This window comes from Cupressus sempervirens, chromosome 9, assembly GCF_028749045.1.
Source record: "Cupressus sempervirens isolate cs-2001-9-10 chromosome 9, ASM2874904v1, whole genome shotgun sequence".
Lineage (NCBI taxonomy): Eukaryota > Viridiplantae > Streptophyta > Pinopsida > Cupressales > Cupressaceae > Cupressus > Cupressus sempervirens.
The window spans coordinates 296466079-296680985 of NC_143126.1; the positions used below are offsets into that span (position 1 = coordinate 296466079).

Genomic DNA, 214907 nt, shown 5'->3' on the forward strand with positions numbered 1-214907 from the left:
TTACTGAGGTTGTTGTAGTTGAGGATGATGTTGTTGATGGGTTTGCTGAAGTTGTAGTTGTTGTTGTGCATTGGATTGTTGCATCTGAGGATGTTGGTATTGTTGGGGTTACAACATTTGAGGTTTTTGTTGTTGATGAGGTTGTTGTAGTTCTAGCTGAGGATGTTGTAGTTTCTTTTTTTGATCAAATGTTTTCAGCATGACTACTAGTTGCAAGATAACATAAATTGGAAACCATAAGAAACTGTATCATATTTTTTTTCAAATGATAGCATTTTAACTTAAAAGAGTGGCCTCTACTGAGCAAGTTGCATAATCTAAATGTCTAACATTAATCACAAAGTTTCAAGTGAAGCTAACAAGATTGAATAAAAGAATGTTGCTTAAAACCTTGCTTTTGCATGTCACACTATTATAATAATATTTGTATCCCTCTAGAGAAGTATGCCCTATCCAAACACAAGTCAGCAGTGTAGAACTAAGGGCACTAACTGGTGCGACAACTGTAGTAGTCTTGGTTTCAGCAAACACAAAAAGTGCATTGGTGGAGGTAGTTGTCACAATTCCTTGTGACTATGCTAAGAATGTCCATGGCTTTATCAACAACATATAACAATGTTAATAGTATACCACATTAACAGTCCTAAATAAATTAACAAGTCATAAATGCATGACTTGTTGTAGTCTAGATTATTGTGTTAGAGCCACTTGATAATAACCATGAAAAATGAAATTCATGAATAAGTATTCTTAAGATATTTCACATTCACTGAACTAGTTTTTCATTACATTTATTAACAATGTTTATCCTACACTTTCTTTTGCTGAGGGTGCACCAAGAGTGGTTTTTGCTAGGATTGAGTTGAAGCCTACGCTAAAGGTGCTAGTACTAGAGGCAATTGGATCTACTGTTGAAATGAAAGGTATTGTTGAAATGATAGGGATTCAACTCATTTATGAGCTTTGGAGTAGGACCCAATTCTGCTTCCTTACTTTGAGCATAAAACATGGCAATGGAGATAGGATCTTTGTCTATATTTTTTTATCACTCTGTGCTTAATGCTCTTATATTTTCCATTGCTTAGTATCTAGATCAAAACACAATAACAAGTTTTGATTTGATATCAATCAGGTGGCATCAACCATTGATCCCAAGTTATCAAATCCGAGTAACTACATAACCAAGAATGAGGAGAAGAGAGTTTTGTTTAACACAAAATAATCTTAAATCCTACAATAATTAACAAATTAGACCCGAAAATTCACAATTACATACCTATAGGAATAATCTTTGAATTTTTTTAACATCGTACAGATTCTTATAACCAAAGATAGCTAATAGATATCCCTATTACCTCAAGAACATCCCCAATATTGATGACTAGGACACCGGGGATGGGTTGAATAGGAACCCATTTTGCATCCTTACTTATTTGTAGCCCCACCGTGTCATCATCCTGCAACAACGCTGTCAAAGCACTCCCATCTGGATGAGGGCTTATTCCTAATACAAGATCTGGTCTTAGGAAATAGGGGTAGTAATTCATTCATATTTCTTGATCTATTTCTCCACATATTTTAATGAAAGAGTTGGGTTTTAGCCCAATTTTCTCTGATAAAAGGCAAAAAATTGTCTTGCAAAGCTTTTGAATTTCAAGAGCATATTGATCCACAATTTCTCTCCAACAAATGGGCAATGCAATCAGATATATATATATGTTTTACATGCCTATAGTCACTAGAGACCTAATGCAACAAAAGAAGGAAAAGATCAATTCAGTGATATTTTGCCAGCATGAGATCAACAAATTTTTTTTTTTGTTATAGAGATCAACAACAAGATAAACTAGATTTGCTTGAATTTGATTTTATTCCTTCTTTAGAAAGAGAGAAATGTTGAAAATGAGACCTGTGCAATGCAACATTGTCTCAATGGAAATGAAGTTAAGAACCCAAAAAAACACATTAACAGAAGACAGTCTTTATCCATCATATCAACTGCAATTTCCCATACTCTTTATAACTGTCTCTACAATTAGTTAGAATGCTCAGTCCATGTGGTCATCATATTTCTTATTGTGAAAATAATTGCTATATCAAAGTAGACCTAAATATTTCACTCATGTGGTTGAGGTCAGTTACATGTTGGAGGCTCTTTTATAGAATGTTTGAGATAAAGAAACATGTTTAAATATTAGAAAACTTGGGCAAGTTTATGTCCTGCAGACCTTGAGTAACCAGAAGAGAGGAGGCATACAAGTTTCTAACACCAATTGTCTTAACATCTTGAAGCAAAAGACAGAGGAATGTGAATTTTTTTTAATAATAGTTATGAACAAAAAAATATGTTTTATTAATATGAATTCAACAAAGAGCTTCAAATTCCTTTACAACTGAGTTCAAAATAACTTTGGACAGTAGACTTGTTTACAACTTTACACACAATACACAGCTATGTTCTCCCTTTTTGGAGTCATACTGAAAACAAAGGGCTCAATATTTTCTTAGTTTACCACAACCTTCTTACATAAAAGCTTCAACTCAATTCATCAAAGATAAAACCAAAAACAGAGTATATCAAATCTTTTATAAACTACCCATTTTTTAATAGAAGCTGCACAGTTGCTATCATCGTGCATACAAAGACTGTCACAAAAAGTTGAAAATTGTTCTATAAAATAAGGGTTGGGAAATCTACCTAAACTCATGCAATGGAGATGGAAGACCAAGAGGTCTTAAAAATACTAGAATCGAGAGATTTTAGAGGTACTGCTTATGCTTTTTCTTGGCAATCGATAGCATCACAAACGACAAGAACAATTGAGTTTTGCCAGATTATGAGTTTGTGTTGAGATTGGAAAGCTATTACCAAAAATGATCAAGATTTACTACCAGTGGGAAGCCTAGGAGTAGATTATCCTCTATGAGTATTTACTCCAAATGGGGAGTCTAGGGGACAATTATCCACTGTGAATCTTCCTTGTAGATTTACTCACACATAGGCCTTTGAGTAGGGATTTTCCCAACTCATGTCAGGATTTCAAAGATGAGCTCCATATTCAGTCCAAAAAGTTCCTCCTGAGAACTTAGTGATTACTGCTAAAGGAAATAATTTGGGCCTATCTACTATCTTTTGGTTCATAATCCTTCTTTGAATTTAGGTAATAGTTTGGACCTTGAAGTTTTGGATTATGTAAGGACATGAGGGGAGCCAACATTAATAATAAAAATATTCATATAGTTCTCCTAGGAAATTCAGACTTAGTTGTAATTTAGTTTTTGATTCCATAATTAGTGTTTTATTTTATTTTATTATATTCACAGAGTTTTAGATGTTACAATAGTCTTTGTGCCTTGATTTCTTTACTGTAAAGATACTGATCTATTTTGTTCCACTTTTATAATTTCCACTCATTCTCTACCTAATTTTAACTAATGATGTCTGAAAACATTAAATCTCAGAACTTTAGCATTGGAATTCAAACTAGTATTTTAATTAATAATGTTTACAATTGGACAAGTTCCTTAAAGCATGTGCTATATAGATACACAAAACTGTTAATGTTTGGTAGCATTGGGAGCTCTCATACATACTTGTTCTAGTTGAGTTTATTGAGAGACATTACTTCTCTTGAATTACTAATTCAGCCTGTTCATTTGTGGACTGTGCATTCAATTCTATGTTAACTAAAATGGTTATGTTGAACCATGATATCATGTTTTGTGACCTGTGAAGGATATATTGTGTGTTTCTATTATTTTTTGTGACTCTTCAATCATGTTATTGGAGACATGATGATGTATTGCATCCAACATTCATCTTTCTCATATCTTTCATCCTTGTTTTTGCTTGTCGTGATTAAGGTTATGGTGCAATTGAGTTATTTTTGCCAGCACATATATGTTTCCATGCTTATGATGCAAATGTAATCACATGTTTTGGTGGTTATCATATTTGTGGCATTGGATGTTTTCTACCATTCATATCATTCATTATCACTACCATTCATGCCATTCATGTCATTTATAGAGGAAGATTAAGCATCGCCAGTTCATAGTGACATGTAGCTTGTATGTTTGGTGGAATGCAAAATGGCAAGTCTAACTACCATCGACCCTTCCTATAACCTGGGGTTGTGTTTAGCTAGCACCTAAGTCTTTTGGTTATTGCATCTGAAGTATCTAGTAATGATTTTGTCTACCAAGTGATTGATATCATTTAATCACTATGATTCTATGCAGCTTGCAAGTCAGAGATAGTATTGTAAGGACATCACTCAGCGATATAACATTCTGAGTATTATTATCATGTGATTAGTTTTATATATGTGCTCTGTGATTTGAAAAGGAGAAGGATATGTGTTGTAGATGTCTAGTCCTATAAGGACATACTCCTAGTGACTATTATGTAATAAGTTAATAATAGTCAATTAAAGAATTCATTCTTCCATATAAGCTTGTGAAGCTTTGTATTGAATCTCCTAATTTTCAATAAAGGAACTATTTTGAGTGTGGTTAATTTTTTTTCCTCAAGCTTGAGGGTTTTCCCAGGATAAATATCTTATGTTGATTATTCTTGTGCTTTTAAATTTCTAATTGTTGCATTTATAGTACTCTGGTTCTAACATAGTAACACAGAGATGCATCCCCCCCCTTTTCCCCCATGTCCCAGAGACTTGGATGCACCAGGGACTTAGGGACTCCACCCCCCCATCCCCAGTGGCACCACTAGATTCTGCCAACTCCACCGAGGATGGGGACATCTCGATGTTGACTATTTATGTTCAATGTTCGATGTTCCAATTCCATCCAATGTTCAAGTATTTACTCTTTTACATCCTTATATCTTCTAGTACAATACATCTTTTCATAACTAGCATTTAAAGTACCATATGTATATATATACACACCCCCTCCTATTCCCCACCACTGTCCCCCTGTCGTCGCCCCACCATCCCCAAATTAACGCCCCTCTGTCCCCCTATCTTGAAAACTTGTCCCCTTGTTTTGCCATCCCCCCGTCCCCCAGGGTGGTGTAACTATGGGTTTTAAATTTAACAAAAACTCCCACAGATTCCTCACAAAATGCAAGATTCCACAATGCCCACCTATAAGCCTATGTTGCAAAATATTTGCAATGCTATTAGATCTTGTACCAACCTAATGACCTGTTATGACTTAGATGAGACATCTGCTTCTCAGAAAGCATTTGTGTATTGCTATCTCAAATTCTTTCATTAATTCTTACATGAGAGTCTATCAGATGGTTATTAGAAAACTATCGGCTTACCATGATCTCTCTGATTTTGCTATGAATGTCATGAAATAGCTGCCTCCTCTCTAGCAAGTTATTTATAAATATCAATGATCTTGAATATTTTCTTTGGCAATAGACACACATATTCATAATGGTTTTCTAGCTTATATTTGCACATAGAATAACTCCACAATAATATGATTATGTATCCATGCTATATGCAATAATATGACATACCTCATGACTAGTAGTGTAATTGGTTATGAATTAACTTTTCTTGCCAATTGCCTTTCAGCTTCTAAGTGTTTTGGAGACAAGACAAAACATAACAATGTGTGAGCATAAAGCTCTCTTCAAATTGTGAGGTGGAGCTCCTTGAGATCTAAAATAGACCTAAACACTAAGCCAAACTAAAGGCACAAAACTATAGACAAGATATATACAAATGTCAACACTATACAGATCTTCCTTGGGGTTTTGTATAAATGAAATCAATGACTAACTATATTATTTCCCAATATGCATGCACTGGACCATTAACAGTTGTGTCTCACATGAAATATTATATAGAAATTATGAATTATGAGTGAATGTATATTTATCTAAAATCAAAAACAAGAACTTTCTACAGGTTATAATAGAGACCAACAATTAGATGCAAACAAGATTAAAAGGATTAAAAACTACTTCAAAATGACACATAATGTGATTTCAAAGACTAGATAAAGAGATTGCATGCAAAGTTGCAACTCAGATGAATAAAGGATGTCAACATAGCTTGACACTTTTAGGATGTCTATGAGAGATTCATTAAGAATTTTAGTGGCATTAGTGCACCAAATATAGATTGCACAAAAGGAAAGGATTTCACTTGGATGAGAGCAATTGATGTGAGTTCCAAACAACTCAAAAAGAAAGATATCGAAACACCTACTCTTGATTTACCATATTGTGAGAAACATTTTACAATAGAGTCTGATCCTTCAAAAATTGCTACTGGAGGAGTGCCAAGCCTAGATGGGAAGCCAATGGCCTTTTATATTGAGAAGTAAATGAATCTAAAAAGTGCACAATTGATAAAGAAGAATTCTATGAAGTGGTACAAGCATAAAATATTTTAGGTATTACCTTCTACATAGAGAGTTCATTTTAATAACTGAAAACCAAGCCTTGAAGAATATACATTCATAGGGTAAGCTTTCACACAAATATGAAAAATAGGATTCACTCTAATGTAGCAGTTGATGCTTTGTACAAAAGATATCACTTAGTGGTTGAAATGAGTCATGGGTTTTTTGGCTTTACAGAAATGAAGAATAGATATACAAATTATCTAATCTTGGTCACATCTATGCAATTCTCAATAGTCAAAAGAAGTCACTTATGCAACCATTTGAAGGCTGCTTATTGCTTAACATATTTTTGTTTAAAGAAACCCAACTCTCCTTTTCTTTGGATCTAGGAGGGAACAGTTCATCAGAGCGATGCTCTCAAATGGGTTGGGAGGTCAGATTGAAAGAGATAAGCTTCTAGAAAAGTAAGTGAAAATTCTTTTGGCCTAATATTTAAAGAGACATCGAAAAAAAATTCTTCTTGTAAGGTGCAACAAGTAAAATAGGAGGGCATCAAAATAAAAGTCTACATGCCTTTACCAATGCCAAGGGAACTATGAATTGATATTCCTATGACTTTTGACTTGGGTCTTCCATGAACCAAAACAAGTAATGGTTTAATGTTTGCAGTGGTGAACCATTTTTCTTAACTGAATCATTTCACATCTTGTAAGAAGACTAATGATGCCAATCAAGTGGTCCATTTTTTCTTTAAAGAAATTGTGTGTTTATATGGTCTTCCAAAAATGATAACTACTGATAGGGACATTCAATTCTTAAGCTACTATTGGAGAGTTTTGTAGAAAAAGTTGAATAGCAGATTACAATTCAGTTCAATGCACCATGCCCAAATCGATGGTCAAACAAAGGATGTAAATAAGAGACTGAGCAACTTATTGAGGTGTTTAGATGGGAATAATCCTCGACAAAGGGATTTGGTGGTTCCTCAAGCTGAATTTTCCCATAATTCCAACATTAATAAACTTATTAGTAAGTATGCATCTCATGTTGCATGTAGAGAAAATCCTAAGGGAGTTATGGACTTCATTGATTTTCCAGTAAGCTCACAAAAAAAAAAGAGAAACTATAGATTTTTAAAAGTATTTCCAAGAGATGCATCAACGAGTTAGACACAAATTGCAGTCAATGAATGAACAATGTAAGATGAGAGCTGATTCACATCAAAGAGAAAAAGTCTTTCAAGATGGAAAATTGGTCATGGTTCATCTATGCAAGGAAAGGCATCTTGAAGGTACCAAGAATAAATTGAAGCCCAAGAAGATTGGAACCTGCAAAATTATAAAGAAGATAAATACAAGGCCTAACAATTGGATTGCCTAAGGATCTAGACATCAATCTCATCTTTGAAGTTGTTGATCTTTATTAATATTCCCTTGTAACTATTGAAGATCAGATGGAATATGAGTACAATGAGAAGGATGACAATATCTGGAGTAAGCAATTGCTAAAGAAGAAAAGAGAGTGGGTTGAACAACTACTAGATACCATATTTGGTGGAAACAAAATTCTAGGTCATATAAGTTCTATTTCATCACATGATCTAAAAATCTTCCGGATGATGGATTCTTTCATCTCGTGGATCACTGAAGTTTTTTAATTTTTGTTTTACAGAACGGTCTAAGAAAAGAGATAGGTAGTGGTTTGAAATGCTCCTCTCACCTACTTCAATCAACACTCTAAACACACATACAAATTTGAAATATATAATAGAAAAATAGAAGGCAATTGACAACAAAATTATGCAGCAATCTTCAGAAATTCTTATTGAAATACAAAACAAATTTGCATTACAAAATAGTGAGCTTATTGGCTTCGCTTTACAACATTTCATCTGATTTGGTTTCTCACAGACCTGCAATAGTGATGTTTTTAATAGCAAGCAATGACTTGATAAGTAGGAGATATTTTTAACAACAAGACAAATTGTAATATTGCTATCAAGATTTGAATGTGTAGTTTTTGAGCCAAACTTATTGACCCATGTTTCATGAGTAGTGGGTCACAAAAACCCATATCTAATGTTTTTCTTCTATCAAAGAAAACCTACACAAAAAGACCCCAAAACAAAACTTCACCCCAAAATCTTATACAACCCACACCCCAAAAATTATACGTAGAGCCTCGAGAAGGCACCCAAACACAAAATCAATATAACTTAAAAGCTACCTCCCTCTTCCATAGATAACTGACCAAACCATTACATATTTAGTCAACTTACAATATTCCTCCCACACGGTCATTCAAATCCCTAACACACCAAGAAAGGGAAATTTATGATTCAAATTTAATTTTCCTTGCCACATCGATGCTCTGCATTAGGTAGAAGGATGAAACAGAGGTCGAGGCTTGAAGGCTCCAGAGATGGTTTCTATTTCTTTTTTGTCCTGTATTTTATGGCAGTGGTTCAATGAAATGATCATAACATATCTAATCTATTCAGATTCTTGTATCTAAATTTCTCATCATTTATGTTGGTTATTTGTTGTATATGTTACAGATCAGTCTCTCATCTCTTGATTTGAGCTGCATCAAGAAGCAAACCCATAACAAAGGCTCTATAGCAGACAAGAGAAAATAGAATAGAGAAGGGTAAGGAAACCCATACTGATAATTGAGAATATGTAGATACAATAGGACAAATAATAAATAGTGGTAGTTGGGATAGCAATTCCAGCACATTTGAAATAGTTTAGGGAGGGACTAAAACAAAATTGCCATACTCCAGTGATTTTACCTAAAAAAATCTCCTTCCAATAATGTTACATACAAAGATCTGAAAAACTAGGAGGTGAGCATAAATTTGTATCTTACAAGTGTACACTACCCACTTCAAAAGAAAAATCAGCAACAATATTATGAGAAAGTACTTATAATTGCCTAGATGCTATGACTAAATGAGAATGCCATTTAAATTATAGAGCACCATATGTGTATCATGTAAAATTAAACACGATCAACATGACAATAACTAGATTCTTCATCATACATAAATTGGACATGATCTCAGGACGTTATGAGTGCTGCGTGAATTAATAAATATTTAGGTACCTAAAGTTCGCTAGCGTGTTTGGCCAAAACTTTATGTTTCTATTCTTTGTGGGGAGAGTTGTCAAGAACAATATATCTGCCTAGTCCAGTGTTTGATCATTAGAGGCTACAAAGAGCTAATCATAGCCTTCAACATCTTGCATTTTGTACTTGAGCTTTTCTTCCAAAGGTAGTTGAACGAATTCCCTTACAATTTTCTTCATTCTTTCCATCATAGAAAAAGGAATCCCATGATTTATAGCCTGTAATAAGGACATACATACTTTCGAACAAAGTAAGAGAATTCGAAAAAAAAATATTAGTCTACTATTTAATTTATAATCAATTTTGAAGGTACCCACTTGGAAAAATCCCCATTGCTCACACGCAATACCCAATTTTTCTATTTCCTTTTGCCTGCAGTGCTCCAAATCACTAAAAAACTTGTCCATATCAATTATGGGGATGTCAATTTGATAAAGGAAGAAGTCATTTGGGTGCTCTTTCTCTAATCTGATACACCTTTGAGGGAGGCTTTGAAGGTTCTGAGATGCCAATTCCTAAACAACAGGAACTGAAAACCTTTTTGAAGTGCCCTTGGATGGATCAAACACCATAGCTGAATTAAACATGACGTTATGATTGATGTAAACAAACCCATGTGTGCTTCTTTACGCTAAACAGAATAAACATAATGCACGAGATATGATAGACACCCTTCAATGGTTTTTAGTAATTCCAGTCTGCTGAATCCCATGTGCATCGACATTTTATCAAAGAGGTTTTTAAAAATGGACACGACTATCCTCCTGTAAAAATGTACAGTTGACTAATTTTCAAAAGATCCAAAACAAAATGGATTTTTTTGAAAATTTCACCATTTGATCTTCATGATCTGAATAGTTTGTAGTTGAAAACAACAAAAAAATTGGAGAAAAATCACTATGTTTTCGTGAATCTGCAAAAAAAATAAGTTTGACTTTCTTTTGTCTTTGGTACTTTTTTGTGGGAGATTAGCCTGTACTACTGGGATTCCTGTGGGATTTTTGTACTGGGAGTAGTACTCAAATTCCTGTGGGATTGTTGTCGTTCTGTCAAAAACCTACTACAACTGTATCAAGAGTCAAACCTAAGGGCTACTCTATTTTATCAAGCAGGTGGTCCTATTAATATTTTTTTAATTATTTAAAATCTTTGTTATAGAATATTAAAGAGATATCTAAAGTTTTAAAGGGATATTAAAGAGATGTCTATATTATCACTGTTGTTATAGAATATGATTGTGCAAGCTTTTTTATAATCAATATTTTGCATCATGTTTTTTGATCTAGTAGAGGATGTTAGATAGTACATTTCTTCTTCTTGAGCTCCTCAACATTCTAATTATAGACCATGGAGTGATATAATGTAATTTTTGAAGGATGAATAAAAGACCATATCTGAACTATTACTGCACTTACATATTTCACAATATTTGGAGATATCTACCCTAAAAAAAACTCTCTTCTTGCAGGTGAAAACCACATATAAAAGAAGTGATGATTTAATAGAGAGAGTGAAGGAGCTACTAGTGAGAGCAAGGGAGGAGAATGTGAGAAAAGAAACTCTGGTGAAGAGAGTTGAGTGTGGGACACAATCTACACCCAACGTTCATAATTACATCTCCAATATCACTGTCTACCAATTGTCAGTACAATCAAAGACAGATGCTACCTTTCATTACAAGCTAGAAAGGGCATTACCACCATTAGAGCATGAGAATGTTATTATTCTTAGTCTTTCCAATAATAATGGACTCGACCATTTGCAATCAAGCTGCCCTCCAAACATATGGGCCGAGGCATTTGATAAGTGGCTCAACTATTGTCTGCTTAATAAAAGGTACAAAGTTCCATTTAAAAACATAATGAAAAAACATATGATATTAGATTTTCTACTCAAGTTGTAGAGTATTACTTTTGATGATCATGTTGGAATGTTGGTGCAGGTTTGAAGAGATCATCCAATTTGAAAAAATATATCCTCTTGCAAGGAATGTCTACTAGGATGTTGAAAGGTTGTATCTGTTGCTTGTGGCTTAGGGTGTGACAAAGGAAGGAGCCTTTGCTGATCACCTCATGATGGATGGTCATTCATTTCACATTCTTATATAAGGTAAAACTATTTAATTCATTCTTTGTTTGTATTCTTCAGTGTATTGGTTTTATTGTTCTTTTGAAGAACTATGATGGAATTAAATAATTTGAAGGAATTGGTTAAAGACTTTGTGATTCTAAATTCAATAGAGATCAAATTTTGAAGTGGGAGGAAAAAAAAATTAGATGCATAGAATCCTATTTGAAATAGCCTGCATGAATGGTGGAGTTGGGCTGGGCAGTGAGTTTTCTACCCATTGGTTTTGGGTTCAACTCTGGGGCTTGGATTTACTTGATATACATGATTTGCAGTAGATTGGAATAAAAGAAAGGACTAGTTCTTGGGCACATTTTATTGTGATGTTAACAAATTTCAAAGAAGTAAACAAAAGGATTGTATAATTGTTGATGCATGACAAAGCAAAAGTGTAAATGAGAAGTATTTACCCCTGTTTAAATTGGTAAGAAGATGACAGATAAATATTGCCAAGTTTTCATAAAATATGAGAAAATTGAAAATGTGAACTATTTTCTTTATTATATGCTTAATGTAGTGCTTAGAAAGGCAAACATAAGACAAAAAAAAAATTTATTCAATGTTTGCTAACTAGTCCGAACTTTGTGGAAAATATACATAGTGTGACCTAAATGTTTCTGAGAATTGAGTGCCTTCAATTTGAGAGAGTGTAATCTTGTTTCTATGACAGGTGTTATGCTTTTGTTTGAAAAATGTTTTGAAAGTGTGATGGCCCTTGTGGATGTGTCTTTTGGTGGTTTAGTACTTAAGATCTAGTGTGAAACCAATAATGAAGTGGGTGTCTTTGTACAAATAATTAAAAGCAGGATAAGTTATAGTTTGATAATTTCCAAATGGAGTGTGTTTCATACATAATTATGGTCTATAAAATATTAGGGCCACATATGTAGTAGAGGAAGATTAATGTAGCACTATCTATTAACAAATTAGGGCTTAACATCTTTTTAGTTGAGTACATAAATGTTTCAAATTTTAAAGGAGATAACCCTAATACACTAACAACATCATAGTTGGAAACTGGTTGATTTGGTTAATGTAGCTTAGTGCAAAAATTCCATTTTAAACATAATAAATAAACAATGGGGACAGTGATAAAGATTAACAACACTTATGTGATATGAAAGTAGGGAATAGAATTTAAAACAAATTGAGGAGCTACAGTAAGGCAGCCAAAATCAACCACAACTTTTACAAAGAAGGCCAACACTAGAATTCTTACCCGACAAGATAACGATTCCTACCTATAGGAAACACAAGAAGGTTTGATGGTATGTAATATCCCCAAATGGGATATTGAAAATGTGACAATAAAATCTACAAACTAGGGCACAACATGAGAGAAAAAAAAACTCTACAATTAGGGCATAAATATGGAAATGAACTTGCATCAGAGATTGTTATTGCATCTCAAATTTGAGAACAAATTTAGGACCATAAAAAAAATGCTCTAAGTTCTCTTAATAGAGCATCGAAGAACCAAACAAGTCTAGTAGGTCATGATAGAAATGAAAATCATTCTGGAAAAAGTAGTTTCAAGGGAAATTGTTTCTAGCATGTCTAAATTGCCCTGTCAAGTAGATCTAAGGATTACATGCTCATACATAAATTTCACAAGAGATATTACACAAATTTTCAGTCAGTATAGGATCTTTATACAAATGCCAAAATATCCCATTAATTTCTTACAAGTCTCACGAACCAATATATCAAAAAACAAAAATTGAATGATAATTAAAAATTATTGCTAATAAAGTTTGATATATCAATATTGATCAGAAGATGGTTGATTCAAGTTCATGCAAAATAATAAGAAAATCTATACAAAACCATAAGAAAACCATAAGAGGACATAACAAAGATGAAATGTACCTGATAAAGAGGATGTAGTAATCTTGTTTCTCATTCAATCACTCCAACTTGTCATGAATCGAAGGAACAATATGGATGAATATAAGAAATAATGGTGAATGCATTTTCTTGCATGAATGAGTTTTAGTTTGGCACGATTTTTAGCCTGCGTGAATGATTTTTAGTTTGGGAGTTTTGATTTTTTATTATTATTTTTACCCAGCCAAACCCTCCAAACGTCCTATCACCACACATTAATATCTGAATATGAAATTGCCACTTTATAAAACAATCTCATATCCTTTAAGTTTCTAAAACAAGGATAATATCTCTTTTTTAATTTCTATAAAATGATGATTATTAATAATTTTGGGTGTAATTTTTGATATCTCATGTATGGATAAAACAATCTTATATCTCTTTTTTAATGTCTATAATGTGTTGATTATTAATAATTTTGGGTGTAATTTTTTTTCTGATAGCTTTTTTTAATTTAATATAAATTATTTTATTATTATTTTATTAAATTAATGTATATTTATTAGAGTTAATTAAATTTTGTGAATTTTTTATAATTAAAGTATGGAAGGAACCCATCAAAATATGATAGAAACTTTATCAAATGATTAAAATATGTATTTATAAACAATAAATTAGGATTTTTTTTTAATGCAAAGTATTGACACCGTCCATTCAAGTTAATATCCTTGAGATTAAAATGTTCATTCAATTTCAATTTATAAACATTTGATTTTAACTTTTTATAAATTAAATTTTGACTAATTAGTAAGTATAATTCCATATTGGGATGACCCCACAACATGATGGTGAGTCATAAGAATCATATATGCAAGGTCTTAAATTTGATTCTAGCCATGTTCAAAATCATTGATGTTCATTGATTAACTGCTATTTAATGTTTTACAACCACATGATAGTTATGGCATACAAATTGAAATGATACTTGTCACTATAGATTGAAAAGTGTGTGATTGGTGCTCTCAATGGTGATGTCCAATGATTTTGATGCATGTAGTTGATATTGTTGCTTGGATGTGTCACGATGATACTAATTATCTAATCACTTATTTAGTCATTTGTTTGGTAGTTTATTTAGTTGTTTGTATTTAGGTGACTAATTACTAGTGACTATATATCCAATCACTTATTTAATCATCTATTTGGTAGTTCATTTAGTCACTTCTATTTGGTTGATCTTGTGATTTTACCCAGTGACTAGGCTAGTCACTTATTTAGTCACATCTAGCTGTAAATTACAAATAAATATTAGAATGTGATCAATTTTATTCATGTGACTAAAATGTTTTGTGGTGTGACTAAAAGTTTTAGTCACATAGTCACATATTTGCCAAAATGTACTAGTGGAGCATCAATGCTCATTCCCCTAGGCTTTGTTGTATCCATTGCCTCCATCTCATCTGTCTAAGTTGTAATTAATGTTGTGACCTTAAGTGGTTGCCCTTGATTTTCCTATTCTTGGACCTATTCTATAGTCACCACTTGCTCTGCATTTACAAGTTTCTCTTTGAGGGATACAACCTCAACCTCTAGTGCTTGGACCTTAGCCTCAAGCTCTTCAATCCTCTCCTTGTAGACATCAATTTTCCTAAGCTCATCCTCATAGAGCTTTCTCACATCAATATATTCATGTACAGATTTGGCAAGTTTTGTTTTTATTTTCTCTACCTTGGCCTCATTCATGAATGAGAAATGCTTTACGACCTTTGAAATCTCCATGCTTGAAGTGCCCTATAGAGTCCACACAACCATGTTGCCCTATTTTGTGCTTTGCACATCCATCAATTTACGCTTGTTTGATGTAGGGGCCATGCTCCAAACTGATAGAGACTTGGTGTCAATGTTGAATCCTATTCCTCTTTGTAATCCATCAACACCACATGCTTCATAGGAGATGACATTCTCCTATCTTTTGATCTGATCAAGCATAAATTCTTGTTCCAAATCCCATCCAGGCACTAGAAACATCCCACTCCTCTACACAAGGTCCTTTGCCTCCTCTACAATCATGAATTCACTCTTTGGATCATAGGCTTGCAACTTCTCAACTAGTTCTAGCTTTTGTTCATCTAACTCTCCTGGTTTCATCTTCATTACTAACTCACTTTGTTTTATTTTATATAAAAGAACCTTTGAACTCATATGATTTAATAAAATCATCATCTTCCATGAATTTTTGGGCCTGGATAATCTTGTCATCTAGCCTTGCTATTGCTAGTTCTAGGTCTGTGAGTGTATTCTCGGTTGCAATGACCCTGTCTTGTATGTAACTTTGCCTTAAGTCAGCAAAGTATTGACTCTTGCCTAGAAAAATGTGTAGTGTCCTTTTCTTGAATTTACTCTACCTCTTTATTAGACATCTTGAATGTATTCTAGAAAATACTATATAAACTATGTTCTTAGGCACTGAAAACAATTATTTGCACGTATTGAAAAACTCTGCAACTACTTAGAATTTCTTCTCTTTGTGAATGATAAACTATAACTGATCAATAGAATGTCTTTATAACTCAATGTACATTATCAATGTTCATCTTTGCATTGATTCTCAACATGCTCAAGCCATAAAATCATATTATTCTATTACCTCAGGAGAGCATCTCCATTATTATCTAGCAATGCACTTTTTGTTTATTGCTTAAATCTCATTAGTCGGGAGCTCTTTGTCATTTTTAGCTCAGAAAATGGAAAAAATATTTTCATGTCAACTTAGGGTTTATGATTCTATGATCATCTCAAGACTCAAAATCCTCATAACATCTTAGGTGTGGAACATTTGTGATAAGACCCTATGATCTCTTGAAATCAAAACCCTTATCACAGTATTGTAAACCTTGAAAAAAGACTATGATTTCACGATACACTAGTTACCATAACATCAAAGCTTAGCTTTAAATTCCTTATGATCTCATGATGAATTGAATAGTGTAGCATCTTATTTCAATTTTCCTTGCTTCAAGAACTTATGATCACAATTCATCTATCATTTTGTAACATCAACAATCTTCCTTCTAACCCTTAATAAAATACAAGAAACCATAACCATTTCCATCATAGCATAGCCGACACATATTTTAAACCTTATGATCTCATGAAAGTCGTTGCTCTGACAACATTATAGTCACATATCGTCGCCACTGTGATGGTAACCACCGACGGATGGGTGTCACTCTAACAACATTTTTGTTGCACACCAGTCATCGTTATGATGCCCCTTCAATTGGATGCCTGTTGGGCCTACAACAATGTTGTTGGACCTGCATCATAACACCGACCTATCATAGCATCGTAACACCTTGTTTCTATACCTAAGATCTTATGGGACATTGTTTGTCGTAAGATCAGAGAATGCGATATGCTAGATTGTAAACTTATGTAAAAACATCTTTGGCCCCACCAAATTCATGTGGCATCCACCTTGTATACATTGCATCATTTGATGAATCAGGATAGGACACTCATCACATTTTTGACACTGAACTGCTAGCCTGCTTTGTCATTTACCTTATTTATGATCTTATGATTGTTACCCTATAGCATTGTGATCCTTAAAATCCTCTTCCTTGATCTTACGACTAGGGCATGTAGCGTAACATCTTAAAACTTTACGAAGACCTTCCCAATGTCTCAATCACATCCTTTTTGTAAGATCAACAAATCTAAAATACTCCCTTGTATTTCACATTTATATGTTCCTATGCCAAACTGCTTGTCGCATGGTCATAACCCTTCCCAACTATCTTTACGATCTCTCGATACATCTTTTATCATAACATTGTAAGATACGATTTAAAAAATAAACTTCCACTTAGATATAAAATCTAGGGTAAGGGCTAGACTTTGATTTTTATGAAATTTCTTGTGGGATAGGATGAAAACACAACCCTAGGGCATCATTTTTTGCACTAGGGCAAGGGAAATTATAACTAGATTAGGGCAAAAATATTAGGATTAGGGAAAAAATATTATGTTAGGGCCATCTTTTGAAAATGAAAACAAATAAAACATGAACCCTAACACCACAACACTCTTTTCTGAAACATTTTCACCACAAAAATTTGTAAATTTAGTTCAATGCAAATAAGGGCTATCACTTATGGTTATGGACTTTATTGAAGGAAAACATATGGCGAAACATAACAAAAGTTAAATGAGGTTAATATGTGATGCACTTAACTTTTAGTAATAGAGTGGTATAGTCAATAATCATTTATAGTACAATATTTATGTAGGAAATCTAATGTTAAGGTTAGTATTTCTTAGATCCTACAAACATGTACATTCAATATATTAAGTTCTAACTTGGATGTCATTGATTTTAAGAGTAAGGTATCTATAAGGAAGTATATGGTTGCTATAGGTAACTTGAATATATATATTTAATCGATAATTTCTATTATTTTAAATGGTTAGGTTGCCAACATATGAGTCACCTCTATATCTAGTTGGTTATAATAAGTGAACTTTAGGACCTCATATTTAACCTTATAGATTGCATCAATTTTTTGCAGCTAAGTTTAAATAATTAAATGGAAACGTTCTTTTTCTAGGGATGTTAGTTATTTTCCAAGGGGGGATTTAATGAATTGATTTATGTCATCATATCAAATTCCAAAATACTATTTGCAATCAAATTAAAATTTATTCGATCAGTGTGAATAATTATATTATTTAACCTTGATAATGAAAGTTTCAGAATAGGGTAATTGGGGTAAGCAACCTAAACATAATGATGGAAGTCACCAATCTTTATTAAAATGAAGTCTTTCAATATTTTCAAGAAGGATTGAGATACCATTTTTTTAATCCTTCCCATTGGTATCCTTGGTATGGCCACTTCGTGCTGGTAATGTGAAATTTTTAAGTAACATGAATTTTTACTTTGGTTTCTTGTTGAGATTTTTTTTTTATTGCTAACATTGTGTAACATAAGGTCGAGGCTACTTAGCCAAGTTTCATTTTGATGGTCCAATTTCTCCCAAGGGACATGTTTTATTGGTTTCAATTAAGGTTTTACTAATGTGGTCACTCTTGAATTTTCTTTAAGTTATGAAATTATTTATCTTTTTACCTTTGGATTTAAGTACATACTTTTGAGGCATTTTCTAATGAAATTTGTTGAGAAAGCATGTTGTAACGAGGTTTATGTTAATGGTCATAACCAAGGTAGTTTACTAACAAACACATGTAAGGGCTAGAGCATGGGTAAACACATTTATATTTTTGGATTTGGGGGTTAATAGATGAGACCCCTTTGCCATCACCATTTCCTTTTTCTCAAAAACCAATCCCATAGAATCATCTTAGCACCGCATTAGTGCTCAAAACTCGATAAGAATTTGGATAAGTATTATGATCGACATATTCTAAGGCTAGACCAAGAGAATTGTCATGCACTAAAAAATTTAAGAATTTAGACATATCTACATCTTGAGTAAGGTTCATATTTAAATTGCATAATATTTTAAGCTTAAGGAGGTCTCATGTGTCATATACACTTACAAGGAGCTACATTAAAACTTTAGGATTTGAGAGATTATCATCAAGTGTGACCACTTTTAATTGATAAATAATGAATAAGATACCATTTATTGTTAACCTTAAGATTATTGGGGGCAACTGGTTCCATCATATGCTACTTGACCCAAATTTTTGCAAAATACTTAACCTTCGAAACTATATCTTCATAGAGTATGGATGTACACATGATTGATAATTTGAATCTTTGACCAATAAGATTAAGATCTAACTAAGTGTAGGTGAGGACCTAGAATGAGTTGTATGTTCTAAAAATTTTAGTCGACTTCCAAGTGGAAGTCAAAAACAAGGGGGAGAGGATGTGAGACTCCTCCTCTTATGCACTCAATAAAACCCTAACTTTATGAATACATTCCTTGTTAGAGGATTGAATAATTTAGGAATTATAGATGTAATTGGTATTGGGGTTAAAAGAGTCTATGTAGTGAAGTTAATGTATGATGTTAAATATGTCAAGTGAATCATTGACGTTATTATGTCATGAGGATATTTCATTGTGGGAAGTCAAAATCACCATGTTGATGTTTTATGATTTAGGTCATATTGACGTCCTTGGGGGGTCACATTGAGTCCTTTCATTCTCTCATATGGAGAGGAAATTTTTCCAATGTGGTTTTCTCTTTTTCTTCATTTTGAGAATTTGCATTAGTTTTCATGTAAGCACCTAATAACACATTACTATTGATACCCATCCATTCATGTTTTCCTTCATGCATTCATCATTAGCTTTTTAGATAATCCATAAGTTAATCTTAATGGAATGTTTGAGTAATTATGAAATTATCTAATCAATTGTATATTACATCCTTTATTCACTTAAGTTAAACTTAAGAATAATTCTAATTTATTAAATTAGGCTAATAAGAGCTTATGTTGTCTCATTCATTATGATTGTGACACTTGCACTAACTAATTTAATGTAGCTCTAGGGTCGCATTCATTGTTTTTACAATGATTCTTTTGTTGATATGTATCAAAAAAATCTTTTATGCATCTATACAATTCTTAGGTTTTGCAAATCTATCTTATTTGATCTCCATTTGTGACAAGTGTTTTTCTCGTAGGTGACCTAACACCCCAAACATATTAAAAGAAACCACACTAGAGTCGATTTATTCAATATTAATAGCATAAATGGTAAATCTAATTTTACACATCTTTTTCACTTCCAATTAAATAGATGGAAATTTCAATTATTTTTCTCAATAATATTTCATTTCAATTATATATCCCTATACACTCAAAATATAGTGTACAAAAATAACATATGATTGGGAACAATAATAAAAATTTGCATCTGCTTTCATCTTCTTGACTTCGTATCTTAATATGGAGAAGTTTCTCCATACTCCACATCTTTGTTGCACATCTTTAACTTTCTTTTCGTGGTAGTGCATGTTATATTCTCATCAACATCCAAGACATCATTCTATTGACATCAACTATGCTCCCATATTCTTTATGGTCTCCTTATTATGTTTCTTGAGGTGTAATCATGAATGCAATTTCCAACAATTCTCTTAAGCATGTAGAAAAAGTTCTCAAAGTCCTCAATGATTCTTAGGGACTTTGCATCAAATTGTAAAGGTTGTTGTCTTGTATTTTGTGACCACAAAATGTGGGTAACAATACAAAAATTTCTCAAACTATTTTCACATTTCTCTAAGTTTAGTTCATTATTTAATTGGTTGGTGTTGATCAACCAATAAGTACCAATTGATATAATGGACTCTTTTACTGAAATCGTTTGTCAAGTCTTTTTCATTTTTCTATTTGTCAAGCCTATGCTTGATTTTTGAAGCCTTCATCATCCTTTTCTTTGATTTTGAGTGTGTTTTTGTTGGTTTTTAATCCTTTGGTTTTCTCAAGTCATTGCTTTCGGTTTTCCCTTTCATTTGATCTAACCTAGAGCTTAATTTGAGTTGTCAGTCAAAAGATATGACCATTTTAGTGCCCAAAAAGTGGACCTTTTTGATGCAAAAACATGAATTAAAAATATAATGTTATATTTTTAAATTTTAATTTACTTTTTGAAAAATATAACTTAAATTCACTTTATGTTATGTTTTTAAGTTACTTTATCAATTTATTTTTTACTTAAAAGTAACTATAGTGCACTTTATGTTATTTTTTTAAAGTTAAGTTGCTTTTTAATTTTTCAGTTAAGTTGTTTGAGTTTTAGGTGACTCTACAACACCCCTAGAATCAAATGAAAGACCAAGATAACTTCCACAAGAGATTGCAAGAAAATTGCATGAAGATGAAAGAATGCTATTATTGATAATGGACTTGATTCACATCCAATGGATTGATTTGAAATGTACTTAATAGACCTCCTTATATAGGAGAGGAGATAAGAGACCATGATAAGGAGAAGATAAGCTATCACCCACACAAGGTGGAATCACATTTCCACAAAAGGTGGATCATCCTCCATTATGAAATGAAGTATGTGTGATGATGAGGATGATAATGTGATAAGTACACTAAAGGTGGTATGAGATAACAACTATGACCACCTAGAGTGGAATTCTCCTACACCATGTGTTTAATTGAGGTGCAAACTCTAAAGTGTCTCAATCACAAACTTCTATGCAATACATTATCCTAAGTACGCTTAAGTAAGTGTAATTAGTGAATATTTAATTACACCAACACCCCTTTTTAAGTACAACTTAGGGGAATGCACTTAAACTCACAATGCAAGATGGGTCCTAGCTACTAGGACATTTTAGGTACCCATGTACAATATGCAATGCAATACATGAAATGTAATCTCTCATAAAGTGGAGAAAGAGAGAAAACCTCATGGGAGAAACCCTCCTCCAAAAAGAGAGATGAAAATAAGATGCATGGATAGATGGAGTACTCAAGACCCCCCAAAAATTGAATACATCATGTATATACAAAGAATGATCCCCCCATAGGAAGGAAATAAGGAGACATGATATCCCCCCATAATAAAGAAGCTCCAATGTATACGAAGAGTACCTACAAGAAAAATATAATCCAATGCCTAAAAGAAACATATATCTCCTTAGGAAGAGATAAATACATCAAAAGATGAAGAATCCACTCCATGTAAAAAGTGAGGAAGGAGGAATAAGTTCTCCATGCATGCATCTCTAAAGAATGAATAGGTGTCTCCAAGCTCAAATATTCTGTCACACCATCAAGCTGACTTATGAGATGTGAAAAATCAAGAGAACATGAAGAGTTGGGAAATCCAATCTCCAAAGAAGGTGAAGAAGTATCTTGAAGAGAAACTCCCTGAGATGTATTAACCAAATCTACATTATGAGACTCATCTAAAAGAGCATCCAAGAATTCATCCCACACTACAAGATCTGAAGCACAAAGATCATCCTACTGGATAGGAGAGCTCATGTCTGAAGAAGTAGGAGGTGGAGGAGTAGGAAGTTCAACACTTGTCTCAAAAAAAATTATTCAAGTGTCCAATGTTCTCCTCACATGAATTATTAACCCTTGATAAAGGGTTAGGTACATCATAAATATCATCATCACTATCAACACAATGTGCAAAAGAATACAAGTGTGATGTATGATCAACAACTCCCATAGCTATGACATCTCTAGTCTCCATGTCCCTAATATAGACATAATCAGGAGTGAACTCAACAATTTTACCTTGTTCCCGATGAGTAATTTGGTAAATGGAAATGATATTAGTGGTCAAGGATGGTACACAAAGAACATAATTAAATGTACCCTATCCCATAGGAATAGAACCTTTCCCACAAATCTTCATGTATGTATTATTACCCATCAATATAGGCGGAGAACTAAAAGGCTCAATAGAAGAAAACATATCCATAGAAGATGCCATATGATGTGATGCACTTGAATTAAGAAGCCATTTACCTTGCTCAGGATGTGTGGAAGCAATGAGTGCTTGTCCTTTGCCTCTAGATGATGATGTAGATGTAGTAGTTGCTTGATATTGAGAAGAAGGAGAAGACACTAATGAGGGAAACTAGATATTGTTCTTTTGAAGAATGTGAGTGAGCTCATCAATCTTCTTGTGGAAACATTTATGCTCATCATGTCCTAACTTTTTGCAATAAGCACATTTTTGTCTCTTTCTTCTAGATGTTTCCTCTCTTGAAGAGGACTTGGATTCAATATTATGTTGTGAAGGAGAGTCATCACCTTTTTCATGTTGCTTAGGATCCTTGTGTTGTTTATTTCCCTTTCCTTTGAGAGCCTTTGGAGTGGAGTCATTTGCAACCAATGATTGATGCTTTCAAGGATTCAAATGACCCATGTGTGATAACTTTGCTTGTTCCCTTGTGAGTTGAGTTGCAAATTCATCAAGAGAAGGAATTTTGTATGCACTACCAAGAGCATCCATAGTAGCATAGAATGTGGAAACAAAGATTGAATATTCAAGACCTAGCTTGGAAATAATAGATAATATCAATTGCTCATCATCTTTAGTAATGCTACAATTAAAAAGCTCCAATCTAATGGAATTGAACTTAGAGAAAAAGTATTGAATATTGTCAAAATCAAATGGACTTAGATCTATAAGCTCATTCTCCAATTTGAATTTTCTTATTCTATCAGGTTTACCAAAGATCCCTTCCAATGTTGTCCAGGCATCATGAGGATGTGTGCAGGATGCAATATGATATAGTAAATCATAAGAGATGGTAGATCTAAGAGAGCTAAGTGCTTTATACCTTCAATCAAACCATTTCCTTCTTTTTGCAACACTTGTAGTTGGTTCTAGATCCTGTCCAAGAATCATTCTAAGCAATCCAAAACTCATCAATTGATTAGAAACTGCTTGTTTCCATTCATGATAGTTATATGGAGTGAGTAATGAAAACTTTGAAAAATCCATATTAAAATCAAATGGTGACTGAAATAAACTGATAACTCCTTCAAATTACCAATTCAATTAAGAAAATTGAAATCCAAGCATTCACCAAGTGCAAATATAGCCAAAAAAGACTTATTTCTGAAAGTGATATGTTCACTCTAGATCACTAAAGTATGATTATAGATCTAAAAAATAGAAGAAAAATAATGCACTTTCAAAAAAAATTGCATCTGAAAATGTTACTGAATGTGCCCAAATAGAGCCTTGAAAGTTGCAAAAACTGAGATTTGCGATTGTCAAAAAAAATTCAGAGACAGAGACCCAAAATCACCTGCACCACTGTGTAGATTGGAAATTCTACCCCAAAACCAAAAAAAAAAATCTCAAAAAAAGGAGTCCATATGAGGAAGATATTGTTGTTTGAAAATTGCCTCTAAAATTATTTTTTCTGAATCACTGCCGTCACACCTTCAAAAATCAAATGGGTGTAGATTTGGCCTCAGATGTCCAATTTGGATAAAATAAAATTTGATTTAGGAGTTTTTAGACCTCCTCTATATGATGCCAACCTCTGATTTGCACCAGCAAGCTCTAATTTTTTCCTCCAATAGAAGGTCACAAAATACAACTCCTGAAATCTCCTCCAAATTGTGATGTCTAAATTTCCAATGTTGCACCAACAATAAGTCAAGCCAAGATTACACTTCTTGAGAAGAGGTCTTCACACCATGAGAGCTATGATACCATATTAGAGTTTTACATGACTCTACAACACCCCCAGAATCAAGTGAAAGACCAAGATAACTCCATAAGATATTAGCAAGAAATTGCATAAAGATGCAAGAATGACATTATTGATAATGGACTTGATTGACATCCAATGGATTGATTTGAAATGTACATAATAGGCCTCCTTATATAGGATACACGATAAGAGACAATGATAAGGAGAAGATAAGCTATCACCCACACAAGGTGGAATTACATGTCCATGAAAGGTGGATCATCCTCCATTATGCAATGAAGTATGTGCAATGACGAGGATGATAATGTGATAAGTACACTAAAGGTGGAATGAGATAACAACTATGACCACCTAGAGTGGAATTCTCCTACACCATGTGTTTAATTGAGGTGCAAACTCCCAAGTGTCTCAATCACAAAATTCTATGCAATGCATTATCTTAAGTAAGCTTAAGTAAGTATAATTAGTGAATATTTAATTACACCAAAATAAGTGACTATATTGACTATATAATTCAATTTAATTTTTGACATTTAAATCAAATGCTCTAGTAAATATTAGTTATTAAATTATATTTACACATTATATTTTTAATATAATAATGTAAATATAATTTATGTCCCACTTAAGTAATATTTTATCAAAAATAAATTCACATGTGCTTATTAAAATCACTTAAATGTGTATAAATTACTTAAAATGGACCTTTTTCATGTCATTACATGTAAAGTCATCAAAAGTGGATCTTTTTCATGTCATTGCATGTAAAATTCAACTTAAAGTGTAAAGTCACTTAAAGGTGGACCTTTTTTATGCTATTGCATGTTACATCACTTGAAATATGCATATGCTCTAAAAAGGTGAGCTTTTGCCTTGAGTTGCATATGCATTTAACTTAAACATGTCATTACACCTAAAAGGTAAAATTTTCACTTAAAACATGTATTTGCACTTCCCAAACCTATTTTTGAAAAAAACTTCATGCAATGGGTTCTCAAGAACACGTTTTTGGTGTTTTTGCTTGATTTCCTCCATGATTTTTTTTGAAATCTTCTCCATTGAGGTCCTTTTTGCAAATCTATGTGTTTTCAAACATTGAATGTTGAGATTTCATGCTAAAATGAGTTTCTCTTGATGTTTTTCAATCATGTTTTTCTCCAAAAATGTTAATTTTAGTGTGATTTAAATCACATTTTGGCTTAAATAGAAGTCATTTTGGCATTTCATATATATATATATATATATATATGCTATTGAAGAACACAATTTTGCCATTAGATGTCAAAAAAGCTTCATTTCATGTCTTTTATGAATCACATTTTTGCTAAAATGCCCAAAAAATTGTGTGTTTTATCCACTTTTATGCATTTTGAAGCCACTTTTTAACATTTGAATCGATGTATTAGCATTTGTGCAAGTCATTTTTGCATTCACAAGTTAAAAATAACTCAAAAATATGCATTTTTTGGCCATGTTTTTGCAAAAATGACCTAGATTTTTGCATTAAAAAGTCATATTTTTGTTAAAAAAAAACTCAAAAAATGACATTTCATCCCATAGTTTTGGATCAATAAGGGTTGTTTTTGAGTTTTATTGCATGCCATTTCCTTTGGAGACCGTGTCTTTGGCATTCTCATGTCAAATTTGACCTTTCATTTCTCATTAATATTTGTTGAGTGCAAGTATAGAAGAAGTCAAAAAGTTGTTTAAAAATCTGGATTTGAGGAAGAATTGGTCTTCAAAATATATAAATCTTTCTATTTTGGCTCATAACCTCCAAGTAAGTGGACATTTTCAAAATTTATCATCAATTCATTCTTATCTTGTTATTTCCATGCATATTATAGCTTGTTATTGCACATTTGTCTTAAAATATACCATGAATAGTGCATTTTTCCTTTAAAAATGATGAAATGGTTCATTTTCATATTTTAGGTCTTTTTCCAAACTCCAAATTCGAATTTGCATGTTGAAGTGGTTTTCTTGTTGACAAGTTTGAGTCATTTTCTAAAGGAACACACTTCTTTTGAAGTTTGTTTTTGTGTTTTGTGTGCTTGCTTTTAGTTTTTCTTCATTTTTTGGAGAAGTTGGAAGTTATTTCCCAAGAACTTGGTCATGTTTCACTTCACTCCACCTTCTGTTTAATGCAAAAGCATCATCACATTCCATTTCTATCTTTTCATGTCACAACACTTCACATAGTACATTTGGGGGTCATTTTCGATGGCAAGCCAATTTGGCTTGTCAAATTCATTTTTTAAAAAATGATCCTGATAACGTTGAAATTTTGATGCAAGTTAAGTTGGGAGTCAAAATTTTGATGCCATCGAGGATATAAACAAAAAAGAAATAAAGTGAAACTTCATTTTTTTATGCGACAAAGTGCGGGTGCATGGGAGGGAGGCTTGAGGAAGAGTTTTACAATGGCATTTAAAGGTAAGGGTTTTCTGCACAACCCGATAATTTGCTAGCCGAGACAAGTAGTTGCATTTTGTTTTAAAAAACCCTTCTTTTTGTCACTGTTGGAGTTTATATACTATCAAATCAAAAATATATTACTTCTATTTTATTTTCTATTCCACTGTGGTGGCCATATTTGAGTTTTGGTCAAGCATTTATCATACGGTGGCAAGTTTTGTGCTATGAGAATTTTATCGGTGTCATTTTGTCAAAACATTGGAGGGACAAGATTCTTGATTGAAAATTGTCCTGTCCAAGTCACAAAAAATGTCTGGTGCTGAGAAATGATTTAGAAGTTTTATGGACTATTTTTTGAGTTCCCGTCCTATCCTCATACTTACCTGTCTACTCGTTTGGCATTGGTACTCCATGGCATCCAATCACTACTCCCATGTTTAAGTTGATTGCCTCAGGTGTCTATGATTTCCTTTTGGCTTTTATGTTTGAAGCACAGAGGATTTTCATGCCACTAATAAGCTTTCCTAGGGCTATTGAGGACCTTCTTCCCAAGAACCCTTACACTTTCTCTTCATCGCTAGCCCCCTATTTGTGGTAAAAATTGACGATGAATAGTTCCTCTTTGTGTTCAACATTATGAATTTTCTTTTCCTCATTTTTAGCACTTTCATAAGTTTTAGTAGATTAATTTAGTTTTTTCCTAACAAGTATGTAATGCTTCACCCCCTATCATTTGTAGGGAAGGATGCCTCAGCTTTTAGGGTTTCATTATGTTTAGTTTTGGAGAAAAGTAAGCATATCCAAGATTTCAAGATGAAGGTGAAAGAATTTATAGCTTGTTATTTCTTAGATTAATGTGATAATTAAAACATAGTTTTTGTGCATAAAATTGTGTTAAAAGTGAGGATTGACAATGAGAAGAGAAAGACAAAGATCTTCAATATTATTTTAGCCCTGGTATGTTGTCTGATTCTACTTTTCAGGCCGTGGATTTTGGTTTTAAACTTTTGTTTGTGTAGAATAAGAAAATACCCTGATGCACAATGGTCTATAAATCTCCACTAACATATTTGATAATAAGCTACATTAGGTTCCATTAATTCATTTTCAAGAGAACAACGAACTAGAACTTCAAAAACTTGATAGATTCATTGTCCAAAAATATATGGATATCTGGCAGCCAACAAATATCGACCAACCTTTTTCTCCTATTTATAATTTTAAGATACAATTATCTATTATCTTTGGAAAAAAAAACATTTGACTTGCAACGAATTTAGGAATGCAAGTGATATACTCATCATAGAGACCCCAATGATAAGGCAGGGGAGTTATATTGGCATGCAATACTTTATGCACCTCCTCTTTGTTTAGATAAGTCACTATCTTATCTCCAATGCAGAGATCAATTTCATTTATTTTTTGCAAAGTTTGATGAGAAATAGTAGCCAAAAAAATTGAGGTGAAAAAAATAGCATCAAGAAAAATATATGTTAAAATGCCTAATTAGGTTAGGTGTTAGATTATTTATGTCATCATATGTATCTCTTTTTAGCTACTCTAAGAAAAATTGTATTTGGGCTTTGATAGATTTTTTTTCCTATTGAATAAATAAGATGGAGTGCAAGGTTCCTTTTGAGTTTAAAGGATGAAAAAAAGGTGGTGCTAAGAGTTTACCATGGTATGAATCTTCCCCTTATCTCTTGATGGCATTGCCTGAGTTGAAATGTCAGCTAAGAATTCACCTAAAGTGACATCATGTATATCCACTACATCTCCTATATCAATTGTTATATTGTTGTTCATGTCATTAAAAGCTTGTAACCAATTAGCTTGGTAGTATTCATTCAAATATCTTGATTTGTTACACATAGTTTGATCCATTAAGTATGGGCTATTTGATATCAAACCATGTGACCACAAGTATTCTCCATTGTTTACACTTATCTCCAAATCTAGAAGGGGATTCCCTATCTGCAAACATCAATTTTAGAGTCCATGGTATCACTTTTATACAAAGTTGCATGCATATAGGTATCATTGAAACAAACTAGATGATTGATTCTATAGCTTCATAGATTCTCAAGAACACTACAAGTGTAACCTTCCTTTTAAGTACCAAATGGATTTTCTAAAGCTCATGACCGATGGGTTATTACAATGCACCACTCATGGCAGATGATTCATTTATGCAATTCAAGTTCATAGGCTATGTATTCTTGTGAATGACTAGTTATATGAATAATCTAATCTCAAAGAAACATACCTAATTATGACGTATTGCAAAGATTAGAATTGATTAGTAAGGCCATGCACTTAAGAATGCTTGGATATACACAATGAAAGAAGATAGGTGCATACCTACAAAGCTCTCTCCTGCTAAGTAAATGTCTACATCTTTTAGCTTGAGAAATTTCTCCAACCAACCAATAAGGAAATTCAAAATGTCTTGAGCTATAACATGATACATGCCATTGATTTGTTTTAAGCATATTTTTATAATCAATACTATCATACTACTACTAGGTATGTACTCAAAAAATGTAGTATAATAGCAAGGGGCACATCACCCAAACCAAATTGTGTATCATTGGAATTATTCCCTGCAGTAGTATTGGAATATGAGAATCCCAATCCAACAGGACTCTCTACATACAACATGTTTCATTTTGCCCACAAAAAAAATTATATATCAACTACAAGATTCTTGCAAGGAGAATAGAAGGTAAAGGCAAAGCATTTTCGATGTCACATCCAAAAGGGCAGACATAAATTTAGCTATGCATTGAACCACATGACTTTCTTTTGCATCTTCATTATATCTAAAAGTTTTAATTGATTGAACCTATTAGACTGCAAAGATTGGTTCTAATTTGGATGCTTTCTTAGTTGTATTTCTAACATCAGACATAAATCCCTACAACCAACCATTTTTTTTGAAGAAAAACCTTACAATATGCTACACATAACATTTATTATTATAGGCTATGGAACCTGTCCGCACATTGAAACCGTGAACTTTCAATTTACAATTCAAGTGTAAACATTAGAATCATGATTTCCAAAATGAAAATTCTATAGAAATGCTTGAAAGACAAATTTGAAAAACAAAAATTCAATAGAAAAAGTCAATGAAATTTCTTCAAAATCCTATTAAGGAGCAAGTAACCTACAAATATTGTTGTTGTACATCTTTGATACCTATGACAATTTTACTCTTATACATATGATAAGGGTGTAGACAAGATTTTGAATAATGTCTACACCAAACTTGTTTTCATCAAGTAGTACATAGTAATGTGTACGTCTGCATGTCCCCTACAATCAAATCGTCAAATGAGAGATTCTTGCATCTTAAGAAACAAAAAAAAACTTTTTTTATCTAGGCATCAACAAGAGTAAGGATTTTCCCACCAAAAGGATTGCTATTTCATTCCAAATCCGTACAGTACTATTCCAACCCCAAACTAGGTTGAAGATAATCAATTTATAGGTCACAACTCTTGACCTTAAAACTTCATCCTTCCATATTCGATCAAAATAATGATCTAACTGTTACACTTCCAGATTACAAGAAAAATTGCAAAAAGTTGCATGACAACTTTTATTGCATTTTTTGCAATTTTTACAACTTTTACACAAACTTCAAATAAAAGACTCCACATGCCTTCAAAACTATACCAAAATATTCAAAAAGATTATAAAACATAAAAAGGGATATTTTTGGCCAACTCAAAATGTTTGACCAATTGCTAACCAACCTTTGACTTGCCTATATCCTTATTACAATATGTAAACAACTTGCCTAAATGCATGTTTGAGATTGTCTAAACTATCTTGTGTCAACTTGGATGCTTATTGATCACCTTCTATACTATCCTATGAGGTGCTTGACCAACTTATTTAGGACCTAGGCCCCCTGCATCAAGATCTAGGATTTCATTGTTGTGTCTTTTTGATCGATGTATATGTATGTATGGATGTATGTATATATGTATGTATGTATGTATATACATACATATGTACATACATACATACATACATACATACATACATACATATATATACATATGTATATTTATATATGTGTATATGTATGTATGTATATATGTATATAAATAATAAAAGTCACTCAACAGGTAGCATGGCCACAAGCTTTTACACATAACTAAATTATAAGGAATGGGTTAGGATGTATAAAAGTCAATTGGTCTAGTTGTTGATTAGCTGGGTTGATTACAAATTCTTGTAGAACTGTCATCAAATTAGGTACAATAAAATGAATAATCAACTATTCCCAACTAGCATTAGCTTGACTAGTCTATTTAGACCCATTGATTATTATCACAAACTTTAAAACATAACTATATAAGGAGTGAGTTAGGATGTATATAGGTTAACCTTACATTAATTGTAAACTACAATACAAAGGTTGCACTAGGGTATTATGGGATTGTAATTATAGAAAACTACTTGATTCACCCTAGTGGATGTATGATGGTGAAGAGTTGTATTCGATGAGTAAATCTCACTAGTGGTTATAGGAATACAACTACATCAAAATAATTAGAAATCAAAACTACATATTCGTTAGAGTGAGTAGTTCAAGGGTCTTGATCTTGTGTATATGAGTATATAGGCAGCCTAGTAGGCAACGTATGCCTCCAGTGTGCAGACACCTTGGACATAGTTAGGTAGCCTTGAACATAATTAGGTAGCATGGATCATCACAATGTGGTATGCACTTTCTCTGGCCTTACCTCATGGATGTAATAGTTCAAAAGCTTTCTACAAAGTTGAATGAAGTCTAGAATCAATGCTAATCCTATATTGTTCAAAATCAATGCCAATATTTATATTGTATAATTCATTTGATTTGTTTAGATGTCATTTGTACTGAAGAGATAGTAATATTTAATTATTTAACTATTATCAATTATATACAACATACTACTAATGCTTATATGTTTATATTTGTTATAATTTTATAGCTTGAATATTTGCTTCTAAAGAAAGTCCATGCCTAACAATATGGGCCCAAAACAAAATAAGGTGACAATTACTAGATTGTGGTCTCAGTCCAAAAGAAATGGTGATGGAAAATGTTATTGTCCTTGCAAATAATGCAAAGGCTTAAAGAATCAAATAATTCTAATCACAATAACTGAGAGACGTTGTAGGCAACACAATCACATTGAAGGGGAAAGGATCATTGTCCTTTGGTGAATGTGAATTTCAAACTGGTAGAACATGAAGGTGTGAATATCAAAGTAGATGGTAATGCTTCCATGGAAGAAGATGATCATGAGGTAGAGAACACAATTGAAGATGTTGGTATTGGTGTAGCTAATAATGTGCCAAAAAATAGGATTGAAGAAGATGTTATTGGTGCAATTGATGAAGAAGATGAAGATGATGATAGTCATGTATCTAATGATGATGATGAAGAGAACCTTGATATACCTATAATTGAAAAGGCATATGAGCCCTTGTACCAAGACTCCCAAACAACACTTCTCTCCATTGCATTATTGTTGGTAAACTTCAAGGTTATGAATGGTATATCCAATGTAGAAATCTCACGTATGCTAAGGTATAGTGTCATTTTTGTCATCTACTATGTTAGTGTACCATTGAAGCTCTTTATATTAATATCAATATTTTTTCATAGGTTTATAGGTGAGTGTTTGTTACCACCATCAAACATTCTATCTCACTCTTACCGAGAATTATCGACTATTATGAAAGATATTGGAATGAAGTATCAAACAATACATGCATGTCCCAATGATCATATTATATATCATAAACAACATGAATTTACAACAGAATGCCCTGATTGTCACATTAGTAGATATCAATTAGATTAAATAATGAAAAAGGTGCCTCACAAGGTTCTTCGATACATTCCTATTATTCCACATCTGCAACAATTATTCAGATATACTAGCTTGGCACAATTTTTGGATTACCATGCATGCAATAGAAGTCAAGGTGACATTATGCAAATGGCTATGAATGGTTCTACATTTAAGTACATAAGATAGGTGGCCAATATTTAAACAAGAACCTTGTAATTTGAAGCTTTCATTGGCAGTGGACAGTGTCAATCCATTTGGAGAGATGAGATCTATTTACTCAGTTTGGCCTATTTTTGTTATTAATAGTAACATTCCTCCTTGGATGTCCATAAAGAGGGAGCACACAATGTTAGAAATGATTGTACCAGGTATTATTCTATTTAATAGTCATGTAAATTAATTTATAAACATAGTATTGAAATGGTCATAATAATTATGTTTTATTTATGTTCAGTCAACTAAGTAAGTACTAAGTGAAAGATATGAATGTATATATTGAGCCCTTGATTGATGAGTTGTTGGAGTTATGGAATGGGGTCACTATGTACGACATCTCTAGACTAATTGTTGAAAGACAATTTCAATTCTGTACAATGCTTGTATGGTCTATACATGATGCCCCTGGACTAACACATTTTTGTGGCATGTAAAACTATTAACACATTTTTCATTGTATGTTTAAGTTACATGTGATAATTGTAAATATGAATCTTATAGTACACATGTCATCCAATTATGCATGATCTTGTAGGTCTTCAAACAAAGGAAAAATTTGCATGTCCAAAGATGAAATCTCATCATTCAAAAAGTTTAGGAAAGCAGGTGTTCGATGAGCATAGACACTTTCTCCACAAAAATCATAAGTATCAAATTGCCAACAAACATATTTTCAATGGGAAAAAAGAGACAACATCAAAGCCACAATGAATGAAACCTCACATGTGGAAGTTGGAATACAATAGAATGGATCGTTGAGGTAATGTCATTCCATTTGATGTAGGTTTTTGTATGAAATTTAAATTTGGATACTATCTTTTGTTTACTAATGATATAATTGGTGTTCATGAAGATCGTTAAGGCATTGATGAGAAACTTCCAAAAGGACTTAAAAGCTATCCTAGACAATTTAGTAGATTGTCGTACTACGAGCACCTCTCAATTGTGCATTTGTTTGATGCTATGCATATTGGAAAGATTGTAACAGAGAGACTATGGAAAATATTGGATGGAAGGAATGACAAAGAAAAATTGGTCAAAATTTGTAATGACATTGATGAATCCAATCATGCATTGAAGTTTTTTGTTGAATCAAATAGAAATGGAAATCAGATTAATATGAGCGCCATTCCTTGGTTATTAACGCAACAACAAAAAATGCCATATATGAAGCCATAGAAAAAACTAAATTTCCTTTAGGATTTGTTGCAAACATAAGTAGTCTCATATCAAAGAAAGGTGATTTTGGGTCAGGGTTGAAAATGCATGATTGGCATACCTTCATCAAGGTAAGTCATGTTCTTTTCTATTTACAATAAATTTGTAAAACATCATGTACTTTTGATTGTTTTATTTTATAATATATTGAAAAGATCATTTTTTTATTATTTTAGTACATTCTACCTCTATCTCTCCCACACAACTTCGACAACATGAGTGTCAAACACATTATATATGATATTGGAAAATGCATGAGGTTAGAAGTGTTATTTGTTAGGTTTGTTGTATACAAGTATTATTAGTCTCGTTAATATATTTTTGCATGATAAATATCTTCTAGGTGGTCGTCATCTAAAGAAATTGATAAAAAAGACATAAATTAATGGAAGAGAAAGATTCCTTAGCTTTAATGTGAGATGCAAAAGTGTCTACCGTCAACTTTTTTCAATGCACAAGAACACTACCTCATACATCTAGTTGAGGAGATTGAATTGTGTGGGCCTGTACTGACTAGGTCAATGTGATGGTTGAGATGCACTTAAAAATTTTCAAGGGCTTGGTTTGACAAAGAGCACATCTTGAGGGTTCTATGGTCGAGGGATATATGGTCTACCAGACCACGGTTTACATTAGTGAATATATTCTCAAGTTTGCATCAAAGATCCATGTATATCGCATTTGGGATCCCAACTCCATTAATAGATTTGAAAGGGAGTACTTGATGGGGAAAGGTAGATTGAGGAAAGTGAGAGGTAATTATAAGATGTAATTGTAGTTAATTAATTCTTATCTTTTATCAACATAAGTTGTTTCTAACTTGTCTATTTATTTTATACAGTTGCTCATGAGTGGGATGCACTTCATTTGTATTTGCAAAAAATATTTGATTGGATGATGCTATGGATTGAACAATCTCAAAAAAATGGTCGCTCATGAACATGGGAAGGTATTGCTTCATTGGTTAAAGTAGCTCATCGTAATGGAGATCCCAATGTTACGTCAATGGTAATTGATCTAAAAAATGGTTTAAGAGGTGGAAAGGTATGTATAAGTTAATCTATCATGACCAATTTGATTAATATCAACTCAAGGATGGATGCATAATTTTGACATGTTTGAAAAATAATAGGTCAAGCACCATAGAGCAATGTACTACAATGGTCATAAATTTTGCATAAAAAAGGTGGACGAGACTAAGAGAAGTTGTGATTCTAGGATAACTACAATGTTTGAGGTCATCAATATTTCATCTAGAAATGATATGCATCCTCAACAATCTAAAAATAGATACTATGGCATTTTGGATGATATAATTGAGTGCGACTTTAATTCCTTCAAACAAGTTTTATTCGGTGTCAAATGGTACATGCTATGACTGAATCAAAATGATCCTGATAGAACTATTATTGAACATGATAATAGATTTACAATGATTAATACAAGGTCATTTGAGTTAGTTGGAAATAAGCCCTATGTTCTTCCAAGCCAATGTGAGCAAGTGTTTTACTTTGGCATTCTACATAAACTGAGTTGGTCATTTGTCGTTAGACATGATCTAAGAGGAAGATCAGTAAAGTATAATGTGATTGAAGAAGAAGATGAAGGAGGAGATGATGACGGTGAAGATGAAGGAGGAGATGATGATGTTGATGATGGTGAAGATGAAGAAGGAGATGATGATGGTGAAGATGAAGAAGGAGATGATGGTGAAGATGTTCATGATGATGGTGATGGCATTGATGATGATGATGATGACGATTATGATGGAGGTGAAGAGGATGGTGGTGGTGATGATGATGGTGATGGTGATAGTGATGATGATAACGATGACGATGACAATGGTCATAGTGACGATCATGATGTTGATGATGGTCATTCTGATGATTGGATGATGATGGTGATAATGATGATATTCATGATGATGAGATGGATGAAGAAGATGATTAATGACATGATCAATGGAAATGTATTAGGTGTTGATTACTTATAATATGTTTTTTTAGAGGTAACCAATTGAAATATACACAATGTTATGTTTTTTGCGATATATACCTATTGTTCATGTTATGTTCTATGCATAATTTGTAGCATAAGTATCATGAAATTTTTAACTAACTTAAGAAAAATGATTTACATATGCAGGAAACTATACCCCTTTAACGAGGATCATACAAAGTGACATGGATCGAGAGGTATAAGTTTATTATATGCTTGCTTTCTCTTTACTTTCAACATTAACTTTAGGAAAACTTTATCAATATTAGCCTAATTTGATATCCTCGTATTTTTTCCTTCAACTATATCCCTCATTTGATGGGCTCCAGGTACCACCAAATCGATATCTATCAAATTTGTCTTCCTTAAGTGAGGGAAATGCGAGAATTGAAGAGGACAATGAGACATGTAGTAGGTCTACGAAAGAGAGACAAACTAGAGGGAAAAAGATTAGAAGAAAATTTAATAAACACATGCAATTTTTCCTTACTCAAGGGGGGTCATATTCTTATGATGATGAGACAAAGGGTGACATCAATGTTCCCTTGAGGTACACACATCTTGAGAAAGAATGGGTACCCAAGGAATTACCTCTAATTAACACTAATTTTTGGGTTAACAAGAGGATATATCGCATAGCTCCATCATCATTACATGGTTTGGGCCTATTTTCCATGGATGACATAAAGGTTAGTTATAACAAGGTTGTTGAATTGATGGAGTATGTATGACCTTGTTACAATTATAGAAACTAGATGCAGATAGTTCAATAAAAAAAAGTATGCGTAGGTATGCACTGTTAGCAAATTATCTACAATGGAAGAAAATGATAAAAGTAAAAGACTTGTTGTGTACATTGATGGAAGGCCAAAAGAAATAGGGAACATTGTAGGTTTTATAATTAGTATGCATCCTAGGTCAACTAATAATCGTCCCAATTTCATTTTCAAGGTGCATGAGGGAAGTCATGTTTTTGTATGTGAGATAAAATCAAGAAGTTTAGGGGAAAAGTTGCTAATAGATTACAATTTGAATCACATAGATACAAAGAAAGTTATTATCATGGGACTTGTAAGTACTATATATGTAAAATTTAAACTAATTACTTTCAATTAGAACTCTAATATATAATATACCATTTTAATAATAAGTTTTTTTAATAAGTGGATTATTCCTTTGATTATGGTGATGTTTTTATATATATTCTTTGTCACAGGGCGACATGGCCGAGCCATCAGATGATAGAGGCAGGGATGTTGCTCCCACCCCTTCTTCAATGCAGGTAAACCTTCTGTATAAAAATTAATGCAATTTTAATTTTACAAAATGTCAGATTATTATGTTACTTTCGTGAAGGTTTTGGACTTGTTTTGATTGTTTTATTGATATTTTTGTCACAATTTGATTCATAGGGAAAGGGAAAGAGAAAGGAACAAATTACAAAACAAAAATTACTTGCTGATATGGTAGACACTATATTATGCGATGATGATGTCACACATAGTAGTGACCCTATTAGCATGTGTAAAAAGATATTGAAGAACATCAATCTAAAAATTATTGGGGCTTGTGTTGGATCTAAATCCAACAAGAGAAAAAGAGGCCAAAAGAAATGAATTGTGTTGTAGAGCATGTTGTCTAGAAGTAAGCAACAATGAGTCTTTTGCTAGGACAATAGTTCAATAAAGCTTTATGTTTTATCCTAATTTATGGATCATGAACCACAATATGTATGTTTTGTTACAAGATTATTTGAGACCATACTGAGTTCTTCCATCTGACAAGGGTACCAGTGTATGTCCTACAGGTATGTGATTTCAATTCTCAATCATTAGAAGGAACATTATTTTCTTCATGATCATTATTGACAGTTTTGTATTACTATTGTCATGTTCAATCTTCTCCTTTACTTAACCACTTCTATTCATTCTTTGATAATTAAGATAATTGTTGAATGTAGAAAACTCATATATCTTTTCTAATTATAATTGCTAAACCTTTGTGATGATATAGTCTTAAATGTATATCCTCTTGACCAATTCCATGTCCATGAGCTTGTGATGATATGATTCTGATAACTGTGTTGTACATAACAATCAATCATTGGTCATATGATTTCTTTTATACTATCTGCTAGCTTTGAAGTGACTAAGCATATGATTTATAAAGTTTCTCTTTCTCTCATTTAATGCATAGTACCCAATGTTGAGACTCTTCATTGCTTCTACTCTACATTTCTTGGTTAATGAATAATGAGACTTTTTAAATATAATCCCATTTTATTTATACATATCACTCTTGATTTATGTGCTCTTTAATGTTGATTGTTCAATCTGCCAGATTGTTATTAATGTCAGTTGTTTCCATCTTGGCTTGCCCCGTCTTATGTGTCTCTCCTTCATTTTCTATCTCCAATAGCAGTGCACTATATTTGTTGACAAATGGATCTTATTTTTATATCTACAACTATAGATGATGTTTCTTCTTGGTTACTGTGAGGAACATATCACTCCATATCACAATTTTCAATGCACTCTTCAGTGAATCAATTTTTCCTTTAAGTTCAATTATGATTGGTGTATTCATACTTATTTGTAATGCTCAAATGCCAAGTAATGTATATGTTGGTCCTAATATAAATTTTCCTAATAAGCATACTTTTGATATTAATGACAACTTCTTACAATCACCTGAATTCTTTTGACATCAATGACAATATTTCCATTAGCTTCCTTATCAGATTGTGATTATTTCCATTTCCATATATTAATTTTCATATCAAAAATAAGACATTTTTGGTTCAAGTTTCATTAATTGCTTTATTTTCATCCAATTAGCATAGTAGAAAGGGAAGTTCAAGTAATTGTCACTATTTCCTAACATAGCTAAATAGAGGACGTTACAAGAAGGGATTTCACTCTTCCTTCATCTCTTATTATTTATTAAGTCAATTAAAAAAGAGTACAATTTCTTTAAAAGAAAAGAGAATGTATTTCATCCTGGTGAATATTGTAGTAAATATAATTAATAAATATTTTGGTAGCAAACTTGATTATGTTTTTAGTTCCCATTTTTCTAGGTTTGGTTGTGTACTGGTCATTTTCTAATGATGGGCAATTTGGTTGATTGTTTAGCCTCTGTTTAGAAGTGTCGGTCTTATAAATTACAATTTGAAAACAAGGTTAGGAGTATATTTAACACTATTTATACAATTAAATCATTGTTCTCTTTATTTTTTGTATGAAATTCATTTCTCATATGGTTTAATTGAAATATGAGTTTGTCATATGGTGTTGTACATATGCAATTATCTTTCAAATATTGCTTATTGTGATATGATGATTTGCTGCTCCTAATATATTGCTATAGGACTAGTTCCTCTTATAGTGGTATAATGCTTACCCTCGACTTGAAAATATTTATTTGAAAAGACTCATGGGTGGAGAGTTTCTCCCGATAGCGATGCTATTGTTATTTTTCAGGTGCTGATGATTTCCATACACCTACTTCCATGAGGCTGACCAACACTTCGAGATTGCCGATTGCAAGATCGACAACAAGGAGCATGCAAACATCCACACCTACTACAACTAGAGATGGTAAATCCTTGTTTTGCTACATTTTGTTATGTGTCAAATATGATAATATTTGTACTTTCTTGTTCATTTGAGTATATTATGACATTGATTAACTTTGTTATGTGACAAGTAGACCTTGTGGTGTTGATGATAGAACTAATACCAGTACTGCTGATAATTTACTAGCCTTTCCTAGAGCATCCCATGTTACTTGTACTGGATCATTGGAGGCATCATTTTTGATGGCCGAGAAAGATATGATTCCCTTAAAATTGCCTAAGCTTCCAGGTACTTGTTACCCATTTTGCCTCCTGCCAAAATTTGAACTTTGAATGCAAACCCCACCCAACGGTCACCTTCCATTTTTTAATATTATTTTAAGTGTCACGAAAATACAAAAAATTAAAAAAATCAAAACCTTATAGTATTTCCCATATTCCTTAAGTTTGTTTCCACTGGTCTGCAACTTTTCGCGTCGTCAGATCTTGCCTAGATCCACGGTGGGCGCTTTCCTGCATTCTCCAAATGCACGACCTTTACGTAATGCGGGGAAGCCCCTTTGCAACACATGGATTGGTGGGTCCTTTTGTTTTATGTGGGCCACAAAAAGGAGGAGGGTCATTCTAGCTAGTGATTCTATTGTTGCCCACATTCTCGCATTCTGAGTTTTGTTAGATTTCCTAACAATGTGGGGAAGCACTTTTCGGCCACGTGGCAGGTGGGTACATCTTCTTTGAGCTGTTGTGGACAGGGTGGACAAGGTGGCAAGGTGAGTTGGCAGTTTGATTGGTGCCCGCATTCTCACATTTTGTCTTTTGTTAGGCTTTCTAACAATGCGGGCATGCCCCCTTGTGACACGTGTTCCACGATGTCCCATGTTCCCAGTTGTACCTTCCACCGTTCAATCTCCTAGGATCAAGGGCTAGCACTTCCTCGCAATATGAAGATGCAAGGATTTTAAGGAATGCGGGCAAGCGCCTTGTTGCCACGTGTCCTTGTGGGGCTAGGCTTGTTTCATATGCCACAAGATGATACCAAGGTGGATGCTGGGTTGCTGAGTTGGATGCCAGGTTGTGCTGAGTGTTTTGTGGGCCCAAAATTTTGAAGAACAAGCACAGTATATGGAGAATCTTTCCCAATCGTTGATCTTTTGCAGATCGATGATAAGTGCTTGCCCACAATATGGAAGTGCATGAAGATTAAACATTGCAGGAAAGCGCCTGAGGGACACGTGTCCTTGCAGGCTCGGGGAGGTACGTTGCAGCTAGATAATGACAGTTAGTGGCTGACAGTTATGTAACATCACGGTTAGGGTTTTGAGGAGGTGGTGTAGTCAGTTATAAAGATGTGGTCAACCGCGTGAAGACTATGTGGGGTGGCAAAATGAAATGAAGTGATTGGCCCACGTGGCCTATCTCAGGTGTAGGAGTTAGGGGGACCTATTGACTTTGTTGATTCACCAACTAGAAATAGGGGAAATTGAGTTTTGTTGCACGATCTGATCCTTATGATCAATGCTAACCACTCTTGGATAAATGTTGAACTCAGTGAACGTGGGAAAACACTCCACCTCCAATTTATCCATCTACCTAGTCATAATAGTTTAATGGTGTTGTTTCTATCTTCTCAGGGCCTTGTTCCAACAAAGATCATTTATCATTGCATCTGGATCTATGCTCAGATAAGATTTTCTTCAGATCTCCATGATTATTCCCTGTAGGGCTTAATGGAATTGGTTGTGGAGTAATTTTGGTTGGAAAATATCTCAGTTATGCCTAAGCTATAAAGGCAAATTTTTTAGATTTTGAAAGAGTCAACTTTTCTCTGACTTCTCTGATATTGCTCTGCAATTTCATCTGTAAATTCCCTTTGCCTCTAAACTGTATGGCATTCTGCCTTATCTCCTTCAGCCATTGATGTAAAGTGCAAGAACTATTTGCCTCCCACTGGTGTATTGTGGATATCTGCAATCTTACATGACTGTATCTCTTTTGGCCTATGAATGGTATATAAGTGAATTCTCTCTTTCCTTGTGTCATTCATTTGGGTTTTCTGATCTGCATGTGATTGTTAGATTAAAGCAAGTCTGAATGTGTATATTTTGGTGTCATGATGGTTCAATAGTGCATGTATGGGTAGAGATTGGTTTGAACACTCTATTTTGGTGCATCACCTCCTTAGGTTAGAGTAGGTAGATTTTCTTTCATGCATTCCTTCTCCCTTTTCCTCTCCAAGAGTAGTTAGGTGCACCCTGATAGTAAAGGAAGCCGGCCTTCTCTGAAGACTCAACCTCACAGTTCAAGTCCCACAGCTTGGAGGTTGTTTCCATGTTTCACAAGGTTGTCCTTAGGAAAACCTCTGTGACAATAGTACTTTAAACTTGTAATTATTTAGAGTGTTATAATTGTAGTTTACTTATTCATAACTCATTTTCAACTAATGATGTGGTGATGATTTTGTAGGAAACGATATTTTTTATGAATTTTTTTATGATTTAAAATTAGAGATATTTGGGCCCACATTATATAAAAGGTACATAGCTTGATATAATTGGTTGCTACATTTTTCTGATCATCCTTGAACTAATTTTTTAATCTAACAATTTTGTTTTTTGTTAAAAGCTAGACTAACCAAGCCCTTGAATTATAAGATTGTCTCATAAAAACTATGGAGGAGTTCTTTGGTCATAATATTTTGAACAAAGCCCAACTTCTAGAAAAAGCTTACAAACATCTATAGACTATGAGAGACTAGTACATAAGGGCTCTAAAGCTCAACCCAAAGTACAAGCATCCTCCTATGGTGCCATAGCTAGAGTGGAATGAAATCATTGAAGATGCAAAAGAGAAGAGACTAAGGGATAAAGGAATTAACCCACCACCCGAAAAAAAAAAGGTATGTGTCTCATAAATTTCAGTCACATTTTTTTTTTCAAGAATGTTGATTTACTATATTCTTCATACAATGAGAATCATACAATTAATGTATTCCTCATTCTGAATCAATGTGTTCTTCATTCTGCATCATACAAGAAAACTAATGTAGTTCTACATAATAAAATAGTTTCACGTGCCATTAATTTTAGATAGAAAAGAAATATCATGCTTTAAGTAGCCTGAAATTAGTTGCAAGGAAGCAAGCTTGTACTCCACTAACACAAATTTTCATTAAGGCTTGAAATAGAAGCCAATATATTATAATGCCTGCTCTTGAGATATAATGTCTATTAAGAGAGTTGATATATTGTCATATTTGTAACATTTTTCTTTAGTATATAGAAGTTGATTCACTAAATAAAAACAAGGCACCCCTTAATGAGTTAATCCTTATAAGATTTGACAAATAAAAGCAATTTTCTAACATGTTGATGTTAGCAATGTCTAAGTTACACTCCAAATACATAATGCATCTCATTCAAGAGTTTGAGCTTTTATTTCAAATGTTAACCTATTAAAGAATTTAACAGAGAAGATCAATTGTGTTGATTGTGGATTTATATAATCTAACATATTTCTAACATTTTTCAAAGTTTACATAAACAGGCCATCGGACACATCGAAGGTGACACAAGCTAGAAAAGAGAAGGTTGGCCAATGCCATCTTGGCTTTGGTGGATATATGAAAATTCAATCATGCCTTGTAAGTAGCAATAAATAAGATTTTAGAGAAAAAAAATTTTAATATAAAATTACAAATAAGAAATACATTCAATATTGATGATATTATGAAAAAAATGTAGGACATTGAACTTAATCTAGCAGCCACATAAGAGGACAAACAAATAGCCTTCAAGCAAGGCTATAAATTTGTGGTTGCTCGACACCACTAAGATTCCCTTGGCCAATCAAGTGTAGAAGATTTTGATGTAGCGGTTGACACATGGGTAAATAGGCCAAATGAATATTAACAGTAATTGAGAACTTCATGAAAAATAATCTATTTGATGTTAATTTTGACTAATGATAACAATGCACGCATGACATTTCACTTGAGCCTACTACTCTCGGCACATATCTTACTCATGATGACGAAGGGACAGATCCTACACATGACAAAGACCTCAATGTGCATCACAATGATACATGCACATATTCAATTTCTATTTCAAAGTAATCATATAATTATTAATAAAATTTAACCTTTATGTGATATTTTTTGAGTATGCAGAGCGTGATGTTAGTGTTGAGCATGTTGAGGTTGGGGTTGAACATAATGTGACAGTATATGATGTTGCACTATTAGGTAAAAAAAATCCATGTTATGTTCTTTAGATTAATGAAATACTTATAACATCAAAAAAAATAGTTTAGAATTAAACCCATTTATTTCTTATTGCAGGGGTGCATCAGCCTTGTCCCCGATGAAAGAAGAGGAAGCCTCATGTCGTAAGATTAGAACCACAAGAGCCACAAGATGCTGAAGATAGTCAAGATGTGTCTATTAGCCTTTATCTTCAAAAAAAGAAAAAAGAAAAGAAGAAATGAATGTTGAAAACCTTGTTTGATGATGAATGTTTTGATGGATATTTATGAATGTTGCTTATTAATGGATTTTTAAGATGATGAATGTTGTTTATTAATGAATTTTTATGAATTTTTCTAATTGATGATGAATGTTCATGTTTTTTAATGAATTTTGATGAATTTTATGTCATGTTATTGAATATTGTTATGTGATTATAATGATTGACATGTTGAGGCCAAATGAGCTTCCACCTTCACGTGGTTGGCCTTGTTAAGTAGAGAATATGAAAGGATTCTCAAAACCAAGTAAAGCTCAAACTAAACCCATTAAAATCATTTTAGTTACAACTTATTTTTGTATCATGTCATTATTGACTCTCACATGCATTATTGTCATTATTGTAGATCATGGGGATGCTCGAACTTTGAAGTCTTCCACATGGTACTTACTTTTAGTGGATGAACATAGGAGGTTCTAGGTGAATGCCTTAAAATGACCTTAACATAAGTACTATGAATTACAACATGTTTCTTTCTCTACAAGTTGTGTGAAAATTATGATTTATTGCTGATTACCAATTGCTTCTTCGGTAGAAATGGAAAACATGTTGCTTTCTCTATATGTTGTATGCAGACATGGAGCTACTCTCGCAAGAGATTGTGTATGCCACTTGCCCACTAAGGAGGAGAAAGTATTTGATTGTCAATATTAAGGTATATTAATCTTCTCAGTTTACTAAAAATTCAATCATGCCTTGTAAGTATAATGTTTACTTCATAGATATCAAGTGGTGAGTTCATAATAATACTTGAATCTATTTATATATTTTGTGTCCACGACTTAAAGTTATCAACATCAATATGGTCTTGGGTGATTAGCAACTTAATGTGCAGTAAATGTTTATGAAGTTATGATGCTTATTTTGTCTGTTGTATGGCATTTAAGAAAGATGCTACATTTGTAATGCTTCGTAGTATTATGTCACAGACATATCTTATTAATATTATTCGAGATTGAGGTTGTGGGATCTTTCTAGCTAGATCAGCCCATTATGAATGCATCGTATTAGATTTTTGAGCATTTCCAACACAAGAGTTTCTATTTGGTTGTTTGTTCCATATCTCAATGCACATGATCTATTAAGAGCAGCAAGAGAGTTTCTAGCATTTCTAGTTGGTGCAACAACTAGTTCATTTTTATATTGTTGTGATTAGTAATCATACTATAGGAAAGTAATCTGTATCAATGCTTCCTCTATGGCTTGTGAGTATTGACATTTTCTAGAAACTTATCTGTACCATATATCCATATTATGTCTGAAATATTTTAAGATCAAATTAATCTATATAATCATATAACAAAGATATTATTGCTTTTCTTTAGTCTAATATTTATCAAAGGACTTAGTGTTAAGTGGAGGGATGGTATCTTTCATGAATTTAGAATTTATGTTGATTTGGTTCTCATTGCTTTAAGATATATTTAGTTTAGTGCATTTTGAGAAATGTTGGCCCACACTATTATATTGATAATTTGGTTTTTGATTTGAAGTTGTATTTTCATTGTTTGCTTAGGATTTAAGATAGATTTAAGATTGATCTCAAGTGAAAATATTCCTTTTGATCCTAAGTGTACGATGACAAAATCTCAAAATTTCATATAATTTGCATGTTGTATTTGTGACATAATATTACTGAGAAAATGATTACATCAAAAGGAACATACTCTCCAATACAAAACCACTTCAACAAACAAACCCATCCTACTACCTTAATGAAATAGATAACCTATCCCATTGCCAATAGAGATAAGCCTTTCTGACACTTCTAATGGGAACAGGTTCACGTTCAAAGAACAAAAAGCCTCAAACTTGCTCATGTCGAACTCCTCCACCACACATTTCTAAAACACCTTCCAAGCTTTTTTCATCAACTTTTTCTTACTTACCTCTTCCGTACAAAATAAACTTAGAATCCCTCCACCCAATAATCTTGTATCAATAAGATCCATTGCAATAGATACCTCCATATAAATATCTTCTACCAACATTCTACGAATCATACTATTAACAGGCACTGGGTGACCAAACACTTGGACAATAGGATGAAAATCCTCAAAAATTAGTTTCCCATCATGTACATGCCCAACTGACCAATAATCCACCCCTAGTAGATCAATAGTGGTAACTTTCTCTTGATCATTAGCTTGCTTAAAAAGTCTTGCAATTTGTTCCTTTAGAGTCTCCACCAAGTCTACAACCTACATACATTTGCACCTTATCCCTAAAAATGCCATCAGATCAGTGCAAAAAATAGAGTGAAATTCCTTTAAAAAGGAAACAAATTGATTGTCACTGTCTCTTAAGTCGAGATTCAACAAGATATTCGATCAAACTTGCTACTGGGATGCTGAAACCTTTTAGAAAAGTAGTGGACCAAAACTAAAAAAGGACTAAGTTCACGAGAAACACTCCTTTCAGCATATGATGCAACTTCTTCTGCATTAACCTGTACCCTTTCTCATGTACACAATCAAATATTTTCAACTCTTTGATTTCAATCCCTAGATTTTCCAGTCTGCCAGCCACTTTATTCCCTTCTCAATATACATGCTAGATTTGGACTTCTCCAATAGATCTTAGATGCTCCTCAATTTATGGAATCCACTTAGCTAATTGCCATGCTAGACTCAGAGAATCATCTCATGTCTGCAACTATGTAGGATAAGGAAAGTAGAATGTAGAAAAAAATTATAACCTCAGTCTCAAATCTTCCATTGATCAATTGAACAACTTGGTGTGAAGAACAATTAATGAATAGATTGGTTTGAAGAACAATCAGTCAACAAATGATTTCAATATTAATTATTTTATAGAATTCTACTTGCTACTACATTTTAAAGAAAAAAACTCTAACTACTGTCGCTATTTTGACGTTTATTGCCATCGACGGTATAAGCAACTCGTCGAAACACATCTATAGGTCGTCGATAGTTTGATGGATACTATCATGGAGAGTATGATAAATCTGTCGCAACATATCTCTAGGTCATCAATAGTTTGACTCCTCCTATCATCGATGATGCATACTACCCATCGAGCCATCTCTCATAGGGATCAAAGGTTCAATGTTCAGAACTAGTTGTCTAGCACTACTATGGGACAATTATGGCAATAATTTCCAATGGTTTTTTCCATTGATATATTGACACTCATCTTGGCTGTCGAACTTTTGACTGCAATTATGATAGTAATTTTGACATTTTTTAGTCACAATTTTGATTTGAAAAATAGGTCCAAATTTACTAGTGTCACATCTCACTCACACATTACATGAAAAGCCTCACGTGTAATTGCATCTCCAAAACTCATTTTTAACTTAAAGTCACCTTTTGAAAAGTCAAAAATGTCATGTGCATGTTTCCTCAAGTATTTTGACTTCACTTTTCCACCAAGGTGACTATAAAGTTCATTTCACCTCAAGCTACATTGTATTTTCATCTCTCCATATGCACTGTGCCTCCATGAGCAAATACAAGTTTTTCCATTTTCCATGTCATTAAACATTCCACATCTCATCTGTTATCTGCACTTACATGTGAGCTCATCCTCCATCCGCATTCATATCTCATCTCATTTTTCATTCCTCATTACATGTTGCACTTACATGTAATCCACTTTTCATGCAATAACATCTTGAAAGTCCAAGTCACTTTAAAAAAAAAAAAGTTTTACAGTCATCACATGTGTTCCAAGTATCTAATCCATACTTTGAATACACACCCCTCATGGATTCATCATTGTAACTCAAATCTCAAAACTTTCATGGATTTAATCCCATTGAAACTTTCATGTTACAGCAAGTCAAGATATGCCATAATATCTATAAAGAATGAAGACATCCAATAAAGAATGCATGCTTTAAAAATATGGCAATTCATTTCGTCTCCATTTTTCTGATGGTTGTCTGAGAACCCGATTTCGTGTGGAAATACACCAAGCACTTTTCTTCAAAAAAAATAAAGGTGTTGGTGGAAAGTTGTTCCAAGTTTATATTTGGACACCATTGAGAAGGCTTTCAAATTGTCAGAGACTCCAGTTTGTGCTGATCTACAAAGGAGAATTCATGAAAACTTGAGCAAGAAAACTTGAGCAAGAAAAGCTTTTCAAATGACAACAGATAATTCATCAAAGAGAGTCAAAGGCTATAAAAAGGTGTAACACCATGATTATCAAGATGAATGCAGTGGCATGAAATACAAGAACTCCCGATCTTGTTATCATCCAAGATTGCATCGCTAAGTACAAAGCTCTTCAAAACAATCCCTAGGATTGTTTCAATTTTTTTTCATCTTTCTTCTTCTTCTTCTTCTTCTTCTTCTTTCATGTTTGTAGTTGGAGAGGATGCATTCCATGAAAGGATGTAATTACATGTAATGTGAGTTGCATATGTATTTCATGTAACCCAATAATTTCTCTCATTAGTTAGGCCAGGTCAAAGTTGGTTGAGTTGCTCCCACTTTTTTCTCCATCTTTTCCTCAACTCCCATGCCTATATAAAGGAGTGTCTCCTCATTGTAAAAATCATCTTTTGTTGTATGCAAGAAAGCTCTACCACATTTGTGCAAGCATAACTTTGATTATGTAGTACAAAATTGGGAGAAAAGTGAATAGAAGAAGCAATTGGATTTGAAGCTTTGACTAGAAGTAATTGTGATAGAGCAAATTAGAAGCTTTGACTATAATTTGTGTCTATTGCCTTTGATTCATGTTATTATTGTGCATTCAATAATAGAACATAGTAATTTAAGAAGTAATCAGAGTCAAAGCTTTGACTAAGAGCAGTTGTGGTAATACATAAACTAGGAGCTTTGACTGTAACTTGTGTTACTATCTCAAATTAATGAATAATAGTTAGAATTCCCTACTTCTGGAAGTCTTTGTGCCTCAATAGTAGATGCTATTCTTATAGAATAGATTAAAACTGGACTTAGAGACAAATTGGTACACTTTTAGCTACCTTTGAGTTAGTGTTGGTTTATCAGTATCACCGTTTACAACTTTAGATAGAAGTGTAGTTTGAGATTTCATCTTTCCCATTACTTGCTCCGTAGGTAAGTGATTCTTTCCTAAAAGTTAAGAGGAAATAATATGTAAGAATTTGGTATAGCTTTGATACCATGTAAGAATTTTTCTTGGAGAAAAATGATGCACCAAGATCAAGAAACTCAATAGATAGCACAAGAGAGACTAATGATGATCAAATGAGAATCTCAATAATGATTAAAATGATAATGGATATTCGATAATTGGACGAATACATCATATATGTGCATGTATATAAAGACAACTAGAATGACTAGCAGTCATCAAAGAGATAATGATTACAACTCAACACATGTCTAGCAAAGGTGGATTATCCTCCATTGAGCACAAGAGTTTGTGTGATGATGAGAGGATAAGTTTACATAGGTGTATCTTATAAAAAGATGTTGTAGATACCATGTGCTCAAATAAGTTGCTAACTCCTGTGTTGTCAACAAGACAACACATATGTCTATGCATATTCCTAAGTGTCTACATGACAACTAATATAAAAATACATTATCCTAAGTAAACTTAAGTAAAGTGTAATAATAATTAATTATTTACACTAACACCCCCCCTTAAGTGCAACTTAGGGGAATGCACTTAAGCTCACAAAGCTGAATGCAAGATGCAATGCGGGTCTCGACTATTAGGCCATGTTAAGTACCCATGTACAAATGCAATGCTTTATAGACAATGCTATGCAATGCAATCTCTGTGAAAACGGAGAAAAAGGGAAAACCTCATGGGAAAAACCTCCTCCAAAGAGAGAGATGAAGTAGTACAAGATGCATGCAAGGATGGAGTAATCAAGCCCTCCCTAGTATGACATACATCATGCATGTACACACATATATCCCCCATAAGAAAAAATACATGAAGGTATCCCCCCATATTGAATAATCTCTTGCAAGGATGTCATGAAGAAAAAAAAGTATCCAATGCCTACAAACGACATTTCTCCCTTTAGGAAGAAGATACACCAAGTATAGGTGCAAGTATACTTCCCACCGTGGATAGAAAGATGGATGAGGAATCCATATGTAGTATGCTATGGATGATGCCTCTAAAGTTTGCTCATATGTTGACAAGTCCTTGATGAATGTAGATGCCACAAGCTAATATGGTGGATGCCCAAAAGAAGGTGGCAAACAAGGTAACATGTCCATGTATGAAAGTGAATCAAACTCCAAATACAAGGAATCATCCTTATAGGAAGATAAGGGAAGAAAAACAATGTAGCCTTCCCTCAATGATGAATGCACACCCATGAAAGAAGCTCCTTGATGATTGAAGAAGCCGCACCATGAAAACTGAATGATGTTCCTCCTTGTAGGAAGAAGTGGTTCCATAGGTGGAGTAGAGAATGCTCCCCCACTAGTAGGAAGAATCCTCAAAAGATATGATGTCTGAGGAAACTAGAATACAATCTCCAAAGATTGATATGTCTCCTTTGAAGTTAAAGAGTCCTTCTCCAATTGCTGAAAAGAAGTGTCCACAATCATGTCAGTCTCAAAAGAAAGATCAAGTGGTTGAGGGTCAAAGTGTTCCCTCGCAACAAATGAAGAAGAATTCTCCTCAATAAAGAGAAGATGAATGTCATCAATAATGTCTCCCACATCTTCAATGTAAGACTCCAAAAACAACACTGCAATGTTTGGAAGGAAGTCATCCGATGAAGTTGAAATAGGAAGACATGGTGTTTCCTGCTATACTGAATCAGGAGCATCTATGGCTAGAACCAGATCAATAGAAGCAACATGAGCATCAGGAGGTATGATTTCAACTGAAGTTGTAGGTACCACAACTGGAGTGACTAGAGGTAGAATGTCCTCTAATAATGGAGGGACTCGTGGATCTCCATATGCTTCCCAAAAATACATCTAAATGTCATGAAGACTACTTGCCTTACTAAGAGGAGAAAAAGATTCCTTACTCATACTATTATACATAAAGCGAAGAAGAAGAGAAAGATGTCCCCAATTAGTATTAGGTGAAAATATCTTCGAATATAGATAAGGAAACACTTCCTTATGTTCTCTTAAATGATCAATCATCAAAGCACTCCATTTTTGATAGTTCCTTTTTGTCAATTTGAATCTTAAACCAAAGTGACACTTTTGACATGACTCCATGAGATCAAATAATGTATGCACCCCCAAAATGCAAAAGAAATCAAAGAAACCCCCCTAATGTATGATTTGGCACTTTATTTATATTGTGATTACAATGGCCACTTATCAATTTAGGGCGTAAGTGGACTTCTAATTTTGATGGTAACAACAACAAATATGAAGCTATATCAGACTCAACAAGATAAGACAAAACACCTCTCAAGGATCTAATTAATTACAAGTGTCAATAGGTGATGAAGGGCCACACCACCCTTACCAACTCGCAACCAAAAACACACCAATATGGAGACAAAGAGATGACAAAATGCTTTACAAAGCATGTTTTTATTATACTTGAAAATCTTTACAATATTCTCTAATGAGAGAACTCCAAACTCTTACAATATAAGAGAGCTTTCAATTAGCTTGCACACTAAGAGCTTCTACAAGAAGAGCTTATCCTTCAAGAGGTTATACTCAAAGAGCTTGATTTAAAATGCTCATATGCCTTGCTTAAATAGGCACTTCCAACCCAAGATATTACAAACACAACCAATGTAGGATAAAAGGTAAATGCAACTACTTTAAAACAAATATTTAACTCCCACCCAAATACAGCTAAGCACCACTATTTGGCCCAATTAGAAAATCATATTTCTTTTGTGGATCACAACAAATATTAAATGCATGTTTTAAGGAACTTTCCACAAACTTGTAAGATACCACCTACACACCTTGATAAATGAAATGACAACTATTTTCTTAATTTTCTATTTACCACCACCTATGCACCTTTAAAATAGAAATTCTTCTTTTTGTCATTTTTTTCTATTTTAAAAAAAAAATTAAAATTATTTTGCCTCTAATTTTCGTCACTTTCTCTCATCCACAATTTTTTTATATTTTTATATTTTTATTTTTTTAAAATTTTAGTTTCAACATGCCCCCTTTTTATTTTTGATACATGATGCTCCTGCATCAGACACCCATGGTAGAAAAAAATTTGTGAATATGGATTCACAAAATGATGTAGCCGCTACAAGCTCCTTTTTTCTGCTCTTCCAACACCTCGCTGGAACAAGTATCCGTCGTCGATATATATATATATATATATATATATATATATATATATATATATATATATATATATATATATATATTCCAACACCTAGTTGGAACAAGTGTCTGCTGCTGAAAATTCTCCTCTGCAATGAACTCTGTCCAAGTATAAATCTCATCCTCCAATCTTGTTGAATTAAATACACTATACCAATCTTCCTTTCCATACCACACATCACTAACAAGATCCTCATGCAAACCATCATCATCTTTATAATCCATCTCAAATTCAACGTTCCATAATTCATAGAAATTTACCTCTTTCACATCTTCATCTTTGATTTCTTCTTCCATGTCTTCAACAAGGCAAGTAACCGCTTCACTTGTGTGACTTCTAACTAAGGAATTGTATGCATCCTCTACTGCTACAATCTTCAAATTATCTTCATCTTCTTTTGGCTCACAAATCTTTTCATCTTCATGTTCTTCATCTTCTTCAACTTCAGGTTCACAAATATATGTATCTTCATCCTCTTGCTCTTCTTTTGTACCACATGTGTGATACTCCACTGGATCTTCTTTCTTTTCTACATCCAAGGAATTGTCAACATCTCTTTTCTGGTGACGCCCTCTTCTCTTCTGCAATTCAACTTCTAATTCATTCACTTGCTTCTGCAAATCAAAGAATGCAACTCGCAATGCCTCTTGAATTCTTGCTCTAATTTTCTCAAGTCTAGGAATCCTCAGAATCCATCCAATCACAAAAGTCTTCTTCTTTCTCTTCTCCATAATCAAGTCTTCAGAAGATAAATTTCATGCAACACAAGCACCTTGTGAAAACTGCTTCACAATCAACGATCTGTCTACAAACTTAGCTGAAATCATGATCATCGTGCAAATTGCCTCACAGTCTGTGATTTGTCTACACAATCAAGAACTTCTTGAAAAACTTCACCCAACCTAGGGTCCTGGTGCAAACTGCCTCACATTCGACGATCTGTCCACACGCTCAAGAACTCCCGCTCTAATACCACTGATGAAGGGCCACACCACCCTTACTAACTTGCAACCAAAAACACAACAATGAGAGACAAAGAGATGACAAAATGCTTCACAAAGCATGCTTTTATTATACTTGAAAATCCTTACAATATTCTCCAATGAGAGAACTCCAAACTCTTACAATATAAGAGAGCTTCCACACTAAGAGCTTCCAACTAGCTTGCACACCAAGAGCTTCTACAAAAAGATCTTATCCTTCAAGAGGTTATACTCGAAGAGCTTGACTGCAAATGCTAATATGCCTTGCTTAAATAGGCACTTCCAACCCAAGACATTACAAACACAACCAATGTGGGATAAAAGGTAAATGCATCTACCTTAAAACAAATATTTAATTCTCACCCAAATACAACTAAGTACCACAATGTGGCCCAATTAGAAAATTACATTTCTTTTGTGGATCATAACAAATATTAAATGCATTATTTAAGGAACTTTCCACAAACTTTTAAGATGCCACCTACACACCTCAATAAATGGAATGACAACTATTTTCTTATTTTTCTATTTACCGCCACCTATGCACCTTGAAAATAGAAATTCCTCTTTTTCTCTTTCTAAATTTTTTATAATTGTTTTGCCTCTAATTTTCATCACTTTCTCTCTCCTCCACAATTTTTTTTATTTTTTATTTTTAAATCATTTTTAAATTTTTTATTATCATGCATCAATAGGCCAAAATGAGACTAAAATTTGACAGTACTATGTCTACCCAAAATTACTCCAAACTGATACTAGATTTGTAAAGTAGACAAAAAATCATGCACTTTAAAAAAAAATAGCACCTGAATATGTGTCCATATGAGCCTGAACTAAGCCTTTGAAGTTGCAAAAATTGGGATTGGCAATTTTTAGAAAAATTCAGGAACAAAGATCTCAAACAACTTGCACCAATGTGTAGATCACAAAATTATACCCCAAAAGGAAAAAAAAATGCTCGAAAAAAGGAGTTTGTATGAGGGAGATATCATTGTTCAAAAATCTCCTTTGTAATTATTTTTCTTGAATCGTTGTCGTCACACCTCCAAAAATCAATTGACTTGAGATTTCACCTCAGTTGTCCGATTTTGATGAAACAAAAGTCAATTTGGGAGTTTTTTGACCTTTTGAATGTGATACCAATATCTGATTTGCACCAACAAGCTCCAATCTTAACCTACAAAAAAAATCTCACCAATGGCTATGCAATGAAGCTCTCGTGGCTCTGATACCATCTAAGAATTTGGTATAGCTCTGATACCATGTAAGAATTTTTCTTAAGGCAAAATGATGACTAAAATGAAGAAGCTCAAGAACAAGGCACAATATGGACCAAATGATGTATGATCATAATAACAATATGATAATGAATTGATGTACATGTACACTAGAAGTGCCTGTATATAAAGGCTTCTAGAATGACTAGGAGTTAGAAAATAATAAGCCTCACAACTAAGCACATGTCCACCAAGAGTGGATTATCCTCCATTGAGCACATTAGTTTGTGTGATGATGAGAGGATAAGCTTACATAGGTGTGTCACGTAAAAAGATGTAGACACCATGTGCTTAATTAGAGTGTGAACAACTATGTTGTCTACATGACAACTCAGTTGATTATGCAAACTCATGTGTTATAAACACCATGTACTAAAATGAGTCGCTAACTCCTATGTTGTCAACAAGACAACTAATATGAGTACACATACTCCTAGGTGTCTATATGAAAAATAATAAAATAATACATTTAACCTAAGTAAACTTAAGTAAAGTGTAATAATAATTAATTAATTATAATAATGCTTAAGTGCATTTTCTTAAATTGCACTTAAGGGGGGGTGTTAGTGTAAATAATTAATTATTATTACAATTTACTTAAGTTTACTTAGGTTAAATGCATTATTTTATTATTTATCATATAGACACCTAAGAGTATGCGTATGCATATGAGTTGTCTTGTTGACAACACAAGAGTTAACAACTCATTTTAGCACATGGTTTCTACAACACAAGAGTTTGTATAATCAACTGAGCTGTCATGTAGACAACACAGTTGTTTGCACTATAATTTAACACATTGTGTCTACAACATCCTTTTACGTGACACACCTATGTAAGCTTATCCTCCCATCATCACACAAACTTCTGTGCTCAATGGAGGATAATCCACTCTTGGTGGACATGTGCTTAGTTGTGAGACTTGTCATTTTGCTAACTCCTAGTCATTCTAGAGGCCTTTATATACAGACACTTCTAGTGTACATGTACATCAATTCATTCTCATATTGTTATTATGATCATACATCATTTAGTCCATATTGTGCTTTGTTCTTGACCTTCTTGGTCTTGGCATCATTTTGCCCTAAGGAAAATTCTTACAAAATATTGATAAGGTAAGGTAAGGTGGTTTTAAGTCCACGACACTATGCCATAGTTGATCCATAGATGATAGCACCCTTTTACAAAATCTCTCAACTTCTTGCTTACCTTGAGTTGATCCATGGAACCATGAGAAGGGAGAGCCTTCCCTTTAAGGTAGGAGAGACTTCGTCTCACACGTTGTGGCTGGTCATCTTATTTTGTAACTAGATTTTACCCAAAAATGTCGGTTGCAAAATATCCACCCAACAAAGGTAATCGACTATCCAATTTGTAGCTCATTTCCCTTTGCCTTCTTTATTTTTTTTTATTTCTCTCGATCTGTTGGCCTCAGACACAAATCTCATTTATACTCTATGTTTTGGAAATAAAGACTTGATTCCTTACGTGAGTATGAAGAGTAGATACCCAATTAGATGCATTTCTTAAAAAACGTGGCCAATCATGTATATTGTCCTCACCTTTGTTAGCAGTATTACCATCTAGCTTGTTGCTCTTCTTCATACCCTATTAAATTGAGTTGGGTTGTTGACCTCACAAGCTAGATATAAATCATACCAATTGCAAGACACCAAGAGTTTTCATCAACTTCATCATATTTTGAGATGTAAACATCTGATCGTACTTTTTAGAACCTTACTCGCATATTCTCTTCTTGATGTCTCGTAATTAGTACTCTCCCTTATGCATTTCACTTATTTCAAATTAAACAACTTCAAACTTCCACTCATTATTTTCCACTATTGATTAAGGAAATGAAACTTGAAAATTTCTGGCTAAACAAACAAGAAAAAGTACATCTGCAATTAATATGATTTGAAATTGTAAGATGCATTCGTGATGCCATTTACTGACATTGATCTTTGACAACTATTATTTGCTGAATTTTTTGCTACTATTAAGACTCAAAGCATCTATGTTTTGCTTGATAAACCCAACCCATACTACAACATAAGTTGGACATAAAACAAAAAAGAAATTTTGTGTCACATAAAAAGCACTATATATATGATGTTGAGAAATAATGGGGTTAAATTCCATGAAGTGTTGTAGCTCAGTATTTTCTTGAATGTATCATTATGTATATAAAGTATGACTAAAAATTAAGAAGGATGTGATTGAAAAATAAAAGCATACTTTCGTTAAGCTTAGAGAAAATTTAAATTATCCTAGAAATTTCCATTTAATGAGATTTGGAACCTCTCCTAAATGCTACTGCAATTCTACTACACAATATAGATCAGAATGTGAAGCAATGAAGAAAGTGTACCACCACCATTCCTAATATATAAAGTTTGGTCGGATGCCTTCTAATACTAACATAAGATATCAAAAGAATACATTAGATGATCATGTATTTGACACAAAACAAGATCCATTCACATAGTTAAGACTTAGCAAACAAAAGAAATTGAATCTAAACATCTCAACACTTCAAAAAATAAAGTTATATGCAAAAAAAGTTACTAAATCTATTAAATGAGTATAATGTGAGTTTGGGTTTAGTGTCCCTTGTGGAAATCTTAGGGGAACAACCCTAGTAGGGTCTAGAGAAAGCACTCACTAAGCCCAAATGAATGCTCTTGAGATCACATAGACCTTCGCAAAACATGCAATTTTCATAATTTTTGAAAGGCAAAAAATATTATGTGTTTTTAAATGTGAAATCATCCAAACTCTTTTTTTAGGGATTGCATATATCCCACAGACATGCCAAGAAATTAACAAAAAATGAGCAAACATTGTGGCAATGAGTGTTGAAGTTGATGAAAGATCAACCCCACAGCTCTTAAGAATCACCTACATGCAAACACCTGTCATAGAAAGAGAAAAGAAAAAGCTATGGAGGCTGGAATTTCTAGATCCATAGATGAGACATTCTTGATGAGCTAAAAGAGAAATTGCTATTATCAAAAGTGAATGAATAAACTACAAAGAGATCAATTATTATAAAAAGATATCAAAACCCTAACAGGTAACTAACCTAGGTTGCATGATAATAATTATTAAAAAAATTAATTGTTATATGTCCAAAGTTTAGCTTGAGTAAACTAGATATAAGTGACTTAATAATTAAATCAAAATGATTTAATTAATAAGATAATATCTTATTACTCTAACACCCCCCTTAAGATAAACTTAGGGAGTAGCTAAAAACCTAGAAACTACTGCTGGAAGTAAATTTGGGTCTTGACAAACAAGGCCTGATGAGATACCCAAGCACAACCATATCTTTGTAAAGTGGAGAAATAGAGAAAACGACATGAGAAAAACCCTACTCTAAAAAGATATAGAAATAATGTTGAAAAAAACTAGTAAAGGACTGAAGAACCCTCCAAACTAGAGAATGCTCCAGAAGATAGGAATAAAAGATGATCATGAAGAACACCACTAAAGCATGAAGTTGTAAACATTGTCAAATTATTGATCTAAAGAACCTCCACTGTATAGAACATGACTAGGTAGAGAAGACTAAGTCTGAAGGGCTAATCGATCAAAGATGGAAGGTATCTTTATGATCTCCAAAAAAAGGAATGAAAGAATGTCTATATGACAAATGATCCATCTCACCAAAATGCACAGGTATCCATCCACTACAAGTGCCTAGTACATAGGATCAAATATTGAATACATAGCTCACTCCATCGAATTAAGAAAGCAATAGAACCAACATAACCCTCCATAATGTGGAGAGGTAAGACATGAACACTAAAATTGAATGAAATATCTCCAGTAGAAAGAAAAACCAGGAATATCGAGAATACATAAATAAGTACAAATACCTATAATGACACGTGTCATTGACACATCAAGAGGCTAATGTTGTGGGAGGAACACTCACTTGACAAAGGAAGATGATGAATATGGCCAACATAAAACCCCCCAAGGCACTTTATAATATAGTGAGTACAACAAAACACAAAAATGTGCAAGATCCTAAAATGCAATAGAGTGACTTTATTTCAGTGTGTTAGCAAAAATACTACAAAATGATGTCAACAAAGATTAGAAGAGACATAAGGCTGATACAAGAGATAGTACAACCCATGAAAAATATCTAAAGAAACATAATCGATCCTTGAACCTGAAACAACCAAGATATCCACTAGAATGCCTAAAAAATCAAAAATCAAAATGGGATGTGCCTGGAGCAGAATTTGGAAAATTGAATGTCTCAAAATGTCTCTTAAAATGCAAAATAGAACCTTTGACTTTTACTGCATAAACTAGCAACCAAACAACATCAAAAGTCCAAATAAATTGCACCATGACGATGGTCTCAGAATTAGCTTTTTGACGATATCTCGTTTGCGAAAAACAGAGTTTGGAAGAGCAAGTTACGACCAAAAAACCACATGTAGGTCAAAATAGAGCTGGAAGGGCAAAATAAAAATATTTACTACCTCGAGATCCATGCCAAATGCTTGAGGAAATGTGCACACTAGTATAAAATTACTTGGGGAGTGTGTCAGTTTCATACAAAATTGTCTCAATTTACGTGTCAAAAAAATCTCAATTTGTGTGCCAAAAAATCTCAATTTACATGTCAAAAATATCAATTCATGTATCGAAATATATTGATTTGCGTGCAAAAAAGTCTCAATTTTCATGGCAAAAAATCTCAATTTCCATGTTGAAAAATCATCAAATCATTGCCTCAAGAAATGTGCCAAATCCGCGATTTTTTAAATTTTTTTTTGCCTCAAATTCCAACTGTCCAAATTAAACAAATTTTATATGAAAATTGGGGTATTTGGGTGTTATGAGCTCAACGGTGATGTTTGATTTTTCTCAAAGTGCACTGAAAATTAGTGACTCCCGAGATCCAATACAAAAATCCTCTAAAAAATGAAACCCTTTAAAAGAGAAAAAAAAAACAGATCTAAAAGTCAAGCCAAACCTCTTATTAACATAATATGGGCAGAAAGATTTGGAGCTCTAATATCATGTTGAAGTTGATGAAAGATCAACCCCATAGCTCCCAAGAATCACCTACATGCAAACACCTATCACATAAATAGAGAAACAAAAGCTATGGAGGCTAAAATTCTTAGGTACATAGATGAGACATTCTTAATGAGCAAAAAAAAGAAATTGCTATATCAAAAGTAAATGAATAAATTACATAGAGATCAATCCTTATAAAAGGAGATCAAAACCCTAACAGGTAATTAACTTAGGTTGCATGATAATAATTAATAAAAGAATTAATTATTATATGCCCAAAGTTTAGCTTAAGTAAACTAGACATAATAAGTGACTTAATAATTAAATCAAAATGATTTAGTTAATAAGGCAATATCTTATTACTCAATGAGTTCTAACTCCAAAAAAATTTGGCAGCAAAAAAATCTGGTGACAAGTAATATTATGATCAGACCAATGCCATGCATAAGTCTAGCCTGAGTTGCTATAGCAATTTGCAACAAGTCCACTTATACCATTTACATGGCATGTACATGGTGTAGCAAAAGTGCATATAAAATTTATTACTCAAATTTAATAAGGGGAAAATGCAACAAAGATTTAGCAACTTAAATCATAAATGCTAATTAAAATTGAAGAAAAACATTGTAATTTTTTAAATTTCATGTCGAATAAAGTGCTTCCAGAAATGAAATTAGACAAAAGCTTTAATCGTAGCAAATAAAGTAGGATTCAATAAACTGTTTTATTCACCTGAGGGGTCACATAAATACAACTTCTTATAAAAATAGGTTCTGTCAGGGAGCATGGGTTACCACTTTATGGGTATGGGGCAGCCCTATGCTTTTAAATAAACCCTTATTAAAGAATAACTAAAATAAAAGCCTCATAAAAGTAGGTTATGTCATGGAGCATGGCTTACCACTTTATGGGGCAGCCCCATGCTTTTAAGTAAACCTTTATTAAGGAACAACTAAAAGAAAACCCTCATAATGGTCTAAAACTTGACTTGTATATAAAATATGTTTGAACTAGCAAATTTTATAAATACACAAATGTTTAAAGCTGAATTGTTGAGTCTACTATGCACTGTATTTTCAGGCCTCTTACCATAAAAATTGGCCAAGAAAAGTTAGGCAGTGTAAAAGAAAATCGGAACGGCTTTTGAAAACCTAACGAAACAACACGGGAAATGCAATAATTACTCAAGGTTAATTGGTGTTGTTTTAAAATTTAGAGTTATCCTATAATGATACCATCATATATCCCTAAATTCATAACAACTCAGTTAATCACAAATGACAAACTCTTACAATTACATCGTGAATTTCAACAGCAATAAAGACATGTCAAACATTGAATTCAAAAGTTACACGGATTGCAATTTTATTAATCTGGCATTTATGAAGATCCTTGAGATGCATAGCAATGGTCCAAGTCACTGCCTTAACAAGATCTAGCACCGTTGGCTGACCATTACAAACTCATGGTTCCATGTTGGCAAACCCATGACAGAAGCAAACTCAATCAACAATGCAGCTAAGTTGCCAAATTGGAATTGGTAACAGGTACAGGTATGTGGCAATACACTAAGGGGTGGGGGTGTGGGGAGGGGAGAGAGTGCAGGGGGTATGTTCATACAAAAATATTTAAGAATCATACATGTATACATATTTGCCATCTAAAAGTAGGAATTAAGTTCAAAATACCACCTACCATGCATAAGCTAAGCAAAACTACCATAAATATTATAGATTTAAAACACAATATACTAATTCGATAAATACTAGTTAAACTCAAGTGCCATGATAGATACCCATTGCTTAATATTAGAAATAGTAAAATTAGTAATGAATCTCATATTGGCCTTTACTAAGACCAACATTATCATCATCACTAACATAAGATGATTAGGTAGATTAGAAAAAGTACAAGCAGTTCTACCACTACTCACAATAAAAAGTATGTTGGCTATCTAATTCAAAAAGTCATAAATGAAAAAAAAAAAAAAAAGTGTTGTTGCTTTGTGGCAGTGCTTACTCTAGTGTCTGTGAACTTTATAATGTCTTTGCTTGCTTGTCAAACAAAATGTACAGTTTTTCTTTCCCTATCTTATAAAACAAAATGCAAGTTGAAATGAGCATCTATTTAGGGTCTATTGCACAATTTTGATGGTTAAAAGTCTATCAAAAAAATTTAAAATTGTCACCCACAGTTGGATTCACCCCAAAATAGCCTTGACATAGCTAGAATCATGCAGGTACCCTCATGAATGATTCCAATTTCAAAATGAATCCATGTGAAAAATACCTTCTAAACAAATGTAACAGAAAACTGAACTCAAATCTAATTCCAAAATGAATCATACCCAAAGGTTTTTGGCCAATTTGATAACATCGTAATGCAAACCAAGAATTCTAGTCTATAAATCTCAAATTGGAATAAAAATAAAAATATATACATAACATTAAATCATACATTTCTCTAATTCAAGAAATTTTATTAATTAAAAGTAGGGTGATTTACCTCCTTGTAACATTATAGAGAGAAAAATGAATGTATTGTAAAAGTGAGTATTCTACCTCAAACTATTAAAGAATAGATGTTCAACTTTTACATAAATAAAAATAGCATACAAAAACACCAAAAAATAAAGATATTTTATAAGGGCGCATGGCTCTAATTCACATAATGGACAAGTTCGTGAAACTGCAAATCACAACAATAAAACATAATTTTTCACCTTGTTACAGTATATAAATATTATTCATCTCTCCAATAAATCTACAACGTTGTTTGCCCATGAAGAAATCAAATGATGAGCAATGGCAAAGGGACCTGGAACAAACATAGGAGCAAGCTCTCTAGTCTCAACATTGAAGTCTTCGAAAAGGTTTTGGCCTTTCCCTGTGCCATCACAAATCTGGTGTACTCTAAAAGCCGATGATTTTTGTGTTTTATTGTACTCTGCAAATGTCAAGGCCTTTTGCACGTCTTCTCTAGAATGCCATTTTGCCTCTACAATCATTTCAAATTCAAGTCAAAAGCCTTTGAAGTAGTATCAACTAGAAAACCTTCCCAAACACCACACTTGTTATAGACAAATATACAACCTTATTATATTGCAGATGCACAATAAAAATACAAAAATATGAGAAAATCAAAATCAATCAACTCAAATTCCTTGTTCCATTCATTTGCGAAACCATTGTACTTTATTTGAGCCTCAGTACTTCAAAATTAGTCAGATGATGATGGGTTAAAGTAATCAGGGTTGCTTTTTTCTGTCCTTAACTATGCATGAATATAGAAGTGCCATAGTAAGGTGATATCATGTTATCATATGGATACAGTTACAGTCCACGGAGGACTGGTTGTATGACTATCAAATTGGAAAAAAATGTACCTTTCTGCTTTCATATATGTGCAACCATGAGCCTAAGAAATTCTTCCTAGGGGGGAAAACAGAGATATAGTCAAATAGGAAAATAGATTTACAACTTGCACTTTGATAAAAATACAACCATGAAGCTAAATATGTCCTGGCTAGGAAAAATTGACCAGGTAAATATTCACAAAAAAAGTCCTTTAATAAAATTATATGCTTCCAAGTTCAAACTATATTTACTATGAAAATGTTTGAAACAAAGTGCCATATCCCACTAGATGAGGATCTTATTCTATTGTAATATCTATCAATACATGAAGAGTGAAGATTTTAAAAAAACATACTCCAAGAGAGTTCTTGCTCAAGAATTATTCAATCACAGAGTTTAAATTGTGTTTTGATGCACACGAAGAGTATATATTTTTAAAAATTCCATTGAAGTGTAAAGTCCCCTTCTCACTAGTGCTCAGATTTGACAGAGTTTGGCCTCTCATTGAACACTTGCAGGGCAAGGAGTTGATGAGAGGGTCATCTGTGCAATCACTTTGGCTTCTTGTTTGGTTTTATATGGTTTGGATGAGACATTATATTTTAATAATATCATGTTATTTGCATTTTATATTATAATGATATTTTAATATTATAAAAGTGCAAATATAAAATATTATTTTAAAAGGGGGAATCTTCTAGAAAGTGCAATTGAATATTATTTTATTGCTTCTAGAAGGAGGCTGGCCTTTTGGAGTAAAAGAATAAATAGGAGGGGGGTCACATTGCTTAGCATCCAATGTTTGACATCTCTTGCTTGATAGCTTGCGGAGCCAAGGGTTTTCGCAGTTTCATTTGAGTCATAGAGAATGATAACTCTCTTTGATTGGCATAATTGAGGTGGTGAAAGATCCTTCGAAGGGTCGCATTGCGGTGGAAGACACTTCAGTCTTTCACATTGGGCTTATTGAGCTTTGTTTCAGTTTTCATGAAGTTTGGCTTGGAAAGTTTTCATATTCATGTTGATTGATTTCAGTTTAGCAACCACCTCTTAGAGGGCAAATTGGCACTCCATTTGGGGACATCTTGGTGATGTTTTTATGAGCTTTGAAGGGGGTTTTCAGACCTTAACACTAGCTTCCATCGAGGTTGATCAGACCTTATGAGAACCACATTTTTGTTCGTTGTGTCCGTTTGAGGAGGCATATCATTCTCGTCCAATAAATTTCTCAGGTCAAGGACTTCATTTCCAGCACATATTGAAGGTGCCAATGTGCTACATTTATTAATATTAAAAGTTGCAAGACAAGGTTAGGGGCAGCCAGTGGCAAAGTGGGTGATTTCATCATAGAGGGTTCCAAAAATTCCAATAAAAATTTGTAATCATTGTTGGAGGCATCTCGTTCCATTGGCATCATTAAATCAGGTCTTGGTCTCATAATGCTCATGCAATGTGAATTTTCTGAGCAACTTGTATTCAGATTTTAGGGGCAGTCATTAGAGTTCAGTAACACCTCATTGTACTTGAATAAATAAATGATATTTGGCATATTGCAAGTCTGAAATTTGTTATCAGAACTTTATAACAACAGTGATCAATATTCAGATTTTCTTATTCTGAAGCATGTATGATAAGTGTTGGATGAAATGTATACGCCTGTTTTAAGGTGTATTTGTTCATGTTTAGTTGTCATATATTTTTCTACAACAACTGCAACCAGTTTGTAATAGAAATCAGTGTGCATACAAAGCATTCAACAATATTCCTTGAGTGTAAATTCTTCATTTTATACCTATATTAGCAAGGGATATTACAGTTGTATCAGATCCATTTACCTGCAATCATGCGATCAGTTAGCTGATGGTGAGTGAAAGAAAAATTAGATATCATACTAGGGAACAAAGAAGACAGCAGTATCAAAATCCATAAGTGCTTGAATTAGAGACATTTTCAGAGGCTGTAAGAGAAAGGGATATTGGCAAAGCAGTTGAAACCATGTCAGAAGGCCCTAGACTTTCCTCAGAGGAAAAGGAAGAGAGAAAGGAAAATAACTTCGATGGAATGATTGATATGATAACACGCTTGCAAGAATGGATCAAGAAATAACCCAAAATTACCACAAGTACCATAACATAGCTGAAAGTGGAGTCAATGGAAACAATGGTAACCGCGAAGGAGAAAGAACTATCCAACATGCAGCAATCACTAGAGGATCAGCCTCAAGACCTCTTTTTCCTACCTTTATGCAAAGAGAAGAACAGCCACAAGTTTCTGCAGCTGTACCTTTTGGAGATGAAGTTAGCCAAGTTTACTTGGAGTATAATACCTTACCCCTTGATATGAGAGAACAATGGACCTTTGATCAATTCATGAATCAAAGGAATAGGAGAAATGGTGGAAGAAACGAACATCATGCTCCCGCAAAACAATTAGGAGCAAGTTTTTGGTAAGATCACATTCGCTCATTTTCATGGTAGTAATAAGTGTACAACTAGGGCATGAGTACAAAAGCTTGATTACTACCTTTTGTTGAAACCAATGCCTAAAGAGGATGTCATCAAATTTTCTACACTACACTTGGAGGGAGCTTCTCATGAATGGTGGTACCATAGTTTGGTCACTCTTGGTCATAATCTCATTACTATTTATGATGAATTCACTGATAGACTGATATAGAGATCTGATGTTAAGGATCCTGAAGTGGGTTTCTGAGAGTCAACACAACTGAAGCAACATGGAGCTCTTGAAACATTTGTTGCTGTTTTGCAGAAGTTATCAGTTATGGTTCCCGATATTAGAGAAAGAAGATTGGTGGTCCTGTTCACTGAAGATCTGATGGAACCATTGAAAGGGTGATTGAAAACCATTGATCCACCAACACTGCATGCAGCAAGAAAAAGGCTTGAAGCATGGAACTTGCAGCACCCTCGAGCAAGTTTTCATCAAAAGCATCTTCTTCATACTGTGACAAGAAGAAATTTTCCAAGAAAGAAGACAATGCAAACCAAAAGGGGAATTCAGTAGCCCCCTTTAATTGAGAGACTCTAAATGATTTAAGAATAAAGTGTGTTTCTATTGCAAAGGGCCATATGATGCAAACCATGATTGTCCCTCGAGGCCTAAGCAGAAGGCCAATCGAGCTATGTGGGTTTTTCATGAGGATTCATAATCTGATAAAAAACAGATAATGAGGATTCCGAATCAGAGAAGTCCGAGCATGAGGTAGAAGTGGAGACTAAAGTGAAGCTTAAGGAGGCATATTTCACTAGTATTCAGCACAAAGGCTCTTTTAGGATGTAGGGAGTTCTAGCTGGACAAACAATCATCACCTTGATTGATATTATGCTACACATAATTTCATTGATGCTAGGTTGGTTGAGGAGCGTGGTATACAAACAAAGAACTTTGAGGGAATAACAGTGAAGGTTGCACATGGCTACACTTTCAAGTGTGATAAGATAATCTCACATCTCCCCATTTGTTTGAATAACTTTGAATTAAGAGCCAAGATTTATGTGGTAAACACTGGAGATACTGATATGGTATTGGGAATGACATGGCTTCATGACATAAGTGGGTTTACCTTAACCTTCGTGTCATGGAAATGAGATTTCAAAAGGATGGGAAGACCCATGTGTTAAAGGCCCTCAGAGACACTAGTTGTAGGACTATATCTTTAAGGAGGATGGAATGGCTCATGCGTCGTGACATGGTTGAGTGGGTAGAAGAATGCATTTTGATGCCAATAAAGCAACAAAAAAATCTTATTTATCTTCCTAACATACAAGAGTTGAGAATTAAGCATACCAAGGTATTTAGTGAGATTCCACCAGGTAGACCTCTAGACAGAGGGATGGAGTATATCAATTATCATCCATCCAGTTGGAGGGGGGCACTAAGCAAGTGATAGTTACTTCTTATAAGCATCCCAAGCAGCTCAAGGACAAGATAGAGAGAACAATCAAGGAGTTGCTTTCAACGGGACAGATTAGGCCTAGTAAGTCCCTATTTTCTTTATATGTGGTCTTTGTCGAGGAAAAGGATGGAACTTTGCAAATGTGTATTGACTACAAATTACTGCATAAGAGGAGTATCAAAAATAAGTATCCTATCCCTACGATTGATGAGCTGATAGAAGAGTTACATGGTGCCCAATATTTCTCCATGATTAATTTGAGGTCAAGGTGTCATTAGATTTGTGTTAGGGAAAAGGATATTGAGAAGATGGCATTTCATTGTCATTGTGGGCATTTTGAGTTTGTGGTTATGCCATTTGGGATAACTGATGCACTTGCTACATTCCATACCACGATGAACAAGGAAATTCGTTCACACTTGAGGCAGTTTGTGCTGGTCTTCTTTAATGACATATTGGTGTACAACAAAACATGGAAGAATTATATTGTACATCTTGAAACACTCTTGGGTATTCATAGCAAGGAGTCATATGCCAAGGAATCCAAGTGTGACTTGGGCATAATAGTCATTGTACTTAGGCCACATCATCAATGCAGAGGTAGTGCATATAGATCCTGACAAGGTCAAGGAAATATTGAATGGCCCACACCTGCGAATCTTACGTAGGCTAGAGGGTTTTTGGGCTTATGTAGTTTCTACCATAGATTTGTTAATGGCTATTCACGAGATGCAGCATGACTCACAGATTTGACCAAGAAGGGAGATTTTGTTTGGACTCAGGAAGCATGGGACTATTTTCAGATGTTCAAACAACTTATGACTACTTGTCCAATACTTGCATTGTCAGATTTCATCAAACCATTTGAGTTGCAATGCGATGCTCCAAGTGAGGGGATTGGAGAAATCATGATGCAGGACAAACATCCAATTGCATTTGAGAGAAGGAAGCCAAGAGCTCCTGAGAGGAGATACAATAATTGTATTTGAGAGATGGAAGCTAAGAAGTCCTAAGAGGAGATACAATATATACGAAAAAGAGATGTTAGCCATTATGCATGCATTAGACAAGTTCAGGCAGTACTTAGCGACCAGTAAGTTTGTTGTTAAAATGGACCACAATAGTTTGAGACATTTCCTAGGGCAGTAGGATCTTAATAAACATCAATAGAAACGGGTGAGCAAGTTGCAATCTTATGACTTTAACATTTCCAAAGGAACATAAAACGTAGTTGTTGATGCTTTATCTCGCCATCACATTTGAGATCCATGACCGAGGTTTGAATGGATGAACTCTTGGGCTTTGGGTATTGTTGAAGGGTTGACACATGTGAAGTTTATTACCAGATTTTACTGATAGCAAAATTTTGTTGCAGGTACAAACAATATCACCCATGTTTTAATTGCTTCTAGAATCTACAAATGTTAGTGCAGTAATAATAGAAATGAATTATATGAAACTCAGAATTATCTTTGATCCTTTTGGAGTGCTTGCATTAATAGATTACGATGCCAAGATTACATTGAGCAGATTGGATAAATACCAACGGAAGAGGTGTGGGGATGAATGGCCATGTCTCCCACGGGAGACATGGACGTGGGAGACATGGCCATTCATCCCCACACCCGTTCATGGTTAACTAATGCACATAATTAGTTACTATCTTAACACAGTGTTTTAAATGTATAACCAATCCTTACATCTATGGCCCAATATAAAGGATAGATCAACCAAGCTCTAAACATCAAAGGAACCAAAGAGAATCTCAATCACGCCTTAGTGATCTTGGAACATATATATGTCTCATCGGTTGCAGACTATGAACAGTGCAACAAAATGTACATATGCATATATGCATAACAATGTGTGCATCATGTTGTTGTGCATATATACATAAGTATGTACTTCTCACACTAATGTTAGACCGAAGCTAAATACATTAACACTCCCTCTTAGCTAGGGAAGACAAAGTGCATATATATATATATATATATATATGTTCTTCTTTATATGAAAAGTAATATCCTCAAGATATATATAAGAAAATCAAGTCTCGTGACATTCTTTCTAGTTATGGTGTGTATACAGATATCAAGTCACATGATATCCACAATAAAAGATCATGGTATATCCATAGATATTAAGTCACATAATATCCACCATGAATTTGAACATATTGATTTTCAACAGATATCAAGTCACATGATATCCATCAACATGGTCTTTTAACTATCATGATTTTCCTTGAATATCAAGTCACATGATATTCATCATGATAGTAATCCTAATAATAAAGTCATCACTTTATATTATCAGAATCAATATTCCATTATAAAATATTATCTCCTTAAATAATGAACATAGGGTAGGCCCATGAGTCACAGAGTCACACATATGACAAAAGAGTTTACACTTTAAACATCTTTATTTAAATAATACAAATTTACAAAGTTGAGACTCAATCTCATAAACTTACATTTCAATCAAGCCAAGTTTCTTTCTGAAATGATCAATTTTCACTTTAGGAGAGCCTTGGTGAGAATGTCAGCTATTTGATCACCTGTATTAATATATTTTAATTGAATAGCTCTTCTTTCCACGGTGTCTCTTACGTAGTGGTAAGGAATTTCTGTATGCTTGGATCTATCATGAAATACCCGATTCACAAATAACTTGATACAATTTGGATTATCACAGTGAATAGTGGTAGGTTCATAGGTTCACCAAACAAGTTAGAAAGCGACTTCCGAAGCCACGCTGCTTCTCTAGCTCCCATAGCTATTGCAATATACTCTGCCTCAATAGGACTTTGAGCAATATAAGCTTGCTTTCTGCAGATCCAAGAAATCATGGCTGATCCTAAACTGAAGCAGCATCCAGATGTGTTTTTCCAATCTTTTACACTTCTGGCCCAATTAGAATCAATAAATCCATGTAACTCCAAGCAGGTATTCTCATATTTAAGTTCATATCCAATAGTACCTTGAAGATACCTCAATATATGTTTCAAGGCAACAAGATGAATCTCACGAGATTCACACATGAACTGACTTAATGCATTCACTGCATTGCAAATATCAGGTCGAGTATTTACAAGATACATCAAGGACCCAATCATCTGTTCATATAAGGTGAGATCAACTAGTTTGGACTCAGCACTTGCTTCCTTTAGCTTGTGAAGGTTGGTTTCCATAGGTGTAGATAGAGGTCAACAGTCCCACATTCCAAATCTTTTCAAAATATCAATAGTATACTTCTTTTGATGTAGAAAGATATTACCAAACTTCTGGTGTACTTCCAAACCAAGAAAGTAATGAAGAATTCCTAAATCCTTCATATCGAATTCAGAAGCCAAATCTTACTTACACTAATTAATAAGATGTTCTTCCCCTGTAATTAGAAGATCATTAACATAAAGAATTAGAATTAACATATCACTTTTAGTTACCTTGAAGTAGAGATTTGGATCAGCCACATTCTTGGTGAATCCAAGACTTAAAAGGTATTTGTCAATCCTTTCATACTAGGCCCGGGGAGCCTGTTTAAGTCCATATAGAGCCCTCTTCAATTTACAAACATAAGAAGCAACATCATGAGTTACAAATCCTTCTGGCTGTTCCAGGTATACTTCTTCCTCTATTTTTCCATTAAGAAAAACAGTTTTTACATCCATTTGGTAGATTTTTCAACCTTTGGTTGCTGTGATGGCTATTACAACTCTAACAAAAGTGTACCTATCAACTGGTGTAAAGGTTTCTTCAAAGTCAATTCCTTCCTTTTGAGAAAAATCTCTAGCCACAAAATGAGCTTTATGTTTTTCAATGCTGCCATCTGCAGCATACTTAACTTTGAAGAGACATTTTGAAGACACAACAAATTTTTCCTTAGTTCTCGAAACTATGTCCCAAACATCATTTTTTAGTATAGACTGGTATTCTTCCACCATGGCGTCTTTCCAAGCTTGATGTTTTAAGTGCTTTAGAAGTACTAGAAGGTTCATGATTCAAGCTCTCACACAAAAAGCATTATATGTCAATTTTCTAGGTCTCTTGCTTTCTCGGAAGGTTCCTGAAGGGGTTGCGAATCTATCTCCTTCCTGTATTATTTTTCTTGCCCAAAGTAGCCTTTTAGAGTGATCAAGACTGTCTTCTTGAGTCTCTGGAAGGATTTCAGTTTCAATTGAAGTCTCTTCAGGAAACTCCCTTTGAATCTCAGAAGCAAGAGTCTCTTCTGGAGATACATCAAATGTATATAGTTCATCAAAGGTTTTGGCTCTTCTGAAAACAATGTCTTCCTCAAAGATGACATCTCTGCTTAGTTATTTTGTTTTTGTCCAGGAATGTAGACTCTGTATCCTTTTACTGTTTCACTAAAACCAATGAGAATACCCTTTCTTCCAAAAGGTTCTAACTTAGTCCTCTTTTCCTTAGGACTGATGGCAGGTTTCTTTCCAAAAAATGCTTCTTCAGGAGTCTTATTGTCCAAATGTGAGTGAGGACATCTATTTTGAATATAAACTGTTGTATTGGATTTTGCAGCCCAGAAGAACATACTCAAATTTTGATAAAAAATCGTAGCGCGAGCAGCTTCTATAATAGTTTTGTTCTTCCTTTCAGCAACCCCATTTTGTTGAGGATTGTAAGGGACTGTGAACTCCCTCTTAATCCCAGCGAGTTTGCAAAACTCTTTAAATATTTCAGAAGTATACTCCTTCCCATTATCTATTCTCAGAATTTTAATATTCTTACTGGAGGAGTTTTTAGTGATATTTTTGAATTCTTTGAACTTAGAGAAAATCTCTTCAGATTCTTTGCATTTAAGGAAGTATATCCATGTCTTCCTTGAGAAATAATCAACAAATATCAAATAGTACAAGAATCCTCCTATAGAAGGTATAGACATGGGTCCACATAGATCAAAATGTATTAGTTCCAACACTTCTTTAGTTTTGCTCAAACTATGATGAAATGGCTTTTTAGTGTTTTTCCCTAAGGCACAACCTTTACACAATTCATTGTGAATATGTCTTAACTTGGACATTCCAGTTACTACCTTTTTCATTGATGTTAGGGCACAGAAGTTAATATGACCTAATCTTCTATGCCATATTTCATTTGAATCTAAGGTCTCATGTACAAGTGTAAGGTTTGTCTTAGCACATAGCTCATATAAAAGTCCTTGTCTTACTCCTATTCTTAGAGCCCTTTTAATGGTTGAATTTTTAGGCCATGCTAGTACTTTCCCTTCCATGAATGCAATTCTAAAGCCATCATCTTCAAGTGCGGATATAGATATTAGATTCCTCTTAATACTTGGTACATAAAGAACTCCAGAAAGTTGAATAGAATTTCCAAATTTCAAATTTATGGTGCAGGTCCCATTCCTTTTACAGAGTGAGTAGAGTCATCACCAATTGTAACTTCTTCATTTGTTTCTATAAGACCCGCTGTCAACTATCAATTTATTCCTTTTGGTTGATATCTTGCTGGAATTATTTTGGATTTAATTTGGAGAATTATAAATCTAAGATTATTGTAGTCTCCTTACTGTGCTTCCTATAGCTGGGAGAAGTAGTTGTGTGTTGAAGAATTTGGTGGTTAAATTCTGATATTGGAATGCAAATTATATGTGCAATTGAAGAAGTTCATTTTGCATATCTGAGGGCTGCATAAATGTCTTTCATTTCTGTACCTACTGTGCCTGAAAGACTGATTAAGGTTGGCATATCATATTCTGGATGATTTTGGTGAGCATTTGAGGAGCTGCTAGTCTTATATATTGCTGGCATTGGAGTTTATCAGGCAGCGCCAACTAGTTGGAGGCCTGTGTTTGAAGTTGTAGGGCCTGCATTGGAAAGACCAAGACCTGCAATCAATTTAGAGAAGGCTACGTTGCATATTGAGAGCCTTCATCGACTCAAGGGTGTGAAAGTTTATAGGATCTCTGATAGAGATATACTGATATCTTCTTTTATTCCTTTTAATATTAAAGACAAGACACTGAAATATAACTCTTATGGATGACTGAATTAAATTCAGACTTCTGTTATATGACAGTGATATTCTTATATGAATACTCAAAGTATTCTATAATATCTGTTACTTTCAACCTGCAGTTTATACTATATAACTGGATTGTATGTAAACAAACTGTGCCGTGTATCTGATCGCTGCTGAAACTAATGCATTACCTGTTTTATTGATGATAGTCTCCCAGCGATCAATCTGATATATATACTGAAAGTAGAGTCTCATGTCCCCGTAGGGACATCACTCTACACGGCCAAAGGCCACGTAGAGTCATGGCCTTATGGGGCCATGAACTTGATTGGTTAAGCCGACAGAGATGTGATTAATAGATCCGATCAAGAACTATCAATTCACAATTGTACATTATATATATATATATATATATATATATATATATATATATATATATATATATATATATATATATATATATTACAATGATTAATATAAGTATATGAGGATAATTAGAAAGCACATAGTAGTGAGAATGTGTGTGTGTGTGTGTGTGTGTATATATATATGTGAATGTAGTAATCACAGATTCATATACTTAATATAACGTGTACTTCACTTCTACTGAAACTACACTTTAACACTCCCTCTTAGCAAGGGAGAAGTGAAATATCAAAATTTCTCATGAACTCTTGAATTCCAAAATGGTATCAACTTTAATGATATCTATCCAAAGAACAAATTATCTGACTTTAACACTCTAAAGTAGTGACTTGTCAAATTAACTGTAATCACAATGTCATGAACTCTATCATGACAAGTATTATGATCTCCAACACTCTAGGATAAAAACTAAATGTAGTCTAATGATAATACGTTCGTTATCAATGACTTCTGGATAACAACATAATCTATCATGATAACAGCTCTACCATTTGTAAGATCGTCACCTTACAATGATTACCTTTTGAATATATATATATATATATATATATATATATATATATATATATGTCAATGAAAGATCATCACCTTTCATTACATATCTAATGCAACTATGAAATAGAAGCATAAACACATGAATAACAAAATTGAAACTTAATTTCAATATTTATGATTACAATTTTATTATACCAAGTTTTCCTCTCAAATATTCCAATTTGAGCTTAGCAAGAGGTTTGGTAAGGACATCTGTTGTCTGCTCATTTGTACTTATGTATTCTAGTTTGATAACATCTTGATCTACCATATCTCTAATGTAATGATAAGGCATTTCAATATGCTTAGATCGATTGTGGAAAACTGGATTTGCCGAAAGCTTGTTACAACTTTGATTATCGCAGTGAATGATACAACTTGTGGGCTTTAAAGGTTTCTTGAACAATCCAACTAGCAATTTTGTCAACCAAACTGCTTCTCGGGCTCCCATGGAAGAGGCTATATATTCTGCTTTAGTGTAGCTTAAGGCTACTAATGATTGTTTTCTGCTAAACCAAGGAATCATTGCTGACCCAAGACTAAAACAACATCTTGTGGTATTCTTACGATCAATAGAGCTGCCAACCCAATTAGAATTTGAATATACATGAAGATTGATTTCAACTTGATCATATTTAAGATCCATACCAATTGAACCTTGTACGTATCGTAAGATGCGCTTAGCTGCTGTAAGATGTATCTTCTTTGGTTCACACATGAATTGACTTAATGTATTAGTTGCATAACAGATATCAGGACGAGTGTTAACCAAGTACATTAGTAACCCGATAATCTGCCTGTAGTAAGTTGGATCAGTAGGTTCAGATTCAACTCCGTCATTCTTCAGTTTATATAGATTTGCTTCCATAGGAGTAGTTACAGGTTTACAATCCATCATTCCAAATTTCATTAAAATATCAACAGTGTCTTTTGCTTGATTTAAGAAAATGTAGTTTTCCTCTTGCCAGACTTCTAGACCTAGGAAGTAATGAAGAAGTCCTAGATCTTTCATGTCGAATTCTGCTGTTAGTTCCTGTTTGCATTTAGCTATAAGATATTCTTCACCTGTTATTAGTAAATCATCAACATATAATACAAGAATAATCATACCATCCTCAATCCTTTTGAAGTATATGTTAGGATCAGCTTTATTTTTGGAATACCCTAGTTTTGAGAGATAGCTGTCTATTCTTTCATACCATGCCCTAGGTGCTTGTTTAAGACCATACAGTGTTTTCTTTAGTTTACAAATATGATAATTTTTGTCATGAGTAATAAACCCTTCTGGTTGCTCAATATATACTTCTTCAATTTCATTGTTTAGAAATGTTGTTTTGACATCAATTTGATGTATCTTCCACCTTTTAGATGTTGTAGTAGCTATGATGGACCTAACAAACGTGTATCAGGCAACTGGGGCAAATGTTTCTTCATAATCTATTCTTTCCTTTTGAGAGAATCCGCAAGCTACAAATCTGGCTTTGTATTTTTCAATGCTACTGTTTGGAGAATGCTTGATTTTGTATAGCCATTTAGAAGAAACAACTGATTTATCTTTGGGTCTGGGTACAACATCCCACACATCATTTTTTAATATGAATTGGTATTCTTCAATCATTGCATCTTTCTAGGACTTGCATGATAACACTCTTCAACATTTGTAAGTTCTATTTTGATGAGTTTAGAGAGTAGTGCTACATAGCATGAATGATTCCTTGTTCTCTTGTTTTCTCTGATTCCTTCATCAGGTTCTATATGATTATCTTCTATCATTTCTCTGCCCAAAGTGGTCTCTTTTTATTGTTAGAATTTTTAGTGTTCTCTGAATTTGGGATGGAAGGTGTAATATGTTCAATGTCATTCTCCCTCTCATTTGCTACAGAGGGATTCTCATCTAATTCAGTAGTTGGTTCTGAGAATGATTCATCAATGTTCTTGTAAAGATTAAAGGCAATGTCTTAAAATTTTACATCTCTACTGATTTCAATGGTTCTTTGTCCAGGGACATAGACCTTGTGACCTTTGGTTAATTCATTGTATTTGATGAATATGCCCTTCTTTCCAAAAGGTTCTTATTTGGTTCTCTTTTCTTTAGGAATATGAATAGAAACAAGACACCCAAATATTCTTAAGTGGCTTAAGTCTGGTTTGTTGCCTGTAAATACTTCTCCAGGAATTGTATTTTCCAATATTGAGTGAAGACATCTACTTTAAATATAAACTACACTACTAGAGGTTTTAGCCCAAAAAGAGGTATGCAGATTTTGATCATGCATCATAGCTCTGGCTGATTCAATAATTGATTTGTTTTTCTATTTTGTTGTCCTACATTTTGTGGTGACAAAAATGCAGCACCACAAAATGCAGGTAACAATTCAAAACTTTTTCAAACTAGTCTCACATCTTTCTAAGTTGAATTTGATATTCAATTGCTTAATATTGATTGATCAATCAACTCCAATTCGTATATCGAATTGAGACTTTTGTCAAGTCTTTTTTGTTTTGAAATTTTGTCGAGCCTTTGCTTGATTTTTGAAGTCTTCATCGTCATTTTCTTTGTTTTTGAGAGTGCATTTGTTGGTTTTTAGTCTTTTGGTCTTGCTAAAGTCATGGCTTTCGTTTTCCCCTTCGATTTGATCTAACCTAGAGCATAATCAGAGTTGTCAATCAATAGATATGGTTGTTTTAGTGCTCAAAAAGTGGACTTTTTGATGCAACAACACGAATTAAAAATATCATTTTATATTTTTAATTTGACATTCACTTTTTGAAAAATATAACTTAAATTCACTTTATGTTATGTTTTTAAGTTACTTTATCATTCAAATTTTTCACTTAAAGTAACTATAGTGCACTTTATGTTATAATTTTAAGTTCAGTTACTTCTTGATTTTTCACTTAAAGTGACTATATTAACTATATAGTTCAGTTTAATTTTTGAGATTTAAATCAAATGCTCATTTAAATGTTACTTTTAAAATAATATTTACATGTTATATTTTTAATATGATATGTAAATATGGTTTATATCCCACTTAAGTTACATTTTAATGAAATTAAATTGACACATGTTTATTAAATCACTTTAAGTTATCAAAAGTAGACATTTTTATGCCATTACATGTAAAATCCATCAAAAGTGGGCATTTTACATGTCACTGCATATAAAATTCAACTTAAAAACATAAGGTCATCAAAAGTGGACCTTTTTGATGTCATTGCATATAAACTCACTTGAAATGTGCAATGACATCAAAAAGATGAGTTTTATAACTTAAATATGCTTTTGCTTCTAAAATGTAAGCTTTCACTTAAAATATGCAATCAACTCAAAAAGGTGAGCTTTCAAACCAAATGCATATTTTAAAACATGTCATGCCTCCTAAAAGGCGCAATTTGCATCATCAGGAGTTTTTAAAACATGCAATCCATCCCAAATGATGTGATTTGCATCTAATGCATATTTTAAAACATGCATTACCTCCTAAAAGGTGTGATTTGCACTAAAGTTCATGTATTTGCTCCCAAAAAACCCGTTTTTGGAAGAACACATGCAAAAAGCCTCCAAGAACCCGATTTTGAAGATTGTGGGAGATTTCATTCATAGTTTTTTATGAGATCTTTTCCAATAGGGTCGTTTTTGCCTATTAGTGGATTTTCTAACATTGAAAATGGATTCATCTTGCTAAAAAACGATTTTTCAAGCTCCATCCAAGGGCACGTTTTTGGTAAAATCTTCAAATAAATCCATTTATGGCTCACGTTTTTGCCCAAAGAGGAATCGATTTGGCATTATATGTGTTCTACATTGCATCTTGGTAAATGTTTTGGCTTTTAGAAGCCAAAACATTTTGATCTCACACCTTGAGAATCACGTTTTTGGTCAAAAATGTCCCATATGCATGTGCAACCAAAAACACTGGAGTTTAGAGCAATAGTAGGGTACATTTTTGGCATCTACCATTAAAAATGCCTCATTTGTTGCCTTCTCCAATTCAAAATCGCAAAGTTTGAAAGAGTCCAAGTGTTTATGAAGAAATTTTCAACTATGGAGCTTCTCTCTCCATCATTTTTGGCACTTAATCTTCATGTAAGTGGACATATTCTTTCTTGCTATTTAATTTGTGCTTATCTTGCTAATTTTATGCACGTTTTTGTTTGATGATTGCCACTTGTTGAAATTGATGCCAGAAAAAGTGCATTTTTCCTTTAAAAATGAAGAAATTGTTCACTTTCATGTTTTTGGTTTTTCCCCAAACTCCAAATTCGAAATTGTGTGTTGAAGTGCTTTGCATATTGACATATTTGAGTCATTTTCCAAAGGTACATTTTTCTTTTGAAGTTTTTGTGTTTTGTGTGCTTGCTTTCCGGTTTTCTCCACTTTGGAGAAGTTGCAAGTTCTTTCCCAAGAACTTGTTCTTGTTTCATTTGATGCGAAAGCATCATCACGTTTCACTTCCATCTTCCATGTCACAACACTTTGCATCTCATTCGACAAATGCGATTACATGTTTTCCATCTCATTCACCATCTACACATGCATGCAATCTCATTTTCCACTTCCATTTTCATTCATCTCACTTGCCGCATTCACTCGCACGATGTAATAACCCTGTCTAGTTATAACTAAATCAAGCATCAATTTCTTTCACTTTTCAATGGTTTGACATTTTGTCAAACACTTGGTAAGCAACCCAATTACCACTAAATCTATGATGTCTTAAATTTTCAAACACAATATCAAGATGTACAGCAAACTGATCACAAATTTACTTAATTTTGGCCTTATAAGTTTTGCATAAATAAATACCAAATGCCAATAAACAATTGTGAAATAATTTACACCAGCCTCTGAATTCATTCATCAACAAACCATATAGCAATATAATGAAAAGGGAATTTAATTGTTGGCTGATTATAAATTAGAATTTGAAGCCAGTCTATTTACTTTCAAACTGTCATATATAATAAATTTTACAAATTAAGAACTTGGTCTTTGTCGTACAATGTAATTGCAAAGTCAAACTGAAAGTTGCCTGGTCGAATTTCAATCTAGCGTGCACAGTCTACTCTTACAAATGCTGCCCAAAACAAACTCCAATCTGCAGACTAAACCCTTGTCCAGCAACAAATAAGTTATATAAATGCTCCTCAGCCACAGTTAATACAGAAAGAGGAGACGATAATAAAACTCAAAAGTGCACAATACCTCAGCTGTGGATTCTTAGAATTAAATTTACAATACTTCAGCTGTAGATCCCAAACCCTTATACTTCAGCAAGGTCACAAATTTCAGACTCAGAAATGTCACAAAGACAACAAGAGCAAAATAAGATAATCAAATAATTGGATGTTTTTCTCATCAAATGTCCTTATATTTATAATCTCCAAATGGCACCAATTTCCCAAAAGAACTCCACTTAAGAAGCTTACTCTACAAAACATTAGAATATATTAAAGTGCCATTGATATAATTTATTAATTGCTTTTGGCTCCAGAAAATGACATTTTTTCACGATTACTTAAAATTCTGACACGCAAAGCCACTGTTTCTTATTCTCACGATTTAAAACTTTTCGGCCCAGTTCCAATGAGCTATGATACTGAGGTGGCCAACAAACAACACCAACAAAAATAGCAACCTCGGCATATTTAGATGAATAATAATAATAATTCACCTGTCTTGCGAAAACAACTGAAGAAGCATCAGATTCAAAATCTGACAACACCAAAGTGATCCTGATGATGAATGAGACTAACGGGGTGACTTACTATAAATAGATGCTCCCTCCAAGATTCTTGGAGCCCAAACCGGAAGCTCCAAATAAAAACCGAGAGCATCACCCAACTCCTCTAACTCAACTGAGCAAGAAGACTATATATTTACAGTGGTAAATATATCCCTGCCATAGGGGTTAATTAATGTGATACCACTGTAATAACCTTGTTCGGTTATGCTTCTAGCAATACCACTTATTCAGACATTTGACATATATGTTTCAAATGCAAAAGCAATAAACTCAAAATACAAGGAAAGTTATCATCTCAGTGATATTAGAGGTTGTTTACCAAATGTTTAATAAAATGTCAGACATGTGTAACTAAGGAATATTAGTTTAAGTTAAAACCAAATCAAGGTTATTATAGGGGTATCCTGAATGCAAACCCTCTGACTGTGAATGCAAACTATGGTAGAACAATCTCAAGCCTCAAACATGTAACCGCAGCCCATAAGCAAGTCAACGTAGGTATAAGAGTTTATGGCAGCAGTCACAAATATCCAAACCGCCCCCATAAGATTTTCTTCAACACTTAATCACTTCTCAAAAACAATTAACAATAGAAGAGAAGCTAGGACAAATTACTATACTTCAGTAGTAATTTGCAATTCCAATTCCCAGAATAATTTTCAAACTTCACAACTCTCAACCAAATTCAAGATAATAATAAATAACGATTTCTAGCAACAATAAGAACACTAGGAAAACAAAACAATTCCTCAAAAATTATTTCACAATACCTCAGCTGTGAATTACCTGGTACTTCTCCAATCCAGACCCTTATACTTCAGCAAGGGCACAAACCACAAACTCAGAAATGTCATAAAGACAACAAGAGTAAAATAAGATAATCAAATAATTGGATGCTTTTCTCATCAAATGTCCTCATATTTATAATCTCCAAATGGCACCGGTTTCTCAAAAGAACTCCACTTAAGAAGCTCACTCTACACAATATTAGAAAATATTAAAGTGCTATTAATATAGTTTATTAATTGCTTTTGGCTCCAGAAAATGACCTTTTCCACCATAACTTAAAATTCCGACACCCAAGGCCATTGTTTCTTGTTCCCACGATTTAAAAAATTTCGTCCCAATTCCAACGAGCTATGATACTAAGGGGACCAACAAACAACACCAATAAAAATAACAACCTCAGCGTATTTAGATGAATAATAATAATAATTCACCCGTCTTGTGGAAACAACTGAAGAAGCATCAGATTCGAAATCTAACAACACTAAAGTGATCTTGATAATGAAAGCTGATGAATGAACTGACGGGGTGACTTACTACAAATAGACGCTCCCTCCAAGATTCTTGGAGCCCAAACCAAAAACCCGAAATAAAAACTGAGAGCATCACCCAAGTTCTCTAACTCAACTGAGCTCATCGAAAGAAAAAATTTGACTTACTATAAATAGTATTTCCCTCAAATGAAGCCAAAACACACTATACACTGTTGGAAAGCCTATAACCACATAACTGAGACCCTCAAATCCTACTGTTAGCTTACGAGGGTCACAATGGTGAACTAATCTAGCCAACTATAGGAAGCTGCTAAAAAAGGGGACATTACACATGACACATTACACGAAAAGCCTTATGTGTAATTGCATCTCAAAACCCCATTTTTGACTTAAAGTCACTTTTTGAAAAGTCAAAAAGATGTCATTTTTATCTTCCATGTACTTTGATTTCACTGTTTCACTAAAGATGACTATAAAGTTCATTGTCCCTCTTCCATTTTTTATTTTCATCTCTCCATATGCACTCACGCCTTCATGTGCAAATACATGTTTTTTCCATTTTTCGCATCTTTCCATACTTCGCATCTCATCTGTTATCCACTCTTCAATGTAAAAGTTCATCCTCCATCCGCATTCGCATCTCACCTCACTTTCCATCCCTTATTACCTGTTGCACATACATGTAATCCATTTTCTAGGCAATAACATCTTGAAAACCTAAGTCATGTTTTTTAGAATCATCAATCTTCATTGGCACACATTCCCATGCACCAAGCACTTTACTTCAAAAAAAAAGAAAAGTTAAAGGTGTTGATGGAAAGTTATTCCGAGTTTACATCCGAACATCATCAAGAAAGTTTTCAAAGAGTCAGAGAATCCAGAATGTGTCAATCTACAAAGGAGAATTCACGATTACTTGAATGACAAAAAGCTTGATCACATCAAGTTTTCAAATGACAACGAACAATTTATCAAAGAGAGTCAGAGGTTATCAAAAGACACAATGCCATGGTTATCAAGGTGAATGCAGTAGCACAAAATACAGGGACTCCCAATCTTGTTATCATCTGAGATAGCATAGCCAAGTGCAAGGCCTTTCAGGACAATCCCTAGGAGTGTTTCAATTCTTTTCCGTCTTTCTTCTTCTTCTTCTTTCATGTTTGTAATTGAAGAGGATGTATTACATGAAAATGTGTAATTACATGTAATGCAAGTTGCATGTGCAATTGCATGTAACCCAATAATTTCTCTTTTAGTTAGACCGAGTCAAAGTCAATTGAGTTGCTCGCACTTTTTCTTTCACTTTTTCCTCAACTCCTTTGCCTATATAAAGGAGTGCCCCCTCATTGTAAAAATCATATTTTCTCTTATGCAAGAGAGCTATGGAGAAATTGTGCCAGCAAAACTTTGTTTGTGTAGCACTACTGTGAGGCCTCACCCAAACCGTCATAGTATAGATGACATATTTGCATTATGATACTTCTAATTCTATGTTTTGATACACTTTTGAGACTATAGGGTTATGTCATTTTAATATCTGTATTTTTGATGATCTACACTTATGTTTGCATATTATGACCTAATTGATATATTTAACAATTTCAATTCATGTTCTAAACTATTTCAATTGCTTTAATGGAAACTAAATTATAGAAATACTTGAAATGTCAAATTGTAATGTTTAAGTGAAAATTAGTGCCAAAAGATAGATTTAGATAGGCACACGAACCCAACTCACATGCCTTGTAACTTAATAGTCATGAATTCAATATTTCATCACTATGATAGAAAATAGATTATGAGGTTGTTCAGAATGTTAATCTGATCATGTTACATAAGAATCAACGTTAATATGTAGGGATTGGTATTTTAATGTTTTGAATGTTTTATAAGAAAATGATTAGAGAAGGGAAGTTAATTGGAAATGATGAAATATGCAAGCCTAATGTTGAATGTGAAGTGATTTATTGCACTTATTTATATATTGCTTATATGATTTTCTTGGACTACTGATGCTCGAGTTTAGCGTGCAAGAATTTGACCATGGGATTTAACGGGGGACCAAGGCTCATGGCCGAGGTTGGATCTATGGAAGGATCCAAACCTCTTTGTAATGTGTTTTATTTCGTAATGTGAATGGTATGTGAGTGATAGTTGAATGCATGTATTATTGGAGACAGGTCATTTTAAATGTAATATGTTGTGTTTGTGTCACTTGACACTTGTGTTGTCCACATGGAAATGACTTGGCATTTAGGGTTTTGGGAAGTAACCTAACCTAAACATAGCCCCAGCATAATATCCAAGTTAACCTCACATTGAAAAGTGTTAGGATAAGTCCCTATCCATTAAAGTTCGAATTCCAACTTTCCATTAACTTTTGGGGATCATAAAGTGGTCCTTGGGGATTACCATGGTGAAAAATAAGTGCCTACATGATAGTAGTATGGGTTGGGGGTCTAAATCTAACCTTTAGTAGGCCTAGGTGACCTTGGGAACCCTCCAAACAAGTCATTTTCAAAGCAATTCGAAAATTGGAGTTTCACATGACTTCTTTCACTCTATTAGTTGGTCAAGGCTACATTTTTAGAAGGAGACAAGGGTGTAAGAAAAGGCAGCTCATGTTATGACCATTTTTAGATAATGGGGGTTTTGGGGTCCCTTTTAGAGGATTAGGGATGAAATTAGTAGGTTGTCTACCCACTCTCTAACTTTAGAGACACCTAGGGTTTGGAAGCTTGGAGGGAGCTCTTCTACAACCTTTCATTTTCATTTTGCAAAGGAATTCAAGGTTGGTGTTTGTTGCCATGAAGTTAATTTCTTCCATTTTGAAGTTGAATCTTGGTATTACATTCATGTGCATGTAGGTTAGTGAGAATGCCATTTTAACGAAAATGTGTGATATCATCTTGTATCATCTTGTGTTGTGCTGTGATGAGCATGCAGTTTGGATTTTCATTCTTCTCTTGTTTTGGGAGTTTTCATGATTTTGTGCATGAGTGTTGTTAAGGGTGTGAAGGCTTCACTCACCCTTTTGGGAAGGAAAAAGAAGTCTAGGGTGAAGGGGTTAGTTGAGCTTGAAAATGTATTGAGAATCTTGGAGTATGGGCTCCATTGTATGCCATAATCATTCAAATCTTGCTGGGGGTGATAAGGGACGCATGATGTATAAAGGGAAGTTTTATGGAGTATGGGCTCCAAGGGAGCTATAGTTGTTGGTAGTGTGTTTGGAGGATGATTGTGAAAGCCCGAAAGGGCATGATATTGTTGTTTGGTGAAAGCCCCGAAAGGGCATAAATTTGTTATTGCAGGTATTGTTTTGATATGGTAAATCTCCATTTGGAAAGCACACCTTCACCCTATGTTTATGGTTCCATTGGTGAACCATTGTGAAATATCCTTGGGATGGAATTGTTCAAGTTTTGAAATGTAATGTTTATGCATTTGCAAGATTGTACGTGAAACCCGGTTTGAGCCTTGTTCCCCTAGCGTGGGGCTGGTCTCTTTGGAGACCTATGGTTGGGTGGTGAGCACCCATGGTCCTTGTTGTTTTGTTGTGATGTATTTTCAGATTTTGTGCTCAAGGGAGCAATGGAAAGAGATTGATGGGATTATCTTGTAGATGTGATGAAGTAGAAAGCTTGCCTTGTGCGTTGTACACGTATTGGAGGGTCTCTCTCCACATTATCCATGTTGTAGAAATGTATGATTATGTAGTAGCAAGAACGGGATATGTCATTATGTAATGCATTTGGAAGGAGAAATCTTCCTCTGTCATTAAAATTTTGTATTTGTAAGGGCAAAGTTTTCATTGTTGTTTGTGTATTGTGCTGCAAGAGAAACTCTCCATTTTGTGAAGAATGGTTTCAAGGTAGAAAGAAAGTAATTTGGATGTTCCCTTAACCATTTGCATTATAAGAATTTATCTTTATGTATTCAGAGTGGAATAGAAAAAGTTGCCTATCATCTTAGTCATATATGAAAGGAAAGAGAGTTTCATGTGAAGAGTAGTCATAACTAATTTTGAATCATGGATGGAAAAATGCAATTGTGGTTGCTCATGTAAGGAAGTCTCATATTGTAGTTAGTTGATAAGAAATTTCATTTAGAGTTCCAGTATAAGTAATGCATTAGTCGATGTTTTAATGGACCTTGTTCAAATCTAAGGAACAGAAATTTATGTAATATATCAAGCACTTAGTATGAAGAAGTCCTTAGAAAATTGAGTTTATTTATTATGAGTTCAAGTAGATTAAATAGAACTAATATTTGAACATAATATACTATCCAAGTTAAGTCACTATTAACCCCACATACATATCCTATCAAATGGAATATAGGAGAGGATGCAATAAAACTTTTGTAAAAACCTTGCTGTAGATGCAAATCATCTCTCTAGATTTTGTATGAAAAGTGAGAAATAACTCTTCCCCAATTACAAAGCAATATTATATTCAGGAATATTCCAAGGAGTCAAAAACATAGGAAAAGTAAATGAATAAAATAAAACAAATACAACATACAACATACTAACCATAATAGCCTATAGAGTTAATAAGGAGACTAGTCAAAATCTTGTGAATGCCTTGGTCCTCTCGTCACATCAGACAAGAAAATTGTACACATTAAATCTTTTTTTTTTTTTTAAATAATAATATACATATATAATATTAGTAGTCTTATCACTATCAAGTTTCCTAGGGAACCCATCTTATTTGTTAAAAGGTATCAAAGTAAACACAATTTTTTTTTTAACATGGTACATTAAGGGATGACTCTCTTGGGCCTGCTTCTAAACCACATGTGTGGTGGCCCCTCCCCATCTTCCCATGCCACACCTCTCCACTCACATGAGCATAAAGCTAAGGAAGGAGGAAGGGTGGTTAGGTGAAGAGAGGATGTTAAATAAGATTAAAATAAACAAAGGAAGATAAAGCTAACAGCATGTAAACTCACTTCCCAAGGCACCCTATGCTTAGATTAACGCATGAAAATGGTATGATGATGGTTTAAATCAAGGTCAGAATTCCTTTACCTAGGCGTCCCATCAATAGGACAAATCTGCACCTTTTCCTAGGAAGTTAGTCGCTTGAGGGGGAAGTGCAGATTTAAAATGTAAAGAGGTTAGATAAATGGGTAATATAGGACCTAGGAACTAATGCACTAGCTTGTAATCAGCGCTTGGCTTAGGAATTAGGAGAAGGTAATTGAGTTGACCATGTTTTATTATATTCTAGCCATGGTGGGGTTGATAAAAGGGAAAGGAGAAATATGTAGGTAGTTGTCATGTTATAAAAATAAGTGAAAGTAGTTTGGGATTGCATTATTTAATATAGATATGTTATGTTCGGGTAGAAACTTTTGGTTGGGTAATGGAGTTAAGATATCTTTACTTTTGGAAGTCTTTGTGCTCCATTCGTAAAGTTTTTTCCATATAGAAGTACAACCAGACTTAGAGCCAAATTGGTACACTTTCGGCTAGCCTTTGAGTTAGTGTTAGTTTATTGGGTATCACCGTTTCTAGCTTTAGATAGAAGTGTAGTTAGAGATTCACCCTGTCCATTATTCGCTCCACGAGTAAGTGGATTCGTTCTTGAAAGTTAAGAAGTAAGAATATTGGTAACATCATTTTTAACAAAATCTCTCGACTTCTTGCTTAGCTGGAGTTGATCCAAGGAACGGTGAGACGGGGGAGCCTTCCCTTTAAGGTAGGAGGGACTTTGTCTCACACACTGTGGCTGGCCATCCTATTTTGCAACTGGATCTTTACCCAAAATTGTCGGTTGCAAAATATCCACCCAACACATTCTATGACTACATTCTGTTGTGGATTATATGGTACAGAAAAATCCCTCTTAATCTCAACAAAAATGCAAAAAAAATTTAAAATTTCTGAGATGTATTCACCTCCATTATCTGATCTTAGGGTTTTGATTTTCTGTCAAGATTGGTTTTCAACTAGGGCTTTGAATTTTTGAATTTGGATAACACTTTAATTGATTCCTTTTGTTTAAGGAAGTAAATCCAAGTTCTCTTAGAATAGTTATCTAAAAAAATCACATAGTAGAGGCATCCACTTAGGGAAGGTACAAACATAGGATCACATAGATCAGTATGAATGAGTTCAAGTATAGAATTAGATTTGTGTTCACTTTTGGGAAAGGACCTTTTTGTGTTTTTACCTAGGGCACATACTTTGCAAATGCCGAAATGATCAAGTTTAAGACTAGGTAACCCTGTTACTATTTTTCCTATAGCTGATAAGGCACGGAAATGAAGATGACCTAGTCTTCTATGCCATATTTCATTGCGTTCGATACTTCATGATTTAGCGCTAAATTTTTATGGTTACAAAGTTTATATAAACTTCCATCTCTAACTCCAATGGATATAACTTTCTTGATACTGGAATTCTTTGGCTAAGATAGTACCTTATCTTCTTCGAAGGTGATTCGATACCCCTTGGTTAGCAAGATCGGAGATGGAGACCAAACTTCTTATTTTCACCAGGTACAAACAAAACATTCTTAAGTTGCAGAGTAATACCTAAATTTAGTTGAATTGAACATGATCCAATACCTTTTACCGGGTGTGTAGAGTTGTCTCCAATGGTTACTTCTTTAGAGGAGTATCCTTCAAACCTTTCAAATTTCTCTCTAAAGCCTGTGATATGACGTGATGCTCCATTGTCTATAATCCATGTGTTTTTGTTGGAGTTTAATTCACTTGAGAGTGCTAGATAGAATGCGAAGTTATCATCTTTTTCATCTTTGACTTTTGCTAGAGTTGCTTGAATTTTCTTTTGTTCTGGGCAGAAGTTATGAGTGTGACCAAATTTGTCACATTTGAAGCATTGTACTTTTGACCAATCTTGTTTCTTGTGTGATTTATTGAATTCCTTTCTATTTTGTTTGAATTCCCCTTTCTTTCCTTTATTGTTGGTATTGGCTTGAAGAGCTTGAATGTCTCCCTCTTGATTTAAACTGATTCCTCTAGAAACTAATCTTCACTCTTCTTGAGTACAATCGTTTTTAAGTAGTTCAAATTTAGGAAGATCAAGTTGAGAACTTAGACCACGAATAAATGTTTCTCAAGATAGTGGTAGTCCTTTTAGGGCTATAATGCTAAGTTCTTTGTCATCTACTTGATTTCCAATAGTCGCAAGTTGATCTTTCAACTTTGAGATTCTTAAAAAATAAGAAATAATTGATTCTCCATTGTTCATTTTGATGTATAGTAGATCTTCCTTCAATGTTAGCAATCTAAAAGTGTTATTAATTTCGAAAGTGTTCTTAATTGTGGAAAACATCTCAAAAGTTGTCTTAGGACTTGATATAGAGGGGAGAATGTGATCCTTCACACAATCTATAATTTTCATGGCTTTATTGTTGTGTCTTTTCCATGTTGTTTTGTCTGAATCATTTTCTGGTATAGGTTTATTTGACTCTATATATTCTTCTAATTCCATCCTCATAGAATAATCATTACTCGAATTTTCCACGATGCAAAGTTTTAAGCTCCTTCAAGTCTATCGTCTAACCTTATGTGATTCACCATTTTGAGTTTGAAGATATTTAGAATCTGATATTAAAAAATTATGAGGTTTGAATTTTTTCTATCAGGATGGCTCTAATACCATGTGAAAGTTTATAGGATCTCTGATAGAGATATACTGATATCTTCTTTTATTCCTTTTAATATAAAGACAAGACACTGAAATATAACTCTTATGGATGACTGAATTAAATTCAGACTTCTGTTATATGACAGTGATATTCTTATATAAATACTCAAAGTATTCTATAATATCTTTTACTTTGAACCTGCGGTTTATACTATATAACTGGATTGTATGTAAACAAACTGTGCCGTGTATCTGATTGCTGCTGAGACTAATGCATTACCTGTTTTATTGATGATAGTCTCCCAGCGATCAATCTGATATATGTATTGAAAGTAGAGTCTCATGGCCCCGTAGGGCCATGACTCCAATGCATTACCTATTTTATTGATGATAGTCTCCCAGCAATCGATCTGATATATATATTGAAAGTAGAGTCTCATGTCCCCATAGGGACTACAGGGCCATGAACTTGATTAGTTAAGCCGACAGAGATCTGCTTAATAGATCAGATCAAGAACTATCGATTCACAATTGTATATATATATATATTATTACAATGATTAATATAAGTATATGACAATTATTAGAAAGTACATAACAGTGAGAATATATATGTGTGTGTGTGTGTGTGTGTGTGTGTGTGTATGAATGTAGTAATCAAAGATTCATATACTTAATATAACATGTACTTCACTTCTACTGAAGCTACACTTTAACATAAGGCTGCGATCATTCCTTGCATGCTGTGACTGAATTATGGGAGCAGCGATATCTATTTCCGTGGGTTTGTAACCATTTTGGAGGAACTGTGATTACTAATGATGAGGCTGCAATTCACCCTAGAGGCCTGTGTTTACGCTCTGGAGTAGAGTGATTACATTACAGTAAGGTGTGGTTTGTGGGGGTTGTTACATATCCTGACAACAATCAGTGTTTATACACCTGGGAGGCATTAGTGGGTACCTCAGCGTTGTGCTACAGGAAACAAGATTTTTGGTTTGGGAATCTGAATCTACTGCTACTGAACTTGGAGAGGCTGCCAGGTTCTTTAAGTTATGAATTGTAATTATCATTTGCTGAAACTAATTATTTGAATGAAATATAAACATATTAATTGTTTGAGACTTCCAACTCTTTGCATTTCAAATTCGTGGGTTTAATTGCTTACTTTCTGCATTCAATATATTTAGAGGATATTAATACATATTTCGAAATCAGAAATCTAAGCATTGTAACATAAATTTCCAAAATTGGTTCATATCATTTACCACTATCAATCAGCGCTAGCTGGAGTTTTCACAGGGGTATTAGAGTTTGCTTGCCAAGTGTTTGACAAATGTTGAACTACTGATTTGAAGAGGAATTTAATGTTTACCTGAGCAATAACCAGTTGGGGGTTCTTACAAAATGAATCATCAACACAGGGTATAAACCAACAACATTGAATGGCCAAGAACTAGATATTTGTAATTATATTTCCACTCAATAGATATAGATTCGACAATGTAGTACAAAGTGATATATCTAAAGTGGTATCTCCAACAACAAACTAGGGTAAGGAGTTACTTCCACCGAAACTGCAACAATGTTGAACTCCAACTAGAATTCGTAAATACAAGAAAACATCAAATTTACCATGCCTACTACTATGCCAAACTTGACCTTATATATGGCTCCGAGAAACTTCCAAAAGGATTATAAATGTGTCGACACGGTCAAGACACTACCAACTAAAAATAAAAAATGGGCCCGAGAATATTATTATTAATTCCAGGGCCATACACAAGTAATCTTAATTGAACTATTCTATTATTGTTTTCGCCTTCTTTATTTTATAACTAGACTAATTAATTAAAGAAATCCTTTTTAAAATTATCTTGGGACCACATAATTAATTAATTTAATCAAGTCAGTTTATTAAAATTGGGGGCATTACAAAGCCTCACTGCCCAAACATTGTTTTTCTCAAGCAATCCACTTCACTGCGAAGTTCCAGGATCCCAAACCAAGTGCAAACGTTGGTAGCCACATCCGTCAAAATCTTCATGTTGCAACATGATCGCATGCATACAATTGGATGTAGGCGAGATGAGAAAATCATTGTCAAGCTTCCGCTGCTCCACTCTGATATAAACATTTCCATGCTCAGAGTCAGGATTCCATTGAAGGCGATCATTGAATTCATCAATGCTCAACTTTGAAGCTTTCATCTGTCAATCTCTCATAGCTCAGGTAGATCTTGTTATTTTCTTGAGGAAGCCCCTCACATGAGAGATTGTAATCATGTACTCCTCATGCTCCACGGAAGGAAAAACTCCATAATCAACCAACTGTAGTTGCTCTTGCAAGAGATCATTGATAACATCTCCATGAAGTTGATTGACTACAACCTACTCATTCGAAGTGTCACGGATAGAGCCCGCATTTCCATCAGGTTGATTGATAGGTGATAGTTCAACAAAATTTGTGCAAGCATCTTCTTCACCTTTTCGGTTGTCTTGAAAATTTGGATGTATTACGTTTGAAGGTGCAATAAGTACCTCATTGTCATTCTCCCAACTGAGATTGATGTTGTAGATTCTATCACCTTCGGAGGATGGGTACCTCAAACTCAAGTCTATGTAGTCCTTGAGAAATAAGTCTTTCTACCATGCACCTATATAGTAGTTACATGTAATCAAGTTACAAGTGCTTTAGACCTTGTAACATTGAGTAAGTCAAATAGGATATTGAATAAGTCAAAGGTGATTAAGGGTTTCCCTTTATTTCTCCATCTTTTCCTCTACTCCTCACCTATATAAAGGAGTGAGCTCATTGTGACTATTCATCTTTTATTCTACAAGATGACTATGCTTAGATTCTTACAGATTGAAACCTTAGTGTTTCAAGTCCAAAATTTCCAAAGTGAATAAAAGAAGCAAGTTATCTTGAACTTTGTGTTGTGGTGCTTGAGATTGTTTTATGTATTCTTATGTTGCGTTAATAAATCTATCTTTGATTCACTTATTGGTTTCCCTTTCATAAATTCTTCAGTGTTCACTTTGAGATTTCAGAGACTTTGTGCTACAGAAGAACGACTTGTTATATAATAGTGGCTGCAATTATTTAGAACTGGAGGACTTTGAGCTTCAGTTTAAGTATTTTTATTTAAGTTTGTAGGTTTCCACTAAGACACTTTGCGCTTCACTGTTTATTCAAATAATTGAATCTTCATTCGAGATAAGCGCAGAGACTTTGAGTTCCTTTGTCTATTCTACCAAATATAAAAGTAGATTGTTGTCTTTGGTATTATTCTTATGTCAACTTTAGAACCACAAGAATTATCGTAGCAATAGATAAGTTTTGTTAAGTTGGAAAGTTGTAGCTATATACTAATTATTCCTGAAAAAAAAGAATTTGATTAAGAAGAACTACCCTTTCTGTAATTTCAATTAAGCCACCTACAATAAGATGGGAGCCTCTCCTCTTGCTAAGAGGAGAGAGAAATCTTATGACATGTTGCCTAAAGTTATAGTCTAATAAGTTGTAGTTTTAGTGACATACAAAACGTTTACCCAATTGGTAGCCATATTGTTGATGATGTATTAATTAAAATTTTGACAGAAAATATGTGATATCCATCCTTCAGACTCTGTTGCCAATGGATTTACCCATATTAGATTGATAGCCTCTCCCTTTCTTTATAGTTTCTCTTGAATAATTCAGACACGTCTTCTTGATTTCATACCAAGAAGCTTGGATAATATCTCCTACTCCCATCAAATTCAAAGCCTCTATACAAGTTCTATTTTTTTCCTCTCAAGAATAGGAACTTTTGAAACTCATAATTAAGTTGATGATGTGGAGGCTTTTGTAGGTTGAACAAGAACCTTGAGATATAGTCCTCTAGATTGTCATCTTCATTTTGTTGCAGTCTAAAGATGTCACCTCTCCTCATATCACTACCTTTGTAGTACTCCTTGTACTTTTGAAGAAATATTGCTTTCATATCATCTCAACTGTTCACAATATCCCCTCCTTGACCCATGAACCATCTCAATATTGACTCCTTTAAGGTGGAAAGGAACAACTTAAGTCCATGAGCATCAATAAAATAGTCATAACTTGTACACAACCACACTCACACCCTTGTTGGCTCTTTACTTCCTTTTTCACTGGTCTCCCCCTGGATTAGAGTACCAAGCATCAACTTGCTCACCCCCTCAGACTTTCCTAGATCAATTAGGTCTCGCTGGAATCCCTCGGCAGCAACACATTTCATTTAGGACCCCTTGGCAATGGCCATCCTCCTCGACCTATCAAAGACATTCTAGGGCTGCCTAGTGCTCAACGACTTACCCTTTTGCTCGCAGGTTCTTTGTTGGGGCTTTCCCTCTTAGGTGCAGGGTGATCTCTTTGTTGAGTCTCACATTGTTCCTGTGGTTCTCTTTGTTTCCATTTGCTTGGTTGCTTTGCCTCTTTTCTCCTAGGCAATATTTGGTGCCCTTTCTTTGAGGTGGTCTCTTTTGTACTCTTGGCACTCCTTTTGACCGCTTTTGTGATCTCTTGTTGGACATTAATAAAGTTATCATATCTCATCTTATCTACAGAGGATACAAAATTCAAACAAGAAAATGTTTGGGTCCTCTATGACTAGATAATAAAACTTAGGAAGGAGTGAAGTAGGTATGTTTTTGAGGTTATCAACCTCCTGCTAGTCAATGATAGGGAGGTTGGGTGATTAGGCATGTTTGTGCAGCCATTCATGCTTGATAATCTACCAAAGCAAGTGGGTTGACAACTTTGTTTTGATCAAGTGGGTCAACGCGTGAAGGAATATTCAAGTTGGAAAATATATCAACATATGGATTTTGGTCAACTGGTTCTTCTGAGGAGGAAGATGAATTGGATAAATTTGCAAAGGCATCGACATATAGGTTTGCCTCTCCTGCTTGTCATTCTTCTTGCTGGACAAAGATCTCACCTAACTAGTTTCTAGGATAAGGGTTATTAGGAAGAAATCTTCCTAGAGCATCTCTTCTTCTTCCTCTATGTATGCAATGTTAACTTAGTGACAACAGTGTGTCATTACTTAAGAAAAATGATTTATTACAGCATAAAACAGGAAGTTATGCTTCGAGATAGAAATGGTCAAGTTTGTTTATAGCATAACTAATGTGCCTCTATCTACTCTACTTCAGAAATGTCATTAAGGTTCCATTATTACACTTTATGGCTTTTTGAGGATGGTTGTTAACTTCATCTTTGGACTTTGTCTTCAACCAAATGATTTGTTGGAAACTCCTTGTTATAAGGCCTTTCACTACTGACTTGCACTCCTCGATGTCATTATCAGTATGCACAAAACATAGGTATATATATACATGTTACATCAGAGTAAATATTCATTCACATGCATAATTAACATGAATAATTCACATAGATGTAATGTCCCCGATTTAGAAGGTTTTTGGAGTATAGTTTTGTCAACTCATTATTGTGACCCTCATGAGCTAACATCTGGATTTGGGGGTCTTTGTCAAGGGATTACTATTTTGGGACTTACTATTTTTAGTAAGTCACTTTTGGCCAGTTACTATTTTTAGTTGAGCAGTTCAAGTCGGGTGATCGTCTGGCATTTTGGCACTCGATCTCACGATGGATTATTGATGGAGTTGTATTTCTTTTGTGTATGATAGAATTTAATGAGTATTTAAGGTACACTTAAATATTATTGTGCTTTATATTATAAAGTAACGACTATATATTATAAAGTTGCTTGTAAGTGAAAGGTGTGTGGGTGAAGCTAATTGGATTGAATTGCATTATAAATATGACTTCTTGTGGAGAATGTTTGACATCTTGAATATTATGTTTCCTCTTAATCATCTGGCTGAGGGTTTGTGAAATTCTAAGAATTGTTTGAAGGGCAGCTTTCAAATTGTTGCTGATGTATGACAATTTGCCATTATCTCCTACTGTTGTGCACTGTTTCTAAGGAGAACAAAACTGAGTTGTTCCTAAGTTTGGGTGTGAATAATATTTGCAAAGGTTAGCATTATTGACTCTATTGGTGTGGAATTGATTGAGAATTCTTTTCTTTCGTCCCCAAATCAACAACGAATTTCCCTTGGGTTGAACCATATCCATCATTAAGGAGGTTGTGTGCATTGTGAAAGGGTGTGTTCATTCTGTTGGGGAGCACGAACAGAAAATTGGGACCGTTAATATATATTTCAGAGAAACCGGGTTCCCTGTAGGGTCTGCGGCTACATCCTAGGCAAGCCGCCATCTATCTCAGGCCTACGATGTGATCAATTCTCTACGGCAGCCATTTGGGAGCCCTCTTTAATTTGATGGCAGGTGGTAAGCCTGTCTTGTGGGTCGATTCATATGGAAGCTCTGTACAAATCTGAATGGTGATGTTAGTATAATTCCAATTATATTGTCAAAAGTTACTTGCTAGGTTCTACTCTATATGCTTAATTTTAAATTGTTTGTGAATTCCAATTTGGTTGAAACTCTATCGTTGGTAGTAGTAAAGTGTGGGTTGTTATTTCATATTGGAGTGTTGGTATTGTATTCCATAAATTTAAAAAAAACAAAAAAAGCATATATACAAAATACAAAAAATCAGAAAAAGACAAAAAATTCAAAAACATTTCTCATTTTCAATCAGCAAATCAGCATAAGGAAAGAAGGGATTTTTACAGTGGTATCAGAGCAGTTTCCTGCCAGCCTACAGGAATTGGGCTCAATTTGATCAGAGTTTGTTCAGAAGTTGATTGCATTTGTTTGGTTCCACATTTAGTGACATGGATGGTGACTGAAAATTTGTGCCAAGTATGCACTAAACCCCTAGGGGTCATAGTTCTCCTCCCAGAGGAAAGCCTAAGATTTAGTTTGGTTCTGTTGGCAGCCCGAGTGGTTTTGGCATTGGACTTTGGGCTACCGATGCTAAGGTTGATAGAGAAGCTATGTAGACATTTAGGAATATTGCGGCCAAACAACAGCATATGATAGGCGTACTACAATAGCTATCTAACACCCTACAGTAGTTAGCTTTGCCACGAGGCTGGAGTAGAGAGAGAGAGTTCGAGACATTTCAGTTGGTTCCCATAGGTCACGAGTGGATGAGGGGCCCAGGGCTGACAATAGACATAGGGTTGATGATCGCGTCAGGATGGATGATAGGGTGGATAGGACAGGTTATATTGGTGCTCAAGACAGGCCACAGAGATCCACCTTTTTGAGACGAGAGCTAGATGCAGTTAGTACCACTCCTAAGGCAGCCCCCTTTGTTGATGATGTTGTGGCTCACTTCAATGAGTGGGATGCTCTACCTTAGGCACTGAAGGATAATTTGAGTTTTGACAGATATCTGGCACAGAAGCGTGAGCATTCCAAAAATAGGCTTGCTACTAACAAACAACGGCCTAGGCAAACTGAGCTTCAACAAGTGGCTAGTAAGATGAAATTGGCTCATTTTGATGGGAGCGGTAGAGTGACTGCTAGAGCTTGGGTTCACAGGCTAGACACCTACCTCGCTTTACAACCTATAACTAAGGAGGACGCCATCAGATTTGTTGTTCTACACCTTGATGGAGTTGCGCATGACTGGTGGTGCCATGGTTTAGTATCTCTCCATCATAATCCAATCACATCATATCAGGAGTTTGTTGATAGATTGATAGAGCGTTTTGACAAAGACCCCTGAGGTTTATTTCAAAGAGTTGGCTCAGTTGCGAGAGGCAGCTGATTTGGAGACATTTATCAATGAGTTCCAGAGATTGTCAATGATGGTATATGACATATCAGAGAGGAGGAGGGTTGTGCTTTTCATTGAGGGTCTTGCTGATGCAAAGAGCACAACTAAGAAGCTTCAAATGGGCTTCCCACTCTTACAATCAACCAACTGGCTATCAACTCTTCAACCTTCTTACAAGGTTTCAGTACACTCCAATCCTCCAATGGATCAAAGAAACACACTCTCCAACTTCACCAAGAATCGAAGGACAAAAAAAACCAATCTTGCCCACTTTATGGGTTTTGCAACAATCTCCCACAACTAGGTCAATACTAGGAAAACACCTTAGAAGTTTTTCCCAAGGATTCTAAGATGTTAAATGATCTTAGGGCACCTATTTACCATAGAATACACCACTGGTTTGAATCATACACTTGCACAAAGCCTCAAACCCCAATTGAAGCTCTGTACAAATCTGAATGGTGATGTTAGTATAATTCCAATTATATTGATGCCAAAGTTACCTACCAAGTTCTACTGTATATGCTTAATTTTAAATTGTTTGTGAATTCCAATTTGGTTGAAACTCTATCGTTGGTAGTAGTAGAGTGTGTGTTTTATTTCATATTGGAGTGTTGGTATTGTATTCCTTAAATTTGAAAAAAACAAAAAAAGGCATATATACAAAATACAAAAAAGCAAAAAAGAATAAAAATCCAAAAACATTTCTCATTTTCAATCAGCAAATCAGTATAATGAAAGAAGGGGATTTTACTACTGCCTTGCATTCCTCGATGTCATTATCAGTATGCACAAAACATAGGCATATATATACATGATCGGAGTAAACATTCATTCACATGCATAATTAGCATGGATAATTCACGTAGCACCACATGTCATGCATTAGGTTCATTTATTCAACCAAAAGGACAGGGATAAGTTTATAACCACGATCAACAATTTTAAGGAGTTATCTGACAGTTGACATAAAACATAGAAACAAAGTATTAAAATCTTATTGCAATTTAGAAACCTCCTAAAGATCTTCTGAAAGTATAAAACAAATGATAGAAATGAGTCGTTTAATGGGCTCATTAGTTCTTTCATTTTCCATCGCCTATTCTATGTCAACATTGGCTTCCTCAAGTCTCTCCTTCGCACAAGGGTCTAGATACATTGCCTTCTTTGACTATAATGAGGTGATCATCAAATCCTCCACTACCATCATACTAATTGCTTTTTACTATGACCAATTGATGTCTATGATTATCCAATCCACACCACTACTTGACAACATTCTCAAATTATTTTGACCACTTTTACATTCTTGGGCAAAGTGACCCCATTTATTGCACTTCTAACATTGGATTGGTCTTCCTTTCACATTGTATGTATTCCACTTAAGTTGCTATAGTTATTGTTGTATTGGTTATTATTTCTTCACCTATTACAATATCCACTAGGTGATGCATTAAAATTCGTTGGCAATTTTGGAGATTTCGTCAGTGGGATTCATTATTCCCCCTCAGTAAAAAGTATTTTTGTTCTTATTATCTTTAGATTATATGGGCATTCCTTAATGGAACGTCCCAATGCTTGATCAATGTCAGAAAACTGTTTTTCTGGACATTTTTTTATGTCTCTTACTTTACAGTCATACAACATAATCTGTTGTTTTACTTGGAACTTTCTTTATCGTCTTTCAAGTCCATCATATGCATCATATTTATTCATAGGGTTTGGACAATTTAGGATTTGATATCAATAGTAACCTCAATGCTTTCATCATCATCCATCTTTTGCTTCTCCCAAGAGGATGTTTAGGCTTCACTATCGATGTCCATCACCAAGTTAAAGGCATCAACGTATGAAGACAAATGCGCAACTTTTATTTTCTTCCTCGACACAGGGATCAATCCCTTAATGGACCACCTTTTGTTCAAGTCATTGACTAGTTGATTCTCCAACTTGAACAACTCTTTTAGCCTAAAATTGTAAGCTCATATGTTTTCATGCTTCCCTTTTATAGTGATGTATGTTTCAACCACAATCTCATCATCATTTCTCAACAATTTAAACTCCACTTCGATTGCCTTCTTTGAGGGTTCCCACAAGCCTATGGATTTTTCATCCAAGAATATGAATCGGTTAATAGATATTTCATGTAATCTTGTGGGAAGTTCTCCTAAACATTTTCCGTCTAGATAGTTTTGCACATCCTATAGTGCCTTAGTGAGTCCTCCAACCTATTTCCTACAAACTTAGGGATTTTTAGCCTATCGACATGTAGAATCGTTGGGGGAGTTACCATCTTTCTTGGTTGATATGTAACCTATACCTTGGACTTGGTTGCACTATTTTACTCTCAATGTTCTAGTGCTTCAGTTGCACTCACAGCCATGTACAAGCCCTCTACAAATTCACCCTCACCATCCCTTGCACTTTGGTTACCTTCCTCCTCGTTCCCAGGCTCTTTTCTCCCTGAGGTCTTCAGCTCAATTCTCCCACTTCATTGCTCCTTTGATATAGATAGTTGTTCTATGCATTGTATGTGACTCTCCAATAATGAACTCAATCCCATGGTTTTCTTCTTTGTCCTATTTGTCTAATCCTAATTGTATGTTGCTTGTTTGGTCGATCAAATCTTTGTATTTTTAATCTAATAGTGAGTAGGTGCCTTGCAAGTTCTATTCACTCGCTCTTCATTTGCCCTCCATTTGGTAAGATTCTTTGTTTGCTCTATGACTAAGGCTTTGACTTGTGCTCCTTAGTGGACTTGGGATTTCCCTCAATAGTCCTTTGATTTCAACTTTGGCAATTCTTCTTAGTCCTCTTCATGGCTCGCTTTGTTCTCTTGGCTGAAGGGATCTTCTTATTCAATCCTTTTGTGATTTCCTATATGCTTTCTATAAGTCTTCTATTGTTTTTCAACTACATGAGCATTGATTTTCAGGGATACACCTTCTAGAAGTGTCATGTTCTTCTTCCTCTAGTTTCATTATTTGTACTATTTCAATATTTGTTGCCTATGTTGCTCGTGGTCCCTCTCCTCCCAAAGGTCACAAAGGGTGGTGAAGTTATGTGAAACAACCTTGGGGATCACCAAAGGAATGGTCAACTTCATCACTCACTATCAACCTATCCTAGATAGAGCTCTTACAAATCTCTCACTAGAGATCCTCCCCTTGAATGTATGGATTTACAAATACCTCCCACAAGTCATCAAGTCTTGTGTCGGTCTGTCTTTTGTCGTGTATTACTCTTCTTCAGTTTAAATTACTTTAGTTCTTCCATGGATGGGCCCATTACATCACCATATTGCATGTCTATGAATTATTTTTTGCCAAGATTCATGTTGGTAATGATGCCAAATGTTTACTACCAAACTCAACTAGGTACAAAGGCAAATGGAAATGTACATTGACAGAAGATAGGAATATAACAATGCAACTCATTGTGCATATTCAAATGATAATTCTTTTACTACCAAGTGAAACTTCTTTGTAATGCAAGTCTTAGGTAAAAATTGCACCAGTGGAGCTTACAAATTTGCCTAGGTAGGTGCTGCTCCATAAATTTAGGATCCTTTTGTAATAAAATAGTCTCATGGAATGCAATAATTTTACATCTGTGGCATGATCTTAAAACTGTTTCACTAGAAAATTACCACTAATTAATCTGGAGGGAATTAGAACTAATTTAGATCACAAAATTACGTAAGAGGGAATTTCATGTTTTATGAAATAATCATGTTGCACGAGACTGCCTTCTGCACAAAACATTTTCAAAGATTTAATCTAATTGAATAACTTAGCTATCGAATTGGCCTGCAAGACTAAAAATGCCACACATTCAACTTGAATAGAAGGCATAAATGTCGGAAATGGAATGCCAAACCACTTAACTAGATATAGATTAGTCATGCTCATCCAGTCAAATATATTCTCAATTCACTGATTATGTATTTGACAGGTTCAATTGACTTGTCCCTAGGTAATTCACTTGGAAATTACCATTAATTGACTCTAAGGGAAATTACCAAAAAAAATAGACCACAAAATCAATTGAGTCAATACTACATCCAGCCAATTTCTTTGGCAGTTGCCAGGCATGTATCCCAAGAAGCCTCCCGTACGATGTTTTTAGAGAAGATTCTAATGTTCATGATTTCTGACAATATCATGTCTCAAGAGATAACCTGCTGCATAAAAAAAATTGTGGATTCAATTGAATCAGCTTACACGCTACCCAGCAATTGGCCCACAGGATTAAAACAATCATGCACCCAACCTGAATAGAAGATATATGTTGTTAATGGAAGCCAACAACTTGGCTAGATAGGTCATTCTCAATTGGTCAACCATTTCCTCAACTCACTATTTACTTGACAGCTTCTAGGTTTGACTGGCCCATAGGTAATATGAGTGGAAAGACTTGCTTCATTTCCATTAACATGATTTCAATTAAAAGTTAAAACTTCAATTTTTCTATATTTTAAGGATTGCTTCATTTTCAATTTTGTTTGGGGTGGACTTTCTCCTTTAGGAAAACACAATTGGAAATGGGAAGAGAGCAGTGCATTGAAATTATGCAGAAAATAAACAAAAAGTTGTTGAGGTACAAGTTTGGAAATACAATTATAGGAATAAAAAAACTCACCTTCTAATTCTTTCTTGTCCACACAAATGTTGAAGGACTTGGCAAATGCAAAAAATCCCACCATCAATTGGCATGGCATACTGCTTGGTCCAACTGTAAGCTTCATGTTAGCAACTCCAACATTAAATAACAAGTACTGACCAAAGTATTAAAAGAAAAAACAAATTGATTTGCACTTGGTTTTACAATAATGCAACAGATGACATTTTGTCTATTGTCTCAGACATCTAACAAACTCCTCCCACTAGTGCAAATTTAGTTCTGTACATGTTCTAAAGAACGAAAACTCAAGAGTTTCTTAATTTTGATGATTACCCTGATAAATTAAAATATTTAAGGAAAATCAGATCAGATATTTAAACATTGAAATATTGATGGAATGGTATAAATTAATCTGAGGCTACAAGAAAAAAGTAACAATTAATTTATCAAACCATACGTTATTACTATTACACATCAGAACCTGGCCTGCTCTGGTTGATAAATTAAACTCTAACAAAAGGACAAAATGAAAATATCATGATTTTACTAAAATGTAGAGTATAAAAATAATGTCAGCCCATCCTCAAAAACAAATGGACAAAACAGGATTATGTCTGAAGCCACACACAAGAAAGTCAATAGTCAATGTGGTCCTAAACAGGAAATAATTATGCAAGACAACCTTGGCCCTAAAAATGAAACAGTCAATACAACATCATAATATTATCAAAACATGATAAATATATTCAGAAGATAGCATGTAAAGCCCATATCTGGAGAAGGGTTCTGATCATTAGGGTTATCCCATGCTGTATTTAACAAGTCCTTTACATCACTATTTTCCATGGAGTCTTGAAATAAGGTGATTAGGGAACCAGGGAACTTGATTTGGGGACAATGGTTGGTAGGGTTCTCTGGGAGAAACCCACAAAGGAATTGAGGAGAAAAATCCTTCACGAGGTCCAATGGAAGCACCTTTTGTGAGTTCTCATTTAAGGCCTCAAACACCAAGTGAGCCTTAATGGCACACTCTATTTTATAATTTTATCACTATGTTTTCTCCAAAACCAAGTCCCTACTATTTCAATTTTCTAGCTATATTTTCTTAAGAAAACTAATAGTAGAGCTGAAGAACTTGACCAGTCTAAATGGTGAGGGATATGCACATTCCATAGCTTTTCTTGAGTGTTTAAAGGTCCATTAGAGTTTAGACCGTAGTAGAAAAATGAAGACTTAGCAATGACTCAGCTGGCCCAAAATTTTAAAAAACTTAGGACTCGAGAAAAAATTAGCAATAACTTAGCAAACTATTCAAACATTTGAAAATATATATATATTCTTAAAATGTTCTTGAAGTACAAATGCTAACACCACAATTGTAGAACATATATTGCTTTCCATCATGTAGAAGTCAAATTTTGAGTTAAATATATACCATCGACCCAAAAACAAGTGAGATATCTACATAGGTTTGAGTTCAATAAATATCATAGACCACAAAACACCTACAAGCTCTAAATACATATTAAGTTCATGATAGGGTATCAATGAAAAGAAGCAACTATTAATTTTGTCTAAGATAAAAACTCAAAAGATATTGTTGATGTTATTTGGGTAGTGCTTAAGCAGCTGCAACATCCACAATAACTGCCTCGTCCATAGTAGTGTATTCCTCAACAAGCATCTTGGCTACATGAGCGACCTTGCCTCCTTCCTCCTCATATGTCGTTGCCATTCAGCTGCCTCTTTCAGCAACTCAACTAAGTGATTGTTGTAAAAGAATGGATCCACACCAATATTATCAAACTCAACAACCAATCTTCTGAATATGAATCAATTTCATTCAGATCAAGTGTTTCATGTGAACCCTACTCTTGCACCTTCTTTTTCATGCAATTAAAGATCGCACCACACATAGACAAGGTCATTCAAGCAATGTTGAGTCAAAGTATTGTGCTTATTAATGTGAATGGCCTCAAAAACACTCCAATCGCACTCAACCAAAAACACTCCAATCTTGAGATAACATGTTGATGGCAAGCTTTTGAAGATTAGGTGTCGTAGCACCATAATCTTTATACTGCAAATCTGCAAGGATAAGATATGTCATTTATAACTTGGTAAGGATTTTAATAAACAGAAGGAGTGAAATAAATGATAAAATTAAATTAAATACATTGTTTTCCCCTAGCAATAGGGTGGTTCTCCATGCACTTAGGTGAAAAAATGACCTTTCGGCCTTCTTGTAACTTTTTAACTCATCAATTACGAGGTTGTAATGTCCCCACTAGTTAGGATAAGAATACCTGCAAAACCAATGTTAGAATTTATAAAAGATCAAATTATATTCCACTATTCTACCCTCTATCATAACCCTAACCTTAAAGACGCCTCCATATCGGGATGGATAACCCTCTTGAGGATCCTTAGGTCCCTTCAAGGTCCTTCCTAGAATATATATTCTCTATCTAGGGTCCTTATCACATATGCATGTTTTAACATCTACGGAATATTCTAACCTTATGACCATATTAAGATTGCTCTCTTCCTAAAGGGACTCTCTTGATCTTAGGCTATTAAGATTACTCTCTTCCCAAAAGGACTCTCTTGATCTTAACAATTAATCATATTTAGTTTAACATTTTCTTAATACATCATATTTATACATTAACAAATATACTTTTGCATATAAAAATAAGTTATTTACCAAGTAAACATTGATACCTACCTTAATAAACAATCAAACCTAAATGTTATTTCCTTCTTATCCACAATAAATACATTCATATCCTTCTTAATTAATAAACATCCATACCTTATAAGTGTTTGGATTCATTTGACTAGTGGGTTACGGTCTGACTTCGACAAACCAATCTCCTTTCGCGGTCTAGTCAATGTACAACTAAGTCAACATTGATACCTGTTTACCGTACTGGTAAAGAAATCAACGCATACAGACAATGAAACAAAATAGCAAAATTATATTCGCATATGCCAAACATTACATACAGAGCATATCCTATCACAAGATGCATTACAATGATCCCAGACGGGATATAAATACTACCGCCGAACCTTCCCGAAGGAGTCCGTCGGCCACAAATATTCTATCCGCTACAAACTATTTACCGACGACGTCGGCTACAGAATACAGAAACACCGCCGGACATCACCCCGTCGGCTACAGAAACATCGCCAGAACCATCCAGTTGGCTGACACCATCCTCCCCAAAAAGAAAAGTCGTCTTCGGATGACAATTACAAAATATTTGAGACAAATTAATAAACAAAATATATTATCAGAGTGACTACAACAAGAAAAATTTGCTTCTGTCACATCACTTCCACATTCATCCCGTTACATCTGGAGCCTCTGCTAACACAATACTGTCTCCTCAAGCTGACCTTGATAGCCACCTGTGCTGCTTTCTCTGTTTTCAATTCCTCGGTACCCTGAGCCAAGTGTCGCTGCACTGCCTCCAACTGGATGATTAGTTCCTTCCGAGCTCTCTACGCATCCACCAAGACAGCCTCACAGCCAACACCTGCTCCCACTGCCTCTGGTACACAGAAAGTCCATGCCTGCAGCAACTTCAACTCTTCTCAACTGGTCAGACTCCCACGACTGATATCCGCAATGACTAGGGGTCCAGGCCCCTCACCGCCAAGACCAAATTAGCACTTCATAACCCATGCAGAAATGCACAGAACACACCATTTCTGTCATTATCTGCCGATTCTGCACTCTTTCTGGCAACCACGGATGCGTCCCCTTCCCTTTGGCATCATCTGTCACTCATTCTGAACAACTTGATTCTGTCGTTGTTTTTTTTTTTTTTTTTTAAAGAAAACCCCGCACACCCATTTTCTACACAGACTCGACAATCTCTCCTCTGCAAAATGCACAAACGCCATTAATGGCTGAAATACAAGAACAAGATGTCGGGCATCCCCGCTTGGGCCACATGCTCTCCAGATTACTCCAGATCCCAAATTCAGATCATAAACTTGCGCACTTTGTTTGAATATACCCTGCGAAGCTATGACGTGAACCGCGTATGCCGCACCAAAAACTCTGCCTGCACCTCTTCATCCGCAAGTAGGACAGACAGCCACGGAAGCAACCCATGGGAAGCAAGCAGCAGACTCTGTGGAAGACGAGCACCACATGCGGAATGAAACAAGCCCGCAGAAGAGAATTAGAACCACGCAGAGAAGAGAGAGTTTTGCGGGGAGAGAGAAAAAAGAAGATCAGCGGAAAAGACACGCAGGAGCCCGCGGGACATCCTGCCCACTGAGCACAGTCCGCAGGGACAATGCCCACGGGACAAGTGTCCGCAGGACATCCTGCCCGCAAAGCACAGTCCGCGGGGACAATGCCCGCGGAACATCCTGCCCACGGACAGCTCTCTACTTGCTTGTTTTTTTTTTTCCTTCAATTTTTTTTTTTTTTTTTTTTTGGTGACAAAAATAAAATAAAATAGAAAGACAGCACCTCAATTTTACCTCCAGGCGTCGCCATTCTGCAACGACGATGGAGTCATCTGGCCATTCTGTGACAACGACAGAGTCTTCCTGGCACCATATATTTTCAATTTGGATCCATTGACTGTCGGAGGTACCTTCTGCCCGTCCAAAGTTGATAATCTGATCGCTCCATTGTCGCCGACCTTCCAAATCTGATATGGTCCAACCCATCTGGCCTTAAACTTTTCCACTTTGATTTCATTCCGACCGTCGTACGCCTTACATCTATTCTATGCCACCTCCATCGCCCACTGTGCCTGTGGTCGTCGCACAACTGGATTATTTCCTTGCTGTCGGTGCCCTTCCACTAATTTTATGTTGCGGTGTAACCTTTTCTTTCCACGCGGTCCATTCACCATGTACCGGACAGTGGGATCTTTTGTTTTTCTGTGTTCAGACTGTATGTTCTTCCCCTCAGCTTCAGCCATGGCAGCTTTTCCTTCTTCCGCTTCCCTGCATTCCTCTAAACATTCATTTTCCTGTGTTTTGTCACGTTCGTCAACCGTTAACATATTACAACTCGAAAACAGTTCGTAGTCTTCTATCTGCCAATGGAACAGGCCATTCACCGAGTCTAGGTCGTCGTCATTCGATCCTCTGTCAAGTCTCAATACTCCTTCGTCTGGTTCCATTCTCCTCTTTCTTTCGTCGTTACTTTGACGTCACTTTCTGAATCTAACAATGTTGTCTCCTCACCGACCATTTGTGTATGCAGGTCAATTGTGAATCTTTTGCCTCCGCGCTCCATTGATAGGGTATTTCGTTTCCAATCATGTTTTACTTTGGCTTGCACCAACCAATCCCGTCCCAGAATAGCATCATATCCTTTTCTTTTCAATGGAATAACCACAAAATCCAATAAAAATGGTTGCGTTCCAATAGTTACCGGTTGTGCTTTCAAGATTCCCAACGGTTTGATTCCTTGTTGGTCTGCCGTGAGCAACTGGAATGCAGGTGGCCATAGGGTCGACTTTCCCAACTTCTTCCAAGTATCCTCCGGTAACACATTCACGCCGGACCCTCCGTCAACAATTGTCTCTGTCAAAACATTTCCCAAAATCCCCATCTCGACGACTGCCGAATGCCATCCGGAGGTGAGTGCAAGCAACATCGGATCTGTTGTCATCACTTCCGTACTGTCCCTTCCTGTGTCCTCTGTTGCTTTCGGAAACGGTGTATGATTCAGAATGGCCGTCCGTAACTGGGGCATTGTGAGAAGGTCACTTATCTTGACCGGTATCTCCGTTTGTAAGATCTGTCGTACAATGTTTTGTTCTGCGAAGTTCTTTGCCAAGGTGCCGGTGATGTCCTTCAACTGAGATGTCCCTGCCGACGATGCCTTTCCAATTTTCGCCTGCATTTCCCCCAATTTTCTTTTTTCCTCTGCTTGCCTCCGTGTAATTGCCAAAACCTCCTCTACATCTGTGCCGACAGTGATCAAGTTTACTCCAAACTTTGGACACTTGGAATCTTCGTGATCGCCGGGTCTGCACCATCTGCATAATAATTTCGGTGTGTTTTCCGCTATACAATCCTGCGCAAAATGACCCCACAAATTACATGCTCGGCATTGAATGATTGGCCGTTTGTTTGCATCATACTGAGTTCGACTTCAGCTCCCATTATTATTGTTATTGTTTGCATTGTTTTTATTTTGCCCTCTGCTATTATTCCTGTACCCTCCGGATGTAGCACCATCAATGTTTGCATTTCTGTTACTGCCCGACGGGGAAGCCTGCTGCATAAGAAGCACCTGCGGAGATCCTCTTGTCTTCATGTTAAAAGGACAGTCCTTTGTCGAATGGCCCATGATCTGACAGATGTCACAAAATTGGTTCTTTGGACACGATCCTTTAGTATGACCGTTGGTCTTACACTCTGTGCACCACAGTTCACTGCCTTTTGGCTCCTTCTGCATGTTTTTAAACTCCTTCATCATGCGAACCATATCCTTCTGTAGGGCAGGAACCTTCTTGCTGCTACCTTCGTCATCGCTGCTATTATCTCCGGCAGGCTCGTCGTCATCAGAATCAGAGGAGCTAGTTTTCTTCTTCTTTGTCTTCTGTTCACTTTCAAGATCCAATGCTCTGTTATACACGTCCACATATGACGACGGTGGCACAATTTTCATTTTCCTCCGCAACTTCGATCGTAGGCCGTCCACGAACCATCTTTTCTGCAATCCGTCCGCTGGCTTGCTTTCCATTTTGTTTATTAAGTCTTTTAATCTCCTGGCGTAGATGCAGACAGTTTCGTGCTTCCCCTGTTTGGTATTGAAAATCTCTGCTACGATTTCATTATCATCCCGCAAGAGTTTAAATTCCGCCAGGAACTCCTTTTTAATGTTATCCCAGGTATTCAGCTTTTGTGGATCCGTATCCGAAAACCAATCCATCGCCACACCCGGTAGGGTTGCTGGAAATTGCCTGACCCATTCGTTGGCATCTGTGATTCCATTTGCCTGCCAGATCGTCTCACACAATGTCGGATGGGGTCGGCGATACCATCGCCTTCAAACTTTGGCAACTTTTCTTTGGGTCTCGCCTTTACAACACTGGAGGTCTGCACTCACATCGGAGGTCTGCACTCCCGCACCGGCAGTCTGCACTCCCACACCGGCGGTCTACACTCCCACACCGGCGGACTACTCTCCCACACCGGCGGACTGCACTCCCACATCGACGGATTGCTCTCCCACACCGGCGGTGTTGACAGGTGCGAACCTTGGTGAAGAAGAAGGATCTTCTAAAGTTGTTTCCTGCAGAAGTCTATCCCGGACGAAGAGGTCACTCCACACTCGTGCTCCCTCGGCACTGCGAGCCGTGCGAGTTGATGCTCTTCCGTCTGAATTTTCTTCCCTTGGCGAACACAAATTCAAGAACTCCCGTGCTTCTTCCACCAATTCCACCCGCTGCTGAGTCTCCTCCAACAATTCCTCCGCACTCTTGTTTCCGTCGGCAAGCTTCTGGAATCTTCTTCGGCGGTCTGCCTGCTGTGCTAGAATTAAATGTTCTTGTGTAGTACGGATTTCATCTTTTCCCTTCGCCTTATTTCGATCCTTGTTAAGCTGATTTGGCATTAATCTTCATTCCTCCCACCTTCCAGATTCATAAGGCAACGGCGCCAAATGTTTACCGTACTGGTAAAGAAATCAACGCATACAGACAATGAAACAAAATAGCAAAATTATATTCGCATATGCCAGACATTACATACAAAGCATATCCTATCACAAGATGCATTACAATGATCCCAGACAGGATATAAATACTACCACCGAACCTTTCCGAAGGAGTCCGTCGACCACAAATATTCTATCCGCTACAGAATATAGAAACACCGCCGGACATCACCCCGTCGGCTACAGAAACACCGCCGGAACTATCCAGTCGGCTGACAATACCTACCTTAATAAACAATCAAACCTAAATGTAATTTCCTTCTTATCCACAATAAATACATTCATATCCTTCTTAATTAATAAAAATCCATACCTTAGAAGTGTTTGGATTCATTTGACCAGTGGGTTACGATCTGACTTAGACAAACCAATCTCCTTTCGCGGTCTAGTCAATGTACGACTCCTAAATATATGATGTTGCTTTACTTACAAATTAGGTATATTAAATGTGTCTTGGGCCCCCACTAAGTGATGCGACCTGTGGGCAGCTTGTCCATTCGCACGGTCAGCATATGTTAGTTTTCAAATTTATTGATTCATTCATGATTTGAACCCCTTCATAACTAACATGTGACTATGCTCGGTAACTACAGTTGTTTGTGGTAAATCATATTATCATGGTCAATAATAATAATGGAGGAATATAAACTATAAAAGGTGACATCTTTAATATTATTAAGTGAGAATATATTAAAGGAGAAAGTATCAACATTTTAATATTATGGAATGGAATATTATTCACAAATGAAAGTTAATTCTTACATAGGAATAAATTGTATTAACTTGATTAAAGAACAAGGAATGAATAGTTATTGGTAATGAGAATGAGAATATATTGGTCCAATGCCATTATATAACTTAATACATAACTTAATCAAGGTTCATTACAGTTCTTCTGTCTCGAATTTTCTTGTCCTTGTCCAACTTAAGGATTTCTTCTTTCCTAGGTGGCCTCTGTTTCGGGTAGGTTCTTTCACTTAATTTGGAATTTAGTAATTGTCCTATTCCTCATTCTTTTTTCTTGGGTGTCTAGAATAACTTCGGGTATTAGAGCGAGCTAGCCTTCGTCATCCAAGGGGGGTAATTCTTCACATGGAGTTACTTTTCGCCCTAAAACCTTATTGAGCCAGAAAACATGGAATACATTATGTATCTTACTATCCTTCGGAAGTTCAAGCTCATAGGCCACTTCTCCAACCCTCCTTAGTGCTTTATATGGTCTGTAGAATCATGGCTTCAGTTTTTCTGCACCATTTTTCTTAATTGATGATTGTTTGTATGGCTACAATCATCAAAATACTAAATCCCCAATTGTAAAAACTCTTTCTGTTCATTTATTGTATGCATATATTTTTTGTTGATTCTGTGCTTGATACAAAGTTTTCCTTTTAAGGTTTTGATGATGTTTGTACTTTTCTTTACAAAATCTTGTGCACCTGATACTAAACTATCTTGGGTGATTAGGTTCCCAAAGCACGTAGCTTCATATTCATAGAGTGCTTTAAATGGGCTCGTTTATAATGACATATGGTAAGTAGTGTTATAGCAATACTCTCCTAACTGCAACCACTTAAACCAGGCATTTTGTTGTCCTGTAACATAGTTCCTTGGATATCCTTCCAAACACTTATTGGCTACTTATGTTTGTCTGTCAGTTTGAGGATGGTAACTTTTGCTAGGAGTCAAGGTTGTACCTGCTAAGCGGAAGAGTTCTTTCTAGACTTCCTAAGAAATTTTCTATCTATATCACTTACAATATTTTGAGGGAGCCCATGGAGTTGAAAAACCTCTTTAAACAATAATTCCGCTACCTGGTGTGCCTTGTATTCTGTAGAGATGGCAAAGAAGTGTGCATACTTTGTAAGTCTATCTATGACCACAAATATGCTATCTTTTCCTTGGATCTTTAGAAGTCCTGTTATGAAATCCATTGATATGCTTTCCCCTTTTGGCTTTGAACGAGTAATGGTTGTAGTAACTCTACAGGGTGTTTTAATTCTACCTTATTTCATTGACAAGTCATGCATTCTTGTACATATTTAAGTACACCTTCTTTAACCCCTTCCAAGAGTATTTCTCTCTAATGTGCTTATATGTTTCACAGTATCCTTGATGACCCGCTAGTGGGTTGTCATGATATTCCTTTAATATTTTTCCTTTAATTTTTTATTGTGGAGTTCAGTATACTCTTTCTTTGTAGAGGATTATGTCATCCCAAACTTTGAAATCTTCATTGGATAATTTACCTTCTAACATTTCTTCTGCTTGGGGATCCTTGGCATATTCTTCTATAGTGTCTCCTTTCGAATCCTTGGAGATGCTTGTAATATTATTAATATGGGATCTTCTTGAGAGAGCATCGCCAACCTTGTTATTAACTCCTTTAACATATTCTATATCAAAATCGTAGGCTTGGATTTGGTTAACCCACTTTTTTTGTCTATCATTAAGATCTTTTTGGTTTAAGAAGAATCTTAAGCTATTATGAGCTGTCTTCACAATGAATCCTCCACAAACTAACTATTGCCGGAACTTTGCTAAAGCATGTATGATAGCTAACATTTCCTTTTGTTGTTCAAAGCATGTCTTAATATAACGACACCATGATACCTATATATACTCATACATGTACAAATGTATATATGTATATGTGTGTAAGTTGATTAAGACGTATACACCTATTTTGAATGTATACATAAAATACATATGTTTAGGATTTATGCATGTATACATGTATGTGTACATAGACATATGAGTATAGTTAAGTACGACAAAGTCTTTGTATTAAAACATTAAGTGGATGAGGCTATTATTATTTTTCCACCTTGGCTGTGGACTTATTATTATTTTCATGAGTGGCCACTTTGCTAATTGTCTCATTGGGCCTTATGTCACCACGAGGACCAAATTAATTATATGTTTGCCACTTAAGCCAATGGATCTTAGTTTCCTTTGTAACTATCTCCACCACCTTTTTCTTGTTCTTGCCATAATTGAGCATGCAAAAGAAGCAAATTTATATGCAGTGAGCTCATTACCAAGGCACCCTGTTAACATACTTTTTTACCAAGCAGTGAAACTCTATTACTGCAATCACTCTCCGTCATGATAGCTCTGTGATAAAATCTTCCACCACTGTATAGCTCTATATATAGTTACCTCCAATCGCTGCCTATTGTATGATCGCATTATATGTTCATTATTGCAGTTGATATCATACCACAGTCATTGACCACAACCACCATTTCCCCAGTTTACTTTGTCCAAGAATCGTTGTATAACCAGTCACAGATCCATTGCGGGTATAATCTGATTTAAGTGTTGTGAGCCAAGAGTGAGGCTCCACTATTGGGAGTCCATTGTCTACAAGTGCAAGGAACCCGTTTACACAACGACCACTTTCACCAAGAGGCGGTGATCTTTTCCAAGTCATGCATTTTAATATTCTTTCAAATTTAAAGCATAAGAAGTATCTTATTTATCCAATGGTAGCTGTACATAAGCTGAAGTATCAAAGTGCAAGTTATAAATCAGAATATTGATTTCATATCAGAATACTGATTTCATATCAGAACTTTGTTTTAAGAATAATTCATTTCAATGCAAGCTTATACAAAGGCATTTTCCATATGCCTCTGAGATAAGGGGCCACACTCTCCAGAAGAACCAGTGAATAATTGCTAGTAGCACAAATCTTTTGTGAAGCCATAGGCCCAGGTTGGGCATAATACATTGGTTGTGAATATATAATGTTGGGCAATCACCCTAGACATTGATCCAGGAAGACGAATGTGGTCAAGATGAAGGGTGTGTATTGATATTCATCGAACCATGGGTATATCCCTGCATGATAAGAGGAAGAACAATCAGTAACAAATAACAAAGTAATAAAAAGAGTTTTAACTAAGTTGGCTCATGGTAGTCCATTGTGTAGGTCTTGTTGTCTAGTTGAGCAGTAGGTTGATACTCTAGCACCATGATGCTCAGTGGTTGGACAAGGGTGTCCCAAGCCTAATCCCAGGGTATGGAGGGCCTTTCTCAGTAGAGATTGTGTGGGGATACTTAAGGATCCGCAGTTGGGAGGTTAAGCCCTTTGACAATGTTTCTACTCTCCACCAGGTGCCAAGACTTGCACAAGAAAGAGTTATGAGCCACCTTCAAATATCTTCTAGTAACAAGTATTTTAATTTTATGAATTTGAAATTTCAAGTTGAAGATGTGCTAGATGATTTAATATCACTTATTCAATTATTTTTCTTTTTAGTTAATCTATTATATCCATTGGTTCTCTTCCATCTGAATATGTAGTAGTTGTAAAACTACCTTTATGTGTTTGTGAAAAGAAATGTATCTTTATCTCTAGAAAATGATCTCTCCTTCCATTTAGTAATGGTTAGTTATGATGGCAGCTAGATATATTGCATTTATTGGTTAAATGTTCTTCCAATTGTTGGATTAGGGCAGTTCAACTAACTGGTATAACCATTGATCTCTTTTATATGAACATGTAAAATAACTATTATAACTATCTTCTCATGCTCATGAATAAGAAAAGTAATTGCTTTCAATGATATGATAGTTGTTAGTTAAGGCTAGAAAAAGGGGATGTTAGAAAAGGCTATTGGGTGTCTCCCTTGCATGAGCACTGCTCCAACTCCTAGTTCAAAAGGTTTGGTGAAATTTAGAATAGCCAAAATGGGACAAGAACACATGGTTTCTTTGAGTTTTTCAAAAGCTTGCTGGGATATATCATTCCATGAAAAGGCTCCTTTCTTTATTAAATCTAAGAGGGGGGATGCTATCTTAGAGAACCCTTTTACAAAATGTCGATAGTAGCTACATAAACCAACGAACCCCCTGAGTTAGGTTAGGGTTTTGGGTCTTGGCCATTCCTTGATAGATTTGATTTTTTCCTCATCTACACTTAACCCTTTTGCACTAATTTTGTGTCCTTAGTATATAATCTCTTCTTACCCGAATTCGCATTATGAAATTTTGACATATAATGATTCTGTTTCCAAAATTCTCAAAACCTCTTCAATATGTGGAAGATGTTCTTCCCATGTTTTCCTGTAAATAAGTATATCAACAAAGAATGAGTAGAAATTTCCTTAGCTGTTGTTGAAAGATTTGATTCATACAAGATTAGAAAGTAGTAGGTGCATTGGTGAGGCCAAATGGAAGAACTAAAAAGTCAAAATGTCCATAGTGGCATTTGAAGGTTGTTTTTGGAATATCTTCCTTCCTCATTCTTATCTAATAGTATCTGGATCATATATCAATTTTTGAAAAGTAGCATGCTCTATGTAATTCATCCATTAATTCATCAATCCTCGGAATAGGATACCTTATTTTTATGGTGTTCTTATTTGGGGCTCTCTAGTCAATACAAATCCTCATGGTGTCATCTTTCTTTTTGACCAATACTACAAAAGAAGCCTATGGACTGCTGGTAGGTTGGATATGTCCCATTTCCAGTAACTCTTGAATTTTCTTTTCTATTTCTTCTTTCAATTTCTTGGGGTGTCGATATGGAGTAGTTATCACCGGTTTTGTTCCTAATCCTATACAATGTTCAAAACCTCTCTTTGGGGGAGCCCTGGGGGAATTTCTTCAAAGACCTTTTTGTATCTTTTCAATACTGATTTGATATCTACATGAATGTTTTGTCCTAGAGGATTAGACTTATCCATCACCATAACTTGTGTGACCCATTCACTTTGGTCATGACTAAGTATTTTGGCCATCTTCTTACAAGAGACTACCTTTGGGGAGGAATTGGGTAAACCTTTGAGTATAATTTCCTTCCCTTCATCTTTGAAGCATATTTCTGAATTAGGTCTATGCATTATGAATCAGCCTAAGGAGTTTATCCATGGCATTCCTAAGATAATATCATTTTGGATATTAGTTACATAAAAGTTCCTCTTTATCAAGTGGCTTCCTAGGTTGATTTCCAGTTGGGGTACTATAGTGGTGCAGTGGTCTATGGAACCATTCCCAAAGGCTACTTTGAATCCTTTAAATTCTTTAGTTTTTAGCTTCCTTCTTGTTACTATATGTTTCCCAATGAAGTCTTGTGTAGCTCTTGAATCTACTAAGGCAATTACTTTTTTGTCCTCTAAGTGTCCCCTTAATTCAAAAAGTTCTATTTTTATTCTCTTGCGTAATGACAGCTAAAACCCCATGCTCTTGTTCCTCGGTCTTTGCCTTCTTCTTGGATGTGTTTTCTTCAAATGTTTCTTCTAGATTATTCATTTGTCCTCTTTTGCATTGATTGTTACAATTCCATGGTGCCTTACATTTAAAACATAGGTTTTTTTGGTGTAACTCCTCTGTTTTTTCGCATCAGTGTTCTTTGCTCCATGGTTCTTTACATATATAACATGGTCTAGTTTGATCTCTACTAGGTCTCTCATTTTGCTGAGGTGTTTTATGCATAGGATATTTCTAGACCTTTCCTTAGACCTTTTTAGCTTTTTTGATGGCTTCTTCTAAGTTTTGAAGCTCAAGAGGTTTTACTGAGCTCTTAATAGGGTCCTTAAGTCCTTCCATAAACATATGGGTGAGCCTTTTTTGAGGAAGATCAGGAATCACGACAGATAATTCCAGGAATTTACTTGAATATTCTCCCATGGTTCTTATTTGTTTTAGGTGGGCTAATTCTTGGAAATACCATTCAGAATCTTTATCATCAAATCTATTAATAAGCCTTTGTGTGAATTCATTATACGTAGTGATTTTTTTATGGCCTAGTGTTTTGCGACCATAATGCCACCAATCGTGAGCTGGTCCTCTTAAATGAAGTATAGCAAATTTGATGGCACCTTCTTCTGCTATAGGGCTAAAAGATAAATATGTATCCAATTTTTGAACCCGTGATTGAGCAGTTTCTTCCATGATCTGTCAAAGCATGGTAGTAATACCTTTTTAATCTCTGTTTCAAGATCTTTGTTTACAAAGATTTCCTTTTTACTTTCTCATAGTTTGCTTTCATAGTATTCCTTGAAGGGAATAATGTTAATAACTTGTGGGTCCAATTTTGCGTATATTTTGCAATTTCTTCACACAATATTCGTGGTTGGTTCCTCTTCTTCTATAATCAGTTCCCCTCTTGGAAGGAACAAGTGAAATGTGTCTTGAAAAGATGAATCTTTTGTTGAAGGTACATTTTCTAAATGATTAAAGTAGGTCCCCCTTCCCAAATTGGGATTGGCTCTTTCAATCTAATTATTATTGCCCAATTTTTCTATAGCTTTGAGGATCATTTTGTTTGTGCTCTCAAATCTTTGGTTAGTTTGCTCCATGAAACTTCTCAATTCTTGTGCTAGTTGTTTGGCCATTGCTTTCTGATCTATTGATGGCTTTTGTATGGAACAAAATGCACAGGATGCTAGGATTATGCTCTAATACCACTATAGTATCCCCACTAATTAGGATAAGAATACCTGCAAAACCCATGTAAGAATTTATAAAATAATAAACTATATTCCACTATTCTACCCTCTATCCTAACCCTAACCTTAAAGACGTCTCCATATCGGGATCGATAACCCTCTTGAGGATCCTTAGGTCCCCGGTTGCTTCTTCGTCTTCTATGAAGTGCTCCCTTCAAGGTCCTTCCAAAAATAGATATTCTCTATCTAGGATCTCTATCACATATGCATATGTTAACATCTAAAGAATATTCCGACCTTATGACCATATTAAGATCACTCTCTTCCTAAAGGGACTCTCTTGATCTTAGGCTATTAAGATCACTCTCTTTCCAAAAGGACTCTCTTGATCATAACAATTAATCATATTTAGTTTAACCTTTACTTAATTCATCAAATTTATACATGAACAAATATACTTTTGCATATAAATATAAATTATTTACCAAGTAAACATTGATACCTTTCTTAATAAACATTCATACCTAAATGTAATTTCCTTCTTATCCACAAAATAGACATTCATATCCTTCTTAATTAATAAACGCCCATACCTTAGAAATGTTCAGATTCCTTTGACTGGTGGGTATGGTTTGTACTACATCCCAAATTTTTGTCTCCTAAAGTAATCATGTAACCGCATACATTTCATGTGACTGGTAATTAGTTAAAATCAATTGAATGTTATGATCATGGAAAATGGATAATATTGGTTGATTGTTTGATTCTCATGAAGATGACTTGTTAGTTGTTAGTTACAAGATAATTGGAAATGATTAATATTTTCTTTTGAAAATAAGTTGTCAATGGTTTTGGTGGTTAGCCGTTACGATAATTATGAAATACCTTTGGTTACAATTGAGAAATATGCTATCGTGGAAATATATTTTTTGGTGCAAGAGCAAATGAAGGGGGGGAGCATTGCTAAATGGGTTTTAAGGAATGGGGCACCAATTAAGTCCATCATCAAACCATAAGGTATGGGTTCTAACTATCTTGGTGAAGGATTTAATGGCTAGGCAACAAGGTATACCTTAGACAGTCATGAGATACCCAGTCGGTTTTCTTTAAAACAAGAAAAACATTAAACATTTAATAACATAAGACAACTATTACCTTCTTTTTATTTTTTTGAGACCGTGGAGTGGTCGTCAAATGTAACTCTCTATCTCTCTCTATCTATCTATATATATATTGACACCATGTTATTTTTTTTGCTAACATCTACAAATTGCACCTACATGTATATATAGGTATATGTGTGCATGCACAATCATTATATTGACAAAAAAGAATTATACATGTTCTCATAATTACACACGCATATACATATGTATGTGTACGTAGAATTATAGGTAATGTTTTTGATAAGATAAACATGATTTGAAGGGGCCCTGAAACCCTTTACATTTCAAGAATTTTCAATGAAGCTCAACTAAACAAAACTACAGATGAAAGAAAGAACGGGTCACCAAACAGAACATAGTGACCAGAGTGGCATCGCAGATAACACATGATAGGTAATGTTAATTACATGATGCCAATATATATATATTCGTTATATAAGCTTGAGAAATATAATCTTTAAGTCTTTATTTTGGCTCAAAGACGATGAAAAAATGCCACCTTTTATATTGGCCTTTATTCTTTTTAAAATTTTCAAATGATTTGAGGAATTCTTGTAACCAATGATGGCCTTGCTTGACACTCCCTTGTAACTGATAGAGCATGCAGAAGATATTATTTCACATCCCATGGCTAAGGAGAAAAGAAAGCTCTCGGTGATTCCATTTTTTCTTTGCATATGATTTCTCTAAGTTAGGCAGCAAGTGATCTTCCTTATTTATGACTCCTTTCGGAGACTCATCATCGTTCTTGTTTCATATCACGATACTGCAACTGCAGTATCAGTCACACCATTGTTAGTAGTACCAGAAGCTCTTTCACGTATTGAAGTTGTGTTGTTAGACCATGACAACTGATCTTAACCATCGCTTTTTAGGTCATGAAATTATTACTCAAGTTTGCTTTCATTTTCTTATATGCTATGTCTTTTTTTCGAAATGTTTGAAAAATGATTTTTCATTTTGGAAATGAATGAATGCTATGGTAATTTATATCCATGATCATGGATGAGCATACTAGTCATAACCAAGGCTCAAGAGGGTATTGAATCCTAAAAACATAAGAACAATTTCTATCTTATTTTGGTTCCTTTTATCCATGCATATCGAGTGCTAATACAAACCTGCACATTCAGGCTCAGAATTGACTCCATTGTAATTATTGAGCAAACACTTGTAAAATGCATAATCATGTATGATTTACATAGAGATGGTTCCTTTATTTTTTTATGAGGCATATGTCTGATTTATACAGAGGTATTATCCATATACCAATTGAGATAGAATCAGATCAGTGTTGATAAATTCTGGTTGATAAAACTGAATGCATATACCAGAAAATCTCCCAGGATGCACCCAAGATCAGTAGAGTCAAACATAAATAGGTGAAGAGGAGAGGTATCCCTGCAAGAACAAATTGAATGCTAGTAATGAAAGTAAACGAACGCTTAAAACTGCTAAGACCAAGTCAGCTCATGGTTGTCCAAAGTATATTCAGTTGTCTGTTTCTTAGAGGGGAGGTTGATGGAGGAATTCCACAGCCTTGTCTGTTTCTTAGCCGACACTCTAACACTGGAATGCTTGGGTGGCAGGACTATGGTGCCCCAAGCCTAATCTTGGGGTAGGGCAGGCCTTTCTCATATGAGATTGTGTGGGAATATGTTAAGGTCTGTGGTTGGGAGGTTAAGCCTAAGTCAATGCTTCTCCTCTTTACCAAATGCCGAGGCTTGCACAACATGTTGATAGTTATTTTGATACATGTATGATTCATAATCTTTGTTTGTGCTTACTTTTCATGTACTTTTGAAATGTATGTTCGTTTATATGGTTAATTATTAAGTTGCTATCAAGTGTAACTGTGGAAGTTAGTTATGGGAGTTAAATTAGTTTCCTCAATGTGAATTTGAAATTTAGTAGTTATTTTATCTTGTAAACTAAAATCAGTTAATAGTTTTTTCTTGAAAGAAGTAATGCATATAACCATTTTATGTCATTCTGTTATGAAAATCACTTATTCTTAGATTATGATCTCTAAATTTCCAACCTATGAGATATGGTATGTTACATATGGTATCAAAGCACTAGGTTCAACTCTAAACCTTGGGCTCATCACTTAAACAAACCAGGAAAACTGAAAAAATACATATTTAAATGTAGCAGGATGTCTATCTGGAAGACTCCTCACAAGAAAGCCCAATATCCCACATTTTATTTGATAAAGAACATGTCGAAGCATGATTATTCCTACAGCTCCATAGCCCAAGATGATGGAACTCTAGCATGGGCCATGCAACGAATGAAGAAGAAATGGAATGCCCAACAAACTAATCCCCTCATGATCTTTAATAAAACATGGATAGTTCAAGATAAGCACAAGATTGAAACTGAACAAAATACCCAAGAATAGGGTATCTAAAAAATCAATTAGTATTCTCTTTTGTAGTATCCTCAAAAGAGATTTTTGTAAATAAGATTTGTTATGGATATAACTAACAATTTTAATGAATCCAATAAAATGAGCAATTAGAAAATATCTTTATTGTCCTTGTACTTTTCTTTGAACAAGCATATATACGTCTACGAACATGATATTGATTTAGGAAATTTATTTACATTACAAGGACTTTTTAAAAATAGGAAACATGAACAGCAACGGGAACACCTTAGATAATGAAGTGACCAATGAAGTCAATCCTCAAATTCCCTCGGATATGTTGCTTCAAGTTTTGCAAGACACGCAAACGAAGCTTGAAAACATGAAAAAGAAAACAAATGATCTAGAGCCCAGATCGAGCGAGGTCAAGAGGAAATACAATCCTCACTTCCACCTAGAACTAAACCCGAAAATTCTTGTCACAACAAAAAAAGTGCTCAAGCCTCACCCACTCAAATTGAGAAACAAAAGAAACTAGAAATAGTTAGCAACTTGTACCCAAATATTAAAAAGATCAAACCACCTAGGTTTTCAGGCTCCAAATCTAGAGAGGATGCAGAGGCCTAGCTAACTAAAATGGAACAATACTTTGAAATCAGGAGTTTTTCCAAAAACTCCAAGTAAGTGTGAGGAATATACCACCTTTTAGGTGAAGCAGCTACTTGGTGGGGAAACACTAAGATAGAACTCAACATTAAGACAACTGAAGTTACATGGGACTAATTTGTCTCCATCTTTAAGAACCGATGGTTACCCCAAACTTTCTACGACTAGAAACTCCTAGACTTTCAGAACCTTAAACAAGGGGATATGTTTGTACACAAGTAATGGGAAAAGTTCACTCGGTTGTTGAATTATGTACCCCCATACCAACAAGACAATAACCTGAAAGTTTGAAAGTTTATTATGGGATTGAACAATACGATCAAGGAACCAGTGGATATCCTCGCTCCATGAACTATGCAAGAAGCTCTTGAGAGAGTAGTTCGTCAAGAACACAAAATAAAAAGGGATGACTCTATTCGAGACAACAAGAGGAAAACTAGTTGGAACACAGATGGTTCAAATTCAGGGTCACATAAGAAGCATTTTAAGAACTTCAAGACCAATAAACCAAAACACAAGGGAAATAGTGGTAAAGAGTTCAAGGGTAACTCCACTTTTAAAGAGGATAACAAACGAAATGAAAAGAAAGGACCATCTTTTGGGTGTTTCACATGTGGTGGGGACCACTATGTCAACGAGTGCCCCAGCAAGCCAAATACCAATCAGCCACTTTGACCCCCATTACCACCACAACAAGTCGTCTATCAGTAGAGGATTCATTCAGTATTGGATAATCGACAAGCAGAACAGCAGCTGGGTCCAATAGAAACTCTAGGTACGAGACCCAAGGGTGGTGGAAATAGAGCCGCTCAAAATACTTGAGGTGTGTAAGCTCTACTTACAAAATCGAAACATAACCCAGTGCAAGGTCCAAGCAATATATTGAGGAAAATGCTACCTAGGAAGATTATGATGAGATCTTCCAGAAATTTTCACATCTCTTCTCTGGGATTGAAACATAAAATTTTGTTGACTATCATCTAAAACTATGCTTTGCTTACTTTAGTAGAATTTTGGATTTTGTCAAGGTCATCGAGGACGATGAAACACACGGGGGAGGGTATGTTACATTCCAAATTTTTGTCTCCTAAAGTAATTATGTAAATGATTAATATTTTCTTTTGAAAATAAGTTGTCAATGGTTTTGGTGGTTAGTCGTTACGATAATTATGAAATACCTTTGGTTACAATTGAGAAATATGTTATTATCGTGGAAATGTATTTTTTGATGCAAGAGAAAACAAAGGGGGGAAGCATTGCTAAATGGGATTTAAGGAATGGGGCACCAATTAAGTCCATCGTCAAACTATCAGATATGGGTTCTAACTATCTTGGTGAAGGATTTAACAGCTAGGCAACAAGGTATACATTGGACAGTCATGAGATACCTGATCGTTCTTTTTTAAAACAAGAGAAACATTAAACATTTAATAGCATAAGAGAACTATTACCTTTTTATTTATTTTTTGAGACCATGGAGTGGTTGTCAGATGTAACTATATATATATATATATATATATATATATATATATATATATATATATATATATATATATATTGACACCATGTTTTTTTTGCTAACATCTACAAATTGCATCTACATGCATATATACATATATGCGTTCATGCACAATCATTATATTGACAAAAAAGAATTATACGTGCTCTCATAATTACACACGCATATATATATGTATGTGTACGTACAATTATAAGTAATGTTAATAGCGTGATGCTAATATACATACATACATACATACATATATATATATGTTATATAAACTTGATAAATATAATCTTTAAGTCTTTATTTTGGCTCAATGACGATGACCACAAGCCACCTTTTATATTGGCCTTTATTCTTTTTTAAATTTCCAAATGATTTGAGGAGTTCTTGTAACCAATGATGGCCTTGCTCAACACTCCTTTGTAACCGATAGAGCATGCGGAAGATATTATTTAACATCCCCTGGCTAAGGATAAAAGAAAGCTCTCGATGATTCAATTTTTTCTTTGCATATGATTTCTCTGAGTTAGGCAGCAAGTGATCTTCCTTATTTAAGACTCCTTTCGCAGACTCGTCATCATTCTTGTTTCATATCACAAGACCGCAACTACAGTATCAATCACGCCATTGTCAGCAGTACCAGAAGCTCTTTCACGTATTGAAGTTGTGTTGCCAGACCACGACAACTGATCTTAACCATTATTTTTCAGGTCATGAAATCATTACTCAAGTTTCCTTTCATATTCTTATATGCTATGTCTTTTTTTCAAAATGTTTGAAAAATGATTTCTCATTACAGAAATGAATGAATGCTATGGTAATTTATATCCATGATCATGAATGAGCGTACTAGCTAGTAACCAAGGCTCAAGAGCATATTGAATCTTGAAAACATAAGAATTGTTTCTATCTTATTTTGGTTCCTTTTATCCTTGCAAAAACAAATAGAATGCCAGTAGTGAAAGTAAATGAACTCTTCAAATTACTAAGACCAAGTCAACTCATGGTTGTCCAAAGTATATTCAGTTGTCAAGTCGAGCGGTGGCAGTCAGGCTATTCATTTGCCCATCTAAATCCTTGGCCAAGATAGGTTAGAGGCATGCTTGCTGCAAATGATCACTAGAGGTCAGGGTGCTAGCTAATAGAGGGGAGGTTGATGGAGGAATTTCATAGCCTTGTCTTCTACTTAGCTGACACTCTAACACCGGAATGCTTGGGTGGCAAGACTATGGTGCCCCAAGCCTAACCCACAAGTAGGAAGGGCCTTTCTTGTATGAAATTGTGTGGGGATATATTGAGGTCCATGGTTGGGAGGTTAAGCCTAAGTCAATGCTTCTTCTCTTTACTAGATGTCGAGGCTTGCACAACATGCTGACAGTTATTTTGATACATGTATGATTCCTAATCTTTGCTTGTACTTACTTTTCAAGTACTTTTGAAATGTATGTTCATTTATATGGTTATTTGTTAAGTGATGCAGGAGCATCCAGAGGTATAAGGGCAATCCTGTGTCACCCAAAAAAATGTACTTAGACTTAGTTTCTATTTCATGTCTTTACATTTTTGGATACCCATTTGGGTCAAATAAAGGTTCCAACTCTCACAGTTCAACTATCAGTGTGCTAGAAAATCCCGAAAAAATAGGAGCATGCAATTTGGCCATCATTTTGGTGACCTAGAAGGTGTGAATTGGCCAGATGAATGTAATTGTGATTTAGAGCATTCCAGAAAAAGAATCAGGTCAAAAGGCCCCACGGTTTGAAAGTTATTGCAGTTTTTTGGATTTTGGAGACCTCCTAAGAATGCTTCAAAGTTAGGTTAGGGGCATTAAATGACCTCGAAAAGGGCCGAAAAATAGGGGACGAGCGAAGCTTGTCCATAGAGCTATAGAGCGCTTCGAGAGCTTTTCGAAAATGTAAACGGTTCGTCAATCAGAGCTACGGTTCAAAAGTTATGCCTCCCGGAAGTTCGGTTACCGTTTCTAGATTCTTCTAGATTTGTGCCAACTTCTACCGCAGATTCCGAAACCTTCTATTTGGTCGGTGGAAGCCTACTAGCACTTTCTAGAATGTACTCCTAGTCCTTAACCCTCCGGGGTCTATTTAAGGAGATTTCTGGCATTGTAAAAGGCAATTCGGAGTGGAGTTTGAGAGGAGGTACTGAAAGGAGAAATTATCTCCAGATTTATGCTATTGTAAGCTCTTTGGGCATGTTTTGAAGTTTATTTTCTCTGTGCTGTTTGTACTAGCTTATTTTCTCAATTAATATAGTTTTCCCCTTTCTGTTGTGTCTATTATGTTCTTGGTTTGTGTCCCCATCATTAAGTTGCTATCAAGTGTAACTATGGAAGTTAGTTATGGGAGATTAGTTTCCTCCATGTGAATTTGAAATTTAGTAGTTGGTTTATCTTGTGAAATGAAATTAGTTAATAGTTTTTCTTGAAAGAAGTAACACAAATAACCATTTTATGTCATTCTGCTACGAAAATCAGTTATTCTTAGATTATGATCTCTAAATTTTCAGCCTATGAAAGATGGTATGTTACACTCAGAATTGGACAAACCAATCTCCTTTTGCAGTCTAATCAATATACAACTCCCGAATATATGATGTTGCTTTACTTACAAATTAGGTATATTAAATGTGTCTTCGGCCCTCTCTAAGCAACGCGACTTGTGGGCAGCTTGTTCATCCGCATGGTCAACATATGTCAGTTTTCAAATTTATTAGTTCATTCATGATTCGAACCCCTTCATAACTAACATGTGACTATGCTCGGTAACCGCAATTGTTTGTGGTAAATCATTTTCTCATGGTCAATGATAATAATTGAGGAATATAAACTATAAAAGGTGACATCCTTACTCTAATATTATTTTGTGAGAATATATTAAAATGAGAAAGTATCAACATTTTGATATTATGGAATCGAAAATTATTTACAAATGAAAGCTAATTCTTACATAGGAAAAAATTGTATTAATTTGATTAATGAACAATTATTGATAATGAGAATATATTGGTCCAAGGCATTATATAACTTGATACATAACTTAATCAAGGTTCATTGTAGAGGTCTCAAATGTTCTCTTCATTAACTATTCTCAAAAAAGCGTTGAGGCCAACAAGAACCACAACATCTTTAAAACTAGGGGTTCAAGCAATCGGCGGCAACATGAAAATGTTGGTGGAGTTGTCAATTCCACCTCCTATCAACTATGCGCTATACGATTTTACATTTGGTCTGGTTTGACCCATACAAATCCTAAATAGCCTCTTTGTTCCTATCAATGACCTCATATAGATACCTCATGGGGTTTTGATCTCCATCCACACTTTGTATAACTCTTAGCAATGATAAATTGAACACCTCGGTGATCTTGGCAAATCTTTCATCATAAATGGTCTTAATGAACTTCTATGCTTCAAGCTTCCTAGAATAAGGCCTCTCCGACCATCTTTCACTCATAAACATGTGCTTCAGGTTGAGCAATGTAGCTAATATGTTGTGTAATGTGAGGAAATTAGTAGCAAATGTAACACTTGATCGAATGAGATCCTTACCATCAATATTCCCTCTCATAAGATTCAAGACCCATGTGTGGTTGTAGGTGTACTTTGTGGCATACCCTTAATCTTCAACCACATTCTTCACCCAGCTTAGCTTCCTCATGTCCTCACGGAACAGGTCAAGACAATGGCAACAAAAGGGTTCTAAAATAATGTTGGATACCTAGCCTTTAGAAGTTTTTTGGCTGCCATATATGCATCTGCATTATCGGTCACAATCTGACTGATGTTTTGCACTCCTACTTCTATGACTACCTCATCCAACATGTTGCCAATGTCTTTGCATTGTTCACTTCATTGGAAGCATCAACTAATTTTAAAAATATTAATTATCCCCCTAAAGAAACTAGACAATTGATGAGTGCCTTATTCCTGCCATGAGTCGACACTTATTTGGAATGATGTAGGCATTCTTTTCCCAAATTGTCCTTTCTTCTTCCACTAGTATTTTCCTCAATTTTGACATCATTAAATTGAGGCAACCCTACGCAATTTTTTCATGTATTCGTAGGTGCATCCTCTTTGCTTTAACGCATCGATAAAGTATCATAAAGACACTTTGTTATCCCTAAATTGTGCTTTGTGTTGCTCTATCTATGCGTTCTTTAAAAGGTTTCCATCGAGTTTGATCCCCAATTTTTTGTTAGTAAGAGTTTTTCTTCTCTGACTGCAAACGCTTGATTTTTGGCAAACTTTCAAGTCTTTTCTTTGTTTTTCTTTGTGTTATAAATAGTCTTTGGTCTTGTTTTTGCCTTAGGATAATAGCCCTTGGAATTCTGCTAATTTCAAGCTTAGGTCAAAATCGGAGTTTTCTAGCTCAAGTTATAAGGTAAAAAGCGGGGTTTTCCAAGACAACTGCATTTTTTTTTTAAAAACCTCATAAAAGTGGGCTTTTTATTGTCAATTGCACGATATAAAATTATATTTGATATCCAAAGTGGATTTTGTGGTCAATCTTAAGATTTCAACTCATTCTAAGTTGATGTGAACATAGTTTTTTATGTTTTATGAAAATAGCCTATTTCAAGTCTATTTTTCATGTTACTTTATTAAAAACTATAGTTAGATATTAAATTCAATTGTATAAGACACTCAAATGCACTTAAGTGGGGTTATTATTACACATTGCATATATCCACATGCAAATGACTATGTGAAAACCCACTTCCAATAAATTATAAGTCCTAGCATTAATTTAAATGGAGTTCTTATATGCAATAACATGTTTTAATGTGTTAAGTGGGTTTTTAATACATATTTACATATTTTAAACTTATTTAATTAATGTAAGTGGGAAAATCTAACTCATTTACATATGTTGTTGCATGCATAAGTTTATTTTAATTATATTAATGCATTTAAATGGAGTTTTTCAAACCCATTGCATATACGTCTTTTAAAATTACTACTTAATGGACATTTCAAGTTAAAATACATGTTTTAATAACATGTAAATACACTAGGTAGTGATTTTGGACCCAATTGCATGTTTATGTAATATTTAAAAACCCATTTCACTTAGCCTAAGCCAAATGGTGGCTTTTGGCCCAACTACATGCATTTTAAAATGGGTTTTCATGTTTTAGAATCCCACCAAGGCAAAGTGGCAATTTTTTGCACAATTGCATGAGTTTTAAAATGTGTATTTGCTTTCCAAAAGTGCGTTTAAGTGACTTTTAAAACCTTATAAGGCAAAATGGTGATTTTGGAGCACACTACATGCATTATAATATATGCATTTGCATAAAGAAATTCCATTTTTAACTTGCAGCCTGCATTTGGAGGGTTTTTGGGCACATTTTTCACATGCAAATGAAACCAAAAGTGTGCTTTTACTTCACAATATGAAACTTTTTGATCAAACACTCCAAAGTGGTGACTTTTAGCCCAAAAACACATGTTTTTGCCTCTCAAAACTTCACTTTTTAGGGTGTTTTTGTCCAAAAATGGGTTTTCCAGCCTTCAAATGCTCATATCTTGAGCATTTCTTGGTCATTTTTGATGATCTAGGGGTCATTTTTGCCTAAAATCGCCCAAAGAACACATTGGGCTACTCAAAAAGGGGGTTTGTTGAGTGTTTCTTTCATTTCTCAACAACAGCAAGTGTTTGGATCAAAGTAAGTTTGAAAACATTTCCCATCCTTCCTAGCTTACATTCAAGTCTTTTAAATCACTTGATGTGCTTTGGATGGCATTTTCCAAATTCTTTGCATGTTGCACATGGCTTGGTCAAAATGGTTGCTAGAATGATGCAATTTTTTGTTCTAACTTCCTACACTTGGCAAACTATGAATTTTGACTCATGTAATGCCTCGCCTGGAGATCCTAGGAACACAAGTATAAAACATGCACTAGGAAATTTTTTTCTTAAGATAAGTTACTTAACAACAACATAAGGTAACCGAGTGCAAGAATGAAACATCTAAACAAAGTGATAAGAATAGGGAACATGACTAAACTCACATGTTCACCTACACTAGCGGAAGTCTTACAAACACTTCCAAAGATCTCCAAGCACCAAACCAAAACTTATGAACCAAAGATCACACAATTCATGAGTATATACCAAGGGAATCTTCTTTTTAAAACCCAAAGTAAAAGTTCCTAGCATGATTAGACATACAAGTCAATTTCCACTAATCATAACATTATCAAGAATTACAAGCACAGACCAACAACGACCATGTACAAGACGAGAGCTCAAAGTTACAACCAGTCATCTACTAGACACCATGCTGAAAGACAAATGCTGAATTCTGAAATTTGGCTAAGTCTGAATTCCTGAAGCCCTGAAATTTTCTAAAATCTTTATCTTAACTCGAAGAGGTCAAGAACCTATCTCAAATGAATTTTCGCATAACTTATACTTGAACGATATATTTTATACCCCATATCAAATTTGTTTCGAACTAGGAAGGTGTGGAACCCAATAGGGTGTCCAAAACTAACTTCCAAACTTTTCTCGGCCAAGTCAAAATGCCCATTGTTTTTCATGCGAGAAAACTCTACCTTACAATCTCACGTGAAACTTTTCTTTTCCGCACAAGACTTTGCATTACTGCGCACGAGCTTTTGCATTCCTATGCAGGAGGCTTTGTTTTTCTGTGCGAGGAAGTACATGCTCGGATGAGAGAATGTATGCTTGTGTGAGGGAGAATGTATAACCACATGAGACAACACATTCTCATGCGAGAAATGTCAACAACGCAACATCAAGGCAAGAAGAAAATGCATAAAAACATGAAACCTCCACACCAGAGAGTACCGGATCCACGTAAATTGAGGAATGATCACTTGAGAGCATAAAGGAGATCAAATAACTCAACCTCTAATCAATAGCATCAAATGTAATCATGTGGAAAGCAGCGTCGAAGTGAACATACATATGCATAAATCAACTATCACAAGAAGGAAAGCACAAGCAATGAAGCCACCAAACTAAAAACAACCGTGCTCGTTTCTTCCCAACCATAATGGCATCATGAGACCTCAAAGGCCGTAACCATACCCTGAGCATGAATCTCAAATTGCCAACAAGATAGTTAGAGTTGTCTCATGAGATCATTCTTACCAATAACCATCAATTAACATCATAAGAACAAGTACATCCAACGTGCTAATCTACCAATAGCATCACTAATCCAAAGCAGTGATAAGAAACCTCATGTAGCAATATGATACAACATCATGATAAAGGAATGCATCAAGTAAAGATACTAAACATCATATAAAACATGATATCAATGCATCCAAGATAAACCATAAATCACAAGATAACATACTCTGGATACACCGAAGCACCAAGTGAATATCCAGCACCAGCCTCAAACTGAAGTAGACTATCTCTGTACACCGGTCCCCAGCAGTGGTATAGGTAGCTACGCCTCCCAACCACGTGGTATCCGTAGGCCCACACCCATTGTGCTCATGGAGATAAGGAAATCACCCATAGCTAACACACACACCAATCAAGAATATGATACCAACATCTATATGATCATGAAGACAATGCAATACATCAAGTCACTAGTTAGACCCTTTAAGGATAACTATGTAGGGACTCTAGTGGAGTGTCATTACTTGCCATCGGGTAGTGCAAGTACTTCGAGCCTTCAATCAACTCCCTCATGAGGCCAAACTCGGAATGTATCTTCGATCAAGTCCCTCAGGAGGTCAAATACTGTGCCTCCGATCAACTCCTTTAGAGGCCAGACACACACCTTCGATCAACTCCCTTGGGAGGCCAGGTGTTCCATAATCTTATCTTTTATTAAGTTTATGTTTTCATTAATTCATTTAGTTATCACTTGTTAGAACTTGTTTACGCTACCTTGTCGGAATATACACCGTGGTATACGATAGAAGCCACTCCACACGTCTACCCTACATACCCATGCTCATCACACAATGAGTGCCCAAAGGCAATGCAAGTTCCCAACCCAACCCCAAATAAACAATCCCTCAACCGGCCTATATCTAGGAATTCGGGTCTCGCAAGATCCCGTCAAGTGCACGCACACATGCTCGTGTGTGGGCACAACCAACTACATGAAATAATCAAGTAACCATTGCAAGGGTTGGATATAAGAAATGCAACAATCAAACAAGTAAAACAATCTCACTCAATCGGCCTAAATCCGGGAGTATGGATTCTGCACGAATCCCAATGCAAACACAATACCTCTATGGCCGGATTGAAACCTCATGAATAATTTGAATCCACGACCAGCATCAGTGCCAAAGAACATCCAAGAAAACTGGGTGGCAAACAAATCGAGGCAAAGTCAAAAATGACCAAAATTCAATGAAATTAAGACCCTTTTTACAATCGGGTATAAAAACCCCAGATTTCAAATAAAATTTGGGTTGGGAGTCCATATGCAAAAACCAGCTAGCATAACTGTCTGAAACCTCCAAACCCCACTCCAAAAGGCAAACAAATGCTCGTACCCACCCAATCGGGTAGAGCTTGCATATAGGAACGAAGGGGAACACTAGTTCTCTGCCTCCTCACAAACTAGTACCAAAAACAGACTCAGAAACGAAGCTAAGACATTAAAACAGAAGAGCCCACCTGGTAGCCAAAAGGGCAAAAATGGGAATGCTCGCGATAAAATAATCACTCTGCTAAAACTATCAAAAGTCTCGGCAAACCAAGGTCTCCTCGAGCCGGATCCAATGAGATCAATCTCATGTTGATCCCACACCCGTAGCTCCTGCAACAAGTAAAACAACAATACCTCCTTAAGAGGATTTGGGATCTTTGCTCTCAAATTCCAATTTGAAAGTGAGAAGTGAGAAGTGAGAAAGAACTCACATTTTGGGATATATATTCACTTTAAGAGTGCAATATAAAATTAGGAAAATAACTAGCTTACTAGATTAAACCCCTTCTCAACCCAGACAAAATCGGGCAATTCCAATAAAATGGAATTCAACTACGGCAAAGTTGCAGGTAATTAAAATAATTCAATCAAATAATAAAATCCCTCTAAGCCATTAAAAAGCATTTAATTAGATCTCTTCCACGATAGATGCGAAATCCTAAATGCATAGACACGCTCACGGATCTAATCACATAATGCATTATAAATCTGGATTTACCAATTACAAGAGGATTAAAATAATAATAAAAGATACATCGCCCATACAGGGACGATATTGGCTCAACATGAAAAGTTTGATCACTAACTCCATGTGCCACTGCTAGGGATATAAGTCATGCACAATAAATACACAATCAAGTGTAGATGCACAATATATAATAGCTGAAGCAACAATTATACGAAATCGCATAATTAAAGCATCTAATTAATTTCATTAAAATAATCTATTTAATCGTTCATTTGCACCATAGTAAAAGATTATTGTAAGAACGGTGTAAATATTTGTAGCATAATCACATCACAGAGAAAGATCATCAAAGTTGCTTCCATCAGGATGACTTATAGAAATCAAATAGGAGAGGCACTACAATTCATCTCTTGCAAGGATTCAATCAAGCTTCGAAGCCTATTTAACACTTCATCTTGCAATCTTTCTAAATTCAAGAAATCTCTTTGATTGCATTTTTTTCAGATTTTTCACAATTGCTTAAAAAAGATTTCCTCTCTTGCCACTTCAGAAAAAGGTATGGTTCCTTGTTATTTTTCTGAAGGTTTTGTTGTATATATTTGTTGTGTTGTTTATGCAAGTCTCATCATTTCCATTTTCAGATTTGCATGTTTTTGTATACTTCTTTTGTCTTCCTTTTTAAGTTGCATGTCTAAGGTCTCATTTACTTGTATATGTAGTCAGGGATAAAATCTCATTCTAATATGGAAGCAAGTCCATCTTTTACCCTCGTGTGAATGCAAGTATAAATCCCACCAATACGCATTCCATGAACCTCCATATGGCTGCCCTATGGATGAAGAAGAATTTCCCACATGCTTGCCTGATACATAGTATGACTTACATATTAAAGAATGCTATGTTTCCATTTCATTACACTTCACTCCTCATTTGGACATCCAAAAGTTTGTTGTCCACATATGCAATCCAATCCACTCCAAAAGACCCAATTTTGGTTTTTGTACTCATTTTTGAACCATTATGAGCTTAACCCATTTGCTCATTTGTTCTCCGCAATCATCCCAAACACTTTTCCTATTCATACTTTGTCCAAATCCATGCTTTTACACATCAAAAGCGAGAAATGGACCCATCTATGCTTGAAGGAACATACAATGGCTTTTTCTAGAAACTCAATAACAACAATAGGCATAACCCCAAACATGCAAAGAAGAAAGAGGAACGCGAAGTAAGGGTGATTGCATGATGGAGCCTACAAGGAGGTGAAAGAATGATTACAAGTATAAAGTGCTTTCAAGTTGGTCAATGAACACTCAACGAAACAATCAAGGATGCATATTCATACTCTAGTTCGAGATGCTTCCACCAAACATGAGCACAACAATCGTAGAATATCAGGCATCTTGTAGCAGCATGAACACCAATAAAGCTTGATGTAATAGAATTTGTGTCTTGTAAGACACTTAGAATATTATTTGTAATTGACATATTACATGTGATAGAAAAACAGGATGTAATTGCATATAATAGTATTATGTTCAAATTTGTAACATGCAATCAAGTTGCAATTTCATTAGGCATGCAACTTTGAATAAAGTCAAAGTAGTTAGTTACAGATAGTCAAGGCGGTTGAGGTTGTTCCACTTTTTCCTCCACCTTTCTCTCTCCTATTTCCCCATATAAAGGAGGGAGCTCATTATAAATAATCATCTTTTGGCAAGGCAAGAAAATTCTACCAATTTGTATTGTGCACTCTTAAGACTTTGTGCTTGGATGTAAATGAAATTGCTTTCAAACTTTGTTTTGATTCAAGTTGTTATGTGACGACATTTTCTGGATATTGATTGTGAGTTTTGGAGCTTTGATCAAGAGGGATTTGAATTTAATCGTGCATACTTTGAGCTGCCTATTGCATTCAGAGCCAATTTGAACATTTGAAGACTTTGTGTTGCAGGAGGACAAATTGTTATAGATAGTGGTGGTTGTAATCACTTAGAGTTGAAGACTTTGGGCTTCAATTGTAAGTGTAGTTATTGAATTTGAGGATATCTAGTAAGAGACTTTGTGCCTTACTGGTTATTCTGCTTGAATCTTCATTCGAGACAAGTGCAAGAGACTTTGGGTTTCTGTTTTTGTTTCACATAATATAAAAAATAAATTGCTGCCCCTGGTGTTGTTCTTATGTCAATTCTAGGGTCACTAGTGTTATCGTAACAATAAGGCACTTTTTGTTAAGTTGGAAAGTTAAAGTTGTATGCAAATCATTCGTGAAAAAAGAGGAATTGATCAAGAGAACCATCCTTTTTGTACTTTCAGTTAAGTTCCTATTGAAGCCACCTACGGTAAGAAGGGAGCCTCCTCTATTGCTGAGAGGAGAGAGAAATCTCATGAAATGTTGCCTAAAGTCACAATGTTGTAAGTCATAGTCAGTGACGTACAAAAATTTTAACGAACAACTAGTCATTGCTTTGGACCTCATCCTATAATAACGACCCACTCAGCTCATGAGGACTTGCGATTGAACTCATTGCCTACCACAATCAATACAGTGACCAGTTGCTCCCAAAATGGACTAGACACAACATTAAACAAAATATTATTGCACTACTAAAATATAACACATGCCAGCATTGCATCATGTTGCAATTCTTCATTCCATGCAGTGTCTTTCAATTCAAGTAGCACAACTAGAGTGTTACATGGAGCGAATAAGTTAACCATATGGCTACGTACACTTTCTGATCCTCGTGTTTGTGGCCCATGGGAAGAAAATGCCTACATATCTATTTGTGGACCTATAAAACTCAAATCTGTCATTAATGTTTTCATTGCCTCTCTCATTCTCTTTTTCTGTCTTCTTTTGGTCATATGCTGCTAGCCTTGCTATGGCTTCCCTTGTAGCATCTTCAAGACATGTTACATAGTGTAACATCTTGGCAAGTGATATGTAAAAAGTAATACTTGATCTGATTTATGCCACCAATCAAAGTCCTAGAGCAACGGTCACAAGTAACCTCTCCTCAAATAGCACCTCGTGTCCCATGTTTCTAGCAAGAGTCCCCCTTTTTTCCACCAACTCTACTTGAAAAAGTCATTTTTTTAGAAAAGCATGAAGGAAACCTAGCAAAAGAGAGAATATTAAAATTATTAATATATAATGCATATATTTTTTCTTTCCATTGCCTCTTCTTCACTGCATGCAAAAAATATAAGAAACACAAACTTATTCTAACATAAATCTGTCAATTATCTTAAATTATGGCCAAATTATTTCGGATTGGTTCATTGTTATTTTTTGAAACTCATGTGGGAAGTTTCTTACAAAAATAATTGTTCTTTAAACTAGGGATCAATCAAAACAAAATTTAGTCTCAAGTTTCAACAACTGGAAGTTTTCCTAGAGATTAGTTAATCAAAATCTTTTAGGCTATTCACTGTCCCATTTTGTTTGAAATTTTCGAAGGATTAACACCAAAGTATTCCTAGTCAATCAGCTCCAAACCATTTTTTATATGCCATGTAATAGTTTTTGTTGTGTATGGTGAACGTTATAGATTTGACAGTGTTGTATTTTAGCTCTATTTGATTGTAGGACCAGTGTTTTAGGTTGAACACCATGGTTGGTTGTCATACCGACTATAGTCAACGTTTTCTTGTAATAACCTTTTAAATGTTATGCTATTAATAAAGATTTCTTGGAACTTCAAGTATGGTAAAGGATCAAAAAATATATATTATGATATAATAATATATTATATATTATTATAATAGAGTAATATCATAATATATAATAAAATATATTATTATATATTATAGTATGTGTTAATATATTGTTATCCAACAATATAATAATATATTAAATATAATAAAATTACATAATATAAAGTTTACCTCATTGAAGCAACAGATATATAGCCAATGCAGATATTATGACATGACTGCAAGTTTCTCTGTTTGTGGAAATTATGATTGATGGCAATTGACGTTATAAAACTTGATAATTTGATATTTTGTTATTAAACAATGAAGACGGAGCCTCCTTAGATAAAAAAGTACAAGATGATGTTTATCAAGGAAACAATTGTTAACTGAATAATAAAACTAACCCTGCTAAAGACAACCATTAGAAACATTACATTATTATTCTAATACCCTTAATGGTCATTGTACTAACTGCAGAAAAGCCATAGAAGACTGCCCCTATTCTTTTCGGAAGACTACAACATGAACCTATTGTTGAAATCCTCCCTGAATCTGCAAAACTTATGTGCATGACCAAGATAAACAAACTATCCAACTTGATGTTGGGAAACAAAAGTACCACTCCTTGTAGCCAAAGACATCAAGATGAAATTGAAACCACAATTTTGAGGAGAAAATTGGCAAACCTAGCTACAAAAACCCTCGAGAAACAAAACAAAATGTTGTTTAGGGCCTGTAGGAGAAAAATGCAGCCATGGGCATAGAAAGCTTCAAAATGGCAAAAAAACCTGTGATTTTCCTAGAGGAACAATTGCCCTAAAAATGCTTACAAAACTTTTGATACTTAAAAATGATCTCCACGAGTTTTGTTTAAGCATTCACCAAAAAACAAGAGGCCACGAGTTTTCACCAAATCTTAAAGAACCCATTGACCTACTCTGGTACCATGTTATATAGCTTGATAGTTTGATATTTCGATATTAAAAAATGGAGATGAAGTCTTCTTAATTAAAAAAATACAAGACGATGTTTCTAAACAAAACAACCATTAACTTAATACAAAAAATGAAACTTGGTAATAAAACTAAACCTACTAAAGATGAACATTACAAACATTACATTATTATTCTAATAACCCATTCACTTCAATTCAATGTTGTATCGGTTCCCCACCATCCCACTTCTGATGATTGATGGCACACTAGAACGAAAATTTTAAAAACCCAACTCAATTTTAAAAAGAAATCTCAATGGAAATTGTTGGAAATGTCTGCTGAACATGACGTAGAAAATTCTACAGGAAATCGTGAGTAGAAACCCTAACAAATAGCAATTACATTAGAAAAAAGGACACAAATCAGAAGGTACCAGTCAAAATTGACAATCAGCAGAATTATAGGGAAAAATCATACTTTCTACAAGAAAAAAAAAAAGGCAATTTTGACAATTCATGATTTTCCCAATTTTTTCCACTTCATACTTCTATGTTTCATCAAATATTTGCGAAAGTTAAAAAAAATTAGTGTGGGGATATTTCACCAATACAATTCAATGAAGTACAAGATCTAAGAATCATATCCATTAGAGCACTTTGCAGCTTCAAACAAGATTTATCCATACATCTTTGCCATTAAAGGAGCACATTATAAGGAATTTCATATTTTAATTACATTGTGCAAACATGCATCAACTCTTTTGGAAATCCTTACAAGTTCTTCTGTATAACACATCCTCCTCTGCTATCACTATTTAACAGTTTTAATTGACAAAAAAAATTATTTATGTTTCTCAAAGGTCATCGTTGTTAAACATAAAAAAACATTAACCTTGAATTATTTTCAAGGACTGACTCTGTTATGGGTCATTCTACAGTTCCTTCTTTTTAAACAGGACTCCAATGTGTTGGCTTTACTTGTATATTGTTGCCGAGCTAAAACATCAACATAGTGGAATCTAGATAAATGAACAAAAAAGTGTTCACCTGTAGAGATTACAAGGATTTATCATTACATACTGGAAATGGAATTGTCATCTGCAATAATCTAAAATTTTCTGACTTTTTCTTGCTTTACATGATCTGTTTCTGGATTCAATTGTGTATATAATTTTTAACATCAACATTTCGGATCACACTCTGTGATCCAACATCAAGATGAGAAAATGCAAGAATAGCGTGCTAAAATGTGCAGACTAAGCCTCACTCATGAAGAATAAAAGACATGATCTGTTTTCTTGCTTGTTAATTTGGAGCTCAAATAATAATCTTGCAAGGAATCATCTCATTTTAGAAGTGAAATGTCCTTGCATTGCATGACCAACCTATAGTTGACATAGTGGAAAGTCATAGATCGCCTATAATTTCATATATTTCAGTCTTTCTCTGACATTCCAGGACAGAGGATGCAAGAACGGGGTGAGCATGTCCTGTCCCCATTCTCCCATCCTCAAACTGTTTGAGATATCTGAAACGGAAGAAAAACTAGAGACACTTACCTGGGGAACACAGGTATATTTTGTATTCTATAATCATGTTCATAAACAAACACTTAATCAAGAAACTGCAAGGCATCAAATTATAGTTCACTTATTGAAAAAACTTCATATACCTGTGTAAATTGATATATGTAGTAACCTGTGTGTTTGTTCTCTAATCTTCCTACACAACTTATATTTGCTTTACAGTAGATAAAACTTAAAAGTGAATATCAATTGCCTAATCTTAATCCAGCAGGATTTTAATAAAATGCTATTCATTATTTATTTGGAAACCTCTATTCCTTTTTAGTTGAAAGTTTTATCAGTCAAGAAAGTGTAATCAAAACATGAAAATAAATTTGAGAAGGCAATACAAACACGTTGCTACCTGGCCATGGCTGAGAACTATGATATACAACTTCCCCCACTTCAATACCGACCTCTTCCCACGTTTCTCTCCTCACGGCTTCTTCCAAGCTTTCCCCCGGCTGGAAAGAGATCAATGTTTCACTGTTAATTTCAACTGCAAAAACCATCAGAAAAACTGCTCTAAAGTACAACATGGAGCAGGGAAATCACTCTCGATGATATGAATATGAACAGCCATTCACATGCAAATAACATGAAACATGATTCACATATTATGTGCAACACGAACAAAATCAAATAATACTGAGAATTTTGAGAGAATAGGTGAAGTAATTAAGAACTACTGGTCAATATTCAGATCAGTTTCATCAAAAAATTGTAATGAAATCTTAGAATAACTTTCCTCAAATGAAATTTGATAAATAATTCAGAATTTTCATATGTCATTTATTCTCGAATCCTACCATCTGAATATTCAGCAGTTTAGATAAATGTAATATCCCCTCACATATGAAACTTAATATTTAATCACAATGATTAATATATTCATTTGAAATAATTATGTGATTAATTGGAAAATAAAATAGCTAATTGATTATTGAATAATAAATAATTTATCTATCTCAATTAAAAAGTTAAATCAATAAATAGATATTAAATAATTAAATGAATAAGCATCACTTTATAAATTCATAACTATAAATCTTACCTAACTTATACCTTAATATAATATTATAATAAATAAACATATACATATGAATAGGCACAAAAATGGGAAAGAATACATTCACGCCCTTTAAAGAAATATGAGACATAAATAAATGTATAAACAATCATACAAAGACACCAAAAAGATATTTTTAAAAAGAAAAGGAAATGAATATTTACGATTATTATTTACAAATGTGAGACGGGAAAATTAATATTAGTCACCCACATGTAATGTATATCACCAAATAAGGAGAAAAGGTAGAATAAGAGCCACATGAAAATCAAGAGATAAAGAGAGAAGCTTGCCCATAAAAATGGCTAATAAAAACTCTAAAGTCAACTCAAGGTAAGTTGCAACCATTAAAAGGAAGCCTCCCAAAAAAATATTAAGGCTGAAATTAATTTACTAAGAGCAGCAATAAGAGAGATAAAAAGTATAAGAGGGATTAAAAGGGAGCAGCAATAAATACTTCATAATATTTTAAATAAGTGCAGCAAATAGAAACATAGGAAAAGTAAAAAGGAGCAAGAGAAACTTAAAAATATATAAATGGAGATTAGTAAAAGGTAATCTTGCTACTATTTCAACAATATAATATTATAGATTTAGATGATATTATTATTATTATAGAAAGAGACATAGAGGAGAATTTGAATTGATAATTAATTTAATTTTAATAAGAGAAGATAATAGTGGGAAGCAATGTGAAATAATGTGAATTAAGGGATATTTAACAAGAGAAGTTTAAAAATAAGAAGGAAAGAATTGATATATTTGAGGAATATTTTTTTTAAGATATTTCAATGACGAAATATCAAAATTATTTACTTAAATAGTTCACATTAATTCAATAATAAGAATTCAATAAAAAGTGCATCCCAAGTGGGGACATTACAATAAAATTGTGCATTCCTAGAATGTCATTTTTATTGTTAACGGTCCCAGAATTTATATAAACAAATGACTTGAGTGCTTCATCATTTTATTCCATGAATTCAGAAACCCAAGTGGTATATAATGCACATATAGTGTGTTCTGATCCCATGTGGCATGTAATGCACATATAGTGTGCTCTGAAAAAACCCATAAATCCAAAAACTTGCATATTGTTCTCATCAATTTCATTTTGGTGAAATTAACGATCAACCCCATGAAGTTTTTGACAAAAAGCTTGGTTATATACTATAAGTTTGTTTTATAAATGTTAATAGTTCTTTTTTGCAAATGATTTCACTTTTAGATTTTGTTTTGTCATCTAAGCTTTAAATTTTTGCTTTCGTTGCTTTTATTTTCAATTGTTATGGTAAGCTTTTGTTTAAGTTTTCATTTTTATTATTTATAAGTTAGAGTTTTAAAAGCTTTATTACACATCCTTTTACTTGTAATGTAATGTGTAAATCATGCGAAAAAAAGCCAAAATGCACTAAAGTCAAGGTATTCAAGGGCCTTTACATGTAATAAATTGTGCAAGGTGTTATTAAAATCCCAAAATCCTGAATTCAGGTCATTTCATGTTAAATTACATTAAATTATAATGCAAATCGCCTAAAATCCTCCAATTACGTAAATGTTCAGGCATTTTGTTTAACAATACATATTATATTACATGTAATATAAGTGTAATGTGAACTCAAAATCCTAAAATATTAAATGGTCAGGCATTTCAAAATTCCTCTTTGTACCCAAATTTCCACCCTCAAGAATGAGAAAAAGGAAAACATCATAAGGTTGGACAAACTCATTTCTCCCCATGGTGACAAGAGTGTTGCTAGTTTGTGGTAGAATCCAAGTGATTGGGCAAATTTGGAATGTTTGAAGTATGCGGGAACCAAAATTCCTCTCCACCCCCTAAATTCTACCACTATTTTGAGGGCTATTGAAGGCAAATAAGGCTTGATTGAGGAGAAATCACTAAGGAAAAGGAGCCAATAGTTTGGAGATTTTTTGAAGGCCAGAGATGATTCAAGGTGAAAGAGGAAGTTCCTCAAGGCAATGCAGAATCTGCCTACCCTTGGGGAACCTTAATTCCTCTAAGCACCTTTGTTTTTGCCTTGACCTAAGGATGGCAAACAAATAGATGCAGCCCCCAAACTTCATGAAATGGTGAATAAGGAACTTCAAAATTGTAAGGGATATCAAGGCATTGGCAAGCTCTAATGAGGAGAGTGTATATTTGAAAGTTTGAAGTGAAAAGATTCAAAATTCCTCTCCTTACCTCCATTTCTGCCCTGCATGAAGCGTGATCAAACTCAACTAAATTCCTTAAAACTGCATATGAATGGAAAACAATGACTACATGGAGAATCCAAGAGGAAAAGTTAAAACCCAAGTGCAAGAAATTATTCCTCTAGGTATGGCAGAATCCGCTAGCCTTGGAGGAACCCAAATTCCTCTAGCAAGGCTAATTTTTTCCCTATATGTAATGTTCCCATGCGCGTACAGAGAGGAGTACGATGGAAAAAGATCGTACGACAAAGATTGTGTGTACAGGAGGAGATAAAAGCTGATGTGCGCTGTGGTAGGGGAGAGATGCATGACAAAATTGGCTGAGGGAAAGAGAAATCTTGCTGACAGTGAGATGGTGTACAAAGGTGGAGGTAAATGTCGTACAATGGAGAGGTTTACTGGTGTCTAAACAATAGAGTATGGTGATGGACTGAAGTCATACAATTGGCAAAAGATGTCATAAAGTGAACAAGAAATCGTGTCCGTACCGACTATGCAGAGGTCGTATGTGGTTACCGAGAGGGGTATGGATGGAATAGTTTGGTGGGGAATGAGCCATCCAAATTCCTTCAGTATGATAATGCAGTTGTTATTAATCACAAAGATATCGAATACAAGAACAAAGCATACATTGTCACACAAACAATGATATTTGCAGATGTATATATATTCCAAAAACAATGATATTTGCAAACATAAATGGTGCTCCAATTTGCCAGATCTGAGCAAGTACAAACAGTTTCCAGATGACGACAATCAGCATATGGACTTGGTGAACAAATGAACTAACTAAATGATATTTCCAATGGCAGAATAGGGTGGTGTCGAACCACCAAAACTGCAACAAGCAAAATAGGGAGGATCTTCCACCTCCAAAATAGTGCACAAGGACCCATCATTCTTCAGCTTCCAAAAACACAAAGAAGAATCAAATCCAATCCAAGATGACTAAAATGTCCAGCCATCTCCTTATAAAGGCCTCAAGGAAGCATCTAGAAATCTATAAGTACAGGCTGACAATATTTTTTTTGTCACTTTATTAATTTGGGTCCCATAATTTATTAATTAATTAAGACCCTTTATTATTTTATTTTATTTCAAGGACCAATTAATTAATTAAATTATTACATTAAAATTGGGAAAATCACAAATCATCTCCACCCAAAGATTTCTTGCCCTCAAGCAATCTATAATTGAACTAAAGTCTATCAGCTCCAAGGTCCCAAACCAATCACGCAGGCAAAATGAGCGAATTGGCATCAAATCTTTGATGTGTCACACTATCGACAAACTTCTATTGCATCACTCTGACATAAGCATTGTCGCATTCGTAGCCAGTAGGATCCCAAAGATCTAATCTTGAAGTTCGTTGATGTAATCCTTCGGAGGATAGATTTCATAATCAAATAATGGTAGGGATTGTTCTTGCAAATGAATGTCGCTAAGGCCTCCACTTCTGTAATATCCCCTCCAATATGGAAATCTAATATCAAATCATAATCAACATCCCTATATTACAATGGATCAAAAGAATATATTAATGGAATAACTAATTGATTTAGATACATAAAAAATTGAATAATTAAAGATAATTTATATAATCAAATTATATTTAGAAAATATTAATTAGAAGATTAGCCTAATATAAATAAATAAATTTCTAATATGGTATGATCATTCATCCTTAATAATATAAGCCAATTCCTAAACCATCAATGCATATTAATAACCATTTAAATAATTGTGACATGTCAATAGTTAGAAGACCCATGAGTCGCGACCTTTACATGGGCTGACAGAAAATATATATAAGCTACACCCAACATAAGACATTGCGAGAGATATAAGGATAAATTAGGGAAATGATAATGGAGGGATAAGTTGTAAAAATAAGTATAACTTGACAAGAAAACGAATCAGGAATTCCAAATATGAACCCATTAACACTTGGAAGATAGGGCATTGATCATACACGGAGAAATAGGGACCAACAATACATATTCAAAAACAAATATGTTAAAAGGAGAGAACATGCATGGGGACTGAACCCAATAGTCAAAAAAGGGGATGACGTGGAGTATGAAGGGACAAAATCATATTGGAAAGGAAATTTAAATAGAAGTATTTGCCCATAGTAAAAGTCAAGGCATATCCTCCTTAAGAAAAGCATAATATATAGGTAACGATTAAGGAAGGAAAAAAATCAATAAAAAATAAAACAACAAAAATATGAAATAATGAAAAAGTGGAATTTCATTTTCGACATTAAAACAAGTACCAAGACATATACCAAATATTTATAAAGAAAGAGATAAAAGGGATAATACAATATAAATATGGTATTGATAATGTACTTTATAAACAGTGATAATATAAGATTGGAGGGCATTGTATCATAGATATTATATGAAAAATAATGTTATAGGGTATATTAATAAGTATATAAATACATGTAAAATATAAATATAGAGAATTGGAATATTTTTATGAACGAGTCAAAAATGGATGGAGTAAATAGACTTCAAGAGTAGGGGGTATGTATGTTTCTGAATGTATAAAATGAAAATAAAATAATAATAATAATAGATTAAGAATATTTATTTTTTGTATTTCTAAATTATAAAGCATGGGAGTCCATCTCTAATTGTGTATTAAGGTATTTTAAGATAGGGAGCTTGTGGAAGGTAAATACGAAGTAATTTCGGGCATATGGCAGATTATCCCAATACTAGAGTTAGGCCTTGACTGACATTGCATGTAATCTGCTTCACACGAACTTCGCACAGTAAATCTACCATCTAAGAATGATCTTAATATTAAATGAGGAAATGGAATTTCACCTAAAAATTTAAATTAAATTAATTCAATTTATTATAGTTCCAAATTTGATATGTTTAATGATCCCATAACTCGACATCCCTAATTGACAATTATTATTATAATAGGTCAATGTAATGTTCCATTCTAGAGTTTCCTTATTAAGTCTTGTAGTGTGCTTTAGGTAGTCTTTTCATGTGCTTCAGGTAGTCTGGTTGTGTGCTCCAAGTAATATCCCTCAGTGCTTCAGGTCAGTGCTTCGAGCCAGTGCTTCGGGTGGCCAATGCTTCAGGTTAGTGCTTCAGGTAGTTCTCCCTTAGTGCTTCAGGTGGCTAGTGCTTCAAGTAGTACAATATTATCTTGATGGTCGTACGATAGAGTGTATGGTTGTACGATGTAGACCTGAAGGTGGTATGTAGTTCTCTTGAAGGTCGTACGGTAGTGTAAGTGACCATACGGTGGATGCCTAGAACCTATACGGTTCTTCCTTGGAGGTCGTACGGTAGTGTGGTGGTCGTATAGTGGAATGCCACTATGGCCATACGAGATGGAGGTGCAATGATCGTAGGGTGTGGGGAGAAGACAAGCCGTACGGTATGATAGCAGCAGTACAGTTAAGGAGTTGTCCAAGACATACGGTTGCAATACAAAAGATGCACTTCGTGATGTGGGGGATGGATGGTGCACGGATAGAGGAATGCTGAGTTATGCAACCATAAATTTATAGATCCGAATTCATCAATAAACCAAACAAGAATGGAGATTGAACATGAATATCTTTCAATTAATATTTGAAATAAGATGGCACTCTAATTTGCCAGATCCGAGCGAAGTATTACATGCAATGGAATAGGGTGAGGGTTGAATCCCACCGAAACCGAACAAGCCAAGTAGGGAAGATCTTTCACTTCCGAAATGGCGAACAATAGAAAATCCCAACGAGAATTTGCAGTACAAAATAAATAATCAGAATGCCTATCTACGACTACCTACAAGTCGTGCTTAAATACCTATCGGGGAAAACCTTTCTTAGGGTGTACAAAGATAGTCGATGGCAACACTTACCAACAGAAACTAAAATAAAAATAGGTCCGAGATATATTAAATCAATTAGAATCACAAATACAAATATTAACTTGGGCCCCACATTAATTAATTAAAGTAACTAATTAAAGGTCCTTATATTATTTAAATTCTGGAACCAGTTAATTAATTAATTTAATTTAAAAATTACATTAAAATTTGGGGACATGACAAATTCTCGCTGCCCAAAGATTGCTTGCCCTCAAGCAATCCGTCATCTGATGAAACACCAACAGCTCTAGGGTCCCAAATCAAATGCGCAGGCAAGACAAGTGAAATGACATCAATCCTCCACAGCACCACATTGCTATCAAACTTTCGTTGCGCCACTCTGATATGAATATTATCGTATCCTGAGTCACCAGGATCCCAAACCAAACACGCAGGCAAAATGAGTGAATTTTCATCAAACCTCCCTTGCACCTCACTGCCATTAAGCATCCATTGTGCCACTCTAATATAAACATTGTCGTAGCTTTCAACAGGATCCCAATGATACAAATTGATGAAATCTTTCATGTCATTATGTTCAAAAATCTCTTTGGGTATGGTCATGCAGACAGAAACTGATGCTGGCACAAACTTAGCCACTGACACAACCACATCAATCACTATTATATTCCTGACGGATGAAACCTTGACAAAAAGAGCTTCAGTGGTGGGAATGTCAACGAAGGGAGCCTCGACTGTGAGTAACTCGGCAACAAGAGCTTCAGTGAAGGGTGTCGTGATGATGAGAGCCTCAGCAAAGAGTACCTCAGTAAAGGGAACCTTGGTAGAAAAAACCTCAATAAAAAGTACCTCGGCGACAAATAAAATTTTCGCTACAAATAAAACCTCAATGGCACACAGAATCCCGATTGAAGCCTCGATGATGGATAGAGCCTCGACAACGAGCAATGTCTTGATGGCGACAAACGTAGCTATTGCAACCGAATGCAGCCACAATGACAGACACACAATGATTATGGAAACAGCCATGACGTTGTCGACGGACACAACTATGGTGATGGATACGGACTCGACGTCGGTGACGAACACGACAGTGACAGATACGAACTCGACAATGGACATAGACTCGGGGTCGATGATGGATACAAACTCGACGTCCGTGATGGACATGATGGTGACGGACACAAACTCGGCGAGAGACACAGACTTGGTGTCGATGACGGACATGACGGTGTTGGACACGAACTCAGTGTCAGTGACGGACATGATGGTGATGGACACAATGGTGACAGATACAACAGTGATAGACATGATGGTGATGAACACGACGGTGACGAACACAACAGTGGCAAACACAATGATGACGAACACGACGGTGACGGACATGGGCTCAACGTCGATGACTGACATGACGGTGATGGATACGAACTCGGTGTCGGTGACGGACATGACGGTGATGGACACAATGGTGATAGAAACAATGGTAACGAACACGACGGTGACAGACACGAACTCGATGACAGATACAGACTCGGTGTCGATGGCAGACACAACAGTGTCCGATACGAACTCGATGTCAATGACGGACATAACAGTGATGAACACGACAGTTACAGACACAACGGCAATGAATACAACGATGACGGACACAAACTTGACAACAAACACAGACTCGACATTTGTCACAGACATGATGGTGATGGACACAAACTCAGCGTCGATGACGAGCACAATAGTGACAGACACGATGATAGCGAGGGACACACAACGTCAACAACGAGCAAGACCACGATGATGGACATTGCTTCAGTGACAGACATACAACCTCGACAACAAACACAACCTCCGTGACAAACACAACCTCGAGCACAACTTCGGTGATGGGCACAACTTGATCCGTCCATGTCTTCACAAGATCCATGCAAGAAACTTCTTCATTTTTTGTTCTCCCCATGTTGGTGTAGTAGAAAGATTTAGCAAATCCTCCTAGAGCAGCCCAGTTATCATGCCTTCATTCTCCTCATGTAAAGCATCACCCTTATCGTTGTCATCCATTTTCTCCCACTTGTGCAAATGAGATATTAGTTTTTCTTCACAATGCTTGAAAACATTACCGACCAATCTATATGTTGCTATAGAGGGAATACATTCTAGATTACGAACAGCCCATTACATAGATGTGATGGGTTGGGATATTTCATCCATCTCTTCAGTGCACGAAATCATAAGACTTTCCATAGCAACTGAAATCTTAGTATCATGATCTTCCTTGATGGTGACCAAGAAGTGATGAAACCTATCATGGACCGAATTTTGCAATTAAAGATCTACGAGAAGGTTACTTACTTTGACATTTGCACAATTCTCCATTATTGTAAATCTCCTACCAAAAGGGTCACTACTGAAGTCATTGAGACTTTGAAAGCTGTCAACTATCAATTGCAATATCTCTATCATGGTGTTATCATCATACGGTGCTTTAGGAGCCGAAATTCTCAAGACCTCACTAAGACATGTTGCAATTGCCAATCTTTTATCCTTGTCATGGTGTCTGAAAAGCCTGGGTTGACTTAAGGCCTCCTTAATCGGTGAGAGGATTCTCTGTATAAATCTTGAAGGTAATTGGTTCACCTAACCCAAACAAACTTCCACTATATCTAATGGAAGATCAACACCATCACTGAGCTCTTTGCCAATCCTTTGTAGTGCTTTCAACCACCACTCTCCATCGCTATTCGAGGCCATAGTGTGATCCAAGTGCCAAAATCTCTCAATCATCCTAGCAGGCTGGCAAGATCACCAGCTCTAATACCACTATAATGTTCCATTCTAGAGTTTCCTTATGAAGTCTCGTAGTATGCTTTAGGTAGTCTTGTCATGTGTTTCAAGTAGTCTGGTTGTGTGCTCCAAGTACAATCCCTTAGTGCTTCGGGTGGTCAGTGCTTCAAGTAGTACAATATTATCTTGATACAATATTATCTTGATGGTTGTACGGTAGAGTGTAAGGCCGTACAGTGTAGGCCTGAAGGTGGTACGTGGTTCTCTTGAAGGTCATACGCTAGTGTAAGTGACCATATAGTGGATGCCTAAAGGCTATTTGGTTCTTCCTTGGAGGTCGTACAATAGTGTGGTGGTTGTACGGTGGAATGCCACTATGGTCGTCCGGGATGGAGGTGCAACGGTCGTACAATGTGGGGAGAAGACAAACCGTACAGTATGATAGCAGCAGTACAGTTATGGAGTTGTCCAAGTCTTGCAATACGGAAGATGCACTTCATGATGTGGGGGATGGATGTTGTACAGATAGAGGAGGAATGCTGAGTTATGCAACCATAAATTTATAGATCCGAATTCATCAATAAACCAAACAAGAATGGATATTTCATAGATGTGATGGGTTGGGATATTTCATCCATCTCTTCAATGCATGAAATCATAAGACTCTCCATAGCAAATAAAATCTTAGTATCATGATCTTCCTTGATGGTGACCAAGAAGTGATGAAACATATCATGGGTGGGTGTTTGCGATTCCTGATGCTCAGCCCTGAGAGTGGAAGTCATCATCAAGCGCCTTGGCCTTCATTCTCCTCATGTAAAGCATCACCCTTATTGTTGTCATCCATTTTCTCCCACTTGTGCAAATGAGATATTAGTTTTTCTTCACAATGCTTGAAAACATTACTGACCAATCTATATCCTACTATAGAGGGAATACATTCTAGATTACAAACTAGGATATTTCATCCATCTCTTCCATGCACGAAATCATAAGACTCCATAGCAACTGAAATCTTAGTATCATGATCTTCCTTGATGGTGACCAAGAAGTGATGAAACATATCAGGGGTGGGTGTTTGCGATTCCTGACACTCAGCCCTGAGAGTGAAAGTCATCATCAACCGCCTTGGCCTTCATTCTCGTCATGTTAAGCATCACCCTTATCGTTGTCATCCATTTTCTCCCACTTGTGCAAATGAGATATTAGTTTTTCTTCACAATGCTTGAAAATATTACTGACCAATCTATATGCTGCTATAGAAGGAATACTTTCTAGATTATGAACAACCCATAACATAGATGTGATGGGTTCAGATATTTCATCCATCTCTTCAATGCACGAAATCATAAGACTCTCCACATATAGATTGGTCAATAATATTTTCAAGCATTGTGAAGAAAAACTAATATCTCATTTGCACAAGTGGGAGAAAATGGATGACAATGATATGGGTGATGCTTTACATGAGTAGAATGAAGGCCAAGTCGGTTGATGCATCCATTTTCTCCCACTTGTGCATCAACCAAACCATCACTCAGCGCCATAATTCAATCTCAATTTTCGACAGGTTGGCAAGATCACCATCTCTGATACCACTGTAATGTTCTTGAGTTCATACGAAGAGGAGCACAGTGGAAAAAGACCGTACGACAGAGATTGTACGTACCTGAGGAGATAAAAGTTGATGTACAATGTGGTAGGGGAGAGATGTACAATGAAGTTGCCAGAGGGAAAGAGAACTCTTATAGGCAATCGGATGGTGTACGGAGGTGGAGGTAAATGTCTTACCATGGAGAGGTTTACTGGTCTCTGTACAATAGAGTATGGTGATGGACTGAAGTCGTGCGGTTGGCCTACCGCATGGTGAGCAAGGGATGGTGTTCGTACTAACTATGCAGAGGTCGTACATGGTGACTGACAAGGGTATGGATGTAATGATTTGGGTGGGGAATGAGGCATCCAGATTTCTTCAATATGATAATGCAGTTGTTATTAATCACATAGATATCGAATACAAGCAGAGAGCGTACATTGTCACACAAACAATGATATTTGTAGATGTATTTATATTCCAGAAACAATGATATTCGCAAACATAAATGGTGCTCCAATTTGCCAGATCTGAGCAAGTAAAAGTAGTCGCCAAATGATGATGATCAACATATGAACTTGGTGCACAAGTGAAATATCTGGATGATATTTCCAATGGCAGAATAGGGTGGTGCCTAACCACCAAAACTGCAACTGGCAAAATAGGGAGGATCTTCCACCTCTAAAACTGTACACCACGATCCCTCAGCCTTCAGCCTCCGAAAACACAAAAGAAATCAAATCCAATCCATAATGACTAAAATGCCCAGCCATCTCCTTATAAAGGCCTCAAGAAAGCATCTAGAAATCTGTAAGTATAGACCAACAATATTATTAATTTTATCACTTTATTAATTTGGGTCCTGCATTTATTAATTGATTAAAGATCCTTTATTATTTTATTTTATTTTATTTTGAGGACCAATTAATTTATTTAATTATTACATTAAAATTGGGAACATCACACTATATTCTAATGCTTGAAACTTGATCCTTGTTTTTCAAGATTGCACAAAAGGAAGGTAATAGGAGAAGAAAAGATGAAATGAAGGTCAACTTACATGGAGGAGGGCAAGTTTTTTTGGGATGCTGAGTTTGGAGGAAAAATGAGCGATGAGGAATCCATTTTCCTCTCCCGTGCTTGAATTCCACTCCATAAAGAAAGTGGAAAGAAACACTAACTTGTGCAAAATGAAAACATGATGACAGCGAGTTTGAAGATGGAAAATTGGAGTCAAGGAAGCTGAATTTAATGGGAAAGTTATGAGTTTGAGGAATCTAAATTCCTGTCAGCACTCTAATTTTGAATTTTCACCTTGGCCTTAGAGTGAGGAAAACAACAAATTTTTCTTCCCAAATGCATGAAATGATGATCAAAATCGGAAAATCACAAGGGAAGGTAAATGAGGAGCAAGGAAATAAAATGGTAATAAAATCAATTTGAGGAATGGTGAGTTGAAGGAGAATGAGAAAGATAAGAAGAAAAATCATCTGAGTGGTGGACTTTGCCACCCGTAGAGGAATCTATGTTCCTCTTCCATCCTAAATTTCCGCCCCAAAGGAACAAGAGGGTGATTTAATTGAATAATTAAAAAAACCAAGAAAAGGCGTGTGTTATCCCCAATCAGATTGGCCCTCTAGTAGGCATGCATTTTCATGACATTGGACACCTATATAAGATGAGAGAGATAAATTTATTTCAACATCATTCCAAAAGAAATTACCTCTGCTTATTGGCGGCAATTTCATCTCACCAAGGCAGTGAAATTCATTCATGAAAAGCAGCGAAATACATCCAAAAGGGGTTGCGACCTGCTAAAGGAGGAAATAAATTCTTGAAAGAGGCAGCAATATGTTATACGGGGATGCAGATCATCATAGGGAGGAAAATAAAATCCCTTGAAGTTTAGAGATTTTGGACAAATAAGGGCAGACTCCTTTCAAAATTCTGAGATTAGAAGGTGAAGTAACGAAATCTGGGTATATGACATGGTGCAATTCATTTTTTTCCCCAGATTTTGGCATGACACTATTTCTTTTCAAGTTCATAATGCAAAATCAGAATTATGAATAATCAGATTTCTAAATTTCTCAAGCTAAGATTATCAAAATTTTGTTAAGGAAGAAACTAGGATTACATGAAATGAACTCCAATTCATTTGTCTGATTGAATTGCCTAAAGTTGAAGATTTTTCAAAATGAATAAAATCTGATTCAAATCCAAGGTCTAATCTGATGAATCAAATCTCACAAGAGAGAGAAATTTGGTTTTGGACTCGAGAAAATCCATGCTCAATTGAAATTTTCTTCCTTGTTCTGATGTTGATGCAATCCTGTTACATGAAAATTTTATGGTCTCCTTCATGTTTTCTTATCAATTTTGTGAGCTAAATATAATTTCTCCTTTGTTTTGTAGGGTGATTTTGGAGGAGAAGCTAAGAGAGAGAGCAGATGTTGGCAAGGTCAAGTTCAAAGACCTCTAGCAAGGAAAGAACAAGTGAATGATACAAGCTCAAGCTCCAGGACCTCAAATAAATAGGTTCAAAATCAAATTATCAAAGTGCGAACTCAAAGATCAAGATCAAGATGGAATCCTAGAAAGTAAAGAACAATAAGAAAAAACAAGCAGAGAAAATTTATCATCAACTTGAATTTCCTCTGAAAATCCAAGTCCATTTTAAAGGATCTAGGTACATGAAGACTTCTTCATTTCAAAAAGTCCAAGATTCAAGTTTACAAGAAAAATCAAGTTCAAATCATGGCAATGAGAAATTTTCCAAGAATGAAGATGGAGAGAATTTGAGAAGATGAAGCAACTTGCAAATATGTCATCACAATCGGAGGCTTGGCAATGTCGAGTATCAAGAGAAATTTCTCATCATTTAGAGACTAAGTCTGCAAGATAAAGATGCTGAGATGGCACCTACTTGTCTTCTACCAATCAGAAAATTCAGTTACACATGTTCAAGCACATTCAATCATATTATGCCAAGTGCGCAATTTTCTCATTAGATCTCAAATGCTTTGTAATTTTTTTATTGGCCCACAAGGTGGTGCCTTCATGTAAATCGTTGATAGGGTGGAAACCCTAATTAGGGTTTGTAGGTATAAAAACTTGGCCCTTGATCTTGAATTGATCTTGGCCTTTCATTGTAATTGAACAACTATAAAAGGCCAAGGCCTTCTCATTTGTGAAGGGTTAGACAGTAGAGAAGCTAGCTAATAGTAGAAGTAAAGTAGGAGAGGAGACTTGGTGAAATTGTTGTCATAATGCTATCAAAGTAGTTGATGATTCATTGATGGTCTTCATTGTAATTTACCTAATGTTACTTTCATGTGTTGCATGGTTTCTTCAATTCCTCATTTAGGATTTTATAATTTTATTTCATGTAAAGTAGAAGTAGAAGTAGATGAATGGAAGATATTGTTGAATATTGATTAATGGTGAAGTTAGTGTCCATACCTTTTGGTATTTGCTGATTGTGAGTAACAATGCAAAGTTAGTCTGGGCCTAAATTGCAAGTCTTTAACTTCTATTGGAGAAGTTCATTTAGATTGCGCCTTCATAGAGTATTTGAATGAAGTTGACAATTTGAAAATCATTCCTGCATCCATAGAAGATAGCACCCTCCTATGCCTAGTCGATACGGCAAAGCAAGGATTGGTTAGAGGCACACCCCATCATCAACATTATCTTACATTTATAGAGTTCGATAAAATTTCCTTTGCAAGTTAATTTGGTGGAAGTAATTAAAGAAGTTGTTAAAATCAAGTCGATATCCATTGAATGAATAGTGTAAGTCCCTTTGTAATAACCAGCACATCATATCACTAAAACTAAGTGAAAGTCCAAAATTAAGAAGGAACCTTGAGCATGTCTCATTCGATCACACGATTTCATCTAAATTGTTTAGCATAAGAGCATCCTTATTCAAGAGAGAGTTGGAAATTTAGTATTTCATTTGAAATACTAAGTATTCAATTTTGTTGTTGTAGTGGAACAAAACTCACATCAACGGGTACTTGGATGTATGTTTACAATCTGCAAATATTCAGTTTCCTTTGGAGATTGCACTATTTTTGTGGCATTGTGTGAAGTCAGATTAAACAAAACTCAGTTTAATGGGATCGGTCTACCTGAAGCATCATCTATTATTATAATTGTCTTTAGAATCTAAAACCCTAGTTAGCTTTATAAATCCTTATGCATGTTGCTATCTATTTTGAAGCAGTTCAACTAGAATACTGAAGTGCCTTAAAGGGTCTAAAGATCTGAAGTCCTATCATTTGGAGAGTCCAAGGAAAGATTATTCACATAAGCTCCCTTGTGAATCCAGTAAATCACATCACATCCACTAAGTTTATCTAAGTCAAGTCAAGATGTGACATTAAGAACCTTGGGGTTGTCTCATTTGATCACATCTGATAAGCGCTTGAGACCTCCTTGTTCAAGAGTGAATAGGATATACTCAATATATTTTGCTCTATGTTGGTGATGTGCAAAACCCACATCAACAAGGTGTTTATAGAACTTTTGTCCATAGATGCATCATGAGAAACAATGCAAAAAGAATATATTTCTCCTCCTATTGGAAATTTTATAATGCTCTCCCTTGCTCTAATACCTCACTTTCTTGCGTGATGTGTTTTTTCTATAGTTCAAAAATAATTTCGATCATCTCCTTGAGTTTCACAAGTTAGGAATTGTTAGGCTATCCCATCACTTTCTTATGGATATTCGACTCTTCCTCTATCCATGGCTGCTAGATGAATATCATCCTTTCAAATCTCTTTGTGAGAGTCTTCTCACTACAACTGAATGATTGTCTTTTGCGTCTGTGTTATCCTCTTGCATGGAAACTTTTTTCTGTTTTACTTTCTACAAGACCTTCTATAGACTATACATGATCTATCGTTTTCTTTTCTCATTGAACCTTTCCTCTTTTATTACCTTCAAGGTAATATACGCTTCTCTATTTCTAATATTAAAAATAGGTTCGGATTGTTCATATGGCACCTTAACTCTCTTGATCATTAATGTAAGTTGCTCCTTTTCATGCCTAGGTTTCTTTTGAAGTTTCCTTTTGCAATTCTTCCTTTTGACATCAATGTCATCATTCTCCCTTTGTTGTAATCTCCCCCTTTGACATTAATGGTGAAAAGATACCTTTCATTCTTCCATCAATGTCTATTATGGCATCATAAAAAATTAGGAAAACCATTAATGTGGAGTTGAAAATTAGCATCCAATTTTCCTCAACCAAATTCATATTCTTTTGGGTACACATGCTTTTCAAACAAGAAGACTTCTTTGGATCGTTCTAATCCTCCTATCAAACTTTTAAAAATGTCTCTATCTAAATCTAATTTTAACCTTCCAAAGGATTAGGGATATTGGGATTTTTGAGGTTCTCCTAAGGGCTATCATGAGGTTATATGAGTGTGTGATGGGCAGGTTCAAAACTCCTAAAGGGTTTTTGAACAACATTCAGAGCACCATCGAGGTGAAGCACGGTTGTCCTCTCTCTCCTACTCTCTTTGGTATCTACATTCTTCTGCGACTTCTCACTCCTTGGTGATGGATGCTTCTTACACCAGTTTTTGATCTCCATCTTGCTCTTTGTTGACGATGCGGTTCTCTTGGCTTTCTCCCTTAAGGGCCTCCAGCAATTGGCTTTATGGGTTGGCCTCCTTTTGTGGCTTGCAATAGCTAGTTGTGAACTTGGGCAAGACCCACTTGATGGTCTTCAATTTCTTAAGACCTCACACCTCTACTTTTACTTTCAGGGTGAGGAGATTGAGATCACTTCCCCGTATACATATTTGGAAGTTAAGTTCTCTAGGCCCTGATTCAATTTGAAACCTACTATGCAACCGCACGTGAACAAGGGGCTCAACTCCCTAGCTATGCTTGAGAGACAGTGCTTCACACATCACTTTCAGGAGACCATGACCAAGATGTCCCTCCTGGACTCTTTGGTCAGACTAATGGTCCTTTACGGATCCATTGTGCAGGGTCCTCTCCTTGAGTCTAATTGGGCTTCCGTAGAGCGGGTTCAAACCCTCCTTCAACATATTATCAGATGCCACTAGTCCACCCCTCTTAGTATCATCTTGGCTGAGTTTAGTGCTCATCCCTTTAGACTTGGGACCATCTTCGATCAGGTTTAATTTCTCTACTGATTGCGAGGCTTTGCAGACTCTTCTAAAGGTTGTTACAGATACTCCTACTTGGCTTATTGCTCCTCTATGGCAGTTTCTAGGTCCGACACTACTAGCATGACTTGTTGGTGGTCCGCCCAGGCTTTTGCTCTTCTTAGCTCAATTGGGATCTCGATGGACCGTCTTCCTCCCTTTTAATTTTCTCTAGCCCCCACTCAGCTCCTTCCCTCTCAACAAGTGTTGAACGAGCACATCAAGACAGAAATCTACAAATAGTATATTATCACGACTTCGAACAACCCTCCGAGAGGTCTTCGGCCAAGGATGGCTTTCTACCTTGAGCACTTCATGGTTATCCAAGATGGGATTATTGTCATCCTTGCTAGCTTGGGGAGGTGGAAATTGAGACCCACTTTATTTTTTGCTGCCCCATTTTCTATGAGATCAGAGGGAGGTTCCACTGCATGTTCTCTTGTCCTTCAAGTACACGAATCAGCAATGTCTGGCACTTTATCTTTAAGAGGCCTTGTGGCTTCGCAATCACATCTTGCAGCCTTAGTTATCTTCGGTGCAGTCTACCGACCAGCTCATCACTTCATTCTTCGCTCCTGGGTCCCCAACCTAAGGAGCAAAGCGGCCCCTTTACCACTCTTTGGGTCACACCAAGTCTATGAGACCTCACAAAGGCTAACTTTGGCAGCATCACCCAACTTTCAACGACTCTTCGAAACAGTCCTGGGCTCACCCTCACCCAAGGCAATACCCCTTGGTTCTTGACTACTTCTCCTATGAGGAGTAGTTAGTTGGTTTGTCTCTCTTTGGTTCTTGTTCGTTTACTTTCTTGTCTTGTTCTTCTCGTGCACACCGTTGGTGCTCCAATAGCTAGCGGTTTCCTCTTTGTATGCCTTTTAGTCCCTTAGACCTTCGTGGTCTCTTGTTAGACATTAATAAATTTATCTTCTCTATCTCATTGTCTTAAGTCTGCTAGGCTCTTTATCATCTTGACATTGATTCTCCTTCACTTCATTAATGGAATTCTCATCCTTTTGTCCAAGTATGACTTCTCTTTCTCTACTATTCTATGAGACTTCATCTTTTGAGTTGATGCAATGATAAGCTCCCCCTAAGGTCATGTATCTCCTGAAATTCATGCATTAAGTGCATAACGCATAATCATAGATCCATCCTTTTTATTCTTCTCATTATCCTGCTCTTGTTTCCTTCTCTATAACTTACTAGAATTCCCTTTTTGTGTGTTAATGGTATCATTTATTTTGTACTCTTTAATGGTGTTTAATTGCTAGTTTGACCCAGAATTGCAAAATAGAAATAAGGTAAGCCTAGGAGATGTCAAAATTTTCATGTAACAACATTTTGTTAATTAAAATATCATTAAAATTGAATCTAGCAAGCCAAAATCAATTTTCAATTCCAAATTACCAATTTCCTGTAACATTTCTAAAATCTTCTAGGCAAAAATTCAACCAAATTAATGAGATTTTGCAGTTTAATCCAATTTCAATTTTGCAATACAATTTCAATTTTTTAACAAAATAAATCATTTTCCTAGCAATTGAAATTCAAACTCTAAATTCAATTTCACTATCAAAAATTTTTTTCATCAAATTTTTTTTAAGATTTTCCAAAACAACTAAATCTAAAATTCATTTTGAAAATGCCCAAGCTTATACAATTAAATCAAATTTTCAAAATCCCATCTAAGTCCAAAATTTGCAAATTTGTCCTACCAAATATCATTTTAACCATCGAAAAAAATGTTGTTGAAACTTGCTAGGCCTAAGGACAAAATTACATGTTCTGGAAAATCAAGTTTCGCACCGGGTGAAAACAAACCAAATCCCCTCCTAGCCCGAAGGCGTCCAAGGTGTAAAATTACCAATTCGGAAACCTCTGGACAACTCCAAATTTTGCTAAGGCAAACAAAAAATTCCAACATCAGCGAAAATTGCCAAGGCCTGCCCAAAAAAAGGGGGCCCCTAAAAATTTTGGGGCGATGGTGTGAAAACCCCACAACACGGTTGTTCTTTCAAGTAGGGCTCTCCTCCGAGTTTCACTTTGATTTTTTTGTTGGTTCTCCCTTTTTCTCCACTAGTTCAATTGTTTTCCTTTTGTGCATTTTATTTTATGCAGTAGAGTTAATAAGGTGAATTTCCTCTGAAGTTCCTCAAACCTCTAAATTGTAATGTCCACAATTTTAATAAAATATTTTAATTAATTAATGGTCCCACAATTTAAATAATATTATAGATGGACCTTTAACTGTTTAATAAAGGGGCCCAATTTTTATTAATATCCCTAGGTGTTTGCCATGTCAGCATTCTTTTGTAAACCCTCAGGAGTTTTCTCCAAAGGAGTATTTATGTTCAACATGTAGAAAGTTGTTAGTATGCAATTTGGATTACTTCTTTGTACTGCGAATTCCTATTGGAGTTCAGTATTGTTCAACCATTTTGGAAGTGAAAGATCTTCACTACTTGGCTTTTCCAATTTTGGTAGGATTTATCCATTGCCTATTTCGTCCTCTGTAATACTTTTCTTGGATCTGGAAAATCTTAGCACCATCTTGTTTACAAATACTTATTTCTTAGCAGAATTTCAAATATCTGTGTTAGCAAACATCTATTTGTTTTGGTGTATTTTACATCTAAATATTCCCTCACCTCTGCATCCCGGAAATCTCTGAGCATCTTTCCATCACTTAGCGCAAAGGCATCTCTCCCACCATACGACCATCTCTCCTCTTGCTTCCGTGCGATCACAACATTCCCCATAAATGGTCACTTTTCTGTCATTGTCCATCTTCCATACCAACTTCCGCCGCCTTCGTATGGACACCCCCTGTCATCACCGCCCTATGGAAAACTTCCCACCCCCACTGTATTCCCACCTCCATCCACCATACGACGTACGACCTATTATAGTGTATAACCTCTTACAGCATACGACTTCAACCCTCAACTCCCTCCACTCTATACGCCATAACACTCCAGTCCCACACCCACCATATGGTTAGGCATAACCCACCATACGCCACAATCCATCCTCCTTACACTCCCTCCTCCTGCTTGCACTCTGTCCTCCTGCTTCACACTCCATCCTCCTCCATACTCCTACTTACACTTTGTCCTCTTGCTTCACACTCCATCCTCCTACTTTACACTTCATCCTCCTACTTCACGGTTCATCTTCCTGCTTACAATCCATCCTCCTCCTTCACAGTCCATCCTCCTGCTTACATTCCCTCATCCTGCTTACCATCCATCCTCCTCCTTGACAATCTACCCTCCTACTTCACAATCCATCCTCCTACTTATAGTTCATCCTTCTGCTTAACAGTCCATTCTGTTACTCTACCCTATGTTCTCTCTACCCTCACTCCAATTCGTAGGTACACTACCCATCCAGTCCGTACACTCCACCTCCAAAGCTTGAAATTTATTTGGGCACTTGTTCGAAAACATTACATTAATTTAATTCAATGTCACTTCGTTACCTAGTCTAGGGTCTCTTTTTATTTGTGCTCTAGTTGTTGGTGTTAAGCATTCAACTCTGCCTTTTTTTTTGCATCTGGCACTTAGGGTTTCTTTTCAGTTTTTGCATACCCTAAGCGTCACAATTCTGAAAAGTTACCGGCATGGAGGTCTGAATGCACAATTTTGCAATAGGAATTTTCCCAAGGCTTCCACTTTGAGTGCCCTAATTCCTTGGCCCCACCTGTATTTTGTCCAAGTAGGCGCATTTTGTTTTTGGTGCCTATTCCTTGGTTCAACAATTGACAATGGGTTGTCTTTATGAAACCCTATCCAACTTTGGCTTCACCTTGGACCAGGTATCGGACCCATCATTGCAAAACCTAGTTTGACATGCTTAATGCTAACTAGCGGTTAGCCCTCATAAATGCAAAGTTTCACCTCTCATCTACCCGTCGCTTTCAAAGGATGGGTTCAAATTTTCCAAACTTAGCTGTTGGCAACATAAAACTCCTTGTATCTCAAAGCCTAAATGCCCCTTAACACCTTCTATGATGAAATGCCAAGTCAACACCAAAGATTGTCGACTTTGAAGTCCTAGTTTTACCTTTTCCTCATACAATAATAACAAAGATCTCGGCACTACTAGTTATTTGAACTTCTGTGTAGATCAGCTTTGTTCAACGTAAAGGTTTCGAGCTCTGGTTGCGAGTGTCTCTCATGCATAAGGAATTGTTTGTCACGCCCAAATGAAACCCAAACTCCCAAAACTTGGAACTCGGGCTCTTTCAAAATTACTAAATGTGGCATCTCTTCTTCAAGTACTAATGATAGCTCGTCTTGCAAGAAAAGACGAATACACCATGGCTTCGTCATCATCAACACAAGGAGACCAAGGGGTAAGCATTATCGAACCTTCTAGGAAGAAAACAAAATAGATGAAGAATTGGAGAGGATGCCTCTCACCATGAATTTCATTAAGGATGGTGACATCTGAGCATCAAAGTTGGAAAGCTCAGTCTGGTTCCTAACCGGCACAAACCTCGAGGATTGTAACCCGAGTGAGAATAAAGAGAATATTCGACAGAGAAAGGAGGACTACACCAATCTTTCTAGGTTTGGAAGAATACAAGCAAGTCTTTTTCCTATTATTGCCCAAGCCCGGGAACTCACTGCTACTTTGCGTAAGCACTATTCAGAGGCCACCCGAGCGTGTTCCTTGCCAAATGGTACCATTATTGTGGTTTTTGATCCCATTACAATTGCAACAGTTCTCTGCCTCCCAAACAAGGATATGGAAGTGCTTGAAAAAATTTCACCCCTAGTGAATACCAGTCTATGGAGCTTGTTGCAACAAGCAGGTGAATACATAATGGCTCATCCATCCTCGCAGGGAGGCGTTCATGACCTGCCAATATTGAAAGGACATATTTTATACTTCTCATTCAAGGGTTTATCATTGCACTATGTTGTGTCTTCAGTGAGTCGATTACGAAAGAGTATACCCCCTTAATGTATTATTTAATTTTCAACATTGTGGAGGTCACCATTCATTTTGATTGTACTCGTATGATTTCAAATTGCATTGACCAACAACTCAAGCAAGTCCAGAAAAGCAAGCAAGTCCAGAGAGTTTAGGAAGTTGAGTTGTTCTACATAGCTTCCTATGTAATATGGCTGGTATCCCGTTGTCGGGTTTACGAGGGCCTCAACATACAAGGTCACGTGGAAAACACCAGAAGTGATGCCTTCGCATTGAATATATTTCCCCATCTCCAGTATGAGAATTCTTTTGCATCTTTCTGTCAGGTTAACAATGCTTTTGTAGATAGCAGAATAACTTGTCTACAAGGCAACCCTTGCATCTGACTACTTAAGAACGGCATGGATCTCATTGGAGAATGGGGATGCTAGTTCTTACAATTCCAAAAACAGACTTACATTTGTCTGGTCTAGTTCACGAGGAAGCCTCTCCTCTCCCAACACTGCAGTGACCAGATAGTCCTTCTGGAATTTTGTAGACAAATTTTAAAGGTGTGCGACATCTTCACTCTTAAGAAGGTTATGGAGATTACAAATGTACCCTACCAGCCGCAAAGGAGGTTGAGGTGGAGTTGGATTTCTTCCACCTAGATAAATTCTACTTGCAAACACATCAATTTGATCCTATAGGAAAGCTATAGAGAACATTGGCCGACACTTTCACAAGCAAACTCCTTGATCTTGAGAACTTTTGGGCAGATTGTCAAGATGATTTTGACATATTTGGGCACCATCATCATAGACTTACAACAGAACAGATGGACCTTTGGGTTGCGATCCTTCCCAAGGAACAACAAAGATAAGACGGCAATTCTAGATCTGGTCTTCAATCAAAACAACATGGGAAGTCTCCCATTGGAGCTTGTTGATTGGAAGAACCAAGAGAAATACAACATAGAGGCGGTCACTCAGGATGTTATAGACAAAAGCCATGTTGTTTTTAAGTAGCCTTGTCCCAAGAGTGTAAAGATGAAGATGCATCTGTGTTCTTTACACTCTGCGGACAAGGCTGCTAAAAAACAACATGGCTTTTGTCTATAACATCCTGAGTGAGGTGGTCACTCGGGATGTTATAGACAAATACCATGTTTTTAAGCAGCCTTGTCCCAAGAGTGTAAAGATGAAGATGCATCTGTCTCCTTTACACTCTGAGGACAAGCCTACTCAAAAACAACATGCCTTTGTCTATAAAGATGCATCCTTCCCAACAATATGAGAGGTGAACCAAAAAGAAGATTGATGCATCTTCATCAGTGCAACTGGACCCTCTCCAGTCAACCACAACCAAAGAGAATCATAGAGTTGGGAACACAAATTCACAAATCTCAGAAGCTCGCTTCCGCCACCAAGCAAGGAGTAACTATCGAACTTAGTGCAAAAGCCTAGGCATCTACGCTACCACCACAGACAATGCGGTAATTCTGATTCTCGGACTCCTGCAAATTAATATAAAAGATGAAATGGAGATCGAGGGGGAGATGGACATGCCCTTGGTACGTCCTCAAAAAGAAAGAAAAGAACACCCAATCCGTCTTAGAGGACTTCCCCATCGAACCTGACCAAAAGAGTGGTCTGGTGTTCCACAATGTGCAAGATCAAAACTACGATCAAATATTCATGTATGAGCTACCATCCAAGTTGGAGCCAGGCTTAAACGTAGAGATCCCAATCGTTGAGGGCCCCAATAATGAGCTCACTCCTGAAGATCAAGCATGCCCTCTCCAAGAATTTGAGGAGAATAAGAAAAGAGACGAGGAAATGACAAGGTTAGCGTCTAAGACAAGGGCCAAAGAAGAGTGTTGATTTAAAGGTTGGCAGGTGGATGATACTCTCTCTAAGGCCACGAAAGCTATAAGGTAGAAGGAGCCAAGGACCGAAAATGAACAAGGGACCAAAGAACAGTTTGAGATCATAAAGGAGGTCGAGCCCCCAAAGGCAACTCCTCCCGAGTTACCTAGTACCCTGGAGTGCCCCTTTGTCTGCCATCCCAATGAATCCAAACCCAAATGGTCAGTCAGGCTCACAGCAAGAATAATCAAGGCTAGAAGGTGCACCACCACCTAATCCAGAGAACCGTCTTCCATCTGAGAAGCCTAGATCACCCAAAGGAGATTAGTGACCAAAGCATGGCACAGAGATGGCTCGGGTCGATATAGAAGAGGGAGATGAATTGCACCTTGCTCCCCCGAAGTTGGTGGAGCGGCACATATGGGAACATTCAAGTCAACCCTGCACCCCACCCCCACTCAAACTATTATGAGGGAGCGGACAGACCCTCAACCCAAGAAACAAAAGAAAGCAAACACATACTATCATACAAAGAGGAGCATCGAAGGCAAGACCATAGATACTATAGTGGTTCCATTGGTGGACGGAGATGAATTTGAGATAAGGCTCGAAGATTATGAGTTACGGGAGGTGATCCTGAGGAAGAGGGATAAATTGGGTGAGTTAAAGGACCTTCGTGAGGTAGTTGGCATCGTGCATGAGAAATATGAAAAGGAGTACTAGAAGAAGAAAGCGTCTCGAGCATCAAAGAAAAAATTGGAGTTCATAAAGGAGTTAGCCTCCCCACTCAGCTCAACGATGTCTACGACATCTACATCTGAAATAGTTCCCCCGGACAAGCTTAACCATCTAGTAACAATGAAGAAGGCACTAGCCATAGAAGATTTGACAAGCACATAGTTACAAATAGTTTGGAGTTTCCTTACCATGTCCCTTATGGAATACCTTAAGGAAATGGAGCTTTGCGCAGAAATCAAATGGGAAGTGGAGATATTGAAGAAGGGGATCTCTCGTCGCAACAAATATAGAAGGGTGATGATGGAGATCTCCAACTTGGATCTACACCTGGTAGATGAAGTAGATATTCTCAAGAGAGAAAGTTCTAAGTATCCCAAGCTAATGGTTCGGTGGTTGGGCCTCATATTGGATCTACTCCGCGCAATGCACCAATCAATCAGATCCTTCCCCATAGGCATCAGACGATCCGCCAATAGATATGAGACCCTCATAAGGATGATCGCGGGGATGGATCTCCAGGGGTTGGAAGGATTCACACCCTTGGATTTCTTGCTCATTGGTTTTGTTGAGCACATGAAAGGGAAGTTTGGTTCGGCCTGAGACTTCGATGGGATAGTAATGAAGGATTGCACCAAATTAATAAAAGAGGCAAATGATGCCGCCATGATGCAGGAGCATCCTAGGCTTTCTTACAATCCTGCATGTTGGAGCCGAGTGTCAGTGGTTTCCAATTTTCTGTTGTTGCCGAGCTGGTTAGTGCATGCCGAGTTACTGTAGCTCTAATGGATGCCGAGTTAATGTAGCTCTAGTGGATGTCAAGTTACTGTAGCTCTAGTGGATGTCGAGTTATTATAGCAATCTTCTGTTGACCAAGTGTTCCTTCATATGCCGAGTGAACCTGTTGGTGCCAAGTGTTCATGTATGTGCCGAGTGCTAGTATTGGTCTTAGTTTTGTTCGTGCCGAGTTGTCTGTGAGCCAACTTTTGGCATTTAATTTATGTATGGGTATTTAATTTGTGTTGTGACCGACTTGTGGCTCGACCTATATTTAATGTAAGGGGTTTAATTTAGTTTGTAATAAGTTGGGCCGACTTGTGGCTTAGTTGGGTATAAGTAAGGGGTTTTGTGGAGTTATTAGGTAGAAGTTACCATTCCAGCTTTGAGAAGGGGCTGAAGTGTAGATGCAAATTTTGAAGAGCTAGGGCTGCGGCTTAGAAACCAAAGAATTGCTTGGTGGACCTGAGGGTACAAGTGTGGATTCTTCTTGGTGTTCTTATCCAATTGTGTATTTGGACTAGCTGGGATTGAGGTTGTAAGTGGATCTTGTTGGATCTTGCAGAACTGTTATTGTAATTGTTGTTTGTATTTGGCCCTAACCCAGAAGGCCTTACAGCCAGGCATATTGCATGTAATCAGTTACATCTATGAATAAAGAATTGTGATTTGGTATAAGATCTTGCATTATTGTTGTTGTGTTGTTGAGTTTCTGCTATGTGGTTGTTTGTTGGAGGTTTGGACATCTCCTTTGGGGATTCTCCTGCCTTGCACTATGTCAGATGGTATTAGAGAAAAAGTTGTTCCTGAGTGTGTTGACAGATCGCCAAGCTGAGGTAGTTTACACCAGGATTTGCAGAGGAGGTTGATCTAGTGGCTGATTGATCTTCTGGATTGGTGAATCTGTTGCTTAGGGTTTACTAAAATTTTGAAAGATGGCTCCAAGAATATTGGACCCTAGGGCAATTGATGATCTTAGTGATGTGGAAGAAAGGATCTCAGAGAAGATAAGAGCAGAGTTCAGATCTGAGATAGCATTGATGAAGAGTGGCATGATCGCTGAAATTGTAAGTGCTTTAGGTGGTGTACCTAGGCATGTGGGTACTGAAGGTAGTTATGAGGAAGTTGCTGTAGACTTTGCAGCTACTGGATCTAGTGGTGAGGACATAACTGATCGTGTCGAGAGACCTATTGGAACTAGGGCTGGTCAATTTGCTAGACCAAGATCTCAGTTGAAGCTGAAGCATAAGATGGACGTTTCTAATTTCTCAAGTACTTTGACTCCTAAAGACCTGATTGATTGTATTGGTGAATTCGAAGACTACTTTGAGCTTGAGGATATTGAGGATTCACTCAGAGTGAGGCTGGCACAAACTAAGTTGAAAGGACATGCTGCTCTTTGGTGGAAAGAATTGCAAAGAGACAAAGAAGAGGAAGGTGAAATGAAGATATTTTAGATGGAGATTGATGGTGACTAAGTTGAAGGCTAAGTTCATTCCTGCTGATTATGAACTTGAATTGTTTAAAAGATTGCAGAATCTGAAACAGAAGGATATGTCTGTGAAAGATTATACCGAGGAGTTCTACAAGTTGACTATTCGGTTTGGTCATAAAGAATTGTCAAATGAAAAGGTAGCTAGGTACATTAATGGTTTGAGATTCAATATTCAGGATGGGGTTGGTATGCTAAATATTTCTTCAGTTGAGGATGCTTATCAGTATGCCCTGAAGGCAGAGGATAAGTTGAAGAGGAAAGGTCAAGGTAATGCTAGAGGGAAGGAGAAGCAGGATAGCTTGGCACAAGCTAAATCGAGTGTTGAAGGTGAACCAAAACCTGCTGATCAGAAAAGGAGGACAGGTAGAGGTGAGTTCAGAGGTAATTGTTTCAAATGTGGGAAAGAAGGGCATAGATCTTTTGAATGTCCGATTGGTAGGACAGCTACTGTTGTGAATGAGGTTGTAATTCAAGACAGTCAGCTTGAGCAAGGAGAACGTTTGTTGGCTCGGTGAGTATTGGTTGGTGAGAGGACATTAGATCCTTGTCAAAGGACTAGTTTGTTCAGAACTTGTTGTAAGTCTGGTGGTAAAGTCTACAAGGTGATTTTGGATGGTGGTAGCACTAATAACCTTGTTGCTGAGGAGATGGTTCAGAAATTTGGTTTGAAGAGAGTAGGGCATCCTTATCCTTATAGGATTGGATGGTTACAAGGTGAGCATGCTTTGGATGTGAGGGGGCAATGCCTTGTTGATTTCTAGGTTGTGCAGTATAGGGATCAAGTGTTGCGTGATATTGTGGACATGAACAGTTGTCATGTGTTGCTTGGTAGATTGTGGTCATATGATTGCAAGGTTGTGCATAATTGTGTCAAGAATGTGTTTACTGTTGAGAAAGGTGGCAGGAAGTTTTCCCTAATTCCTTTACAGAATGAAGAGCTTGGTAGGAGGAACCTGAGTATTGGTAGCCAAGTTGAGTTGGCAGATTCTAAGAAGGTTGGAGATCAGTGTGGAAAACAAACCTGTAGCACACCTAAGATGGATGTGAAGAAGCATAAGAAGAACAAGGGAAAGAGTGCACAAGTTGAAGATTTGGAAGATATGTATGTGAAGAACCAGTTTAGGATGTCGAGTTACTGTAGCAATATTGTGTTGACCGAGTGTTCCTTCATGTGCTAAGTGAACCTGTTGGTGCGGAGTGTTCATGTATGTGCCAAGTGCTAGTATTAGTCTTGGTTCAGTTCGTGCCGAATTGTCTGTGAGCCAACTTTTGGCATTTAATTTATGGGTATTTAATTTGTGTTGTGGCCGACTTGTGGCTCAACCTATATTTAATGTAAGAGATTTAATTTAGTTTGTAATGAGCTGAGTTGACTTGTGGCTTAGTTGGGTATGAGTAAGGGGTTTTGTGGAGTCTTTAGGTAGAAGTTGTCATTCCAGCTTTGAGAAGGGGATGAAGTGTAGATGTGAATTTTGAAGAGCTAGGGCTATGGCATAGAAACCAGAGGATTGCTTGGTGGACCTTAGGGTACAAGTGTGGATTCTTCTTGGTGTTCTCATCCAGTTGTGTATCTGGACTAGTTGGGATTGAGTTTGTAAGTGGATCTTGTTGGATCTTGCAAAACTGTTATTGTAATTGCTGTTTGTATTTGGCCCTAACTCGGAAGATCTTACAGCCGAGCATATTGCATGTAATCAGTTACATCTATGAATAAAGAATTGTGATTTGGTATCAGATCTTGCATTATTGTTGTTGTGTTGTTGAGTTTCCACTGTGTGGTTGTGTGCTGGAGGTTTGGACATCTCCTTTGGGGATTCTCCTGCCTTGCACTACATCACACCAAGACAATGAATTAGTTACAAAATTGTATAGCCTAGGCTTGGGATGGATTGGAGGAGGCTTAAGTCTGTGTTGGATGCATGAAAGAAATTGAAGAAGACATGTTGGAGGAATGCATCGAACGCTATAAGAATTATATGGAGGATTGACCCTTGAGGTAAGAGGTTCCATGTTCCCCCTTTCTCATTTTTAAATGAGACGAAGCTTTCCCCAGATCCCATATTTTCTGATCCTAGCAAGTGTATAGTCCAAATTCTTTATTCTTTACTCTTTTATTAATTACCGGCGGTATGAGTTGACGTATCCTCTCGGATCTAACCGACCGTCGCCCGAAAACTAATAAACAGTACTGTCATAACCCTATGTGTTCTATATATATATATATATATATATAAACAAATATTAACAAACATATAATAATACCAAAATCAAATATATAAAGAAAGAATATACCATAATATAATACATATAATTGATAACTAGAAGATGATAATTAAAATGCATATAAAAGTAACAAAATAAATAATAATAACATGTGACTTTAATTATAATTAGTTTGTAGAAAGATAGTATCCCCATGTATATATGATCATTACATTCAATGAGATTGAGATATAACATTTGGTGTTTTTCAGACCAACTAATATGTTGGTAGTAATTGACATAATATAAAGGAATAATTAAGTTTAGTATCACTATCAATTAATACTAAAATGATGATTTAAGAGTCCAACCCTATGCATTCAACAATAGTCAAGAACATACAATGTTTGATAGGTCCCGATAATGTATGGACTTCAAATCATTAAGACGACAACAAATCACTATGATCAACATCCATCTATTATATTGAACCTGATTCATAGTCTCCAAGGAATAATGAAGGCAATCTTGATGTCATTGTGGCAACTAGAATAAGGCATCATTTGACCTTGAAATAAACAACCATAATTTTTAGAGGAACATAGATTTGAGTCTAACAAATCCACCAGGTAGAGAATGAACATGACTCTTCCAAGGGGGAAGAGGCATGACCGTTCAGAGACTAAGAATATAAAATAATCTTGACACCAACCACAAACGGGTATAGGAAGCAAAAATAAATTTAAAAAATCAGACAAGGATATCAAACGATATAAGCAGAAATGATCTCATTCGAAGGTGACAATACCAATATCACCGAAGGGTAATAAGAGCAGTGAATAGAACCAAATGAAGGCATTGAAAATGTGATTCTGGCAGAGACAATTATACTTGGTGACGGTAATCCCATTAACTATATCAGTCATGAACAGAAACTAAGACAAAGAAAAGACAAACCAAAATATAATAAGGAAGGAATAGTGAAAAGAAAAGAGGAGACCGAGTGTTTATAATTGACAGTGACAAACTGAGAATGCAATGGTATATGCAACAGATCAGAAGTAGCATCAAGGATATAGATGATAATAAGAAAGAAATACAAAATACTTAGTGTTGAAGCTAGTAAAAAGAAAGGAAGATAGCGATAAGGAATAGGGAACAAAGGACAGCAAATCAACTACTAAAAAGTAGTCATCAGTGAGAACAAGCTATGTGGCAGAAGTACTATAAGAAACAATAAACAACTATCAATAATTACAAGTCAGGAATAGGCCAGGAAAGTCAAAGATTTGCCACAAATAGTAAACTCAACAAAGAACAACAAAGAGAGAATATAGAGAGATTAATGACAATAACATTAAATATCAACAAACTACAGCAATAAGAATTAAGGAGCAGATATAAGAATTATAAGGGAAGAATAATTATTATTAATAGCAGAAAAGTAGAAAACGGAGCAATGATAGACAGAGATAACAATAAGGACAGAGCAGTGATAGACATAGATATCAAACCTTGAAAAATACACAATGCTAAAGAGATCACTTTGGTAAGAATAGAAGAAAATATTACTGAGAAGAGAATACTATTTGAGATCAAACTAGAGGTATATATTATTAATTATTATTGTTTCAGACATAACATTGTAGATACAATTTATCAATCAAAGATTGATAATCATATATATGTTGACAATACTTCAGTTCTTATAGAGACCCATCAAGATGGGTAGAGGACATTCATGTTTGAATGTCGAGTTTCTCATAAAGAGAACTTAGAGATCAGAGGACATTCTTGATTGAATGTTGGGATTCCAAATTGGGATCTCGAGAGAGAGAGATTTGTAGAGAATCTCTTAGAGACAATATATATTGAAGTGGTCAAACATATGCATATGTCAGAGATAAGAGACTTGGTAGAGGTGGGATCTCTACCAAGTAATGTTTCCAGAGATCCCAAAAAGGCCTAAGGAAGATGCTCTTTTAATGATAATCATTTAATCGAGATATAGTTCTCATCTGAGGGTTAGATGGTTTGAGAAAGATCCCTTCCAATGGATTAGGAGGGGTAGTCTAGGTAAAAATTTTAGATTAATATTTACTAATTCAATGTTTCTGATATGTTTTACATGCAGCTTTCGATATTGTACTAACAAAATTGTTGCAGGGTATAGCATTCGATCTTAACCCGGAAGTGGGGACATTATCAGTGCCCTTTCAGAAGTGTGACATGTACTCTCTGACATAAAGGTGTGTAGAGCTGACTTGGATTAATTGTAAGCACTATTTTCCATTGGTTGAGGTGTCGATCTAGCATTAAAGGCTCAAGGACACAAGGTTTACATTCAGGACAGAGATTAAGTTGATTAAACCAAGGGCAAGTTGATGGAGTGCTTGCAAATGTGACAGATTGGGACTCGCATGCTTAAACGGCCCTATTCTTAAGATTCTATTGTCATGTTTTCGTTATCTTCTCTCTTTCTCACCTCTTTCATCCCCTTTCGGAATTGTACTAGTACATAATGTATACCTATGTGAATATGTGCAGCATTTGTTAATAGCCATAAATAGTTGTCAATGGTTGTCAGTAGTGGTAGATAGTTGTATATAATGTAAGTAAGGTTAGGGTTTCTGGAAAAGGGAGTTGGCATGCTTTGTAATTTTTTCTATAAATATGCAGGTTCAGACCTATTGTGACCTTTTCACACCATCACCACATTGCAAATGGGGAACCCCCCCCCCTCCTTTTTTTGCTTGTGATAGTTAGGTTTGGCAAATTTTGGCATTACATTGTGCAGTTGAAAGCTTTAAAAAAAAGGGGTAACACAGAGACAAAATTTTCAAGTTAGGGTTTTGAAGTGGGGACGTTAAAATGAAAGTCTATCGAAATCATCTTATAATGGGTTGAACGTAAAATCATAAGTGTATTTAAATTTTGGCTAGTCAATTACTCCAAAATTCAATATAAAGGCATATTTCATGAATAAGGGCCTTAAGATCCTTATAAAAAATGATTTTCCACACTTAAAATGACTAAAATTCTAAAGAAAATCAATTTTTCTTTATAAAAATACACAAAATCTGGACTATACATGAATTTCCCTTCATATTTTGGCCAAAATCTGGACTATACATTAATTTCCCTTCATATTTTGGCAATGTTACCCCAGTACTGGGGTACGTCGGGATGGCGAGACGACGGAACAAGTTTTCGGGACGGGGAAAAATGGGCCTCATTTTCAGGACGGCAGGGGGACGGCCAGGGGACGATGGCAAGGGGAGGACAGGGCAGGAAGGAGTGTCGTATAGTATACATATAGAACTTGAAATGCTTGTTATGAAATGATGTTTTAGTAGAATATACCAAATTAAAATACTTGAACATAGCCAAATTGTGACATGAACTAGAACCATTGAACATTCAACATAGTAACATATTACATACCCAATAGTAACATTCAAAAAATAAAAGTCAAATAGAAATCCAAGTCCCCATACTAGCGGCAGCATGGTTGCAGAATGATGGAGGTGGGGGTACTTTGGGTATGTGAGTACCTGGTGCGAGGATGTCTCGGGGACGAGTACTCCGAGGTTTGGGATGGGGGGTGTGAGTCACCATGTAACACTGTATTTTGGCCAAAATCCAAACTACACATGAATTTTCCTTATTATTTTGGCATTTTCAAGAATATTTTTAACTATTTGAAGTCAAAATCTAAGCATACCATGAATTTCCACTGCTTTGAGGGATCTTGGCTTGAAAATTCTAGACAAGGGGTGATTTTCCTCCAAGAGCGAGCTCGAAATATTTGCAAGTAAGAAATTTATCCAGACAGGGATTGCTTTTCCCCCAAGACCAAGAGCAGAACATGGAATTTTTTCTTAGTCTAGAAGTTGTCTAGACTAGGGCCGTTTTTCCCTAGGATGCAAGTATGGATTCCAAAACAAATTCTAAGTGCCAAATTTGTTCTAACTAGGATGATCTTTCCCTCAAGGAGAGTTTGGAAGGGTGGAAATTTTTCTAAGTGTTAGAGATGTCCGGACTAAGGTGGATTTTCCCTCTAAGAGAAAAATGTGGAAATCTTTTCTAAGTGTTGAGAATGTCCATACAAGGGTGGATTTTCCCCTGTCATCGGGGTAGAAACTGTGTAGCCGACAGGTCTATGTTGTCGGTAAAGATTTTGTAGCCGATGGGTAGATTAGTATTGTTATGTAGCCGACGAACCCCTTCAGGAAGGTTCGGCAGGAAGTATTTATATCCCATCTGGAATCATTGTAAATCATCTTATCATCTGTATGTAATCTCTTGGCATATGTGAATAACATAAGGAGTTCTGTTGTTCTTATCTATTGTCAATATGCGTTAATCTATTTACCCTGATGGACCTGGAACAAAGGCTGAGGAATGACAACTAATGCCGAATCAGTTAAACAAAAATAAGAATAAGCTGAAGGACAAAGATGAAATCTGCACAACTCAAGGAAATTTAATTTTGGCACAACAGGCCGAACGTAGACGAAGGTTTTAAAAGATTGTTGACAGACACCGAAGCGTTGAGGAATTGTTGGAAGAGACTTGATAGTGGGTGGAATTGGTGGAAGAAGCAAGGGAGGAATTTTTGAACTTGTATTTGTCGAGGGAAGAGAATCCAAACGGAAGGGAATTAACTCGCACGGCTCGAAGTGCCGAGGGAGCACGAGTGTAGAGTGAACTCTTCATCCGCGATACACTTCCAGAAGGAAAAACTTTAGAAGATCCTTCTTCACCAAAGTTCATAGCTGTTGCAAATAAGACACCTATACAAAACGACGATGGTGTGGGAGCGCAGAGCACCGGCATGGGAGTGCAAAGCCACGGTGTGGGAGTGCAAAGCATCGGTGTGGGAGTGTAGAGTGCCAGTGTGGGAGTGCAGAATAGCGCCAGTGTTGCAGGACTAAGCAGTGCTCGTGCACAAAATCCAGTAGTGATGGCAGGACCAAAGGAAAAGTTGTCGAAGTTTGATTGTGTGGTACAGCTGATCCAATCCGACACTGTAAAACATGCGAAACGATTTGGAGGTCGAATGGCATAACAAATACAAATGAATGGGTCCAACAATTTTCGGCAACCCTACAGGGTGTCGCAATTGATTGGTTTGCTGATACGAATCCCCAAAAGTTAACCAATTGGGACAACATTAAAAAGGAGTTTATCACAGAATTTCAACTGTTGCGCGACAACAATGAGATTGTAGTGGGATATACAACACAAAGTAGGGGAAGAATGAAACTGTTCGAGTCTACGCCAGGAAATTAAAAGACCTAAAAAACAAAATGGAAAATATGCCGGCAAATGGACTGCAAAAAAGATGGTTCATTGAAGGTCTACAACCAAAGTTGCGGAAGAAGATGAAGTTGTGCTGCCATCGTCATACACTGAAGCATACAATCAGGCGATGAACTTGGAAAGTGAGCAGAAAACAAAGAAGAAGAAGAGTAGCTCATCCGAGTCAGACAACAATGCGTCTTCGGAAGAAGAGAGCAGCGATGATGAAAATAGCAGCAAGAAGGTTTGAGCTCTCCAAAAGGACGTGATCCAGATGATGAAGGAATTCAAGAACATGCAGAAAGAAACAAAGGGAAGCGAGCTATGGTGCACGGAATGTAAGATAGAAGGTCACACAAAAGGATCTGTCCAAAAAACTAGTTCTACGAGATCTACCAGATCATGGGACATTCCACAAAAGAATGCCTCTTCAATATGAAAACCAAAGAACCCCAACAAGTGTTCCTGACATAGGAGGCTTCTGCGTCTAGAGGGAGTGGAAACACAAGTACGAAGGGTGCCATGTCTGGGGGGTACAGGAATAATAGATGAGGGCAAAACAACAACAACAATGCGAACAATAATAATGGCAGCCGAAGTAGAATTCAATACGATGCAAACGGCCAACCGATGGTTCAATGCTGAGCATGTCATTTGTGGGGCCACTTTGCCAAAGACTGTATAACGAAAAACACACCAAAATTATTATGCAGATGGTGCGGACCCAGCGATCATGAAGATGCCAAGTGCTCGAAGTCTAGAGTGAATTTGATCACCGTCGGGACGAACAAAGAGGAGGTGCTGGCAATCACACGGAAACAAGCAAAACTATACCCCGACTTGGCGGAAGAAAAGAAGAGGTTGGAGGAAGTATGGAAGGAAATTGAGAAAGTGACACAGGCGAAGAGTGCAGACTTGAGGGACACCACAGGTACCTCAACAAGGAACTACGCAGAACAAAACATTGTACGGAAGATATTACAAACGGAGGTACCAGTCAAAATAAATGACCTACTTCTCACAATGCCTGAGCTCCGATCGGCACTCACAAATATCGCGCCAACTGCTAAGTTACCAGAAGAACCAGGAAGAGGGAAGGAAATTGCCACAGGCGGAGAAGACTCAATGCTACTAGCTCTCACATCCGAATGGCATCCGGCGGTTGTCGAGATGGGGATTCTCGAAAATGTGTTGACAAACACAATTGTTGACGAAGGGTCCGGCGTGAATGTCTTACCCGAGGATACCTGGAAGAGGTTGGGTCAGCCGACGTTGTGGCCACCTACATTCCAATTGCTAATAGCGGACCAACACGGCATTAAACCCCTCGGCATCCTGATGGCACAACCGATGACAATTGGAACACAGTCATTCCTACTTGACTTCGTCGTCATCCCGTTGAAGAGGAGAGGGTGCGACGCTATTCTGGGCGGTGGATGGCTCGTGCAAGCGAAGCTCAAGCGTGACTGGAAGAAGAATACACTATCAATGGAAAGCAGGGGACGACGATTCATTATTGATTTACACACACAAATGGTAGGTGAGGAGGCAGCGTCGTCGGATTCCGAAGGCGAAGGTGGGGAGGATGATGAGGGGAAGAAGAGAATGGAACCTGATAAAGAGGGAGTATTGAGACTGGAAGGAGGGTTGGATGAGGATGACCTAGACTCCTTGAACGGACTTTTCCACTGGCAAATGGAGGATTGCGAGCTCTTTCCGAGCTGTAATATGTTAAGGGTTGACAAAGGTAAGAAAGAAGCGGGTAATGAATGTCCAAAGGAATACAAAGAAGCGAAAGAAGAAAAGGAGGTTACCACTGAAGCTGAAGGGAAGAACATACAGTACGAACCCAGAGAAAGGAAAGATTCCATCATATGACCGCGCAAAAAGAAAATGTTACGTCGAACCAGGGATATAGTAGAAAGGTGCCGGCAGCAAGGAAAACACATCGTATGGTCTGCATAGGAAACAAAGAGGAAGGGCTTAATAAAAACTTCAGCAATACAGAGTGAAGGTTCTAAAATCAAGAATACAGCTATTGACAGCAAGGAACGGTAGCCAACAGAATTCATGGTACGTGACATGGAAAGCCTAAGGGAATAGTTGCATAATCTGAATAAGCTCAAAGAAAAGCAGCTATTGGCACAATGGGCCACAGAGGTGACACAAAACAGACGCAAGGCGTGGTATGATAAGCATCTAAAACTCAATAGGTTTCAACCGGGGCAGTTGGTGTTGAAGTATGACAAATGAAATGAAATCAAACCAAGAAAGTTTAAGATCAAATGGGTAGGACCATACCAGATCCAGGAGGTAGGTGACAATGGAGCAATAAAATTGTGGACTTTGGACAGACAAGAAATGCCTCAGGCAATTAACGGGTCGAAGCTAAAGAGGTACCATGCCAGGAAGACTCCCTCGTCGTCATAGAATAAAGAAGTCCGCACGACTCGTCATCGCCGCATGGCAAAGTCTGGAGGGAAAATTGAGTTTGTTGTATTTTTTTTTTAAAAAGAATGAAAAAAAAAAGGAATGAAAATGAAAAAGGCATGCCTGTGGGCACCTGTCCCGCAGATAGCTCCGGGGACAATTTGCGCCGCGGGAAGTTCCGCAAGCTTCCTTTTTTCCCCACGAGTTATTTTTTCCCGCATCTAACTCATTCTCCTCACAGGCAGCTTCCACCAACGAACTAACTCCTCTCCACAGTGTACTAACTTCTTCCTCAGTGGTGACAGCATCTTCCACGGGCAACCCATGGACATTCTCCCGCGGGTTATTTTATCCTTCCGAGGATTGGTTTTTGGCGGATTCTTTTGTCCCGCAGCTCCAACCTTCTTTTTCGTGGACATAGTATTGAGTAGATTCTTTTATTCTCCGCGGACTTGCTTTTTTCTTGACTTGCAGCATTCACCTATTCCTCTCCACGGCTAACCTTCTCCCTCCGGCGGATGCTGTTTTGCGAGTTGGCTTTATTCTCCCGCGAGGTGTTTCTAAGCCCGTGGTTTCATTCCTTATCTTGCGGCCCTTCTCTTTTTCGCGAATGAGCCTCGAAGTCCCGCAGTTGGCATTTTAAACCTCCATGGTGGTATCCCTACGGAGTTGTTTTTAACCACACCCTATTGATTCCTTCCCGCGGAAGCACGCAAGCATCAGACAAAGGCGGCATTGGGCGGTACTCTTGGGCTTAAGGCTTGTTCTTGGACGCGTGCAGCAGCATCTAAGCATAGAAAGATGGGTGAATGAGAAAATAGCAGGTATTAAACATACTGTTGCCGCAAAGATTTAGATCATGATTATCGGTATATGGCAGAAGACTTTGGTTTCCATAGTCAAATCGCCTTAAGAGAGTCTTTGAAATGTAGAATGAGGTTGTGAAAAAGGCTAGTTGAGGGATTGAAGCCAGATCTTTGAGAAAGTTGACATTGGAAGCACCCGGCAACTTGCAGCTCACGTTCTCCACTTTTGCGGCCTCTCTCTTCTCTCTGCAGGGTGTGCTTTGTGTAATGGTAGCTTCTCTTGTTTTAAATCTCCGAGGAAAGAAGACCAAGCTTCGTGGGAAAGTTCCAGTCAGCTAAGCAAACATTGTCAGAACAAAGGAGATAGAAGAAAAGAGGAGGAACCCTACATTATAGAAAAACTAAACAGATGAAAGAGGCACAGCAGCACACAAGCAGAGGAAGGAGCGCAAAAAAAAAAGACGACAACTCAAAGATGTTCAAAATGAATAATGTATGATGTTGAGGGGAAGGGAAAGACATAAACAGGGAAGAAACATAAGCGGTTGCTAGAAAGAATGTGGGATTGAAAGAAAATCACGAAAATGGTGTGTTCCATGGAGTTTTGTGTGGGTTTGAGAGTGCTAATTTGGTCTTGGCGGCCGGGGCATTGCCCCTCGACCCCACCCTATATTAGGACCCACAGGGGCGCTACCCCTCGACCCCACTGGGGGTGATGCCCCCTAGACCCCCAGTCGATGCGGTTATCAGTCGTAGGAAGTGTAACTAGTTGATGAGAGTTGGAGCTGCTACAAGCATGGAGTGTCTATGTACCAGAGGCACTTGGAGTAGGTGTTGGACATGAAGCTATCTTGGTGGATGCATAGAGAGCTCAAGAGGAGCTAATCATCTAGTTGAAGGCAGTACAGCGACACTTGGCTCAAGGTACCCAGGAGTTGGAAGCAGAGAAAGCAGCACGGGTGGCTATCAAGGTCAGCTTGATTAAGGAGACAGTATTGTGTTAGTAGAGGCTATAGATGCAACGTGGTTTGGTGCAAGCATGGGACGAATGTGAAACTAGTGTGACAGAAACAGATCTATCTTGTTGTAGTTAGTCAGTGAATGTATTTTGTTTGTTAATTTGTCTCGGATATTTTGTAATTGTCGTCCGGAGACGACTTTTTCTTTGGGGGGGGATGATGTCATCGGTAAATATTGTGTGGCCGACGGGTTGATGTCATCGGTAAATACTGTGTAGCCGACGGGTTCATGTCGTCGGTAAAGATTTTGTAGCCGACGGGTAGATTAGTATTGTTATGTAGCCGATAGACCCCTTCGGGAAGGTTCAGCAGGAAGTATTTATACCCCATCTGGGATCATTGTAAATCATCTTATCATCTATATGTAATCTCTTGGCATATGCGAATAAAACAAGCAATTTTGTTGTTCTTATCTATTGTCTGTATGCGTTAATCTATTTATCCCTATGGTAACATCTCCCGTGTGATAGCAAAGCAAGATCAATTTTTTCTTAAGTACAAGATGAATCCTATCCAAACCTTGATTGATTTTCCCACTTTGCATGGATTAAATTAGAGTGTGGATGTGACCTTTGGATCCATGGATGATGTGTTAGAGAGGGAAATGTGGACTTCAGCATTTTTGGGGGGGAATCCATAGTTGGGTCGTTTTTCCCATTTAGGGCCCATTTTACCATTAAATAAAGTAAATAAAGGGAAATTAATTAAGTAAAGTAAGAAGCCCCTAGAAGGGTATCAAACTTTTATTCCACATTGCTTGTGGGAGGCAAATCAACAAGCTGCTACTTTCTTAAGAAACTATGGGCTGAGTTTGAATTTGGTTTGGAACCCAATTATTTTGATATTAGATCATTTTAGGGGGTTGGTGGAGGGATGCCTTAGGATAGGCCTAGGGCAAAGTTGAGTGATAATATGAGGAATCGCATATGTCCTCAGCCTCTTGTACCTCATCCTACACCAATTGTCCTAGCGCCTCACCATCATCAAGCAGTGTCATCTTCTCTCACTTCATTGAGCGCCCCTTTGGGCAATTTAGTAGAGCAATGGACACAAGCAACATATATTCGTCCACTTGGACACATTTGTACTAGTTGTGGAGGTATATGCAGAGGCCCCTAGAGCAATGTCGATGCGGCATATGATGGTCATTATGCTGAGGGCACTAATTTTGATGATGATGCATACACTGCTCATGGTGATGGTAGTGATGATATTGATGTGTCATCATTTGTTGACTTTCTGAATGGAGAGGGGCACAGTCAGGAGCATTAGGTAAAAATTTAATTAAAATATATTAAGTACATAATTATTTACTTTCTACATATATGTGTAATTATATTTACCATATTAGCTGAACCTCTTTAAAAGGCCATGAACTGAGACAAGAAAACATTAAGGCAAAGGCTAAGTGGCTGAAAATCTGGAGCAGGCGACCAAGGTGAAGCACGATCCGACATTGGTGATATGAGTCTAGGTGAAGAAGGAAAGTGGCTACCATTGGAAGAGGCCTGACATTGCTAAATTCTGAGACTTGTGGAGCATTATTTCTGAGACATTAAAGGCCATTGGAAGGCAAAGGACAGAGATTTTACAGTTCAGATCAGCAGACTTTTGAGTTTGGTTAAAAAAATTTGAAAAACCCATGAATATTTTTTCAGGTGTCCAGATTGCCAAGCATGCGTTCGAGACCAATTCCCCATCCTTGGGCATCTATTTGTAAACCATTTGAGGGTAAAATCAGGGGTAAACAGGCCCAGATCTGAAATTTCATGAACAGGAGCGATTTTGTCAAAAAATTCACCAAAAACCACATTTTTTTCCAACAAGTCCAAACTTGTTTGCTAAGTCTTCCCCTGCCCGTTGTTCATCATTTCAAACCATTTTCGGACAGTGAAATTCTGTGGTAAGGCTGTCATGAATAAAAATCTAGGGGCTGGGTCTGAAAACCTAAGTTTTTCTTTCAATATCTGGGTTTGCTTGTGTTTGCATCCTGATCCAAAGGTTGTTGCAAAACCTTGCCATTATTCTCGGCACCATTTTGCAGTCATGAGAGGTCTGAAATAGAACTATGTTGCAAGCTTAAAGTCTGAATATTCTCAAACAGGGGGGATTTTCAGAAAATCCTATAAAATCACTAAGTCCCCAAAGCATTCCAAACTTGTTTACAAATTAATCCCCCCACCAAAATGACCATTTCCAACCATTTGCGGTCACTTGGAGTTTAAGTTAGGGCTGATACATTCAAATGTCTGAAGACCAGGTCTGAAAATTGATATTTCCTCACTTAGGTATGAGTTCGTTTTGTGATGGCCATTTGATTTGAACTTGTTGCAGACTTTGTGGTGGCATCCTGAGGCTCATTCTGAGCCACCTTGAAGTCTGAAAACCTTGAGTTGCAGACCAAAGTCTGTAGATTTAAACAACACAAGCAATTCCCTTTTAAATTCGCAATAAATTCTCAGTCCTTCTGACTCATCAATTTGACATTGCTGGGTATTCGTAATGGTTAGTAGGCATCAAAATGCTAAGTTTAGTGCTTGAATTCATTCACAATGAAGCAGTTGCAGGTATGTCCTCAGACATTTCATGGTTGACAAGTCTTGAGTGAACTAGCATAAGTCCCCTTGATGATCCAGCAAATCACATCATTTGCACTGAGCGAGTATCCACAGTAAAAGAACCTTGAAGTTGCCTTGTGATCTTACTTTGCAAGCTTAGCACAAGAAGTAACTTTATATCAAGAGAGAATTGAATTTTTGGTGTTCAACTTCAAAACATTGAGTATTTGATTCTGAATGTCGTAGTGGAATAAAAATCACATCATTCCACATCAACAGGACCATTCTTAGGGCCTGCAAAATTGATGATTTTCGAGGCTGTAATAGTACTGATAGTGATAGTTAATGAGGCCAACTTGTCTTAGATCTTAGGGTATCAAAACGCTGTTCGATTGGCACTTTGTCTTTCTTTTGGTTTTCCAATCGAAAAAGTATATGCCATGCAGAGATGTTGTGGAGCTAACCAGTAAAGGCTAGGTTTTCATCGATAATGGAATCAAGAACTCATGTTTAACGAATGAATTATGATTTTTCATTCTGGTTATCGATAAAGTTATTTCAGTTCGATTGTAGTCTTACACTTTACTCAAGGGTTTGTTATCGTATGGTGAATATAAATGGCTTTTTGAATGAATTTGTTGCTTCAATGTATTTATGGTTGCTGACTGTGTACGTGTGAAGTAAGTTCCTCGTTCGGTCTTGAGTATTGTTGATGTTTTTACATTCGAAAGTGATTATAGGTAGATCTGTTTATGTTCCTTGTTCTATCTTTTTCTATTTCTTTATACTATTATGCTCTAACCAGTTGTTCGTTCGAATATCATAGTGTTTATGTCTAGACCTTCCCCATAACCAGCAGGCCCCTCGAACAACCAGTCACTTGCCTAACTGTAATGTCCCCTCTTTTGGATATCTTAGAATTAGGACAATTTCTTTATTTCTTCTTACTTCCTCGTTCAAATTCTTGTATATGAACTTCTTACTTGTCAAATGCTTTACCTTAGATCATGTAATGGATGATAAATATTTTATAAGTTTCTTTTACTAAATAAAATTATAAGTATATGCAATTTTGTCCTTATTCTTGTATATATATCTCGTTTTAAATATTATCCTCTTCAATCGTTTATATTTGTGATCATATGTATATGTGTATAGGCTGCAATCTCCATTACAAACTGTGCTGTCCATGTATGACTGTGATCTCCTGAGAACTCTTTATCTTGCTATCTCCATTTCTCGTTTATATTTGCTTTGCTGAAACAGCTATTTTTCCCCAACCAAATGTTAAATACCTAGTCCTCTGTAACTTAGGAAGGAATGCAGTATATCCCAGATGATGGTTTGATCTGAGTGGCGGGTTGATTATCTGTTGCTGCTTAATTTCTTCCCTTATCTTATTTGACTTCTTGTTATATCAAGATGTTCGATTCTATGGTTATCTGTATCCAATATTGAGTGTTTCCTGCTGGCTGCGTATATCCTCTTCTGACTCTAATAATTCTCCTTATTTTAGTCAACGGATCCCTCCCCTAAATGTATGTGCTTGATTCTTGTTTTTATATCCCTTAACTTGAATGGTAGCGACCCTTGAGCTTGAGTAGTTACCATCATTTCTATGGATCCTTCTTAAGAAAGGATTAGTCACCATAAACAATAGATAACTAATATTCTCGGTATCGTATGATGATTCCAATACTATTATTGTCCTCAGGAACGATCTGATCTTCAGCGTGGATGGTTCTAATAATGATTGGATTGTGACAGGTTCTGTCTATGGTATTGCAATCAGCGGAAGACTTGCTCACTAGCCAAACACATTCCGCCCAACTGAAATAGGCAATGATTGATAAAAAAATATATGATACATGGACTATAGTTTTGAAGAGAAGAATATAGTTGTAGCCATAAATTCCCAACTCTCCATTAAGTTTTGCCCATACGACTAGATTAACACCACCTCTCATCTGTAATAGTCACTGGCCCGTTCGTTGGTCTCCATTAAATATTACAAGTCTGATTTTGAACCATATTATTTATGATGAATATCGATTGTATAATGTTATACTTGGCCACACGGTGAGTTTGTGGATTACTGATAATATTTACTGAACATTTCTGCATATCACATTTTCCATATATAGTTTGTAGACTATAGTTAGCGATGCTCAACCCTAATATTACTCCCTCTGCTCAAATTCAAATTCCTAATTTGGTGATTAAAATATTCTCCAAATACAAAAGCGCTTTAAAAGTCATACATGAAATAAACGGCAGCTGCATATTATAATAATAATATATATAGTCAAAAATCATATATGAAATAATTTAATAAACTTAAGTCATTTTATTTCTGCTCAAGCTTGACATAAGTCTGTCATAATTCTATCACTTTATAAGTATATGAGAACAAGTATTACTATAATGTATGATATAATTTATACTATAATTATTATTATTATAATTTAAATTATATTCATATTTTCTACTACGATAATACTAATTCAGATGATTACAATATGCTATTTTAATTTAGTATAATATAATTATTATAATATACATATTATTGTTTAATTTTGTAATCCATTACTATTATTAAGTTTCATTTTAGAAAAGGGACATTACAATCCGCCCTTCTAGTCTCTCCTCAAGTGATCTTGAAATGACAATTCCAACATAAGGTTAGACCTGTTAGAAATATAAACTTAATCAAATCTGAAGTTCATAAATTTCAATTAAAATTACTATAAGTAATGGATAGATGAAACTTATCTTGATGTAATGTAGTGCTTCTACTCTCCTTGCTATGTATGCCTTGTCCCCCGATGAGTCCTGAGGAGCAATCTTTAGCTCCTCTAGATATCTCTTTTTGACACCTCTATCTCTATAATCCTTTCGACGAGAATTTATCTCGTCTTAGGCCTCTAAAGCTATAATCTCTACCCAATAGTGGGGTGCCTTAGCAGTTCTCCCATAATCGCAGCGTATTAGGCTGCCTTACTAGCGGTTCTCCCTTGACTGCTACTATGACAGGGTGCCCTCAACGGTTCTCCCTCATCTACTTCTGCAATAGGGTTCCCTTAGCAGTTCTCCCTCACTTACAGCATAGTAAGGTGCCCTTACCACAATTCTCAATTAATTGTCACTATAATGGGGTGTCCTTCACGATTTTCCCTTTATTGCAGCCTGGGTCTCTTCTGCAATAAGGTGCCCTAGTGGTTCTCCCTTAATCACAGAGAAATAGGGTGCCCTTCTAGCGGTTCTCCCTAACATGCTTTTATAATAGCATGCCCTAGCAATTCTCCCTCAATTCTAGCCTTGGGAAGGTGCTAACAATAGGGTGCGCTAGCAGTTCTCCCTAAATGGCAGTGCAGCAAAATATCCTTATATCGGTTGTTCTTATTGCTATTGCTATAGGGTGCCCCAACAATTCTTCCTTAATTGCCAATCTTTCCATTTATTTAAATTAAATATTAAATTTTTATTAATAATCATAAAAACATTTACATACATATACTATTTTATATCTATTTTGTTGCTTGAAAGTAAACCTCCTGATTTGGGTATGATTATAGTTAAACTTCCTCAAAGCTCCAATTATTTCCTATTCCCTCATTCTCTACTTGGATATTGTTGAGACTCCCTTGATCACACTTTGCTCTCTTGTGGGGCAATTCTTCTTCGTTTATTTTAGGTGTTGCCCCTATTTCATGAAGTTGACTCTTCTTGTCATACTTATGTCCCAGTTCCCATCGGCTTCTGCATTTGAAACATAGGCCTTTCTTCAATGTATCCTCTTTTTGTCTTTGCGCTTTGTTTCTTTGACATTGGTGTCCTCTACTCCATTTTTCTTTGCAGAAATAACACTCTTTTTCTCTATGATCTTTTCTCGAATCTCCATGCTTGTTTGGAGATTCTTAGGTCTTTCCTTTGAAGGCCTTGATTCTACCATTCTTGCTTTTCTAATAGCCTCTTCCAAGTTTTGAGGTTCAAGCAGTTTTACAGAGTGTCTGGTTGAGTCTTTCAATCCTTCTACAAACATGTGAGTGAGTCTCTTTTGCAAAAGGTCTGGAATCGTAACTAATAACCCTTAGAATTTGCAAGCGAATTCTTCCACTGATTCGGTTTGTTTAAGTTGAGTTAGTTCTTGGAAGTCCCATTCGATGTCCGTATCTTCTGTTCATAAGTTTTTGAGAGAATTCTTCATACGATTTTATATCATTATGCCCTAATGAGATACGTCCATGGGTCCACCAATCATGTGATGCTCCCTCTAGATGAATTATTGCAAATTGAGGGGCATCTTCTTTCGTCATGGGATTAAGAATAAAAATTGTGCTTAATTTTTCTAACCATTGGTGAGGTGTAATCTTTTTCGATCCATCAAAATATGGAAAAAAAAAAATTGTTGATTTTATGTTTGAGTTCTTCGTTTACAGGCCTTCTAGATGTCTCTCTTCATTTATCTTCACATAATTTTCTAAATGATACCACTTCTCTAATATGAGGTTCTAGAGCTGCATACGCTCTTCCAATGTCTTCAATCCTAGTCATTGGTTGCTCTATTCCTTCTTCTCTTGGTAACTCTGCTCTAGGTAAGAATGATGGTTGAGGCATCGATACCAACTGCAGAAAATACATTATTATATTCTGAGTGATTAGAGCTAGTGTCTCTTGCCTGATTGGGTTCACCTTTCAAATTGTTAAATGAATTTCCCATATCTTGCAATTCTTGGAGAAGTGCTTGATTTGATTTCTCCATTTGATTCAATATAGTTTGGTTGGTATGGTTGGTTTTCTCCATGTAGGATCTCGTCTCATTTGCTAAGCCATTCATTGTAGTTTTCTTTGTTCTCCTCTCGTAAGTTTGCATAAGCCTTCACTCATAGGATGACAGGACTATGCTTTGATAACACTGTAATGTCCCCTCTTTTGGATATCTTAGAATTAGGACAATTTCTTTATTTCTTCTTACTTATGCATTCAAATTCTTGTATATAAACTTCTTACTTGTCAAATGCTTTCCCTTAGATCAAGTAATGGATGATAAATATTTTATAAGTTTCTTTTACTAAATAAAATTATAAGTACATACAATCTTATCCTTATTCTTGTATATATATAGATATAGATATAGATATATCTCGTTTTAAATATCATCCTCTTCAATTGTTTATATTGTGATCATATGTATATGTATATAGGCTGCAATCTCCATTACAAACTGTGTTGTCCTTGTATGACTGTGATCTCCTGAGAACTCTTTATCTTGCTATCTCTGTTTCTCGTTTATAATTGCTTTGCTGAAACAGCTTTTTTTCCCCAACTCAAGTGTTAAATACCTAGTCCTGCGTATCTTAGGAAGGAATGCAGTATATCCCAGATGATGGTTTGATCTGAGCGGTGGGTTAATTATCTGCTGCTGCTTAATTTCTTCTCTTATCTTATTTGTCTTCTAGTTATATCAAGATGTTCAATTCTATGGTTATCTGTATCCAATATTGAGTGTTTCCTGCTGGCTGCATATATTCTGTTCTGACTGTAATAATTCTCGTTATTTTATTCGATGGATCCCTCCCCTTAATGTATGTGCTTGATACTTGTTTTTATATCCCTTAAACTTGAACGGTAGTGACTCTTGAGCTTGAGTAGTTACCATCATTTCTATTGATCCTTCTTAAGATAGGATTAATCACTATAAACGATAGATAACTAATATTTTTGGTATGGTATGATGATTCCAATACTATTATTGTCCTGAGGAACGATCTGATTTTCAGCATGGATAGTTCTAATAATGATTGGACTGTGACAGATTCCCTCCATGATTTGTCTATGGTATTGCAATCAGCGGGAGTCTTGTTCACTAGCTAAAACACATTCCGCCCAACAGAAATAGGCAATGATTGATAAAAAATATATGATACATGGACTATAGTTTGGAAGAGAAGAATATAGTTGTACCCATAAATTCCCAACTATACATTAAGTTTTGCCCCATCCGATTAGATTACTACCACCGCTCATTTGTGATAGTCACTTGCCCGTTCGTTGATCTCCATAAAATATTACAAGTCTGATTTTGAACCATGTTATCTGTGATGAATGCCAATTTTGAACCATATTATTCTATGAATGTCGATTTGTTGATTTCATTTTATTTTGGTTTTTTTGAGATATATATGCAAATAGGTAAGAAATGCCATGCTTTGCATACAAGGAATTTCTGAAACGAAATTGCAATTTCCAAAACTATTAAAGTTTCTTGATGGATTAAAGTTTACAATGCAAGAGAACTACTTTACTAAAATTCTGGGAAATAAAATGCAGCAATGAAAGAACCTAGAACAAGATGCAGAGTCCTTGAATTGATTAAACCGTTCCTTGAAATTGGTGTGCAAATCCTTTCATACAGTTGGACATCCAAATCTGAGTTGGATAATGGCCACAAACCCTAGGCGTTTGGCCTTGGAAATTTGTGCCAAGGCTGGAAGACTCACGTGAGGGCTAGATACATGTACAGCCCGCCTTAAAAAATGATTTCAATCTTCTATAGCCACTGCAAATACCTGCTACAGGTCAACCATAATGGAGCTTTGCATTCACGTTTTAATTTAGCTCACAAACTTTCTGAAACTTCCTGATTCTTCACCAATTTAGCACAATCTGGACCTTTTTATGAAGCCCACAGTCAAGCAATGATTCAGCTGATCTTTAACAGCCTCAAGATTGTATAAACACAGAAGAGATTCAGCCTCCAATGCTGAAGATGGCTGAAACCCTAGGTCTCAATGCACAATTCCCAAGAACTAAAAAGCAAAGTCAAATAATCATCTCATAATGAGGTCAATTTGCTTCCTTGGAGGCTTTTATAACTCCTTAATTTGGTACGATTCACCAAGCTTCATTAATAGTGACTTTAATAATTGCATTTGTGGTTGACTTTATGCTATATCATTAATGTGGTGCCCCTTCTCAATAAAATAATTTAATGCTCATTAAAAATGTCCCTTCTCCCCATTTACTTTAATGACTTTATAATTAACACTTATAATTGCTTTTGCATTGATAGTTTATCTCATAATAAAGGCATACCTTTTCACTGAATATAATGGTCCCTCAATAGCACTTAATAAAGTTAAATTGTAATTTTATTATAACCATTAATAAATAATATCAGTAATGCCTTTATAATTTCTCATTGATTACCCATTATCTCTCTGTCCCATCTGAACCTGTAGATCAACCAATTTTTACATTGCACAACCATCTTACTAAAATTAGTAAGGGTCCCTCTCTATCAACCACTAACTTACTGTAATAAGTAAATCCCTGAATATCAATCAATGGTACCAACGCTTGTCACTGCAACTGAGACCGGTCCAAGTATCCTGCCAAATATAGAAATGTTGGATAAATGCCTTATGATAAATAGTAAGTGTACCAAACTGAACCAAACGAAGAGCAAATCCTGTACACGTTTATACTCCAAAAGCGAAAGAGCCTCCTTTCCTGGCAACTAGGACCCTCTAACCATCAACCTTAGCCTATGAGGACCAATAATAGGCTAATCCAAATAGAAACCATGGAGAGCTAAAAAGAGGACATTACAACTTGATCGACAATCTGTAGCAGCCCTTTCTAGAGTCAATGTCAAACCTACAACGTTCAACTCCAAAATAATTTCCAAGATTTTTCAAATTAGTATTTCATAGGAATGCAATTTCATGTACAGTCTCTAATGCGCAAATGATTATCTTTGAAAGCAACTCTAACACTATGCCTATAATGTGTACAACAATAATTTATATCAGACTTAAATGGTAGTAGTGTGCTTCAATTTGGAAGGTGGGTTATTGTTCTTGTTGCTATTGATAATTAATTCCAAATTATGTTCTTGGGTGTATTTCAATTTTGTATGTATTATTTTAATCTTACATACATATTGACAATGAATTCCGGATTATGAATCCATATTGGCTATTGATTTTGACTATTTAACTGTTCTATGTTAAGGTTCTATGATATTTAAATGGCATGCTTTATCCATACTTCCATATGAACGTAATGTATATATGCAAATTTCTCTATATTTATAAAGCTGTCCCCTTTGCCCCCAAATTTGGTAAAAAAAATGTCATCCTAGAAATTTGGGGGCAACACTGTAGATTATCAATGCCTTCAGAAACTCAAACCCTTTTTTCTGCTGATTTTTGGTTATTTAAGATAATAAACAAAATGGAGTGAATAACAACAAAAGAGAAAACAAGATGGAAAAAGAAGAGAAGTGCAAAAGGATGATGAATGTCACAAAATTATACGAGATTTGCACTTCGCATTTGTTGACAAAATGCAAGAATGGTGGATGGGAAAAACAATAAGGACAACACACGAAAGTCTCTTTGCGATCAAGATGATACAAAAATGCAATCACAATGAATGTTCATATATTTCTTCAAATACTTGAATGTTTCTTGAAAATCTAGAAACTTGAATAAAGCCTCGAAAGAAAAAAAAATGGCCATGTTTTATGAAGAACCAATAAATCTAACTTAACATGGGTATGGGGAACCCAAAACTACATCAATGCTCTTCAAATATCCATTTAAGAAATCAAAAAGCGATGTCACACTGAGTATGTATTGCATTGTACCTCAAGACTCAAAATGGGCATCAAACCCAAGGTGGCAGGACCCAATGCTACAATCTAAGAGGTCCCAAGAAGGGAAAAATAAAACGGCAACAATAGAAAAGTCATGTTACAATTACAACCCAGTAACTTTTGTGATACCACCAAAGCTCAAGCTAGACCAATCAAAAAATCACAGGCAAAATTCTCACCTCCCTGCCCCCCCTACACAACTTGATAGCCAGATATAAAGGCTTTGTTGATCGGATTTATCAAATATTTGGATATTCTCTAAAATGCACCAGCAATGCACAATGAGGTACCAGATCCTAGAATAAATTAGGGAAGCACATAAGGTGTCAATGAATCTGCCAGCTAACCAAAGCACAAAACAAAATCAGCCTCAAAATAAGTTTTTCCTTTTGATTTTCAGAAAGTGCAACGCAAGGCACAAATACTAGCTACTTGTGAGTCACTATATCAAAATTATTAAATTGAAAGAAAGAAGTTGTTACAAGGCAAGAGGGTGTAAAGCCATTTGACTTCTTCATATGTAAACTGATTGATGAGATTTGCCTGTGCATGTTCTTACCTAAAGAGGTGGAGAGCTTTAAGGTATGGCATATATGCCTATAGTTACATAATGACATGGAACTATATAAAAGTAGTTTACCTTTATGGATGGAATGCTAATGATCATGTAGCATTGACCATTAGAAGACAAATGTGTTAAAGGTTTTGCTGACCATAGCGGTTTCCCTGTACATGCATGAGTTATCCTTGCACAAACAATGTTAGACCTTTCAGATTTGAAGAATTGATAATAAGAATTTTGATTAGTGTTTTGACTATTGGCATTTCCTCCCCTCTCATACTTAAACCAAACCCAACCCCCGACAAATGATTTGCCCTCCCAATAAGCCTTGGTACAATCAAAGCTAAAGTTTTCATGCCATTTATGGCTTGAGCGATATCTTGGCTTAGAACAAAGGGTTGTAATCCCTCAGAGTCTAAGGATTAGGGGATGTGCTCCATCTGTTGAGATACATAGCATCTTCTGAAGAAAGGAAAAAATAATCTGCCTATTATTTGTCTCTAATTTTTTAATAAGATCAAGTTGCTTGAAACAAAAGTGTTCCCTGTTTCTCTCCCACACTCTCAATTGAAATGGCATTATATTTGAAGAAAACTCTCAGATATCTATTCAAATAAACTTGAAATGTGCAATTGAGGTTTTATGAGAGTATTTAACGGTTAACCTCTATGAATCCTGCAAGACAGCTCCACATCCGAGGTACAAAGCGTGCCTGGCGACTCAACAATGCACAATCATTAGCTTTATCAATGACTAGCATGATCACTACCTGCACGAAAATTCAAGTTATAAACAAATAATAACCAAGGACAAAAGTTCGACTGGTACTGTTTGCTGTGCAAGCATACCATAGTTGAGTAGAAACATAAACATGAAATGCAAATGTTTGAGAAAATAAGAGAACTCTACTGGCTACAATTTTTTTGGTAAATGTAACCAATTAGGTACATTTTCTGTATACAAATGGGTAAATATAGTCAGAAATTTTGACGAATGTCTTGAATAGGCTATGTCTAAAAGTTCAGAAAAAAAAATAATCAGTTAAGTATTGTGTTATATATAGAAACGTATATTTATTTTCAGGCAGTTATATCAGATGTTTTGAATAAGTTGTTAAAAGAGAGAAATATCAAAGATTAAGTTTAATTTGATGCAACTAATAACTTGGTCCTGCAGACCTGAGTTCTTAAACAAAAGACTAAACAGAGATCTTTAGGTGGCTGCCCATTTGTTATTATTCACGCAATTGTCCAAATCAACATGTTGAGAAATGTGTCTCAACCTTGCAAGCTTTTTCCGGAAAATTCCAATTATTTGTTGGTGGTAGTTTTCCACTTGTTTATGCCTTGGAAAAGAGTGTATACAATGCCAAAAAGTGCCCAGTCCATAGCAGAATATAGGAGGGTCATTTTTAGAACATAGATAACTTATTTTATGTCTTTTATGGGGGTTTAAACTAGGGGACAAAATTATGGACAAGATTACTATTTTAACTTTGTTGTTTTTCTCATTTTGGAATTATAAATGTCAAGAATGGGCAACATGTGGCATGGTAGTTTTGCCATGGCTTTGTAGAACCACAAGCAGTTTCCAAGTTGTAAAATTACTATATAAGGAGTGCTTGGGGAGGAGTTTGAATCATTGAGTTCTGTTTTGCAAGACTAGGTGCTAGAAGGTGTCTCTCCGATTTTGAAGTTGTGGTGATGCTCCTGTTCCTGTAAGAATTTGCATTGCAAGTGTATTGTAATTTTCCTGATTTGATGATACATTATGCGGGTTTTGGAGGATGGGGTTTTTCTCCTAGAAGGGTTTCCCCATGGTAATCACTATGTTATGTGTTCATTGTTATTTTGAATGTTCATTAATGCATTTCTTGAGATCTTTTGTGATACTTAAGTTAAAATTTGCATAGTTGTCCTCTCAGATTAGTGTAGGAAGCGTTTCCACATACCTTTGCTTCCTTACAAGTGGTATCAGAGCTTGGCTAGTTTTGGTTCTATTTGTTGGGTGGAGGGTTTTTTGAGCTAACCAAAGTTTGAGTGGGAGCTTGTTTAGAGTATTTCACTTCTGTATTGCAGGATTGAAAAGATGGCAAGCATGTTGGGGAGGATTGATGTAGAGAAGTTTACTGGCACAAACTTTGAGATGTGGAAGCTGAAGATGGAAGATATGTTGATTGATCGGGATCTATGGGATGCAATCGATGAGAATAAGCAAAGACCCGCAGATCTGACTTTAGCTACACAATACAATGTGATTGATAGATAAGCTAAAGGTCTCATCAAATTGTGTCTTGCTGACTCAATTCTAATAAATGTCCATGAAGAATCTACTACAAAGGAGCTTTGCAAGAAACTAAGTAAGATCTATCAAGTGAAATCACTTGTGAACAAGATTTTCTTGAGGAAGAAATTATATTCCTTGAGAATGGAAGGTGGACGAATTTATGACCATATGGAAAGCTTTAATATGTTGGTGACTCAATTGACCTCAGTTGAGGTGCCAATGGATGAAGAAGAAAGGTGCCAAATATTGCTTTGTCCGTTGCCAAACTCATGGGACAGCCTTGTGATGGCTATAGGGAGCACTGCAGACGTCTTGAAAATGGAGGATGTTGTTGGTTCTCTACTTTCCGAGAAGATGAGAAGGAAGATCTCTCTGAATGCCAAAGAGGCTTTGAGTGTTCGAGGAAGACCAAAAAAAAGAAGCAAGAACGAAAAGCAACATAGCCGTTCTAAGTCCAAGAATAAGGGGAGATCAAAATCCCCTAGTAAGTCCACGGTAATCTGTTGGACTGCGGAAAATCTGGTCACTTTTGAAAGGACTGCAAAGAGGAAAAGAAGAAGAAGAAGCAAAAAATTTATTCTAAGTCCGATTTCAAATTTAACCTTGCATCCCAAATTGTTTAATTGTGACACACTCAACAAATTGTAGTTTAGTCTTTCAACATAGTAAGCATTGTCACATGAAATCTTATCTATGAGTTTGATAGAACCTTTTCCTTTTATCAAACATGGTGCATCATTACCAAATCTTACACTATTTCCATCGTAACAATTTAAGGTAATGAACTTACTTTTGTCTCCAATCACATGATGTGAGCATCCACTATCAATGATCCATGAGTCTGAGAAGGAAGATGGAGATGCTTTTATCGCAACCTTGGCCACTCGTGCAAGTGATAATGCATGGTTAATAGACTTAGGTGCATCTTTCACATGACTCCTGATAGAAACTGGTTTAGTAAGTATGAAATTTTGATGGTGGTAAGGTGTATTTGGGTTATAACTTAGTCCTTGATATTGTTGGCCATGGAAGTATTCGTGTGAAATTTTCTGATGGTAGAATTAGAAGATTTGTTGGTGTCTTGCATATCCCAGGGCTAGCAAGAAATTTGTTATCTATTAGAAAACTAATAGATGCAAGTGTACATGTACAATTTTCTAAAACAAGTGTGAAAATGGTAAGAGGTGCTATGGTGATAGCAAGAGAAAGCAAATTGGGTACATTGTACCAGCTTGATGCATGCACAGTTGAATGCAATAACACTTCTGATAAGATTGTGGCAAGAACTACTTTGTTGGAAAAGGAGAGGGTTTCTCCTTCAAGAGATGGTTGTGGTTTTTGGGTACCCAAGGGTGCTCTATCTACCGAATCAAAGTTGCCTAGGGAGAAGACCATGTGATGGCACCAAAGACTCAGCCACATAGGTGAAAAGGGTCTATGGACTTTGAAAAATAAAAACTTTGCTGATGGGTTGAATTATTGCAATCTTGAGTTTGATTTTTGTGAGCATTGTATCTATGGTAAACAAAACCACATTCAATTTTACTCAAGTTCTCATTAGTCTTCATGCATTTTGGATCTAATCCATTCAGATGTATTTAGTTGAGTTGATGTTCCTTCTACTAGTAGATCAGTTTATTATGTTTCTTTCATTGATGATTTCAGTAGATGAACATGGGTTTATTTTCTTAGGAGTAAAGTTTAAGTTTTCAATTGCTTCAAAGAATTTAAAAGCAATGGTTGAGTTGCAGACTAGAAAGAAGATAAAATGTTTGAGAACTGATAATGGTGTTTTGATTATACAAATTTTAACTAACTATTACAAAGATTTCAATGGACAAATAAAAGTGCATAAATCATTAGAGGAAGAGGGAGAACTTGAACTTGAACCTGAATCAGATCTTGTACAAAGCTCTAGTAGACAGAGAAAGGTATGGATATTCTCCTGATGATCGGAGGTGTATATTTGCTTTGAATGCTAACATTGATGAAGCAAGATCTGTAGAAGAGGCTCTTGGTATAAATGATTCGGAGTCCTAGAAAATAGCCATCGATGAAGAAATGGCAGCTCTTAAAAGGAATGACACATGGGACCTTGTACCATTGCTTGAAGGATGGAAGCCAGTTGGTTGTAAATGGGTGTTCAAAAGGAAGATGGGTTCAAATGGAAGCTTCGACAAGTATAAAGCCCGTTTAGTTGCCAAAGGTTACTCCCAAGTTGCAAGAGTTGATTTTGGTGAAAAAATTTCTCCTGTAGCAAAAATGACATCCATTCAATTTTTACTTTCTATTGCAGCAGCTTATGATCTAGAAGTTGAGCAGATGGATGTGAAAACAACTTTCCTTCCAAGAGATTTGGAGGAAAAAAGTATATATAACACAGCCAGAGTACTATGTGGTGAAAGGTAAAAGTCATTTGGTTTGTAAGTTGAAGAAATCCTTGTATGGTTTAAAACAAAGTCCTAGGATGTAGTACCAAAAGTTTGATACATATGTGTTGAGTTTGGGATTTGTGCAGTCTAAATCTAATCATTGTATTTATTTCAGGTGTGAAAGTGATCATTTCCTAGTTATTGCCTTATATGTTGATGACATGTTGCTTATTGGAAAAGGAAAAGGTTTAATTGTAGGGTTAAAATCTCAACTCTCAGCAAAGTTTGAAATGAAAGATCTTGACGCAACAAGGCACATTCTGGGAATGAAGATTATAAGAGATAGACAAAACAGAAAGCTTTGGCTAAGCCAAAGTAAGTATGTTGGTACTATTCTGAGAAGATTCAATATGCAAGATTCCAAACCATTGAGTGTTCCTGTTACTATGAGAACAAAGCTTTCTAGCTCACAGTGTCCTACATCCCTATTGGAGATGGAAGAGATGAGTAGAGTACCATACCAAAGTGTTGTTGGAAGTTTGATGTATGCTATGGTTTGTACAAGACCAGACATTGCCCAAGCAATGGGAGTACTTTCCCATTACATGTCTAATCCAGGAAGAATACATTGGGATGCAATAAAAAGAGTTTTCAGATACTTGCGGGGTACCTCAGAGTACTCTATGTTTTCATGGACTAGGAAATGAGCATTCCTTGGATATTCAAGGCTATGTGGATTCAGACTAGGTTGGTGATGTTGATAGAAGAAGATCCACCAGTGCATGTGTTTACATTATTTAGTGGTGCAATCAGTTGGATGAGTAACCGACAGGCTGTAGTCGCTTTGTCCACTACAAGGGCAGAGTATATGGCACCTACTCATGCCTGTAAGAAAGCCATCTGGCTAAAGAGATAGTGTTCAAATGTAGAGTTCAAACAAGGCGCAGTGACAATTTATAGTGACAATCAAAGTGCAATCTGCTTAGCAAAGAACCTGACTTTTCATGCTAGGACCAAACACATTGATGTACAATACCATTTTGTGAGAGACATGGTCGAGGATGATAAGGTGAAGTTGGAGAAGGTAGAAAGTTTGGCGAATGTTATTGATGCATTAACTAAGCTTGTGAGCACAGAGAAGTTCAGACGGTGTTCAAAGTCTATGGGCCTCTCGGCCCCTAGCAATTAAGTCCATGATACTTTGGATCCCCTGACTCTTGCAAGGTGTTCGACAAGTGGGAGAATGTTGAGAAATGTGTCTCAACCATACAAGCTTTTTCCAGAAAATTCTAATTATTTGTTGGTGGTAGTTTTCCATTTGTTTATGCCTTGGAAAAGAGTGTATAAAATGCCAAAAAGTGCCCAATCCATGGTAGAATATAGGACAGTCATTTTTAGAGCATAGATAACTTATTTTATGTCTTTTATGGGGGTTTAAACTAGGGGACAAAATTATGGACGGGATTACTATTTTAACTTGGTTGTTTTTCCCATCTTGGAATTACAAATGTCAAGAATGGGCAGCATGTGACATGGTAGTTTTGCCCATGGTTTTGTAAAACCACAAGTGGTTTCTAAGTTGTAAAATCACTATATAAGGAGGGCTTAGGGAGGAGTTTGGATCATTGACTTATGTTTGCAAGACTGGGTGCTAGAAGGTGTCTCTCCGAATTCAAAGTTGTGGTGATGCTCCTATAAGAATTTGCATTACAAGTGTATTGTAATCTTCCTGATTTGATAATACATTATCGGGTTTTGGAGGGTGGGGTTTTTCTCCCAGAGGGGTTTTCCCACGATAATTACTGTCTCATATGTTCATTGTTATTTTGATTGTTCATTAATGCATTTCTTGAGATCTTTTGCGATACTTAAGTTGAAATTTGCATAGTCGCCCTCTCAAGATTAGCGTAGGAAGTGTTTCCGCATACCTTTGCCTCCTTACACAATGGACTTGCAATAGATCAGATGAGAAGAAATTTGATGTCCAAATTCATTTTTAGAAGGTAACAAAATGTGTTTGTTTGTTTAATAAAAGATCCGAGTATTTATCAGTCTTAGAACAAATTTACTTTGTTTGTTGTCTTCATCAATGATTGTAGAGCAATTTACAGTACCAATTGACAATCCCAAAAGCGCATTATCAAAATATGAATTATGTTTCATCTTTTTCTAGCTACACGTCTTAGAGATGATTTGTTCTTGAGGTATCTTCAGGAGGGTCCATCGACCAGTACTTTGGGTGCGTTGTTACTTATTTTGCAATCAATATTTTCCTTTTAAGATAATTAATATTTGTATAGGCTAGCAGGATGCTCTAGTCTCTTGACAATGCTCCAGAAATACCTTTTTTTTTGTTTCCTAAATCAGGATTAAGACCCTGAGAATTGATGGAAATCAGCAAAAAAAAAGCACATCCAAAAAGACTTACAGGATCCAAACGTGGGTAAAATCTCTTCTTGCAGTTACTATTCTGGCATTGCCTACGTCTTCCTGCTTCGATGGCCACCGTCATTGTCCCGCACCTCCCACAGAATTGGGAAAGACCGTGCCATTCCAGCAATCCTTTTGCCTGCAGGGCAACAAAGGGGGCTTAAAAATCTTTACTAACGCTAAAATGCAATGCAAGAGACCAATTGAAACCAATTTCATTAACACCCACATGGCCTGCAATTGAGAGCTCTGCCATGGAATTCTCATCAGAAAAATTGGTGGCTACCATTAAAGTCCTCAGCTCCACGTAAGCACCTTGCCCATTCCATGAGGACTGCTGACCTGTCTCTGTAAAATCAAGGGCCCAATGCACCACCCCATCTTTCTGGCCCAAATAGACCAATCGTTCTTCGCCTAATTGCAGTTCTGAGCTCTGGAATAATTCCTTGCATTTATAAATGTTTTGCCACGCAAGATGCCACGTGGGGATCTGGCTCACATCAACAGACGAAATTGTAGAGACCACCAAGGGCTTGCCTTGCTTAAAGGGTAATATTTTATGACCCAGTTGATCTTCTTCTGTGTTTAGCCAGAGCTTGTGGATTGAAGCTACTGCTGAATCAATGTCAGAGGAAGATGTGGGTGTTGAAGCAGCACCTATTAGAGGATTCCCTGCAAAGGCGTGCTCTCTACTGCTCGTCGCCATTGAATTTCAAAGCTCAATTCGTTTACTTTTAAATGGCAAACGTTTGTTTCGTGTCAACTCGACCGCCTTATTTTTTTGTGGGCAATTGTGATTCAAACAATTTGATGAATGTCCCTGGCTAACGAGTACCAACCCGAGTGGCCTACAATGTTACCTGCTGATGGTCACTCAGGTCCACTCTGGTCAGCCTCACAAATTTCATTAACTGGTTTAGTTGTAGCTGTGTTGGATTGATAGGAAAGTGGGTAAGCCAGGAACAGAGCATATTTGACTAGCAAGGTGATCCAAGGTTAGACGAAAAGTCTGCTCGTTATTCCTACTTTCGTTCCGGCGGAAACCGTTGTTTCATTATTTTTCTTTAATAGTGCCTTACGGAACGAGACTAAAGTTTTCAGGTCTCTTTTAGCATTAGTTGAAACTTTTAAAACTGTGCAAATTCTAGAAAAATTGCTATAAACTATGGTCCATTGACTAATTTCTATTAAAATGAATTTTCCATTTCAAAATTCTTATTTTTTCATTGGCTGCCATGTTTTTTCTCAGTGATCTTTTTGAATTTTTTTGTGAAAATTTCAGCGAAATAATCTTAGGGAGCACCTAACAATGGAAGGCTCGACTATTGAAGAAAAATAGGGTTGTAGGCACCCAAACGTGACAAGGTAGCACTTTGCTAGGCACAACCGTGTCATTTGTGAAAGGTTTTTGTGGCATCATACATGTAAGTCAGTATACTAAATTATACCCTTCATTCCCTTTCTATGTGTCTGACATTCAATTTCATATTTTATTACGCCCAAGGCGTGCCCTTTCTGTTCATTCTCAAACAACTTCTTTCCTGCGAGCCATCTTCATGGCCGAAAGGGATGTGTTTGCCCTACAACAGAGAGTAAAACTCCTACGATGGCCACAATGTTGTTTGTAATGTGCAAGATCACCCTCCGAGCTGTTATGGCCCTCTGCTATCATGGCAAGGTGTGCTACACCTGGGTATGCGACCTGCTATGGGCTTGTGTTGTCGTGGCACCCTGCTATTTCTCCTGGGTATCCTTCAACCGCCTTGAGGTTGGTCTATGAATGTTAATCTAATTTCCTTTCTCCTTGTTTATGCGTGTATTGTGCTTCCTGTCAACACCCATCTCATGCATCTCTATTACACCTTCTGGTAGCTGTGAAATTCCATTGTTGTGTATTGTACCTGACAAATAGGTTCCAGGGTCTGTTGAAATTGTTCCATTCTAGATGCACATGTTATCATTTTTTATGTGGGGTTTGTGTTTCTTTCAAAGATTGTGTTTGTATTTTCAGGGTTTGTCATGGTAGAATGTTTTAGTTTGATTTGTATACATCTAGAGATGATTGAAGGAAGCAAATTGTTATAAATTAAACTAAATAATAAAGATTCCATCCTTTAGCTATATAGCCTATAATTTAATAATGAAATTAATTTTTCCTATCATTTTCATTTCAAAAAATTTCTTCACCTCCTCTACAAATTCCAAATCATCTCATCATCTCCACTAAATATTGTATCATCTACAAATGCTTCAGCTATAAGGAACTTCTCACCTTCAATATTCAGATAAGCATTGCTCTCCTCACTAGTTATACTAAACTCATTCTTGATAATATAAGAGTATAGCATCTCAAACCATGGTCTAGAGGCTTATCTTAGTTCATACAAAAAAAAAAAAAAATCAATTTTCATATCATCTCCTTATCTACTGGTAAAGCAACACCATTTAGTTTGTCTATGTAAATTTCTTCTTCAATTTGATAGCACTAAGAAATGGAAAATTAACATCTACTAGAAAAAATTAAAACCTTTTATAGGATGCATAAGCATATGGAACTTGCTCAAGGGCCTTGTTGAGCACGACATCGCAGTACTGGCAGTGCTGACCATTGAATCCATAGGGGACTGGCTTTTCATTGTCATTTATTTCATTTGATAGTTTGTTAATAGAACATTTTTATAGTAATTTATTAATATGCGGCTTTGTTGTGCTCCACAAACTTGACGTAAACTGGTTGTTTTTCTCACCCGTGTCTTGCTACAGAAACAATGTGATTGTTTATTATCTTAATTTATTTATTTATTTTATATATTTTTGGATTCTTTTGTTCTATAGATTTTTCAATAAATGTGGATTTTCACTAATACTTATGGCTACATTCAATCATTGTTTGCTAGAATCAATAACCAAACAAGTTTTTACACTGAATGGTAGTAGTAGGATTTTTATTCTCTGGAAATAGTCAAGTATTAGTGTGAAAATAGTCAGTATTAGAGTGAAAATTCATTTGTGAATAAAATTATGTGGACCCTTTTTTTCTAAATGGTTATGATAGGGTAGTTAATCATTATTTTCGTTGTTTCAAAAGCATTAAATATTCTAGTAGAATTTGCAAAATTCGACTAGGGGATTTGATATTTTCATAATCCAATTATCACTTTTGTCCCCTTTTACTTTGAAGTCGCAGTCAACCCATTGAACTTTCCACAGTCCATTTGTAGTCCCTTGAAAGGCATGAAATATGAAATATTATGGTAGCGAATTGAAACATTTCTTCACTAGATTTGATATCTTTAGTCCATTTAGTCTTCTTTATACTGCATCACAGTAATTTATAGTAGGAAAGAAAACCTATTCACAGGCCTAAATTATTCTGGTTAGGTATTAAAAAACTTGTTCACAAGATATGCTATTTTTACAGTCCATTCATACATATGTCTTCCATACTGAATTTCTAATGAGTAGTGAACAAAAATAATTTCTAGTAGGAAATTGAGACAAGTTTCAAAATAATATCAATCTGTTGAAGATTTCTGGTAGGAAACTAAAAAATTTGTTGCCATACAATATATTGCCAAAGTCCATTAGGCTCGTCTTTTACTGTCCTTTTATTATGAATTTTACCAATACTTCTTTGTAATGTTCTTTCATAGCATTTCCATAGAGAGGTGAGTTAAAGAAATTTCTACTATAAAATTGAGATCTTTGATCAGACACATGATATTTCCATTGCTCATTAGAAATTGAATCACAAAGATTTCTAGAACTGAAAATTATGTTCTCAGCTATGATATTTTCACAATAGCTACATGGTTTGAATTAAAAAGACATGGTAGGAAATTAAGAAATTTGTTGATGCATTTCCAAATCTTCTAGTAGATTCAATTTATGTATATCCTACAAACATAGAAGCCCTATATATTTGATACATTTTCTTCTTTGTCCTAATCCCAACCGTTGGCAAGTCTATTGTCTCGATGATGTCCATATCTCAAAGTAAGTATTCACATAAACATTTCTTCAAATCACTAAAGCTATATATATATGAACTAAGTAAAAAATCTTGATTTAATTTAAATATATCCATCTTTGCAGACGTGAAAATTGAGAGCAGGTCAGCTTGAATTGTTATTTTTGTTTGGTTTGTTCCTCTAGCGATTCCTCCAATATCACAAGAAACAAATTCAGATATTTGAGCATGGAGATACAAAAACTGAATGCATATAGAACAACAAAGAAATGTGCAGAGGCACTCTCAAAGAGTCCAAACAAAGAAGAAGTTTTAGTTGTTTTAATGAATTCTGAGCATCACGGCTACACAGATTGTTCTCAGTTTTTTATAGATTTCCATAATGACTTGTATTTCATAGCATAGTTTTAAGTGATCCATTGGCTGTAGATTTCCTCTTGGGGCTATCCAAATAATAGTGATACAGAGATTGCCAAGAGTTTAGGGATGAAAAATTTCTTGGGGTGGCTCATAATTACAGCAACGGTATCAACATTGGTTTTAATTGTATTCTTCTTCAATCTCATCTACAACTTGTGAAGAGATAGAATTGCAGACAGTATAGAAGGAGGCATTTGTCCGCAGTTGGATATTGTACTATGGATCACTTCTTATGATTATTAGTCCTAGGGAAATTAATTTTTGGAGTTCAACAAATCAAATTAATTTCGTGTATGTTTATTTTAAAATTAATTTCTCTGTAGAAATTTCAAATTTTTTATTGGTCAATATAATTTTGCTTTGGTTTTAGCATTTTCATAACTGAAATTGAAAAACAAGGAGAAATCAATGAGAAGGAAGATAGACACGAATTAAATGCAGTGCATTTACTAACAAAACTTATAGGAATACAAAAGTGACGAAACTCTATCTTTCAATGTGGATGTTAGGTATTTGCTGTGGAAATTTGAGATTTTGCCATCACAAAAAAATTTGATGGTGGAAATTTTTGTGGGTCAACAAAAAATTTTAGTCAAGGCCACTTTTAGCAAGGACGGTTATGCTTGCAGCATACTGAAATCTGATGTAATGATGGTGTTAAAAAAAAATTAAAATGAGGCCGTGGCCTTTTATTGCAAATCGAAAAGCCAAAACATTGAAATGGCAGTCTAGGATTTAAGCTAAATATGGGATTAGTATAGATTTGGAGTAATCTAATTAGAACTGAAGTATAGAGTTTCAAAATTATTTCCCTTCTCTAAATTGAGAGAATTTGAATTATAATTAGAATGAAAAAATTATATATTGTTTATTAAATTTTTAATAGAAAAATATGTATAAATAATTTAAAGAAAAGAAAATTGTATATAAATTTCTAAATTATTTTAGTTGAATTTATGCAAAGATATACTTTGAAATAATTTTGCAATAGAAATCAATTTGAAACATTTTTTTATTAAATTTGATCATGACTTATATTATTAAATCTGATATATTTACTCTTATTTACTCTTATCTTATCTATTTTCATTACTAATTACCTTTACTCTTTTTCATTATATTTTTTGTTTTAATTTTTTTAATTTAATACTCATTTAGTTTCATGACAAAAATACAATTAAATTTTATTAATGTTCTCTAACAATTATCACATATACAAAATTATCAAATAAATCACATATATTGATCATTTTATATTATTTCCCAATTATTTTTACTTTTGAATAAGTCTATACAATGACAACTGCTATCCCCTTCCATACCTTCCAACTCTTCCTTTAAGGCAAGGACTTAAGCTCTTTCGAAGCTCTTGTTTACTATTATTGTATTTGCCTTAGTATTGCATTCTCGTCACCATCACTCCAATAATTATATTGTTTAAATGTTATATTTCTATACTTTTGATATATATTTATTAATTTATTAATTATATATATATTTTTTTTAATCTTAGATATGATTGGATCAATTTGTTTTGTGTTATAAAAGTTCTTTTTTTGGAGGTTCTCTGTATTGCATTATATTAATATTTATTTATTAAATTAAACTAATTTCCAACTCTTCTATATGCCTATAAATTTTTATCATGCATTAAAGAGAAATTTGAATTTTATTTTATTTTTATGTTAATATATAATTATTTATTTATAGTAAGTTTTTTTGTGTTAGATGGTTATTCATTTATCTTAATTGTAATTCCATGCTATTATTAAACTCTCACTAAGTTTTTTATTTATTAACTAAACAAATAGCAAGATTTACACTTTATTTTAATAGAAATTATATGACATTGGATTAATTATCATATGCTTTATGTATAAAGTATTATGGGTGTTGTTTTTCTTTAAGAATATTTTTAATTAAATCTTTATAGAACTTCCTTGTCATACATCACAATAGGAGTCATGGAGTCTTTCATTGCTTCGTGTTCGTATAGCTAGATAGTTCCTATGATTTATTGTATATTGTTATGCAACATCACATGAATAATGATTTTGATGTGTATTAACATTAGCTATGTAATATCCTACACAAGATGAATGTACAATGTATATGTTAATGGGGTGACTTCTAATTTGTAAATGTCTATTATTACTAGTGACTAGTGCTGTAAAAGAATATGCATATAATGATGTTTTGTCTTAATTTTATCATATGAATTGATGTTCTTGTATATTTTTATTAACTATTATATATATAAATCATTAATATAATATGTTTTCTATAAAACTATACATATATAATTATATTCAATAAATAAATCTAGTAACAATAATATTTTCATATTTTTCACAATATCATAATATATTATAATCATATACTCTAAAATATTTATTATTTTTATTATAATATAAATAAATTTTATAATTAAAAATGTATTTAGATACAATGCAATCTAAAATTATTAGGCAAAAGCCTACAATGCAACGATAACTTGTGAGCCTCTCATGTGGGATGTCTTGGGTTTGAATCTACCTTTGTTTAACATGTAATAATAATTAATTCTAATAAATAATAATAATTAATCTAGGCTTCAACCGTTTATCGATTAAAAAAAATACAATCTAAAATTATTTATCAATGGCAAATACAAGCCACTATGTGACACTTGTTACAATTATCTTCTCTTGGCTAAATTGGTCAATTAATTTTATTTTCTTGTATTTAGACACATACCAAAGTTGATAGGCTTATTGTGGAGCTTTGTCCCAAAATATATTTTATTGTGAAAAAATTGTAAGATTCTTACGAAACAAGGACGTAAAGCAAAGAAAATAATATGAATTTTATGCAATAATTTGAAAATAATATTAATTTTATGCAATAGTAATTCTAAAATAACTTATTGCATTTTGTGTATAAAAAATTAAAAGCTCTACAAAACAACAATCAATAATGATAGAATAAAATAATATGAATTTTATGCAATAGTAAAATGATGTGCAAAGTCTCTAAAATAATTTGAAAATAATATAAATTTTATTCAATAGTAATTCTAAAATATTTTGTTACATTTTGTCTATAAAAAATTAAAAGCCTTACAAAACAACAATCAATAAATATATTTTTATAATTTTTTTCAAATATAATATAGATGAAAACTTTATAGTTGTAAAAAGTAATTGAATAATAAATTGTTTTGATTGGAGAAACACATAAAGGAAAAAATTGCACTCACTATATACACAAAACAACCACTCAAATTATCAATAAATATATTGTGTTGAACTATTTTAAATACAATAAATATGAAAACTTTACAGTTCAAAAAGTAATTGAATAATAAAGTATTCTAATTTGACAAACAAATTAAAATCTAATAGGAGGAACTAATAATTATCTTATGGGTTATTTTTATTTTATGATAGAACAATGTTTTTAGAAACTTTCCAGTATAGTTCCTAATGTCTATAGTTATCTTTGCTACTTTATAGTTTAGAATTGTGTTTACATAATTTGCTTTTACAATTGTTCAAAAATCTTTAATTTATATTTATATTTTAGTTTTAAATTTTATATAAAATTATTTGATAATTATAAAATAGTTATGAGAAAAAAATAGAAAGTTTTATATAGATTTAAATTTATTGTAAAATTAAATGATGATATATTTTAAAAATTAAAAATTATTTTAATTTCTAAATATGAAATAATTTTATGCTACATGAAAGATAAAATTAAATAGAAAAATAAAAATGGTTCTATATATTTAAATTTTAGATTTTAATTTTATTATGAAATTACATGTTTCATACATTTAAAAAAATTAAAAGATTATAATTGTACCGAGAGGCATTTTATACAAGAGCAGCACAAATGTCGAGCATGAGAGTATGTCAAAATTCCTCGTCAATAAAAAAGAAAAGGGAGTAGTTACAAACTTCTAAATTAAATATTAAATTATTAAATCATAAAATAAAAAACATTCCCAAAATAATAGTTGGCCCAAATAATAGGAAGTTGAATGGAGGTCAAAATAATAGGCCTGAAAAAATAGGGCTCAAAAAAGTAGGACCCAAAAAAATAGGGCCCAAAAAATATGCCCTTAAAAATAGGGCTGAAATAATTTCAATATGATTTTTTTTTTTGTTAAATATAATTTTGCATGCACATTCATGCTTTTTTTTTGTGGGGAGTGAGGGAATTTGAAACAAATTTATGAAATGTGAAGAGATGTCCATTAGGGGATATGATGTCCATTGGGGGATATGAGGAGTCTCTTACAAGTTATAAAACAGAGGCTCCTCATTTCATCTTCATTTTATGTTTTTGTAGGAAGGAAAAGGTGGAGATTATTGGAAGATTAGATTGGAGTTTTTGAATAAAAGTAGATTGAAGTATTGGAGTAATGTTTTTACAGGTGAGAATTCTAATTTTTATTTAGATTTTCATTTAGATTTAGATGTAGATTGAGATTGAGATTGAGATTCAAAATTAGTTATAATATTATACTTTGATTTAGATTTCAATTTTAATGAGTTTCATTTAGATTTAGAATTTTATTCAAAATTGTTTACACTTGCGTTTAATAGTTTAGTCTTGCATGTTTGAATTAGATTTAGATTTGCATTTAAAATCTATTTGATTTATATATTTTATAATACTTTTCATTTGCAGAATTTAAAAGTGCATGTTTTAAATTAGTTTTAGATTTGTATATTTCAAAAATAGTTTTCGTTTGAATGTTTTAGATTGAAGGTTTCATAATAGATTTACATTTGCATATTTCAAAGTATTTATATTTTAATGTTTCAAAGTATAATTTTATCATTAATGTGGATGACAATGCCACCATATCAATACAATTTATATTTTATTAAAGTTAATGATTTATTTAAAGTAGATGAATCATATATTTAGTATATATTTTATCATTATTAAATTATAAAATAGAAAAACATTCTCGAAATAATAGATAGTCAAAATAATATGAAGTGAAATGGATGTCAAAATAATAGGGCTCGAAAAAGTGGCTAAAAAATAGGACTCAAAAAATAGGGCCAAAAAATAGGACCCGAAAAATAAAGGCCAAAACAATAGAACTCAAAAAAAAGGGCTGATATAATTTCATTAATTTTTTAAATATAAAACATTTTCTTTTTGTTAAATATATTTTTGCATGCACATTCATGCTTATTTTTTGTGGGGAGTGGGGGAATTTGAAACAAATTTGTGAAATGTCAAAAGACATCTATTGGGGGATATGAGGAATCTCTCATAGGTTATAAAACAAATGATCCTCATTTCATTTTTATTTTGTGTTCTTATAGGGAGGAAGTGGTGGAGATTATTGGAGTAGATTAGAGTTTTTGAAGAAGGGTAGATTAAAGTTTTGGAGTAATTTTTGGCATGTGATATTTCTATTTTTAATTTAGTCTTGCATTTAGATTTAGATTTAGTTATGTATTTATATTTAAATGTAGATTTATGTAAAAAATTAGTTATAATATTCTCCTTTGATTTAGATTTCAATTTCAATAAGTTTCATATAGTTTAGCCTTGCATGTTTGATTTAGATTTAGAATTCAAATTGATTCAAAATCTATTTGATTTAGATATTTGATAATACATTTCATTTGCACATTGTTTATGTATATGTTTCAATTTAGTTTTACATTTGCATGTTTCATATTAGTTTTAGATTTGCATATTTCAAAATGCTTTTGGTTAGCATGTTTTAGATTTGTATGTTTCATAATAGTTTTATATTTGCATGTTTCAAAATATTTAAATATTTTTCATGTTTCATAATTAAGTTTCATCATTAATGTGGATGACAAGGTTGCCTTATCAATAAAATTTGTATTTTATTTAAGTTAATGATTAATTTAAAATAAATAAATCATATATTTAGTTTATATTTTGTCATTATTCAATTAGATTATGTACATGTGTTTTATTTAAATATTTTTCATAGTATATATAGACTTTTATTAATATTTACATTTGTAATGTTTGAAAAGTGGAAGGCAACACCACCATATTTCATACATTACAATCTAACTATTTCATTTGAAATAGTTTTGATTTTTATTTATGTTATTGTGGACATTATTCATTTCAAAGAATTTATGTTAATTTTTAATACTTTTTTATTTTGATTATTTATATATGTTGATGTTTGTTTATAAGTTTATAGGTTACTGTTTGAGTTATGGATGCCTCAAACCAAGAATCAAACATTATTTGATACTAGCCTGAGTACTTCAATGACCTTAAATGATTTCTTTGAGACGGGGTTTGACAAATGCCTACAAATAATTAAAGAGACATGGACAACTATAATTAAAGTTGTGGAGAACTCAATATTTCTAATTGACTATGTTGAGGAAATGGAAGGAATGCATATGAAAGATACATAAAAATTCACGTGTGATACATCTACAAAAGTGGATGGGTTTCTCTCAATGATGAAAGAAGTCTTTCACAATCATTGTTCACATAAAGGTCGCAAAAGAATCCTAATCATTAAAGAATGTGACATGTATTTACACCATTATAGAGATTTTTTTTGTATATAGTTCATTCTTGTCTCTGGTTTCAGAATTTTACTTCTAATTAGTTGTGTTGGCAATTTTGTTTCCTCATTGTTCTATGCAACTTTCATGAAGAAGAGAACAAGAAAAAAAAATTATTGTTGTACAAAACATTTCTTCAATGGATGTGGCTACTAAATATGTTAATTAAGAAAGTAAATCATTAGTCTAAATAGATGTCATTAATGATAAGCACATTTACTGATTACAATTCATAATCATTACAATAAAATTGCATTAGCATTATTAAGAATTCAACAATATATAATGTTCTCACATCATCATGGAGAAATAATTTCCATAAAATTTATTCTTTTATTTCTTTCACACTTTTTACATCATCTAAATAGTTGTGTTGGGACTTATAATTTCCCTTTCATGAATTAAATTTTTTCCACTATTCGAGTCATTTGTATAACATATGTCCCAAATTTGACCATAGTTGTACTCCAAATACTCCAACACTACACCTAAATCTCATACTTCCCTTAAACATGCCCCTTATTTTAGTGTGACATTTAACCACTTATTAACCCTAACAATAACACCGAGTGCCATATAAATGAAATTGTAAACCTTGGATCCTAACTCTAACTCTTACTCTATATATGATTGTACTAAGCATTTAGTAAATTATATACCTTAACCTAACCCTATATGTACTAGTAACTAGAAATAATATTATATTTTTTATAAGTGAGAACATATATATATATATATATATATATATATATATATATATATATATATATATATATATATATATAGAGAGAGAGAGAGAGAGAGAGAGAGAGAGAGAGAGAGAGAGAGAGACCTCATATTATGTTTCTTATAGAGACATATTTTCAATAGAGAGAGAGATATTAGAGATAAGGAAAGAGATAGTCATGTGATGGTGTATTTAGAGAGAGATAGATTAGGGGGTTTATCTAGAGAGAGAGAGAGAGCAAGATTAGGGGTGTATCTAAAGAGCATAAAGGGAGAGAGATTAGGAGGTGTATCTAGAGAGAAGGGTGAGAGAGATAAGGGGGTGTATCTAGAGATTAGAGAGAGGGATTAGGAGGTGTATCTAGAGAGAGAGAGAGAGAGAGAGAGAGAGAGAGATTGGTGGGTGTATTTAGATAGGGGGAGATATTACTGGGTGGAGTTAGATAGAGAGAGAGAGGGATTACATTATTAAAAAGGTTAATAACTTGTATCACAATAGCACTAATCATGGGCACTACAATAGAACTAACCCACATAAAACTTTAACTTGACAGTTACCCTAACACTAAGGTAAAGTGTAATAATATCACTAACATCAGCTATAATATGATTAGTAACCAAAAAATAACCTTAACTGTAATAATAACACAAACCCTAACTCTAACTCTAGTTCAAACTCTAACTCTAACTCTAACTCTAACTCTAATTATAACCCTCAAGTAAAGTACAAAGTTGTGTCACCTTTCAACCTAACTTATCAAAATGATTGAATTTGAATATTTCTATCTAAGAAACTTTTTTTTTCAAACATATGATCTTGATAAAATTATTCTAGCTAAGTTATATATGGTTTCACACGTTTCCAATTAGAAATGTGTATTACATGCATGTTTTATACTAGTTAGTATTCAATTACTACAAAAATATAATTATTTCAAAAAATTGACGTTTCAATAACTCTTACTATTTATTATGATGTTTTTTTAATAACATATAGACACCATTATTATTATTATTTTTAAAAAAAAAATTATCGGTAAACGGCCATAGCCTAGATTAATTTTATTAATTGAATTTTAAATGTACAAAGAATCCACCATTTTGACAGGCACTAGTAGGAAAGAACGGGGAAGAAAACCTCCAGTCTTGCTCGAGACCGAAGTCCTATATTATACATTAATAAAAGGGGCATACCCCAGTTTATTACATCATAAAGAGAGTCAAAATACATCAATATTCTTCAGGAGAATCTCGAGATATTTCTATTGAGATTGGCTACAAAGTCCCTGATCAGCTAGCAACACAAATAACCAGCAAATGTGTTAAGGGTTAGAAGACGGAGATAAATACATCATATCTTTGATTAGAATCCGGGGATAGCCTAATCCAAGTAATAGCAAATATGTAATGAATGATTTACCGAGATAATTAATGTAATATTTTTCTTTTTATATATGTTAGAGGTTCAAAAATTTATTTTAATGAAATTACCAAAAGATCCGGGGGAGCCAACTCCAAGGGATAACAGATAATACTATTAAGTGATTGATAGTTAACAAATGAAAGCGATAAATAGGGATAAAAATTCTAGCCACGGGGGAAACTAGTAAAAACGTGATATGCATCCACTGTATTATATGATTAGCCGAAAGTCTAGTCCGAGATCACATGTCAATTGCTGAAGATTTGGGTATGTCACAAAAATAATCCACAAAATCGAAATAAAATTGAAGCAGGACTAGTAACAGATTTCCAGACTTGACTTTAGTAAAACTATCTTCATTATCATTCATAGTAATGTCAATATTTATAATAACAAAAATTTTGTTGATATCATCCATTGGGAACTATGGCAATAGAGACCTACATACTATCATCTGAGTATAGGATAAAGGTGGACAATATTTACAAAAAGAGACCTATATGTAAGTATGTACTAACAGCTATATAGGTATGTTGGTTTAAGTACAAAATTGAGTCATCTACTACATAAGGCTCTAAGTCTTCTTGAAGACCATTATAATTTTTGAGGCCTCAAACAAATTTTTAGCCTTTGACCCAGGGGGGAATTCGTAAGTTGATCTTCCCCTACTTGATCTATCGTAGTTGGGAAGACAAAACTCCACATCCTCCAGGTTGGCGAGATCTATGTTCAGGTGTATATAAGCATCGAACGCCCTAAGATAATTGATGAGCCACATCTTGGCTTGGGTCTTCGATGATACCCCTCCATCTTAACAGAAAATTTATACTGACCTCCATTCTCGGCCATTCCTTGAAGAATTGGATATTATCCCTGATGACCGAACAAGGATGCTTTGGACATCTTGTGAGTTCTAAACTATCCACTTCAAGCTCCATGTATGCCTCAAGGAGAGGAATCCGAAGTCTAGCATCAATGTTTTCCACCACGATTTCTAGCCCAATTAACCAGCTAGGGTCAAAGATGTTGTTTGTCAACCAAATAATATCCCCTTTCTCCACTCCAGCCCTAGCTAAACACCCTACCCAGAGCCCTATGATATCACTATTAGTCCTCCATGAATATTCAAAACTAAAAACCCCCTCTCCCAATGCTCGGCTTATAGCTACTCGGCTCATGTAGTCAATCAGCTGAAGCAACCTATTCCATCTTTCCTATTTGATTGAGCCGCAGAATGCCATAGTTCAATTTTCATAGGCATGAAAAAGGCAAATGTTGGTATCCATGGCGGCCTGGAAGCAAATTACAAGCTAGACCTAGACTGGTGCCTCTAACTTAACTGAATGAATTTTCAAGAAACCCAGTTAAATAGATGGAGGAAAGATCTAGAGACCTTAATAAAGGTGGTGTCATCCTAATGAGTGCTGGACCTCCTTGCTAAATCATCATGCTGAAGATTGTTTAGCTCGAGAAAGAGATTTCCTTTGAAGATGGGTATGGGGTTTGATTCGTGATAAATGAACTCGCATGCATGAAGTTAAGAGGTTAAGTTTTAAAACATTTTCAAAAACAATTAATCAGATATGATTAAGCGATAGGGAGTTAAGTCCATCTGTTCCTAAATTAGCTAAAGTGTCAGTCTCCTTACTGCCCTCTCTGTAAATATGCAAAATTCTTACCTCATCAAAGTATGAAAGTGATTCGATGATTGATTCTAGTTTAGAGTTTAGTGTCCAATTTAGAGTTTCTCCTTTCTTGAGAGCATTAATAATAACTTGGGAGCCTCCTTCAATCATGAGTTTTTTAATTTTTAGTTTAATACTTAGGTTAATTCCTTCTCTTACTGCTTCTAGTTCTGTAATGTTGTTTGATGCCTTTTCCAAAGATTTAGATCTCTTGGCTAGCCAATTATCCAATTTGTCCCTAATAATACATCCTATGCTTGCCTTTCCCAAGTTTCCTCTTGAGGCCCCATCAAAATTTAATTTCTTGCATCTTGGAGGAGGGGGTTCCCATTTACATCTTTGCCTGGCTAGATCATTTTTCTCTATGTAATAAAGGCGGGGGGTGGGGGGTGGGGGGGGGTAAATTAGCAGGGGCCATGATTTTTTTATCTCTACATCCCATTCAGAGAATTATCCTTCTTCTCTTGGTCTATTCCTGAGGTCATTTATTCATTACTTCTGTTATAGCCACTTCAATTCTAGTCGTTAGGTCTTGCTCAGTGAGACTTTGATTTTGGAAGATTCGACGATTTCTTTCTTTCCATAATTCCCAAGTTATAATTGCTGGGGAGATTGGCCAAATTTTCCCATGTACTCTTTTTGTGGCCTCTTTCGGCCATCCCATCAAATGGTCTACCCATTTACCTTCCAGTGAGGCTATCCAATTTAATTTGCCTTGGAGCCACTTCCAACATTTCTGAGAATAATTACATTCGTAAAGGAGATGATCTACACTTTCTTCACGTTCTTTGCATAATATGCATCTTGAGGGGCCTTCAAAGCCCATCTTTCTAATCCTATCTTGTATCAGAATTCTTTTTTGCATAGCCACCCAAAGGAACATGCCTATTTTAGGAAGTCTTGTTGGGTCCCAACACAGATTGATAGGAAGGGTATTTTCTTCCCATCTTTGTGAGTTTGTAATCCTTTTATATCCTTCTTTGACTTTATATATTCCATCCTTTGAAGCATCCCATATTAGCTTGTCCTCCCTATTTTTTATAGAAATTGGTCGATCTTTTAGGATTCTTTCGAGTATTTCTTTATCCGTCCTGTTAAGTTCACAATCTGAGAGGGATTTCCATTTCCATGTCCTCCCCGTGTTTGAGTCTACTTCCTCTAAATATTCTTTCACCTTTGTTCCTCGTGATATTTTGAGGTAAGTAATTGCTTCTCGTGATAGCTCCGACGAGGTTAAAGGGGGGTGCCCATTCTAGGAGTCTTCCCAAAATAGAGCATTTTCACCTTTCCCTATGTCCCATGTAATGTATTTGGAAACTAGATTTCTACAATTGATGAGAAAGTTCCAGCCTGCAGAGCCTTTAGGAGGATGTTTAATTCTAAAAAGGGATGAGTTGTCCTTAGGGTCAAGGTATTTATTGAATAGGATTCTAACCCATTTCCTGTCCCTTTCATGATAAAGTTTCCAAACCTGTTTAGCTCCAAAAGCTTCATTCTGCCATTCTAGGTTTTTGATTCCTAGACCCCCAGTTACTTTAGGTCTGCAGATTTTACTCCAACTAATTAGTGTTTCTTTTTTCTTATCCTCTAGACCATTCTAGAAGAAGTCTCGCAGTTTCTTTTCCATTTTTGGGTAAGAGTGTATAAGAGAGTTGGTATATAGGTATTGCCAAGAGAATCGCTTTAATCTTAGTAGTCCTCTTGGCCTTTGTTAACCATCTTCCTATCCATGATTCTATTTGGTTGTCTATCTGCCTAAGGATGTGATCCCAGCCAGGGTTGGTCTTGTTATTCTTATCAAGGAACATACCTAGTTACTTGAAGGGCATGTTGCCCTTTTTGAACCCTAGTTTGTTGCAAATTTGATCTTCCATATGTTTGGTTGTGTTTAAAAAGAAGATTTCTAATTTCTCGGCATTTACCACTTGCCCTGATGCTTTAGTGTATGTTTCTATGATATGTTGCAATTGATTTGCCTCATTTAAGGTACTAATACCTGCAACAATTATGTCATCTGCAAATTGTTGGTGGTTAGTGTTTTCTACTTCTTTAGTGACTTTAACACCTTTGATTTTACTTTCTGCTTGCACTGCTTTAATAGCTCTTCCGAACCCTTCTGCCATGATGATGAAATGGAATGGGGATATTGGGTCTCCTTGTCTGATGCCCCTTGATATATTAAAAATCCTTCTGGGGTACCATTGATGAGAAGGGAAAATTTGGGAGTAGAAATACATTGAAAGATAATGTTGATCCATTGTTGCGAGAAACCAAATGCCTCCAAGATTTTATAGAGAAATCTCCAATCTACTTTATCGTATGCTTTTTGTATGTCTAGTTTTAATAACATGCAAGCTTCTCTATTTTTGACTGCTGAATGAATAGTTTCCTAAATGATTGAGATGCCATCTAAAATAGATCTGCCAAGGACAAAGCCTGTTTGCTCCTCTGAAATGAGTTTTGGAAGTAATCACTTTAGTCAGTTAGCCAAAATTTTTGAGTAAACCTTGTAAATAATGTTACATAGGGAAATTGGTCTAAAGTGCCTTGGCACTATACTTTCACATTTTTTGGGGTTAAGAGTAAGAAAAGTGTGATTAATTTTAGTTAATATTGATCCTCCATTCCGTGTAGCTTCCAAGGATTTCCATAATTCTTCGCCTATGATGTCCCAGCATTGCTGGAAAAAGAAGGCTTGGAAGCCATCTGGACTAGGTGATTTGTCTGGGTTAATTTTAAAAAGCGCTATTTTGACCTCTTGTAAGGAGAAAGGTTCATTAAGGTATTTGTTATCCTCCATAGAAATCAGTTTTGGGATATATTTAAACATCTCCTCCTGGGCTGTTCTATTTGATGAATCATAATTGTTAAGAATATCATTGAAATATTTGACAAAGACATATGCTATCTCTACTAGGTTTTCAGTTAGCTCCCCCTCCTGATTCTTGATCTTTGATATATTGATGAAGTTTCTATTATGTATAGTGCTGTTGTGGAAGAATTTTGTATTACAGTCACCTTCCATTAACCATTTTTCTCTGGATTTTTGTCTCCAATATATTTCTTCTTTAGCTAAAATTTCTTTATGTTTTAGTAGGTATTCTTTCTCTAGATGGTGGGCTTCATTATCCATTACTTTCTTAATAATTTCTTTATTCAAGTTATTAATATTTTCTTCAATGTCTAGTTTTTCTTTAAAGATGTTTTTAAAGTGTGTATTATTCCATTTTAGAATTTTCTCTTTTATACTTTTTTGTTTTGATACAAAGAAAAACATTTTGGATCCCTGAAACTGTTCCTCCTGCCACCATTCTCTGATCTGATCCATAAATATTTTGTCCGTAAACCACATTTTCTCACATTTGAAGGGATTCCTTCTTGGTTTGATCTGCTCCTTTATTTCCATTTTCACTGGGAAGTGATCTGAGCCTGCCATTGATAAAATGTATGCACTTACAAACTTATCCATATTGTGATCTCTTGTAAGTAAAAATCTGTCTAGTCATTCTGCTATATAACAGAAACCTTTCCTTCTATTATTCCATGTGTAACTGCCATTCTTTGTAGTTATATCAATGAGGGATTCCTTCTGGATCCAATTTTTAAAATCTTCCATGGCTCTAGGTGCTGGGTTAATTCCTCCCTGTTTCTCTTCCTTACTTAATATCACATTGAAGTCTCCTCCTAAGATGAATGTTTCTTGGGGAATTGATCTAATAAAAGCACTGATTTCATTCCAAACTGTTAATTTGTCTAATATATGGGTAGGCCCATACACATTTATTAGGATTACTTGCAGATTTGTCTTTGTACTTGTTACTCTTGCTCCCATCCAATTGGTGTGGGAGAAGAGGATTTTTGTACTAATATGCCGTGGGTTCCAAATTATTTTGAGACCTCCTGATGCTCCCTGTGATTGGTGGAATTCTAATTTCCATTTCCCCAGTTTCTTACTAAGCTTTATACCTTCTTCGTAGTTTAATTTGGTTTCTTGTAATAATGTAATATCTGAGTCAAATAAGGTGAGGTTACACTTGACCAAGCATTTTTTGTTAGGGGCATTTAGGCCCCTAGCATTCCATGTTGTGATCTTCATTGTTCCTTGGGAAGGCTCTTCCCCTTCCCACTTAGTAGAATATCAAAGATCTTAGTTTGATCCTTTACCTGACCAGCTGCCTCTTTGAGGTCCTTTAATGATTTCCTTCCATGTTTCTTCTTTGACTTTCCATAGTTAGGTGTTTTCATTCCTTCCTAATTTACTACGATGCCTATCCTTTCAAGATTTTGTTCTTTTATTACTTTTTCAGCAATTTTTGAGTCTTCTCTTTCCTGCAAATCCTCTGATATGATCTCTTTGATCATTAATTTGTTGATTTGGTATTCCTTGCTTTCTCTAGGTTGGTCTGGCTTGTTATCCTTGCTTTCCCTGTTGCCATCATTTTCCTCTAGGTTGTCCTATAGCTCATTCCTTATTCTTTGTTCTTCATTTAGAGGATATTGTTGCTCTATAGCTGACCCTCTTCTTCTTGAACCTGATATTGCATTCTCTGGGGTTAATGCAAACTTGTCCTTCCCATTG

General features: G+C 35.3%; 1 protein-coding gene and 2 pseudogenes across 1 annotated transcript; 1 reads left to right on the forward strand and 2 right to left on the reverse strand.

Annotated features, from left to right (window-relative positions):
• Window positions 1-889: 889 nt before the first annotated feature.
• LOC149538575 (protein LATERAL BRANCHING OXIDOREDUCTASE 1-like) lies at window positions 890-10049 on the reverse strand (annotated as a pseudogene).
• A 6-nt stretch (window positions 10050-10055) lies between these two features.
• Window positions 10056-41176, forward strand: LOC149538576 (4,5-DOPA dioxygenase extradiol 1-like; annotated as a pseudogene).
• A 21344-nt stretch (window positions 41177-62520) lies between these two features.
• NUDX19 (nudix hydrolase homolog 19) lies at window positions 62521-196564 on the reverse strand. The gene is made up of 6 exons (XM_089799885.1): window positions 195756-196564; window positions 195525-195665; window positions 189103-189207; window positions 137764-137863; window positions 101258-101350; window positions 62521-62981 (listed from the first exon to the last, which is right to left on the reverse strand). Exons 1-6 carry the CDS (start codon window positions 196230-196232, stop codon window positions 62731-62733), a joined length of 1167 nt encoding a protein of 388 aa, XP_089656011.1. The 5' UTR covers window positions 196233-196564; the 3' UTR covers window positions 62521-62730.
• Between the last annotated feature and the right edge of the window lie 18343 nt (window positions 196565-214907).

Bases quoted from the DNA above. Each gene is read 5' to 3' on its own strand.
- NUDX19 (XM_089799885.1), bottom strand. From the start codon at position 196,232: ATGGCGACGAGCAGTAGAGAGCACGCCTTTGCAGGGAATCCTCTAATA. The intron at 195,666-195,755 runs GTGGGTGTTAAT...GTTGCCCTGCAG, and splicing joins AGCTCTCAATTGCAGGCCAT to GCAAAAGGATTGCTGGAATG. The intron at 101,351-137,763 runs GTAGCAACGTGT...TGAAGCTTACAG, and splicing joins TAGTTCTCAGCCATGGCCAG to TTGGACCAAGCAGTATGCCA.